This window comes from Oncorhynchus tshawytscha, linkage group LG03 (assembly GCF_018296145.1).
Source record: "Oncorhynchus tshawytscha isolate Ot180627B linkage group LG03, Otsh_v2.0, whole genome shotgun sequence".
NCBI classification, from domain to species: Eukaryota; Metazoa; Chordata; class Actinopteri; order Salmoniformes; family Salmonidae; genus Oncorhynchus; species Oncorhynchus tshawytscha.
The window spans coordinates 39,579,794-39,868,151 of NC_056431.1; the positions used below are offsets into that span (position 1 = coordinate 39,579,794).

General features: G+C 42.2%; 7 protein-coding genes, 2 long non-coding RNA genes and 3 pseudogenes across 13 annotated transcripts; 6 read left to right on the forward strand and 6 right to left on the reverse strand.

The window, feature by feature from the left end:
* Positions 1-11,725: 11,725 nt before the first annotated feature.
* LOC112235269 (1-phosphatidylinositol 4,5-bisphosphate phosphodiesterase delta-4) lies at positions 11,726-34,146 on the reverse strand. The gene is made up of 16 exons (XM_024403692.2): positions 33,786-34,146; positions 31,803-31,856; positions 30,792-30,950; positions 30,353-30,581; positions 30,082-30,211; positions 29,443-29,674; positions 28,213-28,414; positions 27,968-28,112; positions 27,542-27,694; positions 25,878-26,030; positions 25,397-25,547; positions 25,125-25,241; positions 13,879-14,054; positions 13,616-13,748; positions 12,889-13,038; positions 11,726-12,600 (listed from the first exon to the last, which is right to left on the reverse strand). The coding sequence occupies exons 2-16, from the start codon at positions 31,822-31,824 to the stop codon at positions 12,500-12,502; spliced, it is 2,253 nt and encodes a 750-aa protein (XP_024259460.1). The 5' UTR covers positions 31,825-31,856; positions 33,786-34,146; the 3' UTR covers positions 11,726-12,499.
* Positions 34,147-36,981: 2,835 nt separating this feature from the next.
* On the forward strand, positions 36,982-56,226 carry LOC112235276 (ubiquitin carboxyl-terminal hydrolase 37). 3 transcript variants are annotated; one of them, XM_024403701.2, is made up of 24 exons: positions 36,982-37,269; positions 41,065-41,272; positions 41,417-41,582; positions 41,720-41,808; positions 41,901-42,016; positions 45,669-45,746; positions 46,018-46,106; positions 46,286-46,379; positions 46,531-46,686; positions 46,929-47,060; positions 47,343-47,466; positions 47,556-47,779; positions 48,026-48,143; positions 48,306-48,385; positions 48,602-48,766; positions 48,954-49,004; positions 49,164-49,299; positions 49,409-49,634; positions 49,878-50,038; positions 50,924-50,984; positions 51,122-51,237; positions 54,567-54,636; positions 54,927-55,065; positions 55,683-56,226. In XM_024403701.2, exons 2-24 carry the CDS (start codon positions 41,099-41,101, stop codon positions 55,771-55,773), a joined length of 2,856 nt encoding a protein of 951 aa, XP_024259469.1. In that variant the 5' UTR covers positions 36,982-37,269; positions 41,065-41,098; the 3' UTR covers positions 55,774-56,226. The 3 variants fall into 3 exon arrangements, with proteins under 3 accessions (XP_024259469.1, XP_024259483.1, XP_024259476.1); XM_024403715.2 differs by lacking the exon at positions 36,982-37,269 and adding an exon at positions 37,353-37,602; XM_024403708.2 differs by lacking the exon at positions 36,982-37,269 and adding an exon at positions 37,958-38,151.
* Positions 56,227-73,340: 17,114 nt separating this feature from the next.
* LOC121846260 lies at positions 73,341-76,985 on the forward strand. The gene is made up of 3 exons (XR_006083156.1): positions 73,341-73,741; positions 74,437-74,579; positions 75,687-76,985. It is a non-coding gene; the product is annotated as an uncharacterized LOC121846260 (long non-coding RNA).
* Positions 76,986-82,284: 5,299 nt separating this feature from the next.
* Positions 82,285-135,418, forward strand: LOC112235297 (3-hydroxyisobutyryl-CoA hydrolase, mitochondrial). Its single transcript, XM_024403723.2, has 14 exons — positions 82,285-82,434; positions 89,896-89,938; positions 90,206-90,337; positions 91,374-91,458; positions 91,602-91,682; positions 91,906-91,958; positions 107,529-107,607; positions 122,239-122,384; positions 122,801-122,887; positions 125,508-125,566; positions 131,729-131,810; positions 133,230-133,352; positions 133,579-133,612; positions 133,806-135,418. The coding sequence occupies exons 1-14, from the start codon at positions 82,403-82,405 to the stop codon at positions 133,919-133,921; spliced, it is 1,152 nt and encodes a 383-aa protein (XP_024259491.1). The 5' UTR covers positions 82,285-82,402; the 3' UTR covers positions 133,922-135,418.
* Positions 135,419-143,662: 8,244 nt separating this feature from the next.
* On the reverse strand, positions 143,663-147,795 carry LOC112235306. The gene is made up of 3 exons (XR_002951043.2): positions 147,275-147,795; positions 146,523-146,677; positions 143,663-145,920 (listed from the first exon to the last, which is right to left on the reverse strand). It is a non-coding gene; the product is annotated as an uncharacterized LOC112235306 (long non-coding RNA).
* Positions 147,796-149,258: 1,463 nt separating this feature from the next.
* Positions 149,259-152,924, forward strand: LOC112235312 (growth/differentiation factor 8). The gene is made up of 3 exons (XM_024403738.1): positions 149,259-149,745; positions 150,313-150,680; positions 151,424-152,924. The coding sequence occupies exons 1-3, from the start codon at positions 149,373-149,375 to the stop codon at positions 151,802-151,804; spliced, it is 1,122 nt and encodes a 373-aa protein (XP_024259506.1). The 5' UTR covers positions 149,259-149,372; the 3' UTR covers positions 151,805-152,924.
* A 48,237-nt stretch (positions 152,925-201,161) lies between these two features.
* On the reverse strand, positions 201,162-224,288 carry LOC112224097 (annotated as a pseudogene).
* Positions 224,289-225,864: 1,576 nt separating this feature from the next.
* LOC112235329 (ORM1-like protein 1) lies at positions 225,865-243,305 on the forward strand. 3 transcript variants are annotated; one of them, XM_042315600.1, is made up of 4 exons: positions 225,865-226,003; positions 239,998-240,178; positions 241,108-241,259; positions 241,567-243,305. In XM_042315600.1, the coding sequence occupies exons 1-4, from the start codon at positions 225,969-225,971 to the stop codon at positions 241,700-241,702; spliced, it is 504 nt and encodes a 167-aa protein (XP_042171534.1). In that variant the 5' UTR covers positions 225,865-225,968; the 3' UTR covers positions 241,703-243,305. The 3 variants fall into 3 exon arrangements, with proteins under 3 accessions (XP_042171534.1, XP_024259527.1, XP_024259534.1); XM_024403759.2 differs by lacking the exon at positions 225,865-226,003 and adding an exon at positions 235,215-235,361; XM_024403766.2 differs by lacking the exon at positions 225,865-226,003 and adding an exon at positions 235,225-235,353.
* Positions 243,306-245,574: 2,269 nt separating this feature from the next.
* LOC112235319 (adenosine deaminase tRNA specific 3) lies at positions 245,575-248,681 on the reverse strand. Its single transcript, XM_024403750.2, has 2 exons — positions 247,060-248,681; positions 245,575-246,898 (listed from the first exon to the last, which is right to left on the reverse strand). Exon 2 carries the CDS (start codon positions 246,884-246,886, stop codon positions 245,792-245,794), a length of 1,095 nt encoding a protein of 364 aa, XP_024259518.1. The 5' UTR covers positions 246,887-246,898; positions 247,060-248,681; the 3' UTR covers positions 245,575-245,791.
* Positions 248,682-256,021: 7,340 nt separating this feature from the next.
* Positions 256,022-263,815, forward strand: LOC112224102 (annotated as a pseudogene).
* Positions 263,816-269,873: 6,058 nt separating this feature from the next.
* On the reverse strand, positions 269,874-275,716 carry LOC112224110 (annotated as a pseudogene).
* A 3,316-nt stretch (positions 275,717-279,032) lies between these two features.
* Positions 279,033-285,568, reverse strand: si:ch211-136m16.8. The gene is made up of 6 exons (XM_024403777.2): positions 285,028-285,568; positions 280,504-284,619; positions 279,935-280,142; positions 279,696-279,775; positions 279,490-279,587; positions 279,033-279,352 (listed from the first exon to the last, which is right to left on the reverse strand). The coding sequence occupies exons 1-6, from the start codon at positions 285,082-285,084 to the stop codon at positions 279,277-279,279; spliced, it is 4,635 nt and encodes a 1,544-aa protein (XP_024259545.1). The 5' UTR covers positions 285,085-285,568; the 3' UTR covers positions 279,033-279,276.
* Positions 285,569-288,358: the final 2,790 nt, after the last annotated feature.

The window sequence follows — 288,358 nt, forward strand, 5'->3', positions numbered from 1 at the left end:
TGAAGAAATGACACTTTGCTACAATGTAAAGTAGTGAGTATACAGCTTGTATAACAGTGTAAATGTGCTGTCCCCTCCAAATAACTCAACACACAGCCATTAATGTCTAAACCGCTGGCAACAAAAGTGAGTACACCCCTAAGTGAAAATGTCCATATTGGGCCCATTAGCCATTTTCCCTCCCCGGTGTCATGTGACTCATTAGTGTTACAAGGTCTCAGGTGTGAATGGGGAGCAGGTGTGTTAAATTTGGTGTCATCACTCTCACACTCCCTCATACTGACTGGTCACTGGAAGTTCAACATGGCACCTCATGGCAAAGAACTCGCTGAGGATCTGAAAAAAAGAATTGTTGCTCTACATAAAGATGGCCTGAGCTATAAGAAGATTGCCAAGACCCTGAAACTGAGCTGCAGCACGGTGGCCAAGACCATACAATGGTTTATCTGGACAGGTTCCACTCAGAACAGGCCTCGCCATGGTCGACCAAAGAAGTTGAGTGCACGGGCTCAGCGTCAAATCCAGAGGTTGTCTTTGGGAAATAGACGTATGAGTGCTGTCAGCATTGCTGCAGAGGTTGAAGGGGTGGGGGGTCAGCCTGTCAGTGGTCAGACCACACGCCATACACTGCATCAAATTGGTCTGCATGGCTGTCGTCCCAGAAGGAAGCCTCTTCTAAAGATGATGCACAAGAAAGCCTGCAAACAGTTTGCTGAAGACAAGCAGACTAAGGACATGGATTACTGGAACCATGTCCTGTGGTCTGATGAGACCAAGATAAACTTATTTGGTTCAGATGGTGTCAAGCGTGTGTGGCGGCAACCAGGTGAGGAGTACAAAAACAAGTGTGTCTTGCCTACAGTCAAGCATGGTGGTGGGAGTGCCATGGTCTGGGGCTGCATGAGTGCTGCCGGCACTGGGGAGCTACAGTTCATTGAGGGAACCATGAATGCCAACATGTACTGTGACATACTGAAGCAGAGTATGATCCCCTCCCTTCAGAGACTGGGCCGCAGGGCAGTATTCCAACATGATAACGACCCCAAACACACCTCCAAGACGACCACTGCCTCGCTAAAGAAGCTGAGGGTAAAGGTGATGGACTGGCCAAGCATGTCTCCAGACCTAAACCCTATTGAGCATCTGTGGGGCATCCTCAAACGGAAGGTGGAGGAGTGCAAGGTCTCTAACATCCACCAGCTCCGTGATGTCGTCATGGAGGAGTGGAAGAGGACTCCAGTGGCAACCTGTGAAGCTCTGGTAAACTCCATGCCCAAGAGGGTTAAGGCAGTGCTGGAAAATGATGGTGGCCACACAAAATATTGACACTTTGGGCTCAATTTGGACATTTTCACTTAGGGGTGTGCTCACTTTTGTTGCCAGCGGTTTAGACATTAATGGCTGTGTGTTGAGTTATTTGGAGGGGACAGCAAATTTACACTGTTATACAAGCTGTACACTCAGTACTCTACATTGTAGCAAAGTGTCATTTCTTCAGTGTTGTCACATGAAATGATATACTCAAATATTCACAAAAATGTGAGGGGTGTACTCACTTTTGTGATATACTGTATACATTTAACTTAGTGGTATTCTGTTGAGTTATAGTTCTATGTTACTGTATGAATGCATGAATCTTATTAGAATCATAATACTGGATATAATGTGTGTAGTTTTAGTCAAGAATTAGAACAAGGACTTTCTGCTCCTTGTTAGAAACTAATGGAGCTATCGTCAGACTGACTGGAATACTGTGTTCCTTACAGGACATTCTGTCCCTACCCAGGGAGAGGATAGACCTTGGACTTGTAGTAGATTGTCTGCCACCTGTTAAACAATGTGGGAATGCTTGTGAACTATATTACCATTGTGTCTGAGAGGAGGAGAGACATTTATGATGAAATGTGAGGTATATAAACCAATGTACATGGTATTATGACCAGCGCTCTTGAGAATAAATGCTATTGGCTAATTTTAGAGTGGTCTCTGTCTATTTTATGCAAATAAGGATCTTACAAACTCTTAGAAACAGACAGGGTGATTTAAATTGAATTGGTTAATGAACACCTAAGAACTAAATTAATCTAACACAATGTTCCACAATGCTATTGGCTAATTTTTTAGAGTGGTCTCTGTCTATTTTATGCAAATAAGGATCTTACAAACTCTTAGAAACAGACAGGGTGATTTAAATTGAATTGGTTAATGAACACCTAAGAACTAAATTAATCTAACACAATGTTCCAGCACATGTCTGGGATTTCTGAGAATAATGAATGCTGAAATGGAGAATGTGTTGAAACATTTAAAGTCTCACATCAAACTGATATAATAAGGAAGTTAATCAAAATGAATGTTCGATTAAAATGAGTAGAGCCTTTTCTGAAACACACTATTGTAGTCTAATGAATCGATTTTAAACAGTGTAACAGTTTTGTTTTATAAGGAATATTGACCAGTCATGTTCTTGAGTGACTTGTATTTGCTTGTTCAAATAGAAAACACGAAAGCAAGTATGCATATAAATGATTATATAAAAAAATGTAAATTAATTATAAATAAAAATATATATAATTCAATCAATTAAGGTCCGACTTTTTCATAACATTTGGATTTTTGTACTTTTTTCAATGAAGGTATAGTTTAAAAAATAATAATTTTGGCTACAAATTAAACAATATTAAAATAGTGTAGTATCTTGAGCAATTCAAGCAGCTGCTTAGCAGAATATGTTATATGTTAGAATATGTTAACAAATTATTGTATGTACAGTATACGTTTCTCTATGCATTATGCAATAATACATTTCACATAAAACATTAAATGGTACATACATTTATAAATGATTTGTGTAATCACATAGTACATAACAAAGCGCTAGTAGCTTACAGTGCATTCAGAAAGTATTCAGACCCCATTACTTTTTCCAAATGTTGTTACATTACAGTCATATTCTTAAAAAAAAAAATTTAAATGCCCCATTTTCTCCCCAATTTCGTGGTATCCAATTGGTAGTTACAGTCTTGTCCCATTGCTGCAACTCCCGTACGGACTCGGGGAGAGGCAAAGGTCGAGAGCTGTGCGTCCTTTGAAACACAACCCAGCCAAGCAGCACTGCTTCTTGACACAATTACCTGCTTAACTCGGAAGCCAGCTGCACCAATGTGTCGGAGGAAACACCGTACACCTAGCGACCGTGTCAGCTTGCATTGCGCCTGACCCGCCACAGAAGTCGCTAGTGTGCGATGGGACAAGAACATCCCTGCCGGCCAAACCCTCCCCTAACCCGGACGGCACTGTGCCAACTCTTCCCAGAAGAGTGGAGGCTGTTATAGCAGCAAAGGTGAGACCTACTCCATATTAATGCCCATGATTTTTTTATGAGATGTTCAATGAGCAGGTGTCCACATACTTTAAGTCATGTAGGGTACATCTACAGTGTATTGCCAATAACCTCAATGGCTGCAGGTAGCCTGGCGTGTAGGAGCGTTGGGCCAGTAACCGAAAAGTTGATGGATAGAATCCTCGAGCTGACAAGGTAAAAATCTGTTGTTCTGCCACAGAGCAAGGCAGCAAGGCACTGTTCCCCAGGCGCCGGTGACGTAGATGTCAATTAAGGCAGCCCCCCGCACCTCTCTGATTCAGAGGGGTTGGGTTAAATGTTATTTCTAGTTCAATAACATAGTATTTTGAGGCATGCCTTGTAAAGAGGCCTCTTGAAGTGAAAGTGATTTTAAACACCAAATCCATTAATATTCTGTAATGTGTAAACACTTTATCTAGCAGCCAACCTGCTTGCACCAGTCCCTTGTAATTACAGTTAAAAAGCTGTCTGTAATATGCTGTCAAATTCATGCCAAACCCTTCACAGTTTAGACTCTGACCTATCCAATGAGCCAAACTGATTAAAGAATTCCACAGTACCCAAACACTCTTACCTCTCTCTCTCTCTCTCTCTCTCTCTCTCTCTCTCTCTCTCTCTCTCTCTCTCTCTCTCTCTCTCTCTCTCTCTCTCTCTCTCTCTCACACTCACACTCACACTCACACACACTGGAAGCCCAGGCCTAATGACGCCACTGCAAAGATTTTCTGAAGGGAATGTAGAGAAAAACAAATAACAATGTATACGATTTTAATATTTACTGATCAATATTGTATACCATCTATACAGTTTTTGGCTCTGAAATATACATTTTTGTTTCTGCAATGGAATTAGAAGCACAGAGATGGGATACATTACATCATTATCATAAGGTGATAAATCATAAGGCCTATAGACTGTCCTTCTCAACCATGTGAGTCAGGGAGGCTGTGGGTGACGGGATCTGAACTGATCATACCTCTGTTCAATGGTATTCTCTGTTGTCTGTCGTCAGATATGAGCATAGGTCACATCATCCCTGGCTACAGCTGCAGAACCGCCTGTGGTATTGACTATAATCTAGCACTTGACATCTAGTGCTGCTTACATGCTCACATACGTTTACCACATACCACACACCCCCCTTCCCACACATTCACCCTAATCACTGAAAATACTGCAGCCTTCTCAAACCACGTTGTGTACACTCTTAAAGAAAAAGGTTCTGGATAGAACCAAAAAGGGTTCTGTGCTTGCTTAATAAATGGCACCCTTAAAGGGGTTCTATATGGAACCAATTTTGGCTCAGTGAAAGAAGAAACCTACAAAAGGGATCTTCAGTGCCTTGCAAAAGTATTAATCCCCTTTGGCATTTTTCCTATTTTGTTGCATTACAACCTGTAATTTAAATGGATTTTTATTTGGATTTCATGTAATGGACATACACAAAATAGTCAAAATGTGTGTAGTGAAATTTTAAAAATTAATTGTTTCAAAAAATGTAAAAAAAAGTTAAAACAGAAAAGTGGTGCGTGCATGTGTATTTACCCCTTCGCTACGAAACCCCATAAATAAGATCTGGTGCAACCAATTACCTTCAGAAGTCACATAATTAGTTAAAGAAAGTCCACCTGTGTGCAATCTATGTGTCACATGATCTGTCACATGATCTCAGTATATACAGTGGGGTAAAAAAGTATTTAGTCAGCCACCAATTGTGCAAGTACTCCCACTTAAAAAGATGAGAGAGGCCTGTAATTTTCATCATAGGTACACTTCAACTATGACAGACAAAAAATCCAGAAAATCACATTGTAGGATTTTTAATGAATTTATTTGCAAATTATGGTGGAAAATAAGTATTTGGTCACCTACAAACAAGCAAGATTTCTGGCTCTCACAGACCTGTAACTTCTTCTTTAAGAGGCTCCTCTATCCTCCACTCGTTACCTGTATTAACAGCACCTGTTTGAACTTGTTATCAGTATAAAAGACACCTGTCCACAACCTCAAACAGTCACACTCCAAACTCCACTATGGCCAGACCAAAGAGCTGTCAAAGGACACCAGAAACACAATTGTAGACCTGCACCAGGCTGGGAAGACTGAATCTGCAATAGGTAAGCAGCTTGGTTTGAAGAAATCAACTGTGGGAGCAAATATTAGGAAATGGAAGACATACAAGACCACTGATAATCTCCCTCGATCTCACCCCATGGGGTCAAAATGATCACAAGAACGGTGAGCAAAAATCACAGAACCACACGGGGGGACCTAGTGAATGACCTTGTGAGAGCTTGCGACCAAAGTAACAAAGCCTACCATCAGTAACACACTACGCCGCCAGGGACTCAAATCCTGCAGTGCCAGACGTGTCCCCCTGCTTAAGCCAGTACATGTCCAGGCCCGTCTGAAGTTTGCTAGAGAGCATTTGGATGATCCAGAAGAAGATTAGGAGAATGTCATATGGTCAGATGAAACCAAAATATAACTTTTTGGTAAAAACTCAACTTGTCATGTTTGGAGGACAAAGAATGCTGAGTTGCATCCAAAGAACACCATACCTACTGTGAAGCATGGGGTTGGAAACATCATGCTTTGGGGCTGTTTTTCTGCAAAGGGACCAGTGCGACTGATCTGTGTAAAGGAAAGAATGAATGGGGCCATGTATCATGAGATTTTGAGTGAAAACCTCCTTCCATCAGCAAGGGCATTGAAGATGAAACGTGGCTGGCTCTTTCAGCATGACAATGATCCCAAACACACCACCCGTGCAATGAAGGAGTGGCTTCGTAAGAAGCATTTCAAGGTCCTGGAGTGGCCTAGCTAGTCTCCAGATCTCAACCCCATAGAAAATCTTTGGAGGGAGTTGAAAGTCCGTGTTGCCCAGCAACAGCCCCAAAACATCACTGCTCTAGAGGAGATCTGCATGGAGGAATGGGCCAAAATACCAGCAACAGTGTGTGGAAACCTTGTGAAGACTTACAGAAAACGTTTGACCTCTGTCATTGCCAACAAAGGGTATATAACAAAGTATTGAGATACATTTTTGTTATTGACCAAATACTTATTTTCCACCATAATTTGCAAATAAATTAATTTAAAATCCTACAATGTGATTTTCTGGATTTTCTTTTCTCATTTTGTCTGTTATAGTTGAAGTGTACCTATGATGAAAATTACAGGCCTCTCTCATCTTTTTAAGTGGGAGAACTTGCACAATTGGTGGCTGACTAAATACTTTTTTCACCCACTGTACACTAAGTTGACTGTGCCTTTAAACAGCTTGAAAATTCCAGAAAATTATGTCATGGCTTTAAAAGCTTCTGATAGGCTAATTGACATAATTTGAGTCAATTGGAGGTGTACCTGTGGATGTATTGAAGGTACGCCTGAAGGTACCACGTTCATCTGTACAAACAATAGTACGCAAGTTTAAACACCATGGGACCACACAGGCATCATACCGCTCAGGAAGGAGACGCGTTCTGTCTCCTAGAGATGAACGTACTTTGGTGCGAAAAGTGCAAATCAATCCCAGAACAACAGCAAAGGACCTTGTGAAGATGCTGGAGGAAACAGCTACAAAAGTATCTATATCCACAGTAAAACGAGTCCTATATCGACATAATCTGAAAGGCCGCTCAGCAAGGAAGAAGCCACTGCTCCAAAACCGCCATAAAAAACCCAACTGCACTTGGGGACAAAGATTGTACTTTTTGGAGAAATATCCTCCCGTCTGATGAAACAAAAATAGAACTGTCTAGCCATAATTACCATCATTATGTTTAGAGGAAAAAGAGGGAGGCTTGCAAGCCGAAGAACACCATCCCAACCGTGAAGCACAGGGGTGGCAGCATCTTTGCTGCAGGAGGGACTGGTGCACTTCACAAAATAGATAGCATCATGAGGGAGAAAAATTATGTGGATATATTGAAGCAACATCTCAAGACATCAGTCAGGAAGTTAAAGCTTGGTTGCAAATGAGTCTTCCAAATGGACAATGACCCCAAGCATACTTACAAAATTGTGGCAATAGCTTAAGGACAACAAAGTCAAGGTATTGGAGTGGCCATCACAAAGCCCTGACCTCAATTCTATAGAAAATCTGTGGGCAGAACTGAAAAAGCGTGTTTGAGCAAGGAGGCCTACAAACTTGACTCAGTTACACCAGCTCTGTCAGGAGGAATGGGCCAAAATTCACCCAACTTATTGTGGGAAGCTTGTGGAAGGCTGCCCAAAATGTTTGACCCAAGTTAAACAAGTTAAAGGCAATGCTACCAAATAGTAATTGAGTGTATGTAAACTTCTGGCCCACTGGGAATGTGATGAAAGAAATAAAAGCTGAAATAAATAATTCTCTCTAATATTATTCTGACATTTCACATCCTTAAAAAAAAGTGGAGATCCTAACTGACCTAAGACAGGGCATTTGTACTAGGATTAAATGTCAGGAATTGTGAAAAACTGAGTTTAAATGTATTTGGCTAAGGTGTATGTCAACTTATGACTTCTACTGTATATAGGAGAGGTGGAACCAAGCATTCTGGGTAATAGCTCTATAAACTGTGCATTGTCTGTAAAGGGGAGGCTCTCAGTCCAACAGTCAAGACTGTTGGGCTGACGGTTTCATTATTGCAATAATTAATTGATATTAAATAAGATGATCGTTTGAAGAAATTACCAAGTCTCTCTCAGTATTGAATTTCCAACACATTTTTTTGCGACGAGGAGGTGATCTGCAACTTCACCTGTTGACCGCTCCTGAAGATCTGGGTAAACTGTGCACAGGGGATCAGAAATTAGGATCTCAGGGTAAACCACGCTTATTATTGAGCACCTGGACCCGATCTGAGATCTGAGAGGTAGCGGATACCATACTTAGTTTTGTTGACGTTGAGTGTGAGGTTATTTTCCTGACACCACACTCCGTGGGCCCTGACCTCCTCCCTGTAGGCCGTCTCATCTTTGTTGGTAATCAAGCCTACCACTGTTGTGTCGTCCGTAAACTTGATGATTGAGTTGGAGGCGTGCGTGGCCACGCAGTCGTGGGTGAACAGGGAGTACAGGAGAGGGCTCAGAACGCACCCTTGTGGGGCCCCAGTGTTGAGGATCAGCGGGGTGGAAATGTTGTTGCCTACCCTCACCACCTGGGGGCGGCCCGTCAGGAAGTCCAGTACCCAGTTGCACAGGGCGGGGTCGAGACCCAGGGTCTCGAGCTTGATGACGAGCTTGGAGGGCACTATGGTGTTAAATGCCGAGCTGTAGTCGATGAACAGCATTCTCACATAGGTATTCCTCTTGTCCAGATGGGTTAGGGCAGTGTGCAGTGTGGTTGAGATTGCATCGTCTGTGGACCTATTTGGGCAGTAAGCAAATTGGAGTGGGTCTAGGGTGTCAGGTAGGGTGGAGGTGATATGGTCCTTGACTAGTCTCTCAAAGCACTTCATGATGACGGAAGTGAGTGCTACGGGGCGGTAATCGTTTAGCTCAGTTACCTTAGCTTTCTTGGGAACAGGAACAATGGTGGCCCTCTTGAAGCATGTGGGAACAACAGACTGGGATAGGGATTGATTGAATGTGTCCGTAAACACACCAGCCAGCTGGTCTGCGCATGCTCTGAGGGCGCGGCTGGGGATGCCATCTGGGCCTGCAGCCTTGCGAGGGTTGACACGTTTAAATGTTTTCCTCACGTCGGCTGCAGTGAAGGAGAGTCCGCATGTTTTAGTTGCGGGCCGTGTCAGTGGCACTGTATTGTCCTCAAAGCGGGCAAAAAAGTGATTTAGTCTGCCTGGGAGCAAGACATCCTGGTCCGTGATGGGGCTGGTCTTCTTTTTGTAATCCGTGATTGACTGTAGACCCTGCCACATACCTCTTGTGTCTGAGCCGTTGAATTGAGATTCTACTTTGTCTCTATACTGACGCTTAGCTGTTTGTATTCGGTCATGTCTCCGGTCACCTTGCCCTGATTAAAAGCAGTGGTTCGGGCTTTCAGTTTCACGCGAATGCTGCCATCAATCCACGGTTTCTGGTTTGGGAATGTTTTAATCGTGGGGAAGAAGGTATCAATGCACTTATTGATGAAGCCAGTGACTGATGTGGTGTTCTCCTCAATGCCATCGGAAGAATCCCAGAACATATTCCAGTCTGTGCTATCAAAACAGTCCTGTAGCTTAGCAGCTGCTTAATCTGACCACATTTTTATTGACCGAGTCATTGGTGCTTCCTGCTTTAATTTTTGCTTGTAATCAGGAATCAGGAGGATAGAATTATGGTCAGATTTGCCAAATGGAGGGCGAGGGAGAACTTTGTACGCGTCTCTGTGTGTGGAGTAAAGGTGGTCAGAGTTTTTTTCCCCTTCTGGTTGCACATTTAACATGCTGATAGAAATTTGGTTAAACAGATTTAAGTTTCCCTGCATTAAAGTCCCCGGCCACTTGGAGCACCTCCTCTGGCTGAGCATTTTCCTGTTTGCTTATGGCGGTATACAGCTCATTGAGTGCGGTCTTAGTGCCAGCATCGGTTAGTGATGGTAATTAGACAGCTACGAAGAGTATAGATGAAAACCCTTTGGTAGATAGTGTGGTCTACAGCTTATCATGAGATACTACCTCGGGCGAGCGAAACCTTGAGACTTTCTTAGATATCGTGCACCAGCTGTTGTTTACAAATATACATAGACCGCCACCCCTTGTCTTACCAGAGACTGCTTTTCTATCCTGCCGATACAGTGAATAACCCGCCAGCTGTATGTTATTCATGTCGTCGTTCAGCCACAACTCGGTGAAACATAAGATATTACAATGTTTAATGTCCATTGGTTGGATATACGTGATTGTAGTTCATCCACTTTATTACCCAGCGATTGTACATTGGCCAGTAGTACCAATGGCAAAGGCAGATTAGCCACTTGTCGCCGGATCCTCACAAGGCATCTCGATCTCCTTCTGCGAAACCTCCATTTCTTTCTCCTGCGAATGACAGGGATGAGGGTCTGTTCACGTGTCTGGAGTAAATCCCTCTCGTCCGACTCATTAAAGAAAAATTATTTGTCCAGTTCAAATTGAGTATTCGCTCTTCTGATGTCCAGAATCTATTTTCGGTCATAAGAGACTGTAGCAGCAACATTTTGTGCAAAAAAAGTGACAAAGAGCCCATAAAACAGCAGCCATCCCCTCCGGTGCCATCTTAACACCACACTAGATCAGAGCTTCAACACCATGCCAGTGCTGCAGAGGTACAGTGCCTTCAGAAAGTATTCATACCCCTTGACGTATTCTACATTTTGTGGTGTTACCACCTGAATTCAAAGTTGATTAAGTAGATATTTGTCTGACCCATTTACAAAAATACCTCATTATGACAAAGTGATATGTTAAGATGTTTTTGCAAATATATCGAAAATGAAATTATAATTTATAATTTTCACCCCAGCTCAGGTGCATCCAATTTCCTTTGATCATCCATGAGATGTCACAACAACATGATTGGAGTCCACCTGTGGCCAATTCAATTGTTTGGACATGTTTTAGAAAGAAACAAAGCTTTCTATATAAGGTCCCACAGTTGACAGTCCATGTCAGAGCAGAAAGTAGGCAAGTCAGTTAAGAACAAATTCTTGTTTACAATGACTGCCTGCCCCGGCCAAACCCGAACCCTGGTGACACTGGGCCAATTGTGCACCGCCATATGGGACTCCCAATCATGGCCAATTGTGATATAGCCTGGAATCAAACCAGGGTCTGTAGTGACACCTCTAGCACTGAGATGCAATGCCTTAGACTGCTGCGCCACTCGGGAGACCCAGATACTATAACATGAAGTCCAAGGAACTGGCCGTAGATCTCCGAAATATAATTGTGATGAGGCATATACCGTATCTGGGGAAGGGTATAAAACTATTTATAAGGTGTTAAAATCTTCCAAGAGCACAGTACTCTCCATCATTGGGAAATTTTAAAAATATGGAACTACCCAGACTCTGCTTAGAGCTAGCCGTTCGACCAAACTGAGCAACCGGGCAAGAAGGACCTTGGTCAGGGAGATGACCAAGAACCCAATGACCACTCTGACAGAACTACAGAATTCCTTGGCTGAGATGGGAGAACCTAACAGAAGGACAACAGTCTCTACAGCACTTCACCAATCTGGGCTTTATAGGAGAGTGACCGGGCGGAAGCTATTCCTGAGAAAAAGGCACATGGCAGCACGCCTGGAGTTTGCAAGAAAGTAAAGCAAAAGATCTGTGGTCTGATGAGACATTATTTAAAACAGCCAATTACTTAATTGAAAACTGACATAAAATTAATGGAAAGATGGAAAGAAAAATATTTTTAACCAATAGGAACATAGCTTTCTAAAATATCGTTTTTTAAAGACAGGTCTTCCATTTCTCTTTATTTACAGAGCTCTATGCACATAAATACTTTACAGTTTAATACTTTTACAACACGATTCTTTAGATAATAGATATAGTTTCATGCCACACTTTGAAGAACTGTAAAGAATATCTATTGAAATGTTTAGATGGAGGAATAATTGTTTATACAATTAAGCTACTCTACCAGCACACAGTGCAAATGTTGAATACATGGATGGTTATAAAACGGATTTTAAAAAAAAGAGGCCATTGCAAACACTGTTACTCTAAAATGACCTTTGAACCCTGTAATATGTCAGTCCTTGCATCAGTTTGATGAGCCAAGAGCTATTGAATGTGCCATGTCAAAGAAGCTAACATTGGGCTCAAGCATTTCTTCATTGATTTCATCTCAGTTATATGCGTGGGCGTCAAACGTGGACCACTATATGATTTGACGCACTTCCATGGCATTAAAGGTTTTTTTTAAAGTCTGATTATTTTAAAAGATTATATATTGGGGAAATAGCAAAAAAATCCCTAAAATGCTGAGAATTCCCAGGTAAGGCTGTCTAGGCCATGAGACAAGTGGTTTTTTGTCTTTCATCAGTGTGAGGCCCCGCTGATGTTGCTTGAACAGAAACTGCTATTTAAGCAGAAATGATCTAAAGCAGTTCATTGGGCATATAGATTTAGCTTTAAAAACCGATAACAGTATTATTGTAACCCTCCCATGTGGTTGGTGTTTGCGGCATGTTATTCAGCCAATCCTTGGGCCATCAGACTTCTGTTGTTAGCTCGGAGATCTTGATGTTGACAAACAGAGAAGACAGAGGGATTGCCGTCCCATCTTTGGACAGAAGGTGGATATGGCGATATCCTGTGAAGTGTGGGGAGAGGAGCCAGAAGAAATTCAGCTTGTTGTCATGAAGAACCACTTGGAAACCATCACTCATACAGTAAAATATGTACATTTGTACATAACAGGCTTACATTAAAACACTCAGCAGAGATGTCAAATTCTGACAAGATTCATCAATTGATTTAACCTTTAGCGAGTCAATAGGATCAAATTATTTTGTACAATCATTTAAAGAAAACTGCAATTGGGATTTACCCAGTTGTCTAGACTTCACCCTCAGGTGTAATATGATAAGGTCAATCTTACCTGGCTGAATACAGGTGAAGGGCACAGTGAACTGGCCCATGAAGTCGTTCCTGGAGGACTTGTCATAGTCCTCCACCACAAAACGCACCAGGGCCAACTCAGGGACATGGACGATAAAATTGAGGGTCTCATTCCACAGAGGGTTAAAACCTGTAGCAGAGTCCAGGTTTTAGACAGCCAAGAGAAGTACAGAGGTTCTATCTAATTCACTAAAACATGGCATGGTGTATCATACTTCCGTGTAATAATAATGATAATGCATGCTTTTCTTTTTTTTACATCAGTAACAGTAGAAAGTTTGGACACACCTACTCATTCAAGGGTTTTTCTTTATATTGACTATTTTCTACATTGTAAAATAATAGTGAAGACATCAAAACTATGAAATAACACATACGGAATCATGTAGTAACCAAAAAAGTGTTAAACAAAGAAAAACCTTTGAATGAGTAGTTGTGTCCAAACTTTTGACCGGTACTGTGTATTTTTTAAGTCTTAGTTTATTGGATAGAAGATAGAGGAGAGTTGAAATAACATTGGGCCGAATTGGAACCCATGAGGCTGCGGCTCATGTGCACTGGAGGAAGCGCCTGAGACCACCTTAGGCCACAAAGCGGCCTAGACCACTTTAGACCACAAAGCATGCATTTTAGACCAGGAGTAAGCTGGGTCTGTACAAAGACCCCAATGAATGTGTTTTGACAGTCCTTGAAAGCTGGTCCCTCACCGTTGTTGTCAATGTAACTAGTTTCTTGCTTGGCTTGGTCCTGAAATACTCCGTAGATCTCCACTCTAACCAGAGGGTCAACGATAGAGCCCTCCTTGTGGTTCACCTTTGGTAGCTGCTGCCCACTGATCACCTTATGGACAACACATGCACATGAAAATCAAAACTCAGACAAGGATACATACTCAAAAACATAGCAAATGAAACCGGCAAAACACACTAACTGTACATGCACACAACAAAACAGATAGTTGTTTCTGGACCTGGATAGACAGGCGGAGTGATGTGTAACCATTCCGGTCCTGGGGTCTCTCTGGATCAAAAGAGTCATCATTCCTCATGAAGTCAGGTTTGAGGACGTAGCCGCAGCAGCCGTTCTGACTGAAGAGCCCATCGTTCAGATCCATCTCTGGCCCAGCTGTCTGGAAGTTCAGAGCCACTAAGAGAACATCAAATAAATGCATACAGCTCTTTTCACAAATTTGTCACAAAGTGAAAAAGAGTGAGGAGACAACGTGCTTGTAGTCTCTAACTCTCCTTGGCTTGCACTCTGTTTCTCTCCAGACCCATCTACATGATGTGTTACCTTGCCATTTCGGGCAGTAAACCTTCTCCTTCTTTCTTCCAGCCAGGAAGCAAGCAATGCATGTACGGATGTGTACGGTGTGTTTAGCCAAGCCTAATGTAATGTATAATAGAAACAATAGGTTCTAGGCCTGTTTAAGGTAAATCGTCTGGGACAGAGAGTGTATAACATTTTTAAAAAGCAAAGTTTTACGTTATGTGCTAGCTGAGCTATGCCTGAACTTGCCCAGCTAGCACATAATGTTCCAGGAACATACATTCTGTTCTCAGAACATAAAGAAAACGTCCCATAAAAAACACAAGAAAAACCTTCGTAGCGTTCAAAGAGAATGTTCTAAGAAAGTTATTGAACAACATAGACATTCCGTTCTCAGCATCAACAGAACTCTCTCTCTATCCTCTATCTTGTGAAGCGTGTTCAGGAGTGTGGACCTCGCACACTAATTGGCCACACCTGATCTTAATGAGTGCTTGTTTTCTTTTGGAATTGGGTTTGTTTGAATAGACTAAAATGAAAAGCTTTGTATGCATGAAAAAAACATGGCATGCTAGCTCCATCCTGGTGGCACATTGGACTAATTCCATGGATAGAGAACAGAAGATTATGGGCTCTATTTTCGGCTGGCATTAAGGCAGCGCTAGCGTCGATCTCATGTTCGTTGGCAATTTCAACCTGTTAAAGCTAGCGCTCTGCTATTTTCAAACTGTTGGCAATTTACCTGTCTTATATCAGCTCGCTTGCGCTCAGATGGGAGGGACAGAAATATTTGATATGTTGATATGTATGTTTCCTTAAAAACGTGATCCAAAGTTCTCATTTCAGGCAGGGCTAGTAGGGATATGTAAGACCAACCAAAAGCTGTTTTTTTATCAGTAACACGGTTGGTTATGGCATGAATTTTGACAGTGGAAAAACACAGCCTATGTAGCCGTGATGCACACTGTCAATATGTGCATGGAAGAAGAGTTTTAAGAAACATAAAACTATAGTTTTCCCCCATTTCATTTTATTTGATTGAAAACCAAGCATAGTCTCCCTTCCTCTCAATGAAAGCTGTTTATTTTTGTCCTGACCAATGCAGTCAAGACTGTTGAAAAAAGGGTTTGTCTCGTGAGACCACTTGGAAATAAAACTTAATCACTGAAGCTTATTAAAAGAGCTAACGTTCCCTTTTTTTAAATCTTTGTATTGTAGGCAGGCCTACATTATTATAGCCATGCAGATCCCTCGGTGAATACTGGTGAACCTTGTTTTTAGAAGTTGTTTTCCTGTAACAATTGCTTGTTTTTAACGTTTCATATGTTCAAAACCCAAGCCCTCCGTAGGCTACCCCGGGCCAGGGCTGCCCAACCCTCTTTCCTGGAGCTCGACCGTCCAGCGTGTTTTCAGTCCGACCCTAATTTAACACACCTGATTCTAATTAGCTGCTCAACAAGACATTAACTAGCTGAATCAGATATGTTAAATTAGGGTTGGACTGAAAACCTACAGGACAGGAGATCTCCAGGAAGAGGGTTGGGCAGCCCTGCCCTAGGTCTACTATAATGAAGGCTGGCTCAATACTGCCGATTTTATTATATTGTAATGACCTGGCTGGATCATAAAGGAACAGTTGTCCAGACATGGGATTGAGTTTACGAATTCATGGCTACTGTTTGGCAGTAGCCAACGCCAAATAAATGAAAGATACCAGTATAAAACAACAGCGACCTTCTCTTGTGGAGAGAAAAAAGGGGTAAAAAAAAAGATGGTTCCAATATATTTATAAAACATATTTGGGAGCAGTATAACATTGAGTGGACATTCTCTCTTTGTCTTTATATTGGATCTTTGTCCAGCTACAGTGAAAAATGTTGATGTGTGTAAAACCCTCCATAGTCTGTGTAGTTTTAATATTATATGCCCACAGGGAGTGATTATGGTGCCTGTAGCTGTATTGGACATAGCCTATTTAAAAACAAGTTGTTGTTGTGTTTTGTTTATAATTTGATAATTATTTGTTGTCTTTTTAGGCCTTATCAGTAAAGAATTGAATCTTGCCTATTGACAACGTTTTGCATTTCCATGTTCAGCCATAATGCAATTTACAGTAGGCCTAGCCCCAATATCAGTGTGAATGCTACCATTCATAAGTTTGGACACACCTAATCATTCAAGGGTTTTTCTTCATTTTTCTATTTTCTACATTGTAGAATAGAGAAGACATTAGAACTATGAAATAACACATATGGAATCATGTAGTATCCTAAGAAGTGTTAAACAAATCAAAATATATTTTAGATTCTTCAAAGTAGCCACCCTTGTATAAACACTTTGCACAGCATCACCAGCAAAGAAGGAGAGTGATGTTGCTGCATCAGATGACCTGGCCTCCACAATCCCCCGACTTCAACCCAATTGAGATGGTTTGGGATGAATTTATATTTGATATTCTTCAAAGTAGCCACCCTTTGCCTTGATGACAGCTTTGCACACTCTTGGCATTCCCTCAACCAGCTTCATGAGGAAGTCACCAGGAAAGCATTTCAATTAACAGGTGTACATTGTTAAAAGTTAATTTGTTGAATTTCTTTCCTTATTATTGCGTTTGAGCCAATCAGTTGTGTTGTGACAATTTAGGGTTGGTATACAGAAGATAGCCCTATATGGTAAAAGACCCAAGTCCATATTATTGGAAGAACAGCTCAAATAAGCAAAGACAAAATGACAGTCCATCATTACTGTAAAGATGGCACGACTTCTAGTCCTTAGGAAACTTTGCAGTATTTTTTTTTATGTATTATTTCTTACAATGTTAGCCCAGAAAATCTCAAGTGTTGTTACATACAACCGGGAAGAACTATTGGATATTAGAGCGACGTCAACTTACCATCACTACGACCAGGAATGCGACTTTCCTGAAGCGGCTCCTTTCTACGTACCACCCAGGGCATTTGAATTGATTCCAGAGGCTGACCCAAAACAACGCTGCTGGAGAAGAGGTAGACGGAGCAGTCTTCTGGTCAGACTTAGCAGGCGCGCACACCCCCCACCGCTTCCGAGTATATTACTCACTAATGTCCAGTCTCTAGATAACAAGGAAGACAAAATTAAGGCAAGGGTTGCTTTCCAGAGAGACATCAGGGATTGTAACACACTCTGTCTCACGGAAAATCTCTCGGGATATGCTGTCGGAGTTGGTACAGCCACCTGGATTCTTTGTGCATCGACCCGACAGGAATAAACATCTCTCCGGGAAGAAGAAGGGCGGGAGTGTATGTTTTATGATTAACGACTCGTGGTGTAATTGTAACAACATACAGGAACTCAAGTCCTTTTGTTCACCTGACCTAAAATTCCACAATCAAATGCCAACTGTATTATCACCCAAGGGAATTATCCTCGATTATTGTCACAGACGTGTATATCCCCCCTCAAGCCAATACCACGACAGCCCTCAAGGAACTTCCCTGGACTTTACTTTATGCAAACTGGAAACCATATAACCTGAGGCTGCATTTATTATAGCTGGTAATTTTAACAAAGCAATTTTGAGAACAATTCTATCAGCATATTGACTGTAGATCTCGCGCTGGAAAAACACTGGATCACTGCTACTCTAACTTCCGCGATGCATACAAGACCCTCTTCACCCTACTTTTGGAAAATCTGACCACGACTCTATTTTGCTCTTCCCTTCCTACAGGCAGAAACTCAAACAGGGTGTACCCGTGCGAAGGACTGTTCAACACTGGTCTGACCAATCGGAATCCACGCTTCAAGATTTTTTGATCACGCGGACTGGGACATGTTCCGGGTAGCCTCAGAGAATAATGTCAACATATACACTGAATCGGTGAGTTTATAAGGAAGTGTATAGGAGATGTTGTACCTACTGTGACTATTAAAACCTACCCTAACCAGAAACTGTGTATAGATGGCGGCATTCGCGCAAAACTGAAAGCACGAACCACCGCATTTAACCATGGAAAGGCGACTGGGAATATGGCTGAATACAAACAGTGTAGTTATTCCCTCTGCAAGGCAATCAAACAAGCTACATGTCAGTATAGAGACCAAGTGGAGTCGCAATTCAATGGCGCAGACACGAGACGTATATGGCACAAGGCCCGCTACCAAGGACTGTGGTCTCTCCTTCTCCGTGGCTGACATGAGTAAGACATTTAAACATGTTAACCTTCGCAAGGCTGCCGGCCCAGACGGCATCCCTAGCCGCGTCCTCAGAGCATGCGCAGACCATCTGGCTGGTGTGTTTACGGACATATTCGATCTCTCCCTATCCCAGTCTGCTGTCCCTACATGTTTCAAGATGGCCACCATTGTTCCTGTACCCGAGAAGGCAAAGGTAACTGAACTAAATGACTCTCTCCCATAGCACTCACTTCGGTCATCATGAAGTGCTTTGAGAGACTAGTCAAGGATCATATCACCTCCACCTTACCTGTCACCCTAGACATACTTCAATTTGCTTAACACCCCAATAGTTCCACAGATGATTTAATTGCAATCACACTGCACACTGCACACTGCCCTATCCCAATGACTACAGCTCAGCATTCAACGCCATAGTACCCTCCAAGCTCATCATTAAGCTTGAGGCCCTGGGTCTCAACCCCGCCCTGTGCAACTGGGTCCTGGACTTCATGACGGGCCGCCCCCAGGTGGTGAAGGTAGGAAACAACATCTCCACTTCACTGATCCTCAACACAGGGGCCCCACAAGGGTGCGGGCTCAGCCCCCTCCTGTACTCCTTGTTCACCCATGACTGCGTGGCCATGCACGCCTCCAACTCAATCATCAAGTTTGCAGACGACACAACAGTAGTAGGTTTGATTACCAACAACGACAAGAGAGCCTACAGGGAAGAGGTGACAGCACTCGGAGTGTGGTGTCAGGATAACAACCTCTCATTCAACGTCAACAAAACAAAATGAGATGAGTGTGGACTTCAGGAAACAGCAGAGGGAGCACGCCCCTATCCAGGACAACGACAGGACAACAGTGGAGAAGGTGGAAAGTTTTAAGTTCCCTGGCTTACACATCACTGACAAACTGAAATGGTCCACCCACACAGACAGTGTGATGAAGAAGGAGCAACAGCACCTCTTCTTCCCCAGGAGGCTGAAGAAATTTGGCTTGTCACCTAAAATCCAACTTTTACAGATGCACAATTGAGAGCATTCTGTCGGGCTGTATCATCGCCTGGTATGGCAACTGCACCGCCCACAACCACAAGGCTCTCCAGAGGGTGGTGCGGTCTGCACAATGCATCACCGGGGGCAAACTACCTGCCCTCCAGGACACCTGCACCACCCGATGTCACAGGAAGGCCAAAAAGGTCATCAAGGATAACAACCACGTGAGCCACTGTCTGTTCACCCCATTACCATCCAGAAGGCGAGGTCAGTACAGGTGCATCAAAGCTGGGACCGAGACACTGAAAAACAGTTTCTATCTCAAGGCCATCAGACTGTTAAACAGCCATCATTAACACAGGCAGGCTGCTGCCTACATACAGACTTGAAATAATTGGCCACTTTAATAAATGGATCACTAGTCACTTTAGTAATGCCACTTTAATAATGTTTACATATCTTGCATTACTCATCTCATATATGTATTTGTCACGACTTCCGCCGAAGTCGGCTCCCCTCCTTGTTCGGGTGGGGTTCTGCGGTTGACGTCACCGGCTTTCTAGCCATGGACACTCCATTTTTCATTGTTCCATTTGTTTTGTCTTGTTCCCCACACACCTGGTTTACATTCCCTAATCACACTGCATATATACATTCCTCTGTTCCCCCCCATGTCTTTGTGTGGAATTATTTTGTTATGTGTTTAGTGTTATGCGCCAGACTGGTTTTTCCCCAGGTATCGTGATTTGACCCGTAGTATGTTTATTATCATACATTTGCATTATTGTGAGTGGTTTTGTGCTGATACACTTTTGCCATTGGCTGGAGGGTTGTTGACGCAGTTGCATCTGTCTTTTGTGCTTCTGCCAAATAATGTGCGCCTGATCACAACTCTCTGCTTTCCTGCACCTGACTTCTCACCAGTAGCGCACAACCTTGACAGTATGCTGTATGTTGTACCATCTATTGCATCTTGCTCTGTCATTGCTCATCCATATATTTATATGTCTATATTCTTATTCCATTCCTTTACTTAGATTTGTGTTTATTGGGTAGATTTTGTGGAATCTTTAGATTACATGTTAGATAGTGCTGCACTGTCGGAACCAGAAGCACAAGCATTTTGCTACACTCGCAATAACATCTGCTAACCATGTACACTCCCGTTCATAAGTTTGGTGTCACTTAGAAATGTCCTTGTTTTCCATGAAAACATACATGAAATGAGTTGCAAAATTAATAGAAAATATAGTCAAGATGTTGACAAGGTTGTGAATAATGATTTTTAATTGAAATAATAATTGTGTCCTTCAAACTTTGCTTTTGTCAAAGAATCCTCCATTTGCAGCAATTACAGTTTTGCAGACCTTTGGCACTCTAATTGTCAATTTGTTGAGGTAATCTGAAGAGATTTCACCCCATGCTTCCTGAAGCACCTCCCACAAGTTGGACTGGCTTGATGGGCACTTCTTACGTACCATATGGTCAAGCTGCTCCTACAACAGCTCAATAGGGTTGAGATCCGATGACTGTGCTGGCCACTCCATTAAAGACAGAACTCCAGCTGACTGCTTCTTCTTAAATAGTTATTGCATAGTTTGGAGCTGTGCTTTGGGTCATTGTACTGTTGTAGGAGGGATTCGGCACCAATTAAGTGCCACAAGGTCCACAAGATATGGCATGGCGTTACAAAATGGAGTGATAGCCTTCCTTCTTCTAGATCCCCTTTACCCTGTACAAATCTCAAACTTTACCACCACCAAAGTACCCCCAGACAATCACATTGCCTCCACCATGCTTGACAGATGGCGCCAAGCCCTCCTCCAGCATCTTTCATGTTTTCTGCTCTCACGAATGTTCTTCTTTGTGATCAGAACACCTCAAACTCAAACTCTGTCCATAACACTCTTTTCCAATCTTCATCTGTCCAGTGTCTGTGTTCTTTTGCCCATCTTAATCTTTTATTTTTTCTTTGCAACTCTGCCTAGAAGGCCAGCATCCCGGAGTCACCTCTTCACTGTTGACGTTGAGACTGGTGTTTTGCGGGTACTATTTAATGAAGCTGCAAGTTGAGGACTTCAAGTGAGGTGTCTATTTCTCAAACTAGACACTCTATTGTACTTGTCTTCTTGCTCAGTTGTGTAACTGGGCCTCCCACACCTCTTTATAAATTATAGATGGGCTAAATTATAGATGGGCTATGTACAGTTGCAGTAATCTGTGAGATGCTCTGACAGCTGGTGCTTAAAGCTAGTGAGGGAGATAAGTGTTTACAGTTTCAGAGATTTTTGTAGTTCGTTCCATTCATTGGCAGCAGATAACTGGAAGGTAGGCGGCCAAAGGAGAAATTGGTTTTGGGGGTGACCAGAGAGATATACCTGCTGGTGCGCGTGCTACAGGTGGGTGCTGCTATGGTGACCAGCGAGCTGAGATAAGGAGGGAATTTACCTAGCAGGGTCTTGTAGATGACCTAGAGCCAGTGGGTTTGGCAACGAGTATGAAGCAAGGGCCAGCCAACAAGAGCGTACAGGTCTCAGTGGTGGGTAGTATATGGGGCTTTGGTGACAAAACGGATGGCACTGTGATAGACTGCATGCAATTTATTGAGTAGGGTATTGGAGGCTATTTTGTAAATGACTTCGCCGAAGTCGAGGATCAGTAGGATGGTCAGTTTTACGAGGGTATGTTTGGCAGCATGAGTGAAGGATGCTTTGTTGCGAAATAGGAAGCCAATTCTAGATTTAACTTTGGATTGGAGATGTTTGATGTGAGTCTGGAAGGAGAGTTTACAGTCTAACCAGACACCTAGGTATTTGTAGTTGTCCACATATTCTAAGTCAGAACCGTCCAGAGTAGTGATGTTGGACAGGCGGGCAGGTGCAGGCAGCAATCAGTTGAAGAGTTGCAGTTGGAGGCCACGGAAGGAGAGTTGTATGGCATTGACGCTTGTCTGGAGGGTTGATAACACAGTGTCCAAAGAAGGGCCAGAAGGATACAGGATGGTGTCGTCTGCGTAGAGGTGGATCAGAGACTCACCAGCAGCAAGAGCGACATCATTGATGTATACAGAGAAGAGAGTCGGCCCAAAAATTGAACCCTGTGGCACCTCCATAGAGACTGCCAGAGGCCCAGACAACAGGCCCTCCGATTTGACACACTGAACTCTATCAGAGAAGTAGTTGGTGAACCAGGCGAGGCAATCATTTGAGAAACCAAGGCTATCGAGTCTGCTGTGGAGGATTTGGTGATTGACAGAGTCGAAAGCCTTGGCCAGGTCAATGAATATGGCTGCACAGTATTGTTTGTTATTGATGGCGGTTAATAAGATATCGTTTAGGACCTTGAGTGTGGCTGAGGTGCACCCATGACCAGCTCTGAAACCAGATTGCATAGCGGAGAAGGTGCGGTGGGATTTGAAATGGTCGGTAATCTGTTTGTTGACTTGGCTTTCGAAGACCTTAGAAAGGCAGGGTAGGATAGATATAGGTCTGTAGCAGTTTGGGTCAAGAGTGTCCCCCCCTTTGAAGAGGGGGATGACCGCAGCTGCTTTCCAATCTTTGGGAATCTCAGACGACACAAAGAGAGGTGGAACAGGCTAGTAATAGGGGTGGCAACAATTTCGGCAGATAATTTTAGAAAGAAAGGGTCCAGATTGTCTAGCCCGGCTGATTTGTAGGGGTCCAGATTTTGCAGCTCTTTCAGAACATCAGCTGACTGGATTTGGGAGAATGAGAAATGGGGAAGGCTTGGGCGAGTTGCTGTGGGGGGTGCAGTGCTGTTGACCGGGGTAGGGGTAGGGGTAGCCAGGTGGAAAGCATGGCCAGCCGTAGAAAAATGCTTATTGAAATTCTCAATTATAGTGGATTTATCGGTGGTGACAGTGTTTTCTATCCTCAATGCAGTGGGCAGCTGGGAGGAGGTGTTCTTATTCTCCATGGACTTTACAGTGTCCCAGAACTTTTTTGAGTTTGTGTTGCAGGAAGCAAATTTCTGCTTGAAAAGCTAGCGTTGGCTTTTCTAACTGCCTGTGTATATTGGTTTCTAGCTTCCCTGAAAAGTTGCATATCACGCTAATGCAGAACGCCATAGGATGTTTTTGTGTTGGTTAAGGGTAGGCAGGTCTGGAGAGAACCAAGGGCTATATATGTTCCTGGTTCTACATTTCTTGAATGGGGCATGCTTATTTAAGATGGTGAGGAAGGCATTTAAAAATAATAACCAGGCATCCTCTACTGACGGGATGAGGTCAATATCCTTCCAGGATACCCAGGCCAGGTCGATTAGAAAGGCCTGCTCGCTGAAGTGTTTCAGGGAACGTTTGACAGTGATGAGTGGAGGTCGTTTGACTGCTGACCCATTACGGATGCAGGCAATGATCACTGAGATCTTGGTTGAAAACAGCAGAGGGCAAGATGGTTAGGATGATATGTATGAGGGTGCCCGTGTTTACGGCTTTGGGGTAGTACCTGGTAGGTTCATTGATAATTTGTGTGAGATTGAGGGCATCATGGTAAGATTGTAGCATGGCTGAGCTGTTAGGTCGCCTAGCAGCACGAGCTCTGAAGATAGATGGGGGGCAATTAGTTCACATATGGTGTCCAGAGCATAGCTGGGGCAGAGGGTGGTCTATAGCAAGCGGCAACAGTGAGAGACCTGTTTTTAGTGAGGTGGATTTTTAAAAGTAGAAGTTCAAATTGTTTGGGTACAGACCTGGATAGTAGGACAGAACTCGGCAGACTATCTCTGCAGTAGATTGCAACACCGCACCCTTTGGCCGTTCAATCTTGTCTGAAAATGTTGTAGTTTAGGATGGAGATTTCAGAGTTTTTGGTGGTCTTCCTAAGCCAGGATTCAGACACGACTAGAACAATATATTTGGATTTGTTTAACACTTTTTTTAGTTACTACATGATTCCATGTGTTATTTCATGGTTTTGATATCTTCACTATTGTTATACTCAAACCCTTGAATGAGTAGATGTGTCCAAACTTTTGAATGGTACTGTATATATTTCCATATTGAAGGCATGCAATTACTTAGAACAGTGTGGACTGTGAACAGGTTCAAGTTAACGTATTTAGCAAAGATGGGATAGGTCTACATTTTGTAATTTCGTTTCTGCAAGCTATTTAACAAACTATGACGGACTAACATTGGAATTGGAGTTGATTCCAAGGCAATACATAAAAGACCGTAAATACACAACTTGAACCAATCACATTTTTAGCCATGGAGCATGTTCTGATTGGCCAGTGAGGGGTCAAGCCTCGACACACATACTTATTTATTCATCAAAACCCAATCCTTTCACACCACCACAATCATTATTATTGGTTGTGAAAATAGATAAATATTCACCCCGAACCTATAGCGCTACCGCATTTCTATGTGTCCTATTTGTGCTTGGAGTTCAAAAAAGTTAACCCAAAATAAGCATAAGCAATAACAGTGTTATTAAAAATGTTATTGAAACATTCAATTAAAGTTTTAAGGAAGCCTCAAAATAACCTATAATTTTAGTTCTCAAAAGCGTTAATAAAACCTCCCAGGAAAACATTCAAGGAACCAGAGTAAATGTTCTCAGAACCTCCCTGCAACCTAAAAATAAACATTCCCAGAACAGACAACATTTTTTACTTCCGTTATCAGAACATTTAAAAACATTCAGTTTTACAGGTCAGTAAACGTATGACTTCATTCCCAGAATCAATGGGAAACCGAAAAAAAACAGATATACACTACAACATTGACCTGAGTACAAAATGGTTTAAGTGAAGAAGCTCTCACCTATCTGACAGCCTACGTTCCACAGCTCCTGTGGGTTGTAGTTGGAGGAGTCGGTCCTCATGCCACTGGGGTAGACCCTGCTCAGCTGTCTGCTGTTGTGGCACACAAACTCTGCCCCTGAGAAAAACACAGCCATACAGTGATGCTTTTTTCTATCCCATAACCCAGGGGACCTACAACAGTGAATGGTTGTGAATTCCTAACCAATGATCCTTGGCAATATCGATACATTGTTTGGTATGTAGGTATTGCTAAAATAGTTCAGGGTGCACCTGTGTCCTTTGCAAGTTTCCTGGCCTTGGACTCAGAGAAGGAGGACATCTCGTAGCACTTGGAGTGCAGGCGAGAGTACTCAAAGCTGTGGAAATGAACACTCTTACAGTACACGACCAGATCCGATAGTTCCCTGGAGAACTTGGATTTCTGAAGAGACAGGACGTTACATGTAAGTGAACAAATATCACCTGCTTGGAGGCTATTAATTAAACCACGGCATATCATGATTAGCTGGCAGGTCAAGACAGTGTTTATTGCGTGCTTAGGGTGTGATATATATTTTTTTAAATGGCAGAATGTATTGTCAGTAATAATCTAGTAATGTATAAGTGTAATAGTTGGTGCAGATGACGGCAAGAGGTTGCCAGTCGTTCACCTCCATCCATCCATCCTTCCGTCCATCCTAACAGATCCATCCATCCGTCTGTCCGTCATCCGTCCGTTCATCCTTCCAGATACATACGTCCAGCCACGTACCTTATCATTGAGACGAAGGGCCTCTGCAGACATGCTCTTAGGGTCAGCCTCATCTTCGTCGCTGACCTCATCAGTGACCTCATCGGTCAGCGTTTCACTTTCTTCTACGCCGCCAATCTTCTTCGCTTTCAGCAGGACCTTTCCCTTCAGATCCTTGTATGAGTATGCACGAATCCAAGGACACATGCGCGTACGGGCGCACACACACACACACACATACACACACACATACATACACACACATGTGTATAGATGACAGTGTACAATAATTGATGCCAATGAATAGATGATGTCATGTATTATACGTAGATGATGCCAAAGGAAATACTGTGCCATGTTTGAATATGATTTTTTTTAGTGTCTCAAATCTATTTGAGTGGTCCACAATTTGTTTTATTTTTATCTGTATTTTGTATCGTCAATTATTATATCATTTTGGAGTAACACTTTAATACATTTTTCTAACTAACTTTAGTCTAGCACACACATACACAAACACACACCTCATTGGATATTTATCTTTCTTTTAAGTGCTCTGACTGGAAGAAGAGTATGAAAATCACTGGAGACTTATGATTGTACTGCTCCCAGCATCACTGCTGAATAAAAACCTGAACAAAGTCATAGATAGGAAATCAAATCCTTAGAGAACGTCTTCTCAATTGACTTGATAAATAGTTGACTTGCCTTGTTGAATAAGGGTTACAGTAGAGTAGATAAATAGAATAGAATAGAATAGAATAAACTTTGCTTGCCCAGGGACCCCAACCCAGGCAAACGGGCTACCCAGGGACCCCCATCATATGTTAGCAAAAATAAACACACACATCTTGCCTTATCAGGTGAATGTAATCAAAATGTTCAAATGAATAGATTTGGTAGACAGTTTCATTATCTAGACCTCCCCACTGATCATTGGAGAGGAAGTGTAAACTCTAACACTCCATTAGCTAGAATGGTATCTTGGCTGCGTAGAAAAAATGTTGCTGTTGTAAAGCTCATTTTCTGCAATTCTATTCATTTTGCCATGGCTAATGCTGTGCTCAAACATTATCACAAAAATCAATGGCATGTGCCCTGAATTTTTTGATTCCTCCTGATTGTCCAGCTTTTATTTGATTGTTAGCTCTCAAAGATGGTATTAATTTAAAAATGTATAAAAATGTATATAGTTCAATATTTTTCCTTCATGCTTTCTATCTGGTTTTTGTTGCTTTAAGTTGACACTGAAACTTCTTTTTCACCCCGAAAATCATCACTTAGATGGCCTTCCTAATAATGTTGTGTACAGAAAAAAAGCCTGTAATTAGCACCAATGACTGTAATTTCCTCCATATTAAAGGAGATTTTGGTATTGAAGACATTTATTTACTTCAGTGTCAGCTAGCATGCTAACTGTTCCTATAGACTTCCAATCATTGCGCTAACGCTAGTTAGCATTGGCTTGTGAAAGTACATATAACTTCCTTCATGCTGGACGCAGAGACATAAAAATGGTATCCACAATGGTACTCTTTTGCAGCTAGCGATAATAAAATATGTATCTTTCACCACAAAATCCCCAACAAATTACTCCCCCCTCCAAAAAACAAAAATTTGCGGACCACTGCAGTACCACCCCGGACCCTGAGCAGTGAATTGAAGCGGTCCAGTGTTGGTCTTACCTGAGGAGAGGGCAGCTCTTGGGGAACCAGTCTGTCGAGGGGGGCCCTGAGCAGTGTGTCCCCCAGGATGGTGTCCAGGAGCTGGGCCATTACCCTCTGCTGCTCCATGCTGCAGTGGTTCTCCAGGGACAGGATGACAGGAAACTCAGACACCTGGGACACAGGGAGAGGGGAGAGGGGACGGACGGAATTCCTAAAAGGATGTGTTGAACTTTGACAGTAATTTTTTTTTTTACAGTAGTTCTTCTGAGAAGAGGTGAAGGCTGAAGACAGGATGTTTTATGATGCTGAATACTTGGTTGAAGCAAAAACCAATACAGAAGACAAATGGACAGAACCACTAAGAGACTGGATTAGATTTAGAGTTGGGGATAGAGCCGCCGTGGTCATGGAGGCTACAGTTAATTCAGGTATTGAAGTGCCCACCTTGAAGGCGTACTCCGCCAGTGTGGTGATGACGTCTCTGAAAAGTATCTTGGACGTGAAGGTGTGGCCGTGATAAACAACCGGCTCTCCATTTGGCCCATCCCAACAGTCCACCTCGACGCAACGACAGCCACGCTTCAGAGCCCTGCACACAGACATACTGAGTTCAGCAGGGGTGCTTTGAACAGTGCCTTACTGCCATGTAAGCTATAAAGGGTTGCAATGCTGAGTGTTTTGTTCCTCACTGGATGTAGGCCTCCTGGCTGCTCTGTCCTCGGAGCTGGTCATCCATTAGGTAGGTGTTGTGGGAGGAGCAGATGAAGTAGTGGCTGAGGGGCTGGCTCATGTCCTGGTGCAGGGCCAGCAGCTGGGGATCCAAGATGGCGCCCTCCGGAGAGACCAGGTACATCTGGAAGCCGTCTATAGACATGGCCCCGTGTTTCTTGGCTGTGAGAAGACATGGGAAGTTCTGTCTTATATAAGTCAACCCAATCAGAAAATGCTCAGTAAACTACATCTCTCTGTTGATTGTGGTCGACAATGGCAGTTGATTACAATTGACTATGGTCAGTATAATTGTGGTCAATCATGGTTACTAGTTGAAAAATCTATATATATGGACATACAATATACAATACTTAATATAAGGACAAATATATATACAAAAAAAATCTTATTGGAACTGTAATGGAAATGTTAATGTTTGTGCTTTTCTTATAACTAATTTCTGTGTTCTATTCATATGATGTTCTATAAATCAATTTCTGTGTTCATGCAAGTGGCTGACTGTACAAATCCTCGCTTATCAGTAGCTGCAATTTGGCTGTATGACCAGACCTTGTGTTGATAACAAACGAAAAATATCTCAGTTTAAAGGTTTCAGCTTGGAGAGAAAGAAGCCTTGTAAGGTGTTGGTCTGTCCCATGTTATGAAACAGTATTGGTCGGTCACATGAATAAAACAAAACGGTAATGAATGAATTATGCTAAATCATGCAAATATAACTTGTCTGTGTATAGCCGTATATAAGACAACTGCTGGGTCTGCCCAGGCAGAGCTCCTGATTGACATGTGTACTATGGTTGTAACGCTTCTCGTTGGTGGAAGGAGAGGAGGACCAAGGTGCAGTGTGGTAAGTGTTCATATTATTTAATGAAATATGCAACAATAGACTAATTAATTTAATTTAAAATTGGCTTTGAGTGTCCCTGTGTAAGAATTTCCATGACAGAAACCCCCCCAAAAACTACAAAGTAAAAAAAATAAAAGGGCACAAAAAAACATACAACATATTTTTAATGAAACATGGCGACTTGTTGACCGACCATTGTGGGCTCTTGTGGTTCACTCAGGTAGACTAGGTAATGATCATTGTGGTTGTCATTCGTTATGATTGACATTGTCTTAATGAGGCTATTAATGATCTCATTCATATAGTTGATTGTGGTTGACCACAGTTGCACAGTGGTCCATACCGTTCTCTGAGGGTTCATAGCGGTCAATCAACTCTTGGGCGTGCTCCAGACTCCTCTCCCCCTCCTGCTGCTCCTGCTTCAGGAAGTCCTCCAGCTCAGCGAGGGTTAATATCTGTCCGTCCCGAGAATAGTCCTGGAACACCCGCCACACATCCTCCCTCTCCGTCAGCATCTTATAGAACTGGACAAACTCCTCGTTCTCCAGACAACCGGACTCTGAGTTATCAGCCATCTGGGGGTAAAAGCAAAGAGCAGAATACTTGTCTACTTCAGAGAAAAGGTGTTCCCATTACATTTTATTTTCGATTAGAGTTCTACCACCTTATGATGGTAGACCACTGACGGTGTAGTCACTTACGATGACGTCATAGAAAAGCAACCAATGTTGGGGACAATTCCACCACTTACATCATCCACATTTAACTACTGCTCACTATACTTTAAGGTTGATTACATGTCAAAATCCATGGATTTGCATGTGAGTATATGAGCATATGCCTAAATTCCAAATGAATGGGAAAGATAAGCACCCTCCCATTCATTTGGGATTGACAGACAAATAGCTGGATCTATACAAGAGTTAGCATGGGAGATGGACTCAATTCAAAAGTGAACAGTAGATGATGACGGTAACCTCACCGTGAAAAGGCGAAGAGCGTACTCTTCATTCATGTCCACGTTCATCATCTTCAGCAGTGTGCGCACCTCCTTGAAGTTCATCCGTCCATCTTTGTTTTTATCCGCCTTTTGAAACCAGTCCCAGATCCACCTGAGAAAAAGGAAGACGCTGGCTAAGGGCAACAATTAGTAAGAGTTAAGATAGAATGGAGCAACGTTATAGACCCTCATTGGTTTGTATGGTTAATCAATCCGTATGTTGTATTTAATGCTGAGCTTGGAACAAGGATACTGGTCGAGCCTCTCCTTGTCATTCATGCTCTTAGTGTTCTGGATCAGTTTGCGGACACCCCGGATCCAGACCTGCGCCTCGGACGGTGACTCCGCCACCAGGTCCAAGTTGCTGCGGCGACCACGGAACACCAGGGTGAAACAGAGGTCAGCGGGGAACTCATCAGCGATACTCAGCAGGATCTCCGACTGGTGACCCTCACGCACCACATCCACGTCAGCCACAGAGACTAAGAGAGAACATTAGGCATCATGTGAAGACATACTCAGGCTTTTTCTATAAGTGATTTCTCAATAGATGATTGTATGCCTCATTCTTTTTTCATGAGAGAAATACTATGGCCATTCATTCAACTTTTTATCTACAGTCTGGTCAATTCTTATGCTGTCTCCTCCCTGCTTCCTCCACCCACCCAAACCCACACACTTGCAGTACTCACAGGTGGAGTGGCCTGTCCCTGCCCACCTGGACTTGTACCAGATGGTCTGGCCATCCTCCTGCAGGCGGAAGTGCCGCTGCTTCTTCCAAGAGCGAGACTTGACCTTCCTCAACATTGCCCCCGCCTTCATCACCTGGAGGTCCTCGTCACCCTGGGCAACTGTGCAGGATCAGGGGTTAGTGGTCAAGGTTGGGGTCAAAGGTCACCTTGACCATCCTTACAAATATAGTCTTAATCAATTTAGACCTCGTATTGTTTCTCTATTCTGGTTAATGGAGATTTTGATTAGAGGAAATTCTCTTAAGGATCCACACGTTTAAAAAAACTTTAGCCTAAAATGACATACCCAAATCTAACTGCCTGTAGCTCAGTACTTGAAGCAAGGATATGCATATTTGTGATATAATTTTAAAGGAAACACTTTGAAGTTTGTAGAAATGTTAAATCAATGTCGGAGAAAATAACACATTAGATCTAGAAAAAGATAATACAAAGAAAAAAACATGTTATTTTTTTTGGTTTTGTACAATCATCTTTGAAATGCAAGATAAAGGCCATAATGTATTATGCCAACCCAGGCACATTTTAGATTTAGGCCACTAAATGGCAGCAGTGTATGTGCAAAGTTTTAGACTGATCCAATGAAACATTGTATTTATGTTCCAAATTTTGTATCAAGACTGCCCAAATGTGCCTAATTGGTTTATTAGTACATTTTCAAGTTCATAACTGTGCACTTTCCTCAAACAATAGCATGGTATTCTTTCACTGTAATAGCTACTGTAAATTGGACAGTGCAGTTAGATGAAAAATAATTTAAGCTTTCTGCCAATAACAGATATGTCTATGTCCTGGGAAATGTTCTTGTTACTTACAACCTCATGCTAATCACAATAGCCTACGTTAGCTCAACCGTCTCGCGGGGGAACCACCGGTCTTGTAGAGGTTTTAAATTGTATTATTGCATGATTGATGCAATCTCATGCAACCTTTTAGTATCTGTCAACTTACACAAGCTTTGGGGAGATTCCATTGCTAGCTTTGACACATGCCCGTGGGAATTTCCTGCAAAAAAGAAGACAAAAATAATTGCTGTGATACATATTATGCTGTAATAGTGACACAAGTAAAATGATTCCCTCCTTACTTCCTGATCAGTGTGGACATCCATGGCTGAATAATCGATCTAACTGTGTCATCAACATTTTAGCTGGTTTGCATGCAGAGCTCGGAAATCCAATCAGACTTATGCTTTCTCTTTCTAGCTACTGATTGACTAAGAGGGAGAGGTGTAGAAGATTGACAACCCAAAGCTTGGCATTTCTTACAGTCGGTGTGCCGCATGGACTCAATTAAGTCTAGTGTAGTTTGCACTGCAGAATGCTCAAGCAGTATAGGAGTGAATGCAGTTTAACCAGGACAATACAGAGAATGAACCAGGTGTCTCATTCATGAATCTAAAAAATCGCACCAAAAGTAACAGGTAACTCTCTAATTCATATGCGAATTCTCAAGTCATATGCCATAACCGAATTGACTCCAACCCTATTCTCTATGTCCCTGTGTTAGTATGACAACTACTTTTGGTGCTGCTATCAAATACAAATGTATTAGCCTTTGGAAGAAAATATATTCCGCACCAATCAGCTGTCTAGTCCCCTAGGGAAGAGGTGCTCAACTCCTCACAGAGAGGAAACTCACAAGAACTTATTGTATTGTACACTCCAAACAGTCAAATGTTCCATAAAGGGAGAGTTCAAATGGCTTCTCTTTCTTCTTTTTTTGGCTGTAGAATGTCTCCCTTTCCTCACATTGTCATTTTACAACCTTTGTAGAACAATGGCTAATTTTGATAGTATATTTTCTCCTTTGTTTTACCGTTTACAGCAAGGTAAATTGTTCCATAGTTCAAAATACCACAAAGGCATTTCCTCCCAGCCCCACTGTTAGTTTGTGAGCAAAATATCCACTCCTTCTTCAGCAATACAAGTGTAAATAAAGCATTGTCCCTGAAGTACTGCAAAGAAACTATCTGTTTAATATTTTTTAACAACACCAGTGATGTTTTTGATATGTGGTGTTTGTGAAAAGATGTGAAAGAATAGGAAGAGCTCTCACAAAGCAGTCATTTTCATGGACCCCTCCTATAACTACAGTATATTCTACACATACAGTACACTCTCATGTGTACACACAAAGTCATACGATTCTAACCAATGAATAAACTTTTATGTTATGTTATTTGGTGGGCCGTTGCTAGTGTTTTGGAAATATGACTAATACCCAGCCACGTGCCTGAGAGTATCCACCTGACCACAAACACAGGGAGAGAATCCTGACTCACTGGCAAGTCGGTGTCATACTTTAAATGGGCTACTCACACTAAAAACTACTCAAAGTATTAAAGAAACACTGTTTATCAAGTGAAGTGGCAGCCTCATCATATGCCCATATGTCTTCACTGTACATTTAATTACAAGCACCCCTTATTATAAACATCTGCGATATATGACCTTCATTGTAAATTAGGCTCTCATTGTAAATAAGAATTTATTCTTAACTGACTAGTTAAGTAATGGTTAAATTTGTAAAAATCACAAATAATATATATATATATATATATATCCACAGGAATGTTCAATTTCCCCTTTCATGAAAGCTCTGTACTCAACCCTCAATGGGCTGTGTCTACAGTTCAGGAGGAGCTGTGTGAAGAATCCTGTAAACAAATTCAGGTCCACCAGTCTTTTAGCACACATGTAAAATGTGCTTGTGCCATGTAGGGAGGCTGGCTGAAGGACAACAAAGTAGAACCAGCTGCTGTAATATGAGACATAAACAAAACAGCAACCAGGGGGTAAGATATTAATGAAACCAACAACTGCAACACTAAACCACAACCTGTGCTGAACACATTATGTAGTGTAGGCTATGCCTTTTACAATCAAGATGAGGACAAATAGAATGAGTCAAAGGAGAATAAATTACACTTACCAAATTGTAGACCTCTCCCTCGGGTCTTTGCCCTGGCCCCGCTGGGGCTGCCACTGCTGTGAAGAGCTCCAGAATAGATTGGGGATGTTTGGTGAGAGATATCCAGGAAAAGACAACAGGAAAAGGCTCCAGACCAGGATTAGGAAGTGTCAAAGATAGCTGGCCACCCAAAAGAGATAGGGGTCTGGTGGGGGTAGCAGGCCCAGTAGAAAGCTCCAGATCTATGGACGCTTAGGGAGTGTCCCGAGACCACTAGCCAAGCACTGGGCTCAGGAGATGGGGAGTGTCCAGAGGAAAGCTGGCTCAGTGTATATGTCCTCTATGCTCTACTTTGCCTGCTTCATCTGGGAAAACGTTGCCGCCTTCTGGTACACTCCTCCCCCATCCACCTACCCCCCTCTTCTTCCTTCCCTGCCACTCCCTCTCTTTTCCTATTTTCCTACACCCTGATGAGGGCTGTTCAAATTTTCCAAGGCTGCTTTTAAAAAATCCTTTGCTGTTTTCCTGTAGGCTGCCACAGTATGCTGCTGCTCACTTTAAATGTCTTGCTCTCTCCGTCTCCATACACACACTCTCTCTCTCTACCTTATCCATGAGCAGACTGCAGATTCGATTCACCCCTCTCCATTGTTTTGAGGACAGCAATCCAGACAGTACTCGTGTTTACCTCAGCACAGACAGATTACAGATAACTCAGTCTAGGAGAGGTTGCCTGTGCAAGATCAAAACGCATGTAGAGAGTGGTATACAGTAGTCCAGTTCACACATACCCAGACAATCCTTTCCATACTGTACTTATCCCATCAATGAGTTAACGTCTATTGCACATGCAGCCATGGTTTGCGGCGTTTATTGTCTATTATAAACTGGGTGGTTTGAGTTCTGAATGCTGATTGGCTGAAAGCCGTGGTATATCAGACCGTATACAACGGGTATGACAAAACATTTATTTTTACTGCTCTAATTACATTGGTCACCAGTTTATAATAGCAATTAAGGCACCTCGGTGGTTTGTGGTATATGGCCAATATACCACGGCTAAGGGCTGTGTCCAGGCACTCCGCGATGTGTCGTGCCTAAGAACAGCCCTTAGCCGTGGTATATTGGCCATATGCCCCTCGTGCCTTATTGCTTAAATATATTATTTTCCACTATATTGGTACCCACTTTATTTAAGCGTCATTCCACCCTCCTGTGGAACCTTGATCTGGTATACATGTATATGGAAAACAATATAATGGAAAATCCTGGAGGTTGATGGTCAGGTTTAATGGCCTCTTTGCAACTAGAATGCAACCTACTTGTACTAGAAACACTTGAATAACTATTTTACAATCAAAATCTTTTTTCTTCTTACAGAACTGCTTTTGATCATAATCCATTTTCAATATCTACAAATGCTAGTTTTCCTAATGCACACTCAGAATAACATAACATTCAATGTTTCAGATAGGTGGATAGAACATTTGTTTAGTTGGCACTTGAAAACATTACACACATTTTGGCAGAGATCTTCTAGGGATCCAATTTATTAACAAACGGTGTGAATCTCACAATAAACAAAAAGAAAATCCCTTGTATTGTTAATGTCACCAATGGAGGAAATGGTAGGATAAAAACTGCTGAAGCAAATGTGCAAGTGGGGTAGGGGAAACCTTTTATTTTGATTCAATAATGATGTTGCACTTCAAGATACTCCTCCCAGATCATTTCACGATAACTCTGAAATTAAGTTTGAAATCTCAATTTCCAATACAAGAGAATATATCAGTTATTCCTTCAACATTTCAAGGAGGAAAACAGTTTTTGCTGACCAACTGAGAGTGGGGCTTTGTTTTGGAATACGTAACAGTAGATTTGTTAAACGAATAGCTCCGAAGAAAAAAGATAGCTTTCTGTTGATGCCTGGCCTCAAGAAATCAAGTAAATGGATTAAGAGAAAATATGAAGAAAAACATTCCCAGAAAGAGCCGGTAGTTGCTTGTTCTGTTCAGGAGAGTACAAAAAACTGCGGGAGCAACATGCTTTTTAGCTAGTCTAAAACAAAGCCAATTTGTGACATCAACATTGATGTGCTTTTTGATAACATCAATGTTAAACCTCATATTATGCATGTCTGCTGAAATGTAATGCAAACACTTCCATAAGGATTTAGGGAGCATTGTGACAACGTCTCAGTGACAATGCCATGAAAGTGGCAATTACAACTTATACTGTAGAGCTGTATAGTTTCTGTCACATTGGTTTAACTTTTTCCAGTCCTAGCATATTTGTCTCTGACACTGTGACCTCTTGGCTTAAACGACATTCATAGCACAGCTCCTCTCAGTGGACATAAAGACACAAGAGAACAAAGGAAACTGGCCCTTTCAAATTTCTCATATATTTATTTACATTCTGCACATTTTCAACAGACTGAAAATAATTGTTATTTAGGCAAAATAATTGTGAGAAAATACTAACACATTATAAGGGCGTTATACGTGCTTATGGTAAGTCTTACAGTGCCTTTTAACGGCAGACAACATTTACAAAAAAAATGTGTTTATGTGTTCAAGGTAACAAACTACTTTTATTTTGAAGCTTTTTGAGCTTAATGCACCTAAAAGATGCTGATTTCACTGAGCTTGTGTTTGCAAAGGGTCTTGAGATAGGTGTTCTTGTTATAGTGATAGAGGACTCAATTTTGTATATGTGCCATTATAGCCAGATATATTAGAAAATGAGGAGATAAGAATCACAGCTGGAAAGGAATAGTAAATCATATAACGCCCCCCGCCCAGCAGACTGTCGACCAATTGCATTCATGTTGTTGCGCTGCACCAAGCGGTTGCTAAGCTAATCGTCACGCAATCCTGTCTAAAAGTCAGGGAATGAGTTGAGAAATCTGCCTATTTTCCTCAAAAGTATGTAATTTTACGATTTCAAAGCTAATTATCTCAAATCCTGGAAACGATTTGTAATGTTGAGCTTCTTGTTTACATAATTCATGCTCATGTTGGCTTTTTGTGCTAGCATCCAATTGACTCCCATTCCTTGAAGAAGAGATCTACTTGTCTGAGTTTTCCCAGAATGCACCGTACTATCCATTGAAATTGCCATCTACTCAAAAGTATCTCTGTTTTGCGTATGCGACAGCATGGGCAGCGCCATTGGGGCAATCTCCATTTTGAAGTAGTCAATTTTCTTCTTCACAATTGGCTGATCCTTCCTGGACATGACTCCAACAGGGTCACCAGGAGGGACCAGCAAATGCAGTTGGAAGTCCCATCCAGTTGACTACATGAAAATGGTGGAAGCCTGCAATGGGGACTTGGCTGTGGTAGTTGTAACTGAAGGTCAAGGTTGGGAAATAGAGGAAGCGGATGTTTTGTTTGAATCAGATTGCGTGTCTAGTGGAGATGAGAGGAAAAAAATATTGGATTTACAATGGCAAATACAAAACGATATAAGAGAAGAAAAGTGGTAGTGGAATCCAAGCCAAGTAAGTGTTTTGGATCAATGTTACCTGAGAGATCCGTTTGAAGTCTCTAAAAATCGTGGATGCATTGGGTAAATTGGTGAGAATAATGATACGTTTTCTTTGTGTCTGCAAATGCAAATTATATGGCCATGTGTCAAGTGGCAAGTGGCAAGAATACGGGCTGTCCAGCATGTCTCCTATCCGGAGGCATTGAGAAGAGTGGAAGAAATGAGTGATGTTGAAGAACTAATGATAGTAGGAGTAGAGACACCAGAGACAATTCCTTGGTCAACAGAGGGAATCTGAAATGTTGCATGTAAAGAAGGTGGAAAAGCTGAGGAAATGGACATCGTCGTGAGTGCGATTGAGGGTTTTTGGGGAAATTGGGAATAACAGCAGAAACATTACAATGCATGGTCATCACAGACCCCTGAGCCTGTGTAGGGAAGTTATTTGAATTGTGAGTGAAGGAGTAGAATGGGGTTTTAATAAAAATGTTGTAGTTTGTATAATGTCAGGACCCCCTTTCCCGCGATTGATATAATTTTGTTTCACTACAATTTACAGTAGGTGGCGGCAATACACCAGTAGTCTGCCATAATTCCTCAAAGTAGAATAAGCCAGCAATGGCGATGCTCAGGCTAATACGACCTTTTTGGCCAGTAGAGGCCTCTATCATTCTCTTTGGTTCCTCTATATCATTTCCGCTTTACATTTTCACATTCCCGCCATCATCGAGTACGGTAGGAAAACGTCGTGTGTGTGTGGACCACACTGTCAACAATATAATATTGGGGCCACCGAATGCCGGCAAAAAAACAATTTACTACTCCCTTAGGATTTATATAGAGATTTTTTTTAATTTTTATTTTAAAAGTTTCCGTTCAAGAATATTTCATTCGGGTAAGTGTTTTTTGCCTTGTAATTAAGTTTAGACGATGTTTTCACCTCCATCAAATGGCAAACAAGCAAATTAGCCAGTCAGTTAGCTAGCAGACGTTATATCCTCGGCCTTTTTAGTAGCCAGCTATCGTGCAGGGGAAATTGCTAGACTAGGTTCAATGTGCAACTATCCAGTTGTGTTTTGCTGAGTTGATAGGGGGCGTCAATCTCATTTGATAACATTCAGTTGGCCCCGTTTTGTTAGCAAGCCAACGTTAGCTATACAGTCGCTTAACGTTAGCTAGTTAACTGACCCGCGTGTAATGGTTGGGTCCTCCCCCTATGTCCCCAGAACTGATATAACGTTAAGTTAGCTAGCTAGCCATCAGTAACGTTGGATTCTTATGACTATCAACTAACGTTAGCTGATCTGACCATCCACATTGAACAAGTAGGTGATACAGTTGAATCTATAAACTCATCATATTTTCATGCAATCGATTCCATAACGTTGCCGTAGCTAAACATCGTTATGCCAGTTCAATTATTAACCAGGTAGCGTTAACATCGCAAACTATTCTGACATCCAGCTAAACCCTACATTTACAGAGCTATCTGAGAGCATGCCCATCTCTAACGTTAGTTCCCTATGCAAATCAACTAAATTTGTTAACTAAATTTCAGCAATTAGATTTACCAATAATGTTACCTATGCTTGCAACTTTAGCCACAATTAGGGTGTTAAGTGTTAATTAAACTTTGGTTCTGGTGTTATACTAAGTATTTCATGTTGTAGAGCAGCTTTTCAGGAACACAGAACAATTTATTTCATGAGGATAGGATTTACTATTGCTGAGATGTTTTATTTTCAATTGACCGAAAAGGGTCGCGGACAGGTCATTGATAATCCCTTGTCGACAATAAAGCATCAAAACACCTGTCTGGAATCTCAATTCAATACCTTATGTCCAATATCTGAAGATAGGGTGGCCATATTGTTATGACATAGTCCGGGCTGATGTAGCACACTTTTTTTTAATGAAATGAATTTGCAATATTATACAAAATAATTGCTGTAAATTAAGCCCATTTTAAGATAGGATTGTCATATTATTAACCAATATTAAATGCTTTATGCAAAACTGAGTTGAAACAATTTATGAAAGTAAACTTTCGGACTTTGTGCAAATTAGATATGTAATATAATATTCTAATTAGTCTATAAAGAATTTATTTTTAAAAATACAGCATGTGAAAGCCATTAATTTAAAGTCCGGTGGTCATGAACAAAAAGCAGTGTTATTAATGACCAATTATTAACTGTTGGGCTGTATGTCACAGTTATGCTGTATTCAGTAGTCCGACTGATTAGGCCTAGAGTGCCAAAAATACACCCAACCCTGTGCCACCTGAATACCCTGTTCCACCTGAAGGTTTCCTAGCCGATAATAGCTGGCTTTTGTCAGATATTTTTTTAGGAAAGCCACTAAATAATATTGGCACGGGCTAATTGTCCGGGAGAAGAAGGGGAAAAAATCCCATTGCGAAATCATGCTTTTTAGCCTATTCATTGATAGAAATACATTTGACTGGTTGTGCTTATCGATCTATAGGTTAATTTAGTGGAATTAGTTTGCCACGTGTGGACAGTAGGCTGTATTCGTTATGTATCTTATTTATCACATGCATACAGATACAAGGCCTTTGAGTGGAAAATCTATCATACAGCGTAGGAGCTGCTGCTGCAGCATCCTGTGGTGCTTTCCAGACAATTGGGAACTCTGGGAAAAATACGAAGTCAAATTATGGCGTCCGTGATCTTTACATCGAATGTCAGAGCTCTAGAAAGAGACTCGAGTTGGAATTCTGTGTTGGAGGACCATACAAATATAATTTTTCCCAGTTGTGTCTTGAATGCACTAAAGTCCCAGTTGTTTTGAACGTGGGATCAAACCGCAGCAGAAGGCAGGCTTCATCAGCATGTCACACACCACTTTGCAAGAGCTGAAGGCCGTATGCATTTTGAAAACGTATACTTGTACTGAACAAAAACATATAAATGCAACAATTTCAAAGATTTTACTGAGTTACAGTTCATATAAGGAAATGGGTCAATTGAAATCAATTTATTAGGTCCTAATCTATGGATTTCCAATGACTGGGCAAGGGTGGGCCTGGGAGGTCATAGGCCATTAGGTCATTGACAGTTTTGGAAACTTCAGAGTGTTTTCTATCCTAATCTGACAATTATATGCGTATTCTGGGCCTGAGAAATAGGCAGTTTCATATGGGTACTTTTTTTTATAGCCAAAAACGAAAATCCTGCCCCCTACACTCAAGTTAACCTCATTGAGCATTCTGCTCTGTGCTCTTGCAGTCACCTTTGCAGGATAGCCACTCCTAGGGAGCGTAGCAACAGTGCTGAACTTTCTCCATTTACAGACAATTTGTCTTACCGTGGACTGATGAACATAAAGGCTTTTAGAGATACTTTTGTAACCCTTTCCAGCTTTATGCAAGTCAACAATTTGTAATATTCTTTCTAGGCATGGTTCACATCAGGTAATGCTTCTTGTGAATAGCAAACTCAAAGTTTGTGAGTTTTTTTATAGGGCAAGGCAGCTCTAACCAACATCTCAAGTCTTGTCTCATTGATTGGACAATTTGCTTTTGGAGAAGTCATTAGCCTAGGGGTTCACATACATTTTACAACCTACTCTGTGAATGTTTAAATATATTCAATATAGACAATAAAAATACAATAAGTTGTGTGTTAAACACTGTTTTCCTATCGTTGTGACTTAGCTGAAGAACAGATCAAATGTTATGACCAATTTATACAGAAATCCAGGTAATTCCAGAAGGTTCACATACTTTTTCTTGCCACTGTATATATTTTAAGAATATGTCCTTCTACTTTTCCCTTCCATTAAGGTTATTTTGGAGAGCACCACCCTGACAGTCACCAATGGCAGTTGCAGTGCCCAAACTCTCCAGTGGTGCTGTTGTCAAAATCCGCTACAACAGCATAGATGTGGGCACCACTCGATGGAAGGAGGGGACCTTTGAGGTTCTTGAGAAGGATAACAAAGTCAACCTGTGCCTGAAGTTTAGTGCCGGTGGTGCAGCCAAAAGTTTCCAGGTATTGTATAATAGTGTTTTCCCCCATACGTGCTCATTTCATGTAACAAAATTGCATGCTTACATTGGACTTGAATAGCTGAGAAATTCTGTATGTTAAGGCAGTCTGAATATATATGTTCATTATATATTTCTATGCTTTCAGCTCAACCATAATGTGAATAATGTCGTGATGCAGCCCATACACACTATGAGACGAATTGTGGTGACTCTGAAGGATGACAGCATAGTCACCCTTGAGAGAGTTCCCCCTGTTGTGGCTGAGAAAATGAAAGAATACCTTGAAAAGCTGAAGCATGGAAAATCAACCGGTAACAATATATTGGAAATTGTAGATCATTAAGTCTTAAAATTTTTATATTTTTTATGTAAGCTGTTTCTTAAAGTTGCAACATGATTTACTGTGGACCAGTCCCTCTGCTGGAAAGTAAGTGTTGTTTTCTGGTAGTTTTAAAGACCTCCCAGGGAAGTGCCAGCTTTGGTGTGCTCGGGAATCGATCCGTAAAGAATGAGACCAGTCCGCATGGAGAACGACAGGTAAATAATTGCGTTTAGAATACACCTGTCATTTAAAACCACACTAAGTACCTCTGACAAGCTCATCCACTTAACTCTGCCTCTTTATCAAGACAACACCCAGGCGACCCATTGTGGACAACAGGGAGGAGACGACGACCCGCAAGCCCCTGGGTAGCCCCAGCAGAGTGACCTCCACACCTGCCCGCAGTGGGCTGTCTGAGAACAGGTAGTCATTCCCTCCTACAGAGGGAAATCATATTTTTTTTAGCTCCACATTAAATTACTTCACCAATCATGCGGTGTGGACAGAGCAGCGTGCTATGGAGCGGGCAAGCTGTAGCCCAGTGAGTTGTTTACGTACGTGATGGAAAGTGTAGGGCAATGACAATTTTGCTGGTGGGGAGAGAGGGTGGAAGAGATTTGGCTTGAAGCACTGGGCATCTTGTGATGACATACATTATCTAAATTAGGCCCATAGAATTATTATTTATTAATTATTCCTACGGAGGAGTGGCTTCTATGGAGGAACTTTGAATGTTTTTGAACTTCAGTTGGCTTAACGTTGGACCAGAGAAGCTAACAAGCTTGTGTGTGCAGAGTGGCACCAGAATTAAAAACACATCTTACTTTTTTGTAGTTTAATAAATCCAATGTGAAAGGTGAGGATAACTATAGTATCCCTAACTAGCATTAAAAAAAGTTAATCCATTCTTGTCATGAAAAATCTCTCCCTATCTTCTGAGTCACACTTGTAATATCGGTAGGCTACAGATTTTCAGCTGGCTGGCAGACAATGAAAGAGGTTTCTGGTTAATAGAGGGAGGGCTTTGTGTTTTTTGTGGGACTGGGGGGGAAATTATGTAAACAAATTATTCAACTTCTCTGGGAAATGTGGGACGCTCCCACCTTTTCCAAAGAAGGAGAGGTGTCACAAAAGACAGAAATAGCGTTAAAATGAATCACTAACCTTTGATCTTCACCGGATGGCAGGCCCAGGACTCCATGTTAGACAATAAATGTGTGTTTTTGTTCGATAAAGTTAATTTTTATGTCCAAAAACCTCAATTGAAATTGGTGTGTTATGTTCGAAAATGCATTGTCTCAAACAAACATCTGGTGAAAGTGCAGAGAGCCACATCAAATTACAGAAATACTCATCATAAACATTGATAAAAGATACAAGTGTTAAACACACATTTAAAAAACCTTATCCTTAATGCAACCGCTGTGTCAGATTTCAAAAAGGCTTTACGGTAAAAGCACACCATACAATTATGTTAGGTCAGCTCCTAGCCAGAAAAACATACAGCCATTTTCCAACCAAGGAGATGTGTCACAAATTATAAATATTCACTTACCTTTGATCTTCATCGGAATGCACTCCCAGGAATCCCAGTTCCACAATAAATGTTTGTTTTTGTTCCATTTATGTCCAAATACATCCTTTTTGTTCGCGTTCAGTACAGTAATCCAAATGCACAATACGTGAGCACTTAGGTCAGACAAAGTAAAAAAAAGTTCTATTACAGTTCATAGAAACATGTCAACCAATGTATAGAATCAATCTTTAGGATGTTTTTATCATGCATTTTCAATAATATTCCAACCGGACAATTCCTTTGTCTTTCGAAATGAAAGGGAACGCTGCTCGCTCTCACGGCCGCGTGTATGATTTAGCTCATGGCATTCTGCCAGACCCCTTTGCCAAACAGCTCTTATTCGCTCCCCCTTCATAGTAGAAGCCTGAAACCAGGTTCTAAAGACTGTTGACATCTAGTGGAAGCCTTAGGAAGTGCAATACGACCCCATAGACACTGTATATTGGATAGGCAAAGACTTAAACCTACAAACCTCAGATTTCCCACTTCCTGGTTGGATTTATTTCTCGGGTTTTTGCCTGCATTATGAGTTCTTTTATACTCAGACATCATTCAAACAGTTTTAGAAACTTCAGAGTGTTTTCTATCCAAATCTACTCATTATATGCATATTCTAGCTTTTGGGCCTGAGTAGCAGGCAGTTTACTCTGGGCACCTTATTCATCCAAGCTACTCAATACTGCCCCCAGTCCCAAAGAAGTTAACAGGTTCCCATTCCTTTAAAATAACGGTTCTGTTCTGGAACAGTATAGATCACTTTTGTTCTTATTCTGTTCCTTAACAAATGTTATTTTCTAGTGTTCTGTTCACTGAACTGGTTCCAATCCTCGATGAAAATACCCTCAAATTAAAGCTGACAGTCTAAACTTTAACCTCCGTAGTAGAGGTCGACCAATTATGATTTTTCGATACCGATTATTGGCGGACCAAAAAAAGATGACGGTTTTTATTTGTAATAATGACAATTACAACTATACTTAATGAAAACTTATTTTAATACATCGATAAAATCAATTTAGCCTCAAGTAAATAATGAAACGTGTTCAATTTGGTTTAAATAATGCAAAAACAAAGTGTTGGAGAAGAAAGTAAAAGTGCAATATGTGCTATGTAAGAAAGCTAACGTTTCAGTTCCTGGCTCAGAACATGAGAACATATGAAAGCTGGTGGTTCCTTTTTAACATGAGTCTTCAATATTCCCAGGTAAGAAGTTTTAGTTTGTAGGTATTATAGGAATTATAGGACTAGTTCCCTTTATACCATTTGTATTTCATGAACCTTTGACTATTGGATGTTCTTATAGGCCAGTGTAGGCCAGTGTAACAGTATATCTTCCGTCCCTCTCCTCGCTCCTCCCTGGGCTCGAACCAGCAACACAACGACAACAGCCACCATTGAAGCAGCGTTACCCATGTAGAGCAAGGGGAACTACTACTAGTTGGCTCAGAACGAGTGACGTTTGAAACACTATTAGCGCGCGCTAACTAGCTAGCCATTTCACTTCGGTTACACCAGCCTCATCTCGGGAGTTGATAGGCTTGAAGTCATAAACAGCGCCAATGCTTGACGCACAACGAAGAGCTGCTGGCAAAACGCAAAGAAAGTGCTGTTTGAATGAATGTTTACGCTCCTGCTTCTGCCTATCACCACTCAGTCAGATACTTAGATGCTTGTATGCTCAGTCAGATTATATGCAACGCAGGACACGCTAGATAATATCTAGTAATAACTACACATGGTTTATGATAACTAGTGATTATGATTCAACTTACCTTGGCTTACTGCATTCGCGTAACAGGCAGTCAGTCTCCTTGTGGAGTGCAACGAGAGGCAGGTCGTTATTGCGTTGGACTAGTTAACTGTAATGTTGCAAGATTGGGTCCCCCGAGCTGACGAGGTGAAAATCTGTCGTTCTTCCCCTGAACGAGGCAGTTAACCCACCATTCCTAAGGCGTCATTGAAAATAAGAATGTGTTCTTAACTGAATTGCCTAGTTAAATGAAGGTATACATTTTTGGGGGGGCAAATCTGCGCCCAAAAATACCCATTTCCGATTGTTATGAAAACTTGAAATCGGCCCTAATTAATCGGCCATTTCCAATTAATCGGTCGACCTCTACTCCATAGTCATTGCAACATTTCAAATCCAAAGTGCTGGAGTACAGAGCTAAAACAACACCAAAATAATAATTCACTGTCCAAATACTTTTGGACCTCACTGCATGTCATTTAGCAGACGCTTTTATCCAATGTGACTTAGTAATGCGTGCATACATTTTACATGTGTGGCCCCAACAGGAATCGAACCCACAACTCTTGGCGTTGTAATCTCAATGCTTTACCAAATGAGTCACAGGACCACTTTGCAACACAACCTCTGTCCCAAATCTCCTCCCCTCTCACTAGCCTTTCCCCTGAGAGAACATTTCTACACTTGACAGTGGCATTTGTTTTGTATTTATCTCGTAACCAATCTTAATGCTGTGTTTGCCCCCTCAGGAATGAGAAGAGGAAGAGACTCCACATCTTTGACTGTGACCTGACTGAGGACTACCCCAAGGAGAATGACTCATCCAGGTATGACAAAGGCAATATGTTACTCTACCAAGCAAAGTTTTTGGTTGATTTCACATCCCTTCCTGTCAATTTAGGAATTGAAATGCTGTCCTATGAAAATGTCTTGTATGTGGTCCACTGACCGATATTGACCAGGAATGCACCATACACTGCTACCATTACTGGGATATGAACACTATTATAACATGGGAAATACATTTGGGGCAATGGTAGTGAAACCATTGTGCTCCACTTAATTTAAACTGTTCTCTTTAATCTTACTTTATATCAGCAATAACAAGGCCACGTCGGATCCCTCCAGGAAATTTCTGCTGAGCTGCAAAGACAAGCTGAAACAGGCAGAGGAGAACCGTAGCTCAGGTAAAGACCCTCAGTCAGTCTGCTACACATACAAAGTGGGGATGTCCTTCTCCAGACTAGAACAGAAGCGTCTCCAGGCGCCCTGTCTTTACCTGACATTACTGACTTTATTGTCCCCATGAGGAAATTTTGTTGCAGAGTCATGTACACGTCTGATAACTGTCTGGCTTTGCCAACAGTTTCACTGGTCCAGGCACCACTTCAGCCCACGTCATTCTACGGCAGCCGTTCGGCGACCAAAGACTACTCCGCGAGTCAATCCTTTCTAGACAGGTAAGTTAAAAAAATAATAATAATAATGTTTTACCTTTATTTAACCAGGTTGTTCCATTGTTGTTAATGATGCATTAGAATGTATTTTTAAGATGCTGCCACACCTTCAGTTCCTCAACATTTATTCCCCCCCCCACACACACACACACAGGCCATCCACTACATCCCAGACCACCTCGGCTAAGAGAAGTCTCATGTTACCCAATCACTCAACCCCCTTAAAGAAAGTGCGCCCCACTCTGGACTACGGTGGCTGGAACAAACCGAGACCGTCCACTCTGGCCCAGCCCCAGCCTCCACTGCAAGGGTAAGGAGACACCTCAGGGTTATAGTGGTGATTCTGAGGTTAACCTCCATAGTCAATGAGGAGCTGTTCTAGTGCTGCCTAACTACCAGAAGTTAGTCATTTACTGTAACTGTTCATGCTTGTTATGAGTATGCCAGTATAGACACTTCCATGTCACAACATGTATTCTTACCACCAATGGTTGTAGTGGTGGTACGGATATAGAGTATAACTCAAATGTCCTCTTAACATCTTTGCTGCAGATTCTCCAACCTGGGCAACACGTGTTACATGAACGCCATCCTCCAGTCTCTTTTCAGCCTGCCATCATTCTCCAATGATCTGCTGAAGCAGGGAATCCCATGGAAGAAGATCCCATTCAACGCCCTGCTCAGGTAGGCTGCTGTTAGTGTTTCATCAGTCAGCCTCTTCAGCTAACCCCATAACTGAATATAGGAAACTGTCATTAGTTTGATCAGTTCTTCAAATGTCCTCACCTTGTTTCTTCTTAAACACAAAAGATTTCTACTTTTTCCAAGGGATGCACCTTTTTTAAAAATCTGTTTTGGTGGCTTAGTGATGTCATTTACCAAATTAACTGCTTAGCTGACTTGTGCAACTGCCCTGCGCCCTTATGGACCCCCAACCCCCCCCTCCCTTTCTCCCTGTGCATGCAGACGCTTTGCCCACTTGCTGGCCAAGAAGGACATCTCGTGCCCCGAGGTGAAGAAAGACCTGCTGAGGAGAGTGAAGAGTGCCATCTCCTCCACCGCCGAGCGCTTCTCCGGATACATGCAGAACGTAAGACCTACAATATTAACACCACCACCATTTAGACTCTCTTTGTATATTCGCTCACATGGTGACTTCCTCATTCTCTCTCTCTATAGGATGCCCATGAGTTTCTGAGCCAGTGCCTGGACCAGCTGAAGGAGGACGTGGAGAAAATGAACAAGAGCTGGAAAAGCGAGTCGGCAGCGGCCGCGTGGGATGAGCCTCCCCAGCAGGCGGCCGCAGCCCGGCCCGGGGAGGAAGCGAACACCTCGCGCATCTACACCTGTCCTGTGGTGGTTAACATGGAGTTTGAGGTGCAGCACACAATCACCTGCAAAGAGTAAGTGAGTTGCCCCCTTTTCAGACTGTGGATTCCTGGGTGGTAAGTCTCTTCCTTGATGGTAAACTAAAATAACGGATCTCCATTACATACAAATATGTCAAGATTTTCTCTTGAGTCCATCCCTTTTTTTGATTTTGTGATGTTACCTCTACAAAGCATATGAAATTGTTCTAAAGACTCACTGAATGTCATGTTATTAATGACAAATCATAACAAAGGTTGTGCTGTTATGTGTGGTTTCAGCTGTGGCGAGGTGGTGACCAAGCGGGAGCAGTTCAACGACCTGTCCATTGACCTGCCTCGCAGGAAGAAGACCATCCCCCTCCGGTCCATCCAGGACTCTCTGGACCTCTTCTTCAGGGTGTGTGCCCACTGTCCCCACAAACCACCACATGTCCATATATCTTATCTATATATAATATATATATATATCTCTATCCACTAAAGGCAATGAAACAGTCCACACAGTATTTAAATCATAATATCACGTAGATGAGTTACATTTTCTTTCTGTGTATTCCAGATCGAGGAAATCGAGTATTCGTGTGAGAAGTGCAGCGGGAAAGTGGCGACGGTGACTCATAAATTCAGCCGACTCCCCAGGTGCTCCCATTTGTCTACAGCGGGGATCTTTAGCCCTGGTGTTAAGAACACCAACTCCGTACTAAGCTGATCATTCACCTGGGTTGTCTTATTTGAAATTTCCGTTTATTCCCTATATAGTGCATAGGAGTAGGGTGCCATTTGGGCCATTGCCATGACCAAATTGAATGAGCAAGAGGTAACCCTACATCGCTTCCTATCCTTTCCCTCACGCAGAGTTCTGATTCTGCACCTGAAGCGCTACAGCTTCAATGCCCAGCTGTCACTGAACAGTAAGCTAGGCCAGCAGGTGATGATCCCCCGCTACCTCACGCTGCTGTCCCACTGCACGGACGCCACTCGACCCCCACTCAGTCTGGGCTGGAGCGCAAACGCCGCCATGTAAGAACCACACACACACACACACACAAGCACACTTGGAGACTGTCGAATTGTTGGGACAATGTTCACTTTTTCTTTTGAAGTCACCACACAGACGTGTCTTCAACGTTATTTGGACATTTATCACAGCACGTGAATATTTTGTTTTCTAACCTACCACGCTTTGTTTTATAAAAAATTTGTACAGGTCACGAACACTGAAGGCCTCCCAGTCGGTGAACTCCTCCTCACTACTTCGGTAAGCCAGTCTCTAATAACATGGCATCACTAACACCCACTTTTACATCCAACCCAGGAAGGCCGATCATGTTCACTGTAAGTCCAATGTTTCCTTGGTGAGGTGCAAAAGTGTGGATGTTTGGTTCTTCTAACTACTGTTTTCATTTCCTTCCACCAGGAAATTGTCTCTGAAGGCGGGGGGCAGCTCCAGCACTATCCTGGTGGACTCTGACAGCGAGGAGGAGCTGAGCCGGAAGGTGGTGAGCCGCAAGCGCCGCCTCAGCGACTGTCTGCCCGACGACAGAGCAGATGAGGTTGGGGCACCAGAGGGATTGGGGGGATATACATTACTACACCCTAACCACTGACACATGCGGGGCCAGGTTGAAAGTGTGTGACATGATGAGCTCTGGCTGTGTTTAGGTCCAGCGAGGCGTCCACCACACAGACGCGTCAGACTTCAACAGCATCAACGATGAGGAAATGCTGGCCGCGGTGCTGGAGATGAGTCGCCAGGACGCTGGGCTCTCCTGCCACGCCCCTGAGGACGAGCCAACCAGCAGCCCTGACACGGGCTTCGGCGACGCCGACGCCCAGGAGATGAACTACCGCCCAGACCTGCTGGAGACTGACACTAAGCCGTCTGCAGGTAACCACCAATCTCAAACACGGACACACCAGCCAGGAGGGAAAGGCTTAAACAGTTCACCAAAATTATTTTGAGACTACACACCAAAACAGCTCTCTGTAGTTACTTACTAGATGCCCATTCATTTCATTGAACTATGCTATTTTTAAGACTATAAACTTGAATTATACAACACACATGCAGAAGCCTCTGGTTTTACCAACCCATGCAAAACGGAGTGTGTATCTGTGTGTGTGTGTGTAGACGTGCTGGACTCCCTGGACCTGACCATGGACGAGAACAAGGAGAACCAGACCCCCGAGGGGGTGCAGGGGGATCTGGACTGGGTGCAGCAGTATGGCCTGGAGCAGGAGAGGGAGGAGCAGGAGCTGCAGCAAGCCCTGGCCCAGAGCCTGCAGGAGCATGTAAGACTCAACACACACTAGGACATTAGAGAGAGACCCCCTATACAGCTCTACCATTGGACATTTTACTGTAGGGGAAACCTGATGTTGGTGGTTCACCAACGTTTTTGTAATGTAGGCTAATCCTCCTTCCGCTTCTGTAATGTTTTTGTGATCCACAAGAAAACAATCTGTCTTGAGCTCAGACCCACCATCACTAGCACATGCTCCAGCAGGTATATCTCACTAGTCACCCCCAAAATCACCCCAAAACCTTTTGGCTTCCTTTCCTTCCAGTTCTCTGCTGCCAGTGACTGGAACGAATTGCAAAAATCACTGAAGCTGGAGACTTTTATTTCCCTCACCAACTTTAAACATGAGCTATCTGAGCAGCTAACCGATTGCTGCCGTACATAGTCCATCTGTAAATAGCCCACCCAATCTACCTACCTCATCCCCATATTATTTTTATTTACTTTTCTGCTATTTTGAACACCAGTATCTCTACTTGCACATCATCATCTGCTCATTTATCACTCCAGTGTTAATCTGCTAAATTGTAATTACCTCGCTACTATGGCCTATTTATTGCCTACCTCACGCCATTTTAACACACTGTATATAGACTTAATTTTTTTCTAATGTGTTATTGACTGTACGCTTGTTTATTCCATGTGTAACTCTGTGTTTGTTTCGCACTGCTTTGCTTTATCTTGGCCAGGTCGCAGTTGTAAATGAGAACTTGTTCTCAACTAGCCTACCTGGTTAAATAAAGGTGGGAAGAAGAAAAAAACTATAGGGCCAATGTTACCTATGTGAACCTTTTGATAGAGCCGGACAGGACAGCTGGTAATTGCATCACCACGATGCAAACCTGACCTTTGCAACGTGTGGTTTCTCCTACAGGAAGCCCAAGAGATGAGGGAGGACGACGACCTGAAGAGAGCCACAGAGCTCAGCCTGCAAGGTACAGCATAGACACTGCTACCCCTTTTTATGCCAATACGCAGCTTCACTAAAGTAAAGAAGTGTGTGTGTGTGTGTGTGTGTGTTTGCACATTTTTACATGTCTTGATTCTCCCTCGTTTTTCTCCGCCGTCCCAGAGTTCAACAATTCGTTGCCGGAGCTGCTGTGTTCAGACGAGGACTCTGGAAACGAGGAGGTGCTGGATATGGAGTACAGCGAAGCAGAGACCGAGGATCTGAAGAGAAATGCTGAGGTACGAAGTCTCCCTCCTACTTTTCTCCCTCACACTAACCTTCACCAGGTTAGTGTCATTTATCAACTGCATACATTTCACAAAATTCCTAGGATTTGCGTGGCAACAAATTATTGGGATTTTTCAAACTGTCGTATGCAACATATACGCATGTTTTCATTGCTTTAATCAGAGCCCTGTGATGTTTGTGCGCTCGTGGCGAGCTTTACAGCCCCGCCTGGAAAATGCAATTTTATGGTAACAAAAACATATTTTTGCTGTATGATTTGAAGATGTTGAAACTGGACCATGATAGTTTCTAAAAAAAAAAAAAAGCAATTTGATCAGATTTCTGTAGAAGTATGGGCAGAATGTTTTTAAATCTTTTAAAATTAAATGCTACAGGCCACACTTCTATGGAAAATACAAATGGTTCAGTATTTTGTTTCTCTTGCTTTCGTATAGGCTCTGAGATTAAATAGGCTACGATGTCGCACTCCTATCGCGATACTGTAGCCAAACAATACTGTCAAATATTTTAAATAGACTACCGGTCTATTTACTTTCAAGCATGCTTGGCTATTGAATGAGAGATGGCTAAATGGTAGCGTAATATTTGTTGTGTAGCAGAAATAAACCAGTCATGACAGAAAAGGAGACATGTCCCGCAATATGATTATGATTTAGGCCTATATAATAAAAGTAAAATAAATATATTAGGGAACATGCTGCTATGTGATCTCCTTACCAATGGCAAATGCATCTGTTTTATCATTAGGCCTATGTTTTAATGTTTTTATTAGCCTACCATTATTATAATTCCCATACATCAAACACCTAAATTTCCCCCAAAATAACAATATTTGCTTGCAATACAGTTGATCAACCACTAGAAGTTATGCATGGAGATGCGCAGACTATTTGACATAATCTGAGGTGTTTGTTGTGCCTGCCATCGGTTGAAACACAGCATGCTCTTGCATACATGGTAGGTGTCTTATTTTGGCGGATGAAATGTACTAAAATGGTGCACACATCATAGAATGTTGACCTTGAATGGGAATATCTGTTTTAAGTTATACTGTCAATCCTCCATAGGAAACATATTTTGAAATCATAGAAATGTAGATAATAGAATACACATGACCAATTAAGTTGACGGTGGGTGGACCGGCGGCTATCTTTGTGGTTGCAAATAGAAGTTACAGTTTCAATGGTGTGTACTAGAGGTCGACCGTATGATTTATTTTTTCCGATACCGATTATTACTGGACCAAAGAAAAGCCGATACGATTCATCAGCCAAAAGTTATATATATTTGGAATGACAATTACAACAATACTGAATGAACAATGAACACTTTTATTATAACTTAATATAATACATAAATCAAATAAATTTAGTCTCAAATAAATAATGAAACATGTTCAATTTGGTTTAAATAATGCAAAAACAAAGTGTTGGAGAAGCAAGTAAAAGTGCAATATGTGCCATGTAAAAAAAGCTAACGTTTAAGTTTCTTGCTCATTACATGAGAACATATGAAAGCTGGTGGTTCCTTTAAACATGAGTCTTCAATATTCCTAGTTAAGAAGTTTTAGGTTGTAGTGCAGAAAGCAGTGCTTGTCTGCATGTTCCCCTGTCAGTCTGCTCTTTCGCTTATCATAAATTATCCCCACCTCACTGAACACTCTCTCGCTTGGGCCCGAAGAAGATGGTGGACCAACTTCTTTCTGAGTGATTGTAATCTGTCCTCATTCTGCTTCCACCACCGCAAGCTGCTCTTTCTGTCAATGAGAGGTGTCGTGGAAATTCAGTACTGAGAGAGACTTGGTCATTTCTTCAAACAATCGTCTTCATTTAATATTGATTCATTATTTGCAATAGTTAGACTGTCAGCCCACCAGTCTTGACTGACTGTTAGGCTGAGAGTCTAGCCTTTACAGACGATGCACAGTTTTTATAGAGGCTGTCCACCAGACTGGGTGGCTGATCTACCCCGGACTATTTACCTCTTTGCACCTGGTTCTGGGTCTTCCCCCTTCACTCGTCCCTTCTGCTGTGGCTCTGGGATTTGGTTTCCTTAGTAGGCCAGATTCCTCCTTCAGCCACTCTTTTGCTTTCTCTAGTGTTGTCCCTGAGGTGAAGGCCTAGCTCTTGTAACGTGGATCCAGGACAGTTGCCAGCACCAGGCACTTTGTCTCCTCGGCCTTGGAGAACCGCCTCGTCAGACTGTCCAACATGGTCTTCCGTAAAGTTTTGATGCCTTGGGTAGAAGAACCCTCCTGCTTCAGCAGCGACACACTGTGGATGATGCATGTGGCTGTAGAGTTGGAGTGGCTCATCTCCAGTGTCACCTCCATAGGTGCCAGTCTCTCAATTGAGTTGAATGTGTATTCACCTGCATACACATTCAGTGCACGCCTCTGTTCAAACATCCTCTGCAACATGTGTAGTGTTAAGTTCCAGCGAGTTTAAACTGCTTGGATGATGCTGGGTTTGGGAAGTCCCAAGCTCTTCCTGAATGGACCTCAGCCTTTGTTTGGCCAGTACAGAGTGGTCAAAGTGAGTTGCACAGCTCTTCAACATGGCATTAATGTCTAGCACAGCTCTCTGACTGGATAGGCCATCATTGATTACAAGCTATAGGGTATGTGCACTGCAGCTGAAGTCTGGAAGCACTGCCAGTCTCCTACCTTTCACCATGTTTGCCCCACTGTCCCTGAGGACGAACACTACACATTCTGTGTGGATGTCCCAGTATTCCAACAAGGTCAAAAACATCTCTCTGATGTAGTTTCCTGTGTGTGATCCAGTCATAGTCTTGACATTCAGCACAATCTGCTTTCTTGTTCAGACATTGCCAAAGAAATGTCCAGTAAGGCTCATCAGGGACTCTGTCGTGCCTGACCAGCAGTCAGTTGTGAATGCCATGTGTGGAGCGTTCACTGGTGCCACCAGATTCTTCACTTTCATCACAACTCTCATGTGTTTTATCTTGCATTTCTGTGCAGTAAAATGTTTCCTCTTTGATCCTGTACAGGGGTTCAGCAAGAGTAATCAGCCGCTGAAAACCAACGTCAGACACCACTGTGAATGGCTGGTTGTCAGTGGCAATCATCTCAATAATTGCTTCAAATCATACCGCCTGTGTTTCAAAATACCCGGGTATAACGGTATATCGCCCAAGATGAGTGGAGTCTTTGCTAGTCTTGTTAGTGTCTTTTCTAACATGTCCCCCAAGAACTCAATAAAGCATCTGGCACAACTACGCACCATTTTAGTTCTGGGTGTCTAAGATTAAGTAGGGAGAAACGGCCCAGCTGAACACCTTCCTTTCTTGTTCCCAGAGCGGAGATTTGGCCAACTCGTTCCGGCTGATCAGTGTAGTCAGTCACATCGGGAGCAGCTCCTCCTCTGGTAAGCACTGCCCTGCCTATAGACCACATTCTGAGATACAGTATATGGCCAAGCTACGAGATGCACTCATTTCTGGTAACCACAAATAGCGGTGTAAGAGATGTGAATGTTATGATTTTGTTTTGGTATCGACTGATCTCATAACACACTACTGTGTTAGCAGGAGCCACAGATCATCAATCTGTAAAAAAAAAAAATTAAAGCATAAATGTAAAATTTGTCAGCTGAGGCAGCAACACTGTATATTTGTAGTCTAATATTAACCTATAATTCTATCTCCGGACCCTCAGGCCATTACATCAGCGACGTGTACGACATGAAGAAGCAGTCGTGGCTGACCTACAACGACCTGGATGTGTCGCGCACGCAAGAGGCCACGGTGCAGAGAGACCGCGACCGCAGCGGATACATCTTTTTCTACATGCACAAGTTAGTCTCCCTCTACCAGTTTCAGTTGTGTACTGGATTATGTTCATTAGGGCAACAATGTGAAATTTGTCCAATACGGAAGCAGATTTTCATTTTCAGTTGCAAAATGTTTTTCTACAGTGTCTCCTACTGATCACAACTCTGTTCTCTTATGGTAAGGGAAAAACCACCAGCCTCCCACTATATGCCCTATACCAGTCTGTCTGTGTGACTGATTTATAATGCAGTGGAGGCTGAGAGAGACCCAGCTCTAGTAAGCAGGGTTGTCCATACGATTGGCAACTCTGAGCAGAAGCTGGAACAAAATCTCATCTTTCATGCTATAAGAAAATATTATTTGTTGAAATGTATTTGTTTTGTCAGAAAAAAATTAACTGGCAAAGTGAAACCGTCTGGTAACTAGAAGTTTGCTGTGGGGTTTTAATATCAGAACATTAATAAAACTAAAGTTGTACATTCACTTATGGTGGGAGATATTGTGGAGAACTTAATGTAATGTGTGTATCATATTATGCACTGGAACCCACTGTAAGGGGTGTGGATTTGTTTGTGAGCCGTGCCTTGACTGACTGCTGTGTGTGTGTGTGTGTGTGTGTGTGTGTGTACCTTCTCCTCAGGGATGTGTTTGAGGAGCTGTCTGAGCTAGAAAGGACAGGGGCCAGTGGAGGAGCCTCTGAGGCAGGGAGGACTGTCCTGCAGCCCCTCTGAGCCACCAGTCCGTCATCAGTCACACACCAACCAACACACTGAGCTCTCCCCAACAGATGGGTCGGGTTTGGGATGAAGGAGAACATTTCTCCAGTACTACTGATCACAATACACATTTTTCTGTCTTCAGGCACTTTGTGCTTTTTTAAAACAAAACAACAGGCCATGGTAGCTTCTGTCGCGAAGGCAGGCTCAGACGTCAGCACACACAGCCAACGTCCTTCTCGCCAGGTCTGTTCAGAAATGAGAGACGGTGCTCTCAAAAGAAAGAAAAGAGACTGTTCTTTGTTTATTAAACACAGAGATATTAGCCTTGAACTTTTCAGGCTTCTTTATTTAATTTTCTATGATTTGTTGTTGTAATATAGTGTTTCTTGGCACACATGATATTAACTGTCATGCATTTAAGAAATTAAATAGTATGTGTCATGCTTGATGCTGGTGCTCCTTGGATTGTATGGTTTTTACTTTTTATTTCCAATATAATTTAAATGTATTCTAAAATATATATAGTTTAGGGTAAGGAGGGTGTACTTTTTTTGTTCTATACAGTGCATTTGGAAAGTATTCAGACACCTGGACTTCTTCCACATTTTGTTATGTTACAGCCTTATTCTAAAATGAATTAAATTGTTTTTTTTCCCTCATCAATCTACACACACACTAACCATATTGACCAGCAAAATCAGGATTTTAGGAATGTAAAATCGGGTTCACTTCCGGGCTCCGGCTGGGCCACTCAAGGACATTCAGAGACTTGTCCTGAAGCCACTCCTGCATTGTCTTGGCTGTGTGCTTAGGATCATTTTCCGGTTGGAAGGTGAACCTTCGCCTGAGGTCCTGGGCACTCTGGAGCAGGTTTTCATCAAGGATCTCTCTGTACTTTGCACCGTTCATCTTTCCCTCTATCCTGACTAGTCTCCCAGTCCCTGCAGCTGAAAAACATCCCCACAGCATGATGCTGCCACCACCATGCTTCACTGTAGGGATAGGGTTGTCCTTCTGGAAGGTTCTCATCTCCACAGAGGAACTCTAGAGCTCTGTCAGAGTGACCATCGAGTTCTTGATCATCTCTCTGACCAAGGCCCTTCTCCCCCAATTGCTCAGTTTATCTGGGCGGCCAGCTCTAGGAAGAATCCTGGTGCTTCCAAACTTCTTTCATTTAAGAATGGATGGAGGCCACTGTTCTTGGGGACCTTCAATGCTGCAGAAATGTTTTGGTACACTTCCCCAGATCTGTGCCTCGACACAATCCTTCAACCTCATGGCTTGGTTTTTGCTCTGACATGCACTGTCAACTGTGGGACCTTGTATGGACGTGTGTGCCTTTCCAAATCATGTCCAATCAATTGAATTTACCATAGGTGGACTCCAACTGGTATCAACATAAAGGATGATCAATGAAATCAGGATGTACATGAGCTCAATTTTGGGTCTCATAGCAAAGGGTCTGAATGCTTATGTAAAATGGGATAGTTCATTTTCACACTACAAATCTAAACCCGCTTTTGCTTTCTCATTATGGGGTATTGTGTAGATTGAGGATTTGTATTTATTTCATCCGTTTTAGAATAAGGCTGTAACAAAATGTGGGGAAGGGGTCTGAATACTTTCCAAATGCACTGTATGCCGCGAAACGTGGCGCAATATTTATTTTGTGGCATGGATTTGCCAAATCTGCTTGTATTTGGTTCAAGTCTGTTCATTTGAGTTGGGTGATAAAGGAAGTTTGCAATTTCTTTCAATGATTTACTTATGGACTGTTTGTTGCTGTTTTATTCATGTTTTATAAATCTTAAGCTAAACAGTTGCTTGTCTTTTTGTAAGCTTACAATCATAGGGGTTCCCTAGTGTAGGGGTTTTCAAACTGGGGTCTGTACATTTTGTGTTTCTTTTTTGGATGAACAATATTTATATATATTTTTTTTTGCGTAGGGGTGAAATATTATTTTATGAATATCGCTAGCTGCAACAGAATATCATCGTGGATACCATTTTTATGTCTGCGTCTAGTATGGAAGTTGGGAGGTAGTTTCATGAGCCAACGTTATCTAGGGTTAGCAAAATTACAACGTGTACAAAATAGCTGTCGCCGTTCATCCGACTCGAAAGTAGATAAATGGCTTTATGACAAAATCTCAAACTATCCCTGGAGGAAATTAGTAATTGGAGCTAATTACATGTTTTTTTCCGTATAGAGCAATTCTTAGGTGGGCCATCTTAAGTGGTAATTTTTGGGATGGAGAAGCGATTTTTATTTTATTTTTTTACCCAAATTTAACTAACAACTAGATTGAAAGCATGCAGAAAAGATATTGAACTCTATTTTTTTTATAGTGCTGTCTTTTGGGAACTAACAATCAAATAAAAGTCCGAAAAAACGGCCGTTCAGGGCACATCCCTATTGATAAAAAAAATAAATGTTTGAGCAAAGGAACATAGCATTAGCCATGGCAAAATGCATAGAATTACAGGAAATTAGCTTTAAAACTGCAAAATTGTCTCGGCTCAATGCAAATTTCCAGAAATGCTCGTTTGGCATCAAAACAGCAAAGCTTTCTCAGCTCAATGTAAAAATGTGTAGAATTGATGAAAATTGCTTTACAGCAGCAACATTTTCTCAATGCCGCCAAGGTACACTACCTTTTCTAGCTAATAGACTAAAGTTTACACTTCCTCTTCCAATGAACTGTGTTTAGGTCAAAATAATAAATGTTTACCAAATCTCAACATTTAAAAAAAGTTGATTACTTCTACTTGCCATTATCATTCAAAAAAGTAACATCTTAACATGATGGGGTGGTCCCAGGGTTGCTGGTCCCTGGGCAAGAAAAGTTTGAAATACCTGGTCCTAATGCCTCCCAGTAAAGACCTGGTAGTTTATACAGTTGAAGTCGGAAGTTTACATACACCGTAGCCAAATACATTTAAACTCAGTTTTTCACAGTTCCTGACATTTAATCCTAGTACAAATTCCCTGTTTTAGGTCAGTTAGGATCACCACTTTATTATAAGAATGTGAAATGTCAGAATAATAGAGAGAATTATTTATTTCAGCTTTTATTTCTTTCATCACATTCCCAGTGGGTCAGAAGTTCACATACACGCAATTAGTATTTGGTAACATTGCCTTTAAATTGTCTAACTTGGGTCAAACGTTTTGGGTAGCCTTCCACAAGCTTCCCACAATAAATTGGGTGACTTTTGGCCCATTCCTCCTGGCACAGCTGGTGTAACATTTGATCGAAATAAGCTTTTTGTGAATATGGAAAAATTCTCGGTTCTTTTATTTTAGCTCATGAAACATGAGACCAACACTTTACATGTTGCGTTTATTTTTAAGTATATTTTAGCGAAGAATTTTTAAATGTCGGCTCAGATGTCTCACACCATTTTTTTTCTCCATCTGACAAGGCCAGTATTCACATCTTTTAGACATGCTTTTGCTAAGATTAGGGTTTGGCTAGCTATTTTCTGGTCTCCTGCTAGCTTTAAATGAGGAGATTGAACGGGTGTCACGTTTACGTGAGTGTCCGATATGGAAAGCAAAGTGGATTAGCAGAGCTTTTTAGTTGTTCAGGCTCCAGTATTTGATTCTCCAGTATTTGATTCGTGTTATAAGTAGTGTCCACAGTCAGTAGTGCAGTTTGATTGTGAAAATAGAGTAGTCTGTCTAGTTCCGTAGGTAATAGGCCATCAACAATCACAAAAGGTCTGACATGGTCCGTGACTATCACTTTTGGAAATGGACAGTTAATTAATGGTCAAGGAGTCGTCTGTGCAAGTTTCGAAATCCATTCAATGCAAAAGTCCATTAATTTCGTAGTCCTTCCATTACAGGTGGTTCTTGGTGGTCGGTCACCTGTCTTGGCTACATGTCTTGGTCAGAGGCCCCAGGTGTCTGCCGGTGAATCTGAGGAGCTCATTCAGAATGTAGCTTTCCTTCTGCAGCATCTGGGAGTACAGATAGACAACTGTTAAAAGGGAAATCTTTCAATCATTGAAACATTTTCGTATCCCACTGGACACACACTGGTTGAATCAACATAATTTCAATGTATTTTGTTAACGTATTGTGACGCGGAATCAACCTGGAAAATACATTGGATTTGAAAATGTCAGCCAGTAGCCTACTTTATCGCATTTCAACCAGCGTTGTCAACAGGGTAAAACTTCAACTTAAATACATCGACTTAACCTGACTAACAGGATGTTGTTACATCACTAATTTCAACATAATCATCAGAACTATGTACACATTGAAATTACATTAAATTCAAAATTTGATTAATCAAATCAAATTTATATAGCCCTTCGTACATCAGCTGATATCTCAAAGTGCTGTACAGAAACCCAGCCTAAAACCCCAAACAGCAAGCAATGCAGGAGTTGAAGCACGTTGGCTAGGAAAAACTCCATAGAAAGGCCAAAACCTAGGAAGAAACCTAGAGACGAACCAGGCTGTGAGGGGTGGCCAGTCCTCTTCTGGCTGTGCCGGGTGGAGATTATAACAGAACATGGCCAAGATGTTCAAATGTTCATAAATGCCCAGCATGGTCAAATAACAGGTCTGGGACAGTTAGCATGTCCGGTGAACAGGTCAGGATTCCATAGCCGCAGGCAGAACAGTTGAAACTGGAGCAGCAGCACGGCCAGGTGGACTGGGGACAGCAAGGAGTCATCATGCCAGGTAGTCCTGAGGCATGGTCCTAGGGCTCAGGTCCTCTGAGAGAGAGAAAGAAAGAGAGAATTAGAGAGAGCATACTTATATTCACACAGGACACCGGATAAGACAGGAGAAGTACTCCAGATATAAAAACTGACCCTAGCCCCCCGACACGTAAACTACTGCAGCATAAATACTGGAGGCTGAGACAGGAGGGGTCAGGAGACACTGTGGCCCCATCCGATGATACCCCCGGACAGGGCCAAACAGGAAGGATATAACCCCACCCACTTTGCCAAAGCACAGCCCCCACACCACTAGAGGGATATCTTCGAACCACCAACTTACCATGCTGAGACAAGGTGCCAACCCAGACAGGAAGATCACATTAGTGACTCAACCCACTCAAGTGACGCACCCCTCCTAGGGACTGCATGAAAGGGCACCAGTAAGCCAGTGACTCAGCCCCTGTAATAGGGTTAGAGGCAGAGAATCCCAGTGGAAAGAGGGGAACCAGCCAGGCAGAGGCAGCAAGGGCAGTTTGTTGCTCCAGAGCCTTTCCATTCACCTTCACACTCCTGGGCCAGACTACACTCAATCATATGACCCACTGAAGAGATGAGTCTTCAGTAAAGACTTAAAGGTTGAGACCGAGTTTGCGTCTCTCACATGGGTAGGCAGACCATTCTATAAAAATTGAGCTCTATAGGAGAAAACCCTGCCTCGAGCTGTTTGCTTAGATATTCTAGGGACAATTAGGAGGCCTGCATCTTGTGACCGTAGCGTAAGTGTAGGTATGTACGGCAGGACCAAATCAGAGAGATAGGTAGGAGCAAGCCCATGTAATGTTTTGTAGGTTAGCAGTAAAACCTTGAAATCAGCCCTTGCCTTGACAGGAAGCCAGTGTAGGGAGGCTAGCACTGGAGTAATATGATAAAAAATGTTGGTTCTAGTCAGGATTCTAGCAGCCGTATTTAGCACTAACTGAAGTTTATTTAGTGCTTTATCCGGGTAGCCGGAAAGTAGAGCATTGCAGTAGTCTAACCTAGATGTAACAAAAGCATGGATTCATTTTTCTGCATCATTTTTGGACAGAAAGTTTCTGATTTTTGCAATGTTACGTAGATGGAAAAAAGCTGTCCTTGAAACAGTCTTGATATGTTCGTCAAAAGAGAGATCAGGGTCCAGAGTAACGTCGAGGTCCTTCACAGTTTTATTTGAGACGACTGTACAACCATTAAGATTAATTGTCAGATTCAACAGAATATCTCTTTGTTTCTTGGAACCTAAACCAAGCATCTCTGTTTTGTCCGAGATTAAAAGTAGAAAGTTTGCAGCCATCCACTTCCTTATGTCTGAAACACAGGCTTCTAGCGAGGGCAATTTTGGGGCTTCACCATGTTTTATTGAAATGTACAGCTGTGTGTCATCCGCATAGCAGTGAAAGTTAACATTATGTTTTCGAATTACATCCACAAGAGGTAAAATATATAGTGAAAACAATAATGGTCCTAAAACGGAACTTTGAGGAACACCAACATTTACAATTGATTTGTCAGAGGACAAACCATTCACAGAGACAAACTGATATCTTTCCGACAGATAAGATCTAAACCAGGCCAGAACTTGTCCGTGTAGACCAATTTGGGTTTCCAATCTCTCAAAAAGAATGTGGTGATCGATGGTATCAAAAGCAGCACTAAGGTCTAGGAGCACGACGACAGATGCAGAGCCTCGGTCTGATGCCATTAAAAGGTCATTTACCACCTTCACAAGTGCAGTCTCAGTGCTATGATGGGGTCTAAAACCAGACTGAAGCATTTCGTATACATTGTTTGTCTTCAGGAAGGCAGTGAGTTGCTGTGCAACATCCTTTTCTAAAATATTTGAGAGGAATGGAAGATTCGATATTGACAGATAGTTAAAAAAAATATTTTCTGGGTCAAGGTTGGGCTTTTTCAAGAGAGGCTTTATTACTGCCACTTTTAGTGAGTTTGGTACACATCCAGTGGATAGAGAGCGGTTTATTATGTTCAACATAGGAGGGCCAAGCACAGGTAGCAGCTCTTTCAGTAGTTTAGTTGGAGTAGGGTCCAGTATGCAGCTTGAAGTTTTAGAGGCCATGATTATTTTCATCATTGTGTCAAGAGATATAGTACTAAAGCACTTGAGTGTCTCTCTTGATCCTAGGTCCTGGCAGAGTTGTGCAGACTCAGGACAACTGAGCTTTGAAGGTATACGTAGATTTAAAGAGGAGTCCGTAATTTGTTCATGAATTTATTACTGCTGAAGTGAAAGCCATCCTCACTTGGGGGATGCTGCTTTTTAGTTAGCTTTGCGACAGTATCAAAAATAAATTTAGGATTGTTCTTATTTTCCTCAATTAAGTTGGAAAATAGGATGATCGAGCAGCAATAAGAACTCTTCAGTACTGCACGGTACTGTCTTTCCAAGCTAGTCGGAAGACTTCCAGTTTGGTGTGGCGCCATTTCCGTTCCAATTTTCTGGAAGCTTGCTTCAGAGCTCGGGTATTTTCTGTATACCAGGGAGCTAGTTTCTTATGAGAAATGTTTTTAGTTTTTAGGGGTGCAACTGTATCTAGAGTATTGCGCAAGGTTAAATTGAGTTCCTCAGTTAGGTGGTTAACTGATTTTTGTCCTCTGACGTCCTTGGGTAGGCAGAGGGAATCTGGAAGGGCATCAAGGAATCTTTGTGTTGTCTGTGAATTTATAGCACGACTTTTGATGCTCCTTGGTTGGGGTCTGAGCAGATTATTTGTTGCAATTGCGAACGTAATAAAATGGTGGTCTGATAGTCCAGGATTATGAGGAAAAACATTAAGATCCACAACATTTATTCCATGGGACAAAACTAGGTCCAGAGTATGACTGTGACAGTGAGTCGGTCCAGAGACATGTTGGACAAAACCCACTGAGTCGATGATGGCTCCGAAAGCCTTTTGCAGTGGGTCTGTGGACTTTTCCATGTGAATATTAAAGTCACCAAAAACTTGAATATTATCTGCTATGACTACAAGGTCCGATAGGAATTCAGGGAACTCAATGAGGAACACTGTATATGGCCCAGGAGGCCTGTAAACAGTAGCTATAAAAAGTGATTGAGTAGGCTGCATAGATTTCATGACTAGAAGCTCAAAAGACGAAAACATATATTTTTTTTTTGTATATTGAAATTTGCTATCGTAAATGTTAGCAACACCTCCGCCTTTGCGGGATGCATGGGGAGTATGGTCACTAGTGTAACCAGGAGGTGAGGCCTCATTTAACACAGTAAATTCATCAGGCTTAAGCCATGTTTCAGTCAGGCCAATCACATCAAGATTATGATCAGTGATTAGTTCATTGACTATAATTGCCTTTGAAGTACGGGATCTAACATTAAGTAGCCCTATTTTGAGATGTGAGGTATCACGATCTCTTTCAATAATTACAGGAATGGAGGAGGTCTTTATTCCAGTGAGATTGCTAAAGCGAACACCGCCATGTTTAGTTTTGCCCAACCCAGGTCGAGGAACAGACACGGTCTCAATGGGGATAGCTGAGCTGACTACACTGATTGTGCTAGTGGCAGACTCCACTAAGCTGGCAGGCTGGCTAACAGCAATTATCTACAAATCCTATCTTTTGGGAGGGCCAGAAAACATTTTTCAACCAGCGATTGAGTTGTGAGACACTGCTGTAGAGCTCATCACTCCCCCTAACTGGAAGGGGGCCAGTGACAATTACTCGATACCGACACATCTTTCTAGCTGATTTACACGCTGAAGCTATGTTGCGCTTGGTGACCTCTGACTGTTTCATCCTAACATCGTTGGTGCCGACGTGGATAACAATATCTCTATACTCTCTACACTCGCCAGTTTTAGCTTTAGCCAGCACCATCTTCAGATTAGCCTTAACCTCGGAAGCCCTGCCCCCTGGTAAACAGTGTATGATTGCTGGATGATTTTTTTAAAAGTCTAATACTGCGGGTAATGGAGTCGCCAATGGCTAGGGTTTTCAATTTGTCAGAGCTAATGGTGGGAAGCTTGGGCGTCTCAGACCCCGTAACGGGAGGAGTAGAGACAAGAGAAGGCTCGGCCTCAGACTCCAACGCTGCATAATGGGGAAAACCGGTTGAAAGTTTCTGTCGGCTGAATGAGCGAGAAACCATGAGAAAGTTGTCCGGCTGCGGGGACCGTGCGATGGGATTTATACTAACGTCACTATCTGTATTTACTGGTGGCACAGACGCTGTTTCATCCTTTGCTACACTGACATTACCCTTACCTAACGATTGCGTCTGAAGCTGGGCTTGTAGCACAGCTATCCTCGCCATAAGGCGCTCGTTCTCCTGTATATTATGAGTACAGCGACTGCAATTAGAAGGCATCATGTTACCACTTAGCTTCGGTTGTTGGAGGTCCTGACGAACCATGTCCAGTTAAAGCGTCCGAAGTGAAAAGTTGAATGAAAAAAAGTTGAGTGAGGGAAAAGCCAAAAATATAAATGGTAATTAAAAAGTAAAAATCGTAAAGTTGTCAGGTAGCAAAGTAAGATTGCCAACAAAACGCACAAAACAAACAGCAACACGTAAACAAGTCTGCAAGTTGTTAAACATTTTACTTGACCTTGTTTCAATGTTAATAGTAAAATGGTATGTTTGAATAAAATGTGAAGCCACAGTCCAACAATTCCTGCCAGAACATTGACTACTCCTGGTATATGAAGGCTAATGCCTTTCAGTAAGAACAAGTCTACCATCCAGATGCCTACCTCAATGTCCCTGCTTAGATTTGGAAACAAACTGGTCGATTCAGCTGAGCTATCATGCCAACACATTTAGATTTGCTGTGATTTTGAGATTTTCTCCATTGCCAAGATAATCCATTGTGGCCTTTCAAGAAGCTGATTAAACAGCATGATCATTACATGGGTGCACCTTGTGGCAGGGACATTAAAAGGCCATAATGTCACAGATGTCCCTAAGTTTTGAGGAAGCATACAAGTGGCATGCTGACTGCAGGAATGTCCACTAGAGCTGTTGCCAGAGAATTTAAGGTTAATTTCTCTACCACAGCCCAGGACCTCCACATCCGGCTTCCTCACCTGCAGGATCCTCTGAGACCAGCCACCCAGACAGCTGATGAAACTGGGGGTTTGCACAGCTGAAAATTTCTGCACAAATTGTCAGAAACCGCCTCAGGGAAACTCATCTACGTCCTCACCAGGGTCTTGACCCTACGGCAGTTTGGTGATGTAATCAACTTCAGTGGGCAAATGCTCACCTTCGATGGCCATTGGCACGCTGGAGAAGTATGTTCTTCACAGAGGAATACTTGTTTCAACTGTACTGGGCAGATGGCAGACAGTGTGTATGGCGTCGTGTGGATGAGCGGTTTGCTAATGTCAATGTAGTGAACAGAGTGCCCCATGGTGGGGTTATGGTATGGGCAGGCATAAGCTACGGACAACAAACAGTTGTATTATATTAATGTAAATTTGAATGCACAGAGATACCGTGACGAGTTCCCGAGGCTCATTGTCATGCCATTCATCTGCCGCCATCACCTCATGTTTCAGCATGATAATGCACTGCCCCATGTCGCAAGGATCTGTACACAATTCCTAGAAGCTGAAAATGTCCCAGTTCTGGGCCTCCCGGGTGACGCAGTGGTTAAGGGTGCTGTACTGCAGCGCCAGCTGTGCCACCAGAGACTCTGGGTTCGCGCCCAGGCTATGTCGTAACCGGCCGCGACCGGGAGGTCCGTGAGGCGATGCACAATTGGCCTAGCGTCGTCCGGGTTAGGGAGGGTTTGGCCGGTAGGGATATCCTTGTCTCATCGCGCACCAGCAACTCCTGTGGCGGGCCGGGCGCAGTGCACGCTAACCAAGGTTGCCAGGTGCACTGTGTTTCCTCCGACACATTGGTGCGGCTGGCTTCCGGGTTGGATGCGTGCTGTGTTAAGAAGCAGTGCGGCTTGGTTGGGTTGTGTATCGGAGGACACATGACTTTCAACCTTCGTCTCTCCCCAGCCCGTACGGGAGTTGTAGCGATGAGACAAGATAGTAGCTACTAACAATTGGATTCCACGAAATTGGGGAGAAAAAGGGGTCAAATTAAAATAGAATTTAAAATTTAAAATTTCCTAGTTCTTCCATGGCCTGCATACTCACCAGACATGTCATCCATTGAGCTAGTTTGGGATGCTCTGGATCGACGTGTACGACATTGGGTTCCAGTTCCCGCCAATACCCAGCAACTTCGCACAGCCTTTGAAGAGGAGTGGAACAGCATTCCACAGGCCACAATGAACAGTCTGATCAACTCAATGCAAAGGAGATGTGTTGCGCTGCATGAGGCAAATGGTGGTCACACCAGATACTGACTGGTTTTCTGATCCACAACCCTAACTTTAAAAAAAGGTATGTCCTTCCCAGTCATTTGGAATCCGTAGATCAGGGCCTAATGAATTTATTTCAATTGACTGATTTCCTTATGAACTGTAACCCAGTAAAATCTTTGCAATTGTTGCATGTTGAATTTATATTTTTGTTCAGTGTTTTTTATATATATATATATTTACATACAGTGGGGAGAACATACAGTGGGGTACACTTCAAATGTGAGAGACGGAATCTAAAACAAAAATCCAGAAAATCACATTGTATGATTTTTAAGTAATTAATTTGCATTTGGTACAGAAACCTTTGTTTGCAATTACAGAGATCATACGTTTCCTGTAGTTCTTGACCAGGTTTGCACACACTGCAGCAGGGATTGGCAACGCCGTTTTGCAGATACCCAGCTGGGGCCTGCCCGCTGACACAGGTGGTTTGCTTTGGGTGCGTGACTAAGGTTGTAAGCGCATGCGGCTGTGCATGTGTGATTCTGTTGAATTGTGATTTTTTTATGCCCTAAAACTGCTGAAATGACATCTGTTTACATTGTCCCCTCACCACCTCCACCACCCCCAGCCTCCTGGCCCCTGCTCCCCCATCTTCCAGTAATCCGACCAGATCCCAACATCATGCCACAGCCAACCCCATCTCATGTCCCGCCTGGAGAACCTCCTGGAGAGGGTACGCTGCTCCACGGCTGCAGCCCAGAACCACTGAAAAGAGAAAGAGGGCCCGTCCCTCCAGAAGGTCCCCTGGGATGAGGTAGTGACCATCTGCATAAACCACAAGCTGAAGGACTGGCAGCCTCTGTATATCCCAGTTTGTGACAATGAGATGACCATTTGTTTATCTACTCTGTCTACAGTATGTCTACACTAGCTCTTTGGGTGACATTTTCCACATCACAGAAAAATTCAGCTCCTTATACTAGACAGAATAAACAAAGCTTTCAGCAGGATTTGAGAGAAGAAACTTTTGTATGAGGAAAGCAAGAACCATGAGTTAAAAAGCCTTTATTGCTTTGGAATTTGTAAACAGCTAAACCTAATCCCAAGACTCCTGTATTGCTGTTCCAGATGCCATTATGGAGGATGGAGAGGTCCTGGTCTACTTCCCCAAGGAGGGACTGAAGAACTTCCAGCCCCCTGCAGAGTGGACAGAGGAGGTCAGACTCACACACCAGGAGAAGCAGCAGGAGACGCAGGGGTAAGGAGGAAACTGGTTGACTGCTCTTTCCTCTCTCTCTGTATCTCACATCTCTATCCCTTGCTCTCTGTCTCTGTATTTATCTCTGTATCTCTCACTCTAAAATCTACTCCTGTTTCTGTTGGATCATAAACCCTTTTGTGAATTGATCAACAAAAATAGATAATTTCCTCCCCCTCCCATGTTCCTCCCTCCCCTCTCCCCACATCAGAGCCAGTCCAGGAAGACTTGCAGCTCTCTCTCGGCCGGATCCCCCCACACCCTGCCCCACCTTCGACTTCACACACACCCCCTCGCCCCAGAAGGTCCTCCACAGTCTTCAGGATGAGAGGGCCCACAGCCAGGGGTGGGAGGAGCAGCTGCAGCGCTGGCTAGAAGTGGCTAACTCTCCATGACTAACTGCATGTCCCCCAACGGTACTGCTGCTGCACAGGTACAATGTTAAGATGGCGCTAAAGAGGATGGCTGACATTTTACATTTACCTAACCAACTGTGCTATTTTTTTATATATTTTTTGCGTTGTTTGTACATAATGTTGCTGCTACTGTCTCTTATGACCAAAAATAACTTCTGGGCATCAGAACAGCAATTACTCACCACGCACTGGAAGAAGCTTTTTCCTTTAACGAGTCCGATGAGAAGGATACACTGCTTTCCCGGGAACAGGCCCAAAACCCTGTCATTTGAGGGGGCGGCAGGTAGAGCGTTGGACCAGTAACCGAAAGGTTGCTAGATTGAATCCCTGAGCTGACAAGGTAAAAATCTGTTGTTCTGCCCCTGAACAAGGCAGTTAACCCACTGTTCCTAGGCTGTCATTGTAAATAAGGATTTGTTCTTGTCTGACTTGCCTAGTTAAATAAAAGGTGAATATCTGTAGGCGATTGAGTAAATTCCCACTGCCATCCATTCTCCTTGCTAACATAAAATCATTGGAAAATAAAATTGATGACCTAAGATTACGATTATCCTACCAACGGCACATTAAAAACAGTAATATCTTATGTTTCACCAAGTCTTGGCTGTACGACGACAGGGATAATATAGAACTAGTAGGATTTTCCATGCACCAGCAGCGCAGAGAATAAGCTACGTCTGGTACGACGAAGGGTGGGGTATGTGTCTTTTTGTCAGCTAGTGCGCAATGTCCAAGTCTTGGGATATTGCATGCCTGAGGTAGAGTACCTTATGATAAGCTGTAGACCACACTATCTACCATGAGAGTTCTCATCTATATTATTCGTAACTGTCTATTTACCAGCACAGACCGATGCTGGCACTAAGACCGCACTCAACCAACTCTATAAGGCCATAAGCAAACAAGAAAATGCTCATCCAGACGTGCCACTCCTAGTGGGAATTTAATACATGCAAACTTAAATCAGATTTACCAAATGTTTACCTGCATAGAGGCAAATAATCTCTAGACCACCTTTACTCCACACACAGAGATGCATACAAAGCTCTCCCCCACCCTCCATTTGGCAAATCTGACCATAATTCTATCCTCCTGATTCCTGCTTACAGGAAGTACCAGTGACTCGCTCAATACGGAAGTGGTCAGATGACGCAGATGCTATGCTACAGGACTGTTTTGCTAGCACAGACTGGAATATGTTCCGGGATTCATCCGATGACATCGAGGAGTACACCACCTTAGTCATCGGCTTCATCAATAAGTACATCGACGACGTCATCCCCACAGTGACCGTACGTTCATATCCCAACCAGCAGCCATGGATTACAGGCAACATCCGCATTGACCTAAAGGCTAGAGCTGCCGCTTTCAAGGAGGGAGACACTAATCCGGACTCTTATAAGAAATCCTGCTATGCCCCCAGACGAACAATCAAACAAGCAAAGCGTCAATACGGGACTAAGATTGAATCCTACTACACTGGCCCTGATGCTCGTCCGATGTGGCAGGGCTTGAAAACTATTACGGACTACAAAGGGAAACCCAGATGCGAGCTGCCCAGTGACGCGAGCCTACCTACCAGACGAACTAAATGCCTTTTTAAGCTCGCTTCGAGGCAAGCAACACTGAAGCATCCACGAGAGTACCAGCTGTTCTGGATGACTATGTAATAACGCTCTCGGTAGCCGATGTGAGCAAGACCTAAAGGTCAACATTCACAAAGCCGCAGGGCCAGACGGATTACCAGGACGTCTACTCAAAGCATGCGTGGACCAACTGGCAGGTGTCTTCACTGACATTTTCAACCTCTCCCTGACCAAGTCTGTAATACCTACATGTTTCAAGCAGACCACCATAGTCCCTGTGCCCAAGGAAGCGTCGGTACCTACTCACGTAGGTAGGCATTACGTGCTTTGAAAATGCAGGTACGTTGGGTATTGGCGAGCCATGATATACATAATGTCTCTTGCATTATGGGCCAAATACTTGGACCCAAAAGAAGCAATTTAAAAAAAATATGAAAAAGCAAGTTTAATTACTGACCTGTTATTTTCTGACATGCTGTCTGACTGTTCCTACAAGGGGACCAGTGGATCACAGCTATGGGACACAGCTTTTGCAGTACAGGCCTTTCTAGAGGTGATATGTTGATATTACGGTACAAAGACTACAACGACTCCACTTTACTTGTTCACCATGCTATATGTTCTGCTCAAATTACTCTCCATTAATGTGATGATTGATAGCTGGAAATACGTCAAATTTAAGAGGATGATGTTTTGATGCTCACATTTCTAATGTTTATGTGTTTTTTCCAATTGGGGTCTTTCAGGCAGGGGATCAGGACAGCTCAGTTTAGAAGAGTGCCTTAAACACGCCCACAAGTTCCTAACCATCACACAGGTGAGAGTCTAGTATATTTGCTCAGAATACCTTGACAGCACACATTCCTCTGTTCCATTCTCAAAATATTTTGTTTGATCTCTCTGTTCACTAGGCTAGAACAACACCTGTTGTTTTCCTATGCATTCTTCCTGATCTGACCAGTTTTGCCCTTCAATCAGATACCTGATGACTACTGAATACTAGAACTACTTCCAATAATCAGAGGAAGTATATGTGTGTGCGTGTGTGTGTCTAAGGCACTGCATTATGGAACGCCATAAATAAGCTTTTAATTTGACACGTTAAATAACAGTTTAATTGTAGAATGTTGTGTTGGACCGCAACTTCTGGGGTAGCTAGCTAGCGTTAGCTTCGTACCTAGCTAGCACCAATATAATCAGCCTGAAAACAATGACCTGTAGAAACTGCAGTCATTTTCATTATTCTTAGAAATGAATTAGGAATCCTTGTAAGTATTAGCTAGGTAGCCACTTGTTGTTCGCCTATTGAAATTTAACTTCAGTTCATGAAAATAAATAACTAGCCAGCTACTTAACCCTGTTGCCCAAAGCGAACGTTATAAACAGCCAGCTAGCTTCATGAGGCTTGACCTGACCGGGTTAATTTGTGAAGCTTTGTCTTCAAAATAAAAGTACCTCTTTGAAAGTGATGCAGAAGGTTACAATTGGTGGAATCATGCCATATTTAGACGAGATAATGTTAAACAACGTTGGAATGTGACGCAATGAAATGGGTTATCAGTCTACTCGGCGACACCTACAGAACACAACTGTGAAGAGTTTACACAAATATATCAGTCTACTCAATTCCGAATATATTTTTTTCCCAGCGTCGTCCTCAGAGTTACCAGACTCAAACACCAACGCAGTATTGTTTTTCCTCTGGAATAGTGTTCAATACACATAGGTTGACAATAAATGTGGCTTAATTCACAGTTTCACAATAAGAGCTACGACGCTAATGTTCTCTGGGTGTCACTGAGTAGACTGGTACCCCATGTCATTGATCCACAATCCATAGGTAAGGCTGTACAGTGAAATAAGTACGACTCCAATGCTATTCTAAAGTCAAATGAACAAATTATCTTACGTTGATTTTAACATATAACATTCCATCCTTGTTTAGGATGACCTATTCAATTATGGCATAATTCTACTATTTGTATTCATTTGCATCACTGTCAATTACATACTTTTATTTTGAAGGCTAACCGCAAAGTCCACTGTTGTGGCAAATCCTTATTGTGGCTAGATTCACATAGATGGGTCCGACCACCATTAATCAAACAAGAACTGCCTTATAAATGTGGGTTATTTTAGATGATGACACCTAGCTATATAGTTAACTAGCTAACTATAGCTACTGAAACAGATTATGCAGTTTTGCTATGTTTTTGGTGAAGAACATTGTTTGCATTTTTATGACCAGCACTGTAGGTGCGCGGGACAACTTTACCAGCATCATAGCATACGTATCGATGAATCGTTGTGACATGAAATACGACTGATAGTGTAATCAATGTGTAATTACTACGTAAAATAATGATGAACGTGTTACATTATCATGTGATGTGCAGTCGTATTCAGGTCCTGACAAGCTAATTTGACACGTCAAATAGTGTTATTTGACGCGTGTATCTTTTTTGACACGCAAAGAATCCAGGCTGTATCACAACTGGCCACGATTGGGAGTCCCATAGAGCGGCGCACAACTGGCCCAGCGTGGTCCGGGTTTGGCCGGTGTAGGCCGTCATTGTAAATACGAATTTGTTCTTAACGTACTTGCCCAGTTAAATAAAGGTTCAATAAAATAAAGATGTGCTAATAATGTGCACATGAATGTCTGTGCATGCTTGTTTATCAGGGAGGGTCCCCCTTCAGCACGGGACTGTTGCTGGATCTTGAAGTCAGTGATGCTTCTGCAGTAACACTGTCCCTTCATAAATCGTCACGTCTCCTTAGAACCCTTGTGCGACGCTGTCAGTGTGGTCAGTGGCATTACCAACTACTTCTATCTACTATACAACCAATTACAGTTTTTAACACAAGTTGATATACCTTGTGTCAGAGTCTGGTTTTATGGTAGCGATGCTGACTTTGGACTGGATATCCCCCCCTAGTGACGAGGGTTTAGATTCACAGCCCTTCGTGTTTGTGTTCCCAATTTTTCATGCGTCTTCCTCTACTATCTTGCCAACTTTAAACTACTTTCAAGGCGATATCTCACGATGCTGATAATAATGCTATCACTGTTCATGTTCGATTCCATCATCCAACAAAGCTTCCAGTCTCCGGTATGTCATGGCTGCGTGTTAGTTAGTCAGTACTCTCTCCTTGTCTCCTTTACTTCATGATTAGTTCCAGGAGTTTTCCTGACCAGAGAAAATATCGGGCATCTAGTTATAGGCTATTATGGGTCAGAGGGTAACGAGGTATAACTTAGCCCTACTCATGACAGCTAATGGGTGAGAGAATATGGATAGGTCTCCTCCATGTTTCTTCCATCTAACAAGTCCAGATCAGTAGTCACAGAAGAAAGGATACAAGTAAAGGAGGCTATTAAAGACTGTCTGGCTGTGACTTGAATGCCAATTTCGTGACCTTGATTTGAATGCCGTCCCACTGGGCACAAACGTCAATTCAATGTCTGTTCAACGTAACTACATTGAAATTACGTGGGAACAACGTTGATTCAACCAGTGTGTGTGCCCAGTGGGATGTTGTTGTTTATGCCTCTGTGTCATATTAACTTTTCAGTAATGTGTTCATTCTTGATGTGGTGTGTGTAGCCAGGTCCTGGGGAGTGTGCTTCACCTGTGGGGTTTGGTTCGGCTTGGAGGCCTTGGCCTGCATGGGTCATAGCTACCACAATGGGTAAGGGTCCTTATTGCTGGAGGAAATATCAGTGGAGTCTTTTTCAAACTGTTACAAATACATATCTCTATCCCTCCATTTTTTTTCCTTTATTTAACTAGGCAAGTCAGTTAAGAACAAATTCTTATTTTCAATGACAGCCTAGGAACAAGTGGGTTAACTTCCTGTTCAGGGGCAGAACGACAGATTTGTACCTTGTCAGCTCGGGGGTTTGAACTTGCAACCTTCCGGCTACTAGTCCAACACTCTAACCACTAGGTTACCCTGCCACCCCAATGATGTATATAATGTAAACCCTGGATTGTAGATGCTATCTATTGGCCATTGAGAGGCTTTGAAGCCACCGGTTGGCAATACTGGCACTCCACATTAGGAGCAGATCCCCATAGTATTGTGACAATAACATTAGTAATCAAAAGAAAATTTGATGTTTTTAAATATACTTTCATTTTTTAAAGTTTAGTTCACATAATCTAATTTAAACGTATGCATTAAGGTGTCTGTAATAGAATACATGTGGCAAAAACAAATGTAGACATTAATAAATGAATTCTCTACAATGGTGGGGGAGTGCCAAGATGGAGGCACAGTGGCTTCACCACAGCGCCCCCTATCAATCATCTGGTGTAAATATAATCCCCTCCCCCCTTTCTGACTCTCTCTTGCGGCTCACTGTGGTGTGTGGGGAGGTACAGAGGGCCTGTGACTTCCTGATGGCCCTCCAGATGAAGGACAGGGGGCTGGGGGTGAGGACTTTGAGTCCTGTGAGCAACGTCGCTATGTCCAGAGCGCTAACTCCCAGAGCAGGCCAACACCTGCTTGGCCTCATGGCTGCCAGGTAACTGCCTATGTAACTGCCTTGTAACAACCTATGTTACTGCCTTGTAACTACCTATGTGACTGCCTTGTGACTACCTATGTGACTGCATTGTAACTACCTATGTGACTGCATTGTTACCACCTTGTAACTACCTATGTGACTCCAACTAAACTTCCTGTAGACGGGTTGGATGTTTAGCAACAAAACCTAACGCTTGCTTAACTATGGGGCAAAAGATTTTAGATTGATTTAGGTTGATTTAGATTGTGAACAACATGTATACAAAATTGTGTGTCCATTGTTTATTGAAAACATGAATAAATGTGTACAATGAGCACCTATCTCTCAACTACATTGTTACAGTTGTTGGTTAGATAGCTAACACATTTTTGCCATATTAGCATAGATGTGACATCAGTCCATACACCTCAAACCAAGACATGGTATGAAGAACAAGATGAAAATAGCTGAAAAGACCCACCTACAATTCCCCAAATGGCAGCTTCTTGTCATCAAGAATCACAACAACACACCGACTTCTGCCCCATTGAAGCATGCACATGGTTTTCGTGACGTTGTCAGCTAACTCGTCTATGTAAATACACCATAAAATTTGATAAATAAAACACTTTAGACATGTCAGGAGTAAACCCACTGAGCACAGTGTGACAGGACGTGTGGTGATTAGTCTCCATTGGGCAGCTGCTTGTCAATCAACAGCTGTATTCCTCACTCAATCACCTTGGCATCTGGATATTTCCCAAAGAACAGTTCTTTGGGAAATATCCAGATGCCAAGGTGATTGAGTGAGGAATACAGCTGTTGATTGACAAGCAGCTGCCCAATGGAGACTAATCACCACACGTCCTGTCACACTGTGCTCAGTGCTTTGCTCTACCTGAGCTTTGAATCAAATACAACAAATGTAGACTTTACTGTGAAATGCTTACTTTAGTATGAAGTTGTCACATTGTTCAGAATAATATATTGCCCTCTGTCTGTCTTGTACATCTGTATTGTTTTTTGAAGACCAGAACGCTGTGGGGAGAAATTCTAGAAGAGAGACATACTGCAATAAATACCCTGAAGCTTGAAAGATTACCCCAAAATCTATTTTGTCCGCAGGAGAGCATCTCGAGTATGTTCAATAAGAGCTGTGCCATCAGCTACACCTCCTACAGGAACGTATTCAGAGTGTGGACGCTGTGCCGCCTTCTCCAACCTTTACCTTTACCCCTCCAGCCCTCTGGCTGTGAAGGTCAAGCTGTGAGGTCAGGAGTCAGCAGGTGTGCTCAGTGTCATTTCTGAAATCTTTACATTGAGAACAGTGGGATGTTAATGAAAGGTGCTGAAACAGGAGTCCTGAAATGACCTCAACCCTGGGATTACTTTACCATGCATGCTATTTAACATTCTTTTGCCTTATGTTTTTGGTGGGACTGAACTCGTTGAAACAACCTTTTAGCTGAGAAATAGTGTCATTTTGGCTCCTGTATTATGACATTAAATCATACCCTTTCATCAGTCTGTAAATAGTGCTGAAATAGAAAAATGTCCATGTTCCCTATTAATATTAACCTTAGTTTCTGAAAATATATTGATCAGTGGCAATATGTGCCGTTTAAGATGAGGGAGGACTGTTTTTTTTCATGAGCATGGCCATGTTTCTATTACAGTATATTGGATGACTCTCATTCATATTCCAGTCACCCAGTTCAATGTAACAGCGATAGGTTTAGGCTACTACACGATACTCAAATGTTCCCTATTGTAACAAAGTGCGCCGAGAGTCGGGAAACAAGTTCAGGGAGTGAGTGTTATTAATGGAAAAAAACGCAACATAATTCAAAACAAACACGAACAACGCACAGACAAGGTAATCAAGGAGGTGATGGAGTCCAGGTTCGTGTCATATTGCGCTAATGCGCGTAACGATGGTGACAGGTGTGCGCCTTAACGAGCCGCCTGGTGACCTAGAGGCCGGAGAAGGAGCACACGTGACGGTACCCCCTTCCCGACGCGTGGCTCCAGCCGCAGGACGCCAACCAAGATGACGATCCCGGGGATCAGGAGCGGACCGGTCACCTCTGCTAAGCACAGGAGCATGGCAACCTAGAGCGCCGGAGAGAGAGCATACCTGACGGTACCCCCTCCCCAGCGCGTTCGGCTCCAGCCGCAGGACTCCAACCACAGAGTGTCATATTGCGCTAATGCGCGTAACGATGGTGACAGGTGTGCACCTTAACGAGCAGCCTGGTGACCTAGAGGCTGGAGAGGGTGCACACGTGACACCTATACCCTTCACGAGGATGCTACAACCTAGCCTTTGAATGAAAGTTTACATCGTAGGTGCACTCAGGTCGAGAGACAAATTTGAGGTGACAGACCATGACATTCAATACGCCTTGCACACTCTTGCCTGCATCTAGCTGATATACAGTACCACTAAAAAAAAATCTGCATTGTAGAATAATAGTGAAGACCTCAAAACTATGAAATAACACATATGGAGTCATGTAGTAACCAAAAAAGTGTTAAACAAATCTAAATATATTTGTAAAATATTTTGCCCTGATGCCAGCTTTGAACACTCTTGGCATTCTCTCACCCTGCTTCACCTGGAATGCTTTCCCAATGGTCTTGAAGGAGTTCCCACATATGCTGAGCACTTGTTGGCTACTTTTCCTTCACTCTGCGGTCCAACTCATCCCAAACCATCTCAATTGGATGAGGTCAGGTGATTTTGGAGGCCAGGTCTGATGCAGCACTCCATCACTCTCCTTCTTGGTCAAATAGCCCTTACACAGCCTGGAGGTGTGTTGGGTCAATGTCCTGTTGAAATACAGATGGGATGGTGTATCGCTGCAGAACACTGTGGTAGCCATGCTAGTTAAGTGTGCCTTGAATTCTAAATATATCACAGACAGTGTCACCAACCATGCACCATCACACCTCCTCCTCCATGCTTCACGGTGGGAACCACACATGCATAGATCATCTGTTCACCTACTCTGCGTCTCACAAAGACATGGCGGTTGAAAACAAAAATCTTAAATTTGGACTCATTAGATCAAAGGACAGATTTCCACCAGTCTAATGTCCATTGCTCGTGTCTCTTGGCCCAAGCAAGTCTCTTCTTATTGGTGTCCTTTAATAGTGGTTTCTTTGCAGCAATTTGATCAGGAAGCCCTGATTCATGCAGTCTCCTCTGAACAGTTGATGTTGAGATGTCTCTCTGAAGCATTGATTTGGGCTGTAATTTCTGTGGCTGGTAACTTTATTGAACTTATCCTCTGCATCAGAGGTACCTCTGGGTCTTCCTTTCCTTTGGTAGTCCTCATGAGAGCCAGTTTCATCATAGCGCTTGATGGTTTTTGCGAATGCACTTGAAAAAACTTTCAACGTTCATGAAATGTTCCGGATTGACTTACCTTCATGTCTTAAAGTAATGATGGACTGTCGTTTCTCTTTGCGTATTTGAGCTGTTCTTGCAATAATATAAACTTGGTCTTTTACCAAATAGGGCTATCTTCTGGATAACACCCCTACCTTGTCACAACACAACTGATTACCTCAAACGCATTAAGAAGGAAATGAACTTTTAACCAGGCACACCTGTTAATTGAAATGCATTCCAGGTTGGAAAAGCATTCCTCATGAAGCTGGTTGAGAGAATGCCAAGAGTTTTCAAAGCTGTCATCAAGGCAAAGGGTGGCTACTTTCAAGAATCTAAAATATTATCAGTTTTTTTAACACTTGTTTGGTTACTACATGATTCCATATGTGTTTTTTCATAGTTTTGATGTCTTCACTATTATTCAACAATGTAGAAAATAATAAAAATAAAGAAAAACCCTTGAATGAGTCGGTGTGTCCAGACTTTTGTCTGGTACTGTAGGGTGTAATCATGAGTCCAAGAGTTTATTTTGGACAAATTCAGGAATGTTTATCCCCATTTTGGCTAAGTAAGTGAAACTGAAATTTAACAAAAATGACTCTCTCGCTTCTCCTTCATTTTGGAATAAATTCATTTGTTCAAAACTGTTCAACTATTGTCTTTCTCTTTGAGTCAACTATTCACCACATTTTATACAATGCAGTGCTAGCTATCTGTAGCTTATGCTATCAGTACTAGATTAATTCTCTGATCGTTTGATTGGGTGGACAATGTCAGTTCATGCTGCAAGAGCTCTGATAGGCTGGAGGACGTCCTCCAGAATTTGTCATAATTACTTTGTAAGTCTATGGAAGGGGGTGACAATCATGAGCTTCCAAAGTTTTGTATTGAAGTCAATGTACCCAGAGGAGAACAGAAGCTAGCTGTCCGGCTACACCATGGTGCTACCCTACAGAGTGCTGTTGAGGCTGCTGTAGACCTTCTTTGCAAAATAGTGTGTTTTAATCAGTTATTTGATGACATGATTATATGTAGTATAGTTTTATCTAAAAAGGATAACTTTAAATGTTTAACATTTAAACATTTTGTGAAATTCACTGAGTATGGTCCTCCCCTTCCTCCTCTGAGGAGCCTCCACTGGTATTGATCTACTTGGTTTGTAATTAGATCATATTTTCAAATGCAGAAAAAAATAACTATGGTTTCACTTCGACTATTTCTTTCTTGCTCCCGATTTTTACTTTTAGATACTACTGCACTGTTGGAGATATGAACACAACTATTTCACTAGACCTGCAATAAAGTCCGCGAAATGTGTTTGTGACCTATCAAATTTGATTTGAACATATGATTTGATTTAGAAATGGTGTTAGACAGATGATGAGCTGTGACTGGTTTTCTCCAGACATGGCGCTTTGCATTTAAGCCAAAAAGTTATATTTCTGTCACATCAGACCACATCATGTTTTGCTTTATCTGTCTTTCACATGCCTTGTTGCAAACTCCATGTGCTGTCATGTGCCTTTTTCTCAGGAGTGGCTTCTGTCTGGCCGCTCTCCCATAAAGGCCAGATTAGTGAAGTGCTGTAGAGACTGTTGTCCTTCTGGCAGGTTCTCCCATCTCAGCCAAGGAACTGTATAGGACGTCAGAGTGGTCATTGGTTTCTTGGTCACATCTTTGACCAAGGTCCTTCTTGCCCCGTTACTCAGTTTGGTCAGTCGGATGGCCAGCTCTAGGCACAGTCTGGGTAGTTCAATATTTTTTTTCCCATTTCCCAATGATGGAGAGCACCGTGCTCTTGGAAACTTTCAACACCATAGAAATTGTTTCATACCCTTTTCCAGATACATGCCTCATCACAAGTATCTGATCTACAGACAGTTCCTGGGACGTCCTGGTAAAGTTTCTGCTCTGACGTCTGTGGAACCTTATGTAGACAGGTGTGTTTCTAAATCTTGTCCAAACAATTGAATTAGCCGTAGGTGGACTCCAATCAAGTTATAGCGACATCTCAAGGATGAACAAAGGAAATTGGATGCAACGGAGCTCAAGTTGGGAGTGTCATAGCAAAAGGGTGTGAATATTTATGTAAAGGAGAGATTTCTGTATTTCATTTTTCTAGGATCTCTTAAAACATGTTATCACTGTCATTATAGGTTGTTTTTGGATGGGTGAGAAAATTGAATCCATTTTGAATTCAGGCTGTATCACAAGAAAATATGGGATCGGTCAAGGGGTATGAATACTTTGATGGCCCAGTAAATTAGAAGGATTCCTTTGGGAAGCCAAGCAGACAACGCTTCCTGGAACTACATCCCAGTAACTACGCTACTTCTAAATGCTGTGCCTCATTTTGAAACTTCATTTTGAAAATACCATGTTTTAAAAGATCTGTTAAGACCTGATTTATGTAGTTTAACATGTATCACGTTGAGTACTTTTGTTTACAAAGTGTTACCGGACTTGTTGGCCCAAGCTTAGCTCCAACTTGAGGAAAACGCAGGCAAAAAGAGTGAATTTAAAATGGTGTTTGTTCGTTCAAATTGTCTCGTACAATGTCTGACAGTATTCAGACCTCTTGACCTTATTTTGTTACAGCTTTATTCTGAAATGGAATAAATTGCCCCCCCCCACAATAACCCATAAATGACAAAAAACAGGTTTTTAGAATTGTTTGCTAATTTAATAAAAATATCACATTTATATAAGTATTCAGACCTTTACTCTGTACTTTGTTGAACCATCTTTGGCAGCGATTACAGCATCAAGTCTTCTTGGGTAGGACGCTACAATCTTGGCACACCTGTATTTGGGGAGTTTCTCCCATTTTTCTCTGCAGATCATCTCAAGCTCTGTCAGGTTGGATGGGGGAGCGTTGTAGCACAGCTATTTACAGGTCTCTCCAGAGATGTTCGATCAGGTACATGTCAGGGCTCTGGCTGGGCCACTCAAGGACATTCAGAGACTTGTCCCGAAACCACCCCTGCGTTGTCCTGGCTGTGTGCTTAGGGTCGTTGTCCTGTTGGTAGGTGAACCTTCGCCCCGGTCTGAGGTCCTGAGCAGGTTCTCATAAAAGACTAGTCTCCCAGTCCCTTCTGCTGAAAATCATCCTCACAGCATGATGCTGCCACCATCATGCTTCACCATAGGAATGGTGCCAGATTTCCTCCACATGTGACGCTTGCCATTCAGGCCAAAAAGTTCAATCTTGGTTTCATCAGACCAGAAAATATTGTTTCTCATGGTCTGAGAGTATTTAAGTGCTTTTTTGGCAAACTCCAAACAGGCTGTCATATGCCTTTTACTGAGGAGTGGCTTCCATCTGGCCACTCAACTATAAAAGCCTAATTGGTGGAGTGCTGCAGAGATGGGAAAACCTTCCAGAAGGACAACCATCTCCACAGAGGAACTCTAGAGCACTGTCAGAGTGACCATCGGGCTCTTGGTCACCTCCCTGACCAAGGTCCTTTCCCCAGATTGCTCAGTTTGGCAGGGTGACCAGCTCTAGGAAGATCTTGGTGGTTCCAAACTTCTTCCATTTAAGAATGATGGCAGCCACTGTGTTGTTGGGGACCTTCAATGCTGCAGAGAGCTCTACGGACAATCCCTTTGACCTCATGGCTTGGTTTTTGCTCTGACATGCACTGTCAACTCTGGGACCTTATATAAAGAGGTGTGTGCCTTTTCAAATCATGTCCAATCAATTGAATTGACCACAGGTGGACTCCAATCAAGTTGTAGAAACTTCTCAAGGATGATCGATGGAGATTGCTGAGGATTTTTAAAATCCATTTTTGAATAACAAAACGTAACAAAATGTGGAAAAAGTCAAGGGGTCTGAGTACTTTCCGAAGGCATTGTATGTGCTCTACAAAACCATGTCCCTCCTTGCTCATATGATTTTTTTTCTATCATAGTAATGTCAGCGAATAGTGAATATTGTCTGATTAAAATATTGTATCTGGTTTGTTTTATGTAGAATAATTAAATGATTCCCAGAGGAGAACATCTAATTTCTTGTTGTATGCTGAAATTATTAAAATAGATGTCCAATTATGTTTTTGATATTTCAGTTATTGTGGACCTGGGGGAATGCTAATTTGTTTATGAGTATTTGTTTATCCAAGCCGGTCTATAATTTGAACCCTGCCTAGTTTCCTCATAAAGTCAAGCTTGCCTCAACAGTGATTTGTGGTGACCTAAAATCCAAATTGGTGCGTGTATGTATATATTGTCCCAGTAGATGGCAGTGTGGTGAATTTCCACTTTTAAATGCAACGAACGTTAATTTGATGGTGCATACGCCCCCAATGACGCTTACGAAGGTAACCAATCAGGAATAGTCTGTTGTCTGCTACCCAGGAAGAACTGTTCGTAAACTTGAACCATTTCTTGAAGCAGGCAGTGTGCTTTTCAAGCTAATTAGAGAAGGAAAAACTACACAATGTCAATAACTATTTTGAATTCTACGCACAGGTAGGCATACGTCTGCAAACGTTGATTTAAATGTATGTTTAGTCGACGAGGACGCCGTGCATGTAGCTAGAGTTTAACGTTAGCTGGCTAGCTTTATGTGGGGTTTTTTCAGAAGATACTGACAATACCGTTACGCTTGTTAACACTGAGCTGCACTGGGGTCTGAACGCAATCATGGTTACACTTAGACACCATGTAACGAGTATGTGTATAAACCCTGGATGACTGACAGGGGGCTTTGTATTGAAGCTACCACACAGCCATCTTGGTACTCCTCAATTGTAAAAAATATTTTTGGAAGCTATAGAAATGCATTTATTTTCTATTACATACCTTAATGCATACTTTAAAAAATTATGTAAGCCTAACATGAAAACAAATAACATTTGCACTCACTGTATATAGACTTTTTCTTTTTTTTCTACTGTATGTTTTGTTCATTCCATGTGTAACTCTGTGTTGAACTGCTATGCTTTATCTTGGCCAGGTCGCAGTTGCAAATGAGAACTTGTTCTCAACTAGCCTACCTGGTTAAATAAAGGTGGGGGAAAAAAATCTTCAAGTATCTTTTTTTTTAAAGTACAAATGTTATGGCCCCACTGCAACAAAAAATACTTAAATACATGTAATTTTGTGCCTGAAACTTTTCATTGAAATGCAATAGAATTCCATTCATTGTAATGGAGGACTGGTTCTATTTGGGAGTGCCAATATGGTCAACTGGTGGCTTTAAAGCCCAATACATAGCATCCGCAATCCAGGGTTTAGATACCGGCGTGAGATGTAACCATGATTGCGTTCCGACCCCAGTGCAGCTCAGTGTAAACAGGCATAACAGTAGGTTCTTCCCCCAGGCCCACAAATCCACTGTCAGAATAGTTTGTCTAGCCTCCCGAGTGGCAAGAGTGACGCAGTGGTCTAAGGCAGTGCTAGCTGTGTCACTAGAGATTCTGGCTTCAGCCGGCCGCGACCGGGAGACCCATGGGGCAGCGCACAATTGGCCCAGCGTCGTCCGGGTTAGGGGAGGGTTTGGCCGACAGGGATGTCCTTGTCCCATCGCACACGAGCGACTCCTGTGACGGGCCAGGCGCAGTGCAAGCTGACACGGTCGCCAGGTGTACAGTGTTTCCTCCAAACCCATTGGTGCGGCTGGCTTCCGGGTTAAGTGGGCATTGTGTCAAGAAGCACTGTGGTTGGGTTGTGTTTCGGAGGACGCACGGCTCTCGACCTTCGCCTCTCCTGAGTCTGTATGGGAGTTGCAGCGACGAGACAAGATTGTAATACCAATTGGGGAGAAAAAGGGGTACTTTAAAAAGTATAATAGTTTGTCTGAGTAGACTTTGTTGCTGCCCAATGGTGCTTCAACTCTCCATGCATGATTAGCTAATATCTTGACATTGCATTCATCAACCTATTAAACCTTGTTCACGTTGGAGTGACTCAAATTACATTTTTTGCTTATCTGATTTGAATCTGGTATTTTTCCTGCTGTGTTAACAGCCAAAAAGCACATGGAATCATATTTCAAGCCACATTTCAAACCACCTTCATAGGTTTGAAATCCGATGCAAATCTGATTCCTGGCCATGCGAAAATCAGACTTTATTTTGCCCACAAGTGGTTTTTAGACTGTTATTTGGCATATCTTACTTGCTAGCTACTCTGACAGTTATGAAAAAAAACATGTGGTAGCTAACTAGCTTAATTGTTTACAGACACATGAATGGGCTAAAAAGCTAAACTGATACCTAGCTAGCTAATTGGCTGCTGTGGCTAGCCAAAAAATGACTTGTTTTGAAAGTTCAATAATCGTATCCTTTGAGGCGTTTAAAAGTGGTCTTACACTATGATTTTTAACATTCAAAGCAACTGGGAAACGTTCATGGCAGGCATTGTTGTCACCTTGGCTTGCTACATAACTTGTGAGTGATAGGAAGCATGAGCACCACCACCAATCAGCCTACACCACTGCACGCACACCCGTTGTTACTATGACAACTAGGGTAGACATGCCAGCAAATGGCTGCTGTCTGAACACACACGCACATCCTATTTGGTCAAAAGCAACTTGCTGTTTGGACCAATAATGTGTATCTGCCACACCTATGCTGCGCCCACACCATTGAGGCTGCTATCGCTCTCTGGCTCATACTCCAGCACAGTCGGTGGCGGAAATGCACCTACTTTGGTTGCCAACCAGGGCTCGACATTAAGGCTGATCTGGAGCAAGCAAAAAATAAATCACAATATCAAACAATTACTCTGATCAGGCAGCTGTGCTGCCGCAGGGCAGTGTATGGTTGATATCCTGAGTAAATTGCCCATACTCCTATTTGCTATAACCTGTTTCAATAATTATTTTATATTTACACAAAGCAGGAGAACAAAGGCAGAGTCCCACCAAAGCAGCGCAAAATATCCGGCCAGAATTGTTTCGTTTTTTCTTCTCCCTCTCGAATGTTGGATGATCTGTGCCAATAGCCAAAGTCTATTTTTATAGCAGACACTCGGGTGTCTGATTTTTGTAAAAGGCCAAATGTTCTATTTTCTCTCAATTTGAAATGAATGTGACTTGGCCTATTAAGAAACTCTTTCGGTTTAATTGCATGCTTAGATTTCTCCTGCCATGCTGTTTCATGATCAAACAATGAATGAATCAAACGGAGTCCTAGTTCTATCTCAAAGTTTTAAGTGCTTTTTTAAATAACTCCAACACATGGGAGGCCTAAGGTAATAACGAGAGACAAAAGAAGCAATAGCAAGATATAAACATCGAATGAGGAAAAAAAACACAACCTTATGACAGAAATTATGCATGCGTGGCCAGAATATAAATCCTTCCTTGTTATTGCAAACCAAACGACCAAAAGCCTAATCCTACTAACTGAAATATCATTAAAGCATTAAGAGAAATTAAAGTTATGAAGAGGAATTTCCAAACTATACTAACAGTGTTTAATGGCCTAAAGTTGAAGCTTTTAAATGGGAATAATTAGTCGGAGTATATGCTATTCTCATTCACATATTTTGAATTACAAATATTTTAGGCCACAAGAAGTGAAATTGAGCAAACAATGCCAATATGGAAAAATCAAATGAGGAGTCAAAAGAACTTAGGCTACAGCTGAGGAATGCTTATGAAAGAAATGCATAGTTGGGCTAGGCCTATTTCCATATTATTTTAGCAATGTGCAACCTACCTACAACGCATATATTAACCTAGGCCTAATATGAGCGGAGGATGAGGGAAAAATGTGAATCAGTTTATAATTATCCAGTTCTGAGAACAGCAGAGTTGCTCTGCAACCCATGATGATTTACAACCCATCACAAGATGCACAGCCAGCGAGGCTCTTTTGACTATGTCACTGGCTCCATCTGCGTGCTTCTGCACACACGGGTAGCCAGATTGGCATAGCTGAGCAAAATAGGGGTGCTGCAGCACCCTCTGAAAAATCTGATTTATTTTTATGATTAATAAATACGTTTTTTTTTTATTTTTCTCACAAGTACTGCATTGGGGCTTTACTAGTCCTTTATTAGTGACCGATATTGTCGCCTGTAGTGTGAAAAAAATAAAAAATAATCTGCCCCTTTATTTTGGATGGCTGCTAGGGGCGATAACATCGTCTATGGCTGGGTTGTCAAACTCATTCCATAGAGGGCCTAGTGTCTGCTGGGTTTTCTGTTTCCCTTTCAATTAAGACCTAGACAACCAGGTGAGGGGAGTTCCTTACTAATTCGTGACCTTAATTCATCAAGTACAAGGGAGGAGCAAATACTCAGCCCTCTGTGGAACAAGTTTGACAAGTGGACTATGGGTCTGCAGAATTTGTTCTTAGCTGACTTTCCTAGTTAAATAAAATAAAAAATAAAAAGTTATTTTTAATCCCTACTATATATATACTTCACTAATTTTCAGTCACCTTTTTTGGCTGATGGTGTTACATACCTTTTTTTGTTGGGACAAGTGACTTCAGCATTTGGACAAGTAAAACATTTGGCTAAAAAAAGTTCATGTCAAGCCCTGCCAGCCACTGAAAACCCACCACCGAAGAAGAAAGAGGCTGGTAGCTAGATAGGCTAGGGGACACCGGTACATAGTGTGAAGGTTAGTGTGTGCTGGTGTCCTAGCTAGCAAACCAAACTGATTTGAGCATTAAGCCCTGCAGTGTGAACAAGGCTTTAGTCTTCCAATTGCAAATGGTGTTTCTCCAAAGAGACTGTACTTTCTAGCTAGTCCTTATTATAATGCAAGGTAGAATAAAAAAACTTTTTAAATACATCAAGCCTTGTCTTCTGCCGGTTGTCCTCTAACATTGTGAGCCAATATAACAGTAGGGAGGTCGAATGAATTGGCTGCTGCACAGTCACTATGGGAGCTCTTTCTAGAGCACCTGGTTAAATTGTTTTTTTTTTATCTCCATGCTTAAACTAGTGATGGGGGGTCGCAGGACTTAGAACTCTATAAAAAATGTATTTCTCAAATGGCACAAATAATTTGGGGTTGTTGCTCTATAAATGTTGCTGGCCACATACTAATACACGGATTAGACAGTCAAACTGTCATTAAAATAGCAGCCAACCGTTGTCACTGTTGATATTCTAAGGTGGGTCGTGATTCGTTTGAAAAAGTGGTTTGTTCCCTTTGGCAGACTCCCGAAATCAACATCCGCCATTCCAAAATATAGATAGCAGCCTTCAACAAATGTTTATCTAACCAACCTGTTAGATAAACCCAATGTATATGTAAGGGGCTTAATACAGTTGTATTCCAGCCACTAGGGGGTACTCTGGTGAAGCCCATGGGAAATAAAGAAATATAGTTTAAGTGAATTGGGAAGAGTAAGAATGAAAACTAAAGAAAGACTAAATGACTGTTACCTGTGCTGAAGTAAACTGTACTTTTCGCGTTGTAGTTTATGATAAGCTCATTGGAAGGGTAACATATATACAGTGCCTTGCGAAAGTATTCGGCCCCCTTGAACTTTGCGACCTTTTGCCACATTTCAGGCTTCAAACATAAAGATATAAAACTGTATTTTTTTTGTGAAGAATCAACAACAAGTGGGACACTCATGAAGTGGAATGACATTTATTGGATATTTCAAACTTTTTTAACAGATCAAAAACTGAAAAATTGGGCGTGCAAAATTATTCAGCCCCCTTAAGTTAATACTTTGTAGCGCCACCTTTTGCTGCGATTACAGCTGTAAGTCGCTTGGGGTATGTCTCTATCAGTTTTGCACATCGAGAGACTGACATTTTTTCCCATTCCTCCTCGCAAAACAGCTCGAGCTCAGTGAGGTTGGATGGAGAGCATTTGTGAACAGCAGTTTTCAGTTCTTTCCACAGATTCTGGATTGGATTCAGGTCTGGACTTTGACTTGGCCATTCTAACACCTGGATATGTTTATTTTTGAACCATTCCATTGTAGATTTTGCTTTATGTTTTGGATCATTGTCTTGTTGGAAGACAAATCTCCGTCCCAGTCTCAGGTCTTTTGCAGACTCCATAAGGTTTTCTTTCAGAATGGTCCTGTATTTGGCTCCATCCATCTTCCCATCAATTTGAACCATCTTCCCTGTCCCTGCTGAAGAAAAGCAGGCCCAAACCATGATGCTGCCACCACCATGTTTGACAGTGGGGATGGTGTGGTCAGGGTGATGAGCTGTGTTGCTTTTACGCTAAACATAACGTTTTGCATTGTTGCCAAAAAGTTGAATTTTGGTTTCATCTGACCAGAGCACCTTCTTCCACATGTTTGGTGTGTCTCCCAGGTGGCTTGTGGCAAACTTTAAACAACCCTTTTTATGGATATCTTTAAGAAATGGCTTTCTTCTTGCCACTCTTCCATAAAGGCCAGATTTGTGCAATATACGACTGACTGTTGTCCTATGGACAGTCTCCCACCTCAGCTGTAGATCTCTGCAGTTCATCCAGAGTGATCATGGGCCTCTTGGCTGCATCTCTGATCAGTCTTCTCCTTGTATGAGCTGAAAGTTTAGAGGGACGGCCAGGTCTTGGTAGATTTGCAGTGGTCTGATACTCCTTCCATTTCAATATTATCGCTTGCACAGTGCTCCTTGGGATGTTTAAAGCTTGGGAAATCTTTTTGTATCCAAATCCGGCTTTAAACTTCTTCACAACAGTATCTCGGACCTGCCTGGTGTGTTCCTTGTTCTTCATGATGCTCTCTGTGCTTTTAACGGACCTCTGAGACTATCACAGTGCAGGTGCATTTATACGGAGACTTGATTACACACAGGTGGATTGGATTTATCATCATTAGTCATTTAAGTCAACATTGGATCATTCAGAGATCCTCACTGAACTTCTGGAGAGAGTTTGCTGCACTGAAAGTAAAGGGGCTGAATAATTTTGCACGCCCAATTTTTCAGTTTTTGATTTGTTAAAAAAGTTTGAAATATCCAATAAATGTCGTTCCACTTCATGATTGTGTCCCACTTGTTGTTGATTCTTCACAAAAAAATACAGTTTTATATCTTTATGTTTGAAGCCTGAAATGTGGCAAATGGTCGCAAAGTTCAAGGGGGCCGAATACTTTCGCAAGGCACTGTGTATATATATATATAGGTTATTCCACATCTCCATGTGACCTTTGTATAATGCACGTTTAAACAGAACATACAACCAATAATTTTTGCCCTCGTTCTATTGATTTCAATATGTAATGATATGAGTGATTAACACACAAGTGTTACGTTAATCTTACCGCGTTGGCGACCCACCTCAATCAAAATGCAACACTTCAAAGTGTGGCTGGTTGTCTTCTACAAGTTGTCCACTACCAGTGATATAAAATTCCCAGATTCCGTGTGGTTTTTGAGCTGTGCTAGTTTTAACAGAATGTCCATCCTGATTTTCCGCCTTCTCTCTCTATTGATTTCAATGTGAAATTGATATGAGTAATTGACACAACAGCTCTGCGTTTCCCTTTCTATTTTGGCGACCCCCGTATCAAAATCTTAACACTCTGAAATATAGCTGACTTTCTCCTGCCGGTTGTCCTCTAACCTGTGAGAAGAGAAGAAAATCTCCTGATTCCATGTTTTGTTTGTTGTTGTGTTAGTTTCAACAGCGTGTACAACCAGATTTCCACCTAATCAATTTGTGATTTATTGCCACTTGTCAAAACAATATGGCTTTTGGTGCTTGTACAGTTTTATAAGATGCTTTAAAAAAAATACAAGTAATGATGGCTGCATTCTATCTTCAACATAAATTTCCAATGGTATTGTACTTAATCAGGTAAAAAACTGCTGAATGAGTCCAAAAAAACGTGTTGCAAATGATTTATTTTGACGATATACCAGAAATCACCAAATCAGGTTCGCCCAGCCTAATAAGAGGTCAGTATGTCCAAGTTTAGTGTTCATAGGGTTTAATCACGTTTAATCTCTGTCACCATTTTCACATCTTTCTTGTACTGTCTTTAGATTTAGGTCCCTCTGCAGATTGCAAAGAATTCGAGGGCAAATGGTAAGCACTTAAAATTCTTCTGTAAGACAGTTAGCTAGCTATATGTGTGGTAATACTCCCTCCACAGAAGTGAAGGGGAGAGAGATGGACACACACGTTAAGCTATAGCTACGGTAGGTAACAGCACCACTTTATTGTATAGAATAGAAATCCTCTTCCTTTGGGTCAGGAATTTAAGTCAAACGTGTCATGCCCGTCCTACTGCTATACCTAAATGTGTTTGCTTGTGTTGCATTGTCTTTTTTCTGTGTGTGTGTTTGGTGGCAGATGACGAGCCAGGCGGGAGCTGAGATACTGGTGGAGAAAGTGGGGAATGCTGGGGTGATCACCCTGAACCGCCCCAAAGCCCTGAACGCCCTCAACATGAACATGATACGACTCATGTACCCCCAGCTCAAGGTGAGCGATAGTTGGTTAACACTGACTAGGCTACCTGTCACTCGGACAGGGGGCAAGGACAGGCAATCATATCAGTCCTGCTGCAAACAACGGCAGCGATCTGTAGGAGTAGTTCATTAAACGTGGCAAATTGTTAAATGTGGCTTACTGTTAAGGCCTCTAGCCACAGAAGGTAAACGGGAGCGTTTAAGGTTGCATTCAGCAAATTTAAATGTTTCGACACCTGTTTTTAACCCTTTACACTCGTGGGAATTGGCCTATATGGATAAAGGATACATTGAAGAGTTTCTTACAGAAGAAATATGAGAAGCATATGCATAACCATGGTAGCAATTGAAAGGGAACAGTTTGGAGATAATGCGAAAATTATTAGGCCAACGGTGAGTACACAACAGTTCACAAGACTGAATCCAAACTGAATCCAAACATGATTTTATGTGCATTTTACATTTACTGTACTTTTCGCTGCGTTTGTTGATAACGAAATCTGAAAACACTCTGGATACATTCAGTAACACGATAAGACTATTCCTGACAAATGTGGGGTAGGTGCAATGGTATTTATTATAATCCTCAATGTTTCATCTTTGAAAATAAATAGTCACCCGAATTTACGGCGTTTTCCTCACTTAGGAAACAAAACATTTGCAAAAGATGCACAATTTACCGGAAGGGATGGGGGCTCACGTTCAGATCGGCTGTCAGTCAAAACCCGGAGCTCTGACGTCATGTATAGCATGTTACTGTACCGCCGCTACGTTCCAAATTAATTTAGGTTGTTTTTCATTACCCAAATCTGCCAATTCTAACCCGTATGAGTGTAAAGGGCTAATGGCAATGGAAAGTGGAACTTGGAAATGCTTCAATGTCTAAACACAAATACATAGCTTGAATGCGATCCGGGTTACATGGGCATTGCAATGGGCAATGTAACACCTCGTAATGTACCACGTGTTAACTTGGATAGCAGTCAGAATTGACTTGATCCACATAATGTACTCAAGCTATTTTGAATCTGCTGCACGTTCCATTGTAGAAATGGGAGACTGACAAGGAGACTGATATTGTTATTGTCAAAGGAGCCGGTGGGAAAGCCTTCTGTGCTGGTGGAGACATCAGAGGTAAATAAGACTGTCGAGAGTACACACGCACACGCATACTCGCACAGTATCTTGATATGTACTGAATATGTCGTCATCTTCCTTTTCAAAAGTGTCTTCTCTGTGCTTTACTGAGTGCATTTTGTAATCACATTTCTTCCTAGCTGTGACTGAAGCAGGGAAGATAGGAGATGCTCTTGCTAAGAACTTCTTCCGTGAAGAATACATCCTGAACAATACTATTGGTACGTGTCCCAATCTCGCCTCTTCCATGAGTCTGGTAGAGGGGAAACATTTTAGAACAAACAATATCCCTGTGTATTACAAAATGTTTGGTTTTCATTATGAATCTACAAAGCCAGACCATTCTCTGATGAGACCAGTTATGTTTAGTATTTTGGGAGCACCAGTTTCTCTCCTTTTGGCTATCTGTTCTGTTTTGACTTATATTTTATTTATTCTTTTAAGGAACATATCAGAAGCCATATGTGGCCCTTATTGATGGGATAACAATGGGAGGGGTGAGTATCTTTAAAAACAACAATATTGGTTACAATTTTTGGCCCAGATCACCAAGCATACAGATAGATGACGTTGCATGTTATTGCTGTGGTGCACGTTTTCACCACAAGATGGCGACATGAGAGGGCACGATTAACATGATTTCCTGGGATCAGAGGGGCGGGGATGTAGTGTGGTCCTGTTGGTCATTCTGTCACGGCAGCTTGTCTCTGTAATCTCTCTTGGAGGGGAAAAAAAATGATGGAACAAAATAAAAACATAGGGGTAGGAGGGGAGGGCCTCTCAACCCAAACGCGGTTTGGCAAAACCCAACAAAATGGCAAATGGGTAACCGGTTGGTTCCCAAACTAGAATGGGTATTTGAATATGCTGTCATTTTGTGACTATCATGTCCCTTTTTGTGTGCAGAAATAAAGTGAGAATGCTAAGCCTTTGAGCCATCGCCAGTGACCCAGTTTCGGGTTTATTTGAAATGACAATGTCCCACAAACAAGGACAGATTTTTCCATTGGTGGAAAACACTTGTACTCTGCGTGCATTAGACTACCGCATACTATCACATATGTCTCTCTATTATGCGTGGGAATAATTTTGAACCGATTTTCAAAATGATATCACTTATATATATATATATATTATTTGTATGCATTTTTTTTTTTCTCAGGAAACTTGAGAGGCCAAATGAAGTCACCTACGGGCGCCAGTTGCACTAGAGTATAATTTGTCCCTATAAATTTACATCACCCTTGTGTGTTTGGGCGACGTGAGCCATATTGGTTGCAGAACATGGGGGAGTTCTCATAGACCGGAAACAAAAAAGCCTCTCTTTACATGTAGCTTAAGAGTGCATTTTCACACTACTTTGGGATTATAATCTAATTTTAAGGCTCGTATGAATGTTGACCTTAATATAAGCTTTGTGTCATCATCGCAAATGAACTGCATTATACTTGCACTTCAACCAGTAAAATGGCTCTTTGGCTAGCTTTGCTACAGCCTAGGTCAATGAGCGTTAGCATTCTAGCTAACAACTGCTGCATCCAAAATAGGTATTTTGCAATGATATCAACCAAACATGATCTTAGCGTCTGTTCAAGCAATAATCGTAAGCGTATGAGAAGTAATACCTACGTAAATCTAGGCTGTTGAATGGGCACAGATAGCGATGGGGGTCTTTCAAAAAATTGAGAGCATCAGTGCCTGAGGTCAGTGTGTCTGTACTGAAAAGGGGCCTATGGCCGAAAGATTAATCTTTCATTGTGAGTGGTAATACACCGACCACCCTGCAGGTGTCAGTCATATGCTTTACATCCTGTAGTCCTGACCGGCTCCTTTTATTGTGAATTGATACCTAGCTGGGCTCTCATTGGTTAGGATGCGAAGTGGCGTAGGTCAGAGCATGTTGCTGCCACTTGTTTTTTTTCTTTCATCCTCCTGTTAGACTCGCTTGGAATGGGAATGAATACCTTGTTGTCCTGCAGTTTGCTAGAGGAGGAGAGACACTAGCTAGAATTACACAGATTGTAATCATACCCTGAGCTGATGCCTAAGGCAGTCAATACAGCCATGAAAGCATACCGTTATCGGTCTTTCTGATATTAGAGTACAAGCAACCCCTTTTTTTTATATGAGTAGATCGTTTTGGAATATAGGACTATAGAATGTCTCACGTGTACGTACCTTGTTGTAACAACACATTTCGATCCACACAGATCCTTGTGAAGTCATGTCTGTAATTCTACAGTAGTAGTGCATTATTTTGCCCAGCCTGTCACTAGAAGTGATGTATGATGGATGAGACACTGTGACAATAGTCCCACCCAGCTGTCAGACTGTCAGCTGTGTGTCACCTCCTCTTCCTCCCTGGTCCCTGCCCATCCTCTGTGTCCTGCATGTTTCACGGCTGCTCACCAAGGTCTCTGAGCACAGACGAGATGCTTGTGTCTATCGGGTTCAATTGTGTCGTGTGTTTGTTCTCGGTAATTCCTCTGGCAGGGTGGAGTCACAGAAACCTGTGAGAAATCTCTCACACACACACACACACAGATATGTCAATGTTCTTGTGGAATATGAAAGGGTTGGACTTCAGGCAGGGTACATTCAGATAACTCTCCTTGTGCAGGGTCAGACTTAAAACAAATCAAATCAAACTATTTATCACATGCGCCGAATACAACATGTTTAGACCTTACTGTGAAATGCTTACTTACCAACAGTGCAGTTCAAGAAAGAGTTTAGAAAATATTTACCAAATACGCTAAAGTAAAAAATTATAAAAAGTAACATAATAAAATGACAATATCGAGGCTATATACAGGGGGTACCGGTACCAAGTCAATGTCGTGGGTAAGGTTAGTCAAGGTCATTTGTACATGTAGGTAGTGTTGAAGTGACTATGCATAGATAAACAGCGAGTAGCAGCAGTGTAAAAAAACATATGGAGGGGGGTGGTCAATGTAAATAATCCGGTGGCCATTTTGATTAATTGTTCAGCAGTCTTATGGCTTAGGGGTAGAAGCTGTTGAGGAGCCTTTTGGTCATAGACTTGGTGCTCCGGTACCGCTTGCAGTGCGGTAGCAGAGAGAACAGTCTATGACTTACTCACCAGTAAGTGGCGCTCCTTGGAATCTTCTGTGGATTGAGAAGTCCACTAAAGTATGTTTTGCCCTCAACATCTTTATCACTATTGTTTATACTTTAGTGCTTCACTTTTGTTCACTGCATATTTCCATGGGGGTGAAGGTATGGATGTCTAGCGATAGATGACTGGGAAAAGGCATAAATTCAGTGGTTGGATGGTGGAAAGCAGTAGTTCCAATGGAAGTTTTTAGCCCTGTCCGATCAGAACCATCTGTCCTGAATGAGGGCTTGATTTATTGCCCTTTCAGATTTTTAAGGGTGTTCCCACATCCCGGTCTAACGCAGCAAACAAGGACTACCTGTTGGCCTAATCACACACACAACAGAGCCACCGGGCTAGGCTATACTGACACAATTTATTAGCACTCTTAACCGATGACACTCCATCCACACACCTCACACCTCTTTTCACTAAACATTGCCTGCCTATCACAAAACACACTTTCAAATTGTGTTTTCACAATTTCACCCGATCCCTGCATTTGGAAGACAGTATCGGTCTTACATTGTAGAGCGATTCCTCACTTTTCCACAATCCATTGCATGGTCCTTTTGGAGGAAGGATTGTTGACATCCATTTGTATCTGAAAGCATAATTGAAAAATAATTAATTAAAGTTAGTATATTTGTGACATTTTGGCCTTACCGAGGCCTCCTTTAAGACTCCATAATGTTTAGTTTGTAAGTGCTACGAAGTAGAAATTGGTGTCGTATTGAAGCTTTACTGCTTGCTCTTGAGTGGTATTTTTTCCCCTTTGTTTTATGTTAATTTTTTAATATAGAAAAATATAAACATGAATATTGGAAAAACAGACTGTTTTGACAAATTATTCTATATATTATTGAACATAATATACTTTACGGGCGTATCAAAGTTCCAGAGTGCTAGTTTTAAAGTTATGGCCTATTGTATACATAAAAATTGGAATAGTAGGCAGCCCTCCTTTTTACTTGAATCATTGCACATTCTGCAAATCACCAGCAGAGGATGACCATTTTTTGAATACATTTTCACATTCACTCTGTTGGCAATGCTTACAAATTGGATCATAACTGTAAAAGTAGCAGAAATCCCACTCTAGAACTTTGATATGCCCGTACAGTATTTTATGTTCAACAATATATTGAAACATTAGCCAAATCCAAAATGTAATTTTTTTTCAATATTTATGAATCAATGTAAAAAGAAAAAAAAAATGTTTTAAAGTGAATGGAATCAAAACACTACTCATATTACAGAGCAAGCGGAAAAGCCTCATGTGACACCAATGTCTGCTTTGTAGCACTAACAGATGAAACATTATGGCACTGCATCTCAGTGCTATAGGCGCCACTACAGACCCTGGTTTGATTCCAGGCTGTGTCACAACCGGCCATGATTGGGAGTCCCATAGGGCGGCGCACAATTGGCCCAACATCAAATCAAATTTTATTTGTCACATATACATGGTTAGCAGATGTTAATGCCAGTGTAGCGAAATGCTTGTGCTTCTAGTTCCGACAATGCAGTAATAACCAACGAGTAATCTAACCTAACAATTCCACAACTACTACCTTATACACACAAGTGTAAAGGGATAAAGAATATGTAGATAAAGATATATGAATGCGTGATGGTACAGAACGGCATAGGTAAGATGCAGTAGATGGTATCGTGTACAGTATATACATATGAGATGAGTAATGTAGGGTATGTAAACATTATATTAAATGGCATTGTTGAAAGTGGCTAGTGATACATTTTTTTACATCAATTTCCATCAATTCCCATTATTAAAGTGGCTGGAGTTGAGTCAGTATGTTGGCAGCAGCCACTCAATGCTAGTGGTGGCTGTTTAACAGTCTGATGGCCTTGCGATAGAAGCTGTTTTTCAGTCTCTCGGTCCCAGCTTTGATGCACCTGTTTTGACCTCGCCTTCTGGATGATAGTGGGATGAACAGGCAGTGGCTCGGGTGGTTGCTGGCCTTGATGATCTTTATGGCCTTCCTGTGACATCAGGTGGTGTAGGTGTCCTAGAGGGCATGTAGTTTGCCCCTGGTGATGCGTTGTGCATACCCTTAACATGATGCAGCAACCAATATGCTTGAAAATATGCAGAGTGGTACTAAATATGCAGAGTGGTACTCAACATCGTCCTGGTTTAGGGTTTGGCTGGGGTAGGCTGTCATTGTAAATAAGAATTTGTTCTTAACTGACTTGCCTGGTTAAATAAAAAGATAAAAAATATGTAACTTTTTGGCCAAATTGACATATAAATGGATTTATAGATTTCTCATCTGTTCTATGTGCGCTATTTCTATGCTTCAGGTTCTTATGTTTTGTTTTTGCGTCTTTTACTTTGTTTTGTACACCAGCTGAAAATACATGTTTTTGAAAATATTTCTCACAGTGGTTTAGATGGTACAATGATTCTCTACACTATACTTGCTTGTTTTGTCATATAAACTGGAATTAGGCGAACTATTAGAATTTTTGCAACCGGGAAATGACAGAGTGATTTCTGCATATTGCACCTTTTAAAGAAGGCCTGGGTAACACCGAATTCACAGCTTGAATTTAAAATGGGTTAAATTGAGATGTTTTGTCACTGGCCTACACACAATACCCCATAATGTGAGTGGAATTATGTTATTAGAATTGTTTACAAATCAATAAAAAATGCAAAGCTGAAATGTCTTGAGTCAATAAGTATTCAACCCCTTTGTTATAGCAAGCCTAAATAAGTTCAGGAGTAAAAATGTGCAAGTTGCACTCTGTGTGCAATAATAGTGTTTAACATGATTTTTGAGTCACTACCTCATCTCTGTACCCCACACAAACAATTATATGAAAGGTCCCTCAGTTGAGCAGTGAATTTCAAGCATGGATTCAACCACAAAGACCAGGGAGGTTTTCCAATGCCTCGCAAAGAAGGAAACCTATTGGTAGACGAAAAAAAGCAGACATTAAGATCCCATTGAGCATGGTGAAGTTATTAAGTACACTTTGGGTGGTGTATCAATACACCCAGTCACTAATAATTTACAGGGGTCCTTCCTAACTCAGTTGCTGGAGAGGAAGAAAACCGCTCAGGGTTTTCACCATGAAACCAGAAAGTAAGTTTAACGGCTGTGATGGGGAAAAACTGAGGATGGATAAACAACATTGTAGGCCTACTCCACAATAGTAACCTAATTGACAGAGTGAAAAGAAGGGCGCCTGTACACAATAAAAGTATTCCAAAACATGTATCCTGTTTGCAACAGGGCACTAAAATAATACTGCAAAAAATGTGGCAAAGTTATTAACTTTTTGTCCTGAATACAAAGGGTTATGTTTGGGGAAAATCCAATACAACACATTACAGAGTACCACTCTGCATATTTTCAAGCATATTGGTGGCTGCATCATGTTAAGGATATGCATGCTTGCAATCGTTAAGGCCTGGGGAGTTTTTCAGGATGAAAATAAACGGAATGGAGCTAAGCACAGTAAAAATCGTAGAGGAAAACCTGGTTCGGTCTGCAACCCACCAGACACTGAGATTTATTCACCTTTCTGTAGGACAATAACCCGAAACACACGCCTAAATATACACTCAAGTTGTTTACCAAGACAACATTGAATGTTCCTGAGTGGCCTAGTTATAGTTTTGACTTAAATCGTCTTGAAAATCTATAGCAAGGCTTGAAAATGGCTGTCTAGCAATGATCAACAACCAACTTTGTCAGAGCTTGAAGAATTTAAAATAGAATCATGTGCAAATATTGTACAATCCAGGTGTGCAAAGCTCTTACAGACTTACCCAGAAAGACTCAGCTGAGAAAGGTGACTCTAACGTATTGACTGGTGGGTTTGAATACTAATGTAATTTAATAAACTTACAAAAACTTCTAAAAACATGTTTTCACAGTCATGATGGGGTATTGTATATACATTGGTGAGAAAAAAAATATGATGTGAAATTCAGGCTGTAACAATTTTGGGGGGAATAAGTGAAGGGGGTAGGAATACTTTTAATACTTTCTGAAGGCACTGAATGCCAACTTTGATAAATTATTTCTCAATGATGCTTTTACATACACATGTCAACAATCCATCTCCAAAATCACGGTCGTCTTTTGTCCTGGTTTTGTGAGGAATCACTCTAGGTGTATTCTTATGGTTGCATTTCATGCCCTTAACCCTTGCTTTTACCCCTTGTTTGATGTGCTTGCCTGCAATGTTCACCCAGCAATATCTACATAGGTTTTTTTCCTCATTTGGATTTGTTCAACCCCTGTGTCCTCTCTCGCCTACTTTTCAAAGGTTACCGAGAAGAGGCAGAGAGGGACGTGGACGGACAAATGCGCTTGAAATGAATGTGAAATTAGATTATCCTTCTCCACTCGCTTGTCATCAGGCAAATTACATTTACAGGGGCGTATCCTGAAATGAAATTAAGTTTGTTGTTCGAGACACTTTATAGATTAAATGATAAGTAGCATATTTTTCTTTAAACATGTGCATGGTTTTCTTCTCCGACAAAATCAAATCTGATTCAAAGGGGGTGTGGCAAAGGACTCCGGTAGGATACACATTACTGCCCTTGACAAAAGGTGGCTGTCAAGGAGAGGAGGACACGCTTCCATTTGCATTTACATCTCCTCAACCACCTATCTGTTTCCGGGTCACAGAGGAGAGAGGGGCTGGAGGACAGGCTTTTGCCCAAATGAAAAGGCCATATAGGCAAAACAGTAGAGGAAGCAAAACATTTAAATTGAGCCTTTGATGTTGCAGCAACATGCATTATCTTCTGTTGATGATGATAATGTACTGATGTAGTGTCAGGTTTATTCGCTACTGCATGTGACAATTGACCTTAGCTGACGCTCGGTATTGGATCGATAAAGCGTTATATTTTTGGCTTTGAACTGCTTGTTTTACTAAGTCTGCATGATTTTTCAGCAGTTCTCTCGACATTTGTTCATTAATTTTTATTAGGATGTGGAGGGGCTGCTGGTGGCTGCCAGACATTGTAGTCTATCAAATCAGCCATTCTTCCCAAACCTCCAGATGCTTTTTCTGGAACGGTTCGTATCCGGATGTTTGATTAATCTGTTAGTGAGGTCAAAAACAGTTCCCAATACTGGGTCATAGTCATTAGGGCACGCAACGAAAAATGTACAGTTGAAGTCGGAAGTTTACATACACTTAGGTTGGAGTCATTAAAACAAGTTTTTCAACACTACCCAAATTTCTTGTTAAACAATCTATAGTTTTGTCAAGTCGGTTAGGACATCTACCTTGTGCATGACGACACAAGTCATTTTTCTAACAATTGTTTACAGACAGATTATTTCACTTAATTCACTGTATCACAATTCCAGTGGGTCAGAAGTTTACATACACTAAGTTGACTGTGCCTTTAAACAGCTTGGAAAATTCCAGAAACTGATGTCATGGCTTTAGAAGCTTCTGTTAGGCTAATTGACGTCATTTGAGTCAATTGGAGGTGTACCTGTATTTCAAGGCCTACCTTCAAACTCCGTGTCTCTTTGCTTGACATTATGGGACAATCAGCCAAGACCTCGGGGAAAAGATTGTAGACCTCCACAAGTCTGGTTCATTCTTGGGAGCAATTTCCAAATGCCTGAAGGTACCACGTTCATCTGTACAAACAATAGTACACAAGTATAAACACCTTGGGACCACGCAGACGTCATACCGCTCAGGAAGGAGACGCGTTCTGTCTCCTAGAGATGAACGTACTTTTGTTTCGAAAAGTGCAAATCAATCCCAGAACAACAGCAAAGAACCTTGTGAAGAGGGTGGAGGAAACCGGTACAAAAGTATCGATATCCACAGTAAAATGAGTCCTATATCGACATAACCTGAAAGACTGCTCAGTAAGGAAGAAGCCACTGCTCTAAAACCGCCATAAAAAAGACAGACTACGGTTTGCAACTGCACATGGGGACAAAGATCGTACTTTTTGGAGAAATGTCCTCTGGTCTGATGAAACAAAAATATAACTGGCCATAATGACCATCGATATGTTTGGAGGACAATGGGGGAGGCTTGCAAGCCGAAGAACACCATCCCAACCGTGAAGCACGGGGGTGGCAGCATGTTGTGGGGGTGCTTTGCTGCAGGAGGGACTGGTGCACTTCACGAAATAGATGGCATCATGAGGAAGGAAAATTATGTGGCTATATTGAAGCAACATCTCAAGACATCGGTCAGGAAGTTAAAGCTTGGTTCCAAATGGGTCTTCCAAATGGACAATGTCCCCAAGCATACTTCCAAAGTTGTGGCAAAATGGCTAAAGGACAACAAAGTCAAGGTATTGGGAGTGGCCACCACAAAGCCCTGACCTGAATCCTATAGAAAATGTGTGGGCAGAACTGAAAAAGCGTGTGCGAGCATGGAGGCCTACAAAACTGACTCACTTACTTACACCAGTTGTGTCTGGAGGAATGGGCCAAAATTCACCCAACTTATTGTGGGAAGCTTGTGGAAGGCTACCCAAAACGTTTGACCCAAGTTAAACAATTTAAGGCAATGCTACCAAATACTAATTGAGTGTATGTAAACGTCTGACCCACTGGGAATATGATGAAATAAATAAAAGCTGAAATAAATCATTCTCTCTACTATTATCCTGACATTTCACATTCTGAAAATAAAGTGGTGATCCTAACTGACCTAAGACAGGGAATTACTCTGATTAAATGTCAGGAATTGTGAAAAACTGAGTTTAAATGTATTTGGCTAAGGTGTATGTAAACTTCCAACTAAAACTGTAAATGAGAATTTCTTATTGGACAAGTCTATGTAGTCCCTCCGTGTTTCATAATGAACGCATCCCACTTGTAGTGATATGTCTGTGTCTGATTAGGGTGAGGCTGCAGAATGAGGATGACCCCTCAGCCCTTCCATTGGGACTAAATAAAGCTACATTCCTTGTGATGTAAAGGCTTACTGGCACGTGTGCGAAGGTGATGAATACCAGATGATCTAATGCCACGGCATGACGAATGCCAAACTCCGTTCAGAGGGTAACATTTTAGTGACGTTGTAGCTAGATCATCCCAATTCCTTATCCTGTGTCTGCTGTCGATTATGTAAACAGAGGATGTACAGCTACAGGAAAGACAACATCAGGTTGACATTTTAGTCATTTAGCAGACGCTCTTGTCCAGAGCGACTTACACTTAGTGCATTCATCTTAAGACGGCTAGGTCTTTTGATCATCTTATTAGCAAACCTCTGCCAAGCATGACTTTATAGTCTGAAGGGTGAAATAGGGGATTGACTCATCCTGACAGGTCAGACCGAGAACACGCTCACACCCCACACACAAACTCTGAATCCAAAAACCAGTCGCACTATGAAAGCCACTATTAAATCTATGCCTTACATTGAAACAGCAAGACCGTGGTTGTGTGAGAAGTGCTTACACCACAATAACGGCTGGTAGAGTGCACTCAGCTCCTTCTCAAGAGTGCGGTACATTTCCATATTTATTGAAAGGCTCTAATATTGTGGGAAGACCAGAGAGGACTGTTCTGTGGCTAAGGCTTGGGAGTCATGGCTGCTCATTGATTCATTTTCATTTCGACTCCTGTTGAAAAGACAAGGAAATCCCTTAACCTTGTTTTAGTCATAGTTAGATTAGCCTGCCCCTCTCTCCTGCTTTCATCAGATAATGGAGATGTTATTCCACACAAAGACCAGAGGATTGTAATGAACTGTTGTCAAATCCTGCAGCTTTTTTTGACTTCAAAGGGAATACTTAGCAACTGTCTTTGCCTCTGATGCCATTCTAGTGAGCAGTAGGCTACTACAACTTAACTACTAAAGTAAAGATGCAAAGCTGAGTGAAAGTGGAATAAAGAGTCAGATAGGACCCCCCCCCAAAAAATAAAAATCACTACTACCCACATGGATATTTCATTGTGTTTTATGGAGAAGTTTTTTCCTATAAAGGTGTGGAAAAACACCCTTCTGCAGGGTATTAATAGCTTTATACTGTAGATGAGAATAACCCAGTGACTCCTGATGAAGCGGTAGAATGTGAGGAACGTGCTAGTCCTGGGCTACACTGTATATTTGACAAGTCCCATGTTCCCAGGAAAAACCAGAGTACCCTGGACATGTAATATGGTGGTATCGATAGATCATGTTGTTCCTTTTACTTTTATGGGTATGATTTCATTTCATGGAATGTTAAACGAAGTGCTTCCCTTTCATGCTTCTTCATTCTGACCAGCAGTTCCCATCGTTTATAAAAAGGCGAGAGATATACGGCCTCAGATTCCATCCTGTTAAGGGTTCTCCTTGAACCTTGGTGGTGGAGGGGGGAATCTGCTTTTTCCACTCCCGTCTCCAGAGTCTGCACAGCCATGTCAATGGGTGGTATTTTCCACTTCGGAGGAAAGCCTGGTTAGAGCTGGCTAGACAGACAACTCAAATTCCATCCATTTGTTAATGGCTTCTCTATCTCTGGTGTCCTGATTCGATGGGAATGACTCAGGGAACCAAACAAGGAGCATGTCCTTCAACAGCCATTTTCACACACAACACTTCATAAATAAGCCTTACCCTGTACATTCTATAAAAAATGTAATCTGAACTTCATGAAATATAGATTCATACACAATTTCATGCTAGTTAGAGGGGTCAAATATGATGTAGAAGTCCCTATCTACAAGCTAATTTGGTCCTTGTATATAAATCATCCTTCAGTGTGACAGAAATCACTTGACGCTTTAGGCCTTCAGCAAAATGTGATTGATTTGAATTGCTGCAAGGGTGCGTGTTGGAATGTATTGGGAGGAGATGGAGGTATTGATACATTAACCATGACACTTATCACTGCTCTGTAGACCTACGGTAAAAGATTTCCATCCTCCGGGGACCATTGACTCTGTCAGGGCAGTTCAATCAACTAGTAAAGTTCTGTTTTCCTTACCAAGGTCTCCTCCCATCATCTCGTAATTTCCTCAATGTCATTCTATGCTTTTATTTCCTTAAAGGTCTCCTGTACTGCATATCCTAATTTTCTTTGGGCTGCTGCCCCCTCGTGTCCCTGATGCTACCCCAAGCAGAGTTGACTCAGCTAAGGGTCATTGTCTGTTGTAGGTCATGCCTGTCAATTGGGGGCTCTCACGTCACATCAGAGCTACATATCTCCCGGTCAACACCAGAGAGTCGTCTGTTCAGTTTCTGTTGATAAGATGTTGTTTAATCTGCACTGCCATTTGTCACACAACCCCTAGATTTACCCGGGTGGTTGGGGTTGTCTATGTGTTTGTTTTGGCTCACTGTTTATTGTTACTGTTAGCCAGCTGCCTGCCTGTAGTCACGGACTCACTGCAGACTAGACTCTACGTGCTCTTTCACAGACATCATCAATGCAGAGCAGATGCTGATGTGCTCTGTGCACATCTACCAATGTTTTAAATCACCTTTATCGCAAAATAGAACAACTAAAGATTAGATAAGGCTATCCACATCATGTTAAGATTAAGGGAGCTGTGCAGCTTTTCTTAACCAATGGCCATGTATTGTGAACAATGTGCTTCTCTTTTACACTGATCTTTTACTGAGAGGAAACTTATATAAAAGGAGCTTGGACTGACGGCAGTCACTCTTACCATATAGTACCAGTCAAAGTTTGGACACACCTACTCAAAGGTTTTTATTTATTTGTACTATTTTCTACATTGTAGAATAATAGAGAAGACATCAAACTATAAAATAACACATGGAATCATGTAGGAACCAAAAAAAGTGTTAAACAAATCAAAATATATTAGATTCTTCAAAGTATCCACCCTTTGCCTTGATGACAGCTTTGCACACTCATGGTATTTTCTCAACCAGCTTCACCTGGAATGCTTTTTCAATAATCTTGGAGTTCCCACATATGCTGAGCACTTGTTGGCTGCTTTTCCTTCACTTTGCATTCCAACTCATACCAAATCATCTCAATTGGGTTGAGGTCAGGTGATTGTGGAGGCCAGGTCATCTAATGCAGCACTCTCACTCTCCTTCTTGGTCAAATAGCCCTTTACACAGCCTGGAGGTGTGTTGGGTCATTGTCCTGCTTAAAACGATTAGTCCCACTAAGCGCAAACCAGATGGGATGGTGTATCGCTGCAGAATGCTGTGGTAGCCATGCTGGTTTAGTGTGCCTTGAATTCTAAATATATCACAGACAGTGTCACCAACCAAGCACCACCACACCACCACCTCCATGCTTCATGGTGGGAACCACACATGCAGAGATCATCCGTTCACCTACTCTGCGTCTCACAAAGACACAGCGTTAGAACTAAACATTTCAAATTTTGACATTTAACTCGGTCTAATGCCCATTGCTCTTGTTCCTTGACCCAAGCAAGTCTCTTCTTCTTATTGGTGTCATTTTAGTAGTGGTTTCTTTGCAGCAATAAGACCATGAAGCCCTGATTCATGCTGTCTCCTCTGAACAGTTGATGTTGAGATGTGTCTTTTACTTGAACTCTGTGAAGCATTTATTTGGTCTGCAATTTCTGAGGCTGGTAGCTCTAATGAACTTATCCTCTGCAGCAGAGGTAACTCTGGGTCTTCCTTTCCTGTGGCGGTCCTCATGAGAGCCAGTTTCATCATAGCGTTTGATGGATTTTGTGACTGCACTTGAAGTAATTGCAACGTTCCGGATTGACTGATCTTCATTTCTTAAAGTAATGATAAACTGTCATTTCTCTTTGTTTATTTGAGCTGTTTTGCCATTTGCCAAGACTTGGTCTTTTACCAAATAGGCCTACCTTCTGTATACTACCCCTACCATGTCATGACACAACTGATTGGGCTCAAATGCAGTTGAACACTTTTTTTTTAGTTCCTACATGATTCCATATGTATTATTTCATAGTTTTGATGTCTTCGCTATTATTCTTATATAGGTCCTGGATGGCAGGAATCTTGGCCCCAGTGATGTACTGGGCCGTACGCACTACCATATGTAGCGCCGAGCAGTTGTCATACCAGGCGGTGATGCTCTCCATGGTGCAGCTGTAGAACTTTTTCAGGACCCATGACAAATCTTTTCAGTCTCCTGAGGGGGAAAAGGTGTTGTGCCCTCTTCATGACTGTCTTGGTGTGTTTGGAACATGATAGTCTGTTGAGGTGGACACCAAGGAACTTGAAACTCTCCGCCCGCTCCACTGCAGCCACGTCGATGTGAATGGGGGGCGTGTTCGGCCCTCCTTTTCCTGTAGTCCACGATCATCTTCTTTTGCCTTGCTCACGTTGAGGGAGAGGTTTGTTGTCCTGGCACCACACTGCCAGTTCTCTGACCTCCTCCCAAAAGGCTGTCTCATCGTTGTCGGTGGTCATGCCTACCACTGTTGCGTCATCAGCAAACTTAATGATGGAGTTGGATTTGTGCTTGGCCACGCAGTCATGGGTGAAGAGGGAGTACAGGAGGGGACTAAGCACGCACCCCTGAGGAGCCCCCGTGTTAAGGATCAATGTGGCAGATGTGTTGTCTAACCTTACCACCTGGGGTGGCCCGTCAGGAAGTCCAGGATCCAGTTGCAGAGGGAGGTGTTTAGTCCCAGGGTCCTTAGCTTAGTGATGAGGTGTTCCTTTTGTCCAGGTGGGAAAGGGCAGTGTGGAGTGCGATTGAAATTTTGTCATATTTGGATTTGCCATTGGATGAATCCCGGAACATATTCCAGTATGTGCTAGCAAAACAGTCCTGTAGCGTAGCATCCGCGTCATCTGACCACTTCCGTATTGAGCGCGTCACTGGTATTTCCTGCTTATGTTTTTGCTTCTAAGCGGGAGTCGGGAGGATAGAATTATGGTCAGCGTCTCGGTGTGTGGAGTAAAGGTCGCCTAGAGGTTGTTTTTTTTCCCCCTCTGGTTGCATTGGGGTAAAACGGATTTAAGTTTGCCTGCATTATATTCCCTGGCCACTAGGAGCACCACTTCTGGATGAGCATTTTCTTGTTTGCTTATGGCCTAATACTGCTCGTTGAGTGCGGTCTTAGTGCCAGCATCGTTTGTGGTGGTAAATAGGCGGCTGCGAAAAATATACCTCAGGTGAGCAATACCTTGAAACTTCTTTAATATTAGAGCTTGCGCACCAGCTCTAATTGACAAATAGACACACACCCCCACCCCTCGTTTTACCAGACCTAGCTGTTCTGTCCTGCCGATGCATGGAAAACCCAGCCAACTGTATATTTTCCGTGTCGTCCTCAGCCATGACTCGGTGAAACATAAGATATTACAGTTTTTAATGTTCTGTTGGTAGGATAGTCTCGAATGGAGATAATCCAGTTTATTCTCCAATGATTGCACGTTGGCCAATAGAACTGACGGTAGGGGCGGGTTACCCATTCACAAGGCACCCCCCCCCCCTCCCCCCCTGTATTTTCATCTTAACGTGAATGACGGGGATTTAGGCCTGGTCTCAGAGAATCAGTATATCCTTTCCCGTCAAATTCATTAAAGAAAAACATATTTGTCCAGTTTGAGCAACATTATGTACAAAATAAGTTACAAACACACAAAATAGCACAGTTGGTTTGTAGCCCTTAAACTACAGCCATCCCCTCCAGCGCCATTCTATTCAGTAGTGCTCTAGGGGGCTCATTACACACACACACACGCACACACACACAGAAGATCAAAGGGCATAGCTTGGCCTCTACCTCCATCTACATTTCCAATCTGTTACCTACCTCTCTGTCAATCACATCACTCATATCCATAGATAAATTGTTAGATGTCCCTCACTTAATCTTTCTTTCTCTTGCTCTCATCATTCTCATCTTCTCTTTGTCTCTCATCTATTCACTTTCCCTCTTTCTTGCCTCACTCTGTCTCTAGTCCTCTAATTTATATGCCCTCTCTCATTATCTTCCCCTCTCTTTCTCACTCTAACACTCTCACTCTCTCTGCTTTTCAGGGTGTGGGCCTCTCGGTCCATGGGCGGTTTCGGGTGGCCACTGAGAAGACTCTGTTCGCCATGCCGGAGACGGCAATCGGTAAGACGATGCACAGGCATCCTCCCCTTTCTTCCCCCGAGGTCCATGTTTGGCTCATGTTATTGCGAGTGTGTTGCCTTGCTTTGCACGGTCGCTCCAGTGCATTAATAATAAATGGGCCATGCAGACTTAAGCATTGCAAGAAGAGCATCATCATCATCAGCCAGATATGAACAGGCCAACAGGCTGTTCTGTAGCTGTTTCAGTGCAGTTATGTAAACATGAGAAAATTATTTGACCATCTCATACCACCAAGCAGTATATTTCCTCAGTTATATGGTCACACTTCAGGTGACAAAGTAATTAGTTGGTAATTAGGTTATCACTTTTAAATGATTGCATCTGAGCTCCTAGTGTGTGCGGATTTTCTTTTTCAAGTGACAAAGTAATTAGCAGTAAAAGAAATCTTAACACCTAGCTAATTACGCAATAGCTTGTTACCTGTTTAACTCTGAGGTCAAAATCTGTCTTATTTTCTCAAACTACAGTAAGTATCCGTATCTAAAGTCTGAATATAAACCTAAGTGCACAAATTGATTTGGCTATATCAGACTTATTATTTTAAGTGTTTATGGGGACCTTGGGAACCAGAGGAAAATACTGTTTTATGTGGAAACTGACAATATAAAGTTATGAAGTGTGAAAGAGGGTATGCAGATTATCACCTAGTGGGTACTACTTGCGATGGAAGGAAGGAATGCTCGTCACGTGGCCAAACGCAAATCAAACGTTCATTCAAATGCTTGAGGCCAGTCTCACACAGAGCCTCAGTGTCGATCATTGGTCTCGGACAGTCACTCATACCCGCTTGCACTTTGTGCCATGTTGCCAGGTGTGAGGTTGCCCATTAACTGTTCCACTAGGCATAATGGACACCTTACACTCCTCGATTGTCGAAGATGGGCCACTTTTCCTGAGACGATTGATTGTAATGTACAATAGAAAGCTTTCATGGCACCACACGTGATAATGTGTCCCAGATCATTTTGGGTGTTTCTTAGCTTGTCTGTTATGTTTTGATGATTTTCTTTACTAATCGCACCATACTGGCTGATGCCATAGTGGCTCTCTTATACTGTACAAAGATGAACAGCACAGTCATCGACGGAGGACATGTTCTGAATCGATCCAGATGTTTTGCTGTGTTTTTGGCAGGTTTTGTACTAGCCTGTAATTATCAGTGTGGTTTGCCGTGAAAGGGGTCATCTTGTATATCGATGCTGTAGTAATAGGCCATAGAGATGCATAATGTCTGAAATGGTACTCTTCTTCTATGGTTAATGAGCCTCCCCTCTTACGTTGGCTAGTCTTATCTCAGGGTTTCTCAGAGCAATTAAGTTAGTTCTGGTGGATGTCCACTCCATGCAAGCAAGTTGGAATTGTTTGTTTCTTTTTGTAACTCTCAGTCTACACATGCTATAGGGCATTTGTCCCAAAATCTCTAAATAATCTTCTCAAACTTTTTGAGGGCCATATATTGAACCCAGCGCATGTTCCTGAATCAAATTGAAATGTCTTTATGTTTTGGACTGTGACCGTTTGTATATTGTCAATAATTATTCTGAAGGATGGTGTGTGCTCGGTCTTTATCAATCACCTCCAAGGTTGGGGCGATATTACAATAGCATTGTCTGTCGACGGTGATTGACAGCCGGCGTCGATGCTAACAACATCTTGACGTGACAACAAAAAGACCAGTATTCACGCTAACCTGTTTCAACTGGACAGGATTTAGAAGAGCGGGTGCCAACTAGACCTATTTGAACTCGAGTCTCGCAGCGCACAGCAGAGCAGCACACAAGTGACATTCAATGTAATTTGCCTATTCCTATTTACTGGAGCCTATTTCAATAAATATGTCATATAGCCTACAGAACGCAGAGAGGGGAATGTAGGCCAGACAGAGTGGAGAATTCCACCCAAGCAGCGCAAAATGTCCAGTCACAACTTTTTTTTCTCTCTCTGTCAGTGCATGGGCATTTGGCTATAGCCTAAACTTTTATTTATATATATATATATATAAAATGGATGCCAATGCAGCCGTTTTGATCTCAAAATCAAATCATTTCTGGGTAACAGTTAAGTACCTTAATATAATTGTTTTAAATTAAAATAGTCTAAAAGAGCAATTTCTCAAGCAAAGAACTTAGCTTGGACTGTCTGAGTGGGGAGGGGAAAATGGAAAATTAGCTATTATAGACCCCTTTCTGTTTGTTGCACAAGGACGATGCGTGCAAGTTGGTTGCAGAACAAGGTGGAGTTTCTTAAAGAACGCCAGCAACAACAAAAAAAAGCCTTGATTTACACTTTTCTTAGGAGTGCATTTCACATTACTTTTGGATCATAATTGAATTTGAAGGCTCTTATGAATATCCTGCGTAATGTTTGTGTCGTTATCTAAAATCAACTATGTTATGCTTAAAGAGCACTTTACACCAGTAAAATGGCTCTTTGGCTATCTTTTGCTACAGGCAAAAACATTTTGCCTATAGCAATTTTCTTTTGCTGAGATCACAACCAATATCTCAGCGACTGTTGAAGCAAGAATCAGAACATCATTGTAAGTGTATGAGGTTCCCCCCCTCCCCCAAAAGTGATTTAGTTTAACTTAGAACTACCCATCCCGGATCCGGTATATTTGTCATCAGAAACCGCTGAATAGCATAGCGCAACAGTCAAAAAATATTACTAGAAAATATTCATATTCATGAAATCACAAGTGAAATATAGCGAAACACAGCTTAGCCTTTTGTTAATCCCCCTGTCATCTCAGATTTTGAAATTATGCTTTACAGCGAAAGCAATACAAGCGTTTGCATAAGTTTATCGATAGCCTAGCATAGCATTATGTACACTTAAGCCTCAGGAAGCTTGGTCATGAAAATCAGAAAGGCAATCAAATTAACCATTTACCTTTTATGATCTTCGGATGTTTTCACTCACGAGACTCCCAGTTAGACAGCAAATGTTCCTTTTGTTCCATAAACATATTTTTTATATCCAAATACCTCCGTTAGTTTGGTGCGTTATGCCCAGGAATCCACCGGAAATAGCGGTCACGACAATGCAGACAAAAATTCCAAATTATATCCATAATGTCGACAGAAACATGGCAAACGTTTTTTATCATCAATCCTCAAGGTGTTTTTCAAATATCTATTTGATAATATATCAACCGGGACAGTTGGCTTTTCACTAGGACCGGGAGGAACAATGGCACCTCTCTCTTTTGCGCAAAAATGACTCTGAGAGCCCAAAACCTGACCACTTACGTAATGTGGTCGTTCACTCTCATTCTTCAAAATAAAGGCCTGAAACTATGTCTAAAGTCTGTAGACACCTTAGGGAAGCCATAGAAAAAGGAATCTGGTTGATATCCCTTTCAATGGTCAATAGGGATGCAATAAGAGTCACTTCCTGATTGGATTTTTCTCAGGCTTTCGCCTGCAAACTCAGTTCTGTTATACTCACAGACAATATTTTTACAGTTTTGGAAACTTTAGAGTGTTTTCTAGCCTAAGCTGTCAATTATATGCATATTCTAGCATCTGGTCCTGAGAAATAGGTCGTTTACTTTGGGAACGTTATTTTTCCAAAAATAAAAATAGTGCCCCCTAGCTTCAAGGGGTTTTAATGTAATAAAAAAAGTAAATGTTGAATGGGCTTCAGATGGCAATGGATTTCTTACTGTTGCGGATGTCAGTGTTTTCTTACTGCCACCAAGAGTCGCACGCATCTGTACGTGATGTCAGTGTGTCGTTTATTGCCAGAGGTTTACTTTCTTATTGTTCTATTAATTATTTTCAAACCCTGTTACCCTAAAGGGTCAACATCATTTTCAAATTGTCATAGTATTATTCCAACCTCATAGTGTATAAGAAAACATATAAAACATCGGGGGAAATCACGTTTTTGACTGCACGCACTTCCTACTCTCCATGAATATGACTTAAGGATACACTTTATTCATGGCTTTCTCCAGATCAAACAATGAATGTCGTTTTTTTTTGAGTAGCCTAGAAACGTAAGGTAGCCAGAGGACTAATTAATGAGAAAGAACAGACGATATCAATAGCCTATAAAAAAAATCTAATGACAAGTTTAATCAAACAAATGATCCATGCGCGCCGGGGGAAATCCCTCCATGCAAGGTTGAAACCAAATGGCCGATAACCTTTGTGATGACCTTTTGTGCAAAGGAAGGGAGCGAGGTCTCCTCCCTCGCAAACGGAATCTCTCGTCCCAACCCCCCTCCCTTCACCTATGTTTATCATGGCCGCCAAACAACAACAAAAATCTGGAATTTTAGATTTTGTGGCTGTGGAATGTAGTGGAAACTGCTTATCCTCCACACACAACCTTCAAAATCACTGTACCATTTTAAGCATTGCCTTCACCCAAGCCTGATTCCTCCAAATAATCAACGGCGAAAACCAGGAACTACTGCTGCTCGTAACCTATTATAGCTCAGTGTTTCGTAATCACATAATTCTACTTGAGCCTTGACAGATTCTCAACGTTTCATCTGTCCATGAGAATCAGTCCACGAGAGATTAGAAGACTGTTCAACCCATAATGTAGGCCTATCATCTAGCTCGCTATGGTAACACAGCCCATTACTCATCAGTCATTGTTCCACCAGAAAGGAAAATTAGAAAAGGTTTGCCATTGCCTTCACTTAGCCCCTGCCCAGTTTTTCAACAACATTATCTTTTGTGATTCATTCAGTTGCATTCAATTTCGTTTTATAGCCCAGCTGTCGTTTTAGCAGAGGACAAAGGTTGACATCGCCCAACCCTACTACACCCAAACACATCCTCTTTTTCAAGGACACTTGCATACGCTCTCTTTCTCCCTCTCTGTCCCTGTCTCTCTCTCACACACACACACACACAGTTAACGGTCTCTCTCTTGCGCACACACACGTACACACACTAAAGGACATGTCCGTGTGCTGGTTGAGCTGTCTCAATGATTACTTTCCTGACTGTGCTCCACCTGAGCTGTGTGGTGTCCTTCACTGCAGAGAGGCTATCTCCCACTGGAAATGGGACTGTCTCTGGAAGTTCTCTGATCTCTCGCTGTGTGTGTGCGCGCGTGCGTCGAGGTCGATCAGTTTGTCTATCTTTTTCTTAGAGATGGAGCAGTCATTGTCAGTTACGACTCTGAATTCGAAAGTAATGGAGTGGTTCCAAGGGTCTCATTGTTTTCCCGATAGGCTACCCCTGAAGTAAAGCCTTACGTTTTTCATAGAAGAAAAACACTACATATTCTGTCGTTTTTGAACACATGGCATGTGCCCCGGGACTTGCAAGACAGCAGAGGAAAAATAACAATCAGGATAATCATTAAATTGCACATACTGAGACCCGTGCGTGCGTGACTCGACAGTACAGACCAGCTATTAGCAGAGACAGCTTCTCGGGCAGTGTTAGACTTTATCTAGAACTGAGGGACTAATCCTCTTTTGGGCTGCCTGGCTTTCTACCCTGCTGCTTGGTCACACTTCTCTGGCCCAGAGCCACAAGCTGCAATGCATTTCTCTTCACTTCAGCCCCTACCTCTACAGTGGAAGGGCCAAAGTTTAAAGCTACAGCTCAAGTTTAAATTCTCAGAACTGAACACTGCTTCCATCCGCTTGGAAAGTTTTTCTTTGATGTTCTAGTGAATGGAACTTTAAGAACAGGGCCTTTAGGGATTTCCCTGAAGGGAACCCTTAAGGGCATTGCATAGAGCCCCTCAAACGTTTTCCTTAGGTAAAGGCACAGAGTTTCTAAACCCAGAGACACAACATCATGAGACCTCCGGGAATGTGTTTTCTATTTTGTGCCACACTCTGCAGCATCTGCTGAAAAACTTTGGAAAGCAAAACAAATGATTCGGGGTGTTGGTATTTTGGTTGCTGCTGTTTTTTTGCTCGTTCGTACTGCTTGTTTGAGGCTCGTCTGTTGCTACATCGGCAATTTTTTTTGGTCCGAATTTTGTCTAAGAAATCACCCTAGCAACAACTAGTGGCGGGATTGTGGGAAAATTTTCACGTGAGCATTGAAGTAACTTCCTGTTGCCCAATGGACCAGATGATTATTTGCATAATTGTAACAGGCGCAATTACTTTTTGTGATCACCCACTGATATTTGTGTAGTTTTAACCCCCTTTTCTCCCCAATTGGTAGTTACATTCTTGTCCCATCGCTGCAACTCGCATCACTCCAGCTATTGACTCGGGAGAGCTGAAGGTCGAACCATGCATCCTCTGAAACACGACCCTGCCAAGCCGCACTGCTTCTTGACAAACTGCTCGCTTAATCCGGAAGGCAGCCACACCAATGTGTTGGAGGAAAGACTGTACAACTGCCAACCGAAGACGCGTGCATGCGCCTGACCCGCATGCGTCCGGCTCGCTAGAGCGCGATGGGACAAGGACATCTCGGCCGGCCAAACCCTTGCCTAACCCGGACGATGCTTGGCCAATAGCTGGAGTCGGCTGTGAGATGACAAATTCAGACATGCTACTTTTCTACACTAAATGGGAGAGAGACCAATAGCTAGACTGTTATTTTACTTTTTAACTCAATACTATTGTTTTAAATTTTGAAAATCAGTTTGTTTCTTTACCGGGCAAAGCAAAAATGGTCTGCTGGTGACTAGTGATTACGGGGAAGCAAGAGTCGCTTGTGCAATGTGTAGCCTAAATCAGGGGTGTCTCAACCTTTTCACTCAGGTCCCCCTTCCAGCATTGGGGAATATCCCGCACCCCCCTTGCTGTGCGACACGATTGTTTCTATGGGCACAAGCACTGTTCATGACACAAACTGTTCACATCTTGTTGGCAGAGAGACAACTTGGCAGGATTAAAGGTTATTTCCTGCAATTCTACACATTTTGCCATGCCTAATTGAGTGACTCAAACATTACAACAAAATCTATAGGCTAAAAAAACCTAGCTAAAAACATTAGCTGACATGGGCTAGTTGAGCTGGATAATTCTGACAAATTATTAATAGCTCTCGAAGGTATGTAATTACTGACATAATTTTGGGGGGGTGGAACCCTGTGCCCCCCCTTGTCGACCCAGGGCACACCCCACAGTTTGGGAACCACTGGCCTACAGTGGCAAGAGAAAGTATGTGAACCCTTTGTAATTATCTGGATTTCTGCATAAATTGATCATAAAATTAGATCTGATCTTCATCTAAGTCATAACAACAGACAAACACAGTCTGCTTAAACTAATAACACACAAATTATTGTATTTTTCTTGTCTATATTGAATACATCATTTAAACATTCACAGTGTAGGTTGGAAAAAGTATAATGAACCCCTAGGCTAATGACTTCTCCAAAAGCTAACTGGCGTCAGGAGTCAGCCAACCTGGAGTACAATCATTGAGATGAGATCGGAGGTGTTGGTTAGAGCTGCCCTGCCCTCTAAAAAACACTCACAAAATGTGAGTTTGCTATATACAAGAAGCTTTGCCTGATCTGAACAATGCCTCGAACAAAAGAGTTCTCAGAAGACCCAAGATTAAGAATTGTTGACTAAAAGCCTTGATGTTCATCAGTCCATGGTAAGACAAATTGCCTATAAATGGAGAAAGTGCAGCACTGTTGCTACTCTCCCTAGGAGTGGCCATCCTGCAAAGATGACTGCAAGAGCACAGTGCAGAATGCTCAATGAGGTTAAGAAGAATCCTAGTGTCAGCTAAAGACTTAAAGAAATCTCTGGAACATCTCTGTTGAAGAGTCTACGATACATAAAACACTAAACAAGAATGGTGTTCATGGTAGGACACCATAGAAGAAGCCACTGCTGTCCAAAAAAAGGGAGCATCAAGGCCTGGACAGCTTGAATTCCCAAGTTTATCAAGACATTTTGCAGGAGAATGTAAGGCTATCTGTCCGCAATTGAAGCTCAACAGAAGTTGGGTGATGCAACAAGACAACCCAAAATGCAGAAGTAAAACAACAACAGAATGGCTTCAACAGAAGAAAATACGCCTTCTGGAGTGGCCCAGTCAGTCCTGACCTCAACCTGATTGAGATGCTGTGGCATGACCTCGAGCGGTTCATACCAGACATGCCAAGAATATTGCTGAATTGAACCAGTTTTGTAAAGAGGAATGGTCCAATATTCCTCCTGACCGTTGTGCAGGTCCGATCCGCAACTACAGAAAACGTTTGGTTGAGGTTATTGCTGCCAAAGGAGGGTCAACCAGCTAATAAATCCAAGGGTTCACATACTTTTCCCATCCTGCACTGTGAATGTTTACATGGTGTGTTCAATAAAGACATGAAAACGTATAATTGTTTGTGTGTTATTAGTTTAAGCAGACTGTGTTTGTCTATTGTTGTGACTTATATGAAGATCAGATAACATTTTATGACCAATTTATGCAGAAGTCCAGGTAATTCCAAAGGGTTCACATACTATTCCTTGCCACTGTATATGTTCGGCGTGGAGCCTGTCTTTCCACGCTTAGCCGCAGCTCACCAGCTAATGTGGGCGGTGTGCCGGTGGAGCGCGTCCTTCTCACTGCTATAGAACAGAACCCTCGCCGCTCTGTGCACCCAATGCTGCTAATATTCGACTTATCATAGTAGCCTATTCAGTCCAAATGCAAATAAAAGTCACGGAAAGGTGAGTCCCGGTCACCAATGGTCGAGTCCAAGTCATGAAAATCGGGACTCTAGTCCGAGTGCTGGACTGGAGTACTACAACACTTCTTTCAAGCTAACTTAGAGTAATTAGCCAGCTAGCTTTGTAGCCATGGATTGTGCACCTTCCATCATCTAGCTAGCTGGTTGATGTTTTCCTTTTGCAACCAGGGCAGAGGAAAGCAACATTCACCTCCTAAAATGCTGTTTACATTCATATCAATACTGAATGAAGCACGTAAAAACTTCTTAGGGCCTCAATCCCATTAACAGGATCGATATGACAACAGCCAGTGAAAGTGCAGGGCGCCAAATTCAAAACAACAGAAATCTCACAATAAAAATTTCTCAAACATACATGTATCTTATACCGTTTTAAAGGTAATCTTGTTAATTCCACCACAGTGTCCGATTTCAAATAGGCTTTACGGCGAAAGCACCACAAACGATTGTTAGGTCACCACCAAGCCACAGAAAAACACAGCCATTTTTCCAGCCAAAGATAGGAGTCACAAAAAGCACAAATAGAGATCAAATTAATCACTAAACTTTTGATGATCTTTATGTCCAAGTAGCTACTTTTATTAGTGCGTTTAGTACACAAATCCAAACGCTCGTGCAGGTCCAGCCGAACATCAGACGAAAAGTTCAAAAAGTTATATTATAGGTCGTAGAAACATTTCAAACTAAGCATAGAATCGATCTTTAGGATGTTTTTATCATAAATCTCCAATAACGTTCCAACCGGAGAATTCCATTGTCTGTAGAAAAGCCCCGGAACGCAGGTCGCTCTCATGTGAAATGCGCGTGACCAGGACCTGGCTCTCTGCCAGACCACTGACTCAAAGAGCTCTCATCCGGCCCCACATCACAGTAGAAGCCTCATTCAAGTATCTAAAGACGGTAGACATCTAGTGGAAGCCCTAGGAAGTGCAACTTAAACCATATCCCACTGTGTGTTTCGATAGGGCTGAGTTCAAAAACCTCAAACCTCAGATTTCCCACTCCCTGTTTGGATTTTTCTCTGATTTTTGCCTGCCATATGAGTTCTGTTATACTCATAGACATCATTCAAACAGTTTTAGAAATTTTCAGAATGTTTTCTATTCAAATGTGCTAATATTTTGCATATATTAGCAACTGGGACTGAGGAGCAGGCCGTGTACTCTGGGCACCTCTGGGCACCTTATTCATCCAAGCTACTCAATACTGCCCCTGCAGCCATAAGAAGGTTTAAGGGACCTCATGGGCACCCTTAACTTTTTCTCTTAATTTAAGGGGGTAAATTCACCTTCATTTTTGTGCAACTGACCTAAAGTTAAGGAAACTTTAAGGAAACTTTTGGACTGCACTGGTGCGATAAGGGGCAGGGGTTGGTGGTGAGAAAAGAGGATATTACTAGGCCAATCATCTCAAATGAGTCATTGAATGAAAGGGTGGCTGGTGTCTTTGTAATCACTCTGCCCTGGTTGCAAAAGGAAATCATCAACCAGCTAGCTAGATCTATAGCTATCTAGCTACTTAGCTAAAAGTTAAGTAAACTTTAAGCGAATGGATGAGGGGAAAATTTTCAATTAAGATGTTTTAGGCAACCGTGCCCAGGCACTTATCCCACCATTGCAGTCCACTTGGCTGGTGTCTTCGTAATCACTTGTCAAATTATCCCGAAAGCAGTGACAAGGAAAGACTAACAATTTATCTCAGACACCCTCCACCGCCCCCTCACACAATAGTTGCACCCACAAAGAAAGTGTCTTTCAAACATGGTTTAAGTGTGATCGGGACTTGATGAAATGGCACATCGTGAAGCATTTCAAACTTAATTTCTTCCTCAGTCTGAGACTTTCAGTAGAAAAGTTCAGATCCAATGTCTGCTAGTGCTTCTCTGAATGTGTCATGCAGAGTGGGTGCTATAGAGCAAGTAGTCTCACTAGTCTTTCTGCACGTTGACCAGAAATGAAGAGAAGCACAAATGAATCAGTCATTTTGTTTTAACCTGTGAGAAACATTTATAATGGAACAGTCTTAATCCATTTGGACCAGAAATAAGAGCCAAACAGAAACGGAAGCCAATTTTTAACACGGGTCTACACTTGCCCAGCTCAATTAAAATCTCATCACTTTATGTGCTGTCGATCTGGGATTTCACTTGGACGTCCCCTCCCCCATCATCCACCACCAGTACCTTTAACCCCCTCCGCTATAGGATTAAGAGATTGTGTTTATCTTTAACCCTCCCTGCCTTAGGCTTCAACAGGATTTATAATCTGGCATTTATAATATTACATTTTCAGTCCAGAATCAGGTCAGAGATTCTAATCCCTGACCCTACTCACTTTCTCTCGCTCTCTTCCTCTCCCACTAGTGTCATCATGCCATGGAGAAACCAAGCTCGCTTTATATCTGCTCTGCTGTCGAAAACGATTGCCGCGTTGCATAATTTAAGACAGGAATACTCAAATCCTTTACAATTTGAGACATCCTTGAAATGTTTCCTAAATAACATGCAGATTATGGCAAGGATCTGAACAGTCACTGTTCCCCATCGCCCGCTTTACCCCTCGCCACAATTGAGCCTCCATTAGAGATTTCTGGAAAGCTGTCTAATCAAGGGCCTGTTTGAGTCTCTTGTTCTGGTGGCCAACTAGCACCAGTTTGATTTCAGGTGCCTGTCCATGTATTGAAGTGGCTCAACTGAGAGATGCTATTGTAGACACCATCTGTGTCAAGGGAAGTTTGTCTGTTGGCGTTTTCATTACTGGGCGGTTGTCTTTCTGGGCCTCACAGCAATGACCCAGGACCTCGCTGAGAAGGAAATCTCTGGCCCTTTTGTCACGTGTGTGTAGAATCTGTGACTAGATTGACAGGTTCCACACTGCCCTTTCAATTTATTGTATTTACCAGAAATTGGGACAGAGCTTCCAATGTTGTGTACCAATTACATTTCATTTTTATTGCAACAAATATATATATATTTTTTTATTGCAACATATTTGCATCTGCTATTTGTATTGGGTTAATCAATAATTGACTGAAACATGTTGCCAACCACTCTCCCAACTAGATAATCAAATCAAATGTTATTTGTCACATATACATGGTTAGCAGATTTTAATGCGAGTGTAGGGAAATGCTTGTGCTTCTAGTTCCGACAATGCAGTAGTAACCAACGAGTAATCTAACCTAACAATTCCACAACTGCTACCTTATACACACAAGTGTAAAGGGATAAAGAAAATGTACATAAAGATATATGAATGAGTGATGATAAAGAACATCATAGGGAAGATGCAGTAGATGGTATCGAGTACAGTATATACATATGAGATGAGTAATGTAGGGTATGTAAACATTATAAAAAGTGGCATTGTTTAAAGTGGCTAGTGATACATTTTTTTACATCCATTTCCATTATTAAAGTGGCTGGAGTTGAGTCAGTATGTTGGCAGCAGCCACTCAATGTTAGTGGTGGCTGTTTAACAGTCTGATGGCCTTGAAATATAAGCTGTTTTTCAGTCTCTCGGTCACTGCTTTGATGCACCTGTACTGACCTCGCCTTCTGGATGATAGCGGGGTGAACAGGCAGTGGCTCGGGTGGTTGTTGTCCTTGATGATCTTTATGGCCTTCCTGTGACATCGGGTGCTGTAGGTGTCCTGGAGGGCAGGTAGTTTGCCCCCGGTGATGCGTTGTGCAGACCTCACTACCCTCTGGAGAGCCTTACGGTTCTGGGCGGAGCAGTTGCCGTACCAGGCGGTGATACAGCCCGACAGGATGTTCTCGATTGTGCATCTGTAAAAGTTTGTGTGCTTTTGGTGACAAGCCGAATTTCTTCAGCCTCCTGAGGTTGAAGAGGCGCTGATGTGACTTCTTCACAATGCTGTCTGTGTGGGTGGACCAATTCAGTTTGTCCGTGATGTGTACGTCGAGGAACTTAAAACTTACTACCCTCTCCACTACTGTCCCGTCGATCTGGATAGGGAGGTGGTCCCTCTGCTGTTTCCTGAAGTCCATGATCATCTCCTTTTGTTTTGTTGACGTTGAGTGTGAGGTTATTTTCCTGACACCACACTCCGAGGGCCCTCACCCCCTCCCTGTAGGCTGTCTCGTCGTTGTTGGTAATCAAGCCTACCACTGTAGTGTCATCTGCAAACTTGATGATTGAGTTGGAGGCGTGCATGGCCACGCAGTCGTGGGTGAACAGGGAGTACAGGAGAGGGCTCAGAATGCACCCTTGTGGAGCCCCAGTGTTGAGGATCAGCGGGGTGGAGATGTTGTTGCCTACTCTCACCACCTGGGGGCGGCCCATCAGGAAGTCCAGTACCCAGTTGCACAGGGCGGGGTCGAGACCCAGGGTCTCGAGCTTGATGACGAGTTTGGAGGGTACTATGGTGTTAAATGCTGAGCTGTAGTCGATGAACAGCATTCTCACGTAGGTATTCCTCTTGTCCAGATGGGTTAGAGCAGTGTGCAGTGTGGTTGCGATTGCGTCGTCTGTGGACCTATTTGGGCGGTAAGCAAATTGGAGTGGGTCTAGGGTGTCAGGTAGGGTGGAGGTGATATGGTCCTTGACTAGTCTCTCAAAGCACTTCATGATGACGGAAGTGAGTGCTACGGGGCGGTAGTCGTTTAGCTCAGTTACCTTAGCTTTCTTGGGAACAGGAACAATGGTGGCCCTCTTGAAGCATTAGGGGACAGCAGACTAGGATAAGGATTGATTGAATATGTCCGTAAACACACCAGCCAGCTGGTCTGCGCATGCTCTGAGGATGCGGCTGGAGATACCGTCTGGGCCTGCAGCTTTGCGAGGGTTAACACGTTTAAATGTTTTACTCGCGTTTGCTGCAGTGAAGGAGAGTCCGCCGGTTTTGGTAGCGGGCCGTGTCCGTGGCACTGTATTGTCCCCAAAGCGAGCAAAGAAGTTATTTAGTCTGTCTGGAAGCAAGACATCCTAGTCCGCAATGGGGCTGGTTTTCTTTTTGTAATCCGTGATTGACTGTAGACCCTGCCAGATACCTCTTGTGTCTGAGCCGTTGAATTGCCACTCTACTTTGTCTCTATACTGACGCTTAGCTTGTTTGATTGCCTTGCGGAGGGAATAGCTACACTGTTTGTATTAGGTCATGTTTCCGGTCACCTTGCCCTGGTTAAAAGCAGTGGTTCGCGCTTTCAGTTTCGCGCGAATGCTGCCATCAATCCACGGTTTCTGGTTTGGGATTTAAAAAAATAGTTGCTATGGGTACGACATCGCCAATGCACTTTCTAATGAACTCGCTCACCGAATCAGCGTATTCGTCAATGTTGTTGTTGTTGGACGCAATGCGAAACATATCCCAATCCACGTGATCGAAGCAGTCTTGAAGCGTGGAATCAGATTGGTCGGACCAGCGTTGAACAGACCTAAGCGCGGGAGTTTCCTGTTTTAGTTTCTGCCTGTAGACTGGAAGCAACAAAATGGAGTCGTGGTCAGCTTTTCTGAAAGGAGGACGGGGGAGGGCCTTATATGTGTCGCGGAAGTTAGAATAACAATGATCCAGGGTTTTACCAGCCCTGGTAGCACAATCGATATGCTGATAGAATTTAGGGTGTCTTGTTTTCAGATTAGCCTTGTTAAAATCCCCAGCTACAATGAATGCCGCCTCAGGATATGTGGTTTCCAGTTTGCATAGACTCAAATAAAGTTTGTTTAGGGCCATCAATGTATCTGTTTGGGGGGAATATATAAGGCTGTGATTATAATCAAAGAGAATTCTCCTGGTAGATAATGCGGTCAACATTAGATTGTGAGGAATTCTAAGTCAGGTGAACAGAAGGACTTGGCTGGCTGCACCGACTCCAAAAGTGTCTCTCTTGAGCCATGTTTCCGTGAAGCAAAGAACGTTACAGTCTCTGATGTGATATGATATGTTTCACTGCTTTGTTGTTGTTTTTTAAATCTAATTTACAGCACCATGACTTGATTTGTCTTGATTTGCCAGGACTGTTCCCTGATGTGGGCGGTGGCTACTTCCTGCCAAGGCTACAGGGCCAGCTGGGCCTCTTCCTGGCCCTGACAGGATTCCGCCTCAAAGGACGCGATGTCCAGAGAGCAGGAGTTGCCAGTCACTTTGTGGAGTCTCAAAAGGTACTGCTGGGCGGAGGGCGGGAGGTCAGGGCTTTAGTGGGGAACCGGGTGCTGAGTCAGTGGGTCCATGGCCAACGTCTGCAGGTGCCAACAAACTCCTGGCACAAAATGGCTGCTCCTTTTTATAGCTGCCATGACACTGTTGGTGTGAGGCTATTATCAGTAGGGACTAGAGTTCATGTAGGACTACAACCTTTATCGGATGCAGGAGAGCAGCAGGGATCAGATTTCCTGAATACAAAAACAACATTTTACCTGTGTGTAATATAAATAGTTGTAGCCCCCACTGGGAAAATCATCTTGACCTGAGAGGGTTCCATTTTGGAGAGGTGAAAGTCTTGAATCATGAGTCAAAGTAAAGTCTTGTGGTGTGGTCAAGATCAAGATGGATCATTCTCTTCCCTCTTTTTCCCCAGATTGCAGCCCTTGAGAAGGAGCTGGTGGACCTGAAAACTCCCTCCATTGAAGATGTCTCCAGAGTGTTAGACTCGTATCAGAAACGGGTAGGTTGCCTGGTTCCTGGCTCCTAACCAACTTTGTAGTATATTGTTTATCCTGAGGCTGCATTTATTTTAGCTGGGGATTATAATAAAGCAAATCTAAGTAAAACACTACCAAAGTTTTACCAACACATTGCCTGCGATACTCGCGCATCAAAAACTATCAAAACATTTCTACTCTCCTTTCTGGGATGGCTACAAGGCCCTCCCTTCAGCAAATCAGATCACGTCTCCATTCTGCTCCTCCCTTCCTAAAGGCAGAAACTCAAACAGGAAGTACCCGTGGTAAGGTCTGTTCAATGCTGGTCTGACCAATCAGAATCCATGCTTCAAGATTTTTTGACTACGTAGAATGGGATATGTTCCGGGTTGCCTCTGAGAATAACATTGATGTTTTCACTGACACGGTGACGGAGTTCATCAGGAAGTGTATAGGAGATGTTGTTTCCACCTTGACGATTTAAAACCTATCCAAACAAAAACCGTGGATAGATTGCAGCATTCGCACAAACTGAAAGTGTACGGCAACCACGGCAACTGGTCCCACGGTGACTGGGAATACGGTTTAGTACAAACAGTCCAGTTATGCCATCCGTAACGATAAACAAAACATTAGTACAGAGACAAAGTGTAGGTGCAATTCAACGGCTCAGACACAAGACGTATGTAGCAGGGACTCCAGATAATCATGAATTAAAAAGGGAATACCAGCCACGTCTCAGACACCGTCTTGCTACCAGACAAGCTAAACATCTTCTTCGCCCGCTTAGAAGGAAAATAAACAGTGCCACCGACGCGGGCCATCACTGCTTCCAAAGACTGTGAGCTCTCGTTCTCCCTGGCGTATTAACCCTCGCAAGGCTGCCGGCCCAGACGACATCCCTAGCAATGTCAACGGAGCATGCGCAGACCAGCTGGCTGGAGTGTTTACGGACATATTCAATCTCTCCCTATCCCAGTCTGCTGTCCCCACTTGCTTCAAGATGTACACCATTGTTCCTGTACCCAAGAAAGTGAAGGTAACTGTCATCATGAAGTGCTTTGAGAGGCTAGTTAAGGATCATATCACCTCCACCTTACCCGACACCCTATACCCACTGCAATTTGCATACCGCCCCTATAGAGCCATGGATGACACAATCACTATCACACTGCACACTGCCCTAACCCATCTAAACAATAGGAATACCTATGCAAGAATGCTGTTCATAGACCACAGCTCAGACTTCCAACACTACAAGCTCATCATTAAGCTCAGGGTCCTGGGTCTGAACCCCGCCCTGTGCAACTGGGTCCTGGACTTCCAGACGGGCCGACCCCAGGGCCCCGTCAGGCAACAACACCTCCACAAAGCTGATCCTCAACACAGGGGACCCACATGTGCGTGATCAGCCCCCTCCGGTACTCCCTGTTCACCCATGACTGCGTGGCCATGCTCGTCTCCAACTCAATCATCAAGATGACGCAACAGTGGTAAGTAAGCCTGATTACCAACAATGAGACAGCTTACAGAGAGGAGAGGAGGGCGATGTCGGAGTGGTGCCAGGAAAATAACCTCTCCCTCAACATCAACAAAACGAAGGAGCTGATCGTGGTCTTCGGCAGACATTAGAGGGAGCACGCCCCCATCCACATTAATGGGGCCACAGTGGACAAGATGAAAAGCTTCAAGTTCCTCTGCGTACACATCACTGACAATCTGAAATGGTCCACCCACACAGACCGGGTGGTGAAGAAGGCGCAACAGCACCTCTTCAACCTCGGGCGGCTAAAAAAAAATGTGACCCTCGCTAATTTTTACAGATGCACCATTGAGAGCATCCTGTCAGTTTGTATCACCGCCTGGTACGGCAACTGCACCGCCAGCAATCGCAGCGCACTCCACTGGAACAATGGTCACTTTAATAATGTTTACATACTGTTTTACCCACTTCATGTGTATAATAATGTATTCTAGTCATAGCCTATCCTATTTAACGAATGCTGTACATGTACTATTCTATCCTACGTATTCTTCAGAGATACTACACATTCTACATCTGTATACTGTCCATAATTTCTATACATCCCATATATACTGTATACATACATACTCACTCACTCCGACATTGCTCGTTCTTTTACTTCTTTAGATTTGTGTTTATTGTTAGATATTACTGCACTGTTGGAGCCAAGCACACAAGCATTTTGCGACCATTAAATTTGATTTGATTGCTTTTTTCCGTTTTGTGTAAATGTTCTGCTTCATACTAATTGGGTTATTAGTCATGTCTATGTAGGATCTACTGTGTGTGTGTGTGTCTGTGTTCACGCACCGTTGGTCTATGCCTTGGTTTGGTGTGTTCGGGAATAGGGTTTTTATAGCCCCCTATGTGGGTTTATACAGGGGTAATATAAACTTGGACCTGCATTAAGCCGGTGGAGTTGAACACAACAATATGTGGGGCGTAGTGTTGTGCCAACTGGCCTGCGATTTCCCAAAGTGTAAATGGAATTAATTGGAAACGCCAGCAATATCTGCATTGCCAGTCCTTAACATTGTAATACACTCCCAAGAGGAAGAATGTGAAAACGAGAAAGTGTATGTATGTGTTTAACTAGCATCCACGAATTCTGTCCACAGAGCAGTCTGGATGCAGAGAAGCCATTTGTCCTTGAGCAGCACATAGACCTGATTGATGAGTAAGTCCTCCACAGCCTCCATTTTTTCCCCCCTAGGTGGTCTAACCAATGAAGCCATGAGCCACACAATTTAGAAACGGGTTGGGTGAGGGTCAGAGAAGTGTATGCAGCTTTTAACTTGCTAGCTATAATACAGTGTATTGGAGAGAACAAAGTCCCAGATTGTATTAAAAACGTGTGCGACGTCTCCAGTGTCTTCACGCTGATGAATGATTCCTGCCAACGCTGTCCTTGTTTTACCGCTGGCTTATGCACCTCTGCTTGTGTGCTCACACACACACACACCAAGATGAAACCCAGCTCTTTGAAAGCATGTCCCCGTTACAGAGCGTAGCCATATTTATTGTAATAACACACTGGCAAGCCAGGTTGCGTTCCCTCCCTTACCAAACAGCTACAGAACATTTCCTTAGCACTAATTACTTTTCTCTGTGATTTACAATATGTGTCCATGTGTGACAGAGGCACACTCTGGCCTAGAAGACATTGGGCCGTGGTGTAACCCACAGCCCTTGGAGCAGTACATAAGCCTGAGTCACAGTAGGCCAACTGTTATTAGCGTTAAACGCTTCTCTCTGTTAGTTGTCCTGTGGTAGCTTGATGCCAATGTTCTTTAATCCTGGTTCTAGGTACCCGCAGGGTGTGCCGGCTTTTGTTCCAGTCCAGCTCTAAATGATGTCACACGTGATTCATCTAATCAAGGGCTCGATAATTACTGGTGTCGGATGTTTTAGTACTGGGCTAGAACAAAAGCACACTGCACAACAAATGGTTCTGTTACATTGAGCATTGGTGCCAATGATTTATATATACACTAGATGACTGACTGACGGGGGGGGGGGGTTTGAAGCCACAGCACCTCCATCTTGGCACTCCTCCACCGTTGTAAAATAAAATATTTCGGAAGCTAGAGGAATGCATTTATTGATGTCACATTTTTTTAAACCAAATGTATTCTTTTACAGACCCCTTAATGCATAATTTTAAATTATGTGAGCTAAACGTCAAAATATAAAATGCAAACATATAACATTTTCTTAAAGCATACTTTTTTTTGAAGTACTAATGTTACTTTCCCCACATCAACAACAAATACTTAAATACTGTAGAATTCCATTCATTCCTATGGAGGACTGTTTCATCTGAGGAGTACCAGTATGGCTGACCGGTGGCTTCAAAGCCTCTCATTGGCCAATACATAGCATCAGCAATCCAGGGTTTATATACATCATTGATTGGTGCACTGCTAACACTGTTGGGGGCCTGCAGCACAGAGAGAGAGAGAGAGAGCGCGCTTCCTTTTGAGCTGAGAAAGAGATCGCCTCCAGTCGCTATTTATATGCCCTCTTATCGAGTACACCCTTCATTTTTACTTATCATCATCACTGGCCCTGTCTACCGTATGTGTTTTGTTATGAACCGCTGTTGTGTAATGTAGGCTATTTTTTACACTTGTCCTTGGCTGTTTGCTGTTTTACTGACACACATACTCTTTCTAATGTCTCTCAGGATGATTGATGTGATGTTTAACTGTAGACAATTAAGGCCCTGCTAGATGTCAATCCCACCTGCACACTAGGTATTATAACATTGGTCTTGTGCAAAGAAAGTGCATATTTCATCAAAATGGCTTTTTCAGTGAGTAGTTGCATTGCTTTAAACATTTTGCACATAATGAAATGAAAGAGTGACCCCAACGCATTCAGGTGCCAACATACACTAGGTCAGTGTTTTCCCTACTCCAGTCCCCGAGTACCCCCAACAGCACACATTTTAGTTGTAGGCCTGGACAAACACACCTGATTCAGTTTGTTAGCAATTGAGGTTATTCTTCAATTCTTAGATTTATTTGAGTTAGACAAATCATAGGTGCTATGCAGAAAAGTAGACGTTCAGTCTCCCCTGTCCTGCAGTTTTTTTCCCACAGAACAAAGGACAGGATGCCACGATAACTTTGTTTTATTTTTATCAAAATGTGTTTTTTTTGGCAGAATGCCTTCTCGAACATGTGAACTTTCATGAGCCTTAATAACAAACTTGTATGCCATCTGTAAATACGAATCAAATTGTTAAATTACGAGCCTAGTTGGTTTAGCCACAGAAAAAGTAAGCAACCTTCCCGCTAGCCATGATTGGCTGAGATAATGAGTGGGCTGGACATGCCGAGAGATGAGTTTGGATTGGTCTGCCATATTAGCACGCTTCTGTCGATTTGAGCTAGGTAATCCTTTCTAATGCGGTTTATTTATTTTTTTAAATTCTGTAGTAAAACTGCATATGTGTTTCTCTCCACTTTCTGGAGGACCTCATTTTTAAATCAGTGGAATTTGAGTATGATAGCTAAGTAGATGGCGCAAACTCCAGATTGCATCTTCAAACTAAGGGCAAACATGGCATCCGACTGGAGACGCGTCCATCCATGAATGATGTGTACGGTTACATTTTCAGATATTACACATTTCTAATTTTGACAAAGTGGTTTCATTTCAAGTTAGTGTACTTTAGCTAGCTAACTTTAGCTGGCTGGCTCGCTAGCTAACGTTACGTGTATGATCTTTTTATATGTATCTCAGAGCCATTTACTTGGCTAGCTATAGCCTAATGTTAGCTAGCTAACATCGAACCTGGTTGGTTAGCTGCCTGCAGATTCATGCAGGGTAGTAATGTAATGAGTTGGGATTATGAGTCATTGTTTACCTAGCTAGATAGCTAACGTTACGTGTATGATCTTAATATTCATATCTCAGAGCCATTTGCTTGGCTAGCTAAAGCCTAATGTTAGCTAGCTAACATTGAACCTGGCTGGTTAGCTAACGGCAGATTCATGCAGGGTACTAACGTAATGAATTGGGATTCTGGTTCATTATTTACCTAGCTAGCTAGCTATATGTCTTAACAAAAGACTCCACTACGCAAGTAACCATTTTGGGTGCGTTCATCATTTCAGTCTGGCAATCTATTCAGATTTCAGAGCACTCTTGTTTGAGTGTACCAGGCCGCAGAATAACTGATGAATTTACGAACGCTCAACACCCGTTGAATATAACCGGTGTCAGTAAACGTTGTCAAAAAAGTGTAATTAAATTGTTGCCAGCAGCACAGTTAGTCATCAACGCTCTGGATAACATGAAAACAGCCTAACCAGCTCTGCTAGGGTGAGTAAAATGGTCAGAGTGGGGTGTTCTCTCATTGTGTCTGGAAGTAGCTAGCAAGCTAGCCAATGTTAGCCAGTTAGCTTCGGTGCTTGACTGCCGTTGTGAGGTCAGACCGTTCGGATCAACCCTACTCGTCGGCCAGAGCGTCCAGTGTGCGCTCTGCACGCTCCGAGAGCGAAACACTGTGAATTTATGAATGGACAATCTGACAGCACAGTTGTAGTCACCAACGCTCTGGATAACATAACAGCCTAACCAGCTCTGCTTGGACGAGTAATGTTCAGTGAGCCGTTCTCTCATTTGTGTCTGGAAGTAGCTAGCATGTTAGCTTGGATGCTTGACTGCTGCTGTTAGTACAGAATGCTCAGATCAACCCTTAAATATATGGGGCTAAAGCTTAAGAGGGTGTGAACGATGCTAAATGGGTGCAGACAAAGAGGGGTCTCCAGTAGTGGTACCAAAAAATTCCAAGGCCATTTTCTCAAAAGTGAGAAAGTTTATCATTTCAATTTCAAAACAGAATTACTTTCCCATTGTTCCTCAACTGTAGTGTATTATATACCCTTTTGTAGCCCTGAGTCTCTACTTTTATCCAATGTTCAAAACACAATTTCAAATTTTGCTACATAAGACCGATTTGACACAGTCAGTCACATTTCTGTATGGACCTTGCTTTGTGCATGGGGGCATTGTCATGCTGAAACAGGAAAGGCCTTCCCCAAACTGTTTCCACAAAGTTGGAAGCACAGAATCGTCTAGAATATCATTGTATGCTGTAGCGTTAAGATTTCCATTCACTGGAACGAAGGGGCCTAGCACAAACCATGAAAAACATCCCCAGACCCTTATTCCTGTTCCACCAAACTTTACAGTTGGAACTATGCATTGAGGCAGGTAGCATTCTCCTGGCATCCGCCAAACCCATATTTGTCTGTCGGACTGCCAGATGGTGAAACGTGATTCATCACTCCAGAGAACTGTTGCTCCAGAGTTCAATGGCGGAGAGCTTTACAACACTCCAGCCGATGCTTGGCATTGCGCATGGTGATCTTGGGTTTCCATGGCTGAGCAGCCGCACACAAGCCTATTTCATCAAGCTCCCGACAAAAAGGTTTTGTAACGATGTTGTTCCAGAGGCCGTTTGGAACCCTGTAGTGAGTGTTGCAACCGAGGACAGACGATTTTTACTTCCTGGCTGAGCCATTGTTGCTCCTAGACTTTTCCACTTCACAATAACAGCACTAACAATTGACCAGGGAAGCTCTAGCAGGGCATAAATCTGACAAACTGACTTGTAGGAATGACAGTGCCACGACAAACTAAATCTGACAAACTGACTCCTATGACAGTGCCATGTTGAACGTCGCTGAGCTCTTCAGTAAAGCCGTTCTACTGCCAATGTTTGTCGATGGAGATTGCATGGCTATGTGCTTGATTGTGTTGCTGAAGTGGCCAAATCCACTAATTTCAAGGGGTGTCCATATACTTTTGTGTATATATAGGTAGGGGTAAAGTGACGAGGCAACAGGATAGATAAGACAGTAGCAGCAGCGCATGTGGTTAGTGTGAATGTGTGTGTGTGTTTGGGTGCAGTCCAGTATGTGTGCATAGAGTCAGTGCAAGTGTTAGAGCAGAAAAGGGTCAATGCAGGTAATCCGTGTAGACATTTGATTAGCTATTTAGCAGTCTTGTGGGTAGAAGCTGTTCAGGCTAGGGTCCTGTTGGTTCCAGGTGCACTGGTCCTGCTTGCCGTGTGGTAGCATAGACTCTGGCTTGGGTTGCTGGAGTCTTCGACAGTTTTGTCAGACTTCTTCTGACACCACCTGGTATAGAAATCCTGGATGCAGCCAATCAAGATGCTCTCAATGGTGCAGCTGTAGAACTCGACTTGGGATCCCGAGTGGCGCAGCGGTCTAAGCCACTGCATCTCAGTGCTTGAGGCGTCACTACAGACACCCTGGTTCAAATCCAGGCTGTATCACAACCAGCCATGATTGGGATTCCCATAGGGCGGTGCACAATTGGCCCAGCGTCGTCCGGTGTAGGCCGTCATTGTAAATAAGCATTTGTTCTTAACTGACTTGCCTAGTTAAATAAAGGTAAACATTTTTTTTTATTATTAAAAAAATACAACGTTTTGAGGATCTGAGGGCCCATGCCAAATCTGTTCAGCCTCCTGAGGGGGAAGAGGCGCTGTCATTCCCTCTTCACAACCTGTGTGGCTGTGTGTAGACCATGTTAGTTCCTTAGTGATGCGGACACCGATGAACTTGAAGCTTTCTTCTCGCTGCACTACAGCACCATCGATGTGGATGGGGGCATGCTCATCCCTCCGTTTCCTGTAGTCCACAATCAGCTCCTTTTGTCTTGCTGGTGTTGAGGGAGAGGTTGTTGTCCTGGCACCACACTGCAAGGTCTCTGACCTCCTTATAGGCTGCCTCATCGTCGTCAGTCCTACCACTGTTGTGTTGTCAGCAAACTTGATGATGGTGTTGGAGTCGTGTTAGGCCACACAGTCGTGGGTGAACAGGGAGTACAGGAGGGGACTACACCCACCACCCCTGACGGGCCCCCTGTGTTGATAATCTGTTTTCGGTCATAGGAAATGATGGCGGAGACATTATGTACAAAAAAGTTTAGATCAGCTTAAAAGAACACACAAAATAGCAGAATTGGTCAGGAGCCTGTAAGATTGCTGCTATCCACTGCAGCGCCATCTTATATGATGGTTGGGGGTACTCGAGGACTGGAGTCGGGGAAACACGGCACTAGGTGATGAGTTCAGATGGTGGAGTGAGTGAAGTTAGGGAAAGGGCATTTGAGAGCTATAGATAGAGGGGTAGGGCTGTGAATTCCATGTGCAGCCCCTCACAACACCAAATGAGTGAGTGCTGCCTTGTATGTGCTTGTGTGTGTGTGTGTGTGTCTATCTGGGTGTGCACGTGTGTATTCAGCCATATGTACTTCAACTGACCATGTCTCATCCCTGTATTCCTGCGGCCCTTAGGCTATTCCAGTCCAACAGCGTGGAGGGGATTGTACACAACCTAAAGACAGACGGCTCTCCATTCGCCCAGAAACAAGCTGAGGTGGGTCCAGCCTCAAGCTAGTTAGCCTCACCGCGACCTCCATTCCCATCTCCCACACATACGCTAACTGGAGGTAAGGTGGGAGCTTTGGCTAGCAGAGAGAGGGGCTATAGAGGAACTAAATCTGTCGCTATGTACAAATGTCTATGGACTATGTTCTAAATTAGAGCGTTGGGCCAGTAAACGAAAGGTTGCTGGATCAAATCCCCGAGCTGACAAGGTAAACATCTGTCGTTGTGCCCCTGAGCAAGGCAGTTAACCCACTGTTCCCCGTGTGTCGAAGACGTGGACGTCGATTACGGCAGCCCCCCCCCCCACACCTCTGATTCAGAGGGTTAAATGCGGAAGACGCATTTCAGTCGAAGGCATTCAGTTGTACGACTGACTAGGGATCTCATCTGAGAGTGTGAGAACATAACCCAGGCCGTTAGCCCAACATTCAGGGCTCTGCTAAAGGTAGTAATTGTCACTCTGTAAGCCCTTAATATGGTTAAGCTTACCACAGTGGCTCAATGGAAGGCTAAAAAAAAAACACCCTTAATAAGGATGATGACTTGACCGAACAGTCCCATCGGCAGCGTGACATTGGGTCAGGAATGCCCAATCTCTCCCAACTGTCCAAAGTCCCCTGTTGGGCAAACACTTGCCATGGCACAACCTTATCCTGAATGATAAATACCTCCTTTAATAGTGCCAAAAGCGCAGCTGTCCTTGTTCGATTGGAAGCTAATGCTCTGTAAACCTGGATGCCATGTGAGAGAGATGTGCACAAGGATTGCGACGCATTTCCATGTTGCCTGAAATGACATTGTAAGGTGTTTGCCATTCCTGTTGCCGTGTGATCATAATGTAGATTCAGTGTGGAGAAAACTGATACCATCGCCTCATAATGCGCAGTGTCTACACAAGTTTTATCACAGATGGTGTCGTTAATGAGATGGGATGTGCTTGATCGTAAACATGCCTGAATCCAGCTGGTGTATGAGTTGGGAGGAAGACACTGGTTATGTAAAACAGGAAATGGGCCCGCTCTTCTTGAAAGAGAGCAATGATAATGAAGCAACTCTTCTTATGAAGCTGGATGATGTAACTGCTGAGTGCAGCAATTGGTATAGTCCTGTCCATAAGCACAAACGTTTCCCTATTGGTTCAAGGGCACTAATAAGAGAAAAATAGTTAAAGTATCTATGCAGGCTTTGGAGGGAAATCCTGAAATGCCCTTATTTCGTCACTGCCAATTATGGTACGAGAGTTACACTAATCAATGCAATGGCAGTAATTGTGTGTGACTACAATGATATAGGCTACTCACAATATCACATGAAAGAATTGCTAGTGTATTGAACATTAGGTTCTGCTGGCTAATAACTACCTGGGCTACAGCTAAGCAGTTTTTTTTTGTATTTGTGAATTTCACAGACCCTCGCCAAGATGTCTCCCACATCGCTGAAGATAACCTTCAAGCAGCTTCAGGCCGGAGGCACCATGAGTTTGCAGGAGGTTCTGGTGATGGAGTACAGACTCAGTCAGGCCTGCATGGTGGTATGTGCTGAAAGGCCCCAGGCCTTTAATACTACTTCCTGTTCCCCGTCACATTGGATTTACTTTATCTTAGTTTAAATGTTTTTCCATCCGAAGGTAATGTAATTTACTCTTTTACTGTGTTTTGAATAGGATAGACCCTCAACAGCTCCTGGTATATATTAGTGGTATTCTTAGTTTAAAGCATGTATATGTGTCAGGATTTTTGATTCTTGTTGTTTTGCAGAAGGGCAGTGACTTCTACGAGGGCGTGAGGGCAGGTAAGGTGTTTGACTCTTGCAAAACACATAAATAAATCCCTTTTGAGATTTTACAGATTGACCTCTTATTTCTGTACAATGATATTGAGTACTAATTGGCAAAAACTGCTCCACAACCCTTTTGAATTTTTGTGTTATTAGGACGTTTCTGTCGGTATGCAATCGTTTTTTTTTTTTTGCTTTGTGTGCCTAGTGCTGGTTGACAAGGACCACAGCCCCAAGTGGAGTCCATCCACACTGAAGGAGGTCTCAGAACAGAGTGTGGAGGACTGCTTCTCGTCTCTGGGGGACCGTGACCTCAAGCTGTAAGGACACCTCAATAGAATAGAACACGGGGTCAAGGGACATCACTTCCCGCTCATGAGGCCTCCTCATAGGAAGCGTCCTAGTTGCCTAAATTTGTTTCCTTCCCTTGTATCCTTTCCTTCATGGCCACTCATCAGAATCAATATTCTCACTGAGAGCTTTATCGTTGAGATAAGCCACCGCCTTCACCCATCAGTGGTCATATAGTTGGAGAGGAGACAAAGAAAGGAAGCTACTCTAGAGTAGTCGGTCACAGCCATCAGACATGGTACGCCAGTCACTGTGGCCTATCACAACAGCAGGACTTTGGCAAGACCACACCCCAGTGCTGTGCCCATTTTGCAATGCATTTTTAAACTAATTGAATGGACTCTTCAAGTATGACTTCTCAAAAGCTAGCATCAGGCTAAAAGTCTAAAGTTGGATGGATACCAGACCAGTTCTATAGACATTGAGTCAAACGATATGTACAGTATCTTCATTGTGCTGGTGTACAGTATTATTTGCCAAGACCAATATTTCTCGGTACAGTTGGCGGTGCCAAGAAACAAATGTTTGTTTCGGTGAGTAGCTGGGTAAGGAAGAGGTTCTGTCCTGTTTGAAGTGTCATATAACTTGGGAGAGTACTGTCAGGTGGTTATTATGGCCCTTGTTGAGTGTCATAATGTCCTGTTTATGACTGTCTTTCAGTCAGTCTGTCTCTCCAGTACATTTCCTATGGATTCAATCAAATGCACATTGCTGGAAGCCCGGACTGGGAAAACACCATGTTAAAATGTACAGACTAATTTCCACCTAATTTGGATTTTTATGATTTTGCAGTGCTCAGTCATTTTTCTGCAGTGTGTCTTCGACTGAATTTGGCCTTTTTGCGTTTCTCTGTACCCACCTCAAATCATTGATTATATGAAATCCCATTTGCAGCACTCAAACCCTCAGCACACAGTTAAGAGCTCTTACAGGCTCCCAGAGAGAAATTAGGTCAGTGGCTGAAAGACCCACCACAAAGTTTGCTAAGTAAACAATGAACCAGCATAAACACTCCTGGAGCACACAGGCTCAGTAATTATCTTGGCTTCAGAGATAAGCTTTTATGGTTTAGGATTTACCCTTCAAAAGTCACCAGCCAGGTGTCATTCTTAATGCCTTTTAGCTTTGTCATGTAGCTGGAGTGATCACTCGGCGTTGCATTTTTCATTGCATTACTGTATGGCAAAGGCCAGAAGTTCTCAATTCATTGTGCACTCTTCAGTATCCAATTCAATGGATACAATTTCCCAACTAATAGCTGTAAAAAATCTCTGGTATAAGAAATATGTTGATAAAGATGTGTATGGAAACCTGATTTGTAAAAATTGTCATTTGATTTAATTGTTTGAAGTCATCGTTGATAAAAGCATAATTATGTTGTGCCTGCCTATGTAACCACACAGAACAAAAATATAAATGGAAAGTGCTGGTCCCATGTTTCGTGAGCTGAAATAAAAGGTCACAAATGTTCCAAATGCACAAAAAGCTTATTTCTCTAAAATATTGTGTCCAAATTTGTTTACATGCATGTTAGTGAGCATTGTGTCCTTTCTCAAGATAATCCATCTACATGACAGGTGTGGCATATCAAGAAGCTGATCATTACACAGGTGCACCTTGTGCTGGGGACAATAAAAGGCCACTCTAAAATGTGCACTTTTATCATGCAACACAATGCCACAGGTGTCTCAAGTTTTGAGTGAACGTGTAATTGGCATGCTGACCGCAGGAATGTCCAACTGAAGGGCCTCCCAAGTGGTGCAGCAGTCTTAGGCACTGCATCGAGGTGCTAGAGGCGTCACTACAGACCAGTGTTCGATCCTAGGCTGTCGCAGCCGGCCACGACCGGGAGACCCATGAGGCGGCGCACAATTGGCCCAGCGTCATCCGGGTTAGGGGAGGGTTTGGCCTGCCAGGATGTCTTTGTCCCATCGTGCTCTAGCAACTTGTTGTGGCGGGCCGCATGCACACTGACTTTGGTCGCCAGCTATACGTTGTTTCATAGAACGCATGGCTCTCGACCTTCACCTCTCCCGAGTCCATATGGGAGTTGCAGCGATGGGAGAAGACTGTAACTACCAATTTGGATATCACGAAAAAGGTGTAAAAAGTATTCAAAGGAATGTTCACCGGAGCTGTTTCCAGAGAATTGAATCATTTTAGAGAATTTGGCAATACGTCCAACCGGCCTCACCCACAGACCACTTGTAACCACTCCAGCCCAGGACCTCCACATCCGGCTTCTTCACCTGTGGGATCATCAAAGGGGGAGGGCTGGATGAGGATTTCTGTCTGTAATTAGGCCCTTTTGTGGGGAACAACACTATCTGGTCGGCTGAGCCTGGCTCCCCAATGGGTGGGCCTATGCCCTCCCAGGCTCACCCATGGTTGCACCCTTGCCTAGTCATGTGAAATCCATAGATTAGGGACTAATTTATTTATTTCAATTGACTGATTTCCTTAAATGAACTGTAACAGCAAAATCTTAGAAATTGTTGCGTTTATATTTGAGTATTAATTACCTAGGGACACTTACTGTAAAATGAGACCCAGTTGGATATTCCATTTCTAAAGTGGAATGTTTATTTTTTTATTTTTTTTTATTTCACCTTTATTTAACCAGGTAGGCTAGTTGAGAACAAGTTCTCATTTACAACTGCGACCTGACCAAGATAAAGCGTAGCAATTCGACACATACAACAACACAGACTTACACAAGGAATAAACAAAACATACTCAATAATACAGTAGAACAAAATAAAACAAGTCTATATACAGTGTTAAACATCAGCTTTGAATACAAAGCCTGTAGCGTTGAGCTCCTGAAGCAGGGTTCCCCAAATATTATTTGTCCCGCCAAAGCCCCCCAAATGACTTGAATATGAATATTTCTTTCATAATTAAAAAAAAAAAATCTTGGACCTGAGATTCAAAAAGTCTCAAATGCAATGTCCCAAGAAGTTAGTTAAAGTTAAAGTTAAATTTTAACTTAATGAGGAGGCCAAATGCAGGAGACCATTTTGTTGTTCTGAAACATAAAGCTGCAAACGCAGCGCAATCAATAGGTGAACAGCGCCTGGTGCTGAAAATATAGCTAACTTGTTATGCAAGTGGCACCCAGCAACAGATGGAGAACAACTACACCAGTTGAGTATTTCATTTCAACAATAATCTTCATTTGAATTTGACTTAACAAACAACAAGCTGACTTGCCTAGTTAAATAAAGGTTAAATAAATAAAAAACAAGAGGGCTTAATTGGAATATATTTCCTCCGAGCCAAGATCTACATAAAATAACTCGGCCTACCTCAGCCAGTTATGTGACTTAAAAGCATCTTTCTCACAGCCTAGTAGGACTTTTTTTATTTCATTTATTAGGCCTACTTCAAATTGCAACTGGCCAAAAAGGTAGCGTTCTACATAAAACAATAATTTAAAGAAAAAAAGGCAATGTCTGTGTCTGAATGTCTGTATCGGGAGTCTCGGCATAACCTGCTCCTGTTACAAAACTAACAGAAAATACTGTCATCATGAGCCCTAAAATAGCCATAAATAAGCACTAACAATAATAATCACAATAATGTTAGTAGCCTATATGACTATTTATTAAGTACAAAGTTATTGTTTTCCTATGAGCTTGCTACCCAAAACACGCACAAGGCCTCTGCACTCCTGAGTACATCCGATTTGTCTCGACGTCTGGAATTCAATCAGCTCAGTTAGAATTGCGGCCTCATCCAGCGAGGGAGGAGAATTATCCACCTGGGCAGACTGTGAAAGGATCACATACAAACGCAATGATATCCTTGGGCCCGCTGTTGTAATTCATCTGGTGGAGAAGTTGTCCCTCAGGTGCTTGATGAAATCTTCCATCACCTCTGAAAATACTGTGGCCTGGTCCCTCTGCCTGTCGTTTCTTCAGTGTGATGAAGTGCAGTAGCCTTCCAGATGAATTCGAGCTTCCTAGTAAAGGCCTCAACTTTTCCCACCGTGTCCACGACTGTTGTCCCTCTTCCTTGCAATTGCAGATTTAACCAGTATAAGTGACAGAATATGTCAGCCAAAAACAAGCAACATTAGAGAGGAATTCCTTTAATTTCCAGAATACGAAGGTGGTCACTGCCCTCATTTAGCTTTTTCTGAGAAAATCCACAACCTGGTCATTTTATTATTACTTTTTATTTTAGCCTTGGTTAATATTTTCTTCTTCTTGAACTGCACTGTTGGTTAAGGGCTTGTAAGTAAGCATTTCACAGTAAAGTCTCCACTTGTATTAGGCGCATGTGGCAAACAAGGTTTGATTTGATTTGATCATCATGGGTGGCCTCCTCTGATTCTGTCACAAGCTTGTGGAAAAGACAGTGTTAGGTGCCTGACGTCCCCCTGATAAAGTTGATCATGAGTATGACTTTATCCATCCCATCTTTCAGCTCAGCATTTAGTCTAGCGCACAGCACACACTCTGATGGATGAGACAATGCAAGCCATTCATTTTTTGGGGCGATTTCCTTCAACCTGCTGACCAGGCCTCTGTGTCTGACCACCACAGCAGGAGCCCCTTCAAGTAAACACAAAGTTGACGTTTTCGAAATGACAGGCCATGCTGCGTAAACAATTCCTCCAGCTTTGTGAATAGGATGTCCCTGGTGGTGTGTCCTTCGAGGGGAATCAGTGCCAGTAGCTCTTCTTTAAAGCTATTTCCATGAAAATAACAGACATACAGTGGCAAGAAAAGGTATGTGAACCCTTTGGAATGACCTGAATTTCTGCGTAAATTGGTCATCAAATTTGATCTGATCTTCATCTAAGTCACAGCAATAGACAGTGTGCTTAAACTAATAACACATTGTATTTTTCTTGTGTATATTGAATACATAATTTAAACATTCACAGTGTAGGTTGGAAAAAGTATGTGAACCCCTAGGCTAGTGACTTCTCCAAAAGCTAATTGGAGTCAGGAGTCAGCTAACCTGGATTACAATCATTGAGATGAGATAGGCGATGTTGTTTAAGAGCTGCCTTGCCCTATAAAAAACACTCACAAAATGTGAGTTTGCTATTCACAAGAAGCATTGCCTGATGTGAACCATGCCATGAACAAAATAGATCTCAGGAGACCTAATATTAAGAATTGTTGACTTGCATAAAGCTGTAAAGGGTTACAAAAGTATCTCTAAAAGCCTTGATGTTCATCAGTCCACGGTAAAACAAATTGTCTATAAATGGAGAAAGTTCAGCGCTGTAGCTGCTCTCCCTAGGAGTGGCTGTCCTGCAAAGATGACTGCAAGAGCACAGCGCAGAATTCTCAATGAGGTTAAAAATGTTGACATAAAAAAAATGTAGTGGACTACATTAGGCTACGTTCAGTAGACCTGTTTTTCCCCACCAATCAAAGCACAGAGAAATGGACTAAGAATAATAATTGAATAGAGACATTGGTGATTTTATGAGCTTAATCAGATCTAAATTATTGTTATTGTCACTGAATTAATTATGTACTAATCTGACGTGTTAATGTTGTTCTGTTCAATTTGTAGTGTAGGCTTATTAGTTGTACTAATATATGTTAATTATGTTCTGGCTTGCCGACTATTGGCTCAGAATTTTTTTGGGCCCGAGGCTAAACCTAGTTGACGAACCCTGTCCTAAAGCTTCTGAGCCACTATATCAAAGCTAGTTGGCGTGATCCATTAATTCCGTTAAGTAATTTAGACGACATGTGGACCTGACCATCTATCAGCTAATCTAACGGTTAAATAAATGTTACAGGGACATAATACAGGTGCAGAGGGAGCTGTTGGATCTTGATAGGCAAGGGTTGCCCACATGATGAAATCTCAGTTTAAACCGTAAGTAGTGGATATTTAGACGGCAGATCCAAAGGTTAAGGTTAGGCAATAGCTATATGGGAATTGAAATTGGTTGAGGTTAGTGTAAAGGTAGCCTTGATTCCAGCCATCCTAAGTGTGTCAAGCCATTCTCAAATGCGAATACAGAGTTGCAGGGGAGGCTGGTGGGAGAAGCTAAAAGAGGACGAGCTCATTGTAATGGAATGAGCCCGTACTCCTATAGCTCCTCCCACTGCCGCCTCTGCAGTGTTGAGATCTGATAAAACGAGACTAGGGTAAGGGTTAGGATCATTATTGGATAATAACCTTGGCTGATGCTCAGGATCAATAGCCCCATTTCTACAGGGTGCTAGCTGGCATCCTGTGTCCTGATCTTGCCCACATTCTGATTGTGCCCACATTTTTAAAAAGGTGTAGACGATTAAAATAACTAATTGTGATCAGATCTTCCCGACCATTTCGGAAGTAGTCGGGATGAATTGATTGATTGGTTGGATGGATTAAATAGATGTTTTTCTCTCACCCATCTACACATAATACCCCATAATGACAGTGAAATTGTTTTTAGACATTTTAGATATTTCTTTATTTCTTTAAAAGAAAATATATCTCATTTGCATAAGTATTCTCAACCCTGAGTCAATACATGTTAGAATTACCATTGGTGGCGATTACAGCTGTGAGTCTTTCTGGGTAAGTCTCTAAGAGCTTTGCACACATGTATTGTACAATATTTGCCCATTATTTTCCATATTCTTCTAACTCTGTCAAATTAGTTGTTGATCATTGCTAGTCAACCATTTTCAAGTCTTGCCATATATTTTTAAGCAGATTTAAGTCAAACCTGTAACTTAGCCACTCAGGAACATTAACTGTCTTCTTGGTAAGCAACTCCAGGTTTTAGGTTATTGTCCTGCTGAAAGGTGAATTCATCTCCCACTGTCTAGCGGAACAGAACGGAACAGACTGAACCAGGTTTTCCTCTAGGATTTTGCCTGTGCTTAGATCCATTCCGTTTATTTTTTATCCTGAAAAACTCCCCAGTCCTTATTGATTACAAGCATACCCATAACATGATGCAGCTACCACTATGCTTGAATATATGGAGAATGGTACTCAGTAATGTGTTGTATTGGATTTGCCCTAAACATAACACTTTATATTCAGGACAAAAAAGTTAATTGCTTAGCAACATTTTTTGCAGTTTTACCATAGTGCCTTGTTGCAAACATGATGCATGTTATGGAATATTTGTATTCTGTACAAGCTTCCTTCTTTTCACTCTGTCAATTAGGTTTGTATTGTGCAGTAACTATAGTGTTGTTGATCCTTCTGTTTTTTTCCTATCACAGCCATTAAACTCTGTAACTGTTTTAAAGTCACCATTGGCCTCATGGTGAAATCCCTGAGTGGTTTCATTCCTCTCCGGCAACTCAATTAAGGACATCTGGATCTTTGTAGTGACTGGGTGTATTGATACACCATCCAAAGTGTAATTAATAACTTGCTCAAAGGGATATTTAAACAGTTTTTTTTACCAATAGGTGCACTTCTTTGCGAGGGATTGGAAAACCTCCCTGGTCTTTGTAGTTGAATCTGTGTTTGAAATTCACTGCTCGACTGAGAGACCTTACAATTATATGTATGTGTGGGGTACAGAGATGAGGTAGTCATTCAAAAATCATGCTTTACACTATTATTGCACACAGTGAGTATATGCAACTTATTATGGAACTTGTTCAGCACATTTTTACTCCTGAACGTATGTAGGTTTGCCATAACAAAAGGGTTGAATACTTATTGACACAAGACATTTTCGTTCATTTAGCTAAACATGATTCCACTTTGATATTATGGGGTACTGTGTGTAGGCCAGTAACACAAAATCTCAATTTAATCCATTTCAAATTCAAGCTGTAACGCAAAAAAATGTTGAAAAAGTTGAGGGGTGTGGCGAATACTTTCTGAAGGCACTGTATAATATTTTAAAGGCACAGTGCATTCAAAATGAGGTTTTCCTGTGTTTTATATCATATTGTACAACAGCTAATGAAGCTAACGTTGTAAAAGTGTGATTTTTTTTCATCTGTGTTTTTTCCTGATAGTTGCTAGTTGCAATCTACACAGGACCTTCTAATCAGCAGATTTGCATGGGTGGGAGTTTTGTTTTTCCATGGTGACATCACCATGGGGTAAATTGGTTAATAAATTGGTCCAAACCTCTCTGCCCATAACAGCTAGTTATCAGTTTGCCCTCCCACTCAGACTACTCTCAGACAGTCCTTTTAACATTCTCGCTTTTATTTTATCAGGTAAGTTGACTGAACACATTCTCATTTACAGCAACGACCTGGAGAATTGTTACACGGGGAGGATTGGGAAAGAACAAGCCAATAGGAAGCTGGGGATGATTAGTTGGCGATGATGGTATGAGGGTCAGATTGGAAATTTAGCAAGGACACCGGGGTTAACACTCCTACTCTTACGATAACTCTCTTCCAAAAGACGGCACCCTAAACAGGGCAATGTCCCCTATCACTACTCTGGGGCATTGGGATCTTCTTACACCAGAGGAAAGAGTACCTCCTACTGGCCCTCCAATGCCATTTCCAGCAGCATCTGGTCTCCCATCCAAGGACAGACTTTGCGTAGCTTCAGAGGCAAGCCAACAGGGGGATGCATGGTGCTTGAGAAATTTAATTTTTATGGAAATCTATTACAGTAAGGTACTTAAATTGTTACCCAGAAATGAACCCCCCCCCCCCAATCCGCCAATGCCCTTTCTCAAAAAATGAGATGAAGTCACTTAAATAATGGTAGAAGGCATAGATTTCAGCTTTATTGTCGTCACATTTTTTTTGTCATTGATTTATTTACAGACCTGTACAGTGCTGCAGGTTAAATGGTATATGATGTAAATATAGATGAGTCCTTAGACGCTGTGGGGAAAAGAAGCATTAGGATCTCCCAAAATACTTTCTTTCTTTTTTTGCCCATAATCAAACTGAAGGCTTGACTGGAAGACTGATGTTACAAGATGTAACTATTCCCGACATTGAAATATTTAAAAGGAAGGAATCCAGGTATACCTCGTTTGTGCATACTTTGGTATACCTTTGTGTTTATGTCAAGCTGTAAGCATTGTGAACTGCGACATTGACCATCATTATACAAAACATTTGACTTCTGTGTTCGACATAGCTTCAAAGGCAGGGTAGCTTGGGGCGGCAGGGTAGCTTGGGGCGGCAGGGTAGCTTGGGGCGGCAGGGTAGCTTGGGGCGGCAGGGTAGCTTGGGGCGGCAGGGTAGCTTGGGGCGGCAGGGTAGCTTGGGGCGGCAGGGTAGCTTGGGGCGGCAGGGTAGCTTGGGGCGGCAGGGTAGCCTAGTGCTTAGAGCGTTGGACTAGTAACCGAAAGGTTGCAAGTTCAAATCCCTGAGCTGACAAGGTACAAATCTGTCGTTCTGCCCCTGAACAGGCAGTTAACCCACTGTTCCTAGGCCGTCATTGAAAATAAGAATTTGTTTGTAACTGACTTGCCTAGTTAAATAAAGATACAAAAAATAAAAGGCATAGATAATGCCTCTACCATAGAAGGCTATCACTGTTTTATTATGATGATAGGGGCTTGATATATGGCATGCAGTGCTAGCCGTCTCCTGCATAGTAAAACGACTTGTATCAATCAACCAATTCATCCGAGTGAAAATCAAGCTTGATGGATTTTCTTTGTTTGATTTCATTGTATTTTTTGCAGCTTGATCTGTAAAATTGATTAAAACATTAGCTGAGGCAGTGATCTGTGATCTGTCCAGTTCTTAGATTTAGGAATACAGTAAGGGGGGAGAAAAAGTTGTCACCGCTAAGCAATTGGTTTACATAATTGAATGGGTTCAAGAGATTCATCTTTCAACCCAGATTAGTGAAAATGCCGTTTATATATTTGTTGCTTTTTACTGTAATGTTTTTTTGGGTGTAGCATTTGAGGCACACCACTACCATTTCCTTTACTGAGCATACCTAATGGCTTAGCAGCCGAATCTTACTTGAGATACACACGTCAAACTTCCTTAGCCGGTGAAATAATGTCTACTTGTTCTTTGTGGTGTGTATACAATGGCACCCTGATTTAATGCTCTGTGAAATGTACCATCTTGCCCAGCCTTGACTCATTTAAAGCTTCTTGAACATCAGTTGTGGTATGGTAGGAACTGACCTGCCATGACTGACTAAAACCCACTGATATGACCTATCTTATAAACGCCATACGAAAGCCCATCAAGCGTATTGTGCTTGTACTACCATTCATTAAGGACTTTGCCAGTTGTTCTCCTTTTCCAAACAACTCAACTCTCCATTGTGCTTATGTGTGCCTATGGCCTGTTAAAATAGCATCGTACTATTTTAAGAAGCCATTTGCTCTCAATAAAAATATCATGGCCTTTGAGAGTTGCATATTTGTGCTGTAAATTCTATGGGGCGGATGGCAGCAGTTCCTCATTATGTAGAACACAGTATGTTAAAACCAGGGTGCTTGGCCCAAGACATTTTGGCGAAAGCAAAATGTATTTGTGAACCCAGAACTCGTTTTGTGTACAAAAGCCAAGTCTCAGTAAAAGTGTGTCAATCCATCCTCGTGTCCTGATTTCCTCGAGGCATGGGGGACTTAGCCAGCCCTCAGGGATGTGCTATTGTCAATGGCATTCAAATTCATAGAATGGGAGGGTGCTGAACCTCTGTAAAACATTCCTAAACATAGCCGCAGGAAGTAGGGATGCTGAGGGTGCTGCAGCACCCCCTGATAAATTGAAAAAACATCCTTAGTGAACTTGGCCTTTATTACTCATTTGAGTGGACAAAAATACTCATCAGCACCCCCAACCCAAAACAGCTTCCCACGGCCATGTTCGTAGAGCATAATTTCGTCAAAGTGACCGTTGTCAGGCCCTTGGTTGCTGCAGCTCGTCGTCGTACATGCTTAATGGGTAGGTGGGCAGGATGAATAATGAGCTCTCCTTTGTTGGTCGACCACAGGCCCCCTGGGATGCCATTATCCAAGAACTCTGAACTGGGAGCTTCTGTCTGGGCACAGATGGAGAGGGAGGCATGTACCTGCTGACTCCAGCAAAAAATCTCAAGTGAAAAACATTGGCCATTTGAGGTACTAATAAATAACTTCCTACATCGGACCTGCTATTTGGCCGCAGGATGGCACGCGTCAAGCGGAAACGATAGATATTCACTGAAAGGCAGAACCGGTCATTTTCAAAGCAGGATTCAATGATACTCTTCTGCTTTATTGGCTCCCAAGACAAAGATATCACACCCTCCAGCTCGGAACTCTCATCATCTAGCTAACGATGGAGACAAGCACATGGTCTGGATTGAAAATGAGAGGATTAACCAAGGTCTTTGTCCAAGTATGAATTAAACAGAAAAATGGCTTTGGACCATAGAATGGCATCAACATCTTGCATCGGCTAGTAGATCTTCGTAGTGTATTGTTTCAACCTGAAGGAGAGTGATGTCTGTCTGTCTGTCTGTCTGTTGGGCATCCAGTAGTCCTCTTTTCCCCAGAGGTTCAAGGTGAATCCCATAACAGAAATACCACTCTCTGGCAATGCCTCTCCATTAGACCGATGCCCCTCCCCTCCCCCTCATGGCACATCACACTCAATGTAGGGGATGTCAATGTAGCGGCTGTCCACCTCCAACCACTGCTGCACGGCCCGGGCCACTATCTCCTCAGACAGCCGCTGGGCATACTCCAGCAGAATGGGGTCCACCCGGGCAGAGTCGTCCGCGGACCCCGTCTCATAGTGGACCAGCAGCGCTTTCTCACCCTGCCACTTCCCAGGATTGCCGTCCGCCTTCACCGAGTTGGCGTACTGGATCGGATCGCTCTTCTTGGATTTGACGCATCCCATTATATAAATAATGGAGCATTGATCTCAGAGAGGAGGGGAGAGAGAAGGTGGTGAAGGAGGAATGTGCCGGAGGGGGGCTTGGCCCCTGGTTAAGAAGCGACGGCTAGGAAGCCGATTCCTGTCTGAACTGAGCTGCGCTGAAATAGTCCAGACAGTCAGCCATGCTCCGATGCTGCCCTACTTATATCTTCCCCTGTGCTGTAAGGGAGAGAGAAGAGGAAAGGATTTCAGTTATTTACTTTCCATCAGAATCTGCCTAAAATTACCAAATGACAGAGGAAAGACTTGAGAGGCCTACTATTTAGACAGTGACTTAGCATCATTACCCCTGTTACCACACAGCAGCAGTAGCTACAGGTAACTGCCAAAATAAAGGAAAACACTAACATAAAGTTGCTGACTCGTGGTGGCTTTAATGCACCTTGGCTTACATAGATTTTATGCTCATCAAACCATTCAGTGACCACTCGTGCCCTGTGGATGGGGGCATTGTCATCCTATGGGGGCATAACCACAGTAGCCAAAATAATGGCCTGCCTAGAATTGGTATACATGACCCTAAGCATTATGGGATGTGAATTTCTTAATTAACTCAGGAACCACACGTTTGTGGCAGCACTTGCTTTCAATGCACTTTGTATCCCTAATTTACTTAAGTGTTTCCATGGCAGTTCCCTGTATCTACTAGCACACGAAGCCTAGACTAGGCAGTTGTAGTGACCTTTGGGGAAAAGGTAAGTCTATGACAGCTGCTATTTGGGCTTACAGTAGTTATTTTGAACATAATTTGTATGTATTACCCATGATCTTGTTGTTTTGTATCCTCAGTCTTTTCAGTCTTCATAAATAGACCACGTGACTCTGGGTTGAACGCACAAAGCACTGCTGTTATTTGCTGTAGTCTCCATCTGTCCTGGTGTGTGTTGCCTCAGTCTGGCCTGATCCAGATTCACAGCTGCGGGCGTGTGATTATTTATTTTAGACAGAGCAGCACACTATTATATCATCCTGTTCATCTCTCACATAGGATGAGCCTTTTTACTGAAGTTGCAAAATGATGCCACTGTAGCTTATGCATTTTGACAAGAGGCTACTGCTTATCTAACTACAGTGCTGAGCCGTAAAACCATCAAACAGATTTTTTGTTGTTGTTACATATACATATAATTTCACATTGTGGGAAAATAGGATATTGTCTGTTCCATATATCTCAAGCATGTCACTCTAGCCCTGATCATGGGAAGCGACCCTTGAAACCCCCTCCTCACCTTTAACTATAACCCACCTTTATTGAACTAATAAAGGCATATGTGGAAGAATGTCACTATTCAAATGTGAACATAAAAGGTCCAGGAGAAATACTAGCCCAGATGGAGGAAGGGCGAAACAAATGATTGTCCGCGTTGTAAATAGGCTTCTAAGAATTCTTACATGAGCGTATTTCTGTTCAATGTACCATATGTTTAGAGGTAGCGTCTAGTCCATTTCATACACAGTTACCAGAAAAAATAGGTACATGGAATATTGCTGAAGCGTGGGATAGGCAGCCTACCTTCAAAAAGACTCTTGGAAAAGTAGGACTGGATGAGTTTCCCTCCATGAATATCAAATTCATCCCGTAGGAAAACGCATTGTTTTATCTTGAACGACACGTTTCAATAAAAAGTCTCATACATCCACACGGTTTGTGAACCGAAATCACCAAACGTGCCGCCTCTCGGACTGTATCTACTCCGTCTCCTTATCAAACCGCCGAATATGCGTCCAAGGCGTGAACATGAAACTTGGAAGGCAGCAACCACATTGGTCAGGTTTCTCTCTCAGCACGAAATTTCCACCAAGTTACCAAACAGGACATTCAATGTTCCACCATACCACATTGTGCAGTAATCCCACTAAATACAAACATCGATTTAATTAAACTCTCACATCCTGGAATAGTCGGACATGGAGGACTATACCTTCTTCTTGCCATCATTCTACTGGAGATTCTACATAATTCATCGTTGAAAGTGTTGCCTGTTTGACTCAACGTTCTGAAGGCAATTAGTAAACTGTAGAACGGGTTGTGGAGATAAATTGTGCGCGTTCACACGGGTTACTGTTACTTGTAGAATATCACCCTCTTGTGGCGCATGGTGGTTCCATGCTTGACTCCTTAGTGACTATTGACATGTTTAAAGTAAGGAATACAGTCAGTTGTTTCTATAATGCCATCTACCTATAGATTATATTCCTGTCTCTTGCCTTTGATGGACGTGTACCCACGATTAGTTTCCTTGTATCAAAGTGTTGTAAGGCTACTAATGCGCCTGCCGAGAGGTCTGGATCATTATGGCACGAGGTATATTAGCGAGCTTTCCCAATAGCCACTGCAGTCGCACTGTGTCAGATTTTCAGTTATGAGTTATCGGATATGTTCAAAACCAATTGGTGTCATTTAAAAAAATATAAATGACGCATTCGTAAAACAGTAAAACTCATTGGACGAGTGTGCGTAAAACGGTATAATGTACATTAGTTAAATTAGTTTATGTTTTTGTAAATACAGTATGGTATATTTTCTTTCACATAAGGGTTCCAGTCTCAAATTCGATAACGATAATAGGCTATAATTAAACATTCATTAACCTAACATAGTTTCATGCCATTCATATTGCTGCGTAAAATGTGCATAAAGTGGGCAATTTGATTGACTCTTGTGAGCCATACACATCTTCTAAATGCCGGTTGCATTGATCTAAATTAGAATCCATATGTTACTGTTTATTTGTGAAGGAAAATAATATCTCATAACCTGTGCGTAATTTTGCAACTGTTGTTGATTAACCGCATGATGGCACTAAACGTCTGGACTAAAAAGCTTTCGTAAATAGTAAGCGCAAACACCTCAAGACAACAATATCCAGTAGCCTATAGATCAATACAGTATCGTAGGCCTACAGAAGAGCCCATTTCGCCATAAATGTTCAATGCAATAGTATCTATCCTATAGCCTATTGATAAAAGTATTTAGCATTTGGAAACAAGTTTAGAAAGAAGTAGGTCTACTCCATGTAGCCTATATCAATATAGACTAAAGAGTGGTTCCTGTCATATTTGTAAATTAATATACCTTACATTTTCGAGAGAAACAGATTTAGAGAGTTAGGCAAACTGGTCGCAATGAAGGGAAGTCATAAAACCGATTCATTTGAACCCTGTCGCGTTGATGGGATGAGCGGAAAAAACGCCTTTTCTCAGTGGCGTTCCTATGGTGACAGGCTTGCGGATTTAAGTTTATGCAATTAATCAATATAACCGCATCCGTAATTTGATTTGATCATTTGCAGAACTGTCTTGTCTTTGATTGATAGTGTAGTTGTCTCAAAACTATTCCGAACCTTGCCATACCTCTTTTAAGTGTCGACAGAAAAATACAGTTGATGTCTGTCCGTTAAATTCATTGTTGCCAGCCCAACCAATCGTCGATTTTGACGACACAAAAGAGAGGCCAAAGTTGCAGTATAAAAAGGGCTGACGAATTAAAGTATGCCACCTATCAGTGTAGAGCCTGATTTTAAACACAGGCAACTCTGTAGTCCGCCTTCACGTAAATACATATTCACTTTTGGATTATTTTTTTTATAGCAAACTCCGCACCTTAGATAATGAATCTGATGCAGGTTCTAATTTATCTGAGTTTTATGGTTGCTTTCGGTCCAATGGGTCTTGGTGATCAAACGGCGCACCACCAATCCCCTGCCACGGATGACGGTGAGCAGTGCTCAACATGCGAGGTCCGACAGCAGATCAAAAACATGAGATTACACGCCATCAAGTCACAAATTCTTAGCAAACTGCGACTCAAGCACGCGCCCAATATTAGCCGAGATGTTGTCAAGCAGCTCTTGCCCAAGGCACCACCTTTGCAGAAACTTCTTGACCAGTATGATGTACTTGGAGATGACAATAAGGATGGACTTATGGAAGAAGATGATGAACATGCCATCACAGAAACAATCATGACAATGGCCACTGAACGTAAGTTGTATATGCTATTATTCAATGCAACACTATGTGTCTCAATATAATAACTTTGAAAAGGCACCAGAGCTCAGATGTTTTTTACGCATGGGGCACAGTGCGCAACTTCATGTCTGATCCCCTATTAGCCTTCTTGCACCACTATGTTGGAAATAGGTTGACATTTCATAGGAATTATTAATGATTTGTTTATCTGTCATATCATGTTGACTTGAAACAAATATATAACTTTTACGTCCGAGCCGAGTTCCATCTTACAAGGTGCTAGTGGCTCTGGTGTTGAGTGTGGCGGTTCTAAAACTATATAGGCTATATTGGAAGATACCCTGGAGATGACACATTGCTGAGTGTTTTATCGTTTATCAATGTGTCATGACATTGCAACTTTAAATATATATTTTGAAAGTGGTTTTCCAATGGGTTTCGGTAACGAAAACACAATTGTGAATTGTGTTACATAGAACCGCAAAAAAAGCAGTCATTTAATTTAGAGATGTAGTTTAATGGAGAAAATAGATAAGACATTTGCATATTATAATTCAAGTTCTAATTTTTCTCCTCCAGCCGAATCCATCGTCCAAGTCGATGGGAAACCCAAGTGTTGCTTTTTCTCCTTCAATTCGAAGATTCAGGCGAACCGCATAGTTCGGGCACAGCTATGGGTGCACCTTCAGCCACCTGACGAAGTCACCACAGTGTTCCTGCAAATCTCCCGCCTGATCCCTGTCACGGACGGGGGCAGGAACATACAGATCCGGTCTCTAAAGATCGACGTGAATGCAGGAGTCAGCTCTTGGCAGAGTATCGACGTGAAACAAGTGTTGTCGGTGTGGCTGCGGCAACCGGACACGAATTGGGGGATCGAGATTAATGCGTTGGACTCAAAGGGAAATGATCTGGCCGTTACCTCAGCTGAAGCCGGAGAAGGACTGGTGAGTTTAGATTTATCTCCCATCGAAGCAATTTACAAATAGGTTCGTAGTTTATCCTCGTGGGATCTATGGGAAATAATCCATAACCAATTTAGTAATGCATAATAATGCAATATCCACATTTAACACCCTTGGCAAGAGAAGGCAAATTCATGTTTGTGTCAAATTGTAACCAGACTAATTTAGAACCAGGGCTTCAAATACCAGTTGTTTATTATCGATACCTGCTGATCAGAGGGGTTTTGGCACTCTGTGGATTTGCTCTCATGTGCTCATATTTAAAAAAATATATATCTTAGAAGCTTTAATATAAACACACATACCTAACATACCTAATATCCTGTGACAGAATATTTGCCCTTGCCACCAATAATCTCATGTCCTATCACCTGGTTACATAAAAATTCACATTATTCACATGGCCAGAACTTCCAGAAGTCTTCTGTGTGACTGTGCTAATCAGAGGAATTTCCTACAGCCTCTGTTATCACACACACACACACGTTTAATGGAGAAGGGTGGGGTTTGCACACAGCTGGCACCCATTTCTGGTGCAATTAGAATACTTTTTACCAAACCAAGCATTAAAGTGAGTGTTTAAAAATGCAATAATTTCAGTGGCACAAAGTATCACAACACCCAAGTTTGAGACCTTGATGTAAAAGGATCAGCAATATTAGATTGGAGTAACAAACTCCAATGTGTTTCCCAATGTGTCACGTTTCTGTATTGTGCCCTCACAGCAACCCTTCATGGAGGTGAAGATTTCGGAGGGCCCGAAGCGCTCCAGGAGAGATTCGGGCCTGGACTGTGATGAGAACTCCCCCGAGTCCCGCTGCTGCCGGTACCCCCTCACAGTGGACTTTGAAGACTTTGGCTGGGACTGGATTATTGCCCCCAAGCGCTACAAGGCCAACTACTGCTCTGGTGAGTGCGAGTACATGCACCTGCAGAAGTACCCCCACACCCACCTGGTGAACAAGGCTAACCCCCGAGGCACCGCAGGGCCCTGCTGCACCCCCACCAAGATGTCCCCGATCAACATGCTCTACTTCAACCGCAAAGAGCAGATCATCTACGGCAAGATCCCATCCATGGTGGTGGACCGCTGCGGCTGCTCGTGAGCGAGAGTTCTGCTGGGGAAGGGGAGGGGCTTAGCCAGGGTCTCCACCCTGGACTTTGGGACAGATCCATCCATCACTACCAGTGCTTTCTGCAGAACACAGTGCAATAGAGCCACAATAGCGGCTAAAGAAACACCTGTCCATTCGCTGAGCAGGCTTCAACCACGGACATGTCTCGTTAGTTTTTTTTTTCATTTTCATTTTCTTCTCTCCTCCAATCACATGTTCGCCCCACAATGGCCTAAAGTCACAAGGATGTAGGAACACAATGCCTGTTGGACTTGACATGGACACACACCAGACCTAGGTTCAAATAGTATTTGTTTTTTTTCTTCAAATACTTTAACGTTTAATGGAGAAGGGTGGGGTTTGCACTTTGGGGAATAATCCATTGGTTCTATTGAACCAGGCAAGCTCAATCAAGTGCAGCTTAAGTATTGGAAATAAAACAAATACTTTTCAAACCCAGGTCTGACACACATAGACTAATCCCTCAACCCCCCCAAGCTTTTACAGCTTACGTTTAACTATCGGTGTGATAATCATATAAGCAATGTTTGAGAGTGAAACCGGGAATCCTCAAGGACTTTTGAAAGGGCTTGGATAACTATAGCTGAGGACTCAGTCTGAACTGGCCTTCATGCACAATGCCATAAACACCATATACACACACAGCAACAGTGCATTCTTATTCAACTTTTAATCATAGCTTTACCACCATTCAACTGCCTGAACTGCCCTACTCACTTGAATTATTCTTATTGTAAATCAACATTACTGGACAGGAGGACTTGAATCGGAAGCACAATGAATGCAGTCTACACATTGAGATGTGTTTAAGACAGAGAAATATATATTTGAATGTTAAAACCACGTTTAAACTCTGTCTTACAAATAACACAGTTTGCACTATGGCAAACCAATAGAAAGAATTGGTTGCTACAAAAGTTGTAAAAACTGATTTTGATACGTTTGCTAATTTGTATTGTATATGCCATTGTTTCCATTAGCAGTTGCCTTTCTAAACCACTGTTAGTAAATGTATAAGACCACAAACTAGCAAGAAAACGTTACAATAGCGACTGTATACCTGTTTAACAAATAAAGGTGCTTGCTTATATGTTAAGTTCAGTTATTTCATACAATAGCTTGGTAATGGTATTTCAATGCACAAGGAATACTAGGAATGTGAATGCATTCGAAACAATGTGCTCTTTCAGCAATGTGTTCTGACTGACACAAGTGCCATGTGGAATCATATAGAGGTCATTTATAACATTCCTGTTCGTGTGCATTTGGTCACAAGCCTCAGTCATGTAAATCCAAACATAAGATGAAGGTTCTCGTAATAAACACAACGATACTAATTTATCCATACGGTTCCAATTCACATCCAATAAACGTGGTACATTATAGACATCAACAGAGTTCATTATTTTCTGCGCCAAATAGGGCTCAAACTTACAATGTTCTGCACAGCACAATTTATAGCCAGCTGTCTAAGCCATCAGGGCAAGAGACAGGTCTGTCATTCCATGAGTGACAATTGGCTTTAGATCTCATGGATGGGGACATCACTGATACACTCCGGCCAACATGCTACGGGCAGGTTTCTCATCCACTACACAGACAATTTAGTCAGAGAGCGCAAGCCCCAAAACCATGAGCGTGCCCAGGCTAAGGAACAGCATGGCTCTTACCATACCCGTTCAAATGATTGGAACAACATGGTGCCTTTCAGCTGACCAATCACGCAGACCCAGCCACACCTGGTGTTACCATTTCGTTTCCTCATCAAAACAACATAAAATAAGCCGAGTGGTCTGGATAACGTACAGTGGGATCCGAAATTATTGACAGCCTTGATAAAGATGAGTAAAAATTAGCATATAAAATAAGTAGTTAAAAGATTGAGCTATATTGTAGGCTCCCAAAAAAATATTTTATACTAGTACAATTTTATATTAGAAACTTGGTCTCAGGTGGATCTTCCAGCACAATAATCACAAGTACAGATCAAAATCCACAAATAAATGCTTAATTGACCACAAAATCAACATTTTGTGATTGCCATCTTAGTCTCTGGATTTGAAACACATTGAAAACGTGGTTTGAATTGAAGAGGGAAGTCCAGAAGCGAAGACAAAGGATATCAAGGATCTGGAAGTATTCTGTTTGGAGGAATGGTCTAAGATCCCTCCTAATGTGCTGTCAAACTCATAAAACATTTGAGAAAAAGGCTCAGTGCCGTTATCCTTGCAAGGTGAGGTATTGAAAACGGTGTCATTCATTTTGAAGAACATTTTTCACTTGATATTACTATTTTTCTGAGCAATTGTATTCAAATAAAATATAATTTCTCCAAAATGTTTAGCATAAAATATAGCTCAGTATTTTAATAATTTATTTTATACAGAAATGTTTGTCAATTTTATCAAGCGTGTCAATAATTTCAGACCCCACTGGATGTCTCATTCAGTAGAGTTTATCCACCATTATTCTTTCAACAGATGTCTTCTACTGATGGATAAGCAACAGGAGGTGTGTGAGTTTGTGTTCTTGAGTTTGTGGTCAGAAGGCATTGCGGTCTAATGAGAGGATGTGAAGTCTTGCATTCTGTCAGCATGACTTATTGGACTGATGGCTTCATGGAGGCTTCACTTCCGCCCAGCAGAGGGCGAACTGAGCAATGGCCCAGAGTGACTTCCTTTCCTGCTGTGAGTTGGAGGCCTGCCATGACAGTCAGGTGGGAATCTAACAGAAGGGTGCAGTGGATTCACAGAATAGCTTTCCTTGAGAGTCAATCTGTTTTTCAAACGCTTTCCCTTGCCCACTGCCAGCCATACTCATGCACACGGACACGTAACAGGTGCATTTTCAGGAAGGAGAGAGCTAAAGAAGCAAGTTCTACACATGACATGGGCCCCATACTGTAATAGTGTGCATATAGGCTACATAGCATTGGAAGGAAGTTCTAAGAAAGACCACAAATAGTAGTAGGAAGGTAGAATATTGAAGAAATCATACCAGATGCAAATCATTCTCAGAGGTAGATGTGATCAATTCAATTAAAGCATGTAATAAAATGACATTCACACAAATAACATTGAACGTTATGAATAAAATGTCAACATTACATATGGCAATTTTCCAAAATGTTTACGATGGTGGAAAAATGACATCTATAGTTCAATGTAATACCTGATGTAACTCTTGCTAATATATAGACTAACAATATAGACTAACAGATTCATGAACACCAATGAATGTGGTAGTTAGCACAAATACATGATTAATTACGTTACAAAGCATTGAGCAAAAGTTTTGGAAAACCTGGTGAACTCCCAGTTTAAATACTTTCTTTATAATAACTCAGCGTTATCTCAGTTGTAGAGCCAAGCATAGTACAGTTACTGCTGTAAGTAGGGTTGTAGGTGATATAGATCCTAGATACTCAGGACAAGAACAATCACTATTTCACTTTTTATTGACTTATCGAAGGCCTTCGACAATGTTGACCATGCCCTACTGTTGTATAGACTAAAAATGGTTGGTTTAAGTGTTGATGCACTGGATTGGTTCCAAGACTACCTTTCTGACAGAACACAGTGTGTTGCTCAGGAGGGTATGAAATCGGAGTTTCAAAGGATTACAAAAGGAGTTCCCCAGAGCTCAATTTTAGGTCCGATAATTTTTACACTCTATATAAATTATATAGGGAAGATTGTTGATTCTGCTAATCTCCATCTGTATGCTGATGACACAATTATTTATTCTAGTGCATCTAATATTGAGAAGGATTTTCAGGATTTACAGTTGGTTTTTGATGTTATTCAGAAGCAGCTTTTCCAATTGAAACTTGTGCTTAATGCAAGGAAAACAAAGTTTATGGTTTTCTCTGCCCTGAAAGTAAACAGATGGAGTCCCTTGCAGATTTTAACTATAACAGGCCAGCAAATTGATAGGGTCACCTCCTATAAGTATCTTGGGATTTGGTTAGATGAAAAGCTACATTTTAAACAGCACATTGATAACTTGACCAAGAAACTGAAGTTGAAATTGGGTTTCTATTACCAGAACAAATCTTGCTTTTCAATGTTAGTCAGAAAATATCTTTGCTGGATTATGGTGATATTGTTTATATGCAGGTCTCCGCAAGTAACTTAAACTCTGGACACAATGTATCATGGTGCTTTAAGATTCATTACAAATGCTAGATCACTGACCCATCACTGTGCTTTGTATGCCACAGTGCATTGGACCTCTCTTTCCACCAGGAGTCTAAAGCACTGGTACACTTTTGTGTACAAAGCATTGATGGGACAACTCCCTTTGTATCTCTGTACTTTAATGACCAGATACAGTAAAGAACAGTCTTCAATACAGTCTTCGTTCACAGTCGCTGCTGTCCTTTTCTGTTCCTAAGGCTAGAACTGAGATGGGGAAAATATATTTTTCCCCATAATGCCCCTTCATCCTGCTTCAAAAAGGTTTTAAAGTCAGGGGAGTTAGTGTCCTTCTCTGTTTTTTTTAAAACTCGGATTGACAACACTGTTTGTGATAACTGCAGTTGTTTCTAATCTTCAATTGTATCTGTAACTTGTGACACTTTGTCTTTTGTGTGTATTTTGTATTTTTCTGTAATATTTTATGGACACGCTACTATTTCCCTGTTTTGCATTCTTGCCAGGTCGCCCTCGCAAAAGAGGTTTTTAACCTCAATGGGTTTACCTGGTTAAATAAAGGTTAAAAAAATAAAATAAATCTAGTTCAATGTTGATCTAATACCTAATCGGCAATATAGCCTCATGTTGCGGGCCCTATACTAAACTGGTAACTTTTCTCCCTTTACTTACGGCTTATTATTGTTTATTCCCTAAGAGTCTATTTGACGGCCCCATGCACCTCTACTCTCCATTCTACTGGCGAACGTGTCAATCACTGGAGAATGAACGAATGAACTGATCCCTGCTTACAAGCAAAAACTCAAACAGGAAGTACCACTGACGGTCAATACGGAAGTGGTCCAATGAAGCGGATGCTAAGCTACAGGACTGTTTCGCTAGCACAGACTGGAATATGTTCCGGGAATTCATTAATAAGTGCATCGAAGACGTCGTCCCACAGTGACCGTACGCACATATCCCAACCAGAAGCCATGGATTACAGGCTAAAGGCTAGAGCTACTGCTTATAATAAATCCCGCTACACCCTCCATCAAACAGGCAAAGCATCAATACAGGACTAAGATCGAATCCAATTACACCGGCTCTGACGGATTGGCAGGGCTTGCAAACTATTATGGATATACAAAGGGAAACCCAGACGTGAGCTGCCCAGTGAAGCGAGCCTCCCAGAGAAGCTAAATGCCTTCTATACTCGCTTCGAGGCAGCAGTGGAAAAAGTATCCAATTGTCATACTTGAGTAAAAACATAGACTCTTAATAGAAAATGACTCAAGTAAAAGTGAGTCACCCAGTAAAATCTGCTTTTAAATATACTGAAGTATTGAAAGTAAATATATTTACTAAAATATACTTAAGTACCAAAAGTAAAAGTAAAAATCATTTAAAATTCCTTATATTAAGAAAACCAGATGGCACGAATTTCTTGCTTTTTTTACAAGCAAAAAGGGGCACACTCCAACACTTTTGATAAGTGTGTGAATTGGACCATTTTTCAGCCCTGCTAAGCAAGTACTTTTGGGTGTCAGGGAAAATGTATAGAGTAAAAAGTACAGTATTTTTGTGAGGAATGTAGTGGAGTAAAAGTAAACATTATCTAAAATATAAATAGTAAACTAAAGTACAGATACCCCAAAAATGACTTAAGTAGTACTTTAAAGTATTTTTACTTAAGTACTTACACCGCAACTTCGAGGCAAGCAACACTGAACCATGCATGCTCTCCGTAGCCGATGTAAGACCTTAAAACAGGTTAACATTCACAAGGCCGCAGGGCTAGACGGATTACCAGGATGCCCACTCTGAGCATGCGCTGACCAGCTGGCAAGTGTCTTCACTGACATTTTCTCCCTGACCGAGTCTGTAATATCTACATGTTTCAAGCAGACCACCATAGTCTCTGTGTCCAAGGGTACCTGCCTAAATGACTAACGTCCCGTAGCATTCACAACTGTAGCTTTGAAAGGCTGGTCATGGATTACATCAAACCGCCATCCCAGAAACCCTGGACCCACTCTAATTCGCATACCGCCCCCAACAGATCCACAAATGATGCAAACTATATTGCACTCCACACTGCCCTTTCCCACCTGGACAAAAGGAACACCTATGTGAGAATGCTGTTCATTCACTAAGCTAAGGACCCTGGGACTGAGCACCATCCCCTGTAACTGGATCCTGGACTCCCCCCAGGTGGCTGAAAAGGCTGAAAAGATGGCTGAAAAGATTTGGCATAGGCCCTCAGATCCTCAAAAGGTTCTACAGCTAAAATTCTAAATCAAATAGCTCATTGATCCATGGGATGACCATCTTAAAACAATTCCATATGTTAGCTTACTAGATCCCCCCCTCCCATACACCTTTTAGAGTCTATAATGATTTACTTAAGAAACTTTGTGGGTCCTATTGTAAAGTGGGCACTATTCATGCTTTATACAATTATTATACCGAACAACCATGGCATTTTTACTTCATTAAATGTATATATTTGAGGACTTATTGAACAGCTCTTATATACGTTTTTAGGACTATAAATGTAATCATCGGGTAGGCGTGCTTAGGTGATAAACCTCCAAAGAGCATCCTTCTATAGAATCTCCAAAAACGCTTTGCTCTGTCGCAGCGGTGGAAAAAGTACTCAATTGTCATACTTGAGTAAAAGTAAAGATACCTTAATAGAAAATGACTCCAGTAAAAGTGAAAAGTCACCCAGTAAAATACTGCTTGAGTTAAGTCTGAATAATTTCACATTCCTTATATTAAACAAACCAGATGCCACGATTTTTGTGTTTTTTTAAATTTACGGATAACCAGGGTCACACTAACACTCAGACATAATTTACAAATGAAGCATTTGTGTTTTTTGAGTTGCCAGATCACAGGCAATAGGAATGACCAGGGATGTTCTCTTGATGTGTGTGAATTGGACCATTTTTCTAGCCTGCTAAGCATTTGGGGCTCCCGAGTGGCGCAGCGGTCTAAGGCATTGCATCTCAGTGCTAGAGGTGTCACTACAGACCCTGGTTCAATTTCAGGCTGTATCAGAACCATCCCTGATTGAGAGTCCCATAGGGCGGCGGTTTGGCCGAGGTAGGCCGTCATTGTAAATAGGAATTTGTTCTTAACTGACTTGCCTAGTTAAATAAAATTAAAATAAAAAAACACTGAAATGTAACACTATTGGGTTTCAGGAAAAGGTTAAAAGTACATTACTTTCTTTAGGAATGTAGTGAAGTAAAAGTTGTCAAAAATATTTTTTTAAAGTAAAGTACAGATACCCCAAGAAACAACTTAAGTAGTACTTTAAAATTATTTTTACTTAAGTACTTTACAAGACTGCTCTGTCGTGGTAGCAATAATACTGCACGTGTTGGATTGTTTTCCTGGTCTGCTGCTTAATCAGGGGTGTCAAACTCATTTTGCCCTGTGGGCTGCATTCGGTCTTCCACGAGGTCCGTAGGGCCATACTAATTTCAACATTTTTATTTCCTTGCTGTCAGAATGTTTATTTTTCTCTATCCATCGTTTTATGATTTTTTTTAATGCTCCCTGATTGTCTACCTTTCATTTGAGTGATTATTAGTGGTGTCAAATAAGGGGTGAACTGCAGCGGTGTAAAGTTTTGACTAATCATTCCTACATCTGTCACTGCTAGTTTTTCCAGAGAAGTGATGCTGTCAACAACATTCCATGCTTGACAGGTGAGGAAGTGACAGTGAGAAAAGTGGAAGGAAGGGAGGTGGGGGGAACCCCAGCGGTGGCTAGGGAGACAGCTCAGGATTCCCCTTCGTCTGGTCCACCTCCTACCAGTCCCAGATGGGCAGAGGGCCACGAACAATCCAACATCTGGAGAACTTCGGCAGATGTGCAAGACCTACAGAATCTGCTGAAATAAACATCTGTGGAACACTCTGGCAGGCACCTCTGTGGGGCGGAAGGACACCCTTGGAAGGTACATAGGTTGATAGGGAGGATGAAGCTGTCGCACTTGACAAAACCCTTCCGTGTTGCGTGTCTTTGCATGTGTTCTCTAACTGCTTGGGGAATGTCTAATGTCTGAGTTGTCGTCAACGGCTAATCACTACTATTTCAGGCGTGAAGGAGACGTTTGGGCAGCCATACTAGAGGGACAAGCACTTTGTTCTGGCTCTTTGGTAACTGGTGTGGATTTGATCCTCTGTGTGCTCATGCCCCATCTATTTATTTCTAGTGACCATGTATGGGAAATCTTGACTGCCCATTGTCTAATTCCTAAGTGGCACATGAGATGGTTCGAAACAGGGGTCGTCAGCTCCAGTTCTCAGGGGCCAAAGTGTCAACTTTGCACTTCCTTGATCAGACACAGATTCAAAGGGGCGAAGACCTGTGCTAATGCGACTCGGGGAGCTAATGCAAGTCCTCAGGTCTCAGGAAGGTTACTCATCACACAAGTGAACCACTCAACCACCTACACTTCATTTCACGCAGAGACCCATCCAGGTCACAGCACCAATGTGACAGAGTGGGGTTTAAACCTGGGTCTCCTACAAACCAGCCATTATTCAAGTCTCAAGAAGGTTACACATTACGCAAGTGTGAGTAATGAATTTAATCAACGTAGATAGGTTAGACACTGGCATAAAATTGTAGCAAGAGATGAGCCAATCCACCACAGAGAAGACTGGGAAAGCTTCTTAATCCTGGAAAGCCTCTCAATCCTCACACTGCTTGGAATCCAGATACCTGCAGATACGTAGTAATCACTAAAATAACCAGGAGAGGACGAGAATCAGGGGCCAGCTGAAAGGTTGTCTGTTAAAGTCTCTCGGGGTCCAAAGAAAACAATGAAATGCAATAAAAGGAGCCCGTCTGGAACAAGGGGAGCCAAATGTGAAGCTGCCTGTCATCAGGCCGCAATGATTTATCCTTCCCGTCCATACTGCTGCTTGCTTTTTCACTTAGCGGAGGAATCAGCGCTCCCATACCAAAATATACTGACCTCTGGAAAGCCATCACATGATTAATGGCATTGTAAAGCTACTGGAAGTTGGCAGATGGGATAATTTTGGTATCCATTCAAGAAAAATGTCAATTGCAAATGTTTTGTCACTTCTCTGATATCACAGAGTTCCATCCTCTGAAACAATCGTGTTCACGAAACGTCTAAATATCTATCTTGGTTTATGAAGAGGACAGTGACTAACATAAATGCGTCTTTAAGACAGCCAAAGTCCAAGGCAAGTAACTATTTGTTCCCAGGGGGCTGTGGACTGACAATGATGAAGGAAAGATGTTCCTCTATGGTGACAGGGAAAGGTCTGGCTCACGGAAACTGAATGTCTCCCACAGTCATTCCTATGGATGAAGAGGAATGTCACATACAGCACCTTCAGAAAGTATTAACACCCCTTGACTTTTTCAACATTTTTACAGTTTGAATTTAAAATGGATTACATTTAGATTTTGTGTCACTGGTTTACACACAGTACCCTATAAATGTCAGTGGAATTATGTTTGACACATTATTTAAATGTCTTGAGTCAATATGTATTCAACCCCTTTGTTATTGCAAGAATAAATAAGTTCAGGAGTAAAAATGTGCTTGGACTCCCTCTGTGTGCAATAATAGTGTTTAACCGGATTTTGCAAAGACTACCTCATACAATTATCTGTAAGGTCCCTCAGTCGTGCAGTGAATTTCAAACACAGATTTGGAGTCGCACTCAAAATTAAAGTGGAAAATCACACTACAGGCTGATCCAACTGATGTAATGTCCTTAAAACAAGTCAAAATGAGGCTCAGTAGTGTGTGTGGCCGCCATGTGCCTATATGACCTCCCTACAACGCCTGGACATGCTCCTGATGAGGCGGCGGATGGTCTCCTGAGTGCTCTCTACCCAGACCTGGACTAAAGCATCCATCCAGCAGCACTCCTGGACAGTCTGTGGTGCAACGTGGCGTTGATGGATGGAGCGAGACATGATGTCCCAGATGTGCTCAATTGGATTCAGGTCTGGGGAACGGGCGGGCCAGTCCATAGCATCAATGTCTTCCTCTTGCAGGAACTGCTGACACACTCCAGCCACATGAGGTCTAGCATTGTCTTACATTAGGAGGAACCCAGGGCCAACTGCACCAGCATATGGTCTCACAAGGGGTCTGAGGATCTCATCTCGGTACCTAATGGAAGTCAGGCTACCTCTGGCGAGCACATGGAGGGCTGTGCGGCCCCCCAAAGAAATGCCATCCCACACCATGACTGACCCACCGCCAAACCAGTCTTGCTGGAGGATGTTGCAGGCAGCAGACCGTTCTCCACGGCGACTCTGTCACGTCTGTCACATGTGCTCAGTGTGAACCTGCTTTCATCTGTGAAGAGCACAGAGCACCAGTGGTGAATTTGCCAATCTTGGTGTTCTCTGGCAAATGCCAAACGTCCTGCACAGTGTTGGGCTGTAAGCACAACCCCCACCTGTGGACGTCGGGCCTCTCATACCACCCTTATGGAGTCTGTTTCTGACCGTTTGAGCAGATGCACATTTGTGGCCTGCTGGAGGTCTTTTTGCAGGGCTCTGGCAGTGCTCCTCCTGCTCCTCCTTGCACAAAGGCGTAGGTAGCGGTCCTGCTGCTGGGTTGTTGCCCTCCTACGGCCTCCTCCACGTCTCCTGATGTACTGGCCTGCCTCCTGGTAGCGCCTCCATGCTCTGGACACTACGCTGACAGACACAGCAAACCTTCTTGCCACAGCTCGCATTGATGTACCATCCTGGATGAGCTGCACTACCTGAGCCACTTGTGTGGGTTGTAGACTCCGTCTCATGCTACCACTAGAGTGAAAGCACCGCCAGCATTCAAAATTGACCAAAACATCAGCCAGGAAGCATAGGAACTGAGAAGTGGTCTGTGGTCACCACCTGCAGAACCACTCCTTTCTTGGGGGTGTCTTGCTAATTGCCTATAATTTCCACCTGTTGTCTATTCCATTTGCACAACATCATGTGAAATTTATTGTCAATCAGTGTTGCTTCCTAAGTGGACAGTTTGATTTCACAGAAGTGTGATTGACTTGGAGTTATATTGTGTTGTTTAAGTGTTCCCTTTATTTTTTTGAGCAGTGTATATATATATTTATTTATTTATTATTATTATTTTTTATTTATTTATTTATATTTATATATATATGTATGTTTATATATATATATATATGTATATATATATATATATATATATATAACATCTATTTAGGATTCAAAATGAAGCAGTTGTCTACCTCAGATCTATAAATTATGTACACACAATTGATATCTGCAATGGTGAAATGAGGGCCATAAGACTGACAGACTCCTTCTCACAGGGAGACCATCATGTTACCATCACATGGGGCGGCAGGTAGCCTAGTGGTTAGAGCGTTGGACAGTTGCAAGATCAAGGTTAGAGGTTGCAAGATCAAGGTTAGATGTTGCACGATCAAATCCCCTAGCTAACAAGGCAGTTAACCCACTGTTCCTAGGCCGTCATTGAAAATAAGAAATTGTTCTTAACTGCCTTGCCTTCCCTCCAGCAGCCAAGAGGGTGTTTGAACATAACCTCTCAAGAGCTGAGCTGTCAGGTTCTGCAGTAGTTACATTCAATATGTTTCATTTATTGTGCTTGGAAAAAGATTACCGTTGTTCTAACACATACATTTTAGGTCTAATGGAGTTAATGAAGAAAATGTGAGGGCCAAAGTAAATGTATATGTAGGTGAAGCTGCCAAGTTCCACAGGCCCCACATACGGAGCCTAAGTGTGAGGGTCAAATTCAGCGAGTTGGACACAAGTCAAAGTTGCTGAGGAGGGCATATGGAGGAGTTAACTTTGGCTCGGTCTCCACTTTATTACATCTGCTGCAGGGCACATCTGACCCTACTTTCTAGGATGATACACACCCCTCTGATTGTACTTGGAACAACGGAGTGTTTCCCCCCTAAAAAGATATGTTAAATGAATGAGGCCCTGATAAGTCAGCTTTGTTCAGTAATGGATACAACCTCCTTAATTTATTAGCCTGCATTGTATCCCCATTGGAGAACATTTGGACAAGCTTAAGGGTTTAGTCTGAGCCACTGGTTCTCCTTTGGGGAGATTTGCCATGCATCTTATCATACTACTGTAGCAAGCAATAGATGAATAAAAACACAGGGCATTGGTAATCTGCTTGGGTTATTTAATACTGGTGGAGACAAATAACCTCTTGAGTTGATGTGGCTCTGGATCTGTCTGGGTCTGGAAATTACACACTTGTTTTAATAAGCAAAATAAAAATGTATCCCATAGCCAAACTAAATCATTCAATATGGGCCTGTTTTCCACAGGTGGTCTCTGATATTGTCAATGTATTTCTTAAAATGTCATCTTTAATGGTCACATGCGCCTACCTATGTTAAATGTTAGGAAGTCATTTGAGTACACTGAACATAATTGGATTCTTCCACCAATGCTGTTCTTTGAAATAATGTTGCTTCTCTGAGTAACAGAGAGCAACATCTGACACACAGTCTGACTCCTGACACATCCGAAGCTCCAGAAGCTTGCCACCCCTGAGCCTCATTGTGGCACTATTGGAATGGGTCTTATTTGGCAAGCTCCTCCACTAGGACATGCAGCGACCCACTGGGTGCCTGCTGCTCCCACAATCCCCTTCCCTCAATTAGTGACAGCTGCTGGGATCTTTATTAATGACAGATAGTTGTGTATTGTCCCTGGATGCACAAGATGGCTCAGAGATTTGCACACTGTGATTGTGACCGCAAAGTTAAGTTTAGCAAAGCCTTGACACTTCTGGTGTTGCTACCTTCTGTGGACACAGAATAGCTAAGCACTTTTACCACTACATTTCAACCCAACATTTGTTTAAAGTAGGAACTAGGCTTTTATATTAACAGTATGACCTGCTTGGTAAAACTGATTTTATAAGAAAGAACCAACACCACAAATTAGTGCTGGCTAAAATGACAGTACGGTATTAACACCTTTTGCATCCATGAGTCGGACAGGAGAGAAATAATACAGACACCCAACCAGGCCCAGATCCCTGTCATTCGCTGGAGAAGGAAACAGAGATTTCGCGAAAAAAAAAGGGTGCCTTATGAGGATCAGGCGACGAGGGGCTAATCTGCCTTTGCCTTCCATCCTGCTAGCTAACGCTCAATCGCTGGAAAATAAATGGGACGAACTGAAAGCCCGTATATCCTACCAACGGGACATTAAAAATTGTAATAACTTATATTTCACGAGTCGTGGCTGAACAAAGATGTTAAGAACATACAGCTGGCAGGTTATACACTATCGGCAGGACGAACAGCAGCCTCTGGTAAGACAGGGGGTGGGGGCCTATGCATATATGTAAACAACAGCTGGTGCATTATATCTAAAGAAGTCTCAAAGTTTTGCTAGCCTGAGGTAGAGTATCTTATGATAATCTGTAGACCACACTACCTACCTAGAGAGTTTTCATCTGTATTTTTCGTAGCTGTCTACATATCACCAAAGACCGATGCTGGCACTAAAACTGCACTCAATCAGCTGTATACCGCCATAAGTAAACAGGAAAACGTTCATCCAGAGGCGGCACTCCTAGTGGCCAGGGACTTTAATGCAAGGAAACTTAAATCGGTTTGACCTCATTTCTATCAGCATATTAAATGTGCAACCAGAAGGAAAAAAATGCTAGACCACCTTTACTCCACACACAGAGATGTGTACAAAGCTCTCCCTCACCCTCCATTTGGCAAATCTGACCATGATTCTATCCTCCTGATTCCTGCTTACAAGCAAAAATTAAAGCAGGAAGCACCTGTGACTTGGTCAATAAAAAAGTGGTCAGATGAATGCAATGCTAAACTACAGGACTGTTTTGCTAGCACAGACTAGAATATGTTCCGGGATTCTTCCGATGGCATTGAGGAGTACACCACATCAGTCACTGGCTTTATCAATAAGTGCATCGAGGACGTCATCCCCACATTGACTGTACGTACACATGCCAACCAGAAGCCATGGATTACAGGCAACATTCACACTGAGCTAAAGGGTAGAGCTGTCGCTTTCAAGGAGTGGGACTCTAACCCAGAAGCTTATAAGAAATCCGGCAATGCCTCCGACGAACCATCAAACAGGCAAAGCGTCAATACAGGGCTAAGATCAAATCGTACTATACTGGCTCCGACGCTCGTCGGATGTGGCAGGACTTGCAAACTATTACAGACTTCAAGGGAAGCACAGCAGAGAGCTGCTCGGTAACACAAGCCTACCAGAGGAGCTAAATAACTTCTATGCTCGCTTCGAGGCAAGTAACACTGAAAAATGCATGAGAGCATCAGCTGTTCTGGATGACTGTGTGATCACGCTCTCCGCAGCCGATGTGATTAAGACCTTTAAACAGGTCAACATTCACAAGGTCGCAGGGCCAGACGGATTACCAGGACGTGTACTCCGAGCATGCACTGACCAATAGGCAAGGGTCTTCACTGACATTTTCAACCTCTCCCTGTCTGAGTCTATAATATCAACATGTTTCAATCAGACCACCATAGTCCTGTTGCCCAAGAACAGTAAGGTAACATGCCTAAATGACTACCGACTCGTAGCACTCATGTCTGTAGCCATGAAATGCTTTGAAAGGCTGGTCATGGCATACAACACCATTATCCTAGAAACCCTAGATCCACTCCAATTTGAATACAGCACCAACAGATCCACAGATGAAGCAATCTCTATTGCACTCCACACCGCCCTTTCACACCTGGACAAAAGGAACACATGTGAGAATGCTATTCATTGACTACAGCTCAGCGTTGAACACCATATTGCCCTCAAAGCTCATCACTAAGCTAAGGACCCTGGGGCTACACATCTCCCTCTGCAACTGGATCCTGAACTTCCTGACAACACATCCGCCATGCTGATCCTCAACACGGGGGCCCCTCAGGGGTGCGTGCTCAGTCTTTTCCTGTACTCCCTGTTCACTCATGACTGCATGGCCAGGCATGACTCCAACACCATCATTAAGTTTGCTGATGACACAACAGTGGTAGGCCTGATCACCGACAACGATGAGACAGCCTATAGGGAGGAGGTCAGAGACCTGACCGTGTGGTGCAAGGACAACAACCTCTCCCTCAACGTGAGCAAGACAAAGGAGATGATTGTGGACTACGGGAAAAGGAGGACCAAGAATCCCCCCCCCCCATTCTCATCGACGGGGCTGTAGTGGATTAGGTTGAGAGCTTCAAGTTCCTTGGTGTCCACATCACCAACAAACTAACATGGTCCAAGCACACCAAGACAGTCGTGAAGAGGGCACAACAAAGCCTATTCCCCCTCAGGAGACTGAAAATATTTGGCATTGGTCCTCAGATCCTCAAAATGATTTACAGCTGCACCATCGAGAGCAACCTGACGGGTTGCATCACTGCCTGGTATGGAAACTGCTCGGCCTCCGACCATAAGGCACTACAGACGGTAGTGCGTACGGACCAGTGCATCACCAGGGCCAAGCTTCCTGCCATCCAGGACCTCTATACCAGGCGGTGTCAGAGGAAGGTCCTAACAATTGTCAATGACTCTAGCCACCCTAGTCATAGACTGTTCTCTCTGCTACCGCAGGGCAAGTGGTACCGGAGCACCAAGTCTAGGTCCAAGATGCTTCTAACCAGCTTCTACCCCCAAGCAATAAGATTCCTGAACAGCTAATCAAATGGCTACTCAGACTATTTGCATTGCCCCCCCCCTCCTCTATGCTGCTACTACTCTCTGTTGTTATTATCTATCCATAGTCACTTTAATAACTCTACCTACATGTACAGTTGAAGTCAGAAGTTTAAATACACTTAGGTTGGAGTCATTAAAACTCCTTTTCAATCACTCCACAAATGTCTTGTTAACAAACTAGTTTTAGTAAGTCGGTTAGGACATCTACATTGTGCATGACACAAATCAATTGGAGGTGTACGTGTGGATGTATTTCAAGGCCTACCTTCAAACTCAGTGCCTCTTCGCTTGACATCCTGGGAAAATCAAAATAAATCAGCTAAGACCTCAGAAACAAAATTGTAGACCTCCACAACTCTAGTTCATCCTTGGGAGCAATTTCCAAATGCCTGAAGGTACCACGTTCATCTGTAAAAACAATAGTATGCAAGTATAAACACCATAGGTCCATGCAGCCGTCATACCACTCAGGAAGGAGACGCGTTCTGTCTCCAAGAGATGAACATACTTTAGTGCGAAAAGTGCAAATCAATCCCAGAACAGCAGCAAAGGACCTTGTGAAGATGCTGGAGGAAACAGGTACAAAAGTATCTATATCCACAGTAAAATGAGTCCTATATCGACATAACCTGAAAGGCGGCTCAGCAAGGAAGAAGCCACTGCTCCAAAACCGCCATAAAAAAGCCAGACTACGGTTTGCAACTGCACATGGGGACAAAGATCGTACTTTTTGGAGACATGTCCTCTGGTCTGATGAAACAAAAATAGAACTGTTTAGTAGAGGTCGACCGATTATGATTATTCAACGCCGATACCGATTATTGGAGGGCCAAAAAAGCCGATGCCGATTAATCGGCCAATTTTTTGCAACTTTTTTTTTTGTAATAATGACAATTACAACAATACTTAATGAACACTTATTTTAACTTAATATAATACATAAAATCATATTCATCATATTCATCATAAATCATAAAATCAATTTAGCCTCAAGTAAATAATGAAACATGTTCAATTTGGTTTAAATAATGCAAAAACAAAGTGTTGGAGAAGAAAGTAAAAGTGCAATATGTGCTATGTAAGAAAACTAACGTTTCAGTTTCTTGCTCAGAACATGAGAACATATGAAAGCTGGTGGTTCCTTTTAACATGAGTCTTCAATATTCCTAGGTAAGAAGTTTTAAGTTGTAGTTATTATAGGAATTATAGGACTATTTCCCTCTATACCATTTGTATTTCATTAACCTTTGACTATTAGATGTTCTTATAGGCACTTTAGTATTGCCAGTGTAACAGTATAGCTTCCGTCCCTCTCCTCGCTCCTCCCTGGGCTCGAACCAGGAACACAACGACAATTAGTGCGCGCTAACTAGCTAGCCATTTCACTTCGGTTACACCAGCCTCATCTCGGGAGTTGATAGGCTTGAAGTCCTAAACAGTGCAATGCTTGACGTACAACGAAGAGCTGCTGGCAAAACGCACTAAAGTGCTGTTTGAATGAATGTTTACACGCCTGCTTCTGCCTACCACACTTCAGTCAGATACTTAGATACTTGTATGCTTGTATGCTCAGTCAGATTATATGCAACGCAGGACACGCTAAATAATATCTAGTAATATCATCAACCATGTGTAGTTAACTAGTGATTATGATTGATTGTTTTTTATAAGATAAGTTTCATGCTAGCTAGCAACTTACCTTGGCTTACTGCATTCACGTAACAGGCAGTCTCCTTGTGGAGTGCAACGAGAGTGAGGCAGGTCGTTATTGCGTTGGACTAGTTAACTGTAAGGTTGTAAGATTGGTTCCCCTGAGCTGACAAGGTGAAAATCTGTCGTTCTGAACCTGAATGAGGCAGTTAACCCACCGTTCCTAGACCGTCATTGAAAATAAGAATGTGTTCTTAACTGACTTGCCTAGTTAAATAAAGGAATTTAAAAATTGAAAATAGAAAAAACAATAACAATAATCGGCAAATCGGCGCCCAAAAATACCGATTTCCGATTGTTATGAAAACCTGAAATCAGGCCTAATTAAATCGGCCATTCCGATTAATCGGTCGATCACTACTATTTAGCCATAATGACCATCGTTATGTTTGGAGGAAAAAGGGGGAGGCTTACAACCGTGAAGCATGGGGGTGGCAGCATCATGTTGTGGGGGTGCTTTGCTGCAGGAGGGACTGGTGCACTTCACAAAATAGATGGCATCATGAGGGAGGAAAAGTATGTAGATATATTGAAGCAACATCTCAAGACATCAGTCAGGAAGTTAAAGCTTGGTTGCAAATGAGTCTTCTAAATGGACAATGACCCCAAACATACTTCCAAAGTTGTGGCAAAATGGCTTAAGGACAACAAAGTGTCCATCACAAAGCCCTGACCACAATCCCATAGAAAACGTGTGGGCAGAACTGAAAAGGCGTGTGCGAGCAAGGTGGCCTACAAACCTGACTCAGTTACACTAGCTGTCAGGAGGAATGGGCCAAAATTCACCCAACGTATTGTGAGAAGCTTGTGGAAGGCTACCCGAAACATTTGACCCAAGTTAAACAATTTAAAGGCAATGCTACCAAATACTAATTGAATGTATGTAAACTTCTGACCCACTGGGATTGTGATGAAAGAAAGAAATGCTGAAATAAATCATTCTCTCTACTATTATTCTGTAATTTCACATTCTTAAAATAAAGTGGTGATCCTAACTGACCAAAGACAGTGAATTTTTACTAGGATTAAATGTCAGGAATTGTGAAAAACTGAGTTTAAATGTATTTGGTTAAGTTGTATGAAAACCTCCGACTTCAACTGTACATATTACCTCAATTACCTCGACACCGGTACCCCCATGTATATAGCCCCGCTATTGTTATTTACTGCTGCTCTTTAATTATTTGTTATTCTTATCTCTTACTTTTTTTATGTTGGTATTTTCTTAAAACTGCATTGTTGGTTAAGGGCTTGTAAGTAAGCATTTCACTGTAAGGTCTACTACACCTGTTGTACTCGGCGCATGTGACAAATAACATTTGATTTGATACTACGCACAGCTACAGGTAACTGCCAAAATAAAGGAAAATTATGGATACAAAGTATATTGAAAACAGGTGCTTCCACACAGGTGGAGTTCCTGAGTTCATTAAGCAATTAACTTTCTATCATGCTTAGGGTCGTGTATAAAAATACCCAGTTGCCCATTATTTTGGCTACCATGGCTAGAAGAAGAGATCTCAGTGACTTGGAAAAAGGGGTCTCAAAGGGGGTTTAAAGGGTGTGTGTGTCTCAGTCACCAGATCTCAACCCAACTGAACTCTTATGGGAGATTCTGGAGCTGTGGCTGTGAGCGTTTTCAAACACCAAATGATGGAGTTTCTTGTGGAAGAATGGTGTCACATCCCTCCAATAGAGTTCCACACCATTGTAGAATCTATGCCATTGTAGAATCTTTGCCAAGGCACAGTGAAGCTGTTCTGGCTTGTGGTGCCCCAACACCCTATTAAGACACTATGTTGGTGTTTCCTTTATTTTTGCAGTTACCTATCTGTCATTGATCGGGCCCAATGCTGGGACCATAATTTATAATATATTGATTACTACTAATATGGCTGTCTAGTACTACTTCCAGATATGCTTACAAATATCCCAGGATGCACCAGTGAAATAGTTGTGTAAGCATGTGCCACACTACAATGTGCTAAATCTGACACTGCATCCCTGCTCTCATGCTCGCTTATCTGAGTCTGAAACAATAATAAACAATTAAAATAAGGAACCGGAGTACACTAAACTAAGAAACATGCTTATGGACACATGAATCTCTGGGGTAAGGGGGGAGACACCCCTATTCATATCTTTTTTTTATATTTTATTTTTAGGGAAGGGAAGACTCGTAAGCAAGCATTTCCCGGTAAAGTCTACACCTGTTGTATTCGGCGCATGTGGTTTATAAAATTTGATTTTGATTTGATGCTCAATACAAACATGGGGGGTGGGGGGGGTGGAGCCATCCAATAGCTCATCCTATGATAATATTATTGTTGCCACAGAGAAAGGTCAAACCTCAGCACACATGTTAGTTTTCATGGCCTCTGCTGTGACTCCACAGATGGCCTCAGCATTGCTGCAGGGCAAAGATTCTCTTAAGAGCCTGTGGGGTGCAGGAGGAGGGCTGGCAGCCTTCCCAAGGTGCCATTATCTTGCCTCTGGACCCTGCCTTACCCTTTTTTGAAACGTCAATTAGAGCCGTGGGTATACTGAGGCGCTCGTGTCCAGAACTGCTGCAGCAGAATCTGCCCCATATGTGCTGCCTTTGGCACATGGGGGGCATATCAGGCTGATTAGTGGGGATTAACTGATGATCATCTTTTGAACCTGACCAGTCAGTTAAAAAGGTCAGTCATGATTTATTTAACCAGCTGTCATTCAAAACTCCTGGCATGTTCTTGCGTGTTGTTTTCCTGAGCCTATAGCTTCTTACTAATAGTTAGTGCAGTAATTATCATAGCCCAGTCACAGACAGCCAATAATGCATTATACTAAACAAACATATAAACAAAACAATAAACAATTTCAAAGATTGAAATAAATAAAATGGATATTGGCGGGAACTGGACCAGGGCTGTTGTACACGTCGATCCAGAACATCCCAAACATGCTCAATGTCTGGTGAGTATGCAGGCTATGTAAGAACTGGGACATTTTCAGCTTACAGGAATTGTGTACAGATCCTTGCGACATTGGGCCATGCATTATAATGCTGAAAAATGCGGTGATGGCGGCGGATGAATGGCACGACAATGGGCCTCTTGTCACATTATCTATGTGCATTCACAGTGCCATCGACACATTTGTGTTCGTTGTCAAAAGCTTATGCCTGCCTATACCATAACCCCACCGCCATAATGGGGCACTGTGTTCACAAAATGGACATCAGCAAACCGCTCGCCCACAAAATGCCATACATGTGGTCTGCGGTTGTGAGGCCGGTTGAATTTTTTTTATTAATTTTTTTATTTCACCTTTATTTAACCAGGTAGGCCAGTTGAGAACAAGTTCTCATTTGCAACTGCGACCTGGCCAAGATAAAGCATAGCAGTGTGAGCAGACAACACAGAGTTACACATGGAATAAACAATTAACAAGTCAATAACACAGTAGAAAACAAAGGGGGGAGTCTATATACAATGTGTGCAAAAGGCATGAGGAGGTAGGCGAATAATTACAATTTTGGTCATGTACAGGTAGAGATATTGGTGTGCAAAAGAGCAAGTAAATAAATAAAAACAGTATGGGGATGAGGTAGGTGAAAATGGATGGGCTATTTACCAATAGACTATGTACAGCAGCAGCGATCGGTTAGCTGCTCAGATAGCTGATGTTTGAAGTTGGTGAGGGAGATAAAAGTCTCCAACTTCAGCGATTTTTGCAATTCGTTCCAGTCACAGGCAGCAGAGTACTGGAACGAAAGGCGGCCAAATGAGGTGTTGGCTTTAGGGATGATCAGTGAGATACACCTGCTGGAGCGCGTGCTACGGATGGGTGTTGCCATCGTGACCAGTGAACTGAGATAAGGCGGAGCTTTACCTAGCATGGACTTGTAGATGACCTGGAGCCAGTGGGTCTGGCGACGAATATGTAACGAGGGCCAGCCGACTAGAGCATACAGGTCGCAGTGGTGGGTGGTATAAGGTGCTTTAGTGACAAAACGGATGGCACTGTGATAGACTGCATCCAGTTTGCTGAGTAGAGTGTTGGAAGCCATTTTGTAGATGACATCGCCAAAGTCGAGGATCGGAAGGATAGTCAGTTTTACTAGGGTAAGCTTGGCGGCGTGAGTGAAGGAGGCTTTGTTGCGGAATAGAAAGCCGACTCTTGATTTGATTTTCGATTGGAGATGTTTGATATGAGTCTGGAAGGAGAGTTTGCAGTCTAGCCAGACACCTAGGTACTTATAGATGTCCACATATTCAAGGTCGGAACCATCCAGGGTGGTGATGCTAGTCGGGCATGCGGGTGCAGGCAGCGATCGGTTGAAAAGCATGCATTTGGTTTTACTAGCGTTTAAGAGCAGTTGGAGGCCACGGAAGGAGTGTTGTATGGCATTGAAGCTTGTTTGGAGGTTAGATAGCACAGTGTCCAATGACGGGCCGAAAGTATATAGAATGGTGTCGTCTGCGAAGAGGTGGATCAGGGAATCGCCCGCAGCAAGAGCAACATCATTGATATATACAGAGAAAAGAGTCGGCCCGAGAATTGAACCCTGTGGCACCCCCATAGAGACTGCCAGAGGACCGGACAGCATGCCCTCCGATTTGACACACTGAACTCTGTCTGCAAAGTAATTGGTGAACCAGGCAAGGCAGTCATCTGAAAAACCGAGGCTACTGAGTCTGCCGATAAGAATATGGTGATTGACAGAGTCGAAAGCCTTGGCAAGGTCAATGAAGACGGCTGCACAGTACTGTCTTTTATCGATGGCGGTTATGATATCGTTTAGTACCTTGAGTGTTGCTGAGGTGCACCCGTGACCGGCTCGGAAACCAGATTGCACAGCGGAGAAGGTACGGTGGGATTCGAGATGGTCAGTGACCTGTTTGTTGACTTGGCTTTCGAAGACCTTAGATAGGCAGGGCAGGATGGATATAGGTCTGTAACAGTTTGGGTCCAGGGTGTCTCCCCCTTTGAAGAGGGGGATGACTGCGGCAGCTTTCCAATCCTTGGGGATCTCAGACGATATGAAAGAGAGGTTGAACAGGCTGGTAATAGGGGTTGCGACAATGGCGGCGGAAAGTTTCAGAAATAGGGGTCCAGATTGTCAAGCCCAGCTGATTTGTACGGGTCCAGGTTTTGCAGCTCTTTCAGAACATCTGCTATCTGGATTTGGGTAAAGGAGAACCTGGAGAGGCTTGGGCGAGGAGCTGCCGGGGGCAGAGCTGTTGGCCGAGGTTGGAGTAGCCAGGCGGAAGGCATGGCCAGCCGTTGAGAAATGCTTATTGAAGTTTTCGATAATCATGGATTTATCGGTGGTGACCGTGTTACCTAGCCTCAGTGCAGTGGGTAGCTGGGAGGAGGTGCTCTTGTTCTCCATGGACTTCACAGTGTCCCAGAACTTTTTGGAGTTGGAGCTACAGGATGCAAACTTCTGCCTGAAGAAGCTGGCCTTAGCTTTCCTGACTGACTGCGTGTATTGGTTCCGGACTTCCCTGAACAGTTGCATATCCCGGGGACTATTCGATGCTATTGCAGTCCGCCACAGGATGTTTTTGTGCTGGTCGAGGGCAGTCAGGTCTGGGGTGAACCAAGGACTGTATCTGTTCTTAGTTCTGCATTTTTTGAACGGAGCATGCTTATCTAAAATGGTAAGGAAGTTACTTTTAAAGAATGACCAGGCATCCTCAACTGACGGGATGAGGTCAATGTCCTTCCAGGATACCCGGGCCAGGTCGATTAGAAAGGCCTGCTCACAGAAGTGTTTTAGGGAGCGTTTGACAGTGATGAGGGGTGGTCGTTTGACTGCGGCTCCGTAGCGGATACAGGCAATGAGGCAGTGATCGCTGAGGTCCTGGTTGAAGACAGCGGAGGTGTATTTGGAGGGCCAGTTGGTCAGGATGACGTCTATGAGGGTGCCCTTGTTTACAGAGTTAGGGTTGTACCTGGTGGGTTCCTTGATGATTTGTGTGAGATTGAGGGCATCTAGCTTAGATTGTAGGACTGGCGGGGTGTTAAGCATATCCCAGTTTAGGTCACCTAACAGAACAAACTCTGAGGCTAGATGGGGGGCGATCAATTCACAAATGGTGTCCAGGGCACAGCTGGGAGCTGAGGGGGTCGGTAGCAGGCGGCAACAGTGAGAAACTTGTTTCTGGAGAGAGTAATTTTCAAAATTAGTAGTTCGAACTGTTTGGGTATGGACCTGGAAAGTATGACATTACTTTGCAGGCTATCTCTGCAGTAGACTGCAACTCCTCCCCCTTTAGCAGTTCTATCTTGACGGAAGATGTTATAGTTGGGTATGGAAATCTCTGAATTTTTGGTGGCCTTCCTGAGCCAGGATTCAGACACAGCAAGGACATCAGGGTTAGCAGAGTGTGCTAGAGCAGTGAGTAAAACAAACTTAGGGAGGAGGCTTCTGATGTTGACATGCATGAAACCAAGGCTTTTTCGATCACAGAAGTCAACAAATGAGGGTGCCTGGGGACATGCAGGGCCTGGGTTTACCTCCACATCACCCGCGGAACAGAGAAGGAGTAGTATGAGGGTGCGGCTAAAGGCTATCAAAACTGGTCGCCTAGAGCGTTGGGGACAGAGAATAAGAGGAGCAGGTTTCTGGGCATGGTAGAATATATTCAGGGCATAATGTGCAGACAGGGGTATGGTGGGGTGCGGGTACAGCGGGGGTAAGCCCAGGCACTGGGTGATGATGAGAGAGGTTGTGTCTCTGGACATGCTGGTTGTAATGGGTGAGGTCACCGCATGTGTGGGAGGTGGGACAAAGGAGTTATCAGGGGTATGAAGAGTAGAACTAGGGGCTCCATTGTGAACTAGAACAATGATAACTAATCTGAGCAACAGTATACAAGGCATATTGACATTTGAGAGAGACATACAGCGAGGCATACAGTAATCACAGGTGTTGAATTGGGAAAGCTAGCTTAAACAGTAGGTGAGGCAACAGCTAATCAGCTAGCACAACAACAGCAGGTAAAATGGCGTTGACTAGGCAACGGGGCCGACAGATAAAACATAAACAAGCCGGATGGAGTACCGTGATTAATGGACAGTCCAGAGTGCATCAGCTATGTAGCCAAGAGATCGGTGTCCAGGGGGCAGCGGTGGATGGGGCAGGGAAGCTGGACTGGCGAGTGTTATCCAGGTTGAAAAAAAAGTTAACAATGACTAAATAGCTTGTAGCTAGTTAGCTGGTTAGCTTCTGGAGGTTCTTGAGTGTGTTCTAAAAATTAAAAATAATAGCGATTCCGTATCACATTGGGTGAGGCAGGTTTCCGGAAAGGTATAAACAGATTAAAAATCAAGAAGAGATAGAAAGTAAATATGGGTCCGGTGAGTGTTTGGGACGCGGCGATTCAGACGGTCAGCAGGCCTGTGCTAACAAGCTAACAGTTCGTAGGCCCGGGCCAGACAAGCTAGCAGTCAGCAGGCCTGTGCTAACAAGCTAACAGTTCGTAGGCCCAGGCTAGACAAGCTAGCAGTTAGCAGGCCTGTGCTAACAAGCTAACAGTTCGTAGGCCCGGGCTAAACAAGGTAGCAGTTAGCGGACCGGGGCTAGACAAGCTAGCAGTTAGCAGGCCGAGTTTAGCAAGCAGGGAGATAGCGAGGGCTAGAGAGTTGGCCTTTAGGGGACGTCACGATGGGGTGAGTCTGTTTATTCCTCTTCATGCGGTGACATCAATAGACCGGTCGTGGGCCCGGGTATTGTAGCCCAGGAGTATGCTACGGTGGTAGTACTGGTGCGCTGGCCGGGCTAGCTTCACGCTAAGTGGGTGGAAGCGCTAGCCAGGAGTAATCATCCGGGGTTGCGGTTTAGCTAGATAGCTAGTTGTGAAGATCCAGCTGAAATGTTCCGTTTGCAGTGGGAATCCAGGGATGAATCCGGGGATGAAAAATAAAATAGGTCCGTTATGCTCTGGTTAGAGTCGCGTTGTTCGAGCTGGCGAGAGCTTTCCGAGCTAAAGGTTAGCTTAGCTGATGACCGGTTAGCTGAAGACCGCTAGCATAGCTGGTGGTTAGCCGGCTAGCTTCAGTTGAGGGGTTCCGGTTCCGAAGTAAATATAAATACTTTAGGAAAAATAGCTACATTGGGTGAGGCGGGTTGCAGGAGAGTATTTGGAAGCTTAGGTTTAGCAAAATGTTTTTGAAGAAAAATATGTAAAAAACGAAAAATAGACGATATAATACAAGGGACACGACGAGACAGGACGACTTACTGCTACGCCATCTTGGAATGTACTGCCAAATCGACGTTAAAGGCGGCTTATGGTAGAAAATGCACATTCAATTATCTGGTGTTACGGATACTGGTATTCTGTGTGTGTATTCTGTATGTGTGTATTTCTTTTCTCTCCTTCTCCCCTCACAGGAGGCAATCATCATTCCCCAATCAGTCACCAATCAGCCATCAATCAGAAGACACACCTCCTCCTGTTTCATTACCCTATCACAATCCCTTTCCATTGGTTTAAAAACCCTGTCAGTTGTTTTCTCAAGAGCTCAATCTCTTTGTGTTTCAATCTCTCTGTGTCTCAATCTCTCGCAATATCTCTCTCGTTATTGAGCTCTCTTTTGGTTTTTGCACCTATATGTCACGTTGTCCGTAAACCTGTGAGTATTGTTTTGTTATGGTGTTTGATGTTGGGAAAAGGGGGTACTAAGACAAGTCGCCCATGGGCATACACTACCCGTAGGTACACTTTGTTTAAGAACACTAGTTAGAACTGGGAGGACCACCCACTGTATTTTTGGTTAGTTAGTTAACTGTATTGAAGTAGGCTAGTCTAGCTTAGGGGTGTTTTGGGATATTTGTCTTTTTCCTTGGGTCCAGCTCAGCCCCTTTTCCTGCCCCCCTTTACCTTGTGTTTAGAAATAAACCCTGAGTGTTTGACGGTAACTTAGTTGTCTGTGGTTTTTCGTTCGCACTTTTACTTTGTCACTATTATAATTTGCATGAGTTATGTTACGGGTCACAATACCATCCCCCCCTAGACTGCCGGGCCAAAGGGATTCGTAACATCTGACAACAGCTCTGGTGGACATTCCTGCAGTCAGCATGCTAATTGCACGTTCCCTCAACTTGAGACATCTCTGGCAATGTGTTGTGTTACAAAACTGCACATTTTAGAGTGGCCTTCTATTGTGCACATGTGTAATGATCATACTGTTCAATCAGCTTCTTGATGTGCCACACCTGTCAGGTGGATGGATTATCTTGGCAAAGGAGAAATGCTCACTAACAATGCTCACTGTGCATATGGAACATTACGGGGATCTTTGATTTCAGCTCATGAAACATGGGACAAACACCTTACATGTTGCATTTATATTTTTGTTCAGTGTACATACAGCAAACTAGCTCCTCATTATACACAGTGGACTGTCCAGATGGAACATTATCACAAGTTATATAATCTCACATCACTGTGCCAATTTGCAAGGCCTCTACTTCTCAGGTTGTATTTGGAAACTGGGGCAACTGTACAGCACAGTAACCTAACTCCTTTAACAAAGTCATCCAATCCAAAATAAATGATGTGCTATATTTAACCACCTCCCCACTCTATGTTTAGATGGGCAATGAGAAATCCATACATAGCAGCAAGATTGTTTTGATCACGCGGACTGGAACATGTTCCGGGTAGCCTCCGAGAATAAATATCGATTTAAACGCCGATTCGGTGAGTTTATAAGGAAGTGCATAGGACATGTTGTACCAATTGTGACTATTAAAACCTATCCTAACCAGAAACCGTGGATAGGAGGTGGCATTCGCGCAAAACTGAAAGCGCGAAGCACGGCATTTAACCATGGAAAGGTGACTGGGAATATGGAAGAATACAAACAGTTTAGTTATTCCCTCCGCAAGGCAATCAAACAAGCAAAATGTCAGTATAGAGAAAGTGGAGTCACAAATCAACGGCTCAGACACCAGAAGTATGTGGCAGGGTCTACAGACAATCACGGACTACAAAAAGAAAACCAGCCACATCATGGACGCCAACGTCTTGCTTCCAGACAAACTAAACACTTTCTTAGCCCGCTTTGAGGATAATACAGTGCCACCGACGCTGCTCGCTAACAAAGACTGCGGGCTCTCTTTCTCCGTGGCCAAAATGAGCAAGACATTTAAGCGTGTTAGCCCTCGCAAGGCTGCTGGCCCAGATGGCATTCTTAGCCGCGTCCTCAGAGCATGCGCAGACCAGCTGGCTGGTGTGTTTACGAACATATTCAATCTCTCCCTATCCCAGTCTGCCACCATTGCTCCTGTACCCAAGAAGGCAAAGGTAACTGAACTAAATGACTCGCCCCGTAGCACGCACTTCTGTTATCATGAAGTGCTTTGGGAGACTAGTCAAGGATCATATCACCTCCACCTTACCGGTCACCCTAGACCCACTTCAATTTGCGTACTGCCCCAATAGGTCCACAGACAATGCAATCACCATCACACTGCCCTATCCCATCTGGACAAGAGGAATACCTATGTAAGAATGCTGTTCATGGACTATAGCTAATGATTCATCACCATAGTACCCTCCAAGCTCATCATTAAGCTTGAGGCCCTGGGTCTCAACCCTGCCCTGTCCATTTGGGTCCTGGGCTTTGACGGGCCGCCCCCAGGTGGTGAAGGTAGGAAACATCTCCACTTCGCTGATCCTCAACACTGGGGCCCCACAAGGGTGCGTGCTCAGTATACTCCTGTACTCCCTTGTTCACCCATGTCAGCATGGCCATGCACACCTCCAACTCAATCATCAAGTTTGCAGACGACAACAGTAGTAGGCTTGATTACCAACAACGACGCAACAGCCTACAGGGAGGAAGTAAGGGCACTCGGGAGTGTGGTGTCAGGAAAACAACCTCTCACTCAACATCAACAAAACAAAGGAGATGATTGTGGACTTCAGGAAACAGCAGAGGGGGACATCAGACCGGACATCAGTGGAGAAGGTGGAAAGTTCTAAGTTCCTTGGTGTACACATCACGGGCAAACTGGAATGGTCCACCCACACAGACAGTGTGATGAAGAAGGTGCAACATTGCCTCTTCAACCTCAGTAGGCTAAAGAAATTTGACTTGTCACCTAAAACCCTCAAACTTTTTCAGATGCACAATTGAGAGCATCATGTCGGGCTGTATCACTGCCTGGTACGGCAACTGCACTGCCCGCAACCGCAGGACTCTCCAGAGGGTAGCATTTCTAACAAGGATGTAAACAAATATGTGCACAAAATTTGAGAGAAATAAGCTTTATGTGGATATGTAACATATCTGGGATCTTTTATTTCACCTTACATGTTGCATGGATATTTTTGTTCAGTATAGTTGAAAATGCTCTTAAATGCTCATGAGACAACTGCCAACAAGTGCCAAATCCTTTGCCATCCTCAAGACACATTTTCTTTATTTTGCCAAATCAACACATCAATTTACTGTGGTTTTGGAGAGCCGCATTTGAGAGGCTTTCCGCAACACTTCATGTGGAAAAATGTACTGCTCTCAAAACAAGGCTTTCAGCTACTCAACACCCCCCTTCAATTTCCTTTCACGAATGACGATTGGCTTGAAAAGCTTCAGAAAGCTAAATGAAATAAAGGTCAAGCATGTTTTCACACCAATGACAAACACAGAGCACATGTCTTTGGGGCATCAAAGTGTAGAGGTGAGGATCCATCAGGATTTAGTCTACTTGGAAACATTGCATTAGAGGGCTACATTTATTCCACTGTGGATCTGTCAGTTATTTCTTGCTTCACTTCTCTCATAAACTCACCACTTGGCGCCATGACTGATGGGTAACAGGGCTATGAAATAGTATCCCCAAGAAAATAATCTATTGAAAAGTACTGCAGGAATAAAAAAAATATGAAGCATTGTTGCACGTAAGAAAGACATGGGTAAATTATTGTGAATGGAAATAGAAACACAATGTCCTATATTAAGTGTGGAGCAATAACCCTAAGGTTTCCGGTGCTAAACCCCATGATAACCACCACCACCTTGCTCATGTGGAGTTGATCAACACATTTTAAAGCCACAAACCATATGTCCACAGGGCACCAACTGTTAAATTCTTACTGCATCTGAGCTTTATTTTCAGCAAGGTAATTGGAGGTGTCTCGCTGTGACTGCACTTTTGGGCCAACCACAGAGTAGCAACTACTTTCATTTTATGGGCATCAAGTGCACACTGTGATGGCATTAAAAGGTACTAGTTTGCAGGAGAGGGAGAATTTTTACAAACACACCACATTCAATTTCATGGGTCAATGGCATCTTCAGTGGGGTCATTGATTCTTCTGTTTTTTGATTTTTTAAAATTATATGTGTCAACAAGGCCCATACTAAAAACTGTATTTTTAAATCTAAAGTCTAACTCGGTGAGAATCTCTGAATAGTGAGCATCTCACTAATAGTAAGCTCTTTTACAGCCCATTGTTTAATGACTTCAAAAATAACATCACAACTAAAATACTGGATGATCACATCCCATGTTTATCAGTAATTGTCACTCACTGTAAATAACAAATAGAGAAATACATTACAAAATATAACAAATATGCTGAGGTCCATTTTAGAATATATTATTTATATTATAAATTAAGTGTTTTCTACAGAGCTAAGAATAATATGTTCCTGAGTATTGCCAACATAGTACAACAACGATAAGTTAAGGTAACTGAGCTAAACGACTACCGCCCCATAGCACTCACTTCCGTCATCATGAAGTGCTTTCAGAGACTAGTCAAGGACCATATCACCTCCACCCTACCTGACACCCTAGACCCACTCCAATTTGCTTACCGCCCAAATAGGTCCACAGACGATGCAATCTCAACCACACTGCACACTGCCCTAACCCATCTTGACAAGAGGAATACCTATGTGAGAATGCTGTTCATTGACTACAGCTCGGCATTCAACACCATAGTACCCTCCAAGCTCGTCATCAAGCTCGAGACCCTGGGTCTCGACCCCGCCCTGTGCAACTGGGTACTGGACTTCCTGACGGGCCGCCCCAGGTGGTGAGGGTAGGCAACAACATCTCCTCCCCGCTGATCCTCAACACTGGGGCCCCATAAGGGTGCGTTCTGAGCCCTCTCCTGTACTCCCTGTTCACCCACGACTGCGTGGCCACGCACGCCTCCAACTCAATCATCAAGTTTGCGGACGACACACCAGTGGTAGGCTTGATTACCAACAACGACGAGACGGCCTACAGGGAGGAGGTGAGGGCCCTCGGAGTGTGGTGTCAGGAAAATAACCTCACACTCAACGTCAACAAAACTAAGGAGATGATTGTGGACTTCAGGAAACAGCAGAGGGAACACCCCCTATCCACATCGATGGAACAGTAGTGGAGAGGGTAGCAAGTTTTAAGTTCCTCGGCATACACATCACAGACAAACTGAATTGGTCCACTCACACAGACAGCATCGTGAAGAAGGCGCAGCAGCGCCTCTTCAACCTCAGGAGGCTGAAGAAATTCGGCTTGTCACCAAAAGCACTCACAAACTTCTACAGATGCACAATCGAGAGCATCCTGGCGGGCTGTATCACCGCCTGGTACGGCAACTGCTCCGCCCTCAACCGTAAGGCTCTCCAGAGGGTAGTGAGGTCTGCACAACGCATCACCGGGGGCAAACTACCTGCCCTCCAGGACACCTACACCACCCGATGTTACAGGAAGGCCATAAAGATCATCAAGGACATCAACCACCCGAGCCACTGCCTGTTCACCCCGCTATCATCCAGAAGGCGAGGTCAGTACAGGTGCATCAAAGCTGGGACCGAGAGACTGAAAAACAGCTTCTATCTCAAGGCCATCAGACTGTTAAACAGCCACCACTAACATTGAGTGGCTGCTGCCAACACACTGACTCAACTCCAGCCACTTTAATAATGGGAATTGATGGGAAATGATGTAAATATATCACTAGCCACTTTAAACAATGCTACCTTATATAATGTTACTTACCCTACATTATTCATCTCATATGCATACGTATATACTGTACTCTATATCATCGACTGTATCCTTATGTAATACATGTATCACTAGCCACTTTAACTATGCCACTTTGTTTACATACTCATCTCATATGTATATACTGTACTCGATACCATCTACTGTATCTTGCCTATGCTGCTCTGTACCATCACTCATTCATATATCCTTATGTACATATTCTTTATCCCCTTACACTGTGTATAAGACAGTAGTTTTGGAATTGTTAGTTAGATTACTTGTTGGTCATTACTGCATTGTCGGAACTAGAAGCATTTCGCTACACTCGCATTAACATCTGCTAACCATGTGTATGTGACAAATAAATTTGATTTGATATCTTGTGCGCTCCTGAGTGGCACAGCGGTCTAAGACACTGCATCTCAGTGCTAGAAGTGTCACTACAGACCCTGGTTAGATTCCAAGGTGTATCACAACCGGTGGTGATTGGGAGTCCCATAGAGCGGCGTACAATTGGCCCAGCGTCGTCCGGGTAAGGGTTTAACCGGGGTATTTGTCACATACACATGGTTAGCAGATGTTAATGCGAGTGTAGCGAAATGCTTGTGCTTCTAGTTCTGACAATGCATTAATAACCAACGAGTAATCTAACCTCACAATTCCACAACTACTACCTTATACACACACGTGTAAAGGGATAAAGAATATGTACATAAAGATATGAATGAGTGATGGTACAGAACGGCATAGGCAAGATGCAGTAGATGGTATCGAGTACAGTATATACATATGAGATGAGTAATGTAGGGTATGTAAACATAAAAGTGGCATAGTTTAATGTGGCTAGTGATACATGGATGAAATAAAGATGGCAAGATGCAGTAGATGATAGAGTACAGTATATAAATATACATATGAGATGAGTAATGTAGGGTATGTAAACATTATATTAAGTGGCATTGTTTAAAGTGGCTAGTGATACATTTTTTACATACATTTCCATTATTAAAGTGAGCTGGAGTTGAGTCAGTATGTTGGCAGCAGACACTCAATGTTAGTGATGGCTGTTTAACAGTCTGATGGCCTTGAGATAGAAGCTGTTTTTCAGTCTCTTGGTCCCTGCTTTGCCTGTACTGACCTCGTGTTCTGGATGATAGCGGGGTGAACAGGCAGTGGCTCGGATGGTTGTTGTCCTTGATGATCTTTATGGCCTTCCTGTGACATCGGGTGGTGTAGGTGTCCTGGAGGGCAGGTAGTTTGCCCCCGGTGATGCTTTGTGCAGACCTCACTACCCTCTGGAGAGCCTGACGCTTGGGGGGGAGCATTTGCCGTACCAGGCGGTGATACAGCCCGACAGGATGCTCTCGATTGTGCATCTGTAGAAGTTTGTGAGTGCATTTCTTCAGCCTCGCTGCTGCGCATTCTTCACAATGCTGTCTGTGTGGGTGTCAGCAATTCAGTTTGTCCGTGATGTGTATGCCGAGGAACTTAAAACTTACTACCCTCTCCACTGCTGTCTCGTCGATGTGGATAGGGGGGTGCTCCCTCTGCTGTTTTGTGAAGTCCACGATCATCTCCTTTGTTTTGTAGAGTGTGAGGTTATTTTCCTGACACCATACTCCGAGGGCTCTCATCTCCTCCCTGTAGGCCGTCTCGTCGTTGATGGTAATCAAGCCTACCACGGTAGTGTCGTCCGCAAACTTGATGATTGAGTTGGAGGCGTGCCTGGCCACGCAGTCGTGGGTGAACAGGGCGTACAGGAGAGGGCTTAGAACGCACCCTTGTGGGGCCCCAGTGTTGAGGATCAGTGGGGTGGAGATGTTGTTACCTACCCTCACCACCTGGGGGCGGCCTGTCAGGAAGTCCAGTACCCAGTTGCACAGGGCGGGGTCGAGACGCAGGGTCTCGAGCTTGATGACGAGTTTGGAGGGTACTATGGTGTTAAATGCTGAGCTGTAGTCGATGAACAGCATTCTCACATAAGTATTCCTCTTGTCCAGATGGGTTAGGGCAGTGAGTGTGCAGTGTAGTTGCGATTGCATAATCTGTGGACCTATTGGGGTGGTAAACAAATTGGAGTGGGTCTAGGGTGTCAGGTAGGGTGGAGGTGATATGGTCCTTGACTTGTCTCTCAAAGCACTTCATGATGACAGAAGTGAGTGCTAAGGGGCGGTAGTCATTTAGCTCAGTTACCTTAGCTTTCTTGGGAACAGGAACAATGGTGGCCCTCTTGAAGCATGTGAGGACAGCAGACTGGGATAAGGATTGACTGAATATGTCCGCGCATGCTCTGAGGACGCGGCTGGGGATGCCGTCTGGGCCTGCAGCCTTGTTTTCTATTTTCAATACATTTGCAAAATAAAAAACCTTTTTGCTTTGTCATTATAGGGTATTGTGTATTGATTGATGAGGGGAAGAAACGATTTAATCAATTTTAGAATATAAATCATTTAATTTATTGTTCAGTGTAGTTTCAGGTTTTATTAGTCGGATTTGCGGATAAACACGGTATACACCGTCCAATGAAACGCTTACTTGTAGGTTCCTTCTCGACAATGCAACAACAATAAAAATAGAAGAACACAAACATAAAGTACATGTCCATTAGAATAGAATAAACATTTTAGCAGAAGTATAATACAGGAAGGCACAATTTATAGTCCCAATATTTCATTGTGTTTTGGGGAAGGGGGGATTGGCAAGTGTTTAAATTTTGCAGTATTTAGCAATCATAATATGAGTCTGTTAGCAGTGTGTGTGTAGCATGAATGTGTATGTCTGTCTGCCTGCATGAGTGAGTGCATCTGTGCTACGGTGCGGAGATTCAGAGCAGGTGGTCAATCCAGTTCAACTGTTCAAAGGTCTGATGGCTTGTAGTTAGAAACTCTCTATGAGCCTGTTGGTATCAGACCTCATGCTCCAATATGGTCTGCACAACAATAAGGGAGTGAACAGCTTAAGGCTGGGGTTTGTGGGGTCCTTGATGATTCTGAGGGTCTTTCCTCAGGCACCGTTTTGAGGAGATGTCCTGGATGGGTGGGAGCACGGTCCCAATGATGTACTGGGCCATCTTCACCTCCTGCTGGATGGCCTTGCGGTCGTGGATGGAGTAATTCCCACACCAGGCCATGATGCAACCAGTCAGGATGCCCTCAATGGTGCAGCGGTAGTATTTGGAGAGAGTCCAAATTTGAAATTTTGGGCTCCAACCGCTGTGTCTTTATGAGATGCAGAGTAGGTGAACGGATGATCTCTGCATGTGTGGTTCCCACCGTGAAGCATGGAGGTGGTGTGATGGTGCTTTGCTGGTGACACTGCCAGTGACTTATTTAGAATTCAAGGCACACTTAACCAGCATGGCCACCACAGCATTCTGCAGCGATGCGCCATCACATCTGGTTTGTGCTTAGCGGGACTATAATTTTTTTTCAACAGGACAATGACCAAACACAACCCCAGGCTATGTCATGGCTACTTGATCAAGAAGGAGAGTGATGGAGTGCTGCATCAGATGACCTGGCCTCCACAATCACCTGACCTCAACACAATCGAGATGGTTTGAGATGAGTTGGACCGCAGAGTGAAGGAAAAGCAGCCAACAAGTGCTCAGCATAACTGGGAACTCGTTTGACTGTTGGAAAAGCATTCCAGGTGAAGCTGGTTGAGAGAATGCCAAATGTGCAAAGCTGTCAACAAGGCAAAGGGTGGCTACTTTATGATTCCATATGTGTTATCTCATAGTTTTGATGTGTCCACTATTATTCTACAATGTAGAAAATAGTAAAAATAAAGAAACACTTGAATGAGTAGGTGTGTCCAAACTTTTGACTGGTACTGCTGTAAATGTGATAGTTCTGTTTTTGTTGTTGTGGATTAAATCGTTTCCTCCCCCTCTTCTCATCAATCTATAAACAAAACCCCATAATGATGAAGCAAAAACAGGTTTTCATAAATGTTATAAAAACTGTTTTTACGTCGTCATTATTTAAAAACCTGTTTTTGTTTCATCCTTATGTTTTTTTCTAAAATGTATTGAATATTCTAAACATACAATATACTTTCAGTGAAAGTTCCCCAATAGCTGTCCCTTGAACCATTCAAGACCCATCCCACAGTTCCCCACCCCCAAGAACCCCCCCCAATGCACCAACAACATTATGAGGTATTTGTTTATAGATTTGAGAAAAAGAAAAAAAACGATTTAATCCATTTTAGAATAAGGATGTATCATAACAAAATGTGGAAAAAGTGAAGGGGTCTTAATACTTTTAGAACACACTGTAACAAAGATCCACCACCAGATTTTACAGTAGGTATGGGGTTCTTTTCTGCTTATGCATCCTTACTTACAAAAACACCACTGGTGTGCGTGACCAAAGAACTATATTTTCATATCATCTGACCATTGCATCGATTCCAATCCAAGTGCCAATCATGTTTAGCAAACTCCAGGCATTTACATTCGTTGGATGACATGACAATAGGGCTCTTTGGCCATTTTTTTCTCCATTTTGTGCACCTGCCCCCTGAAAGGTCTGTGCACTGCATGATTTTAAGTGTTAATCACTCAACAATGAGGGAAAACATGGCCAAAGGAAAGCAAATGTAATAGGGGACGCACTGGCAAGAGATCAAATTTGGGTCAACAAGTAACAAGTCACCGCTCAACAATTTTGTAAGATGGAACATGGTCATGGTCACGATGGTCATTATAAAACCAGTTTTTATCTTTTCCTATGGCCAAACATGCAAGCAATATTACATTACTCTTTCCAGAATATGTCTATCTGATAGAGCTACCGTTGGCACTCTACACCCTGGCTACCTCAACTAACATTCACACCCACCTGCTGGGATTGGCAGAAATTCTTCCCTCTCTAAAGGGCAGCCATTCTGTTCACCTGCACACTGTGGTACAAACCCACTGTGAGGGCACAGTGCCTGGCATAATGCCAACGTCAACTGAGGTGACCCATACAGGCACCAACACAACCAGGATTTGAATTTGGAGAAGGCCTTGTGTGCACTTTTCAATCGCAAGGATAAATAAGGTCACACAAGGACAAGGGGAGGGGAGTAGGCTGAGCTTTCACAGGCATTCATGGTATTCTATACAAACACAGAACACAATATTACAAATATACACATTATAGTACAGATCAAATGTGCAGATGTCCTATGAAAAACACTAAAACCAGTGGTTTATTTGAGTTGGGTTCTGCTGGAACAGGATCTGGCACCTCTCAGATTTGACCTCTAATAGCATGATTTACACTGAACAAAAATATACAGGCAACATGTAAAGTTGGTCCCATGTTTCATGAGCTGAAATAAAACTCTCATAAATGTCCCATGTGTGCAAATAGCTTCTCAAATGCACAAATGTGTTTACAATCTGGTTAGTGAGCATTTCTCCTTTGCCAAGATAATCCATCCACTTAACAGGTGTGGCTTATCAAAAAGCTGATTAAAGCCCTAGTGAAGAGGTCCCTACGTAATCACGTAATATAGCCTAGGCTAACTAGCAGTCTCCCTAGTCTACTGTTAATTCTGAATTTGAAAGGTGAGATAGCCTTCTTTAAAAAAAATTGATAAGAAAAGGCAATCTAGTTTAATGACCTTTTTCAAGTCCAGAAATCCACAGAAAGATGAAACATTAATCCGAAACAAGCCAAAGAATTGCCAGATCCAGAGAGGAGTGAGAGGCAAGCTGCTCCTGGAGATGCCTTAGCTAACAGCGCTTCTAATGCTGCCAGTTCAGTATCACCACGGCACCGCCACTTGCTATTAGGCCTACTAGCGAGTCAGACTTGGCGGGAACGGGAGACAAGAAGGATAGTGCATCCACCAATGAAGTCCCCGGAACCGGTGCAATTTGGACGGAGGCACAGTTTCGAGAACAAGCAAAAACTATAACCCTTGGCCTGTCATGCAAAATTCGAGGCTGGGCTGTACAACATGCAAAAAGGCAGGGAGCTTGGGTCCGGAAAAGACTGGGGGGGATGAAACTCGCAACAGAGTGGGTGGAATGTACACTAACCTCCAATATTACAAGAAAAGAAAGAGCCCTCAGAATGAAAGTTGAACATGCCCGAACCAAGGCCCATTTAGCGGCAGCAAGCATTGTACAAGGCTAAAGAGGAAACCTTATCTTCTTATGGCTGGGGGCAGTATTGAGTAGCTTGGATGAATAAGGGGCCCAGAGTAAACGGCCTGCTACTCAGTCCCAGAAGCTAAGATATGCATATTATAGTATATAGTATAGTAGTATATAGTAGTATATTTGGATAGAAAACACTTTGGCATTTCTAAAACTGTTTGAATGATGTCTGTGAGTATAACAGAACTCATATGGCAGGAAAAAACCTGAGAAAAAATCCAACCAGGAAGTGGGAAATCTGAGGTTTGTAGTTTTTCAACTCATTCCCTATTGATGATACAGTGGGATATTGGTCATGTTGCACTTCCTAAGGCTTCTACTGTGAAGGAGGGGGGAATGAGAGGGTAATGAGTCAGAGGTCTGCCAGAGAGCCATGAGCTGGTGACGCTCGTTCATGTGAGAGCGAGCTCTGTTCCATTGTATTTCTACAGACAGAGGAATTCTCCGGTTGGAACATCGAAGATTTATGTTAAAAACATCCTAAAGATTGATTCTATACTTCGTTTGACATGTTTCTACGACCTGTAATATAACTTTTTGGACTTTTTGTCCGTACTTTCCGCTGGACTTGCACGCTAACAAAAGGAGGTATTTGGACATAAATGAACTTTATCGAACAAATCAAACATTTATTGTGGAACGGGGATTCCCGGGAGTGCATTATGATGAAGATCAAAGGTCAGGTCAAAGGTCATCAACATTAATTAAGTGAATATTTATAATGCTATTTCTGACTTCTGTTGACTACACAACAAGGCGATATTTGTTTGGCTTGTTTTGGTCTCTGAGCACCGTACTCAGATTATTGCATGGTTTGCTTTTTCGGTAAAGCTTTTTTTAAATCTGACACAGCGGTTGCATTAAGGAGAAGTTTATCTCCTTGAACATTCCATGTATAACACTTGTATTTTCATCAACATTTATGATGAGTATTTCTGTAAATTGATGTGGCTCTCTGCAAAATCACCGGATGTTTTTGGAACTACAGAACATAACGCGGCAATGTATACTGAGAATTATTTTTTAGAAATATGAACTTTATCAAACAAATCATACATGTATTGTGTAACATGAAGTCCTATGAGTGATGAAGATCATCAAAGGTTAGTGATTAATTTATCCATATTTCTGCTTTTTGTGACTCCTCTCTTTGGCTGGAACAATGGCTGTGTTTTTCTGTGAATAGGCACTCACCTAACATAATCGTTTGTGGTGCTTTCGCTGTAAAGCCTATTTAAAATTGAACACTGTGGTGGGATTAACAAGAAGTGTATCTTTAAAATAGTGTAAAATACTTGTATGTTTGAGGAATTTTAATTATGAGATTTCTGTTTGAATTTGGCGCCCTGCACTTTCACTGGCTGTTGTCATATCGATCCCGTTAGCGGGATCTCAGCAACAATAAGTTAAAAAGGGCAATTCACCTTCTTTTCAACCTCATATTCATTATCTCCAGCACCAAAGCAGGGTCTACATATGTGACTGACCGGCTCAAATTGGTCTTATATCAAATTTGAAAGATTTTTTTTATTTTTACATTGGATAAAAGCAGAGACTCAGAGCTACAAAATGGTATATCATACACTACAGTTGAGGAACAAAGGGAAGAAAATTGCCTTTGAATGTTTTGGTACTACTACTGGAGAGCAGTTCTTTGTCTGCACCCATTCAGCATCGTGTACACCCTCTTAAGCTTTAGCCCCACCCATCTATTTAAGGGTTGATTAGTGTTCTGTACTAACAGCAGCAGTCAAGCACCCAAGCTAACCTGCTAGCAACTTCCAGACACAAATGAGAGAACGGCTCAATGAACATTACTCGTCCAAGCAGAGCTGGTTAGGCTGTTATGTTATCCAGAGCGTTGGTGACTACAACTGTGCTGTCAGATTGTCCATTCGTAAATTCAGAGCGTTTCGCCAGGGCAAACACTGGCCGATGAGTAGGGTTGATCCGAACGGTCTGACCTCACAACGGCAGTCAAGCATCCAAGCTAACTGGCTAACATTGGCTAGCTTGCTAGCTACTTCCAGACAAAAATTAGAGAACACCCCACTCTGACCATATTCCTCACCCTAGTTAGGCTGTTTTCATGTTATCCAAAGCGTTGGTGACTGTAACTGTGTTGCTGGCAACAATTGAATAACGCTTTTTTGCCGACGCTTACTGACACTGCAATATTCAATGGGTGTTGAGCGTTCGTATATTCATCAGTTATTCTGCGCTCTGGCACACTCAAACAAGAGAGTATTTTTGATTAGACATGTAGCTAGCTAGCTAGGTAAACAATGAACTATAATCCCAACTCTGCATGAATCTGCAGGTAGCTAACCAACCAGGTTCAATGTTAGCTAGCTAACATTAGGCTATAACTAGTCAAGCAAATGGCTCTGAGATACGAATAATAAAATCAAACACGTAACGTTAGCTAGCGAGCCAGCTAACATTAGCTAGCTAGCTAACAGTACAAATTTACCAGCTAGTACGCCTATCAACAGTTGTTGGTGACATTCTATTGAAATGGATACTTGCATAGTGGAGTCCTTTGTTTAAGACATGTCATACACGTAACATTAGCAAGAGAGCCAGCCAGCTAAAATTAGAAACGTGTAATATCTGAAAATGTAGCTAGCTGGACTATCTTACCTGTATACATCATGGATGGACGGGTCTCCTGTCGGATGCCATGGTTGCCCTTAGTTTGAAGATATAATCCGGAGACAGATGTTTTCTCCATCTCCTTAGCTATCATACTCAAATTCCACTGATTTCAAAACTCGGTCCTCCAGAAAGTGGAGAGCATACACGTAACGTTAGCCAGCGAGCCAGCCAACTAATGTTAGCTAGCTAACAGTACACTTTAACGTGACATTAGGTTTATGCAGTTATACTACGCAATACATTTTTAAAAAGCCACGTTAGACAGGTTTACCTAGACATACTGACCAGCTCAAATAGACAGAAGTGTGTTATATGGCAGACCAATCCAAACTCATCTCTTGGCATGTCCAGCCCACTCATTATTTCAGCCAATCATGGCCAGTGGAAGGTTGCTTACTTTTTCTGTGGCTAAACCAACTAGGCTCGTAATTTAACAATTGTATTCATATTTACAGATGGCATACATGTTTGTTATTAAGACACATGAACGTTCACATGTCCGAGAAGGCATTTCTGCCAAAAAACACATTTTTTTTTTTAAAGTGACATACGCCTAGTTTCCTGAAACGGGTCACAAATGTGAAAACTGCGCGTTTCTATGACTTGTGGTTAAAAGGGTCCTAAAAAGCGCTTCTCTGTGACATCAAAGGGTAGGATTAAAAGTAAGAAAAAACAGTGATTTTCAAATCCTGCAATGAGTTTCTAGCCAGAGGGAGGGTATTTTCTTGCTCCCCACATCACTGCGAATCTCATAATGTTTGAATATCACTGTTTTTAAAATGTTTAAACTTTTGATGATCTCGTCAGGTATAATCAATCAATCCAATTTATTTATAAAGCCCTTTTCTACATCAGCCGATGTCACAAAGTGCTGTACAGTAATCCAGCATAAAATCCCAAACAGCAAGCAAATGGCTAGGAAAAACTCCCTAGAAAGGCCAGAACCTAGGAAGAAACCTAGTGATCGAACTGGGTGGCCAGTCCTCTTCTGGCTGTGCCGGGTGGAGATTATAACAGTTCATGGCCAAGATATTCAAACGTTCATAGATGACCAGCAGGGTCAAATAATAATAATCACAGTGGTTGTAGAGGGTGCAACAGGTCAGCACCTCAGGAGTAAATGTCAGTTGGCTTTTCATAGCCGAGCATTCAGAGGTTGAGACAGCAGGTGTGGTAAAGAGAGAGACAGAGAGAGAGAGACAGAGAGAGAGAGAGAGAGAGAGAGAGAGAGAGAGAGAGAGAGAGAGAGAGAGAGAGAGAGAGAGAGAGAGAGAGAGAGAGAGAGAGAGAGAGAGTGTGAGTGTGAGTGTGAGTGTGAGTGTGTGTGTGTGTGTGTGTGTGAGTGTCAAAAACAGCAGGTCCGGGACAAGGTAGCCGTCGCATTTTATCTTACTATGTATTTTCTACAAAACGCAGAAATGCATGCAGACACTGGTATTGTACTGGAGAAAATTAAAATGAGGTTGAAAAGTGGTGGAGTTGTCCTTTAACAGAGGTCATACTTAACACTCAAAATATAAAAAAATTGGCACTACAGCCAGAGTTTTCCGAACAGCTTACAAAGGAGGCTAAACGTCATAGGCCCGCTCAAGGCTTTAAGCAAGAAATCAACTGTCAGGAGTTAAATGGACTTGACATGGGGAGAATTCTCCATTCCAACAACGCTGGCTGCAACACACAGCAACATATTTAATCCGAAATGAAGCGAAAACTATTTGAAAGAATAGTACAGGGTACTCCCAAAATCAGCTTAATGCTGGATGAGGCTACTAGTTTGAATAAGAAAAGTGCCTTGATTGTAAATATTAGACTTCAGCTGGCAAATACGGACATACCTGCAAAAAAATGTTTTGACCTTGTAGAACTGGATGATTTATCTGCAGAGGGATTAGTCCATAATCTGTTATCTGCATTAGAGGGTGTGAAGTTGACTGAGAACTTTCGATCCAAAACGCTCATTGGAATAATGTATGATGGTGTGCCTGTCATGCTGGGACGCAAGAGTGAAGTAGCAACCAAGCTCCTGGCAATGTGGTAAAAGAGATGGGAGCGATCAATCATTTTAAAATAGTGATGGACAAACTATACGCACTTTATAGCGTATCTAACAAAAAACAAATGTAGCTGAGGAAGTGCGTAGATAGTTTAGACATTCAGCTGTGAAACTTGGCAGGATCTTGGACTCTAGATGGGTGGCATCCAGTTTTAGAACTGTAGATACTGTTTGGAAGCATTTCAACACAGCAGCTGAGGATGCCTCCCGCGACAGCGTGACTCGTCAGAGCTATAGTGACCTTGCTATGCTCATATCCTTGCATACGTTTGTTAACAATCTAGGCCTTGTGTAATGTACTTCAAGAACTGAGTTGTCACTCGAGCTGCAAAAGAGAAACTGCACCATTATTAATACACACAAGGATGTCTTCAGAGAAACAAGGGTGGTCAGTGCAATGGCACAGCAGCCAGGCTGACACACAACTCAGCCAGACAGGGACTCAGGAGAACTCTTTCCAAGGTGTCAAACTGAATGGGGGAGACCCAGCAAAAGAGTCCTTAATCAAAGGGAGTTTTTTGAGAGCTTGGCGAGGAACTTGGATGCTAGAATGTTCTCTCAAGGACAGGCAGTGGACAATACAGGACATAGCCAGTTCATCGAGGAGCTGAAGGTACTTTGTATGGGGAAACAGAGATAGAATCTCTCTGCCAGCGGTTTGATGCGGGCCTACAGACACTACAGGGACACCAAAGATAAAGGAGACATTCCAGATGGATTGAAAGAGTGGTTTGTGACAGTTAGCACCATCCCCAGTGCAGAATGCGAGCTGGGATTTTCTTGAATTAAAATGATATGCACCTCACTGCACACCACCAGAAACTGTGGATAGATGGGAGCATTCGCGCAAAACTGAAAGTGCGAACCACCGCAATTAACCAGGGCAAGAAGACTGGGAATATGGAAGAATACAAACAGTGTAGTTATTTCCACCGCAAAGCAATCAAGCAGGTTAAATGTCGGAATAGGGACAAAGTTGACTCCCAGTTCAACAGCTCAGACATCAGAAGTATGTAGCAGGGTCTACAGACAATCACGGATTATAAAAGGAAAACCAGCCACGTCATGGACACCGACATCTTGCTTCGGGACAGGCTGAACACCTTCTTTTCTCGCTTTGAGGATAATACAGTGCCACCGACGACCGCTATCAAGGACTGTAGGCTCTCCTTCTCCATGGCCGACGTGAGTAAGACATTTAAGCGTGTTAGCCCTCGCAAGGCTGCTGGCCCAGACGGCATCCCTAGCCGCGTCCTCAGAGCATGTGCAGACCAGCTGGCCGGTGTGTTTACGGACATATTCAATCTCTCTATTACGGTCTGCTGTCCCCACATGCTTCAAGATGGCCAACATTGTCACTGTACCTAAGAAAGCAAAGGTAATTGAACTAAATGACTATTGTCCCGTAGCACTCACCTCTGTCATGAAGTGCTTTGAGAGAAAAGTCAAGGATCATATCACCTCCACCTTACCGGTGACCCTAGACCCACTTCAATTGTCTTACCGCCCCAATAGATCCACAGACGATGCAATCGCCACCACACTGCCTTGTCTCATCTGGACAAGAGGCATACCTACCTATGTAAGAATGCTGTTCATTGACTATAGCTCAGCATTCAACACCACAGTACCCTCCAAGCTCATCATAAAGCTCAAGGCCCTGGGTCTGAACCCCGCCCTGTGCAACTGGGTCCTGGACTTCCTGACCGGTTGCCCCCAGGTGGTGAAGGTAGGAAACAACACCTGCTCTTTGCTGATCCTCAACACTGGGGCCCCACACTGTTGGCGCTAGAAGCACAAGCATTTCGCTACACCCGCAATAACATCTGCTAAACACGTGTATGTGACCAATAAATTCGATTTTGATCATATCTGAACCTTGTTTTCCCCTGACCAAATTCAACTCATGTGAGGTCATGGATTGCTAAAGGACAAAGATGTTGCATAGACAGGGAGAAGACGCAAGAGTGAATGGCTGTCTTGTGGGAGGTTTTGGAAACTAAGGTAGGCACATATGTTGTTTTTGACAAACTTCTTCTGTACCTTGAAGTTAATCTGAATATGCGCTTCATATCATCACATAGGCAGGCCTATACAGTTTGATATGTGTGTTCTGCTGTATTCTACATTGACATATTTTATTAGAAATTAGAAACTGGGTGGTTTCTTCCCTAAATGCTAATTGACTGACAGCCACGGTATATCAGACCATATAACACGGGTATGATTATCATTTTTTTACTGCACTTATTACGTTGGTAACTAGTTTTTAATAGCAATAAGGCACCTCAGGGGTTTGTGGTATGTGAACAATATACCACGGCTAAGGACTGTATCCAGGCACTCCACTCCACTCCACGTGTATAGCACATACCGCACACCCTCTGGCCTTATTGCTTAATTATATGAAGTTGGGGCATGTAAAGCTCAGAGCTGAGTATGTGGGCATATGCGTATGGTGAGTGTTCTGCAGTGACGTCTAAAATGCTTGGAATTAATCAGCACCTTGGAGAGCGCTGTCCATTTCAGTACCATTGTACTGAGTGTATTCAGGTAAAAACTATGATCCCATATTAACGTCACTTGTTAAATCCACTTCAATCAGTGTAAATGAAATGGAGGAGACAGGTTAAAGAAGGATTTTTAAGCCTTGAGACAATTGAGACATGGATTGTGTATGTGTGCCATTCAGTGAAGGGCAAGACCAGATTTAAGTGCCTTTGAATGGGGTATGGTAGTAGGTGCCAGGAGCGCCGGTTTGTGTCAAGAACTACAACGCTGCTGGGTTTTTCACACTTAACAGTTTCCCGTGTGTCTCAAGAATGGTCCAACACCCAAAGGATATCCAGCCAACTTGACACAAATGTGGGAAGCATTGGGGGGGGGCAACTCAAGAATGTGTCCTTAATGTTTTTTACACTCAGTGTGTAGTAGGCTACCTGGCTGTTTCATTTGTCTTCTGTGCTGTTACGCTGGTTGCCATTTTTTTCCCCCTCATAAATTCTGGTATTTTGATGTGTGTTCGGTTGCTGTTGTAAGGCAGGTCCTCACAAGACATCACCGGCAACAACGTCGCCTATTGGCACAAACCCACTGTCGCTGGACCAGACAAGACTGGCAAAAAGTGCTCTTCACTGACGGGTTGCGGTTTTGTCTCACCAGAGGTGATGGTCGGATTCGTGTTTATCGTCGAAGGAATGAGCGTTACACCGAGGCCTGTACTCTGGAGCGGGATCGATTTGGAGGTGGAGGGTCTGTCATGGTCTGGGGTGGTGTGTCACAGCATCATTGGACTGAGCATGTTGTCATTGCAGGCACTCTCAACGCTGTGCGTTACATGGAAGACATCCTCCTCCCTCACGTGGTACCCTTCCTGCAGGCTCATCCTGACATGACCTTCCAGCATGACAATGCCACCAGCCATACTACAGACAGGAATGTCAGTGTTCTGCCATGGCCAGCGAAGAGCCCGGATCTCAATCCTATTGAGCACGTCTGGGACCTGTTGGATTGGATGGTGAGGGCTAGAGCCATTCCCCCCAGAAATGTCCAGGAACTTGCAGGTGCCTTGGTGGAAGAGTGGGGTAACTTCTCACAGCAAGAACAGGCACACCTGGTGCAGTCCATGAGGAGGAGATGCACTGCAGTAGTTAATGCAGCTGGTGGCCACACCAGATATTGACTGTTACTTTTGATTTTGAACCCCCCCCCCTTTGTTCAGGGACACTATATTCTATTTCAGTTAGTCACATGTCTGTGGGACTTGTTTAGTTTCTCTCTCAATTGTTGAATCTATGTTAAGTTTGCTGAAAATAAACGCAGTTGACAGTGAGACGACGTTTCTTTTCTTGCCGAGTTTATATGGTGTGTTTCTGCAGTGACACTGAACAAAAATATAAACGCAACATGCAACAATTCAAGATTTTTCTGAGTTACAGTTCATATAAGGAAATCAGTCAATTGAAATAAATTAATTAAGCCCTAGACATATAGATATAGATATAACATTACTGGGAATACATATATGCATCTGTTGATCACAGTTACCTTAACAAAAAGTAGGGGCATGGATCAGAAAATCAGTCAGTATCTGGTGTGACCACCATTTGCTTCATGCAGCACAACACATTTCCTTTTGCATCAGACTGTTTATTGTGGCCTGTGGAATGTTGTCTCAATACTCTTCAATGGCGACGTTCGAAGTTGCTAGATATTGGTGGGAACTGGAACACGCCGTCATACATGGTGATCCAGAGCATCCCAAAAATGCTCAATTGGTGACGTGTCTGGTGAGTGTGCAGGCCATGGAAGAACTGGGACATTTTCAGCTTCCAGGAATTGTTTACAGATCCTTGCATTATCATAATGAAACATGAGGTGATAGCAGCAGATAAATGCACGGCAATGGGCCTCAGGATTTCATCAATGTATTTCTGTGCATTCAAATTGCAATCAATAAAATGTTTTTTGTCCGTAGCTTATGCCTGCCGATACGATAACCCCGCCACCACCATGGGGCTCTCTGTGTACAACGTTGACGTCAGCAAACATCTCGCCCACACAACAACCATCTGCAACCATCTGCCTGGGCCAGTGGCCATCAAAGGTGAGCATTTGCCCACTGAAGATGGTTACGACACTGAACTGCAGTCAGTTCCTGGCGAGGACGACGAGCATGCAGATGAGCTTCCCTGAGACGGTTTCTGACATTTTGTACAGAAATTCTTTGGTTGTGCAAACCCACAGTTTCATCAGCTGTCCGGACGGCTGGTCTCAGATGATCCCGCAGATGAAGAAGCCGGATGTGGAGGTCCTGGACTGGCGTGGTTACAAGTGGTCTGCAGTTATGAGGCCGGTTGGACTTACTGCCAAACTCTCTAAAATGATGTTGGTGGAGGCTCATGATAGAGAAATTAACATAAAATTCTCTGCCAACAGCTCTGGTGGACATTCCTGCAGTCAGCATGCCAATTGCAGTCAGCATGCTTCCTAAAAAACTTGAGACATCTGTGGCATTGTATTGTGTTACAAAACGGCACATTTTAGAGTGGCCTTTTATTGTCCCCAGCACAAGGTGCACCTGTGTAATGATTATGCTGTTTAATCAGCTTCTTGATATGCACAGCTATACGGAGCTCTCTGCATTGTTACACAATTTGGGAGGCACACGGCGATGGAGTACAGAACTTATTTTGGCCTCTGCATGCCTCCGGATGCGCCGCAATTATGTTACACCCTACAGAGCTTCCGACCACATTTTCGGATCAAGCATAAATTGGCTTTTAAATCAGCACCGGAGAGCGCTGTCCATTTCAGCACAACTATATAGTAGGCTACCTGGCTGTTTGTGCTGCTATGTTGTGTTTGACACTTTTTTTCATGCGTTCCAATACCTCAGAACCCCCCCGGTTCACCCCCCACTCACGATCAATTTTGCCACCTCACGATTTACAAATAAAGCCCAGATAAAAAAATACCGGTACACACATATTGACCAAAAAGAGAAACCTTGGAACGCTATCAAAAAGCTAATACACATGGTAAATCTGTGGCCCTTGAATCTTAACTTCAATTTTCCCTTTCCGTAATTGATGGCAAGGGATTACAACTACGACTCATAATAATGGGGTGGATCTATTTAGCGCTTTTCACCAGGGGGAATTTGGTCCCAAGTCAGCACCTAGACAAGATTCTTGTGAGAAAACAAAAATCCCTTCATCAACTCTAACATGTTGCGTATGGTGGAAGCATTTTGGAGGAACATTTTATGTTTTCTGTCTCACCCACCGCTAATCCAATACTGACATAGCAACTCTGTCAGAAATAATTGACCATAATCCTGTTACTCCAGCTCTTATGTTTGACATTTCTAAATTATTTGTGAACTATGACATTAATGATCCAATGGGCCCAACCTTTGTTAAATCGAATTGGACAATCCTTGAGACCTTTAAACAGCTTGAATCAAACAATAATAAAGGCCTATTTTCTCTCGGAAGGAACGGGTGGGCTGTAAACTGTACCGTCTTATTTACCAGCTAAAGAAGGTAAGTTGGATGAAAGTACCATACTAGGAGAACGAGTGAGAAATATTCTAGTGCTTAAATCCTTTTTAACAAGCCAATGAACTTTCACTGCTTGTTCAACTGCAACACCAGGACCAGGGAAATGCTGACATTTTTCTTTCCTCTAAAGCAATTTATCCTCGCAATGTCATCATCATAAGTGTTAATAAGGGGATTTGCTAAAAATGTCAGCTTGTGCAAAGAAAAGTCATGTTTCTTCAAGCTAATTAATGTCTGGAAACCCTCAAAAGGTTCAAACTCAGTTTGTTTTGCTCAAACAAATTATTTGCATCCGCTCTTGTCTATCGCTTAGCTAGGTAACATTGAGAGGGTCGATCTCCTCACCAAACAGCCAAACAAAAGGTGTTCCTTAGGGATCAGTGCTGGGTCCCCTAATGTTGTGAAGGTTTTACATTTGTCTTTTTCAACTCAAGATTACATTTGTCAATTTACCTACCACAATGGAGCGATCTATTAATTTAATATTCTACCCTACCTGGAGTGAGTCGGATTTGAAACCCGTTGGCCACAAGCCTGGGATCAGAGAAGGCCACTCCACTCATCTCAGGACTTCCCTTCTCCATGTTCCAGAGAACCTGAGTACACACACTCGGAAACTAGAAAAACACAAGAACATATTAATCAAGGATACCAAATCTGTACCTGATACCAAATGGGACATTGTAGTACTTGTTTCAATGAATCTCACAGTAATCCAAAAATTAATTATTATGTAATTGTAGAAAAAGTACACAGTTTTATTTATAAGTATATCAGGTAAATAGCAAACTGTAAAATGAAGTGTAACTAGATACATAAGGGGTGCTACATAATGACCAGATTATAGAATGCGCCATGAAATCGCTCTGAACTTATGAGCTGAGAACAAGATCGTGTCAATGTTCCCCTTTTTTCTGTCAGGTGAGAAATTGGAGTGATATGTCACCCATCTGTTAACTGTATAGGGTTCTGCAGGATCGCTGTGGGAAGTATATTATTCTGCAGAAGTCTCCTAAACAGCAAGGCCTCCTCCACCCGAAGCAGATTTAACAACATGAGCTTTCTACCAAATAAAACAACCCAGGCGCTTTGAGAGGCCAAGCCGTTTACAAGCCTGAGGCCCCGAAGTCTTGTGACGCTCTGGGACGAAAGGCGATTAAGCCGCTGCCTGAGGGCAACCACACTGAACGGCAGGGGTTGTGAGGGCTTGGGCCTGGGGCTTCTCTTCTTCTGGAGTTGGGAGGAGAAGAGCTGGTCCAGGACCGGCTGGTTAGAAGGCAGGCCCTTGTGTTTCTAGCCCTGGGGCCGACTCAGCGGGGAGCCCAGACTGAGCCCCCTCTCGGGCTCTCTCACACCTCGATCTGAGGCCAGCTTGGTCTGGAGGTCATAGCGTTCCAGGTGTTTCTTTGCCTTATCTTCATACCTGCAAGGACCAGAAACCCTTTAGCCAATTAAGAAATGGTATATTATCATCTCCTGAAAGAAAGGAAAAACAAGTACTCGCTGAAATATTGTCTTGTTTTTCTTTACAGGAGCAGAGGTCAAAACAAATGTTTCTGAGGCAGCCTTCATCAGCGTTTGGAGAACTATAGACATCGACCCATATTTATAGCGGACGTCACATTGTAAGTACTGCTTTTTTCAGAATCATTATTTATATACATGTTCTACTGTTTTCCCACAAAATAAAAAGAAACAAAGAAAACTGCACATTTCTCAAGGGAAGCAACCTAACACGAGTTCTTCATTAAGGCCTCTAGGGCTCTCTGTTTTGTAAGACATGGATATAATATGCCTCTCTCTGTAACAGTCATTTGTATCTATTACCTCCCCTCTTATGTGGCTGTACAACTTGGAACGTCAGTTTGCACGCATTAAAGTGCCTGGCTACAGGGGGCTTCTCGTCACCAGTTCTGATGTTGCACTTGTGCTCTGTAATACAAACATTAAATTCCCTCTTAGACTTTCCAACATAATAATAGCCACATGAGCACTTGACAGTAAATGGACCACACATTTTGTTTTCATTCCCGTATGAGGGTGAAGAAAGAAAACACCATTGGCCATTGCATTACAGTTCACACAATTATGACATCACAGTTCACACAATTATGACAGAAAAGGGAATAAGTAATAGGGCTGTCCCCAACTAAAAACAAAATCTTGGTCGACCGAAAGTCTGTTCTTTCGACAAATACCTAGGTGTCTGGCTAGACTGTAAACTCTCCTTCCAGACTCATAAGCATCTCCAATCCAAAATCCAGAATTGGCTTCCTATTTCGCAACAAAGCCTCCTTCACTCACGCTGCCAAACATACCCTCGTAAAAGTGACCATCCTACTGATCCTCAACTTCAGGCAATGTCACTTACAAAATAGCCTCTAACACTCTACTCAGCAAATTGGATGCAGTCTATCACAGTGCCATCCGTTTTGTCAACAAAGCCCCATATACCACCCACCACTACGACCTGTATGCTCTCGTCGTCTGGCCCTCGCTACATATTTGTCGCCAGACCCACTGGCTCCAGGTCTTCTATAATTGTTTGCTAGGTAAAGCTCCGCCTTATCTCAGCTCACAGATCACCATAACAACACCCACCCGTAGCACGCGCTCCAGCAGGTATATCTCACTGGTCATCCCTAAAGCCAACACCTCCTTTGGCCACCTTAAATTCCAGTTCTCAGCTGCCAATGACTGGAACGAATTGCAAAAATTGCTGAAGTTGGAGACTTATATCTCCCTCACTAACTTTAAGCGTCAGCTATCGAAGCAGCCTACCGATCTCTGCAGCTGTACACAGTCCATCTGTAAATACCCCATCCAACTACCTACCTCATCCCCATATTGCTTTTATTAACTTTTTTTTTGTTCCTCTTTTGCACACCAGTATTTCTACTTGCACATCATCTGCAGATTTATCACTCCAGTGTTAATTTGCTAAATTGTAATTACTTTGCTACTATGGCCTATTTTTGCCTTACCTCCTTACTCCATTTGCACACATTGTATTTAGATTTTTCTATTGTGTTATTGGTTAAAAAAAGGTGAAAAAAATAAAAAATAATAATAATCGTTTGGTCAAAATATGTAAACGTGTATTTTTCCATATACACAACCTATATGTTTAATAAAATCAACTATATATGCATTGAGCTTGTCTGATGCTATAGAGATTGTAGAGGAATACAAATACCTGGGTGTTCTCTTGGACAATAAGCTTCAGTGGAGTAAATGTACAGACCTGATCGACAAAGCGTCAACAGAGACTGTACTTTCTCAAAAAGCTGGGATCTTTTAATGTTGACTGTACTAACTCTGTTTTTACAAATCTTTCATTGAGAGTATTTTTTAACTTTTTGTATTGTTTGTTGGTTTGGCAATGCCACTGTCAGCCAGAGAAACATGCTGAGAAGGATTATTACCACAGCAAGCAAGGTGCTTGGAGTCAAACAGACAGGCCTGGATGAGATCTTTTAAGGTCCGGGCCTTCCGCAAGGACCACAAAATCATTTTAGACCCAAGCCACCCCCTGTACCCGGCCTTTGAACTACTTCCCACTCAGCGCAGGTGTAGGGCACCCTTCAGCATGAAAAACAGAAGAAGACAATAATTTGTGCCAGGCGTGATATCCCTCCTAAATAGCTTGGGCTAATGTTCCTATCGACCCAGTAAGGCCAGCAGGCTAGTCTCTTGTTATTGGTATGTAACTGTTGTGGAAGCTGTATTGTCAATTTGTTTTGTATTTAAACACTGCAACAAAATGTCCCCATGGGGACAATAAAGTCAATAAAGTTAAGCTCACTGTTCGATGAAATAAGACACTAATGACTCAAGAGGGAGCCAGAGATAAAGATCAAATTAAAAATTAAAAATAAAACTTAACCTGTGCAGAACATCCTCCTCCCGCTCCTACTGTCTTTCACAGATTTTGCCGTTATACTCCTGAAGTTGCCGGTGGAATGGCAATTTATATGACCATTTCTACCGATCTGGCGTGCCAGTTATGATTTTCATATGGAACAGTTTCGTTTCATTTCTAATAACGTCTTTGTGTCTCCAAATCATTGTCATGTGGTTAATCAAAATTCTATCAATCTAAAAAGTAATTTCTATTGCCATTGCCAACTACTTTATGTAAAAATAGCCTATAAAGCCAACAAATAAAAACATTGCAGCCTTCAGGTAGAAAATATCCTGATAAAAATAAATATCCTATAAATCACATTCGCTACGCATGGCCTGTCTGCAACAAACTTGAAACACCGTATCAACTATTAACTTGGGGCTGACCTGAAGCTCCTTGCAACATTTTATAAAATATTCTGGGCCCTCAGTTTCCTGGGCCAGTGAGCTCGGGACAGACTGTAACAAGTATGCTGAGAGTCGGGAAACAAGTTCAGGGAGTGAGTGTTTTAATAAAAAAACAGACCATAATACAAAGCAAGAAACACTAACAGCACACAGACAAGAAACCTAGAGAGTTCTCATCTATATTATTCATAGCAGTCTATTTACCACCACAACCCGATGCTGGCACTGAGACCGCACTCAACCAACTCTATAAATGTCACGTTCTGACCTTAGTTCCTTTGTTATGTCTTTGTTTTAGTATGGTCAGGGCGTGAGTTGGGTGGGTTTATCTATGTTCCGTTTTCTATGTTGTGTTTTGCGTTTGGCCTGGTATGGTTCTCAATCAGAGGCAGGTGTCGTTAGTTGTCTCTGATTGAGAATCATACTTAGGTAGCCTTTTCCCACTTGTGTTTCGTGGGTGTTCATTTTCTGTGTCTGTGTGTTCCACACGGAACTGTTTCGGTTGGTTATTTCACGTGTCGTTTATTGTTTTGTTTTATTGTTCGCTTGTTTTAATAAAGAGCATGAACACGTACGACGCTGCGCATTGGTCCTCCGATCCTTACTACTCCTCGGAGGAGGAGGAGGAATACAGCCGTTACAAAAGGCCATAATCAAACAAGAAAATGCTCATCCAGAAGCGGCGATCCTAGTGGCCGGGGACTTTAACGCAGGCAAATTGAAATCCGTTTTACTTCATTTCTACCAGCATGTCACATCTGCAACCAGAGGGGAAAAAAACTCTAGATCACCTTTACTCCACATACAGATGCATACAAAGCTTTCCCCGCCCTCCATTTGGCAAATCTGACCATAATTATATCCTCCTGGTTCCTGCTTACAAGCAAAAACTAAAACAGGAAGTACCAGTGACTCGCTCAATACAGAACTGGTCAGATGACGCGGATGCTACAGAACTGTTTTGCTTGCACAGACTGGAATATGTTCCGGGATTCATCCAATGGCATTGAGGAGTATACCACCTCAGTCATCGGCTTCATCAATAAGTGCATTGATGACATCTTCCCCACAGAGAACGTACGCACATATCCCAACCATAAGCCATGGATTACAGGAAAGATCTGCATCGAGATAAAGGCTAGAGCTGCTGCTTTCAAGGAGTGGGACACTAATCTGGGCGCGTATAAGAAATCCCTCAGATGAACCAACAAAAAGGCAAAGCCAACCTTCAACCATTCCTCTCTGCAGATCCTCTCAAGCTCTGTCGGGTTGGATGGGGAGCGTTGCTGCACAGCTGTCTCTCCAGAGATGTTTGTTCGGGTTCAAGTCCAGGCTCTGGCTGGGCCACTGAAGGACATTCAGAGACTTGTCCCGAAGCCACTCCTGCGTTGTCTTTGCTGTGTGCTTAGGGTCGTTGTTCTGTTAGAAGGTGAACCTTCTCCACAGGTGAAGGTCCTGAGCACTCTGGAGCAGGTTTTCATCAAGGATCTCTCTATACTTTGCTCCGTTCATCTTTCCCTCGATCCTGACTATAGTCTCCCAGTCCCTGCTGCTGAAAAACATCTCCACCACCATGTGTCACCATATGGATGGTGCCAGGTTTCCTCCAGAATTGACGATTGGCATTCAGGCCAAAGAGTTCAATCTTGGTTTCATCAGACCAGAAAATGTTGTTTCTCATGGTCTGAGAGCATTTAGGCAAATTTCAAGCAGGCTTTCATGTGCCTTTTAATGTGGAGTGGCTTCCATCTGGCCACTACCATAAAGGCCCGATTGGTGGAGTGCTGCTGAGATGGTTGTCCTTCTGGAAGGTTCTCCCATCTCCACAGAGGAACTCTGGAACTCTGTCAGAGTGAGCATCGGGTTCTTGGTCACCTCCCAAAGGCCTTCTCCCCCGATTGCTGAGTTTGGCCGGGTGGCAAGCTCTAGGAAGAGTCTTGGTGGTTCCAAACTTCTTTCATTTAAGAAGGATGGAGGAATCTGTGTTCTTGGGGACCTTCAATGCAACAGAAATATTTTGGTACCCTTCCCCAGATCTGTGCCTCAACACAAGCCTGTCTTTGAGCTATACAGACAATTCCTTCAACCTCATGGCTTGGTTTATGCTCTGATATGCACTATCAACTGTGAGACCTTATATAGACTGGTGTGCGCCTTTCCAAATCAAGTCCAATCAATTGAATTTACCACAGATGGAGACCAATCAAGTTGTAGAAACATCAAACATCAAGGATGATCAATGGAAACAGGATGCACCTGAGCTCAATTTCGAGTCTCATAGCAAAGGGTCTGAATACTTTTGTAAATAAGGTATTACTATTTTATTATTTTTAAAAGTAAAACAAAAATGTTCACTTTGTATTTATGGGGTATTGTGTGTAGATTAAGGACTTTTTATTTAATCCATTGTAGAATAATGCTGTAATGTAACAATGTGGGGACAAGGTTTGTTTTATTTTTAACAAGAAAATCTTAACAAGAACATTTTCTTAACAAGAACATTTCCCAGGACATCGACATTTCTTATATGGGCAGAAAGCATAAATTCTTGTTAACTTAATCAAACTGCACTGTTGAATTTACAGTAGCTATTACAGTGAAAAATACCATGCTATTGTTTGAGGAGAGTGCACAAAAAAACTTTTATCACGGCAACTGGTTTGATACTGTACATTCACCTCGAAGGTAAATAATGTACTTCCATTCAGTAATCTTGCACTGATTTGTCATCCTGAGGGTCCCAGAGATAAAATGTAGCATAGTTCTGTTTATAAAAAACAATTGTTATATTCAAATGTAGGAACTGGGTTCTAAAGTTTGAACCCCTGTTGTTTCTAAGTCTATGGAAGGGGGTGAGAACCATGAGCCTCCTAGGTTTTGTATTGAAGTCAATGCACCCAGAGGAGGACGGAAGCTAGCTATCCTCCGGCTACACAATGGTTCTACTCTACAGAGTGCTGTTGAGGCTACTGTAGACCTTCATTGCATAACAGTGTTTTAATAAATTATTTGGGAGATGTGAATATATTTAGTATAGATTTATCTAAAAATAATATTTTAAATGTGTTAAAAAAATATATGAAATTCACTGAGGATGGCACTCCCCTTCCTCCTTTGAAGAGCCACCAATGAAAACCATATAGCATCAGACTGACGAGGTGAAAAAACGGATTGTTTGACTATTATTTAGATACTTAAAATATTACCTGAGAAACCACAGGCTCCATCTACAAATTACCTGGCTCCAGCTCCACCTTTGTTTAAGATACTCAATATCTTGTCTATTTATGACATTAATGTACAACAATTATGTACTTTCATCTACAAATACTCCTTCCTCCCAGACTGTTTACATAAACCATTCAATGGACTATTCCAGGTTAATTCTGAAATCCATCTATTGATCACCAGACACTGTGATAACCTTCACCTTCCCCACTGCCGCACCTCACATTGTATCAGATAGAGAATTGACTGAGGTACCATACTCTGGAATTCTTATCTTCACATTGTCAAATCACCGTCATCCCTCAGTAACTACAAGCTTAAACTGGGGGTCAGCCTGATGAACCAAACTACCCAATTTGATTATGTATACTGAGTATATTTTGTACAATTATAATTAATATGCTTTGTTTAACTGTCTGAACAAACGTTTGCTTGTACATATATTTGTGGTGTGGTTTTGATAAGCCCTTTTGCACTTCCAACCTCTACTGCACACCGTTTTTACCAGTGTTATATCAGTTAGTTTTGTATTTGACTTTTCTTTAGTGCGAATAAATATAACCTACGAATAAATAAAACCTTCAATACTCAAAATGGTGAAACACTAAATGTGATGTTCTTTGTTCGACTGTACATGCATGAAACGAGCATTATGGAAAACATGCCTCACACTAAGTCATAGTTAGTAGTAGAATAATGTATTGGCAAGAATTTGGCACCGTCAACTTTAAGAAGGTTACTAAGAAAGTTCAGCCAGACACAAGTCAGTATTCGACGCCCATCCGTGTCTAAGGACGTCGGGAGATGACGGGGAAACCGGACACTAGGGGCAACAGGGATTCATTTCACCTTACTCACTTCGAAATTTGACATTTGGAACAACTTGGGAATTTGACGTTTGAGAAACATAGATGAACGTCTAATTGTGACGTGAGACTGTGAGAGCTTGTTGGGAAAGTTAGCCTAATCATTTAAACCACCTAAATATATTTCCTTTACATTTAGTATTTGAAACTCAAACATGAATTCCCATCTGCTTTTTCTATAATGCTGCAGAATCTGTATCATTCTCCATACCTTATATTCCATTGCATCAAACATTAGGGGCGGCAGGTAGCCTAGTGGTTAGGTTGCAAGATCGAATCCCTGAGCTGACAAGGTAAAAATCTGTCGTTCTGCCCCTGAACAAGGCAGTTAACCCACTGTTCCTAGGCCATCATTGAAAATAAGAATCTGTTCTCAATAAAAGGGCTTTATTAAAGACAGAAATACTCCTCAGTGTCGTCAGCTGTCCGGGTGGCTGGTCTCAGACGATCCCGCAGGTGAAGAAGCTGGATGTGGAGGTCCGTACTGACAAATTCTTTTAAATGATGTTGGAGGCGGCTTATGGTAGAGAAATGAACATTCAATTCTCTGGCAATAGCTCGTGGACATTCCTGCATTTAGCTTGCCAATTGCACCTTCTGTGGCATTGGATTGTGTGACAAAACTGCACATTTTAGAGTCTCCTTTTATTGCCCCCAGTGCAAGGTACACCTGTTTAATGATCATGCTGTTTAATCAGCTTCTTGATATGCCACACCTGTCAGGTGGATGGATTGGCAAAAGAGAAATGCTCACTAACAGGGATATAAACAAATTTGTGCACAACATATGAGAGAAATAAGCCTTTGCTGCGTTTGGGATCTTTTATTTCAGCTCATAAAACATGGGACCAACACTTTACATGTTGCATTTATATTTTTGCTCAGTATATAAATTATGAACAAGTTCGAGTATTTCGCTTAATAGTTTGAGTATTTTGCCAAGTTAAATAAAGGTAAAATAAAATAAAAAAGTTACACATGCCCACCATGGTGTTGGGTAGCTGCTGACATTTGAGAACTCATCTAGTTTAGAAATCAAACTCTGGTCATGTTATTGCAGAGCACATTGTATACATTTTTTGCCCAGCTGTTTTTAGAGAAGATTGTAATTGTAAGGTAGCTGTAATGTTCGTTTTTAAACCTCCATTCTAGCATACACGACACACACATTTTTCAATCGACATGCTTTTATTTGGGTTTCTATGCTAATTATATAACTGAAATGTTTCTTTAAGCTAGTTACTTAAAATTGTATAAATATAACCATGCCAACACATGATTCAAACATGTGAACTAATGACACACTGGCTTCGTCAGCAGGCAATTTTACATTTACAGTAGCTTGCTAGGCTAATCAAACTAACATTAGCCAGCCTCAATAAATTGGCTAAGTGGTCAATGGAGTTAGTGCTTCATATGATCAAGACAATGTTCATTGCAAGCTGTATTTTTCAAGTGCACTCAAACAGATATGGATCTTATTTCAGTCATTACACACAGACAGCAGCTTGAGTTTTCATGCGAGCCTGTGTTTCAATGACTGTATATCTGCATTTACATCTTAGATAGAAGCCGGCCATTGGCTGCCTTCATCACGAGGGGTATGTACAGGAGTTCTGATTGGTTCCAATTTTGGCAAATGTGCCTGTGCAGACAGTGTTGAAATGTACTTTTTATGAAAATGTGCAAGACTTGAAGGTGCCAACAAATTTTATAGTCTTTATAACAATGTTTCACTGATATACAAAAAAAATCTGCTCCCTCGAAGGAGATCAATCAACTTCACGTTTTTCGGCTTTCTGCCCACCACCTAGAATATTGAGGCAATCCATAATGGATGCCTCAGAAGAATCTGCAGAATTTTCTGGCAAAATAAAAACCACCAAAGACGAACTCTACAGGAAGACCAAAAGCCAGATTATCACATACCAAAATCAAGATAAGAAGAATGCGTTCGCTTGGCCATGTTTTCCGGATGGAGCCGGATAGCATCCCAAAATTTGCCCTATGGAGGACCGCCAGGGAAAAGAGAACCTGGAAGACCTAAAACTACTTGGAGCAGAACTGTGACGGACGAGCTGGCCAAGATGAACCTCTCGTGGGGGCGAGGCACAAAACGTGGCCAAGGACAGAGAGTGGCTGAAGGAACTTATTGTAGCCTTATGTCCCATAGAGGAAGAAGGAGTAAGTAAGTATAATGTAGATTGTCAATCAATGAAGCCCAAAAGGTTGTAATACTACAATAACATAATATTGCTGCTAATGCCTCTGGACCTTTCATCAGAGGGCAATGAGACGAAATCCCAGGTGTGCCACTGCTGCTATGTCCTAGAGGTAAGGTCAACTAAAATACACTCATAAAAAGCCTGCTTTGGTGTAAGGGGGTAAAGGCAATTGAATCTGCTAACTTGCACTCCCATACGATTCAATGTAAATGATTATTTTGGTATTATGGCACGGCATCCACACATGCAACTGACCTGTGTTACTAGAGTTCACGTGAGAGCGATAACGATTCCTAGAAGTGGCGTGCCCCTTAACTGTGGCGTCGAAAAAGGAGCCAAATATTTGCCTCGTCTTATTTCACGTTTAAGACAGCGGTAACACAAGGTGGGATTCTAAACAGATGTCTTTTTCCATACACTCGTCCATACCTTACATAAGTTCCACACGTAGGCTAGCGCTGAGACACATTTTCCGTCCTTTCAATGACTTTAAACTGGTATGCAGTGATCCACTATAATTGGGTGGAGTGCTTTCGGTAGAGGGTAATGATGCTATTCCATGATGCTGGTTGAGTTGTTCAGTCTCAGTGGATGTAGATCAGAAGATAATGCCATGTATGATTTGTTTTACTGGCATGTGAATGTACATCTGGATGTTGTTAGAAAAGAAAAGGAAAGGGGGATACCTAGTCAGTCCATTGTACAACTGAAGGCATTCAACTGAATTGTGTCTTCCGCTTTTAACCCAACCCCTCTGAATCAGAGGTGCGGGGGGCTGACTTAATCGACATTCACGTCTTCGGCGCCCGGGGAACAGTGGGTTAACTGACTTGCTCGGGGGCAGAGCAATAGATTTTTACCTTGTCAGCTCTGGGATTCGATTTTTACCGAAAGTCCCTAATGGCAGTACGACGTGCATTGCGTATCTTTGATATGGTAGCAGGTAGCCTAGTGGTTAGAGTGTTGGACTAGTAACTGAAAGGTTGCAAGATCGAATCCCAGAGCTGACAAGGTAAAAATCTGTCGTTCTGCCTCTGAACAAGGCAGTTAACCCACTGTTCCTAGGCCGTCATTGAAAATAAGAATTTGTTCTTAACTGACTTGCCTAGTTAAATAAAAAATAAAAAATGTCCAATTTAAAACAATTCTTCACTAGTAGGGAAGCACAAAGGTGAGTGACCTCTCTCGTGCTGAATCATGAGTCACGCAGACCCACAATGTGCTGTACTATACAGATACCACTGAAAATCATGGTTGTGGAAAGGCAATTAAGGGTCACAAAATGTAAGGTTTGTGTAACTTCCTAAAGTTTCACATTTTCTTATAAAATGTTCAATTGCATTTTCTGAATTTTATTCATATTAGTTTCGTTCTCCTACATCTTATTTTTATTAAGCGAAATACTCGAACTTGTTCATAATTTATATACTGAGCAAAAATATAAATGCAACATGTAAAGTGTTGGTCCCATGTTTTATGAGCTGAAATAAAAGATCCCAAACGCAGCAAAGGCTTATTTCTCTCATATGTTGTGCACAAATTTGTTTATATCCCTGTTAGTGAGCATTTCTCTTTTGCCAATCCATCCACCTGACAGGTGTGGCATATCAAGAAGCTGATTAAACAGCATGATCATTAAACAGGTGTACCTTGCACTGGGGGCAATAAAAGGAGACTCTAAAATGTGCAGTTTTGTCACACAATCCAATGCCACAGAAGGTGCAATTGGCAAGCTAAATGCAGGAATGTCCACGAGCTATTGCCAGAGAATTGAATGTTCATTTCTCTACCATAAGCCGCCTCCAACATCATTTAAAAGAATTTGTCAGTACGGACCTCCACATCCAGCTTCTTCACCTGCGGGATCGTCTGAGACCAGCCACCCGGACAGCTGACGACACTGAGGAGTATTTCTGTCTTTAATAAAGCCCTTTTATGGGGAAAACCCATTCTGATTGGCTGGGCCTGGCAACCAAGTGGGTGGGCCTATGGCTGGGCCTTGCCCAATCATGTGAGATCCATAGATTAGGGCCTAATGAATTTATTTCAAATCGTTGAAATTGTTGCGTTTATATATTTGTTCAGTATAATTCAAGAAATGTGGCCCATCTTATGCACTTGCTGATTTCCCTTACAACATCTTGATTACGAACAAGCCGCACCAGACGGGCAAGACAAAGGAGAGGGTTAGTGTGTGTCCACATACAGAATATTAAATTTATTAACCGTCTGACCAGCAAAATACCTTTGAGTGCTCAAGATGCATGGCATACTTTGGAAAAAGGAGATATTTCATGCAGAATACCTGTTTAACAGTGGAAAATATTGACCATGTAACCTAGTAATCAGATGCAGTCTGGAAAATATAAACATAGCTCATATTAACAATTCTGTCTGGGTAGCAACATGAATAAGCCAAGCAAAATTTCCAGGGCCATATTTTACACATGCAAGTGACAGGTCAATCTTTCTTTTTTTTGCCTTGCTAATAATAACAAATGGAAACTGCTTCGAAGGTGAAGTCTGGAAACTCACTTCTTTCGGTCCTCCTCCCCCAGGTTTTTCCATCTCTCCTGCACGGCAGAGGTGATGTCCTGGAAGCTTGCTGCGGGCTTCTCCTGGAGAACCTCTGCCCGGGTCTCCCTCTCAAACAGGCAGCGGGGGACAGGGGACAGGGGGTCCTCATGGTACGGCTACTGATCAGGTTGTAGGCCTTCAGTGACGCACGTTTCTCTGTTATAGCGTTGGACACCTTTTTGCCAGGGCTGCTCTGATCCTTGGCCTGGACCAGGCCCAGGTCACTGCTGCATCCGGTGGGCAGGTGGACTTTGACAGACTGCAGTGGCTCTCCTGTGGAGGGGTCCGTCAGAGCCGTGCCTCGGCTCCAACTCACTGCTGATAACTGCTCAACGTTTTGGTCAGGACCTTGGTCATGGCGGTTGAGCCTCTCCAGGCCTTTGGCTGGGCCTGGATTTGTTATCTCGCTGCAGGTCAAAGCAATTTCATCTTCCAATAGTGGAAAAGTCAAAGTCCCCTGGGATTTGGTTGACTATTCAGTCTTCAGAGGAAGAGGAGGAGCTAGTGTTTACTGTCTGGTCACCAGCCACTACCCTGGATGGAGAGCCATCACTGCAGCCAAATGGCGCTTTGTCCACCGTGACACTGTGCTCCATAAGACTCTCCTCTACGTCAGCGTTTCCCCTACAGTTGCCCAGTGATAATGGGCAACTGTAGGCATCTTCTCCAGTGACTGGTGGAGCCTCAGCAGGAGACCCCGAACCAGGGCCATACAAGGAAACCAACAGCGTCTCCAATGCTGCCAGCACAGCCGCCTAACAGTCACAGTCTCTGTGAGAAATAACGTAACACACTAATGCCCATGCAGTTCACTTTCCCTTCTTTACAGGCAGTGGCTGTGCACCCAGGTAACTGCACATTTAGTTAATAATGTGGTTAATTACAGCACTGGTCAGCTCCTCCTATTTCAAATGGTGGTGGCTAAGGAACTGATTGGCAACTTATTGTTTACTGTCAGCGCTTTCTATTTTTTTATCACAGAAAATCAATCAAGTTCTTTTGAGGAGAGAAACGAGATAGTTGGACAAAGGGTAAAGGGACAGTAACGTTAGCTAGCCAAAGCAAGTGAATGGATTCCTTGCTGTACCGTAGAAGCTACATGTAGGGAAATCATACATTTGCTAACTGGATCTTGCATCGCATATATGCAGCTGAATCGGTCAGAAAGCTGAGAAGGATAAATTGACTGGTAACTGGTTCTGCAGCTACTGTCCGTTTTTATACATATTTTGAACATCCTCAATCATATTTAGTTTCCCCTAAGTTTTGTATTCTTTCAACCAAAGATCATAGAAAGAGAGTGGTAGTGTGGAACATTAATCTGTCCGCAAGGAAATTGAGAAAAAAAAATTTGAAAACGGAAACCCTGTTCTGGTGCAGAATCTGGGTCTTCTTGGGGGGTCAGGTTGACGCCTACAGTGGATGCGGGAACAGCGATGTTGAGCATCATAGTGGGATAACGGCTGCAGGCAGAGTCTGCCGGGTACTTGAGCCAGGTAGTGCTGCCGGACCACCTGATGGTCAAGCAGAGAGAACGTATCAGAACTGCAGCGGTGATCCTATGGGCAATGCTTCACAGTGACAGTGTTGTAGCATTTACATAACAAAGTGACTTCATCAATGACAGAGAGAGCTACATTTGGGATAACAGACAGGCCTATGTGAGGACAAAGTGATACTTGAGAGGACCACAATGGAAATAAGCCTGCGTTGCTGTCTTCAGCTGGAGCGGCATCACATATGTATTTTTAATCTTCAGGTAAATAAAACACTGTTTTTTTATTTTTTATGTATAATTATAAATGTCTTCCTTGGACGACTTGTGTGAACGTAGGGTAAACGAAGAGTGAATGTAACACGTGAATACTCACTGTACAACTAAGAGAACAAATATCCACATCTAAAATACTTTGTCCAAGCAATTTGAGAAGCTATTGTTTGTTGAACACCTCTATCATATTTGGCAGCATATTTCCTTCACCCAAACCACAACAAACATCTGAGACGCATGTACATTTCATGAACACAAAAAGCATGTTTTTAACTTCATTATATTTTTCTGGTGGACAGGTCGATCATTCAAAGATAGATGTTTTGCTGGGGTTACTGGAGCTTGATAAAGAGCCATCCATACCAGGTTTGGGAAAGAATACATCTATCACAATCTGTTAAAAGAAATCAAATCAACATAATAACTGGGGAACCATTTCAGTGAAAAACAAAATTATATTTTCTATATTTGTATTTCGGTCCCACTTCATTCCATGTGGCTCTGCCTATTAACATGCATAGTACACAGGCAGGTAGAATGTTATATAGACATTTTTACATAGCTACTGTAGTTACAAACATGCTTTTTACATCATTTGTAACAATATGAGGCTATCCACACTGTACTTACAAGGCATCTGTCATTTAAACACCATGTAAAAATACAGAATGCTAAAGGTATAGTTCACCCAAATTTCAAAATTACTTATTTGTTTCCTTCTATGGACAAGGAGAGACAATTCTCTATGCTTTCATTGTTTACCTAGGCACTGCACTGTCACCAACCGCTTACAATAATGTTTTCTTACCAAAAACCAGACACCCAATATTAACATGTTTAAAATTTCACAGCCAAACCATGTTCACTTCAAACCAAATTATTGAAAAATACAAACTCATGGACTTTGAGATTTTAAAAAGTACACTATCAAATCGATTCATGTCGGATCCTCAAGGGTTTTAAATCTTAAAAGTATTCACGTTTGCTTTTCTCCCCAACACAAACACATCACACGCTGGAGACACTGAAAAAGTTTGAACAACCAATGACATCTAAATGCTGTTGCCTTCTAAACTCGAAGAAAACAGTTTACGTTGACAAGTGTTGGTGAAAAGAGAAACTGCTCCAAATTACTTAATTAGCAAATCTCTCTGCATGACTCGGGCAAACAATTCTAAAATAAACAAGCTTCGCAGTTGACGAGCATCAGGGTCATACAACTGGAGTTTTTTAAATTCTCTAATTACTGCCATTGAGACCTTGATAATAGCTGTGTACATTACATATACTTTGCCATTACAACATTTGTCAATTACTGTGATACAGTTGATCCTGCCTGCTGACTGCCTGGCCATGAATGAGCCCTATTATTCCCATTCTGAGTTGTGTAGAGGCATCTGGGCCTCATTGGCAGCAGTGTTCACTGCCACAGGACCCTGCTCTGGTAATTAGAAAAGCAGCACAGAAAAACTAACCAAGGTTCACTGTCAATACATTTAAAGCTAAGTCTCTTAAACTCTCGATTTGTCCACTCAATCAAGGAGTGATTACGAGTATGGACTTTTTCCCCCCAATAATATTTTTTATACAAAATTTGTTAAAACAATTAAATTAATTAAACTATCTTGCCTAAAGTGATAAAATACTTCAGAAAGATAATAGGCACGAGAAGAAAGGGAAAATAATAAAACAAACCAAGTCAGAACTCTGAGGCTTGTGAAATCTGAAAGAAGATCTACCTAAATCTGCAAAACAGAGGTCCTAGGTTTGACACAAAGTCCTAAGATTGATGCAAACGTTTCTCAGGTGACATGAGCAATAGGCCGGGGCTGTGTTCCCCAGTCTGTCTGCACACGTCTTCACGTGTCACACCCATGAGCCCGGAACTGGAACACATCTCGGCTTGGCGTCCTACCTGATGACTGATCATCTTTTCCTGGATAATGACTGATTATTCAAGCAGATCTCTCACCGCATAAATTAAGAGGGTGGGACATTCTAAGAATTGTTGAGAGAAAAGTACAATAAATTGGTACACAAAAACATTTCCTTATCTGGCAAATTGCAAAGCAATCACTGTGGCTGGGCTATATATAGTGCTGTACCACAAAACCAAGCACTATCCTCACACATGGAAGAAGTAGTTCCAGGGACACATAGCTTTGTTGCTTTGTTTTAGGATTGGCACACTGATCATTTTAATGAGCAATACAAAACTTCTCATAACTTTTAAAACACATAGTAAATGGAAAGCCAGTTCATTGATGCAACACTGTTTGAGGTTTTGCGGGTACATGTGGTTTCCTCTCGTTCAGCTCATTATCTACTCATTAGGTCAGGTTATGAGAGAACCAATGGCACCTTTGCTCAAAAGGGCATGGTTGTGGGTTGACACGTTGCCAAAATAAGTGTAACATTTTGTTCCACAAGGGGCATGGCTCCTCCATCAACTTGCCAGAGTTGTGTGTGGAATCTTTGAACTGGATTCCGTGATCGCTAAGCTTCGGCCAGAGAAGGGGGAGGCAATAAGTGTTCTTTCATTGCTACAGGGAGTAGAGTACAAAGGCCAAAGGTCCTTGTCATAACTGGGCTCCAGAGTCCTGCTGCAAAATAACAACAAAGGAAACGGGGGAAAAGGGACTTGCGCTCCATATCTGTCAGGCCACATTAGCCGGGAGATGCACGGCAGGTAGCAGCCACACAACGCCTACCGTGACCAAGCAGAAACTTAACGCTCCACAGCCAACTCAATTACCAGCAGCAAAGCAAATCTCTCTCGCACAGAAGGAGAAAAGGGCATGGACATAGCTGCCCAACAGCCAGCCAACATCACATACTGGCTTGAAATCAAGAGTTCTTGATGCAGCCATTTTACAAGCTTGCTGTCTAGTATTTCTCTTGGGTTTTTCACTTTGCAGTCAGTCACACAGACTGTGGTGGACCAGTTTGTTTTGCAGCTCAACCACCACCTTCCAGAGAAAGGTTCATACAGACTGTGGAACACACCCAGGGTATGGGGAGAGGGTCTCTGGGACCCCTGGTGTTGGCCAAGACTGGAGGGCAGTGGGAGGACGAGTGGCTGGGTGCCAGGGCAGCCGTGCTATGTCTCTCTATGACGCTAGGCCATCCACATGCACCACGGGCCACAAATTAGACACACCCTATCTTTAATGGTGCCCAGTTTTGCATCACTCATTGTACTCCTGGTTAGGAGAAAATGCCAATCTCAGGGCACTTATTGTAAAGCAAAACAGCGTGACAGTGTACTTTTGGGAGATATGGAAGTCTGAATTGAATCAGTAAAATAGAAATTGGTGTCATTGAGCACTGCAGGAAAGGACAGAACTGCAAGAGCAGCAATATTTAAGTCAAGCTTCGTGTGGACACCTCCAAGAACAGCTGCCATCAATGTAATTGTCTGCATCTGCATCATTTCCAATCGCCATAAAAAAATGATTATGTCAACATAGATTTTTATATATTTCCCTTTATTATTTTACCTTAACCCTACTACCCCTCCCCTAACTGGAGTAAACTAATGGACATCTGCACCTAGGCTTCTACTTGCAGCTTATACATACTATATACACTTTATAGACACGGTATAGTTTACAATAGTTATCTTTTGTTTGTATTTAGTCTCATCCTTCAGCTACCCTCAACCTCTCCCATCTATCTCTGAAGACCATCCAGTTTTGATTTCTATTTGCCATATATATTTAAACTGTACTGTTTCACAAAAGTTCTGGACCTCCATGCATTTTACAGACACAGTATATTTTAAATTATTTATATTCTTTCTAGTTCCACCCTTCAACTCCACTCAACCACTCCCATCTATCTCTGAACACCATCCAGTTTCGATTTCTATTTGACATATGTTTTTCAACTGTGCTGTTTCACAAAAGTTCTGAACCTTTCTATTCTCAAAGTTTATTTTAAATCACCCAGCAGTGCTATTTGCAGAGTTAGCTCCAGATAAGTGTTGCAATTCTTCAGCCATTCCTGAACCTGCGACCAAAGACAAGCTACATGTGGACAGTATCAAAACAAATGATCTAACGTTTGTCTCTTCACAGGCAAAACCTGCAATAAAATACAAATCTTTGTGCTTCACTTGTTTAGCATTGTTACGTGACATTTCTGCGGTATAAGAGTGTTGTTTTATCTCTGATGACTGGTTTGGATGGACCAGGGCCATGGCTGAGTGATGCTGGTGTTTGACTGACCTCTGGTTCTTCTTGTTGATGGTGGACTGAAAAGCAGGTGGGCCACAGCGTTGGGCCCCAGCGTAGCCATGAGAGCAATCCTGTGATCGGACACCTTGGCCTTCTGCCACACCACCACCTGCAACAACACGCAGCAGCTTATTTTCAGTCCGCCTAAAAAAAGACCACCTGCCGGATCTCGCATTCAAAACAGCAGACCCTGATGACCAATCAAAGCCTCTTCTCTAGCACTTCCCGTACCTGTGTGGATCGCTCGGAGAGAGGTTCAACAATAGTCCTACTCGCACGGGACTTGCATTACTATAGAACGTAGGTTATGTAATTATTAACCCCCAGTATGTCTGTTTTTCCCAGAGGATGATTCGGACGGGATTCGTTTTCACCAAACTGCCCCCTGTAATTATTTTTTCCCCCATTATGACGGAGGCCTGGAGGCTGTTCTAGGCATGAGGATATTTCAACTTGTCTAAAGATAGCCTAATAATGGCTTTCAGTTGGGAGAATGTCAAAATAACATCAATAAGAACCGTGAACTAACTGCGTACAGACATTTAATTAACTGACGTTTTTGGCAATTTATCAATTCATTGGCACAATATCATCTGCTTCATCTTTAAAAAGAGTAAAAAGCTGATGAGACAAAACAGATCATTCATCTGTAGGGTATGTGCATAGCATTACATTTTAAGCATCCATTTGTTCCCATGTTCTAACCCAAACTGCAAGCAGCACCTGCTAAACACAGTAATACCCCTAAGTATTATCAGAGGACCTTGGAGTCTGCATGCCAAAAAAAACCAGTAGGTTATTCTGGCTGGAATTATCACTCTCCTGTCACGTGAAAATGATTGACATGGCATATTCGCACGGGTGTGGTGTTTTGTGCTGTGCACATAATTACATTACCCGACCTCCCCCAGTAAAAACTAATCCCGTCCGAATAGGGCTTATGTGTCATCTGTTCTAAAAAGGCCTAAACCAGACCAGAGGGGTTTGGGGATGACTAGAGAACAAGCTACTGTGCGCTGATGCCTATGTCAGGTCACAAACTGTGAGAGCAGTTCGACTGAATAAACGGACCGTACTTCACACCATTCCCAAATCAGCATGTTATCTGAACATATTATTCAACCCACTGGATCAATGTACACTACATAATGAAAGCAGATACACAGTGACCACAAGGTTACACAATCTTCCTCATCTCTGTGCAACCTCCACCGAGGCTTGGAATCCTCTACTTTTCCTTCATGTCCGATATATGTGAGAGAAAATTAGTCCAACACTAAATGAGAACACATATTTTCACACCCACGGGTGGGCTTGTCGTTGACGTGTCCACCAGCGAGTATATCTCCTGGGTGTTGATTTCTGAAAGTATGCTGTCCGCAGCAGCACACGTCTCCGCTATGAAATATGCAATTTGGTGACTGTAAACGGATCACACACAGCACTTGGAGAAGCCATGAAACCCAACACAGGCCGAAGTGCAAAGTTCGGGATACAGATATGCCTCCCATGTGCTGATGCCATGAAATGGGGGCACGCTCCTCCCTTGATGATGTCAGAGTGATTTCAGTGAAAAGTATACAGTGGTGTTATACCTCTGACCCCTTCCCTTTAATGTTTCACTCCAAGTGGCCACTGACTGAAACTGAATCTGGGGTTAAGTCTGCAGCCCAGTGTTCTACAGCTTTCTCTGACGGTCTTCCTTTCTTCCATAACTCAGCTCCAAAGGCATCCACAGTTCACTAAATATGACTACGGGAGGGAGTGGGTTCAGGTCATGGGAAATTGCGCATCTTTTCACTGGCACCACAAAATAATCTCTGTCGTCTGGACAGCGTGCCCGGCAAGAATTAAATGGATTCCTGCACAGCATAAACATGTCAAATTCCCACACAAATGTGGTATACTAATTGATGTGCTATTAAGTGAGAACCTGTGTAAAAAGAACTTGAATTCTCAAGATACTGCAGTGACAGCATAAGCAATGTGTTACTAGTTTGTTTTTAACGATAATTCCTTATTTCTCTGCAATACTTTGTCTCCCATTTTATCTCCTGGAAAGTTGTGATAAATGATGGAAAAACTACATCTTTACATCGATGCCATATCTAATGAGACTTTACTTTGACAAGCAGAAACCTAGGCTAAATCACGCATTTTCCACAAAATCAATCTCATTCACAAAATAAACCCACCTGTGCTCAATATATGGACATTTTTTTTGGTGAAAAGAAGGTAAACGCCCAATAAATGTTGGAGGAAGGCTTTTTGACATATATATGAGTTGTGTGGCGTGTTAAATACACTGGAACTACTCCAATGCCAGTAACTTTTGAAAGACATGGCCCATTGATGAAGCTCTAACTAATAGCTGAGAGCAGTGACAGTGTTCGAGAGAATGAAAGAGGCGTATGACTAAAGAAAAATGTTTGCTTCACGTTTAAGCCCTATCAACGACAACACTAAAGTATCAAATCATTGATGGCATTAATGACGCTTAAGCAGTGATTAATGGAGTTGGAATGCGGGGATTGGGTTTCACCCACGGAAATGCAGACAGATGAGGACACCTTGTGGTAAGAAGTGTTATTGTGTGCAAAAAGATTAATAAACAGTGAGAACGAAGTTGTACCTTACTGTGAGTGAGGGTGAGTCTCGGCTCTGGTTTTACAGTGGCATACGCCATGAGAAGGTCCTGCACCTTCTTCTGCTCCTCCTTGCACTTTTTCATGTTGGCGCAATACTGCCTCCTCAGTGGGAGATTCTTAAAAAAAGCTTCAGTGCACAGACTGTGGTACCTGAAAAGACATCAAAGCCCATGTCTACCTATAAAATGTTTTTCTGTGACGTATACATAATAAATACCATCAGAAACTGACTCCAATTTCAGTAAAAAGGGAAATGCCAAACCTTGCCCTGTGGGTGAGGGCTTCTGGGAAACGACCCTGCCCGTGAGGTCAAGCGTGTACTGGGTGCCGACGTCGTCCTCGGCAGTCTTTGTCGTGACAGCTACCTGGTGGGAGACCACGGGGCAAATCTATCACAGCTGCTTATTACCACTTTGGACTTTTTCAAGCAGAATTTAGTGTAAAAGAGAGCTGCTTCTGACCTCTGCCACAGCGCATATGGAGCCCTGGGCCTTTCCTCTGAAGCCATATGTCTCCAGGCGCTCCAGGCCATCGTGGCTGCAGATTTTAGAGGGGTAGTATTTCACAGCCATCACAGCAGTATTAGCAGCTTTTATGCCTGAGCCATTGTCTATGATTTCTATTCGATCCAGACCATAATTCTCCTAAGACACATGAAATACATAAAATAGAGAATGTTCAGTATTGTCCCTTCAAAGAGCCTTGAAAGCAGATGAGATTTTTTTTGTGTGTCATATTAACAGCTATGTGTTCTAAGTTCTTAAAGCCTCTTTTGTGGATTGATCTGATTATTATATACACTGAGTGTACAAAACATTAAGAACACCTGCTCTTTCCATGAAAGACTGACCAGGTGAATGCTATAATCCCTTATTGATGTCACTTGTTAAATCCACTTCAGTGTAGATGAAGGGGAGGAGATAGGTTAAAGAAGGATTTTTAAGCCTTGAGACATGGGTTGAGTGTGTGTGTGGGGGGGGGGGTTCCTATTAGGAAGGTGTTCCTAATGTTTGGTATACTCAGTGTATGTTAGTGTCCACTCCAGCTCCGTTTCCAATTCAATGAGGTGTAAGTACAAGAAATTATAAATTGTGCTTCAAATAAATTGGGTTCCCCAGTGGCACAGCGGTCTAAGGCACTGCATCTCAGTGCTAGAGGCATCACTACAGACTGTGGTTTGATGCCGGGCTGTATCACAACCAGCCGTGATCGGGAGTACCCTAGGGTGGTGCACCATTGGCCCAGAATTGTGCGGGTTAGGCAGTCATTGCCGAGTTAAATGAAGGTTAAATAAATACAAAATAAAAAACATTTGCTTCCTTCCATACAGGCAGGTTTATGTGCTAGAGATACTTGGAGGTCGTTTGATATTGATCATGTGGTGTTCAGTTCCGGGAAAATGTTTTCCTCTTGATAAGTGGATTTGCTTTCCACTTGGCAATATAGGAGAAGTGTTGGAAATATTAGTCCAATCAAAAAGCTTCACTATGTCCTCAGAGGCTGGCTGTGCTGCCTGAAAGGATTACCGCTGACAGCTCATTAAGAAATGGCTCTGAAGTGGGCAAAGAGTGCACTCATGAGAGAGAACTCAAGTATTCCCCCATGCCAAGAAAAACAAATTCACAGAGAGAGCAGGTGAGCCGAGCCCACTCGAAATAGGAAAATATCTGAGGAATTCAGATGACATGACCATATGAGTACACTATAACCATTTCTGACAGCATTGGGAGTTGGAGAGGGTGTGTGTATAATTACATACATTTTATCAGGACATGTTTAACAGGATACCTTTAAGTAGGCCTAATTCCAACCAGGGAAAACAAGTACAATAGCTATGTGCTTTACAATGTGACAATTTCAACATGCCATGAGTGATTTGCATGTGCTTCACTGGCCACACTAAAGAGTGAACACACTTTTTTTTTTTACCAGTTTAATGTAAATTCTCAAGGCACCAGCACCAGGAGTTCCTTCACCACGTTTACCAAAGAGGTGATGACCTCACAGTTGGACAGAATGCGCACAGTTTCTGCAGGCAGCGGTTTCATGATTAGCTACCGTTTATGGACACCTGCAATATGGAGAAAGAAAACGTTGATGTGACATTGTTGTGCAATGAGCTGTCATTCACAACTGGAGGTTCTAGTCTGGAGTGTCCGGTTAAATTGTGGTTGAGGGCATTTTTAAACTCTCTAAAATTGTTCAATGAGTGAGAAATAGATGTCATTGTTGCAATAGTTTGTGAGTGGGCAACATATACTATCATCTTAAATGGGCATGTTTTCTTATTTTGCCATGTTAAAATAAAGTACATTGTGCTAATTTACCTAATGTGGACAGTTTGTGATACTACCTTACACAAGCTTGCATTTTAACCCATAAAATTGAGTGGAATTACACATCCTTTTTATCTCAGATTGGTGGTTTTAGTATAAAAGTTTAGTCATTACGATGACATAAGACTGATTGCTTCAAACGGTTCAATAGCTTTGGTTTTGTACGTCACGCGCGCTGGGATGTGCAGGATTTAGAACGCGGAGTTAATCAAATTGCCAGGAAATGACAGAGAATATTGGGGGTGGGGTCTCTATAAAAGTCGCTAGCCACACACCAATTCATGGATTTGACAGTCAATATTTCACTTAAATTATCCAACAGAAAAAGTGTTTTGTTCTCTTTTCCATGGTGGCAGCCTCCCGAAATCAACATCCGACATTGCAAAATATAGATATAAGCCTTCTACAGGTCATGAGTGACGTGCTTCACTGGCCACACTAAAGGGTGAAATACCAACCATCTATAGGTAATTTCTACCATGTATAGATTATTCCAAGTTTCCGTGTGGTCTTTGACTAGTGTTAGTTTAAACAGCGCTACACCCCAAACGTTTTACCCTGTATTCTACTGAATTAAGCGTGATATCCATAGAAGTTATTAAAGTGTTGCGTTTAAACGTACAGCTTTGGCGACCCACTTGAATCAAAAGGTAGCTAAACTGTTCGATACAAATTGTCCTCTAACCAGTGACATCAAATTGTATTTGTCACTTGTGCCGAATACAAGTGTAGACTTCACCGTGAAATGCTTAATTACGAGCCCTTTCCCAATAATGCAGTTAAAAAGTACTAACATTAACAAATAGATAAAAACATTTTTTTTAAATAAAACAATACCTATATACAAGGAGTACCGGTACGAATCAGTGTACTGTGGTACGAGGTAGTTGGGGTGATTGATTGCGGTAATATACACATTCCCAGATTCCATGTATTTTTTTCCAGCTGTGTTAGTTAACAGACCGTGGAACCTCATCTCTCCCTCACCCGCAATTGATTTCAACGTGATATCGATGTGTGATTGACAAATAAATGTTGCGTTTCTCTTCCCATTTTGGCGAACCCCTACTCAAAATACATCTGATTGTCTGCAGGTTATGTTCCCCATTCATAGACTGGTTTTGCGCCTATTGACGGTAGAATCTTCTGACCAGTTTTGTTAGGAGTCGCGATACTTGCTCTAAACATTAAAACGCATCGCTTGCGGTAGGTTACGTTTTTTGGAAACATAAGAAACGCATCTTTCATATCAGTGAGGAATAATTTTCAAAAAACGAATGGTTAAATTACTACACACCTTTATTGTGTTAGTGTTCCCACACCGCCAACAACGCTTGTTTACTGAAGACAGATGGAAGACATTGGCAGCTATCTTGCGAGCAACGAACATCTGTAAACGTAACATGGGAGGATGTCTAGCTTGTGGATCTGTGCAAAACTGCGACAGTAAGTTTTTTTTTTTAAGAGTCCTTGTTGATACGAGAGATAAAGGGCATATCACCATGTTTCGAAAACCGGGTTGAAAGTGATGATTGTTTACTTTTCTAAACGTTAAAACACACCGCGTCGGAATTGTAGTGCAGCCAAAATATGGGCGGATGTAACCGCTGAAAACCTTACATTGTTGTGTTAGTTTCAACCGCGTATTACCCGATTTCCCCTCTAATCGATAGTTTTATTACCACTTGTCAAAACAGGGTTTTTGGTGCTTGTTTAAAATAATTACTATTGTTACACATGTATGTGTAGATGGATAGCAAATTGTATGTTTAAGCTTTCAACATATCAGGATTTGTTTCTGCATACTGGATATTGATTTGGATACGTTACAACTGTGTTTTGTCATTGGGCTACTTATCAAAATGTCTAGTCAACAGGAAGCAGCGACGAAAAAATAATTGATGTTAAAAAACAACATTTAACTTAAGTTTTAGGAATATGAATTGAACTTAATTTCTAATGGTATTTAATCAGGTAAAAACGGCCGACGGAGTTCAAAAACGGCTACGATGAATTTACTTGTATGATATACCAGAAATCTCCAAAACATGCCTAGGCTGAGTAGGGTTTAATTAGTTAATTAACTAACGTTACAGCTAACGTTAGTTATAACCTTACCTGCCAATCATTAACTCTTGAAACGAAGAACACATTTACAATACATTATGAATAGTGATTCACTGGTGGGCTGTGTAGTTATTAAACAATATGTATTTGAATTGACAAGGTTATTGCATTTTGCATGATAGCTGTCTCCTCTGCACTTCTTCTTCGGTTGAGTTTGATGGCGGTTGGCATCCAATATGGTGCATTACCGCCCCCAACTGAACTATAGTATAAATTAATTACACTTTGTGATACCAAAGGGAAAAGGGAAAATTAAATATTTTTAATTACCCTACCAACTAACAATACACACATTAAAACCCACCACCATATTCCACTACTTTAACCCGATCTGATCCTACCCCAGGCCATGATCTGAGAGGATCACACTACCACTCAACACACCCTGTAACTCTACTGAAGTCAAATCTCGTACCCCCAAATACTTCTCTGCAAGCTACCACCACAACATCTATTTTCTGTGAAGTACGTTTCCTTTCTGTGATACAGATAACCATTGCTATGAACGCTAAGAAGACAACCTTACTGAAACATACACTGTATCACTTATTGGCTTATTCCTCTGTTCTGGCACAGATCTACTCTTCACAGAGATCCTCTCAGAATCCCTCACCCTTAATCCACCCTCCTACTTTCTTCACTGCCTCAGCATACAACATCTTCTGCACTACTCTGACCCTGGCCACCTCAATATGCCTCTCTTGCAAAGGACACATCCGATGCCCAGCAAAATGGGCACCCCTACAGTTGACAACCTATTCCACCAAAACTACACATTCTTCTGTCCCATGTCCTCCTGCACACTTCCCACATTTTGGCATCTCCATCCTACACACTGCTGTGACATTCCCATAAACATGACACCAATAACAGTGTATTCAGCACAAAAGCTCTAACAGCATAACTTATATATATATATATATATATATCCTAACATTACTTTGTCAGGTAAAGACTCTCAATTAAAGATCAAAAGAACAGACTGTCACCTCTGTTTCATCACGCTCCCCACCGGATCTGTGTCCCACCGAACAGCGGGCGTCACAAACACCATGAATCTTCAACTTAAATTGCTCCACCTCCACACTTAACCCTACCCCAGAAATCACTCCTTTCAATGGTGCCCTGTACCTAAGCGCAAACCAAGATACAGGTGTTTCCCCAAGTTGTGTCGCACGGAGCACCTGCTCCTTCTGATCTGAAGAAACACAAACATACATCACAAGTCCACTTTGGGTTACCTTCACCGACTCAACAGCACCCACTATCTTTTACACTCAACATGAAACCACCCTTAGATCTGCCGAAAGGCCTGGTTCCAGCCTCTTCAAAAATCTCACTTCCATTGGACCAAACGTATCTTTATCATAACCATGTCCATCAATGCAAGGCTCTGAGCTCCTCACAACACCTTCCAGCCCTTCTATTTCACCTCCAGAACTCGAACTGGGGTCTGCAACATACCCTCTCCCTTGTTATTGCTAGCGTCAACAGATTCAAACCCATCCTCTACTTCCCTCAGTCTTTTCAACCTCCTCCTTCTGAAAATATTCAACATTTCCAAGCCGAAAACTTTTTGAGAGGGAGAGAGAGCATTTCTGATTCAGGAAATCCATACAAACTGTTTACCGTATGACTAATTATTACTACTACCAATATTCTTAATACAGATCTCTGAGACAAATGTCAAAGACAAAAAACAACACACAGATCTTGGCGAGAGTTACAGGGTCAGGGAGTCAGAGGGCCAATCCTTAGGGAGAAATCCCGAACATCCAGCAGACCCAATCAGGTGAGATGTGTATCGAAACGACAAAAAACAAAAAAAATTACAACAATACACACAAAACAAATAAAACGACAACAACAATACACTTCTTTCCTTTTGATACGAATCACTTCATGATTCATGCGTCCAAAAAAAAAAAACACTGCTGGGTAAATCAAAATAACTAATTAGAATTACAACCCTTTATCTCCGTCTTAAAAATAATTGTATCCCATAGGGTAATTCAAGGAATAGTCAAATAAATTAGAGACAGGTATCCCTCATTCAGGGAGAGCTCGAGGGAGATCAGGCCTCACCACAAAGTCAGAACAGAGGTCAGAAGTCATTCCACCCCATTTAAGTGAGCTTTTCTTTCCCTTTACTGTACCTCAGTCTCATTATTTAAAGACATTTCAAACATTCCAAACATTTTGTGTACCAGGTTTACATTGAATTTTTCAGTACATTTATTATCAAGAGAATGTACATGTGTGTACCTAAAACTTGGAAAATAGGTAGAAAATGTCAGTTGTGTGCCATTTAATGTGCATCCTTTCTAACCTGTGAAAAACCCCACTAAAACCAAAATAAATAGACCTCACACAAAAAATCAAACGGTGTTAACACCACTAACAGATATTCATAACAGGTGGGTTGTGTGGGTGCTGGCATGTGAGGTAAAACATGGGGTAACAAAATGGCCAGGCCTTACTTAGCGTGGGAGCTCCCTTAACAGCCCGATCAGGGTACTATAGTTACGTATAGTACACTGTCGTGTCTTTACTATCATTAAATTGAAGACTTAGTTTTTATCAAAGATTCCTGTAATTAGTATTACGTGATTAAACTGAATAATCATGTAACTGTAATTAACTAGGAAGTCGGGGCACCAAGGAAAGTATTCAGATTACAAAGTTATAATTTCCCAATATAACCTTTCAGATATTTTCATATCTGATCAATAGTCTTCTGATTAATGATTTATTTATTTTACCTCACGTTAGTCTCATTCCAAACGTCGTAAATCGTTGGTTATCTGCACGAACCCAGTCTACACTATGAGTCATCCATACATCAATTGTCTTAAATCATTTATTTACTACTAACTAAGTAATTCACAGAAATGCATAAACAAACAAACATGGTAAATGTGGTTACATGAAATGATAGTAAAATGTGCCCTAGTGGGCTGAACCGCATGGCGGCTTGTTAGACAAGAGGAGGAGTGGGGGTCGACTAAGGAGTTACTACAAAGTGATAACTATAACAATTGAAATGCTAATCCTTACACATGAACGCTCACTCAGTCGGGAACAATTGCAATCAATATATATATTTACGCTCAGTGTGTCGTCTTGATCGCTGGTGAAAAGTTCATTTCTTTTGTAGAATTGTCTGTCTCTCTCCCTCTCTCTCTCGGTTGTGGTTAGAGGGGATTGTTCAAAGTGACATTCGTTATAGAATGGATGCTTCGGCGGTTGTCGTTCTTCGCGTTCAATGATACCGAATTCCTAGCTGCAGACTAGTAATCAATATCAAAGACTTGTTCTTATTCTGTCGGTATCGATAGTCTAAGAGTTTAACCACATGGTATGGTTAAAAAGATTCAGCAATGGTCTACACCTTTAGCCATCTCGTAATTGAGGTAAGCTTGGTCTGGGGATAATTTCTCAAAGTTGTGTTTTATTCGGAATGGCAGAAAAGGGCTGTCCCAGGATGTCTGACCCTAACTGGGCTCAGGGGTGGTCCTCTGATTTAGTTCAAATCCAATTCCCTTTTCGAGTTTTCCTTCATTAAACAGTCCAAAATCACATTGTAAAATTGTGTAAACAGTATCATACTCACTCATTCATCTTATACAACAATTAGATGTAAACCTTATATCTGGGGCTATTATATAAACAGCGTTATGGTAATGTGGCCACACTGTCTCCCATAAGCTTCCCAAGTTGTGACAAACGGACCAGTTCGTAACTGGATTCTTCACCGATCTTTTACACTTTCTCCGGAACATGAAATTTGTTCGTACCTCAAGTTCTGTGAGGTGGAAGGATTTCCTTTGTCTCCATGAAAAACTACTCTCTATAACTGTGTCCATGAGGTCTTCTCAGGAATTTACGACCTCTGACCACAGCAGCCTAGTTGAAGGAGGCAGGGAGAGGGGGATGGGCTTGCTATACCCAAAGAGGCCAACGTCAAGACAACACAGTCTCAATAACTGCTCTCCTAAGGCACCTGCCTCAGGAAGCCTTTCAAAGGGAGAGATAGAGAATCATTGGTAAACTTGTCAAAAAAAAAACTTTGTAGGGGACATTCCATCAGTCCTGGAAGAAAGAAAATAAATATGTACTTAGTTTTCACTGTTACATTTGAATCATTCCTAAAATTCTTCATCTTAATCGAGTTTTCTGCATCTTGGGCAGGAGGTCTTGAGAAAAGCATGGGAGACGAGTTAGGATCGAGGGAAAGATGAATGGAGCAAAGTACAGAGAGATCCTTGATGAAAACCTGCTCCAGAGCACTCAGGACCTCAGACTGGGGTGAAGGTTCACCTTCCAACAGTACAACGACCCTAAGTAGACAGCCAAGACAACGCAGGAATGGCTTCTGGACAAGTCTCTGAATGTCCTTGAGTGGCCCAGCTAGAACCCGGACTTGAACCCAATCTAACATCTCTGGAGAGACATGAAAATAGCTGTGCAGCGACGCTCCCCAACCTGACAGAGCTTGAGAGGATCTGCAAAGAAGAATGAAAGAAGCTCGCCAAATATAGTTGTGCCAAGCTTGTAGCGTCATACACAAGAAGACTCAAGGCTGTAATCGCTTCTGTGGGTGAGAGAGGGTCTGGTTGAAATCATCCATTGCAAAGCTGATCCGACACATCTGGATCCTCACAGGACAGTCATGACAGCATGGTTCATAGGGTTGGTGCCTGCATGTGTCTGCCACAGTCTCCTATCTTAACTTAGAACATATTCTGGGCATTCTGCCAAAAGGTCTGAGGAGGGGTCATGACCGTCTCCCCCTCATATTTCTACCCAGTACCTACAGGAACCAATGATTGTATGAAACAAGCTGTACAATTCAAGGCTGTCCCTTCAGACTAAACACTTTTCCTCCACAACCTTTAAACAGGTTCACATTCACAAGGCCGCATAACCAGATGGAATACCAGGACGCGTACTCAGATCATACGCTGACCACCATTTTCAACCTCTCCCTGACCCAGTCTGTAATACCTACATGTTTCAAGTAGACCACCATAACCCATGTGCCCAAGAACGCCAAGGTAACCTGTCTAAATGACTATCGCCCTATAGCACTCACATCTTTAGCCATGAAATGCTTTGAATGGCTGGTCATGGCTCACATCAACACCATCGTCCCAGACACACTGGACCCACTCCAATTCGCATACCGCCTCAACAGATCCACAGATGATGCTATCTCTATTGCACTCCACACTGCCCTCTCCCACCTGGACAAGAGGAATACCTATGTGAGAATGGTGTTAATCGATTACAGCTCCATGTTCAACACCATAGTGCCCTCCAAGCTCATCACTAAGCTCAGGACCCTGGGACTGAACACTTCCCTCTTCAACTGGATCCTAGACTTCCTGACGGGCCGCCCCCGGGTGGTGAGGATAGGCAACAACACTTCCCCCATGCTGATCCTCAACACGGGGCCCTTCAAGGGTGCGTGCTTAGTCCCCTCCTGTACTCCCTGTCCACCCATGACTGCATGGCCATGCATGACTCCAACCCCATTATTAAGTTTGCTGACAACACGACAATGGTAGGCCTGATTACCGATGACGATAAGACAGCCTATAGGGGAAAAGTTTGTGACCTGGCAGTGTGATGCCAGGACATCAACCATGCCCCCATCGACATTGACGGGGCTGTAGTGGAGCGGATTGAGAGCTTCAAGTTCCTCAGCGTCCACATAACTAAGGAATAAACATGGTTCACACACACCAACACAATCGTGAATATGGCACGACAACGCCTTTTCCCCCTCAGGAGGCTGAAAAGATTTGGCACGGGCCCTCAGATCCTCAAAACATTATACAGCTGCACCATTGAGAGCATCTTGACTGGCTGCATCATCGCTTGGTATGGCAACTGCTTGGCATCTTACGGCAAGGAGCTACAGAAGGTAGTGCATATGGCCCAGTACATCACTGGAGCAAAGCTCCCTGCCATCAAGGACCTCTATACAAGGTGGTGTCAGAGTAAGGCGCCTTAGGACCAACACTTTACATATGTTTTATGAGCTGAAATAAAATATCCCCGAAATTGTCCATACGCACAAAAATATTATTTACTCTCATATTTTGTCCACAAATTTGTTTCCATCCCTGATAGTAAGCATTTCTTCTTTGCCAAGATATCCATCCACCTGGCAGGTGTGGCATATCAAGAAGCTGATTAAACAGCATGATCATTACACAGGTGTACCTTGTGCTGGGGACTAAGGCCACTCTAAAATATGCAGTTTTGTCACACAACGCAATGACATGTATGTCTCAAGTTTTGATGGAGCGTGCAATTTGAAAAATTGACTGCAGGAATGTCTACCAGAGCTGTTGCCAGAGAATGTAATGTGCATTTATCTACCTTAAGCTGCCTCCAATGTCATTTTAGAGAATTTAGCAGTACGTCCAAACAACCTCACAACCAAAGACCACGTGTATGGCCTCATGTGGGTGAGTGGTTTGCTGATGTCAACGTTGTGAACAGAGTGCCTCGTGGTGGTTGTAGGGTTATGGTATGGGCAGGCATAAGCTACGGACAATGAACACAACTGCATACTCACCAGACATGTCACCCATTGAGCATGTTTGGGATTCTCTGGATCGACGTGTACGACAGCCTGTTTCAGTTCCCAACAATATCCAGCAACTTCGCACAGCCATTGAAGAGGAGTGGGACAACGTTCCACAGGTAACAATCAACAGCCTGATCAACTCTATGCGAAGGAAATGTGTCGCGCTGCATGAGGAAAATGGTGGTCACACCAGATACTGACTGGTTTTTATGATCCCGGCCCTACCTTTTTTCTTTTTAAGGTATCTGTGACCAACAGATGCATATCTGTATTGTATTCCCAGTCATGTGAAATCCATAGTTTAGGGCCTAAGGAATGTATTTAAATTGACTGATTTCGTTATATGAACTGTAACTCAGTAAAATTCTTGTGTGTTGCGTTTATATTTTTGTTCAGTATACGTACAGTGCCTTCAAAAAGTATTTAGACCCCTTGAATTTTTCCACATTTTGTTACGTTACAGCCTTGTTCTACAATGGATTAAATAAAACATTGCCCTCATCAATCTCCACACAATACCCCATAATGACAAAGCGAAAGCAGCGGTCTAAGGCACTGCATCTCAGTGCTTGAGGAATCACTACAGACACAGGTTTGATTCCAGACTGTATCACAACCAGCCGTGATTGGGAGTCCCATAGGGCGGCGCACATTTGGCCCAGTGCCGTCATTGTAAATAAGAATTTGTTCTTAACTGACTTGCCTAGTTAAATTAAGGTTATATATATATATATATATATATATATATATATATATATATATATTTGAGATCAGGTCCCCAAGAACAGTGGCCTCCATCATTCTTAAATGGAAGAAGTATGGAATCACCAAGACTCTTCCTCGAGCTGGCCTCCCGGTCAAATGGAGCAATCGGGGTAGAAGGGCCTTGGTCAGGGAGGTGACCAAGAACCCAGTGGTCACTCTGATAAAGGTCCAGAGTTCCTCTGTGGAGATGGGAGAACCTTCCAGAAGGACAACCATCTCTGCAGCACTCCACCAATTACGCTTTTATGGTAGAGTGGCCAGAGGGAAGCCACTCCTCGGTAAAAGGCACATAACAGCCCGCTTGAAGTTTTCCAAAATGCACCTAAAGACTCTCAGACCATGAGAAACCAGATTATCTGGTCTGATGAAACCAGATTGAACTATTTGTGCAGATGTAAAACCTGTGGAAGTAGATAGTGGTGGGCGCACGTGGTTGACTGACCCGTATGGTAGATGAAGTGAAGAAATTCTGTTCATCCATACTTGTTTTCTTTGATGAAGAGTCTCTCCCTTCTCATGTCAAGTTGGGCTATGTGAGATAACCTGTAAGAGACTTTGCACAAACCCCTTCGGTGCCATAAATGCAAAAGATTTGGTCATGTGTTAAGCGTATGCATATGGGAAGAGTATTGAATTGTGGTGGCGAACATGCCCTCGAATTTCTGGATTGCTCTGTTGGGTTTAGGAGATCGAGGTGGCAAGAATAAGAGCTGTCCAGCGTGTCTCCTATCTGAAGGATGTGAGAAGAGTTGAAGGAGCAAGTGGTGTTGAAGATGCAGTGGTAATTGGGGCTGCACCAGTGAAAGTTTATCTGCAATCAAGGGATCCTGATATATTACATGTGGAAAAAGGTGGACTTTGTAGCATTTATTGCAATGGTCATTAACTGCATAGCGCAAACAAAGAAGAAATCCTGAAATCCTCTGAGTTTACAGCAGAGGTATTGCAAGAAATCCTGTCAAAGGAGGATCCGCCCTCACATGCCCCTGAGCCTTTGTAGGGATGTGACTTGAATTGGAATGTGACTGAAGGAGTGTGATGTTTTTTTTCTTATTTTTTTCTACAATAGATTTTTTTCAACAATAGATGTTTTCCTATAGTTTACCACCCATAACAGTAGGTGGCGACATGCACCTCTAACGAATGTTGGTGGACCGCAATAATACCATAGAAGAAGAACTGCGCTAAAGTTAGCTAGATAGCTCACTAGTTGCTAGCGGACAGGTTCAGTCAACAACAGCACGTTTGATTAGGGGAGACTGGCCTTCTGCACTGCCACGTTTAAAATCAGATTCATAACAAGGTACTCCAGTAAGTATATTGCCATATCTATGTGTTGACCGTTCAAGTATTTGATAACACTAGCTATTGGTATGCAAATGTTGTCACCTAACTATCTAACGTTACAGTAACTAGATATTCCTAGCTTGTCACCAAAATGGCTAGCTAGCAAGTTAGCTATTCAACTGGTGTTTCAAACATACTTGACTTACTAACATTAGCTGGAGTTTGGCTGAATCATTAATAGCTGGGACTTATACAAATGTGAACATAATGCAAAGTAAGCTAACTAACTAGCTAACTAGAAATATGATATATGAATGTCAATGAATTACAAGGCATCTCACTTAGCATAGGTAACTAGCAAGCCCAATTTTAAGAGCAGGGTTCATGTTGAATTCACTTTTTTTTTAAAGAATCACACTTATCTAGGGAAAGTTGTAGTTAACTTCTGATCACACAGGCTTGGCTCGGGAAAGTTGTTTTAATGTTGACGCTGCTGTCTGCTACCTGAGGTTAGTGAGTTGCTTTTCGTGCCTTGATCTTTTCTGTCTCAAACGAAGTTCGCAAGTGTTGCCTAGCATTGCTGCTGCACTTTTCTGAGCCTCCGTGCAGCTGCTTATGAATGCGTTCCCTTCTTAGGACAGTTGCACGTGAATAGCTTGGTTTCCCATTATAGGCTTGAAAACGAACATGCCACACGCTTTCACGAAACGGCTGAGATACAAGCTAACCAGCAAAGGAGTTACATAAACATGCATTACTTGCCCACAGGCGTATTTTATTTTCCCAGCATTATCAAGAGCTTGAGAAATCTTAGACTGTATGACGCAACCTCGAACTTTCAATCTCATGCCAAGCAATTGGTCTGAAAAGCAACTCAATCAAATCAAATCAAATTTTATTTGTCACATACACATGGTTAGCAGATGTTAATGCGAGTGTAGCGAAATGCTTGTGCTTCTAGTTCCGACAATGCAGTAATAACCAACAAGTAATCTAACTAACAATTCCAAAACTACTCTTATACACAGTGTAAGGGGATAAAGAATATGTACATAAGGATATATGAATGAGTGATGGTACAGAGGAGCATAGGCAAGATACAGTAGATGGTATTGAGTACAGTATATACATATGAGATGAGTATGTAAACAAAGTGGCATAGTTAGTGGCTAGTGATACATGTATTACATAAGGATGCAGTCGATGATATAGAGTACAGTATATACGTATGCATATGAGATGAATAATGTAGGGTAAGTAACATTATATAAGGTAGCATTGTTTAAAGTGGCTAGTGATATATTTACATTTCCCATCAATTCCCATTATTAAAGTGGCTGGAGTTGTGTCAGTGTGTTGGCAGCAGCCACTCAATGTTAGTGGTGGCTGTTTAACAGTCTGATGGCCTTGAGATAGAAGCTGTTTTTCAGTCTCTCGGTCCCAGCTTTGATGCACCTGTACTGACCTCGCCTTCTGGATGATAGTGGGGTGAACAGGCAGTGGCTCGGGTGGTTGATGTCCTTGATGATCTTTATGGCCTTCCTGTAACATTGGGTGGTGTAGGTGTCCTGGAGGGCAGGTAGTTTGCCCCCGGTGATGCGTTGTGCAGACCTCACTACCCTCTGGAGAGCCTTACGGTTGTGGGCGGAGCAGTTGCCGTACCAGGCGGTGATACAGCCCGCCAGGATGCTCTCGATTGTGCATCTGTAGAAGTTTGTGAGTGCTTTTGGTGACAAGCCAAATTTCTTCAGCCTCCTGAGGTTGAAGAGGCGCTGCTGCGCCTTCTTCACGATGCTGTCTGTGTGAGTGGACCAATTCAGTTTGTCTGTGATGTGTATGCCGAGGAACTTAAAACTTGCTACCCTCTCCACTACTGTTCCATCGATGTGGATAGGGGGTGTTCCCTCTGCTGTTTCCTGAAGTCCACAATCATCTCCTTAGTTTTGTTGACGTTGAGTGTGAGGTTATTTTCCTGACACCACACTCCGAGGGCCCTCACCTCCTCCCTGTAGGCCGTCTCGTCGTTGTTGGTAATCAAGCCTACCACTGTTGTGTCGTCCGCAAACTTGATGATTGAGTTGGAGGCGTGCGTGGCCACGCAGTCGTGGGTGAACAGGGAGTACAGGAGAGGGCTCAGAACGCACCCTTGTGGGGCCCCAGTGTTGAGGATCAGCGGGGTGGAGATGTTGTTGCCTACCCTCACCACCTGGAGGCGGCCCGTCAGGAAGTCCAGTACCCAGTTGCACAGGGCGGGGTCGAGACCCAGGGTCTCGAGCTTGATGACGAGCTTGGAGGGTACTATGGTGTTGAATGCCGAGCTGTAGTCGATGAACAGCATTCTCACATAGGTATTCCTCTTGTCCAGATGGGTTAGGGCAGTGTGCAGTGTGGTTGAGATTGCATCGTCTGTGGACCTATTTGGGCGGTAAGCAAATTGGAGTGGGTCTAGGGTGTCAGGTAGGGTGGAGGTGATATGGTCCTTGACTAGTCTCTCAAAGCACTTCATGATGACGGAAGTGAGTGCTACGGGCGGTAGTCGTTTAGCTCAGTTACCTTAGCTTTCTTGGGAACAGGAACAATGGTGGCCCTCTTGAAGCATGTGGGAACAGCAGACTGGTATAGGGATTGATTGAATATGTCCGTAAACACACCGGCCAGCTGGTCTGCGCATGCTCTGAGGGCGCGGCTGGGGATGCCGTCTGGGCCTGCAGCCTTGCGAGGGTTAACACGTTTAAATGTCTTACTCACCTCGGCTGCAGTGAAGGAGAGTCCGCATGTTTTCGTTGCAGGCCGTGTCAGTGGCACTGTATTGTCCTCAAAGCGGGCAAAAAAGTTATTTAGTCTGCCTGGGAGCAAGACATCCTGGTCCTTGACTGGGCTGGATTTCTTCTTGTAGTCCGTGATTGACTGTAGACCCTGCCACATGCCTCTTGTGTCTGAGCCGTTGAATTGAGATTCTACTTTGTCTCTGTACTGACGCTTAGCTTGTTTGATAGCCTTGCGGAGGGAATAGCTGCACTGTTTGTATTCGGTCATGTTACCAGTCACCTTGCCCTGATTAAAAGCAGTGGTTCGCGCTTTCAGTTTCACGCGAATGCTGCCATCAATCCACGGTTTCTGGTTAGGGAATGTTTTAATCGTTGCTATGGGAACGACATCTTCAACGCACGTTTTAATGAACTCGCACACCGAATCAGCGTATTCGTCAATATTGTTATCTGACGCAATACGAAACATATCCCAGTCCACGTGGTGGAAGCAGTCTTGGAGTGTGGAGTCAGCTTGGTCGGACCAGCGTTGGACAGACCTCAGCGTGGGAGCCTCTTGTTTTAGTTTCTGTCTGTAGGCAGGGATCAACAAAATGGAGTCGTGGTCAGCTTTTCCGAAAGGAGGGCGGGGCAGGGCCTTATATGCGTCGCGGAAGTTAGAGTAACAATGATCCAAAGTTTTTCCACCCCTGGTTGCGCAATCAATATGCTGATAAAATTTAGGGAGTCTTGTTTTCAGATTAGCCTTGTTAAAATCCCCAGCTACAATGAATGCAGCCTCCGGATAAATGGATTCCAGTTTGCAAAGAGTCAAATAAAGTTCGTTCAGAGCCATCGATGTGTCTGCTTGGGGGGGTATATACGGCTGTGATTATAATCGAAGAGAATTCTCTTGGTAGATAATGCGGTCTACATTTGATTGTGAGGAATTCTAAATCAGGTGAACAGAAGGATTTGAGTTCCTGTATGTTTCTTTCGTCACACCATGTCTCGTTAGCCATAAGGCATACGCCCCCGCCCCTCTTCTTACCAGAAAGATGTTTGTTTCTGTCGGCGCGATGCGTGGAGAAACCCGCTGGCTGCACCGCCTCGGATAGAGTCTCTCCAGTGAGCCATGTTTCCGTGAAGCAAAGAACATTACAGTCTCTGATGTCCCTCTGGAATGCTACCCTTGCTCGGATTTCATCAACCTTGTTGTCAAGAGACTGGACATTGGCGAGAAGAATGCTAGGGAGTGGTGCACGATGTGCCCGTCTCCGGAGTCTGACCAGAAGACCGCCTCGTTTCCCTCTTTTTCGGAGTTGTTTTTTTGGGTCGCCGCATAGGATCCATTCTGTTGTCCCGGTTGAAAAGCAGAACACAGGATCCGCGTCGCGAAAAACATATTCTTGGTCGTACTGATGGTGAGTTGACGCTGATCTTATATTCAGTAGTTCTTCTCGACTGTATGTAATGAAACCTAAGATGACCTGGGGTACTAATGTAAGAAATAACACGTAAAAAAACAAAACACTGCATAGTTTCCTAGGAACGCGAAGCGAGGCGGCCATCTCTGTCGGCGCCGGAAGTCCTAAGACAAGTGAAGTCCAAATCGGTTACTCATGTCATGTTGTGAAAAGCTTTCTTTGATTTGCCTGTAAACAGCGGTAGGTATTGTTGTGCAAGAAAGGTGAAAGTGTACTACATAAGCAGATCATGTTCATAATATTTGCATAATTTCTTGTACCTCCAGGCTATGACCTTTTTGTGTATTGCAATGCAGCAAGTAATTATTTTATAGTCCTGAAGCAAATGGCTCCCTGTTGGGGTTCATTTTGAATGACTCGTTTTTGTGTTATGTTTTTCAAAGGACTAATGCATGTTCATCAATAACATAATCCACTTGTTCACAGAAACAAAATGAATGTTGGTGTAGCCCACAGTGAGGTGAACCCCAACACTCGGGTCATGAACAGTCGAGGGATCTGGCTGACCTATGCCCTCGGTGTTGGAATGCTTCACATTGTGCTCTTGAGCATACCCTTCTTCGGTGTACCTGTGGTGTGGACTCTCACAAATGTTATACACAATTTTGTAAGTAATTTTTCTTCTCATGAATAAATTTGTGTTGACCCCATTTTGAGTGCTTTTATCACCTATTATTACTTGGGACAATATCGGTATTGCAATTAAAACATGAAAAAGACCAAATTTTGGTCCTTTTTAAAAACCTGCTGTATGTAAAATATTGTGTGCTATTGCTTGGAAAATAAATGAAATGTGACTCTGGATGACACTGTTTGTTTCCAACATTAGGGCTGTTTTCCTAAAGAAGTTCAATCTGTTTTGTTTCCTTGCCACAATACTAACGAGTGTTGCGGTATTGTCCCAGCCCTAATTATTCTAACGTATTTATTATGGATCCCCATTAGCTGCTGCCTTCCTGGGGTCCTGCAAAATCAAAGGAATGACCTCATGTCCACAGTGCCAGGTGTTATAAAGAAACTAAGTGAATACCCAGAACATACTAACTCCCATTTTCCCACTTATGAGAAAGTAGTTTATGTATCAGTCCTGTGTTGTGGTAATTATGACATGCTTTGGTCAGCAGTTTTCACACGCGCTCAGCTTCTTATCATAAATACAGTTCAGGTTCTATCGCAGCTATGTCTTTTAAATGTGTACATTTAAGTCATTTAGCAGATGCTCTTATCCAGAGCGATTTAGTCGTTAGTGCATACTTTTCATACTTTTTTCCCTTCTTCTCCGTACTGGTCCCCCTTAACCCTGGCGCTGCAAGTGCCTTGCTCTACCGACTGAGCCACACGGGACCATGGAAGGATGAATTCTCTATTCTTGAAAGAAAAAGACACGTAACCGAAAAGACACATAGCTGTGCTGCAACATCTACCCTCAGTCCCTGGCACACCATTTGCTACTTTAAAATGTGTTTGTCTTGTCTTAGTGGACTGTCACTCATCATTGAGACTTGGACTCATTCCCTGTATGTCTGTGTCTTCCAGGGGATGTATGTCTTCATGCATGCAGTGAAAGGCACTCCGTTTGAGACCCCAGACCAAGGCAAAGCCCGGCTCCTGACACATTGGGAACAGTTGGACTACGGCGTGCAGTTCACATCATCCAGAAAATTCTTCACTATCTCCCCAATCATTTTGTACGTAGCCTTCTGTCATTTAGAACAAGAGGTTACATTTTTGTACATTTAGCTTTAGGTACCCACTTAGCATCCAGTGCAAAAGTAATTGTAAACTGTATGGGGCGGTTTCCTGAACACAGATTAAGCCAAGTATTGGACTGAAAAGCACTTAAATGGAGGTCTTCCATTGAGATTGTGTTTTAGTCCCGGACTAGGCTTCATATGTGACTGGGAAAACGGCCCTATAAATGCTAATTGTTGACCATGTTGCAGATATCTTTTAATTGACACATTTGCTAACTTTTTTTATTTTTTATCCCCCTAGATATTTTCTTGCAAGCTTCTACACAAAGTACGACACAACACACTTTGTCATAAACACTGCGTCCCTTTTGAGCGTGCTGATCCCCAAATTGCCACAACTACATGGAGTCCGAATCTTTGGCATCAACAAGTATTAATCTGAGTGTTAAGAGGGTCAGTGGTGTGTGACCAACTCTCAAAGGAGCTCTTGCCTCATAGCAAGATGAATAGTTAACCCTATGTACTCTGTACCACTGGAGTGTGTACTAAGCAGTTTTGTACAGTGCGTGCAATTATCACTCATTGTTTAGATGCGTCAGGTTAAACTGTAGTGGGAGAATGAGAGAGAATGCCATGTGCATTACTAACTTAAGTAAATATTTAATGTTGTATTTTTTTGATCTGCATAGACCTGGGCTGGCCCAGGGTTCAAACGTGGGCCTTTTTTTGTTCTGTTCTGTTTTTTTGTTATTTGCCCTCACTTCACACAGTGACATGGACTGCGTTCCTTGTCACAATGTATTTTTCTGTTCTTAACCGGAAGCCTTAAAAATACCAGATGTATTTTCAAAGATGATTTCTTCATAAAAGTAGGGGCCTATGGTTCATTGTTTGACACACACTTAAGATTGACACCCTTCTAAAAATGATTACTGGAAAAAGAACTGGGGCCTTAGAACCGTTGCGTAAATTTTACACTAAATCTGCATGCGCCATTTCTGAAGTCTGTGCACGCACAAATATTGAGATTTATAAACTTGGCACGTGCCAATCATACGCATGTTTCCCCTTAGAAATCAGACCTGTCGTAAAACTGCGTGCGTGAACAAGCATTATAACTTTGCCTGAAAAACATCCCATCGTTCACCTTTTATGGTGACAATAGCGCCCTTACTTTGGAAGTATTGGAATTAGGCCAAGACCATATCTGGAAATGGCGAACGTGATCAAATGTTTTTGGAGGTGTTGGCAGAATGTTTTCTTTTGCAGTGACAGTTGCGGTAGCCTATCTGACCGTTTCTGGAAGACAAACATTTGCTAATTGTCGTGGACCTGTAAACAGATTTGAATTAATTCAATCATGTTTGGCTTTTTACTTTTTCCCCTAATCTAAATATGGTGCACTGCCCCCGAGTTCTGAAACTGACTCTTTGAAATAGAAATAAGCTAGTAGGCCTAATTAGTGGTAGCTGAGACACACTTCAATGCAAAATATCAACCTGTCTGCTCACCTGTTTAAATTCAGCTGTATGTTATAAACCACGCTCCCTTTCGGATGAATAGAGCAAAAAAAATGAAATTCTACTCGCCTATATTAATAGGCCCAATTAAATGAGATGCGCGTTGGTAATTTGTTGTATGGCTGCTTCAGGAAAATGAACTCATGGCCAGAAAAGGTGAGCAATTTAATTTGCAATAGTTGTGTATAAATGCAATGTTTGTCTCGGAATTTGACATTACAGCGTTCAGACGTGTCTCACAAACGTCAACAGGAAGAGGTGAACCCTCTGCTCTTCCGTTAACCTGCACTTAAGAGCAGATCACAGAGCAAAATACTTAAAGTAGCTTATCTATTTACTACTGTGAAGTGGGTCCAATTAAATGAGAGATGGGATGAATGGTAGCCTATCCTAACTTGTATGAAACCATCAGTCAGAAAGGGTGAGGAATTTATTCTACAATGGTCATGTAATTGAGGTAAAGAATAAATCTATTTCTATAATTATTTTAGATCAAATAAAGGGATTTTTGCTCTTCTCACTCATGGTAAATGATTGCATCTTATTATATTTAGCTAGGCCTACCTGTTTTTTTTTGTGTGTTTAAAAAAGCAACCTTTTTTACAAGAGTGTCATTATGTATTCCTGCACAAGGCCACTACTAGGCTACTTCTGCCTTCTTACAATGCAATACTGAAACCACTAGAAACTGTGCGTACGCATGGTCTAAAGCAGCAGTGGCGAACTAATTGTGCCCCAGGGTCAGCATTCGGGTTTCAACGAGTTCCAGAGGGCTACACTGAAAATGTTATATTGATCCTTGCCATCAAAATTAGCACACAAAAAAGTCCTATATTCAGCTTTTGGAATTTTCAATGCTCCCTGACTGTCTTGTGATTTATTAGTGAGATGGACAGTCAAGAAACTGTATCAATGTAGGTCCATTGACTGCACAGTGATTAGTGAGCTGGACAGTCAAACTATATAAATATAGGTTCATTATCATTTAAATTTTAAAGTATATTGAGTTTTTACTGGGACCACCTTTGTGAGCTGTATGTTTGACACCCATGGTCTAAGGTTTGCGGGAGGATAAGCACATCAAGTTACATTTTTATTAATGCCAACTTGTGTGAATACTGGCACATGCATGTTTTGGGCATATTTTGTGTGTATGTGACACTTGAGGCCCCTGAACAATATGAAATACTAATTTAGCATGATTACCTTTGTATATTAATAATTTATCCTTGTTACTCAATCATATAGGGCAGGCATTTTTGCAGTGTATATAGCTTGTCTGTATAGGTTCATTCTTATGTGAAGATCAGATGATTTGTCATAAGATGTTAAGTGTTGTCAGATAATTGTTTACTGAGACAGGTCTATGGTATGGCTATGTACCTACACATGACTGCCAAAATAAAATAAACACTTGAGTAAATGAGGGATGTAAAGTATATTGAAAGTGGGTGCTTCTGTGCAGCTGTGGTTCCGGTGATAATTAAGCAATTAAAATCTCATGATTAGGGTCATATAAAATGCCCAGTTTCCCATTATTTCAGCTACCATGGCTAGAAGAGATCGGTGACTTTAAAGAGGGGTCTCAAAGGAGCATAGGTGGTTTAAAGTGTGTGTGTCACCAGCTCTCAACTCAATTGAACACTTCTGGGAGAGTGAAGTGGTGCCTGAGACAACATTTTCCACCACCAAAACACCAAATGGTGTAATTTCTCAGGAAGAATGGTGCCACGTCTCAATCCTCGTGGTGATGTTAAATATTAGTGATGACGATATTACTGTGCAATGTAGATGTTCTGTTTTCACCTGAGATTGCATAACAACTCGTATGTTGATGTAGTGTCCATTGGTTATAAATGTTTCAACCTGTGTTGAAGTTGTGCTTTTATGTCAGCTCCTGGCTTCAAAGGGCACCAAAAACAACACTAAACATGAGTTTTGGCAGTTCTGCTGCCACAGAAACAGACCCTGGGTCTGTTATAATGTGTCTAATCTCGGTTAACCCAGAGGTAAAACATCATGTAGTTTGGGCAACTGATCATCACACGGGAGAGTATAACACACCAAATTCAGTTCCTGTGATTTTACTAACAGATCTCAGTTTATTTTAGTACTATGTATGGCAACTCCGGTAGCTAACAGAAATTGTTAAACGAAACACCTCGCCAAACAACCAGCATGTTTTTCAAATTTCCAAGGAAAGATTCCAGTGGTCATGTGAATTTCATCTGCTCCGATTGGATGAAACAGGCCGCACTGCCATATGGGATGAGTAGTTTGTTTGCCCCCTAACTGGTATGTAGTCTTGTACCCTTAACTTTTCTTCCATATCACTTTGTTACAATTTCTAGTCTTTTGGATGAATGGTTCACCCTGGAGATTTTTGTACCTATTCCACTTGACAAGCATTTTGTTGAAATTTGCATGCTAAAAACAAGTGGGTGTGTCAGTTAAGGAAACCATAACTGTGTAAAGAGCGGCATGGTGGCACAACGCCCTTTTAAGACACTTTATGTTGGTGTTTCCTTTTATTTTGTCAGTTGCCTGTATATTCATGTAGATGTACTTGTTTAGGATATGAATATCTCCTGGAGGCTACTATTAAGACAACCAAACAAAAACAGGACTACCTATGTCTTATCCACGATATTCTTGGAGCTTTGTCAGCCCTTGTACCTAACATCATTAAAACATTTATGCCCCGAAAGCAGCATGTGTGTCATAACTGGATGAAATGGATGGGAACCATATTGACGATAAGCAATAAAACAGGTTGTGAATGCTTGATGTCACAGTAGCCAAAACTTTATTGCATTGAATTTTACACAGTAACAAAGTAAAACATTAAAATGTGGTTATGTAATTCAAAATCTTCCAGAAGTAAAATGTTACTTGTAATTCACACGTTGATCTAGTCTCGTTCATCAACCGCGTGTGCCTAGTAGTCTGACACAAGATTAATCCGTTTATAATGGTCTAGCGTTCCTGTAACAATTATGTGAACCTTTAAGAATTCATTTTGATATAGTGTATAGGCCTGTTAAGGTCTTCACACTGTTGGTCCAAGACTCCTTTGAAAACTTCAAAGCGGTGATTCAGATCTTTTTGAGCGTGGATTTTATATTTAGTCCCAAATGCCCCATCGGTAGAGGCTGTCCCATAGAAGACTCTGCCTATCCTAGAATGGACTAGCGCCATGGCACACATAACACAAGGCTCTCGAGTAACATACAGGTCGTACCCGGTGCAGATGTATGGCTCAACTCTCTCCTCTGCACTGTCCCCGTCCTGCACGACCCCACAGGTTGTCATGGTGGTGGCGCCCTGTTTTTGAGAGGGTGAGGAATAGGGCAAAACAGACTGGCAGGCGGGGTACTTGTCATAGGTGTAGGCCCCACCCCCCTGCCCACGTGCCACAAGGTCAATGCAGACCATGATGGCGTGATGAAGTGGGTGACCGCCTTGCTGGCAGTCATGTCCCACAGCGAGGATCCTCTCTGCCTCTGGGTCAACGACCGCAGCCCCCACAGCCTCCATGCCACTCTCCTGCCCCGCTCTGGCTGCAGCCACAGCAGCCATCATGTACTCCTGCATCTTTGATTTCTGAGAGGAGGTGAACAGCTGGCCCCTCAGGGCCACAGTCACCTGTTTGTCCTCGTGAAAGGAGGTGGGCCAGTGTTTGCTGGCCTGCTCAAACTGCGGTCTGGTCAAAGGAGGGCATGCTGGTATCTTGATCAGGAAAGGGTATCCTAGACCTTCACAGTTTAATCTACCAGATGACGACAGATCAGATATGTGCAGCTCCTTACTGTGGTCAATGACTGGTCCATCACTGGCAAGGCATACAATGACCTCCAGAGGGTGAGGGCTGCCCTTATCCTTGCATGAACGTACTCTCTTGATGTGCTGAAGTCCAGGTAATGGGTATACTTTGGCCAACTCCTTGATCAAACGAGAGGTTTCTTTCTTGTTGATGATGGGAGCTGCAAAGGCCTCGATTAGCTCAATGTCTTGTGACTGCTCGTTGGACAGCACAGGGTAAGCAACCCAGGAGTCGATGTCACACTCATATTCTTTTCTGCGTTTGGGTTGTGGCTCCATTTCAAAGCAACTCTGTTAAAAATCAGGATGAAACAACTCGGATACAGACCAAATGTTTACAAGAAGATAAACATTGGATGTAGTGGCTCAGAGATGTAAGGTTGTTTCAGAGCATGCGGGAAAAAATACTGTCAGTGTATACTTAACATTACCGATTGATGAATTAAAATTACCTTGTTGACCAGCTTTGATTAGAAGTGTGAAACGTGACAGATTTCAGATACGTGGAGCTAGCTCTCCGTTTCCATCCATGCTTGTTGATGTCCGACTGCATATAATATCCCCCTGAAACAAAGGCTATCACTCTTCTTAGACACCCATAGATTTGTTTCCTAGATTCATAAAATGCACTGATTTTAAATTAAAACAATCCCTTTGATATCAGAAAACCCTTTTTACATTTTCTTCATATTTCTCAAATCATAAAAATGAAACCACCTAACGTTAGATTAGTGTTATTTGTGGTTTCATGGAGGAATTGTTTTCATGTGACACAAAGCTCCTCTTAAGTATAATAAGTACACGGTCGTAGCAGGTTAGAATTTACGCAGCAGGTTAGGAGAAGTGGGTTAAGGTTAATAAAAAGGGTTAGGGTTAGCTTAAATACATTGATTTGACAAAAGCTGGATACCGTCTAGCCATGACCAAAGTACACGGGACGTCACTAGCTTCTATGAAGGGGTCAGCGTCCGGTCTAGAAGCGAAAATGGTGACCTTTCCTGTTACTGGAATAATAATTGGATAATTTATTTCGGCATGTCAATGCAAAGTCGTGACAAAAATAGAAAGGAAGAAGTTAGCCGTTCTATTGCTAATCAACAAGAGAGAAACATGCTTATAGACAACTGCCATAACTACGCTTGGCTTATGGATAATATCATGCTTTCGAATGCTGTTGAAGATGACGAATTCCCCTCTTTACAGGTTACTCCGTGCAAACCTCCACCCTCCGAAAAACCCAACATGAACTCTGACATCGTAGATACCCTCTCCTTACTCCTCAACTCCAGGTCTGACGCCATTGAGAAAATGGTAGGCGCGAACGACATGCTTATCGAAGGCTTGAAAAAGACTGTGGGGTTTGCATGCGGTGAAATCAAGGATGTGAAACCGGGAGTGGCTAAAGTGGAAAAGAATAACAATGTACCATAGACGTCTCACTGATCTGGAACAATACACAAGAAGATGGAACCTGAGACTACGGCTTGTCAGAGGTGGAGAATGAAGATTACGGCTTGTCAGAGGTGGAGAATGAAGATGTGCGAGGAGAGGCTATCCGCATCTGCCAAGACGTTATGCCTGCAGAGAAGAACAAAGTTGGTGATACCATCGACGTTGTGCATCGCCTCGGCAAGAAGCAACAGCAAAACGATTCAAGAACAATGGGTATCATCATCCTCTTCACTGCCAGATTCTACAGGGATGCTGTCTGGAAAGCTGCTAGGAGGAACGCCTTCCTTCAGAGCCATGGTATGCGTTTCGCCGAGCATCTCAGCCCGGAGGACATAGAAAGAAGGAACAAGTTGTGGCCAAAGATGGCACGAAATGAGGGAAAGGCTGCTTACTTCGTCGAAGGACGAGGCTTCATCAACGGTTCAGAAATCCATATTCCTGCCTAAAATCTCACCAGAAGGAACAGGTTGATGGTTTCAGCCATGGTATTCTAATTTTCCTTATGTTGTTTACCTAACAAGCATCAGGTGACTATTTTTCAGGAATACTCATGTACTTCAATTTATTAGTTTGTTCTTGTATGACCAGAAGACCTATTTTGTTTACAAACTTACGAAGAAGATTGAAAGTTGTATTTATTTTTTTATGTATACAGTAACAAAGATACTGTTTTAAAGGGCATCCAGGTCTGCTCCGACTTTACACGTTTATTGTTCTATTTAGTTATTAATACTCATTTCCAAAAAAAGGTCTTAGGAACGTGTATATGTAAAACATTTTTTTAGGATCCGTTTTCATATGCACTTAAAATAGTAGGCACCCTTTTTTAATTTTTTTTAATTAATTTGTATTTTATGTCTCAATAGTTCCTGGTTACACTAAAGAGGGTTTTTAGTCTCTCTTACCACAAGAACCCTAGGTCTGGTCTTGAACATAATTTTCAGTTGAGTTGAATTTCAAAGCCGGATAACGTCCAGCTCAAAGTTTATGGAATAAGCTATTTTCACTTTAAATGGACTTAAATGGTGCAGATCTCGGTTCCTTATCGTTTACGTTCACTGCTCCTACGTCTTTGACTCATCCTACTACAGTTTATACTTTTATATAATCTTTGTTGCTTTGTCTTTGTCTATAGTTTCTCTTAATGCTAGGGGGTTATGAAACAGTGTGAAGCGCAAGGCCTTATTTTTATTTGCTAAACAATTTCAAACAGATTTTTGCTTTTTTCAAGAGTCTCACTCAATTTTGGCTGATGCCAACTTCTGGAGGTCACAGTGGGGCAACGATATTTGGCTTTCCCATGGATCTGAACGCTCTGCTGGTGTCACTACAATGAAAAATACCTTTGGTGGTAATATTCTACACTCGGAATGTGACCCCTTTGGTCACTTTATTTGTCTTGTGATCAGTTACAATGATATTATGCTCATTACTGTAAACTTCTACGGGTACACCAAACATGAGAATGATGAGTCACTTGAATCTATAGAGAAACATATACTTCATTGGCTATCTAAATTTCCCAATTCGTTATTATTGATAGGAGGGGACTTTAATATTTCTATAGATAATTCAAATGATAGATGGCCCCCAGGTAGGCCAACCAATCATAATTTGGGTTTAATACTTTTTATGGAAAAGTTTGATCTTGATACATGGAGAGGTTTCTGGCTGACAGATCATTCACTTGGAGTAACAAAACAGGTTCCAGACAATCCAGAATAGATTTTTGGCTTATATCCAAATGTATTGATAGTGAGTGTGTTACTACAAATATTTGTACTACTCCCCTCACAGACCATAGAGCCATTTACATTGATTTCAAAATATTTACCCCTGATATTAACCTTGGTAGAGCATCCTACTGGAAGCTAAATAGCTCATTATTAAATAATGATATAGTTGAATTTGAGGTTAAAGATCTGCTCTCACACTTTTGGGGAAGAGCTTGTGAAGAAAAATCTTATTGCAAGAATTGGGAGCTCTTTAAATTTGAGGTGTCCAAATAGCTTATAAAATATGGTAGTAATCTTGCTAAGACCAGAAGAGCTGAGGAGGAAAAGGTGATCATTAAGGTAACTTCCCTTTCTCATAGGTCCCCAGCCAGCCTTTCGGGGGAGCAGAAGATGGAACTAATTGAGTTACAAAATAAACTGGATAATATATATAGATTAAAAGCAGAAGGAGCCTTTATTAGATATAGGAAAAAATGGATATAGGAGGGAGAACAGAATTCATCCTATTTCTTTAGACTTGAGAAATTTCACTCCAAAGATAACACTATCCATAAGTTAAACATTGATGGTGTTATTACAGATGACCAAAAATGAATCGCTAAATACTGTAACAATCTTTACAGAAAATTGTATAGCTCTACATACTGTCAGGAATCCACATATGTTTTTTAACTCACTGAATAATGTTCACTCTATCAGAGATAGAATCTAAACAGTGTGATGAACCCATCAAAGTTGAAGAGATTAGAGTCTTATCAAACATCTAAAGAACAATAAGTCACCAGGTGTTGATGGAATTACATCACAATTTTACAAATTATTTTCTGAACAAGTATCTCCCATCCTAGAGAGAGTATTAAAAACAATGTTCTCCCTCCTACAACGAGTCAGGGGTTAATAACACTGATACCTAAGCCTAAAAAAGAAGTGCTGCTCATCGATAACTGGCGTCCAATTTGTCTTCTTAATAATGACTATAAGATATTAACCTTACTACTTGCAAAAATAATTAAAGAAGTCCTGGATGCAATCATTGATGAAACACAGTCTGGCTTCATGAGGAACAGACACGTTTCTAACAATGTCAGACTAGTATTAGCCATACTTGACTACTGAGACCTAATAACTGAGGATAGCTTCATATTATTTTTAGATTTTTATCAAGCATTTGACACAGTAAAGTATCAGTTTCTCTTCCACTCCCTTGAGAAACAAGGCTTTGGGAATTTTTTCTGTAAGGCTATTAAGACTGTAAGGCTATCTATGCAAATGGTAACAGCTCTATCAAATTGAAATATGGCACCTCACCTAGATTTGAGTTAAAGAGAGGAATTAGGCAAGGTTATCATATCTCTCCGTACCTGTTTTTATTAATCACCCAACTTCTTGCAAATTCTTTAAATAATAGTCCTGTGCAACTTATTTCCATAGCTGGTAAATAAATTATTATAAGCCAGCTGACTGATGATACTACACTTTTTCTGAAAGACGCTAACCAAATTCCCATATCGATCCATGTGATATACAATCCTTTTCCAAAGCGGCTGGTCTATATCTTAACATTAATAAATGTGAACTCATAGCTGTCAAAGATTGTGTGACACCTTCATATTATGGTATTCCAGTAAAAGAAGAACTTACATATTTAGGCATAACCATTACAAAGGATCAGAAGTCTAGAGGCTTACTAAATTTTAACCCTGTTATTAAAAAACCCCAGAAGAAGCTAAATCAATGGCTACAGAGGGACTTATCTTTAAAAGGAAGAGTCCTAATAACCAAGGCTGAAGGTATCTCTAGACTAACATATGGCGCTCTATCTTTATATCTTGACAGTAAAATAAGCAAGGAGATAGACCAGATGCTTTTCAACTTTCTTTGGAGAAACCGTACCCATTACATTAGGAAAACTGTTGTAATGAACACTTATGAGAATGGTGGGCTGAATTTTCTGGACTTTACTACTTTAAATAATACTTTTAAGATTAATTGGATTTTAAAAAATCCTAAGAATAAATAAAGGCAAAGGTAAAATTTAAAAAAGAAGACCCACTTCTTTCTGGAATTTTATTCACTCATCATGTCTTCTCTACTTTTGGTGGCCTTAACTTCATGTTGTTTTGCAATTATAATATTGACAACGTTTCAGTGAAACCTGCAGATGAAAAGCAGAACGTTTTCTTGTCATGGTCCTTAATTTATAAACACAATTTTTCTCCACACAGATATTATATATGGAAAAATCGCAATATATTGTATAAAAATACTTCTGTGTTTTTAGAATATTGGTTCCGAAATAATATCCTATTGGTGAGCCAACTGGTAAATGCAGAGGGTCTTTTACTCGGTTATAGGGAATTCTTATCACTTTACAAGGTCCCTGTAATACCTAAAGATTTTGCAATTGTTTTAGATCCCATTCCCTCAGGTGTTGCTCTGTTATTCAGGAACGTGTCAAGACCTGACCCTCAGAGCCTACCTGCTATTGACCCTGTTGACTCATCAGTAGGAAAGATTTGTTTCTCTTTTGGTCCATTCAACAACAGAGCGATACAAACCTTGTTTCAGCAGGATGTTATATCTATACCTCATGTCATTCCTTATTGGAATGGATTTATTGATAATATCTGTTGGAAAAAAGTTTGGATGTTGCCACACATATACCTACTTGTTAACAAAATTAAGGAAGTTTCCTTTAAAATTATTCATAAATATTATCCTGCCAACCACTATATGAAGAAGTTTAAAGAAAACATCAACTCAAATTGCTCCTTTTGTAATGACCACCCAGAAACAGTGTTGCATCTTTTTTGGCATTGTATTCATGTAAGGAAACTGTGGCAAGACATCCGTATATTTATAATTGAACACATTTATGAAGATTTAACACTATTGTGGTGAGATGTACTGCTTGGATTCTTTACCTACGATAGAAATAAGCTGAAACATTTTTATGTAATTAATTTCATTATTATTTTGGCCAAGTTTCATATACACAAATGTAAATTTCCAACAAAAAAAAACATTTTCTTACCCTACAAAAAGAAATTGAACTGTATTTTAAGACAATTAAATACTCTACTAACAAAAAAGCTGTTAGAATTATAAGTGTATGCATGTCCCTTAAGGTCCTTGTGTAATTGTAATGTGATATTGTAACCCCTAGCTCGATTGTCCATTGTATTTAATCTATGTATACTTGTGTTCCCTCATGTACTTTCTGTATTGATTTGTTGTTAATAAATGTAAAGTCCAGTCTAGAAGCATGTTTTCCACTGCTCCTATAGTTATGCTTTGGTTCTACAGTTTAACTGGAGTCTGACCCAGAAAGAACATTTCCATACACCGCCACATAGCGAAGTCAGATTTGAAAAATCCTAATAAGATACTTTAGTCATCACCTTTTGTGCACAAAGCATCCATTGAATTATTCAAATAACTGTTGCTGAGGCCATTTATTTTATCACTCACAGCTGAAGCCAATGGCAGTGTCCGAGAGAACCAAAACGACTGAATGCGACTGCAGACTGATACAAATCACCTTACATCATAAATAACTACTAATTTATTATTTGTTGACCAGTCGGTCACAATTTACCCAATGTACATTGTGGTTTTGATCCTTTAACACGTTCATTAACATTTTATATTCATCCAATGTCTGATGTTTTTGGATGACATGATGACGTTGTTGCTCCCTGTGCGCACTGAATGCTAGTGTGGATGTGATGTTGGTCCATATAAACCGGATGCAACCCGATATAGACAGTCCATGAATTGACATGCAAACGAACGTGAGTAAATTACCTTTAAAAAAATACACGGACATCTTGGAAGTAAACTCCAGTTCTTATTATACCTCAATGGCTTCTATAGCCACTAAGTCATATACCCCAGCCATTTCTACAATTTTATCTTGTTAAAATGGGATTTTAACCTTATGCCTAACCTTACATTAAGACCACAATTTGTGGCTATAGAAGCTAGTGGAAACCAGTACAAGTGTCAAGAGACAGAAGAGGAAGCGAGACATACTGTACCACTCCCTTGTTTTTTTCTGTATCTATGGGAAATTCTCATTTGGGCAAAAGACCGTATTCCGTCCTCTCTCCTCCATGACCCGGAATCCAGTAAGTGGTCAAAGAGTGTTTAATTTCATTAGTAGGCAAACAGAAGAGTGTTCTCCCCTCCTCCATATCCACGTTTGATCGAAGAGTTAAATCTGTCACACCCATTTTGAATCAGCTTTTGTTTTGTCAGAGGAGAAAAACATGCCCATGTTTAAAACAATAAGTAGCATTTTGCTTTTATCTATAAAATGTATTGCACAACTAACTTAATTTGTTTTAATCACTTTACACATTTGTTTTGAAATCCACCCCTGTAAACGTCCTTTGCCTAATGATGTGTGAATGGAGAAGGACCATCTAATTTCAAACAAGCACATTTCCTTCCACGTTCACTCTCCTTGATTACCTTTGACCTTTTTCAAAAGGGGGAGAGAGAGGAAGGAGTGAAGACCCAGGAGTCGTGGCCAATGGCCTTTTCTCATTTGGGCCGAAGTCCGTCCTCTGCCCTCCTCCAAAAACCTCTCCTCCGTGACCCAGAAACCGGTATGTGGTCCCGGAGTGTCAATCCGTTAGTAGGCAAACGGAAGATGCTCATCCCCTCCTCGATAGCCTCCTTTTGGCGAGGAAGCACAAGTGTATCCTACTAGAGTCATTCATGGAAGAGTTATGAAATCTACCACTGTTTTCTCGAAGGAGAAAAGCATGCTAACATTTAAAAACGTGTCTTTTTATATATAAAATGTATTGCACAACTATCTATATTTGTCTTTATAACTGTCATTTACTGATGATGCACGATTGGAGAATAGTCTCATTTCATTCAAGTGCATTTTTGTCTACTCCCTCTCCTTGCAGCCTCCCCTCAATTACCTTTGACCTATTTCAAAAGGAGGCCAGAGAGGCTGCAGGAGTTAAGCAAATCCAATTGAGAAAAGGCAAATTAACTAAGTATGCGTTTAGACAGGCATCCCAATTTGGATATTTTTTTTCCACTAATTGGTCTTTTGACCAATCACATCAGATCAGATCAGCTCTGAAAAAGATTGGGGGATAAAAATTAAATATCGGAATTGGGCTGCCTGTCTAAACGCAGCCAAAGTAGACCAGACCCAACTGCTATTGCATTAGTGTCTATGGGAGCCACAGGAACTGACCCTTTTTTTCCCCCTCAATGGTAAACTATTTCACTATCTTAAAAGTCGTGGAGCTCCATGCAAAAACCATTTCTCAGCATTGCAACTTCAGCTTTTGGTACAACGGTATTGTTGTCAGACTTCAATAATCAAGTTTTTAATACAGTACCTTTCAAAAATAGTCATGGTAGCTGGTACCCACTGGGCACAGATGTCAATTCAACGTCTATTCCACATTGGTTCAACGTAATTGAATTGAAATGACGTGGAAACAATATTGATTCAACTAGTGTGTATGTGTCCAGTGGGTAGCTACACTGCTTCCATTTTTGCTGAGAGGAAGAGGCGAAGCGAGAGGCTCAATTCAGCCAAAAATCTGTCTTCTCCAGCAGGTGGCGTGGAGTTGAGTTTTTGTATGGAGGTCAATGAGTGTCGAATTTGGTCAGCCAAAAAATGTATGGGTTATGTGCTACAATCCAAAGAGTGTTTAATTGCTATATTGTAATTACTTTGCCACCATGGCCTATTTATTACCTTACCTCTCTTATCCTACCCCATTTGCACATGCTGTATATACATTTTTCTACTGTATTATTGATTGCATGTTTGTTAATTCCATGTGTAACTCCGTGTTATTGTATGTCGAACGGCTTTGCTTTATCTTGGCCAGGTCGCAGTTGCAAATGAGAACGTGTTCTCAACTAGCCTACCTGGTTAAATAAAAGTGAAATAAAAATGTAAAATTAAAATAGAGAGGAATAGGCAGGAGTTTGACAGTCCACGTGCCACTGTGGACAACATCTCCCTTTGTCTCGGCGTAGAGACGAGTATCTTGTCAGTATTATCCATAATCTCCGATTTTGGTGATTTGCTATGGATATGTATTTTGGCTAATGCAGGAACTTCTGTTTTAGTGAAAAATGTTTACATTAAAAAATTCAGCTCCACAGGGTCCACCTATGTTTATACTCAAGCATTTATGGAAATGTGCTTTTAGAGTAGCAATGAGTTCCAGGCTTGTTCATGGCATGTGACAGGTGCGGCTGAAGTGGATAAAAAAAGGCTTAATCCTTGGAGAATCTCTTCATTCACAAAAAGAGGTAGGTATAATTTTGTTAATTTGTTCATGTTCATCCAGCAGAAGTGATGGTCTGATTTTGTATTTCATTGTAGGACTAGAAGGATTATTCCCACTGTTGCGCAGCGGCTCCACAGAGGGAACATATTGTAGGTCATGTTGTACAGGAGGCCATGGAGCGGTCTGCTGTAGCCACCACTGAAGCCGGGCCCTGAGTCTGGGGATAGGTCTGGACTTCAGCCTGAGCTTTGTAAAGCAACAGCAGAAGCACTTCATCCCCATCCACCACATGGAGGCCCATGCCCTGATGGTCAGGATGCTCCAACCAGTGGTCTTCCCCTTCCTTGTCCTCCTGGTCTCTGGTCACTCTCCTGGCTCTGGCCCAAGGAATCAGCGACTTTCTTCTACTGGGTCAAACACTGGATGGTGCTCCAGGGGACACTATAGACAAGGTCATGAGTCTACCTTTAAGAAAACACTTGTCAGAGGCCGGTGGGTTTTCTTGGCCTTGAATTTGTGACCTTTGTTCATTCACAGGAGGCAAGATGTCTGTCACTCATCAAACACCCAAAGTGATCCACGATAAGTTGGGGTCAAGCAATACAGCTTCTGGCTTAAACTGGAGACAGGTTGATGTTTCTTTTCAAGCCACCAATGGGAGCAGACTATGACTGTCCTTTGCTCTTCTGCAAAATCAGGTGACAATGTCAATACAGAAAAAAGAGGAAGGTAATAAATAAGTCAATTATATAATATGCATTAATATCATGACCTTTCCCTGGTCAACACATTGAATCAGGTCATTTAAATTAAGTGTGAATAATGCATCAATTGTGTTTTTTTTGTTTCATCCAAGGTGTGGAGCAGGGGACTTTGTTGCATGTGTGAATGATACAGCTGCCGCTACACAGTGGCCTCTCACATTGCCAAGTGCACACATCGTGCCATTTTCTTCTGTAAGGCCTTCTGCCTTCCTGCAATCCAACCCTGGTTTATTTTATTTTATTTTATTTTATTAGGATCTCTTTTAGTCCCCATTTGGACTAATCTTCCAAGAGTCCTTAACATTAAAATACAATTTATAATACAAACACACTTTCACATATAACACACTATTACAAACATACATAATACACTAGCATAATGACCCAATAAATACTCAATCTAAAAATTAAAAATTAAAATAATTTTAAAAAATATATATATTGATTCTTCATCTACTATAGTCCCACAACATTTCTATATACTATATTTAAATTGTTTTTAAATAATGTTTAAACTTATATATTGAAAGTTTTCTAGTTTGCTCAGTTAATTTATTCAATTTCTTTATTGCTCTAAATCGAAATGTTCTTTTGCCCATTTATTTTTTCTGTCTGGATAACGCATAGATGGTGGACAATCTATTCCTAGTATTTACGGAATGTCTGTCTCTTACCAACTGAATACAATTGTGAATAGAACTTGGCCGTTTTAAATGATGTATATTATAAAATAAGATAAGCATGTTTTTTTCAATTATCTTGTCGATTGATGACCAACCAAGAACACTACGCATGACTGCAACAGAAGAACCATATCTCCGCCTTAAAACAATCCTTACTGCTTTATTCTGTGCATTCTGCAGCCTCCTAACTTCACTAGATGATGCATTTCCCCAGACCACCGAACAATAGTTCACTTGACTCTCAACCAATGCCTGTGTTATTTGCTGAATGATTTTCCCTGGTAAATATTTAGCTATCCTTCTGATTATGCATGCTGTTTTAATATATATTTTTTTTTTACATAGATTAGTTATTTTAGACGACCATGATAAGCAGTTGTCTAGCTGCACTCCCAGTAGTTTGGTTTCTGCCACTTCTTCAATTTGTACTCCTCCCATACTTAATTGTATCCCATGCTGTTTTGGCCTTTTCCTAGTTGAACAGACCAACATAACTTTGGTTTTCTTGGTGTTTAAAGCTAGTTTGTTTTGGCAAACCCATTTCTTGATCATCTCCAAATCTCCTTGCAAAGCTTGCTGTACCTGTTGAACCAATTGTCTTGCTGCATAAATTGTAGTATCATCTGCAAATATAGTAGCTTGAGTTTCAACCAAGGCATAGCGAAGGTCGTTGGTGTATATTAAGTAGAGAAGTGGCCCAAGGCAGCTGCCCTGAGGTATTCCACAGTTTAACACATTAGGGGAAGAAAATTAACCATTGATATAGGTGGACTGTTTCCTGTCAGTTAGAACCCTGATGAGTGAATTCATCCCATAATTGGATAGTGGGTTCATAGCTCTCAAGATGATCTAATTCACCATATTTTACTGATGATCTCCTTTTGGACCAAAGGTATATTTCTACAAACACTCAAGTCTGTTTTCCTAAAGGTTTTGTTCTGTTAGGTGATGTCAGGAGGACTTGCCAGTAACCAGTACATCATTACGGCTTTGGGCGCCGATTTCCGAAATATATATTTTTTTTAAGTTTAAAAAAAAAAACATTTTTATACCTTTTATTTAACTAGGCAAGTCAGTTAAGAACACATTCTTATTTTCAATGACTGCCTAGGAACTGTGGGTTAACTGCCTTGTTCAGGGGCAGAACGAGATTTTCACATTGTCAGCTCAGGGGTTCCAAACTTGCAACTGCACAGTTAACAGGTCCAACGCTCTAACCATTGCACTCCATGAGTAGCCTGCCTGTTACACGAATGCAGTAGAAGCCAAGGTAAATTGCTAGCTAGCATTAAATTTATCTTAAGAAAAACAATCAATCAATCATAATCACTAGTTATAACTACTAATCCAGTTTAGCAGGCAATATTAACCAGGTGAAATTGTGTAATTTCTCTTGCGTTCATTGCACGCAGAGTCAGAGTATATGCAACAGTTTGGGCTGCCTGGCTCATTTGCGAACTAATTTGCCAGAATTTTACGTAATTATGACATACATTGAATGTTGTGCAATGTAACAAGAATATTTAGGGATACCACCCGTTAGATAAAATACCGAACGGTTCCGCATTTCACTGAAATAATAAACGTTTTGTTTTCGAAATGATAGTTTCCGGATTCGATCATATTTATGAGCAAAGGCTCGTATTTCTGCGTTATAATTAAGTCTGATTTGATAGAGCAGTCTGACTGAGCAGCAGCAGGCTCGTAATCGTTCATTCAAACAGCACTTTCGTGCGTTTTGCCAGCAGCCCTTCGCAAGCACAGCGCTGTTTATGACATCAAGCCTATCAGCCTAATGGCTGGTGTAACCAAAACCTCTTACCTTGAAATATTGAAGTCTCATGTTAAAAGGAACCACCAACTTTCATATGTTCTCATGTTCTGAGCAAGGAACTTAAACGTTAACTTTTTTACATGGCACATATTTTACATGGCACATATTTTAATATGGCACATATTACTTTCTTCTCCAACACTTTGTTTTTGCATTATTTAAACCAAATTGAACATGTTTCATCATTTATTTGAGGCTATTTATTTGATGTTTTCTATTAAGTTAAAATAAGTGTTAATTCAGTATTGTTGTAATTGTCATTATTACAACAACAACAAAAATCCACCGATTAATCGGTATCAGCTTTTTTTGGTCCTCCAATAATCGGTATCGGCGTTGAAAAATCATAATCGGTCAACCTCTAATCCTGTCCAACACTGACAACACATTTCTCAACATTTATGATTAAACCTTTGATATACTGTACATCCTAGCAGAAATGACTCCATACTATGTTAATGGTTGTTTCATTTTGTTTTATTATTCAAACTACATCCTATATATTAGACCATTAAGTCACTCTTTCCCGTTAATAATATAATGTAATATATTCATCTTCAACATAAATAGAATGGTTCTCTGAGTTCAGTCCCTGAGTCACAAGATCACTACGTTAAGCTGGTTCCCAGTCAGGTTAGATCCCAGACTGACCACCAGGGTCTCTGTCTTTGCTGGCTGTCTTCATCCAGCCTTAATGAATCCAGGGTGGGCTGTCCCCCACAACCTAACCTTGGGGTTGGCTGTCCAGCTCCTCTGGCATTGGAGCTGGAGCCGAGCTGGTCCGCCCAAAGTGACCTACAGACACCAGCTGGCCATTAGTGCAGCTCGTCATTTTGGACACACCTGATGTACATAGGAGTCAAAGCCAATCATGAAAAACATTGAGATTTATCATGAAACTAAATGTAGGGCATTTTTACTACATAACAAAATGTACCTTTTTATTGTTGCACTGAGGAACAGGTAGGCCACCATTTATCTCCAAACTGTGTTGAAAAGGACATAAATTATTGATGTTATTGGAATGGCTTGCTCCTCAGCTATGACCCTCTGGCTGTTTGGGTTATTGGTTTGTGTCAATCCTAAAATTAGATGTACGAAACATGCACTCAAAAACACATGTACAGCACAGGAGGCTGCTGAGGGGAGAACGGCTCATCATAATGGCCGGAACGGAACAAATGGAATAGCATCAAACACCTGGACACCATGTGTTTGATGTATTTGATGCCATTCCACTGATTCTGCTCCAGTCATTACCACAAGCCTGTCCTCCCCAATGAAGGTGGCACCAACCTCCTGTGATGTGCAGTATAAACCAGAAGTCATGGTATATTATTAGATTGTATACTGTGACCTGTTTCCAAGTCAACTCTGAAAGCCATGTTACAACTCTAACACTGTTACAACAGTAATGGGCAAAATAGTCAAGTAATAACATGACAAATGGTTGCTCAAATCTCCCATTGATACCAATGCATGACTTCTGCAAACCTTTGAGTGAATGTACTGTTTCTCAAAAAAAGATTGAGCCTTGCTGAGGATGTACAGTTGAAGTCAGAAGTTTACATACACCTTAGCCAAACACATTTAAACTCAGTTTTTCACAATTCATGACATTTAATCCAAGTAAAAATTCCCTGTTTTAGGTCAGTTAGGATCACCACTTTATTTTAAGAATGTGAAATGTCAGAATAATAGTAGAGAAAATGATTTATTTCAGCTTGTATTTCTTCATCACATTCCCAGTGGGTCAGAAGTTTACATACACTCAATTAGTATTTGGTAGCATTGCCTTTAAATTGTTTAACTTGGGTCAAACGTTTCGGGTAGCCTTCCACAAGCTTCCCAGAATAAGTTGGGTGAATTTTGGCCCATTCCTCCTGACAGAGCTGGTGTAACTGAGTCAGGTTTGTAGGCCTTCTTGCTCGCACACGCTTTTTCAGTTCTGCCCACAAATTCTCTATAGGATTGAGGAGCAGGGTTTTGTGATGGCCACTCCAATACCTTGACTTTGTTGTCCTTAAGCCATTTTGCCACAACTTTGGAAGTATGCTTGGGGTCATTGTCATTTGGAAGATCCATTTGTGACCAAGCTTTAACTTCCTGACTGATGTTTTGAGATGTTGCTTCAATATGTCCACATAATTTTCCTCCCTCATGATGCCAACTATTTTGTGAAGTGCACCAGTCCCTCCTGCAGCAAAGCACCCCCAAAACATGATGCTGCCACCCCCGTGCTTCACGGTTGGAATGGTGTTCTTTGGCTTGCAAGCTTTCCCCTTTTTCCTCCAAACATAGCGATGGTCATTATGGCCAAACAGTTCTATTTTTGTTTCATCAGACCAGAGGACATTTCTCCAAAAAGTACGATCTTTGTCCCCATGTGCAGTTGCAAACCGTAGTCTGGATTTTATGGCGGTTTTGAAGCAGTGGCTTCTTCCTTGCTGTCGATATAGGACTCGTTTTACTGTGGATATAGATACTTTTGTATCCACAAGGTCCTTTGCTGTTGTTCTGGGACTGATTTGCACTTTTCGCACTAAAGTACGTTCATCTCTAGGAGACAGAAAGCGTCTCCTTCCTGAGCTGTATGATGGCTACGTGGTCCCATGGTGTTTATACTTGCGTACTATTGTTTGTACAGATGACTGTGGTACCTTCAGGCGTTTGGAAATTTCTCCCAAGGATGAACCAGATTGTGGAGGTCTACAATTTTATTTTCTGAGGTATTGGCTTATTTCTTTAGATTTTCCCATGATGTCAAGCAAAGAGGCACTGAGTTTGAAGGTAGGCCTTGAAATACATCCACAGGTACACCTCCAATTGATTTTATTTTACCTTTATTTAACCAGGCAAGTCAGTTAAGAACAAATTCTTATTTTCAATGAAGGCCTAGGAACAGTGGGTTAACTGCTTGTTCACGGGCAGAACGACAGATTTGTACCTTGTCAGCTCGGGGGTTTGAACTTGCAACCTTCCGGTCACTAGCCTATCAGAAGCTTCTAAAGCCATGACATCATTTTCTGGAATTCTCCAAGCTGTTTAAAGGCACAGTCAACTTAGTGCATGTAAACTTCTGACCCACTGGAATTGTGATAGTGAATTTTTTGAGTCTGTAAATAATTGTTGCAAAAATGACTTGTCATGCACAAGTAGATGCCCTAAATGACTTGCCAAAACTATAGTTTGTTTCCAAGAAATTTGTGGAGTAGTTGAAAAACGAGTTTTAATGACTCCAATCTAAGTGTAAACTTCTGACTTCAACTGTACGTACCAACACACAGGATGCCCAGGGCTCGTATAACACTGAGTAGGGTTCTCTTAGTTGTCCGGGACACCCGTAGTAGATGAACCAGTGGTGGAACTCTGTTCTCTTTACACATCCCATCCAGGTGGCTCAGATTGCGCTATAACTGCCTGGCAGCTTGAAACACAATACTATTTGGTTACACTTTACCAACATGAATCGTAGGTAAATCTTGACTTGAATCATAAGGGCTACGTAAGGGCCATCTCTGGCCTGACTATATCTAACACCTCCACACAACATTTGACAATTGGCAGTTGCGGGATGTGAGTGATGCCTTTGTTGCATATCGGCCAGCAGTGGTGACCGTGTGAAGATCCGTGTGAAGATGACAGGATGAGGGCATAAGTTGATGCCAGCTGTCACCTCATGAAACTGTCAAGGAAAATATGGCCAGGGTAAGCTAGTTCGCTAGTGTAAGGCCTTGCCAATTACCTGACCCTAATAACAATGGGTTAGCATAGTGTAAAGTTAGTCGCTAGGCCAATAAGATGACATCACCAGTCGTGACTGTTCTGTCATTACTAGGATGGCGTTATGTAGAACTTGTGTAAGAGGGTTCAAGTAAAGTGTTACATATAATTCAAGCTGTACATTAAAAGGTGTAATATGTCACTATTTGGACAACCTGACTAAATTCACGTAGAAATGTAAGTTACCATTTCCACATCGTTAACCTAATTTTGTCTCTCTAATTAAGAGAACAACAGGCATTTATCGTGAAAAAGAAGGCTGGAATAAAAAGAACCATCTGTTGTCTTGTCTGGACAGTTACTATTTCAGATGCTGCTGTACAGATTCTCTGTAGACGTGTGTGACAGACAGGGGACCTGAGGGAAGACTAGAGGCTGTTGCCATGTTACAGGAAAAAGAAAACAGGAACACATCTATTCAGGGAGTCAGAAGTAAGCATTCGGAAACACAACAAAACAGTGAACACCCATCCCATTTCAATTGATACCCCAGTTCTTCCAAATCAACTTTAGGATATCGAAACATTTGGAACAGTCAGTATTGTTTAGGATTGTGTTCCTCTTCTTTTCAAGGTAGACATTCCTGGCTACATGCCTTCCTGTGCTCTGGCTGGGGGTGATGAGTCTAGCAGAGGAAAGCTGTCTGGGGGCAGGAGGTGGCTTGACTTGCGGTGACAGAGGCAGGCTTCGCTCCAGCACAAATCTCAGGGTGCATGTCCACAGTACAGTCAATCATTAATCTGCATTGCCTGTCAACGGCACATGGAAGTAGCGTTGTTTTACGACGCTCTGTGTTTAGTTTCATCGATCCCTAGAGAGGGCATCCCCCTGAACGAATTAAATGTTGTCTGGAAAAGCTTGACGTTAGCTTGTTGGCGAGCCAACTCTGTCCATGAACTGATGAGTGTAATTTAACCTTTGCTCTGCCGAGGAGTCCTCTTTTAAGAAAGATTACCTTGGTGTAAGGGACTTATTTTGCGTGAAAATTCTGGCAAGTACAGAGGGGTGGCATTTAAAACAAAAGTGTTGGAATTGGAGTTTAAGGAACGTACCGACATATTGCACCCTGTCGCGAGGAGGAGAGGATGAGCTCCAGGATAGAGTTGTAGCCGATATGCTCTGCCATTTCATAGTGTGTCTTACCAAGGTCCACAGAGAGACGGCACCCTGCTACCTCACCTCCACCTGGGTCACATTTAGTAGGGAGAAAACGTTTAGAAACAAATTAAAACAGGGAGGTATTACCTGAATTTGTCTCATAATAACATATTTTCATTTTCTGTGACCAAACTGTTTGATACTGTGTGCCCTACTGAACTCAACCCTGAACACTGCCGAGGGGACACAACTTAAAGTACATGCTGAAGTGCTACCAGAGTGTTAATAAATACATGATATGTTAATTTGGGCATTGTTACCTGCCTACAATATCCACCGTAGAGTGCATAGGTTACAAGCCCATTGTAAGTCAATAGAGCTAACTGTCTGGCTACTATTGTTAGCTAGCCACAAATAATTGTTAGCTAGCTACCCACAATTAATTTACATCTACCTTGGATAACATTGGTTTTAGGTCATTTTTGCCTGTTATACTATCTGGTTAGCTACATTATTACGATTCACGTATAGCTAGCTGATAGGAATGAAATAAAACATTTGCTTTGTGTATTTGTTGTTTCATCTCTACTGCCATTGTCCTGGCTAGAAGAAGGAAGGTTCAGATAATGGGTGAGTTGGCTAGCCACAAATAATTATAAACTAGGGGGTTGCCTGTTTTGCATGTTATTTTGACATTAATGTGTGTCAAATATCAGTTTGTACCCATGGATAATTGACATCTACTGTACCTTGCTTAACATTAGTTTTAGGTCATTTTTGCTTGTTTAAGTAGCTAGCTGGCTAGCTAGATTACAGTGACTCACTTATAACTGGCTGATAATTATGAAGTAAAACAATTGTTTCTTTTGTTTCTATTGTTGCCATTGTCCTAGCTGGAAGATGTTTCAGTGAATGGGCAGATGCAGTGCGAGGTAATACAGTAGGGGGAGAACAAGTGCTTCTCAAATGTAAGGTTTTATATGTTCTCCACCCTCTTGTCCTCTCAAGAACGTACTCAAGAGAGTCCTCTGAAAATGCACTTGGAGCATGAGAGTGTGAAGCACAGTAGTATGCATATTGAGAAACATCCCATTACCCATCATTCAGGGCAGGTGTTTTTTTGGGGGGGCGGGGGGGTTGCCTGTTTTGAATATTATTTTGACATTAATATGTGTCACCTATCAGTTTCTAAACAATATTTAAAAAAATAATAATCATTGAGTGAATAAAGCCATGGTCGCTTTTTTGCTTTCTTGAGTGAGGCAGCTCCAAAATGCAGCTGTTTCAGCCCAGTTCAGTGCTTTCTGTGGTGGTTGAGCAGCCAGCGGAAAATACAGAGCGTAGAGGTTGGTAATGTTCTCTGGTTGCGCCATGATTGGGTAATGTTTTCTAGTTGTGCCGGGATTGGCTCAGTGTTCTGTAACTCATGGGGACACTACATCACCGCTAAATCTAAGGGTAGAGCTCGAAAATTCAAGCCCCTTGGGTGCTGCATTAGAGTTACATTAGAAGTGCCCATCCAAGAAGCCTCAAGGTCATTGGCCACAGATAAAATTGTCAAATCATGCTATTTCTACACTAGCTTTGATTGGACTGATCATGTCAACATCATACTTTCAAAATCTTAGCAGTCATCATCATGAATCAAGTTTACAATCTACAGGCAAATGCTTTTTCATCCGTGTCATATAAAGAGAAATTACAGATAAAACGTATCGGTACTCATGGGCCATTGGACATAAACATTACACAACAAGTAGGAAATCGCAAATTCAACAATGAGTGGTTTGGAAGGAATTAGTGGCTAACTGGAAGCATTGCAAAGCAATCCCTAGTCTGCTATTCAGTGGAGTGGGTTTGTAGTTCCAAGTCTGGGTTTAAGGGTCTCTTTTCCAAACTTAAAAGGATAAACATTCAGCGTTGGCCATGCTGTCAATTCAGCATGACTTCTGCCATCAAAACAACTGGAAACTCAGAACCTTGAAATCTGACTTCAGTGAGTTCAAGACAGCTGGGAACTCGGAATTGAACGGTCATCCAAATCGGTATTGCAAGTCGGGAACTCAGGCCTCTTTCTAGAGCTCCAACATCATCGTAATTTGACCTTGTTTTTTTCCCCCAGAGTTCCCAGTCATCTTGGACGCACCATCAATCCAGAGAATGCCAGACTTTGATGACAAAATTTGCTCACGAAGGACCTGTTCAAGTGAACACAGCAAGGTGAGTCCAAAACTGTATTGTATGATGCTTCATGAATTATGTAATATACCAGGGAGATATGTATACAGTAGCTAATAAAGTAATACTAAGTGTATGTTGTGTAGTAAGCTGATTGTAGCCCATGTGCCTCACCCTAGTAATTTGGTCCCTTTTCCCCTCTTAATTTCAACTACCGTTCTGACTTGGTGGTGCACACAGCCTATAGGCTGTTTTAGAGAAATGTATTCATTGAATATTGTAAGAGCTTTCCATCTCTGCTCATATGCCCCTTTTATTTATCTTATGGTTCTGACTTGGTGTACAGGGAGAATAGTGTAAGAACTGTCGTGGAAATTAAGTACTGAGAGACTTGGTCATTTCGTCAAACAATCATCTTTATTTAATATCAATTAATTATTGCAATAATGAGACCGGTGTTATCTTAACCCCCGACCCTGGCCTATTTTCCCAGGCCAGGATGTCTAAGAACCATTGAGGCCTTTGTTCTACTCCTCTCTATCCGTGTTACAACCACCCCACATCCTGTCACTGGAATGATAGCTGTAGGTTTTATCACCAGGAAACTAGAGTGGACAACATAAAACTCAGCACTAGCAGGACAGAAATATCTCACTGTTTAGGTGAATAATTGTTACATATCCAACAAATAAGGTGAATACATAATTTTTCTGTCACAGAACAGCACATGCTCTTAATTCTGTCACTGTACATTTAAAAAATGCTGAACAAATAGTTAAATTAGCTACATCCGTCCTAACTCGCTCATTAATGTCTTCATCAAAATTACAGATTGCCTCTTAGCCGCTCGTCATCCCCTTATGCTATAGTTTGTACATCTCAATTGTCAATAGAAACCACATTTGTTTAAGCAAGTCAGCCATATCAGCTATGTTTTTTTTAAAGGAAGTAAATGAGGCTGAATTAACTGTTTCGCTGCCAGGAGCCTCACCAATGGAGCCACCCACCCTAGATACACACACAAACAAGCACACAGGAATGGTCAAACATGCAAACACACACACTCACACACAAGACATTGGTTAAACAGTACTAACCTGCTGGGCTATGAGGGACTGGTACTGGTCACTGTTCCTGACCAGGCACAGCGGAAGTGGAGCATGGCCTGCTGGCTGCCAAGGAGATTGACCCGCACCGGCATGGCACTGTAGCGCATCAGGGGCCTCATTTATCAAGGTTTAGAGTATTTTTTGTGCACATGCACCTTTGATAAATGAGGCCCCAGGGCCTCAAACACAAGCGTCTTTTCAAATGTGACACCACCAAGGTAGCAGCCATACACTGCAGTGCTGTCCTTGCGCTACACATCAGCTCCAGCAGGGCCAGGATTCCTCCTGAATAGGGTTGCAAAGCTACCAATAATTTACCAAAGTCACTGGAATTTTGGTAATATATACTTGAATAACTTTCCTTTTTTATATATCTGTGTCCATATTGTCCATGAGTTTCTAGTAGATAAACCATATGGTTCAAGAGAAAAATAGCCTAATTCATGAAAAACAATTACCTCTGCACCTCGTCCAACTATTGACTTTTTTCACAACTGCCACCAGTTTGATGCCAAAACATTAACAATAACATATTGACATAGAAAAATGTTGAAGAAAAAAGGATACTCATATTAAACACCAATGGTATTCACAACGTAGATGGTTTATGTGTTGTTATGTGTTAATAACATTTAGATTACTTTACCCAGCAGGCTATGCGGGAGGCGGATGGTTAAAAATGTCTTGCATGGCTAAACATGGGGTTTTCTAGCTGAAGTATATGTAGTTAAACCTACGCCCCAGTTTGTCATTATACAAGGAACAAACATAACACTTTATATTTAGGATAATGTTTTACAGCTTTGTAATTTTATCATTTAATTTCATTATTTGACATTACACCTGACAGAGGGCCAGAGATAATTACAGACACCTGTGATAATCTGAAGTACCTAAAAGGGCCACTACATGTCTTGTGATATATTCTGGTAGTTTACTTGGAATTTCCAATATTATACCCTCTCTTTGCAACTCTACTCCTGAAGTATAGGAAAGCTACTTTAGGGTCTGTCGATATTTAGATTCTATTGCAGAATTAGTTTACCTTTAACACTCATTATGTGCTCCATTGTGGCTAAAACACCCCATGGCTAAGGTACGAATACAGTGCCTTCAGAAAGTATTCACACCGCTTGACTTTTTCCAAATGTGGTTGTTTCAGCCCGAATTAAGCCATTATTAAAAGTAAATGTTGTGTCGCTGATCTACTACACACAATACTCCATAATATAAAAAGGGGAATTCTGTTTTTAGAGATCTTTACAAGTTAATTTAAAAAAAAAATGATATGTCTTGAGTCAATAAGTAGATAAGTATTTTCAGTGGCTTGCGACGGCTCACTCGTAAATTTTAAGTGAATCCAAACCTTACCTTTGTTTCCTCAGAGACTTCCTCTAGCTGACGGCTTCCGACGTCAAACTTCAATCCCACCGTGTAGGCGGAAATACCCATCTGGCAAGTACGGGAAATGTTTATAGGTGAATGCAGGTCCTAAGAGCAATGGTGTTAAATCCGCTCTGGAACTAAAGCTGATCGATATCTCACGCATCCCGTTGTCTCGTGACAGATCTACGGCACCATATGTTTACGTAGTCTGTCCACGAGAGATGATGTACACTTAAACCTTTTTAACTTTGCTTCAATCACACATTACTTGTTTGAAGCATATCTCCATCGGGATGAGATTTGTGAATGATTTATTACATGTAATAATATTACATATAAGCCTACACGTAGCCAACTTTATTTAAGAACAAAATCGGTCTTTGCTCCCATAGACACACAGAAGCATGGTATTTTTGAGGTGAATGGAAACCTTCAGGTGCTCTATATGAAGGAGAAACCCCTTCCCTTTGAGACCAAATCTAGAAGAGTAGTAAGTGCATTTAACACTTTACTGTCCCTCCCTACAATATAACCAACTTCCTAGCTATGACTTGTTTTGCCCTCGGAAGGTTTATAATTGCAACATTAAAAAGACAGAAGTCACAGATAAACCTTTGTGTCACGATCGTCGTAGTTAGGGGACCAAAGCACAGGTTGATGTGAATACATATTTTCTATGAAAGACGAAAAACCACGAAGTACACTAAACAAACAAAATAACAAGACGAACGTGACCACTATCAAAACTGAGTGCAAACATGCAACATCACATAGACAATAACCCACGAAATACCCAAAGAAGATGGCTGCCTAAATATGTTTCCCAATCAGAGACAACAATAAACAGCTGCCTCTAATTGAGAAACAATCTAGGCAACCATAGACACACATAAACACCTACATGGTAAACAACCCCATAAACCTACATAACCCCTAGACAGTACCAAACACATACATCACCCATGTCACACCCTGACCTAACCAAAATATATAAAGAAAACAAAGAATACTCAGGTCAGGGCGTGACACTTTGGCTAATGTTATAAGGGATCAAACTGGGATCGAGTAATCTTTTTGCTGATAAGAGCAAACCGCATTCTACTTGATAAATAAACCCTCCTAATTTTCTACAGTGTGTACATATTCATCTGTATGGAATGTGGCCGCCCTCATTATTAAGTTAGGCCTTTTCTTTCTTTTTTGCAGTGTCCTTGTTTCTACATGTTTTCCAAGAAAAGCCTTTATTGGAGGATGCTTTTCTTGATGGAAAGAAGGTAAACAGTTTGTAATTTCCTTAATTTGTGCTGGTAAATCAATCCATAACTTGATGGATTTGAAACTTTTTTGTCAAGGCTCATTTCAAGGTACTATTTAAGATTGATGGTCAACATTCATGGCTGTAAAAACAATGCATTCTCTAAGCACACATTTCCTTTTCCCTCTACAGAAAGCCTGTGTATATTCATCAGATTTCTGGCCATTTTGATGTGGGAAACCTTGCTTCCTATGTTTAACGTGACTGGTTCTTCAGAGAAGATCTTCAAGGTGTGGGAAACCTTCCTTCCTATGTTTAATGTGACTGGTACTTCAGAGAAAACCTTTAAGATGTGATGTCTTACACAATATAGCTTACTCAGGTGCATGTGTGAGATTGACAATGTGAAGAAAACAGCAACTTTGACTATTACAAAAACATATCAAGAGTAAATGTATTCAAATGAATTAAAACATGTCTGTTGATACTGTGGCTCACTGTGACCCGAATTACAAGCATGACTTAGTTGGCTTATGTCAATACAGTGAACAAAGATAACATTCCTGATTAAATGTTCTGCTGACCTAAGTTGTGGGGAGTCTCTTGCACGTGTCTGACGCCTTCCCATGGCTGTTTTTTCTCTTTGTGATGCGGGAACCAAACTGCATGGCTCTCTTAGGGAGTAGAGCAAAGGTCCCAAGGCCCAGCTCCTTGGCAGCCAGCCTCAGTAGTAGTTCCTCCCGACAAATCTGCCTTCTCGGGCACTGGCAGGGCATTCAGGAAACACACCACATCCTCGTCCAAATAGGGAAGCCTATACAAAACCAACAAATAAATATAGCATGTGCGATTGCTTCAGTTCCTCAATGGCAATGCTAATAGAGCAACAAAAAAAAGTACCTTTTAGTTGAACTCTTTCCTTGAGTAAATCTAGTGCATTGAAATTACTTAGGAACTGTGGCCACTTGGAGACACGAGTTAGTCCTCTCACTCAAACCCTTGTAAATGTTTTGTCTTGTGTTGCATCTATCCCACATTTTCCAGTAATAGTCTTAAAGTTACTGAATGTATCCAGAGTATTTTCCGATTTCGTCATCAACAAATGCGGCGAAAAGCACAGTAAATTAAAAATGCACATAAAATCAACAGTGTAGTGTTTGGATTCAGACTTGTCAGGTGAACGGTTGTGTACTCACCTTTGGTCTAATAATTTTCCCATTATCTCTAAACTGTTCCCTTTCAATTGCTACGATGGTTATGCATATGTTTTTCATATTTCATCTGTAAGTGTCACACCCTGACCATAGTTTGCTTTGTATGTTTCTATGTTTTGGTTGGTTAGGGTGTGAGCTGGGTGGGCATTCTATGTTACATGTCTAGTTTGTCTAGTTCTATGTTTGGCCTGATATGGTTCTCAGAGGCAGGTGTTCGTCATTGTCTCTGATTGGGAACCATATTTAGGTAGCCTGTTTGGTGTTGGGTTTTGTGATTGTTCTTGTAACTGTCTAGTGTTAGTTTGCACCAGTTTAGGCTGTTTCGGTTTTCACATTACATTTATTGTTTTTGTATTGATTCGTGTTTACTTTGTTTTTATTAAACATGAATCTCAATAGCCACGCCGCATTTTGGTCCGACTCTCTTTGCCATACAGAAAACCGTGACAGTAAGAAACATTTAAATGCAGCCCCATCCATATAGGCCAATTTCCACAAGTGTAAAGGGTTAAACAAAAACTCTTTCTCTGAGCAACTGTATTCGTATAAAATAATATGAATTCCCTTTTTAACCCTAACCCTATAGGTGAATCTGTGCCTTTCTTTTTGATCAAGTTATTCATGGCCTCTTTCTGTGTTCCTATTTTTTTAATCATGGAAAATCTGCTTGCCACTGAAGAAGCACAGAAACTGTGACGTCAGACTGGTGTGACTCAAATCAACATTTAAATTGGTGGTAATAAATGGGCATTAATCACTAAAACGAAAACAAATGTTATTGCTTAGTGTCCTATTCAGTACTTGCCTAGCCTCCTTCCCATGGTCCGCTATGATTCTGTCATCTCGAAATTAGATTCCTTGTAGATATTCTGCCCAGCTCCATTGCCAGCTCTTGGACCAGACCCTAATGCCCAGAGGTCTTGAAGCGGACTCTGTGTCTGGAGTACCCTGCCTTCTGCTCATTGGCTACAAAACCTGTCAAAACCACTTGCAGACAGAGCAGTGGTTCGATTAGGCCTACATACTGTTGATCGAATTTACACCACGCCCAAGCTAGCATAATTTTCTCAAAAAAGGAAAATACTTTATTCACATCTAAATGGCATGTTCCTTATTACTTTACCCATGTGATCTACAAAGCGGGGGCAGGTAGCCTAGTGGTTAGTGTTGAACTAGTAACCGGAAAGTTGCAAGAATCCCCGAGCTGACAAGGTAAAAAATCTGTCGTTCTGCCCCTGAACAAGGCATTTAACCTACTGTTCCTAGGTCGTCATAAGAATTTGTTCTTAACTGACTTGCCTAGTTAAATAAAGGTAGAATAAAAAATAAATAAAAAGGACAAGACAAACACATCAGTAATACTGTACCTTGGCAGATGAAGTGAACCCCCCTCGGTTTGTTGCCTTCTGTGAGGAAGCCGGTTCCTTTCGCTGCAAACCACACAGCACATCCAATGCTGTCATCAAGCACAGTATCCAATGGGTGTACCAGGTGACAGATGAGATCCTGGCGAGTTTTCTGCAACTCCTTCTGGGGGACGTTGATTTCAACATAATTCAATTTTCTCTCAAGTGCTGAAGCTCTTGCAGGCCTGCTCTGCCAGTGATCCTGTCTGGAATGTCAAAGGGGCTATACACATGGGAATCAGCAACGTCCGTTTTAGAATCCATGGGCTTTGATTTGTGCTTTTTGCTTTTCTCGGTAGACTCCTTCAGCACCTTTGGTTCTTGCAGTTTGAATGCCACATTCAGAAGGTCAATTGGTTGGTGGGTTGGGATGTGGCGGTCAGCCAGAATCATGGAATCAAGGAAATGATGGCAATTGCCGCTTCATCATTGGTCGGTGGTGATGTCACGAGTGTATCAAAGAGAAGACACTGCACATGCCTCCATACTAGAGGTCGACCGATTAATCGGTATGGCCGATTTCAAGTTTTCATAACAATGGTAATCGGCATTTTTGGACACCGATCATGGCAGATTACATTGCACTCCACGAGGAGACTGCTTGGCACACTGACTACCTGTTATGCGCGTACAGCAAGGAGCCAAGGTAAGGTGCTAGCTAGCATTAAACATATCTTATAAAAAACGATCAATCTTACCATAATCACTAGTTAACTACACATGGTTGATGATATTACAAGTTTATCTAACTTGTCCTGCGTTGCATATAATCGATGCGGTGCCTGTTAATTTATCATTTATCATCGCCAAACGGGTGATTTAACAAGCGCATTAGCAAAAAAAGCACTGTCGTTGCACCAATGTGTACCTAACCATAAACATCAACGCCTTTCTTAAAATCAATACACAAGTATATATATTTAGTTTAGTTTATATTTAGTTTAGTTTAGTTTTAACTAGGGAAATTGTGTCACTTCTCTTGCGTTCTGTGCAACAGAGTCAAGGTATATGCAGCAGTTTGGGCCGCCTGGCTCATTGCGAACTGTGTGAAGACTATTTTTTCCTAACAAAGACAGAAAACTTCGCCAAACAGGGGAGGATTTAACAAAAGCGCATTTTTAAAAAAGCACAATCGTTGCACGAATGTAACTAACTATAAATATCAATGCCTTTTAAAAATCTATACACAGAAGTATATTTTTTTTAAACCTGCATATTTAGTTAAAAGAAATTCAGGTTAGCAGGCAATGTTAAACTAGGGAATTTGTGTCACTTCTCTTGCGTAATTATGACATAACATTGAAGGTTGTGCAATGTAACAGCAATATTTAGACTTATAGATGCCACCCGTTAGATAAAATATGGAACAGTTCTGTATTTCACTGAAAGAATAAACGCTTTGTTTTCGAAATGATAGTTTTCGGATTTGACCATATTAATGACCTAAGGCTCGTATTTCTGTGTGTTATTATATTATAATTAAGTCTGTAATTTGATAGAGCAGTCTGACTGAGCGGTGGTAGGCAGCAGCAGGCTCGTAAGCATTCATTCAAACGGCACTTTACAGCGTTTGCCAGCAGCTCTTCGCAATGCTTCAAGCATTGCGCTGTTTATGACTTCAAGCCTATCAACTCCCGAGATTAGGTTGGCAATACTAAAGTGCCTATTAGAACATCCAATAGTCAAAGGTATATGAAATACAAATTGTATAGAGAGAAATAGTCCTATAATAACTACAACCTAAAACTTCTTACCTGGGAATATTGAAGACTCGTGTTATAAGGAACCACCAGCTTTCATATGTTCTCATGTTCTGAGCAAGGAACTTAAACGTTAGCTTTTTTACATGGCACATATTTCACTTTTACTTTCTTCTCCAACACTTTGTTTTTGCATTATTAAACCAAATGGAACATGTTACATTATTTATTTGAGGCTAAATTTATGTTATTGATGTATTATATTAAGTTAAAATAAATGTGTTCATTCAGTATTGTTGTAATTGTCATTATTACAAATATATATATATAGAGAAATTGGTATCAGCTTTTTTTGGTCCTCCAATAATCGGTATCGGCGTTGACAAATCATAATCGGTCGACCTCTACTCCGTACTGCCTCACTGAGAACATCAATAAGACTATTCACCACAAATGTTCTCTCATCAGACTCCAGCAACACCTCCAGGTCTTTAACTGAGGCTTGTGAGCTCGGATCATGTTCTTCCTCCTATGACAACTGAGGGATTATCATGTTCAGTGAGCAAACTGGAGAGGTTAGGGAGAATTAATTAGGGAGAGACCTGAATTGTTCATCACTGCTGAGGTGTTCCTGGGGATACCCTCCAACTTGGATTCCTGACTAATAGATGACAGACTCTCACCTGCGTGAACCCATGGATAAACTTCAAAGGTCAAAGAGCCAGACTCTGCAAAGGTAAATTCTGTAAACACCTACTGCTGGAACCTCTTGCCACTCTGTCAGAGCCAGGGAGATGGGCAGCCACAGATGTCATAGTGAAAGACTTCTCCTCAGCGGCATATTGCCAAAGCAAGCTTTGCCGGCCAAAGACGTCTCTCCTAAACCAGAGATAGTGTCCGGCCTGTTGGTAATAGGTAAAAGTCCAGGGTCCACAAAGTTTGGCCAGGACAGACAGGATCTCTGTAGGGCTGTCACAGGCTGTGAGATGGTGGCCAATAACATCAGTGTCATTATCTTCTGGTCTCAATGACAGTCCACCAAAAACCTCTCCGTTCCACATCAATACATTCCTGTTACTGTCTTGTGCTGGCTGAGGTGAAAGTCAATCTCATGTGAAGTACACGAGCAGAGAACAGACACTGGTAGTGGGGATTTGAAGCTTTTTTGGTGATACGACTGGAGTTAGGCCCTCTATTACTTAGGTGTTCCTGCATACTCTTCTCCAGCATACAACAGATATCACATATATTTATAGCTAGTGTAACAGTATAACTTTAGACCGTCCCATCGCCCATACCCGGGCGCGAACCAGGGACCCTCTGCACACATCAACAACAGTCACCCACGAAGCATCGTTACCCATCGGGGAACCACTACTTCAAGGTCTCAGAGCAAGTGACGTCACCGATTGAAATGCTATTTAGCGCGCACAACCGCTAACTAGCTAGCTACTTCACATCCATTACACTCACCCCCCTTTTGACCTCCTCCTTTTCCGCAGCAACCAGTGATCCGGGTCACGGCACCAATGTAACAGTATAACTTTAGACCGTCCCCTCGCCCATACCTGGGCGCGAACCAGGGACCCTCTGCACACATCAACAACAGTCACCCTCGAAGCATTGTTACCCATCTCTCCACAAAAGCCGTGGCCCTTGCAGAGCAAAGGGAACCACTACTTCAAGGTCTCAGAGCAAGTGACGTCACCGATTGAAATGCTATTTAGCGCGCACCACCGCTAAAAAAGATAGCGTTTCACATCCGTTTCACTAGGAAGGCTTCATTTGTATTCCCCTCCCAGATTGTGTAGAGTTCGACACATCCTGGACCTTCTTCATGTTGACCAGTTCCTCTGATGGAAGAAAAGTTCACAGGTTAGTCTATCTATGGCTAAGAGAAAACTAAACTTGTAAAATAATATGAAACTTGTATGAACTTTGGCCTACTTTTGCATGAACCAAGAGTCTGCACTCTGTCTGCCAAGAAGAATAGGTTACTGTTGGGCTGTTGGACATAGACGCTCTGAAATAAATATGGATGAAGATTAGAAGATGTCCGTAAATTATGGTCTGACAATAGCATATTTGTTAGAGCAATCAGTGGGTTTTAAACAAATTAAATTAGCTAAGCCTGTTTTACCCTATTATTACGCAGATTGGAGCTCATCAATCACCATTTTATGTTCCTTGATCTACAGAAACATTTCACTTTCAGTGAGAAAACCTTATATAGCTAGCTACAGACATGAAGTCAAGTCAGAGAACCTTTATAAGATGGCATAGCCAACGTTTGCCAAAGAGCTAGCTAGCTACTGTAGCTAGATGCTCAGACATTTGACACGTCAACAACCTATTATACCTTGTAGTTTATTTCCTCCTTCAGCGTATACTCTCCCTCAGTAAAGTTTTCGTTCTCTTTCTGGTTCTTTGCAGACATTTTGATGAGGTAGCTAATATACAAAGATAGTAGCGAATTTAGTAGCTAAATTGATTATTTATTAGTTAGCTAGCAGAGACCAAAAAAATGGTTGTTACTAGTTACAGCCACAAAGTCAAAATTGTCTATATCATAAAAATTCATGAAAACAGCCCCTCTGAATAAAGAGAGGTGCGAGTTGCTGCCTTTCGGGACCCTTTACTTGGGACGTCTCAACGATCCTGGATAGCACCAGAGAGGAAGAGGGGAAGTGAGAGGGATAACTGGTGCCACAATCTGTCTTTGCCAGCAGGTGTAGTTTTCTTTTCGCTCACCAAGCGAGTTGTTTTTGTATCAAGGTCAATGAGAGTGTCGAATTTGGTTAACAAAACATGTAATGGCTTATTTGAACTAATATCATTTTCTTAATGAGTTGGTTGTTACCAATGGCGATTTTATCATGTACATCTGGGGCAAAAAAAAACAAAAAAACATGTGGGATGCATGCCAGCAAAGCCACTACACAACACTAAACAATACATGAATTGCATTATAACGGTGGCAAACAGTGCCCACAAACTGTTAGGGCCTACATAAAGCTGTCCCAACAGCAGAGTCCCAACACCTTACTACTGCTACAGTTCATTCAGACTAATTTACAGTTCATTCAGACTTGCTTAAACAAATGTGGTATCTACTGACAATTGAGATGTACAAATACCTCCGACAAGCGGATAAGATGCAATCCGTAATTTCGATTAAGACTTTGAGCGAGCGACGACGGACGTGGTCAATATAACTATTTGTTAAGCACTTTTGAAATGTACAGCATCATAATTCAGAACATGGGCCGTTCTTAGTGTACGCACTGTACCAGTCAGAACCGTAGGATAAATAAAGGGGGCATATAAACAGACAATGAAAGCTCTTACAATATTCAATTATTACATTTCTCTAAAACAGGTTATAGGCTATTTGTGCACCACCAAGTTAGAACAGTCGGTGAAATTATGAGGTGAAAATAGACTAAATTATTAGGGTAAAGCACATTGAATGGCGTTTGGGTCTTCGCGTGTCAAAAAATATACGTCATACGTCATATAACACTATTTCACGCATTAAATTAAGCCTTTAATTTGACACGTGAAATAACATTCTATTCAAGAATGTTGTGTGTGCTGAATTTGCACGTGCAAACCAAGCACCACAACTACTAACATTATGTTTACAATACTGCGTTGGTGAAAATAGACCAAATTATTAGGGTGAGGTACGTGAGCTACTAACAGTTTACTACACAACATACACTTAGTATTACTTTCTTAGCTACAGTACACATTTCTCCCTTGCATATGACATTTATGCAGAAGAATTCAATACATTTTTGGACTCACCTTGTGCAGGTGGCGCAGCGTGCCTTTGTAGGCAAATTTTGTCATCAAAGTCTGGCATTCTCTGGATTAATGGCGGGAACTTGGAAGAGAAAAAAAACAGCCACTCCATTGAATAGCAGGCTAACGTTGGTGGTTTCTTTGCAACGCTTGCAGTTAGCCACTGATTCCTTCCAAACAACTCATTGCTGAATTTGCGATTTCCAACTTGTGTAATCTTTATGTACAACGGCCGATGAGCACCGATACATTTTTATCTATAATTTCTCTTCATTATTTCTCTTCATATGACATGAATTAAAAATGATTAAAAATTTGATGACAGAAAGCACTGAGCTAGGCTGAAACACCTGCATAGGAGCTGCCTTACTGAAGAAAGCAAAAACAATACCATGTTTGTATGCAGCTTTATTAACTCAATGACATTTTTTTATTTTATTTGACATTGTTTGCAAACTGATATGTGACATATTAATGCCAAAATAACAAGCGAACAGGCAAGCCCCCCAAAAAATAAACAGTTTTAAAAAAATATAATGAATCTTAAGGTTTATATAACAGCTTCATAAGACCAATCAGTATAGGCAATTATAGGCTATCCCAAATATCAAGACGCTATAGCTGGTTTCCCTGTAGGTAACTACAGTAGCAACAGCAATAATTAGCACGGAAATAATAAGAGGTGTATTTTTGCTGGAACAAACCCACTGATGAAGAAATAAACAAATGTCACAAATAGTCTTCTTGAATCAATTTAATGCCTTGAGCAGTCAACTTTTTTTTATCACACCAGTTTTTAAAAACCCTCTGGAACAAGTAAACACTGTCCAAAACAAAAATGTATTAATTTTTTTTGAAAATGTTCATACAAAGATATTCAAAAGAAATAGACAAAGATAGTTTGAAATAAAATGGAGATACTTATGATAAATTAAAACCCATTGTTCATGGACCATGGTTCACCAATGAGAAAAAAGGTCCTGTCAATCATCTCCGCTCTCTTTTGGAGTCTTCTTTAGCTTGTTCTTCAGCTCATTCATCATCAGGGGATTTCCAAATCTGGTGGATATATATTAAACAAAAGGTGTTATAATAAAAAGAGAGTGACATTCATGTAGGAGATCTCTCCATATAAAAGTGATTTCAAACAAGAAATTAAGAGAATCTTGTAGAAAATAGTTCAATTGATTCCCTACCCTGGATGCCTAGGCGGTGTCCATTTAGTTTTGCGCTCCTCTTGCGTCTCGTCTTTCTTGGGAGATTCATCCCTTACATCTGGCTCAAGCTCAGATTTCTGTTGAATAGATGACATTGCCAAATCAAATTAAGAGTCAGAATAATAAACATACTACTAAACCTATTCAAAGGTTGAGCTCAAAAAGTGCAAGTATCTGATTGGTACCTGAGGGATATTTTCGGTGTTATTTTCACCTATCACCCCCTTTCCGGTCTTTCTTAAGATGGGGGGCCCTGCACCGAGTCCTGAACAACGTCATAGCAACACAAACAACAAAGAAAGATATCCATTCACACTTAAATCTGGGCATCATCCATTATCTGTCATAGAACATTGTATCACCAACGTTAACAGAATGAAAGAACACATATACATTAAATTCCTCTTTTCTCTGTTAAACTTACCAGGTAGTTTGATTCCGATGCCGCCCATGCCCCTCATTGGTATCCCTGTTGGGCCTCTGACTGGAATGTGTACGGTGGGTTTTGAAGGGGAGGGGGTCAAAGATGGCATCTGTAGAAGAGTACGGGGATCCCTGGGTGGACGGGCATGTGGATTCTTGAGGGCAATGCGAGACTTTTGAGCAGTGAAGTCCAAAGAGGAGGCGTCAAACTGCAATGGTATGATAAACAACTGATTTACTAACAAGTTTTCAAATTCATAACATCCTTTTAGATTAAGCTATCAAGCTTAATTTCGATAACATAAAAATAAGCGAAACAAATCCAATAAAATATATGAAATAGACTAACGTTTGCTTTATCTCTTACGATTAGACATCACAATTGTGATGTATTTGATAGCATTCTTTTAAAGGGATACTTCAGGATTTTGGCAATGAGGCCCTTTATCTACTTCCCCAGAATCAGATGAACTTGTGGATACCATTTTTTAAAATGAGGAAGTTGTGAATTTTGGCCTCATTGCCAAAAATCCTGAAGTATCCCTTTAATAGGAAAAGTATTATCATTACCTGAAGCTGAAGACTTTGGTCTACATTTTTGGTTCCTGACGGGGAACTGAATCCTGCTTTTGCACCCTCCCCTCTGTTTTCCTCTGGTAATCCTGCATCTGTTTCCACAGTTTCCCCAGACTGCCCAATTTGGGATTTCTCTATTATTCCATCGTCGATCTCCGGTAGTTGACCCTGTGATCCAAAATCTGTCTGCTTCGATAAAACAGGCCCTGTCTTCACAACTTCCTCTGTTACCAAAGCCTCGGTCTCATCGTTTTCCCAAAATAATCCTACCTCAATTTCCAGTGATTTGTTTGCCGTGTTATCTCCTGCCTTCTCTTTTAACACAGCCTCTGTCGCCTCTGAAAGTTCAGCCTCTAGCATTATCAGAGCCGTTGTATTTTTCACTAATTCTGTGTCTGACACATCTGTTTCCTCTGATAATCCAGCATCTACGGTCTCCTCTGCTAATCCAGACTCTTTCTCCACATCTGGTATTTCTGTGTAAATATCCTTTAATCCATCCTCACTGTCCACTGATTCTTCAGATAATCCAGCCTCTGATATTTCAAGTGATCTGGACTCCAGTGACTTGTCTGATGAGTCCGTATCCATCTCTACTGTTTCCACCGACAGCACAGTCTCTGTTCTCTCATGTAGTATGTCTTCTTCTATGTTCTTCTGTAACCCATACTTGGTCTCTACTAAATCAGTCTCTATCTCCTCTGAAAATCTGACCTCTGTCACATCTGTGTCCTCTGATGAATCAGCACCTGTTCTATTCATTTTTTCCAATTGCTCTATCTTTGGCCTAACTTCCTCTGGTAATTCGGCTTCTGTCCTCACTAATCCAATTTCTGCCTCCACCGTATCCCCAGCCTCAGATTCCACTAATTCCTCTACGTCTGTCTCCCCCGTTGGCTCTGTCTCAATACTCTGTCTTTTTGTCTCTTTGTCCTTCTGTGATCCAGACTCAGTCTCCAATAATTCAGACTCAATCGCTGTCGTTTCCAGAAAAATTCTGGCCTCTGTGTCAACTATTCCAGACTCTGTTTCCTCTGATGGCGATTCCTCAATCTTCATATCAAGTATTGCTGCTTCTGTCTCATTCATGATTCCCTTTTCGGGCTCCAATGTTTCCCCAGCCCCTGGCTCCACTAATTCTTTCATTAATGTAGCTTTTATATTATATTTTTCCTCTGATAATTCATCTTCTGTGTCCTGTGATAGTACAACTTCTCCACAAACCATTTCCTCAAATAATTTGGCCTCTATTTCTGTCGAATCTGGTAATCCAGCCTCTACCATTCCCTGTGATTTAGTCCCAGCCTCAGATGATTTGTCTGATAATCCATTGTCTGTTTCCAGTGACTCATTAGATGACACAGCCTTTGTCTCTGTGAGAAACACAGCCTCTGTGTGAATTGATGATGGGTACAATGTCATGTTCATTGATAATCCTGCCTCTGTCGTCACAGTTCTTTCTGATGATGCAGTTTCAGTTCTCACATCTGGTATTTCTGCCTCATGTTTTTTCACTAATCCAGATTCTGTTTCCAACATGACCCGAGCCTCAGATTCCACTGATTCCTCTGTGTTTGTCTCCATTGACAGCACAGTCACTGTCCTCACCTCTGGTGTGTCTACCTCGGCCCCCTTTTGTAACCCTTCCGCCACAGTTTCTCTTAGCAATCCAAAATTGGTATCTGCTGATTCCTGCATTGATCCAGACTCTGTCTCATCTTTGTCGTCTGATGGCACAACCCCGGTCCTCACTTCTGGTATTTCTGCCTGTGTCTCCTTCACTGATTCAAATTCTGTCCCCACTGTCTCCCCTGCCTTTGACTCCATGAATCCCTCTCTAAACTCGACCTTTATCTCCTCTGTCTCTTTGTATAATCCAGCCTCTGTTCTCAGTGTCTCCTCTGATAAACAAACATATGTCTCTGCGGCTTCCTCTGACAGTCCTAACTCAATCTCCATCGGTTTGTGTGATTCAGCCTTTGTCTTCGCTAGGTCCTCTAGTATTTGAGTATCTGTTTCATTCAGTGATACAGAATCTGTTCTCTCCGTTTCCCCCAGTGATTTCGCTGCTTTCGTGACTGTGTGCTCGTCTACCACTGTATCAGAGGCTTTCTCAATATCCTCACTTTCAAATAATCCTTCAACAGTTTTCGGGTCTTCTTTCCCTTCCATGAGTTCACTCACTGGTGAATTGTCCAATTTAAAACTAGTTCCAGTGTTCTCTACACCTTCTAACCCTTTGGTATCACTTTTGGTGTGTGCTTCTTGTAAACGGGTGGTGTTGACTTCAGCGCCGCCAACTTCCAGGATCTTCGGTGCCGTATTCTCGTCTAACTCTTTGCCGTTGTTGATTTCAGGAATTTCCTCTCGAGTTTCTTCACACGCTACACGTTTTGGCTCCTGAGCCACAACAAGGTCCTCACATAGCCCAGGGGAAATGTATTTTGCCACGCCTCTGATTTCCACTCTATTGTCAACCACTGAAATACGTTTTCCCTCCACTTCATTAAGGGGGTCTTCGTCTTCCTTTAAAATCTTGTCTTCCTGTAGTTTATTTTTCTCCACTACAACATTTCTCTCCTGATAAAAGAAAGTGTCCAGCCCAGTCACTTTATCTTTCACATCCTCTGCCTCTGTATCCGTCTTCGTCCCAATACCGATTGCAATGTCTTCTATCTTGTTACTGCCCCCGACCTCAAACACTTTGGATCCATCCTCTGATACCTCTTCTTTTCTTTCCTCTAACACTGTGCTGTCAATTCTTTCAGTGTTGCCCTCCATTCTCTGCTCGTCTCTAACAATAGTTATCTCATCATTTGACACAAAGACTCTTTTGTCATAGGCCATTGGCAATTCCAACTCTGCCTCTGAAACAAAGATGTCCTGGCCTTTTCCCAATGTTCTGTCTTCGTCTGATAATCCTCCACAAAGTGGTTGTGGGTTGGGGTCATTTTCTTGATCAAACCTCTCTATAGTTCCTTCATCAAACTTCAAACGATTGTCACCATATTCATGTTTGTTATTGTTTTCTGAGACTTGGAAATCATTGTACGGTCCAAAGCCCCTGTCCAATATCTCTTCCTGTTCTCTTCTGCCCATCTCTTCTATTGCTCTATTCTCTTCCTCTCTCTCCTCCTTCCTCCCAAGTTCTTCCATGTCCATGTCATTCTTCACTTCATTACCATCTCGACTCAGTTTGTCTTTGATTACACACAGATCATCGCTATTCTCCCCTCCCGCTGAGAATTCTACTATTTCTGCTACTTTCCACCCTTCTCTGCCTGTCTCCATGAAGAGTACTTCCGTTTCTTTCTCTCCATCGTTTTCATTTAATTTTACCATGGTTTCATCCTCTGTACTTTGCACATCGTGTTTCATTAATCTGTCCTTATTTTCCTTGTCTCCATTCTTATCCAAAAGTGTGGCAGGTTCAGCACAGGCTGATGTAAGGTTTGGGGACTCTATATCAAAATGTATTTCTCCATCTCTATTGTTTTCATGTTCTTCTGTTTTGGTTCCTTCTTCACCACAGGGGAATTCTTCAGTAACTTCTTCAGGGATTTCTTCTTCCTCCGCTTTTCTTTCTGCCACTGCACCTCTTAATCTTTTTGCTTCAGCACAGTTGTAACTGTCAGTCTGTCCTTGTGCTCCCTGGCCCTCTGACCTTTCAGATGTCGGCTCTCTAAATAAGATCGGGATCCCAGTGACTACCACTGATTGGACCCCTTTCCCCATATTTAATTCTTCTTTAGTAACATGCTGGATTGTGCCTTTATTTTCTGTTCGGTCCACCTGCTCTTGTTTTATATCATGCCCCTCCGGGGATGATTTGCTATCACTCCCTCTGTTGGATTGTCCAGTGTATTGCACATTGTCTCTGCCGAGGCCTGGACCAATGATGACATTGCACTGTTCCCAGGCAACAACAGATCTTGGTTTCTTAACCTCAGAGCCTGTTTCAAAAGTGACCTCAGTTTCCTTTATCTCATTTTTCGCACCATCTCCATGGTCGTCTGTTTGTTGTGCAGCAGTGGCTTCCTGTCTTGAGCTTGTGTCATTGTTAATGGACTCTGGGCTTAGATACCTCCCCACAACTTCCGTAAAGTAGTTCTGTTTGTATGTGTGAGTGTGAGTGTTTGTGTGTGTGTGCGCATGTGTGTGTGTGTGTGTGTGTGTGTGTGTGTGTGTGTGTGTGTGTGTGTGTGTGTGTGTGTGTGAGAGAGAGAGAGAGAGAGAGAGAATTACTCTATGTTAATGTCATTTACTTCCTTGTCCATATATGATAACATATAACATAACATTACATCAATCCAGGTACAGTGAAATAGAGTTAATGCAATCATTGTGTTTTTCTCCTCATTGGGGAAGTTCTCAATTCAAACTAATTGTTCATCAACAAATTATTAAGTAGTCTAAAATATATCTATTGTAATTATAACAATAGGAAATAATGAACCAATCACGGTAGGCTATAACAAATAGTGTCCTGTAGTAAATTATTTCAGCGCAGAAACTCACCCAAACTGTCCAGAAAGTCCTCCCAGCACGAGTGAGGGGGCTTGCTGGTGAGTCCATCTTTTGGTGTTTCAGTGGCTTTTTTCGATAAGATAATACACTTCTCTTCAGAGTAGACTACAACAAAGTAACTGCAACCTGAGGTAGCCTACTTCTTCTTGATAGGCCTATTAATTATTTTGTCAAACGAGGACAACAAAAAAAATCCCATTAGTAAATTGTCAAATAGACCTATTAACTTTTCCAGAGGTCTAAACGCGAGCAAATGTAAATGAGAATTTTGGTAACAGCTCTTATGTAGTTCCTGACGCTGAGATGTCCGGTTACGCGTCATTGCGTTAGTGGAAACCAAGACTGTTCTCATGGCAGGCCTGGTTGCAGTTAGATATGTTCCAGTCACACCAGGGACAATTTTAGCTAACCCTACACCTTTTCCTATCCTTAACTTAATTATCCTAACCTGTCACGTTAAAAGTATCCTAAACTGCCATGAGAACAAGTCTTGGTTTCAACTAATGTGATACAGGTATACAGCAGGAAGATGATAACGTCGCGTTCAAATGCTACTCTAAACTTGGAAATTCGTATGACAAGTTTAAGCAAAGATGTTTATAAGATGACTATTATATTGACAAGATGGTCGAGTGACTTCTCTAACAATGGAAATATATGTATTCAAATATGGAAGAGAGGCGCGATCAGGTGGGACCATTCTAGCCAATGAGAGGGCAGATAGGCGTGTGAAGACTGGCACAACTCCGATACAAGGTACTTTTTTTCAAAGTTGTCGAAATGCCACGTGCGTCCATTTATATCCGTGCATTTTAAACAAACTAACCATTACGAAACTTATATTTGATTAAATAAGCATCATGTAGAATATTAGCAATTACATTTATTCTTAACCAAATTTGCCGCTGTCATTGACCTCCGCCCAAAAATAAGAATTTGTATATGGAGTAAACCCTCTCTCCTCTCTGGTTTAGTCACGTCGCACCCTCATCATTGCAGGAAGCGCAACAGTCAGGCACTGTGGTTTCCTCATAATACACATACAACTTAACGTTAGCGGTAAAACCTGATAATGGTTCCGATTGTTTTGACCATGTAATTCTCGCTCAGACACGGTGAGTTCGCAATATATTCGCCTCAATTTTACTCTCCATATTCTAACTGGAAATTAGCAACTGAGAAGACCTCAGCAAGACAACACATTCCTGCAGGAAGCTCCTGAACCTCATCTCTAGCACACTGTCAGCTACACTTCACCAGCGCGATCTGTGCCCAAGCCATGAATATGTCCCCTTTTTCTGTCTAGCTAGCCACTGACTACACTCTAGTTAGCAGAATATTTTAAAAAATAATTTTGTTTTACTTAGCCTCAATAATTGTTTGTACAGGATGTTGACTTTGGTGTCTATTTCAGACCTTATGGCACAAGAGCATTAAAAGGGTAAGTCTGCCATGTTGAGAAGTGCAGCTATAGTGAAAGACAATTTACTGGTTTGGTGTGGGCCAGCATGAGAGATACAGTTTATCCTGTGTCAGTGAGTGTAGCTATTAAGTTAAGTTTGAGCATCTTAGCAATACAATGTCTTCTATACAGCTGTCAACATTCTACAAGGAAAGAGCCAATTAATCAGTGGTATAATCATTAACCAGATTACCCCGGATACCAGAATTTGATGAGTGATAACTCAGTTTTAGAATTAATCTAAAAACCTATTGACATTCAAAATAGACTTTGTTTAGACATTCAGACTGTATTATAGTTTTATAACCAGAGACAAATCTTCAAAGGCACAGTATTTATTTATTCGGAGTGGTACATGCATTCACACAGTCTTGATTTATGGGATCCTTCCCAATATATGATTGATATGTCATAAAATCCCAAGTTCTTACTTAAAAGTTTATGGAAAAACTGTACTTGTCCTCATATTCTACAGCTGTAATGTCATCAATCAAATCAAACGTATTTATATAGCACATTTCTTACAACAAATGCATTTCAAGGTGTTCAGTCGTTGGATGCGGTGTTGTCTATAAAGTGGGGCACATATAACGAAAAGGAGGGCATCAAGGCATTCAAAATGTCTACAGGGATGGATGTGCTGGAGTCATGGCTTTGGGTCACTGAGTCTGGGATCCTGGGAGCCTCACCGGATGGTCACAGCAGTGGTGAAGGTCAAGTGTCCCTATGGTGCAAGCAAGGGACCTTACTGTTTCAGTATGATATGTTGGATAAATGAATAAAGACAGACACCAATGTCAAGTTCAATAGACTTGTTCAAGCATTGTACAAATTCCTACACGCGGAGTCCGGGGAACAGTCCGGCTAGTCGATTACCTATCAACTAGACTCCGTAAAATCATCCTTTTCAATAGAAAGTGCAAACATAACGGCATAACATTCATAAATTAACAGTCAAGTCATAACAATTGAAAAAGCATGACATTTTCTTTTTACTTCAGTTATCATCTCTTTTTTAATTTAAGTTTATTTTGATTTATTTTTATAAAACAGAGGACAAGTTAACACAGTCTCTTGCTTACAGAGTAAGCCTGTCCTATGGCTTGCACAGCCAACCCTCCCATGAGTAAGTATTTGCTCTGACAGGGGTAAGATTAGGGCCACGAGCTGGAGAGCATGGTGGGGTAGATCCCTCACCTTCAGTTGGCTCATGTTTAAATTCTGTGCCCCTTGCCCTGGACTCTGATACAGCTCATCTAGGTGAGTGTATGCTGTGTTCTGGTTTGCTACGCGCAGATCCACCCGATTGCGACAATAGAGGGAGCCACCAACATCCACCAGGTAAGAACGTGGTGCAACTCTGTAGGCACGTGCCCAGCTTCCAAAGTCCTGTGTGGTCTCCCGTCAGTGGTTTCATCCTTATCGTTTCACCCACCTCCAGCTCTGGTAGGTCTCGCACTGTCTGGTCGTAGAAGCACTTAGCGGGCTGCTTTCTGTGACGCAGTTGTCCTTGACGCCAACCATGACCCAGGGCTCAAGTAGCTTGTTAGCTGCGGGGATAGTAGTCTTCAGACATCTGGACAGAAGGTGTTGTGCTGGGCTGCTGTTCATGTTTTCGGTGGGTGTGTTCCTCCACTGTAAGATCACTTTCCATGGGTCGTTGCTGTCATGCAAGGCCCTGCTTAACAGTTTTTTTTGCAATCTTGACAGCTGACTCTGCCTTGCCATTTGCTTTTGGGTGTCTTGGAGAGGAGGTCACGTGGTCAAACACCCATTCTGAGGCGAAACTCTTGAACTGTGCAGTGAATTGTGGGCCATTGTCCGTGATGACCTTGTCAGGCTGACCTTTATGACCGTCTC

Bases quoted from the DNA above. Each gene is read 5' to 3' on its own strand.
- LOC112235297 (XM_024403723.2), top strand. From the start codon at position 82,403: ATGTCAATAACTATTTTGAATTCTACGCACAG. The intron at 90,338-91,373 runs GTGAGCGATAGT...GTTCCATTGTAG, and splicing joins TCATGTACCCCCAGCTCAAG to AAATGGGAGACTGACAAGGA. The intron at 122,385-122,800 runs GTACTGCTGGGC...CTTTTTCCCCAG, and splicing joins ACTTTGTGGAGTCTCAAAAG to ATTGCAGCCCTTGAGAAGGA.
- LOC112235276 (XM_024403701.2), top strand. From the start codon at position 41,099: ATGGCAGTTGCAGTGCCCAAACTCTCCAGTGGTGCTGTTGTCAAAATC. The intron at 41,809-41,900 runs GTAAATAATTGC...CTCTTTATCAAG, and splicing joins GTCCGCATGGAGAACGACAG to ACAACACCCAGGCGACCCAT. The intron at 50,985-51,121 runs GTACAGCATAGA...CCGCCGTCCCAG, and splicing joins CACAGAGCTCAGCCTGCAAG to AGTTCAACAATTCGTTGCCG.
- si:ch211-136m16.8 (XM_024403777.2), bottom strand. From the start codon at position 285,084: ATGGACTCACCAGCAAGCCCCCTCACTCGTGCTGGGAGGACTTTCTGG. The intron at 280,143-280,503 runs GTAATGATAATA...ATACCATTGCAG, and splicing joins ACCAAAGTCTTCAGCTTCAG to TTTGACGCCTCCTCTTTGGA. The intron at 279,353-279,489 runs GTAGGGAATCAA...TATATCCACCAG, and splicing joins ACACCGCCTAGGCATCCAGG to ATTTGGAAATCCCCTGATGA.
- LOC112235319 (XM_024403750.2), bottom strand. From the start codon at position 246,886: ATGGAGCCACAACCCAAACGCAGAAAAGAATATGAGTGTGACATCGAC.
- LOC112235312 (XM_024403738.1), top strand. From the start codon at position 149,373: ATGAATCTGATGCAGGTTCTAATTTATCTGAGTTTTATGGTTGCTTTC. The intron at 149,746-150,312 runs GTAAGTTGTATA...TTTCTCCTCCAG, and splicing joins CATGACAATGGCCACTGAAC to CCGAATCCATCGTCCAAGTC. The intron at 150,681-151,423 runs GTGAGTTTAGAT...GTGCCCTCACAG, and splicing joins CTGAAGCCGGAGAAGGACTG to CAACCCTTCATGGAGGTGAA.
- LOC112235269 (XM_024403692.2), bottom strand. From the start codon at position 31,824: ATGGAATCTCCCCAAAGCTTGT. The intron at 30,951-31,802 runs GTAAGTTGACAG...GATCCTGCACAG, and splicing joins GGAATCTCCCCAAAGCTTGT to TTGCCCAGGGTGACGAGGAC. The intron at 13,039-13,615 runs GTGAGGGACCAG...ACTCTGCTACAG, and splicing joins TAGTTACATTGACAACAACG to GTTTTAACCCTCTGTGGAAT.
- LOC112235329 (XM_042315600.1), top strand. From the start codon at position 225,969: ATGTCTAGCTTGTGGATCTGTGCAAAACTGCGACA. The intron at 226,004-239,997 runs GTAAGTTTTTTT...ACTTGTTCACAG, and splicing joins ATCTGTGCAAAACTGCGACA to AAACAAAATGAATGTTGGTG. The intron at 240,179-241,107 runs GTAAGTAATTTT...TGTGTCTTCCAG, and splicing joins CAAATGTTATACACAATTTT to GGGATGTATGTCTTCATGCA.